The following is a 288,358-nucleotide window of genomic DNA, read 5'->3' as shown; positions in this document are numbered from 1 at the left end:
TGATTACAAAATTTTCACTAAGACAGAATGAATTTTATGTTCATTTTAAAGAAACATTTATTTGCAACTCGAATAATAATTGCTTGTGTTACTGTTTTATATCAGCAAAATCCTTTAAACAAATGAGTTAAACGAGTTTCAGTGAGAAACTCATTTAGTCATTCATTTTAAGGAAAGGTTTTTAATCAGTAAAATTTTCTCTAGGCAAAGGCTTTCACATTTACATCAAAAGTAATAATTTTTGATGCTCTACTTTTTCTTCTCGTGAATCACATTATGGTGAATCGAATGTAAAGGGTCTCTTTATCTTATCGTCCTCAATCAGTGAAAAATAGAATCGTCCAAATTTGGCAATATAGCAGTATCGGATCTAGGGAAGGAAGAGGGGTGAATCGTGCTCGTACCCTAGGTGGGAAGTTATAACTCCCCCTGAGAAACCAAATTGACCCGCTGAATAAGCGTTTCTAAAACTTATAGGTCGGGGAAAGTTTCCTAATTTTAAGATCTTTCCTATACTGTGTGTGTCACAATGCTTAAAATGTATTTTCAGGACTTAAATTTTGAAAAATTTCCAGAGGAGAGTCACTAACCATCCCATTCTCCTTTAACTTGGCCAAACACAGCCTAAAACAGCGTTTTGTGGGGCTCCATTTTTAATCCTCCCCCTTTTTCGCTGTCTAACGTTGCCAAAGAAAGCTTTAAAATGTGTTTTAAGGCCAGAGAGTTTTGACCCACCAAAAACAGCTTAAAATTGTTTTCTTAAACCTTCAAAAAATGTCACATTTTTCGGGAAGAGCAGCCGAACCTTCCTATCTCTTAACGTCGCCAAGCAGCCCAAAAGTGCAGTTTTAGGCCTTGAGTCTCGAAACATTTCTAAAGCCCACCCCATTCCTTCCCATCTCATCTTTTAACCTATTATTGAGTTTTTAAAACTTCAATACCAACCAATTCCTGAGGACGGTCAAGCTCTGACGCTTCTCGTAACGTGATTAAAGATAGTCTAAAATGTGTATTTAGGATATCAACTTCGAACTTTAAAATTTCCAGCTCATCCATTGTCTCCAAAAATAGCTTAAAGTAGGATTTTTGAAAGTTAAATTTCAGAAAAATTCTAAGGTAGGGACCCCAAATGTGCACGAAATCACCTAACGTCATCACAGTTCGCTCCAAACTTCGTTTTTTAGAAATTTCTGAGGGAAGATCACAAAGCTTTTTTTCTCAGTGATGAAGAGTTAAAAATGAGGAAGTTTCGAAAAAGATTTTGGGTGGGAAACCCCCCTTCGAACTCTCTCTCTCATAACGTTGTTCGCCAAACAACAGCTAAAATCTCGTTTTTAGGACGTCATTTTCAAAAAGTTTCAAGGGGAGAGGGAAAACTGTTTGACTTCCCAACATTTGGGAACTTATGCCGTCAAAGATAGCCTTTACATTTTTGAAGCTTCGGCGTCAGAAAATTCCAGAGAGCTCCCGAACGTTCCCTATTCTCTTTAACGCCATCAAAGATAGACTAAAATTGATTTCAAGTTCGAAAATATTTCGGGAGGAAAGTCCAATCTTTGTTGGAGTTTGGGGAGACCCTTACACCACTAGTTAGAGCCTACAGTTACGTGTTTTTCAGTTTAGTAGAAAAGCTTTCCGTACAGCGCACCCGAACCTTCCCCAGTGTCTTCAAGTATTTATAAACAGCCTAAAATTGCTTTTTTTTAACATCTCAATTTCGGAAAATTTGCTTGAGAAGACCCCCTAACGTTACCAAAGAAAGCATAAAACTGATTTTAATTTTGGAAAAAAAAATCTGATTGAGCTCCAAGCCCCTTTTCTACTTAAAACTTCCCTAGTTACTTAAAATTGCTTAAATTTCCGAATTTTGACTTAACTTTTGGAATATTTCGTTGGGGATCTGAATTTTTTTTTTCTTTTGCAGGAAAATTACGAAAGAAAAAAGATAAGTTTATTTTCTTCTTTTTTAAAATGTTATTAAATACTTATGACTTTTTAATGTATTAACTATTTCCCATCAAAAGGGCGGCAAACTGATTAACCGTCCCGGGCGGCAGAAAGTGTAGCTACGCCACTGCCCAGAACTCCTCTTAAAGTGGAGTACAGAATATTCCCAACTGGGTCGGGGGTCCGGGGTTTCTCTCCCGATGGAAATTTTGAAAAATAGATATAAAATTCTGCATTTTGAAGTCGTATAAGATGCAATTGGAACTACAAAATATCAGATCAGAAATAGGCAAACAAAACATTTTTAAAGTTCTATACTCTTTCGAAAATTAAGATAACACACAGTAAAAATTGCTTTTGATTCGACATATCAATGACATCAGTTGACAGAGAGAAAGAGCACGGGAAGAGAAAAGACAATGCATTGTTACTTGCTCGCATTGGCTTTCGATACAATTAGTTTTTAATCACCCCTCCAACCCACCGACAAACACAATAATGAATTAAGTATAAAATGATCAATAGTTAAAAAATGCTTTAAAATAAATTGTGCACAGTTTTAGAAAACATATATGTAACAAGAGAGTAACATACTGCTCATTTGAACAATTCAAAATGTGTACACTTGATAAGAAATAAAATCGGAGCCCACTTTGCTTAGGATTTTCAAAGACTTATCTAATTATTTTCAAGCACTCTAGATGAATTAAAATTATTTAACGCACTTCATTTGTACTTTTCAGTCTCTGAGATTTTAGTACTTGATATTGTAAATTCCAGTTCGAGCTTTGTAAGAAAAGCTATTTTAAATTTTAAAGAAAAAAAAAATATAGATTTCTTATGACAACAACTTTGCTTCAGTTGCGAGTGGGGCAGAAAACGAAAAGGAATAGAGATAGTATTTTTTTCCGTGCTAAACAGATTGACAATATGCAGAACACGTAAGTTAAAAGCAAGCAATAACAAAAGAATTTCTAAAATACTGCATTCGAAATTATATAAATAGCAAGGTATGAAACATGTGAGTCACAAAAATTTGTAATGTTTCAGAAATGTGAGAACCATGGTTTTTACATTCTTGCTGCAGGATGTAGCAAAGGATCTGAATTTGAACTTTTCGGTATTCCTTCTCCCTACCCTTTCACATTTGTAATTTGTAGCCGCACTTTTCCAAATTTTCAAGGTTTTCAAGCACTAGAAAATGAAATTGATTTTTTCAAGTACTTTTTTTTTGGAACGAATCGTGCTAATTTCCGGGAATTGGGGACCCTAACAAAGCGGGGTCCTAAGCTATAGCTTGCTTAGCTTGCACGTAATTCCAGGTCTGCTGATGAGTTCTAGTAAAAACGAAACTGCAGGCTCTCAATGTGATAACCGGGCTGTCTAGTGTATTGCATGTAGTTCTGCCTTAACCCTGGCTTGGGACGGTAACTTACTGCTAAAAAATGCACTTAGTTCCTGGAATTTTAAATTTTGACTTTTAGTTGTGATATATTTGAATATAAGAAGAGATTATGCGTTATGATATAAAGCCAACCTTTCAAAACGAATATTTTGCACTTGAGTTGTACGTGTTGCGGGTAGTGATGGGCATAATCGAGAACTTTTGATAATCGAGATCTCTGGAATCGTGCACATGAAATAATCGTGTTATTGATAATAGAGATCTTTCCAAATTGAGAACTCAAACGATTTATAATCGAGATCTTTTAAATCGAGAACTCGAGCGATTGATAATCGAGATCTTTTGAAATCGAGAACTCGAGCTGCGATAATCAAGAACTCGAGCTGCGTCAATCGAGAATTCGGGATGTGATCGTCGAAAACTCGAGATGTGATAATCGAGATCTTTTGAAATCGAGAACTCGAGCTGCGATAAACAAGAACTCGAGCTGCGTCAATCGAGAATTCGGGATGTGATCGTCGAAAACTCGAGATGTGATAATCGAGAACTTGAGATGTTGAGAATTCGAAAATCGAGAACTCAAGATATGGTAATCGAGAACTTGGAATAAGATTATCGATAACTCGAGATGTGAAAATCGATAACTCGAGATGTGAAAATCGAAAACTCGAGATGTGAAAATCGAAAACTTGAGATGTGAAAATCGAAAACTCGAGATGTGAAAATCGAAAACTTGAGACGTGAAAATCGAAAACTCGAGACGTGAAGATCGAAAACTCGAGATCTGATAATCGAAAACTCGAGATCTGATAATCAAGAACTCGTGATAATCGAGTGCTCGAGTGATCTTGAATAATCGAGTGGTTCGATTATGAGAACTCGATTATGCCTACCACTGGTTGCGGGTGTAACACACGTACACCGTCCGAAACACGTACAAATCAACTTTTTAAGAAGTTGATATTTCATACTGTGACATAAATGTTTCTTTGTGTTTGAATACATTACAATTAAAAAACAAAGTTTAAAATTCCTGGAATAAATTGCTAATACATGCGAAAAAAAATCTATCAATTATTTATTTTGAATGAAAGCACATAGTAAAAAACAAACTGCTTTCAAAATAGAAACGATAATCGTATTTTCTTTCTTTGAGCTTTCATGTGTTTTTCCATCAAAAACTTTCAATAACTTACGAATAAATACTAGAAAATGTTTCTAATGATGAGACAAAATCTAAAACATTTGAAATCAATCGATATTACCTTTATTCCAAAACAGAAAACGAGTTTGTTTTTAATCTTTCATATCGCACGTACAGCAACAACCCACTAAAAATTTCGTACAATTAATTTGTCTTATTTACTCTACGGACTAATGGAAATGTGTTAAGCGATGCGAGAGTTTGAGCTTAAGCTTATTTAATTTAGGTTTTTCTCATCATTAGCGGCACAGGAAGAAAGTCAAATATTTGCAATTATCAGAGAAGGTTTAACTTAATTGAAACTCAGAAAACGAGGGAAAGAAGTACCTGGAATACTTTCAAACGATGTTTTTTCCCCAAATCATACTTCTAGAATTTTATGAAAAAGGAAAACAAGAACTAATCTTAAATTTAATGATTTACATTCGTAAATATATTAGGTCATGATCTTAGACTTTTATAAGAGTTGAAAAAATTGATATTTCTTTTCCAACTTGAAAGCTGTTTCCTTTTTTTCACTCATATTCGGTTTTTTAAAAACGTTCACGATTGTTGGAAATAAAATAAATACGAAAGCTCATTTTGTATGCGCTGCATCTACTTTGAATGGTATATTTTAAAAAAGAAAATAAGAAATTAACTTTGGTTTTATTAAACGTCACTCGAGGATTTTTTTTTTTTTTTGTGACATTGACTTCTCAAAAGACTATCTTTCCCCGTAGAATTTCACCATCTTTGGTATAAGTAGCCATTCTTCATGCTGGGTTTGTACTAAATTTAACGCTCCTAAGTCCTCCACTGTCGAAAAATGATCAATATTGCTGTTTACTAGAGTTGTACGTTCTTTAAACAACAAAACGTTCTCAGTACTAAGCTTGAGCATTCTGACTCTTAATTACTGTAAAAGCAATTATTTGGCATGACTTTAATTTTTTAAAATTTTCGCCATAATTCCAAAAATTTAAGTCACATGAAATATTTTTTCACTGCTGTTTTTTCAACTTTCAGGAATGTTCATAAAATTTGCAAAATTTTCAGCTCACAAAATCCCCGAAATCTTTAATTTCGCGTAAATTACGATTTTTTTTTATGAATTAGTAAGTTGGAATATTTACTTTCATATGACTATTTTTAACAAAGTTTTTAAAGTAATGTTAAGATTAATTGCACATCTTTAACAATGTGTAAACAATTTTTGGTAGAGATAATCTCCCTAATCGCTCTTTCCGATTAATGAATTGGATCATTGTTATCGGGACTTGGAAGAAAACCTTGTCTTTATATTAGAAGATGCATTGTAATAAGACTATTATTAATAAAAAATGTAAAAAATTCTTTTGAAACGTCATCATTACTAAGCAAAAACGGTTCTGACACATTAATAGTTATGAAACTGTATTTAATAAAGCTGTAAATAAAATGACTAGTTCTCCAACTTAACTACTTGCAACTGCTAGGAAATGTGTTTTGACAAAGAAAAAAAAAAAGACTGAAATAAGGAATTTGAATTTGTTTCTGAAACATTAAAGTTTTTGCAATCAAGAAATAAACCCAGTTTTGCAAAATAATTATTTATATAATTATTTCTCGAAACAATCTGTTTTATCATTCTCAATTTACATGTTACTTCCAAAAGTCATACATTTATATAAACTACTTCAGACTATCTTTTCAGATTTTTTATACACACTAAATATTGTTACAAATTTTGTAAATATTTATTGTTTTTATGTTTTTGTCTGATTAATTTGTTTTAATTTTTCTTGCTTAATTTGACGTTCATTACGTTAATTTTCTTTCAAAATTACCTTAGTTTATGAAGCCTTACCTATTAGCAATATTACAAGATTACTTTGTATTTAACATTGAAATCTATGGAATTGGCGAGAAATAATAAGACATCGTCAAGTTGATATCATTTTTGGCAATTTATTTTTGGTGCCAACATTGGCGAGTTATCGCCAACCTTGACGACATTTAACAGATTCTCGCCAAGTGGCGATATCACACCAAATTTGGTGATAAAAATAAGTCGTCAAAAAAGATGCCAACTTGGCCATTGCTTGTTTATTTCTCGCCAAGCCCAATGATTTCAATATTAAATTCACAGAAAACTTATCAAATCGCTACTCGTAATAGGTAAGACATCATAAAATTATGAAATTTTGAATGAAAGTTAACGAAAGAACGCCAAATTAAGCAAGATTACAGCAAATTAATCACATAAAAACATGAAAATAACAGCTATTTACAAAATTTACAACAATATAATGCTAAAAAAAATCAATAAATTGAATTACTTTAAATGCTTTAATATAATGCTTAAAGCAATAACCCAAAAATACATTATCTATGTAATGAGGAATGAACATAGTTGCAATATTAAATGAGACATTTGATATGATAAATTGTAAAAAAAAAGGAGACAAAATAACAATGAAAAACATATTCCAAATGAATTTAACAAAATCCTCATTAGAATAAAGACACTATTAAAAAAATCCCTTTTAGAATGAGGAAAACCCCTTTCAAAATCGGGATAGGAATACCAAAAACTCCTGTTTTAATAAGAACGTCTGTGCCTTACAATCATTTCCAGCGTACGGACAATGATTCCTAAATAATGTTAAGTCCCTTCTAAAAATTCCAATTAGAATTACGACAACAGTAAAAGTCTACATTAAAATTCGTGATGAAATAGTTCCTTTATTAATCGTATAATTGCTGTAGAAACTAATATTAAGTCATGAAAAAAGTAAGAATAAAATTTAAGTTCTATATTTGCCGAAAAAGACCCAGCATGTGTACTAAAAACAATTTCTATGGTTTTTATTAGCACACACATCGGTTAAATGCGAACAAATATGAAATTAAAGTCATTGCGTAAACACATTGTTACATAAAATACCTCTTCTTTCGATTGTCTGGGAAATTTAAACGACAAATAATGAGCGTAAAAACTTAGAACTTTTACTAGTAATAAATCCAAGAATGTTGTGCTAAAATGTTATAACTCCAGTTCAATTTAACTTCGAAATAAATTCCAGCTAACGTAGAAAAATTCCTTTTTTTTAAAGGTAGAAAATTTAACGGTACAAATTGCTCCCCCCCCCACATTTTCGAATAGAGTATTGATATACTATTAAATTATCTCCTTTAAAGTGAAAAAATGATGAGATCAGGATAAACTATGCCTTAAAAACGCTGAAGTTTTTGGTATCTGTCTCTAACGTTAAAAGAAAAAAAAAAAAAACATATGAAAAAAGGATTGAAGTTCAAATGTCTGCAATTTCTGCCACATATTTAATTATTAACAGGGAAAACTTAACCTAATCTCTCGCCTCTTTCTAATCAAAGAATTTTGAATTTCATCTCGGAGACTTTTCATAACTTTTATACGTTGCTTTCAAAATATTTTTTTGAAAATTTGTTTTTTCAATTTTTCAGCTCTCCGGCTAAGAGTTGTAACAATTTAAAGTGTGCCTTGTTTTTGCGTTACTTTCTGACAACTCCAATTCTATGCACTGCAGAACAAGGATATGACTTTTTGAAAATATATTCATTAAATTATTAGGAATTGGTTTAATGTCGTTGAGAGCTTAAAATATTCGTTCTTTCATAAAAAGTCAGTCAACCAAAAAATTGATATTTCACGCATGATAGTTTTAATATGAATAAGCAATGTTAATACATTTTTCTTAAATTTAAAACAGTGTCATATATCAGATTTTTATCTTGTACACTTTCAGAAATTTTAACGAAAATTGCGAAGCAAAGTATAAAAATATTCTTTTTGTGCACGCGAATTACCTTCCTAAGAATTAGCGAAATTAGAAAATTAAATTTTTATCAATTTTTCTGCAGAGATTCTCAGTAAGATAAGATAAAACAATGTCGGTTCAGTGGAAATCGATATTATTTTTCTGTGCGGCTGTTTCGCTTTGGGTGGTGGAAACGGGTGAGGATTTCGGCTTTTCGATAATTGCGATAACAAAAGAAATGCGATTTTGGTGAGTAGCTCGGCTTTTCTGCCTGGCTTGATGAATCAATAGTTCAGGACAATTGTTTCTTCCGGATGAGATATTTACTTCTTCTCTTCAGAAGTATTTAAATTGCAGTCATTCAGAGTAATTTCGTGCCACAATTTTTCCATTTGAAACTGCTCTACCCCTATTTTTTTATTTGTTCGTATGATATCCTTAAATATTGTATACTTATCCAAAAACTAAGAAAAGTGAATTATTAAAACCATTTAAAACGAATTATTTGATTAGTTCAAAGTGATCTTGCCATTTAATTTTGAGTCACGTAAGAACTGTGGTGTAAAATAAACTATTTAAATACAAGTGGTCCTACTTTAAAGCAGAAACACAAATAGGGAAAAATGACACAACGTGCATAAAGTACAAATAAAAGCAGGGTTAAAACTCAGCAAAATGCTTTTATTTGTTCTTCATACACATTGTGCCATTTTACTTATTTCACAGTACAAAGTTTTCCACTGCTTTTTTGCAAAAACACAAATTTTCAAATTTTTGAAAACCTCCTCTTGGTTTTCACATTATCACCAGGTTTCTAGCATTTATTATATTGCGATAATTACAATGAGGAATATGTATTTCGGCAAATTTAACGAGCTGATGTGTGCCTCACATGATTTCCTTTTACTACAATTTAATGTCATTTTCCCATTATTGGTAATTTTAATGTGATTCAATAGTTTACTCTCTAAATATCTCCAACAGTGGCCAATTTGAAATCAAATTTTAAAAAAAAAATCGCCAAATTTGTCGCCAAGTTGGAGGAAAACTTGGTGACCAAAAGACTGGCGATATATCGCCAAGTGTCTGCCAAATTTTAACACCACTTGAGTTTACACCGACATTAACAACGATTTCCCCCCAAAAAGGGACAAAAGACCCCCTTAAAAACACCCGAATGCAACCAAAAGGGGAGGTGCACAACTAGACCCCACTAGGAGTCTACGTACTAAATTTCAACTTTCTAGGACATACCGTTCTTGAGTTTTGCGACATACATACGCATATACGCACGCACATACATACGTACATGCGGACGTCACGAGAAAACTCGTTGTAACTAACTGGGGAATCGTCAAAATGCATATTTCGCGTGTCTATACGTTCTTAGGTACTTATCCACGTGTGATCGAGTCGAAAAAAAAAAAAAAAAAACCTCAACATTCATACGGGGGTGAGCAAAATGGAAATTAAGGCCGATTTTTGAGTGAAATTTTTTTCGCGAATACAATACTTCCTTTTTTGTAAAAGGAAGTAAAAACAGCTTACAAACAGGATCTTCAGAATTATTGAGTAACGTAATGAGCTGTGTATAATATTGCCATTTTTTTTCACTAATCAAAAGTAGAAAAATAATTTTGCAACCTTTCCAGGAGAGTGCAGCACTGAGTCTTCTATTCTTTTTATAAGTAAAATGTATTTCAAAGTTTGAAGTGGTATATAAAGTTAAGCGAGATGTCTCAAATCTACCCAGAACGACTGCTATAAAATTGCGTAAGACGGCTCAAAGCTACCCAAAATGACTTGTATAGAGTTGAGCGAGATGTCTCAAAGCTACCCAGAGTGGCTGTACTTATGGTTGTAATTCATGCAGTAACGCAGGGTAATTTCAAATTCAGAGAATTTCGTTCAAAAACAGGAAGCATATTTCTCTAAAGGAGGGGGGAGGGTGCGCATAAGAAACTTTTCATGTATAGAAAAATCTCTTGCTTAAATAAGGTTAAACTTACGGTAAGGTAAGGGGTTACTCAAATAGCTCAAAAATAAGGCAGTATAGCAAGGGAAAAGAAAAATGACCCAAGGTACCGTAATATTGCTCTCCAACGCCCCTCACTCACTGCCTGACAGAAAACTATTTCAGCTCCTAATTTATATTTACATTTTGCAAGAAAAAAGAAATTAGTAAACGTTTCTCCAACGACTCCTACTTGTTTAGATAAGTATGCCGTACAGTTGAATTTACTTATAAAGAGATTCGATGAGAACCAAAATTTACCTTGCAAATCAGAAGATTTAGTTGGGATAATGCATAACGTGATTTTGACGAGCAGATCCCTATCAAAACAGAACAATTTCTTTGAGATTAGAAGAAAAACATATTGACTTCCACTTCTGCTTATCTTTTCTTAGAAAATTTAATTTAACATTTTAAATTCAACCGAAAGTGATGAGAAATAGATCCTTAGAACAAGTGACGACTGACTTTTTTTTTATTCAAAAAAAAAAAAAAAAAAGAGTAGAGAAGCATTTAAAAGTTATATATTTATTAAAGCCACTTCCAAGTTATACTTCTGAAGACACTGTAGCTGAAGCTAAGGCTAATACAGATGACAACAACTGAAAGTAACGACTATAGCTACAAATATGATGAAATTTGATGCTCAATCAACCTCAAAAACCCGATAGCTTTTGATGTGCAGCAGAGCTTCAAAGTTTTTCGATGCAAATGGGGCAATTCATAATGTTTTTCAGGCCATGTGTATTCGTCGAATAACAGAAGAAAGTGTCAATAAGGCAGTTCAAAGCTTATTATTCAAATTCTGTGGTACTGTACAGAGATGATTAAAAAAGAGGAAAGCAAAAAAACATGTATGTTTGAATTTTTATAATTTTCATCATGAACTATTTTTTACGAGAACTGTGCTAAAACAAGTAGAGGTGGGCAATGTCGTTCTTTTCAATGGATCGATCATTCTTCTGATCTGTTCATTTCACTCGTTCATTTGAACGACTTTGTTCAATTGCAAAAGGTTGCAGGTGATCTCTCTGCACGACATAATCTTGCAAGTTCGAAATGTTTCATTAGATCACTAAAATCAAACTCGCTCGAGCCCTGTTTCAACGAAAACTCGTTTTAGCGAGGAAATCGAAAAGTTTGGTTGGTACAATGATAGGAGTACGGGAACAAAACTCGTTTTTAATGAGCACCCCCCCCCCTTTTTAATGAACAATATTTTTATAATTTAGAAAATGTCTGTTGATTTCCTGCTCAAAAAAGATTATTCTATTTTTGAAAAAAATTACATTAACATTTTAAATTCCCCCAAAAGTACATGATAAAGACATCAATCATGAGAACAAGTGAGGACAATACCTTTTCTTTTTTAATTCGGGGGATAGAGGAGCATTTTAAAATTATATATTTGTTGAAGAGAACGTTATCATTTACGAGACATACTTCCGAGGATATTGTAGCTGAAAGTCAAGAGAGAGAAAACAAAACTAAAACATACCACCAAAACGATAAATGAAAAGAATTTGAAGTTAAATAGCACTCAACATGCTTGGCTTCTGAAGGGCAGAAAAACTTCAAATTATTTTGAAGCCACGAATTGCAAATCACGATATTTTTCAGACTCCACGTTCCTCAAAAACAATAATAACAAGAAAGAAACAACACGACTTTTTATATCAAACCAACTTCTTTGGTACTGAATGAAAATAACAATGCAAGCATGTATACATTTTTATGATTTTTCTTCCGAACCCGTTTTTTACGGACACTCGGTTACAACGAGCAAATATCGCGGTCCCTTCGTGCTCGTTATAAGCAAGTTCGACTGTAATACTCTTCAAAGGAAAAAGAAGTAAAAGGATCTAAAAGTTAGAAAATATACCGAAAAATGAATAAAAAAAACTTGATTCAGGTTATGATGTATAAAGCAAATTATAGTTCATTGTAAGATATTTCTCAGTTGCCGAATGGTAAGATATGTTTTCCATTCCAAAATCGCAGGTTTCATTTCAGCATGTCGAAAAATTAAGTTATTAAATTTTTCCAGCTGCAGAACTATTTATAATTAACCAATAGACCATGTATAACGAAAAAAGTAACAGCAAATATATCGGTAGCTCAGCCGGAGTACAGGACGACATAATTAAAAAAAAAGACTCGCCTAAAAGATGGTAGTTGATAGGGATGTTATAGAAGAAAAAAGGATTACCAGAAAAGGGAAAAAAAAAGGTATTTTTAGAAATAATTTTAGCGACAGAAAGCATGAGAAGGATTTTAGCACGAGCGTGGGACAGGAAGTGGAATGTCCAACATTTTGTTAGTAAGATAAATAAATACCTTTGTGCTGAACAGTAAAGTAAGACAAAACAACGTTAGACGAAGCACAAATTTGCAAATTACAGCAGGCACGTGTTTCGGCGTTACAGGGAACGCCTTTTTCAATGCAGAAAATAATGAGCTTATGGATGAAAAGACATCTGACAAAAGCCAAGCTCATTATTTTCTGCATTGAAAAAAGCGTTCCCTGTAACGCCGAAACACGCGCTTGCTGTAATTTGCAAATTTGTGCTTCGTCTAACGTTGTTTTGTCTTACTTTATTTTGTTAGTAGTTCAAACAAGTTACACAAAACATTAGTATTGGATACATTGGAAAATTGCAAATGAACTGCAGCGATTAAAGAAAAATGATGAATAAAACAGAAAGTAAAAAGGTTCGAATGATTATATTGTACTGCACTGAGAAAAAGGAAGTTCGAGATTGATTGAAAGTTAAAAATTTGAAGATGAATGCAAATAAAAAAAGGCGATTTTATCACAAGTGAATTAATACAGTGTCCCAAACTGCTCACCGTTCAAAAGAAATGTCTTTCATTTCTTAAGTGAACGAACGGCTCTGTTCATTTTAAGGATTTGTTCTTTTTGACCCGTTCGTTCATGAACGACACATCCCTAATAACGAGCAAATATCGCGAGTCCTTCGTACATGTTAAAAGCGAATTTGACTGCATCAATAAAAAATTCTTCTCAGAAGACAGCTGTTGTAATCATTGACGAACGCTATAGATTTATTTTCATCATAGTTGTTGGCTTTTTCGCGATATTATTTTGCTCAAATATAAAACATGGGCATCAAAAAAACATCTAACATAAAACATTGTTGTTAGGATAAACTTCGATCCTAACACATTGATGATAAAAACCAGGGCTGGCGAGTCGGAGTCGGACTGATTTTTGGGTAAAAGAGTAGGAGTCGAAGGTTCTAAAATTCTCGAAGTCCGAGTCGAACCGGTCATTATCCCTCCGTCTCCGCAACTCTGATAAAAACATCGATCTCGCATGCCTAAACTTCACTTCCCAGCTTATAGCAGAGGGATGCAGGAAAGAGAGTTTTACAGAGATAGTCGATGCACAAGCCATCTTAACACAAGGCCTGCGTGCTCATTCAACGTGGCTGCCAGCGAAGGCAGTTTATTTACATCTCATAGTAGCTCTACCGTGAATAAAAAATTAGTATTTTTTTAAAATTCATTGAGAAAGTAGTTGGTTTTTACATGAAATACTCTGCTACGTCTCTCAATGAAATCTTTATATCGTTCAAGTTTTAATATCGACACAAATAGTTCTTAAATAGTAAACTGAATTAAAATTCAAAATATGACACATTAAATATTATATTCGCAATAAATATAGGTAAGAAAGGAAAATGAAAATTTATTTAAATGGTTAAAAAGGAAATATACTTGAAATTTAAATCATGATGTAAAAGAAAGTACAAAATAATTTTCGAAAAAAAAAAAAAAATCGTTACCCAAAGTGAAAGCAAAAAAGCTTCGTCATTAAAATCGAAAGTGATAAAATTTAACAAATATTTATTTTTTATTATCGCTTCTGCTTAAAAAATAAATATTGATAATCAGACTTACCTTCTTAAAAACATTTTTTGGTCGAACAATAGTAGCTTCAAACATATTTGGAAATGTCAACCTTTTAATATGTTTAATTTTCACTACTGAAGTATCCCAACGGTTTATAATGTAAACTCTAAACTCATGACATAACGATTTTATTGCAGCGTTAAGCACAGTCAAATACAAAAAAAAAAAAAAAAATCATTTCAAGTCTCTATAAAGACTGCTGATAACGTTAACTAAACATTCATATATTTGGAATTAATACTACTTTGCTAACTGATACCAGAGTTGTGAGTAGGAATAAAATATTGCTTTCGCAACGAGCAGAAATTCGAAGTCCACGAACACTGTTTGAACTAAATTGAATTTCCCGCTGACTGAAGATAACCGACTGCGGGAGGTCACGTGACATCGCTTGCGCAATACTAGACCTCATGTTTAGATAGCTGTAGTCGATGGATATGGAGCGTAAAAATTTCCTGTAAAAAAAAGTATGTAAGTAAAATGAAGGAACAAAAAAACAGTCATCAAACAAAATAGGTTGAAATCGATTCAAAGTTTGCAAACGATAAAATAACTATTGACCTCAAGCTAAAATAACTTGTAATTACACTTTGTTCTTATTATATACCCTCACTCTCTCCCAATATAAATAAATAAAAAAAAAAAGAAATTTAATAATAAATAAATAAAAAATAGTAGCAATATTAAGCAAAACAACTTGTAACTACACTATATTCTTATTATATACTATATATCTCTCTCTGTGTCTTTAAAAAAATAAATACATAAATAAAAAATAATGTAATAATAATAATATCAAAATAATAGTAATATTAGCAAATTAATTGAAATTACAATGAGTAATTAAAGAATAGAAATGAAATAATGTCGATTTACTTCAAAAGTAGCTGAATCCAAAAAATAAATAAAACAGTTAGATAACTTAGCTAATTTAAAAAAGAAAACACAAATTTTAGACACTCATACGCCAAAGGTTTTGCAAACGGAAACAAGAAGTTCTGTCTAGAACTATACGAGCCTACTTTCCCGTATACTCATACTACTTTCTAGTACCTGATCAATATTCTCAAAAATAACTAAAGTCGCAAATTGTTTCAAACATATTTTTTTAATATTTTAAGCTAATTTCTAGGAATAAAATATTCCTCACTCATCTAAAAAATATAAATGCGAAAAAAAATAAAATAAAAAATTAAATTAAATTTAAAAAAAACGAATAAATGAAATAGCAGCACCTTTTAAACAAAGCAGCTAATACTCTTTTTTCCATAAAAAAAATCTTTAACAGTTTTCAAAACGAAAAAATAATAATTAAAATTAATAAGCTCATTAAAATAAATACATCATATCAAAAAAAAAAAAAAAATCGTTTCTTTCTCCCCTGCTGCCAAAAATAATTTTTTAAATGAATTAATGCACTTACCAAAATAAATAAAAACAATAAAATGTCAACTTAAATAAATACTTTTCATTGTCAAAAAAAAAAAAAAAAAAAAAAAAATTGAATTTTGTCATCTTGAATTCAAATTATGTTTTTCGCAATCACGAGTGTGTGTTTGTATGTGTGTGTGGGGGGGGGGGGAGGGGTATGTGTATGTGTGTGTGTGTGTGTAAGCATATGTGTTTGTGTCTGTGCGCAGGCATGAATGTGTGGGCAGTTGTGTGTATTTGTGTGTATGTGTAGGTGTCTGTATGCATGCGTGTGTGTATGTGTTTGTGTATGTGTGTAGGGGTATGTGTGTGTATGGTGGTGTTTGTGTATGTGTGTGTATGTGTTCGGAATTGCCTTGAATTTCACCGTAGGAGCTAATGTTAAGTTTTTTTGAACTGTTCAAAATTGAACAAAAAATAGATCAAACCAAAAAGCGAAATATGGGAATGAGGTGTCCTTGCCGAGATCTTTCGAACAAAAAAAAGTTTGTTCGAATCGGACTATTCATTCAAAAGTTATTAGGGGGGGGACAGACCGACAGACATTTTTCCCCATCTCAATACCCTACTTTCCAATTTTAAATTTTTCGATATTTATTTAATTATTTTATTTATTTTTGACTTTTTTTTTTTGTTTTTCGCGATATTTTTAAGATGCATTAAGCCTTCTTTCATGCTTTTTTCTTTTTTTTCTGACTTTTACTGGGAAAGTAGGCTAAAAAATGGCAAAATTAAATCGGAGAGAACGCGAAATTATTATTACTGCTTTTATTATTTTATCTCTTCTCCAAAATTTTTGAAAATAGATTTAGCTCGCTTTGATACTAAGCGCTTCATATAATTTTGTTCTTCATTTGTTCAAAAGTTTGTTTTCATACTTGGGGACTAAATTCCTGTTCTTCATTTAAGCTAGACGGAAAATTATGAACGTTTATTAAAGTGTTGAAAACGTTTTTGAATGCTTGCTTTTTTAGTTAGGTATTGAGAAAGTTCCTTTTTTTTTTTTGTCGTTAATTGAACCTTAAATACTCATTAACAGCATTTATAATTTAAAATTATCTTCAGGTATAGAATTTGAAATAGTGCCTCTAAAATTTAAGGAAAACACGATAATCCTCAATAATTGGAAATATGCGTGTAAAACACCCTTCAAATATTCAAGGTTTACCGCAAAATGATGTCATAAAATTGTCATAAGGATTAAATTTTTTACCACTTTCGTCATGGCAAAAATGTTCCAATTTAGCAAAAATAAATTTAAAGCTGGACATATGTTAGGTATTACACTTATTTATTAAAAATTCTATTTATAATACAATGCTGATGTACTAAAAAGCATAATGATTACACTTGAGTAATTTTAACGAGATTAATTTAAATCATTAGTGAGTTAAAAGAAATATTGAATTTCCTGTTACAGTTCCGAATAAATTTTCAGAATTGTTGCGTCAGTCAGGAGAGTTATTTAAGTCCAGCTAAATGCATATTTTTGTTGGGTTTTATTAATTTTTTGATTGATGTTTTTACGAAGTAAAAATAATTCTTGCTCCAAAGTTGATCACATGACACTATTATAGGAATATTGATGGCACAAAATACAATATTTTTCAAATAATTTGGAAAATCGAGTTAATTTCAATTTTGGAAATTCTCGGACGATGAGAATGCCAAAAAAAAAAAAAAAAAGTAGAGAGAGGGGGGGGGGGTGATTCTTACTCTAGAATTTATTAACATAAGAAAATAATCACAGAAATTTATAAGTTCTCTAAACATCAAGTTTTTTCTATTTTCTTTAAATTTTAAATGGTGTTCTTTCCTATATTAATATAAATATTACATTTTACTTTCCATTAATGTTCCATCTCGTTTTTCATCTACAGTAACCTAAGGTAACTTTAATCCACCATTTCATAATTTTTTTACTTCTCTACTCATATTTGAAAAAAAAGTTGTGGTATTGGCATAAAAATGAAGAAATAATCCTAAAATGAGGATTAGCCTTGAGTTTTGATAATTTTTCTTAATTTTTTGATAATTGTATTTGATTGAAATTTTATGTACTTACACTTATCCAACACATATGAAATACATATATATTTTGTAAATAAAATGTAACATTTTCACGATACACTTATCCAACACATATGAAATATATACATTTTTTGTAAATAAAATGTAACATTTTCGCGATAATTTCAAATCTATATGCTGTGGAGACACCTTTAGAACACAGTATTTCAAAGGTGGCCCATACACTGAAATCGCTTTTAATATATATATATTTTTTTTTAAAACGGTAACTGTTTTTGCTTCCCTAGGAGCAATACTATTTTGAACAAAAAGTATGCATCAAATTAAAGTATTACAAGGGAAAATACAAAAAAAAAAAAAAAAAAAATATGTTTTTTATCACGTTCTGTCTTCATGTTCTTCATGTATATCATGTTCTTCAAGCTGACTTATTTTACTCATTTCTTAGTATAAAATTTTTCGATTGCTTTTTTACAATGTGTAATGTTAACCAAACAATATAATACAGAGGAACATCGAATAATACTCTAGTGCATTAGTTTACCCGTTTTTTCTTATAAAGGTAGCTTTAGGAGCATGAATATCATCAAAATTAGCATGACGTAAAATTCTTAAACGGTACCAGTAACAGACGAGAGCCCAGCAGGACAGTCATAAGTTTGGATTTAAATAAAAATAATTTTTGGCGGGTAAAACTTATGTTGCTGTGGCCCATGAATACGGTGCAACCGTTTAGTATTATCAGAGTGAATTTTATCAGCTAGTGATATTTACAAGGCAGTGCTGGAAGGTTATGAACAGCCCCCACGAGGTCAGTTGGTGTTTCATGTTCATTTGAATTTTTTAAGACTTTAGTTCTAAAAAAAAAAAAGAACTTTTGCACAATGTGAAGAGAAAAATGTAATTTTGTCTATTACTCATCCTTTCCCCCTCCTATCTGTTACTGGGTATTATCAGTATTTTCTGGGTCTGTTACTGTGGGACGGACCTATTTTTGAAATTGAGCAAATGAAAATAGAATTAACTGATTCCGAGGATCCAGAAGCATCCAAACGTTAGATGAGATGTAGTTGCATGAGAGAAAAATAATTTTAAAAGTATAAATACATTAAAAGGCTCAGAAAATTGAGTTAATCTGAGAGTGGTGTTTTGAGCATGTCTGCTACTGGTGCCGTTACCCTAATCGTTCCGGAAACGTATCATAACTCAAAGTTCTATGACTTTAGACACATGCAAATTGAAATGTTCTTACCTGGAAATTTGTACAACTCCTCCTCAAAAGTGTTTTTCATTCATACAGTGAAGGACGTTCAAGGTGATCTACTCAAGGGCAACTACCGTGCAATGTAAATAAATTATTTTCAAAGCAGTATAAACTTCTTGGGATAAAAAATAAAAAAATAAATTTATTCTACTTCTTAGGAGTAGACTATCTTCCCAGGTAGCGCACGTAACGTTTAAACGTTTCAAAATGGGTGTCCCAACGTTGACAACTGTTTTAAAGCGTTTTTGAAACGAAGTTTGCTTTCTGGGGTAAGAAGCCTGGCTATTTTTGACTCATCTACCTTAACTATATGGAAATAAATGAATGAATTGTTATAAAACGATTTAAAATGAATTATTAACCTGGTTTAAAGCTACCCTCCCCTTTAAGAGAGTAACTTCGAACCATGTGGGAAATGCGTTGTTGAATGAACAATTTTAAAAGATGCATTGCAACCTGAAAGATAAACTTTCTAAATACTTAAAATTTCCCCACTTATATTTAATAACATCACAAGATATCTAGAATTTATTATGTATGTACCTCAGAGATAAACTGAAGTCCAAAAATAGTGATAAGTATATATATATATATATATATATATATATATATATATATATATATATATATATATATATATATATATATATATATATATTTAAAAGTATTAGGAGCTGTCTATAGATAATATCACACCTTTTTGAAATTTTTCGACACCCCTCCTCCTGTTGCAAAGTGTCACACTTCACCATATCCTCGTCCTCCCTGTCACATGTCACGTTATTTTTCGTAAACATAGTCTTACAAAAAAATTCATGTCGTATGCCCTACCGTCTTCCTGCCAAAACTGTCACAACCTCATGAACCCCCCTTCCCCCTTAAAAGCGTGAGATCATTTATAGATGCCCCTTACGAGATGGAGAGTGCCAACCTTCGTATGCACCAGATAAAATTGTTTATTCTGCCCTGCAAGTTGTGATAATGTGACCTGTGTTCGTCTGGCTTTTAGGTACATATATTGTAACATCCAAATAGAAAATTCAGGATTATTTCCTTTATTAAACCAAACTTCTGGATTTCAGGTAGTGTGAAGTTGTGATAGAAATATTTAAAACTTCTTAACTGAAAGGTATTTTTTATCAGACAGACAGTTCTGTTCTTAAAGAGTTTAGTTTTCGAAATGTACAAAATGATTTTTGATTAGTGCAAAATTTTTCACTCTAAAAATGACAACGTATTAACTCTAGTGGATTTACAAGTTTATGACAAAGCATTAACTCCAGTTAATTTACAAGTTTATTCTATGTTAATTTATTTTGCTAAAGAAGAGCAAAAATATGCTAAATCTAATCGCAAACATAATAGATAATATCTAAAGAGAAGTGATTTATCTTGTAAGAAGCACAAAATTGTAATTGTGCTGAACGAGTTTCTTCTTCAAAATGCAAAGTAAATAATTCTCATTTATATGTAAATAAGAAAGTCACGAAAGCACACTTCTTGCATTAAAAAAAAAAAAAAAGGATGAATTAGTATACAAGGAAAGAAAGAATAAAATACACACAAGGTAGTGTAATTAAAAGTTTGTTTTTTGCTTCACGCTAAAACAGTCAGTGAGTTATTACGTTTTGGTCAGATTGGGTGGATATCTATCTTTCTTACACATAAAGATACGGCTATGATTTCCGAGATATGCAGAAGCAATATCGTAAAATCCTATCCTCAAAAAGTCTACGTGTAGATTTTTACAACATTTGAAACGTCAGGGAGGACAATCTGTTTTGAATTGAAATAAAATTACGCTATTATACTTTTGAGTTTATGTTTCAGTAAACAAGATTATCAATTTTATAAATTTCTAAGAGTGAAAAAGTTTGCATTGCATTTCAAGCAAAAAGTTATTTTCCTTTTTATTTCAAAACTAGCAGTTAAAGCAATGGGTTTTTAAATGCCATTGCTAAATAAGGTGAATACATTTCAAAAGCATCGCATATAAGTTAAAGGAAAAAGATAAATTGAAAGACTTACAGAGAATGTCATCGTATATTATTGTAACTCTTACAAGATTTTTTTTTTTTTTTTTTTGATTTAAAAAAAGTGATGGATGGAAATAGTGAGAACGAACACTTCCAAGCAGTTAAAAAAAATAACTGAAAAAGACATTCGAAGAACTTAGATAATTTTTGTTAAATTCAATCTGAAAAACATCCGAAAAAGTCAAACCGTTTCTCATGGAGAAAAATCTGTATTCAAAGTTTTTTCTGCTATTTTTCTTCAAATTAGTATATGCCAATAACAATTTTTGAAACAGTAAATAAATAAATAAATAAATAAATAAATAAATAAATAAATATATATATATTACATTATAGGTGCAGTAATGTTGCATACAAACGTATTTTTCATGACTTACATACTTATACATACAGTAAATTCCCGATTATCCGTGGTATAGGGTGGCACAGTAACCGCGAATAAGCGAATTTGCGAATAATAAATCGCGAATAAGTAAGAGCATTCCAGTGTATGCAATACAGTTTAAAAATATCGATAACATTTGCATATATATTTAAACTATAGCTAAAAATAACAGTGTATGTAAAAAATACATGTAGAAAGTTTAAAATAATCTCTCATAATTGAAAACGAATTACACATATCGTCGCCTCAGGTCAACCGTAAGATATCTAAGCCCAGAAATAACAGTGTGATATCCTACTGTTGTTCTGAGGTGACTATTAGTTTACGGCCCGCAAGTAGTATAGATCTATAATTTAGTAAGTGAGGTAGATTAAAAAATCAGGATGTAGCGTAGATCTAAAGCAGTAAGAAGTGTAGATCTAAAAATCCTGTTTTAACTAGTCGGACTTCTGTGATCTTGGAAGTTTTGTTGTCATTAGAAGGGGAGGGAAAAGAAAGAAATAGCGTCTCAATGTAGGTTTTGCCTTTGTTAAGTTGAAATGTGTACATTTATCTACATTCAATTAATCATCGCAGAAAAAAAAATCTTTGAAAGTGAAAGGTCGCGGATAATCGATAGTTTACTGTATAGTACATGTATATGGTTACATAAATTACATTAATAGGTTATTGACTATGTTAAATATATTAATGTAAAACGATAAAAAATTAAATGAATATAAAAGTTTATATAAATAAGTATATTTGTATAAACTTATCTCAGTACAAATAATTGTATTTAAGTATTTTACAAAATTAATTATTAACATAAAGTTTATTTTTATTCTTTCGTAAACATTTGAAAAAGCCCGTTTCATTTAAGGCTAATTTAATTCTTACTAGTACTGATACGTGTGAAATTTAAAATTAAATAATTTGCATAGAAGTTGCAAATTTTGTTACTTCTTTCAGGAAGACCATACTCGGAAGAAATCAATTCGTTCTAAGTATTAAACAAAAAGAAAGAAATAAAACTAGAACGAAAAATATGTCTGCGACACAAATCGATGAAAGGTAAGAAAGTAGTTCTAAAGTTTCGATAACAATTGGAAATCGATAACAATTTTGCATTTAGCAACTTTCTTTTCACAGGGTAAAAGCAGTTGGAAAGCTGTGTTTTCAATAATTGTTTGCAATTTAAGTAATATTGTATGTATTTCCTTTGGTGAAAAGTCATTTTTTTTTGTTCGAATAAGTTTATTTATTTTAGTACTTTGCATGCTATCCGTACTTACATTAAAATAACAGTTTGAATGCAATTTTGAAAAGAAGGTTTCAAAAAATGTTATTAAATACTTATTTTTGCTTAAAAAATATTTTGGTTAATATTTCAAAAAAAATTGTAGGATAATTTTTAGTCCAAACTGCTAATAAATTAGAGCAGCGAATACGAAAAAAGAAAAAGAAAACAAAAGAAAAGAAAAAATGACATGCAGTCCTTCGTCATTTCTTCACAACATTATTTTGGCTTCACTACAGAAAAAAAAAATCTTTTCAAAGTGTCATGAAACAATTATTTTTCTCTCATTTCTTTTCATTTTTGCCAAAATATTTTCCCTTGTATCATAATTTTGCAAAAAGCTGTAAGAAATAGGCAAGAAGCTTTCTAATTGAGCTGATATAGTTTTTTTATTTGATTCAAATTGTTTCACGGAAAACATATTTATAATTACAGATGAGAAATACCTAGTTTTCGTTACATACGTTTTGAGTTGAAAACTAAAAACCACTCAATGAAAGTTATGCCAAAATTAAACAAAAACGCAAAGTGCTGCAAATTTAGTCATTAATAATTAATGTCAACTCATCGAGCGGGGAAATATATCAAAAGTTTTGATACCTAGCATTTAAGAAAATAAACTACATTTAATTCCTACCTTTGCGAGACGCGAATCCTTTTTTCAAAGAAAAAACGAAGAAATTGAGATAAAATAGAAAAATAAATAGATCTTCCCGATAAAAAGAAGTCCCCAACTTTAAGCAAGCGATTAATGCCAAGGAGCTTTGCTAGCGTGTTTTACCTTCAACCCATCTCTTTTTGGGATATAACGGTAATTGCTATTCATTTGTATGTAAATAAACTAGGGCTTAAGATGAATAGATTGATCTGTCTCGTAGCTGAAGATTACGAAATAATAAAACTGCTCAGAAAAAACTGATCGTGGGAGTAGACGGCGAGAGAGGATTGAAATTTGCAAGTTAATTATCTCTGGAAGGATTGTTTCCGAGTTTATTGGTAAGTTTTCGAGGCCTGTCAGTGCATTGTACGTTTACTGTTAAACGAAGGATCACTGGTGCTGTCCTGTTTCAAAAGAGTCGTTTCGGAACGAGTAATTTTTAGATTCCAGGGAAAGTTTGAGAAAAGTTAATTAATCGAAATGGGTAAAAAGAATTCTTTCGTACCACCGTGGAATTTCTGGAAAGAAAAGTTCCATAAAAATTCGAAGTGTTTAAATTTTGAGTGAAGTATTTTTAATTATGCTGTGAAGTAAAATATAAGGACGGAGTTAGATTAACTGCTTTTACACAGAATATTTTGTTTTGTTTTTTTGTTTACTAACGCCAATTGTTTTGAAAACAGTTATTTGTCTTCCCAGCAGTTTGCTAAGAGTTTGAGTACTTTGCGTTATCTTATGAAATGGAAAACTAATAAAGTAACAATGTTTCTTCCTCAAAATCACATGACTTTACCAGATGCTTCAGTATAAAACTATATACTGAAATTTAGCAAAAGCCTCAATGAGAAAAACATAAAAGATAAAGATTTAATGCTGAATTAATTGATGATTATGTAGCAAATTATGCAGGATCAAGTCTTGTTAATTAGTATTGAAACATTAAAACTTGCCCATGAATTACAAAAGCAAAGAGAAAACGCAAGACACTGTTTGTGTTTTTGGTTTTCTCCCAGGGGTAAAGATTTGATTCGCGTGTTTTAACCTTTTGGTAAGATTTTTTAATCATCGCAAGATGACATATTCAGGCTCTAGAACTGCGAATTAGGGAATTCAAAGCGGGAAAAAAAGTTTTCTTATGAGGAATTATTGATTATTCAAATCCTTCAAAACATTTAACTTTATAAGTACTATTCATTTTTGTTTTTTGCCTCGATCTGTTGTTTCTTGCCCCCCTCCCAAACTGACATTAAAAAGTAAATATACAATAAAAGCTTTAAGGGGAAAAAAAACTACATTTCAAAAACATTTCAGAAAAAAAAAATGGAACAAAAATTTTATAACTTACTCATTTTAAAGCTACGCATTCATTTCGTTTTTGATTTTTTGATAATTTAATTAAGTTTATTTTTAACCGACTTTAAAAAAGGAGGTGATGATTTCGTATTGCGGCTTTTTATGTGTGTTTTCGAATTATTCCAACACTATTGGACCGATTTGAAAAAATTTTTTTTGTTTGGAAGGGTATATTTCCCAGATGGTCCCATTGTAATTTGGTCTGGATCTGATAAGGGGTCCCGGAGAAATCCAAGAAACTTTAAATTTCATACGTCATGGTCACGTGGTGTTGCTGTGATCAGTGTATTTTCACACCTAAGGTTTTGGCTTTCTCTTGAACGATATTTAATTATCGCGGCACATGGATGATTAATTTTCTCAACGCTACGCCGCATGGTAATTTTTTATTATAGGTGTTACTAATGTATTGATTCCTGCGTAGCAAAGCAGTAAATTCAATATATTTTGTTCCTTTCATAGTTGAATCAATTACCTTTATATTTTATTTACTAATAAATAACTTTATTTAGGCATAATATAAAGTTCTTTATTTAATATTCCAATTTTTAAATATATTTAGTGTTCAATTGAGGGGGAATTGAATACAGAACACCCCTCCCCCACGATTTAATTTATATTCTTAAATAATATACATTATAACTGTGTATGATTTCTGAAGTTTTACCAATATTCTGGATTTACTATTTCATGATGCCGCCAGTTCAATTTGAAATTAGGGTTATATTAATTAGCATTCTTCCAAAAAAGGAGGAGGTTCTGAACTCGTCGGATTTGTTCTTCCTTTGTACAATGTTCCATAAATACTCGAAGACATCTGTATCCAGGGGCGTGCACGGGGAGGCGGGAGGGACACCTGTTGGCCCGGGCCCGAGCCTGGAGGGAGCTCAATATTTTTGTAACTAACTGTGAAATATAAGAATAAACAATATGGAGAGGAGCCCGGAAAAGTCATTTGTGATGGGCTCCAAAATTTCTGTGCACGCCCCTGCCTGTACCGATAAGGAAAAGTCTTTTTTTCTTTGAAACAGCATAGTTCCTCGGCGGTCTAATGTTAATCAAGTTCAGGTTTGATGAAATTGAGGGAACTCTTCAAATATCATACTCACATGTAAATCGATTTGTACTTTATTAACTTTGTATATCGTCTCACTTAGTGAACCGGTTTTTATGCTTTTTTTTGTTTAGTGGTGGTTTTGTTTAGGGGTGGTCTAACTTAGGTTCCATATCTTTGATTTACACTATTAGTTCTTTAGGGAAAAGTTAAGGGTAAAACAGTAAATTTCATGCAATTTCCCTCACAAACGATTAAATATAAAACCCATTGATAAACAAAGGTCATAAAACAAAGGTTTATACTTTCTTTACCTATAGTTAAAGAAAGTACTAAAAAAATATATTATTACGAGTAATGATAATGACAATTTTGAATTAAGGATTCTCTGAAGCAAAAATAAAATTCATTCTAGTGGAATTTTTAATCTTCATCTATGGTGGGGCCATGTGATGAAAGATGAAACATGCGACTTTTATCACGAGTTACATGACACTAATTGCGAAACATAAATTACAATTTACAATATTACAATTCTAAAATTTACAATTTTACAAATTCAAACTTAAAGCGATTTCGTTTTTTTCTTTTTTAGTGACTCGTGCATTTGCTTTCGGAAAGCAAACTTTGATAAATTTGAACAAATGATGAAGACAATTTTTTTTGTACATAGTTACGCATTTGAAAAAGCCTTTCTTCACAGTCATCGGAAGTCTCCGAGACGCTCGCCGTGTTATTTACACCACTAAAAAGCAAAAAATAAATTACTTTTAAATAAAAAAAAAACCCGCCTTCAAAAAATACCCAGGAACTAAAAAGCAAAAAATAACTGATTACACTTACATTCTATTTCCTACCCAAACACAGAAATGAGATTTATTTTGCAATTCCAGTACAAAAATCAACTAAACACCGAATTATAAAATAAACACTGAATTGAATTAATATACGATGAATTATTTTAAATACCTAACTAATTATATACGATCTCTTAATTTTTAATAACCTTGGGAAGTCGGGGTCTCCTATAAACTATTACCTAACGTAACTGAGTAGGTTTAGTTTTAAAGACTAATTTCGCGTAAAGTTAAATTAGTGTTAATTCAGGATTCAGTGGGCTGTCAGTTACGTTATGTAGTTGTTTATAGGATGCCCCGACTTCAAAAGGTTATTAAAGATTAAGAGATCGTATATAATTAGTTAGGTATTTAAAATAATTCATCGTATAGTAATTTAAATCAGTGTTTATTTTATAATTCGGTGTTTAGTTGATTTTTGTACTGGAATTGTATAATAAATTTCATTTCTATGTTTGGGTGGGAAATAGAATGTAAGTGTAATCAGTTATTTTTTGCTTTTTAGTTCCTGGTTATTTTTTGAAGGCGGTTTTTTATTTAAAAGTAATTTATAGTGTATTCTTTTGTCTCAAAACAATCTAATGCAGAATTAAGGAGCTTGAATTAATACAACATATTGTAAAACGTCCAAATAGGATTTATACTGTTCACTTACCAATTACTGACATTTGCATTTTGCTTTTACATACTTTGAATATAACTGAACAACTCAATAGGAACAATGACTTGAAAGAGTACATTGTCAAGTACAATTCCCAATATTTAAAGTTTCGTCATGAATCGTCACAGCAGGGACAACTATGAGAACATTCAAAATGACGCAGTTGCTATCATTGAACCACTAGGTGTTTCTATGATTGAACCAGCTAACAAAGTGGTTCAGTCTTGGAATCTTATAAATATTATTGAAGATTCAGGTCAATGATATTTAATAATTGCTCAATCTTTTGAAATAAATGTGATAATGATGGAAAAATATTTTTAAAATAAGTTTTGGAAAATTCCCCTCAGTTATCATATTTGCAACTTAAAAACTTGTGTAGTCGATTCAGTATTTGTTACAGTAAATTTTAATACCGTTTCACGTACATTTGTTGTTCAAGAAAAATACCAAAATAAGTGAAATAAAACCACTGGATAACTGAGGGCATGGAAAAAAAAATTAGTGGATCAAATTTTTGAACTTAGATGAAACAAAGCTCCCGTTTGCTCAAAAGAGGCCCCATGAAATTTTAGCAAAGAAGAGTAAGTCATATGTTAGAAAGTATCAAGTGGTGAGCGAGGTGTGGTGAAAATAGCTGCGTTGTGTGAGTCCTGAGGGGTTTTTATGTTTCTCCTGTGATGAAAAAACCATTTTAAAATACCAATTTTCTCTTTTTTGAACAACTTACAATTATTTTAGTGTTTGTTGATCTCCGGTAATAACTATTTATATTTTACGGTTTGATTTTCTTATTAACTGACTTCAAAAAAGGAGGTTATGATTTCGTCATGCGGCTTTTTATGTATGTTTTCGGATTATTCCAAAACTAATAGATCGATTTGAAAAATTCTTTTTTTGTTTGGAAGGGTATACTTCCCAGATGGTCCTATTGTAATTTAGTCTGGATCTGATAAGGGATCCCGGAGAAATCCAAGAAACTTTAAATTTCACACGCTGTGGATACATCCAGCTTACTTCAGCGGGCGGATTACGTCACAGGTCATGTGGTGTTTCCGTGACCGGTGTATTTTCTCAGCAAAGATTTTGCCTTCGTCTTGAACGAGAAAAATTCGCGGCATATGGATGATTAATTTTCGCCGCCTGTTAATTTTTGTTTATAGGTGTTACCAATGTTTTACTACGTAGCAAAGCAGTAAATTAAATATATTTTGCTACATCAATAGTTGAATCAATCTCCTTAATACTATTTTTAACTAAAATAACTTATTTTATAAACTAAAAGGTTTTTTTCTTTTTGATAATTCAGTTTTCAAACATATTTAGTGTTCAATCCAAGAGGAATTGAATACAGAACACCCCCTCCCCCAACGATTTAACTTATATTCTTGAATAATATTTTGTAACTGGTGTCTGATTTCTCAAGTTTGAATAGTATTCTAGAATTACTATTTCGCAATCCCGCCAGTTTAATTTGAAATTAGAGTTATTCTAATTAGCAGACTTCAAAAAAAGGAGGAGGTTCTGAACTCGTCAAATTAGTTTGTTCTTTGTACAATGTTCTATAAATACTCGAAGACATCTGTACCCACGGGGCGCACAGGGGGGGTTGAGAAAGAACACCTGTTGGCCTGGGCCTGAGAATGAAAGGAGCCCAATATTTTAAAAAATAAGGGTGAACTTTAGGGGTAAACAATATGGAGAGAGGGCCGGAAAAGTCATTTGTTTGACAGGCCTCAAAATTTCTGTGCACGCCCCTGCCTGTACCGATTAGGAAAATTCTTTTTTTTTTGTTTGAAACGGTATATTCCCCCCTGGCAGTCTAATGGTAATCAAGTTCGGGTTTGATGAAATTGAGGGAACTCTTCAAATATTATACTCAGATATAAAGCGATTTGCACTTCATTAACTTTGTATGTCGTCTCATTAATGAACCAGTTTTTATGTTTTTTTTTTTTTTTTTTTGTTTTTTGTTTAGTGGATAGGGGGTGGTCGAACTTCACTCTAAGGTACCAAATCTTTGATTAACCCTATTTGTTGTTTAGAGAGAAAAGTTATGGGTAAAAAAAAAAATAAATTTCATGTACATGTGTTCCCTCACGAACGATTAAATATAAAACCCACTGTTAAAAAAAATGCCATAAAACAAAGATATGTGTTTTCTTACCCATAGTTAAAGAAAGTACTAAAAAACATTATTATTAAGAGTAATCATAATGAAAATTTTGAATCAAGGATTCTCTGCAGCAAACATAAAATTCATTCCAATGGAATTTTTTACCTCATCTATAATGGGAGCATTTGAAGAACCATACGACTTTTATCACGAGTTACATTACACGTATTCTTGTGAAACATAAATTACAATTTACAATTTTACAATTTACAATGTTACAATTTATAACTTACAATTTTACGACTTCCAATTTACAGTTTACTTGTAGCTTGGGACACCGTAAACATTTAAATGTTTCAAACTAAATACTGAACCCAGTCTATACTTTTCATTAGAAATGAGATGTTGAGATGTGTCGATTGTTGCATTTCTGCTAATGCTCGTTCATCGTGAGGTTTAGTTAAAAGTTTAAAGGGTTCTAAATCAAATCGAGCCATTACTTCAAGTCTTGACTATGCTGAGAGCTACGTATATTCGTCCTTTTGCAAAGTTCTATTTTCCTAAATCTATGACAGCTTTATCGAGAGTTGTGTGATACGTATTGTTGTAAAATATAATTTACAACTTTACAATTTTGAACTTAAAGTGATTTCTGTTGTTTTTTTAGTGACTCGTGTATTTGCTTTCGAAAAGCAAACTTTTTTTAAGTCGAACTAATAATGAAGACAACATTTTTTTGCACATAGTTGCGCATTTGAAAAAGCCTTTCTTCACAGTCGTCGGAAGTCTCCGAGACGCTGTGGTCTATTTCTTTCTCTATTGTGCTCATCTTAGTTGTTTTCAGACTCATGTGTTCGACGTTTTCGTACTCGACATGCGCGTAAGAAAGGCCTGAACATCATGGACCACATACTCTCTCCTACGAACCTATTTTACATTTACACCACTAAAAAGCAAAAAATAAATTACTTTTAAATAATAATAAAAAAAAGCCTTCAAAAAACACCAAGGAACTCAAAAGCAAAAAATAACCGATTACACTTACATACTATTTCCTACCCACACCTAGAAATGAAATTTATTTTACAATTCCAGTACAAAAATCAACTAAACTAATCATCCAATTATAAAATAAATACTGATTTGAATTACTATACGATGAATTACTTTAAATATCTAACTAATTATGTACGATCTCTTAATTTTCAATAACTTTTTGAAGTCGGGGCTTCCTATAGACTTCTACCTAACGTAACTGAGTAGGTTTAGTTTTAAAGACTAATTTCGTGTTTAGTTAAATGAGTGTTTAATTCAGGATCGGTGGGTTGTCAATTACGTTTGGTAGTAGTTTATAGGAGGCCCCGACTTCAAAAGGTTATTAAAAATTAAGAGATCGTATATAATTAATTAGGTATTTAAAATAATTCATCGTATAGTAATTAAAATCAGTATTTATTTTATAATTGGATGATTAGTTTAGTTGATTTTTGTACTGGAATTGTAAAATAAATTTCATTTCAAGGTGTGGGTAGGAAATAGTATGTAAGTGTAATCGGTTATTTTTTGCTTTTTAGTTCCTTGGTGTTTTTTGAAGGCGGTTTTTTTTTTATTTAAAAGTAATTTATTAGTTGAAAATGATCCTTTCAAACTCTTTTTTTCCCCGAAAAAAATCTCTCTTTAAAGCGTTTTTATGACTAATATACGATATACGTAGAACTATTGTAGTGTATGCAATTCCTGAAAAATGTACGGAATGAACTTCAAAAGCATTAAAACTTGACAAACGTAAAATTTCAGTTTATAGAAAAGTTTAAAATAATAATTTTAAATTTATTTTCGTTTCTTGAAACGTTGGAAACAAGAAGACGAATATTTAATGAACTAAGTTCCAGCTAAGTAAAAAGTTTAAATTAATTCCTTAAACATTATTATGATAATCACAAAATTAAAAGAATTCATGAATATTTAATGTTTGGAAGTAGAACTTTAATGTTTTCGGCCTGAGAATAAGTTGTATTTTAAAACTGATTACAGTTTTTGAAGTCATTAAAGTGAACTCATTTGGGACTACGGTAAAATTAACTTGTTATACATTTCAAAGAATTTGCTTCGGTACAGAATTAAGTTTCTGTTTTAATTTTCTGCAAATTTTGTTTCTTGTTTTGCAATCAAAAAAGGCTTTTTTTTCTTTAAAGAACGTGCTTTTCTAACGTCATGAAGTCCACTTGAAAACAAAAAAAAAAAAAAAAAAAAAAAATCTGTGGTCATCTTAGAAATGTGCATTTTTAAAACCAATTAATTAACTGAAATAATTAAACCAGATTTTTCAAAACCGATTAATGCGGCTGTATCAGTAAAGCTTGACCTTGGAGAGATGGTGGATGACCTTCAAATGGAAACTTCATTTGTAATAGGTTATTTGTTATTATATTGTAATAGATAAGATCAGTGAGAACTACTATCACTACTCCGTTCTTTCTGACCAATTTTACCTTTTACAAATGATACAGATAATGTTTTTGCTTCAAGGTCATCCGCCATCTTTCCGTGGTCAAGCTTTAGCAGTTTTTTTAGGAAAACATAAATACACGCTTATGCAGTCACCAGAAAAGTGACTTGTACTGTGTCTAACATATTTGGGTTTCAGAGAAAAGTAGGATTCATATTTGCATATATATGTATGTGTCATATATTTAGCTAACCCATAAAGCATTTGAAGTGAAATAATAAACGCAGACGTTCTGAAAGTGGGTTCCGTTGGTTTCTGGGGTGCCGCAGGGAAGGGTTCCGTGAGGTGTCTGTGATCGATACTTTGAAATGGAAACCTGGTACCATTGGTCGGTGAATATCGATATTGACACAACAAAAAATATCAGTTTTTGGTGAATCACTGAAAATCCAACTCTCAAATTAAAATATTCTCGAATTTCTGTTTTTCACAGTAACATATAATATGAGAAAGATCGATTAAGGTGCCATGACAAAGCTGTAATTCTTTTAAGGATGCTGTGAATAGTAACCCATGACTTAACGTATAACTCTAATTCATATTTGTTCCTTCCTAAGTAAAGATTTAACTATTATTATTAACTTATATTCTCATATAATAGATTAAATTAAAAAAGATGTATATGCAATGGGGAAAATAACTTGATGACATAAAGACGAATACATGAGACAGTGAGAAGAAATGGGATGTTAGTGGATTTTTTAAAGTTTCGAGTAAAACGCGTTTCAATTTCATATCCTAGGTTGGCTTTCATTATTTTTTTTTCTATATCATGCTGTAGAGCAGCACACACCACAGCTACTAGTATCATCTTTTGCCCTAATACAGAGGAAAAGTTCTCGTATCATTTGTACTGATTATCTCCAATTTGTTAATTCTAGCATTGACATCCCCTTGCATCTCACTGCCTCATATGTAAAAATTTTAAACATTTTCTTTACTAATAATAAAGCTGAAAGTCTCTCTGTCCGGTTCTCTGTCACGCGCATATCGCCTAGACCGTTCGGCCGATTTTCATGAAATTTGGCACAAAGTTAGTTTGTAGCATGGGGGTGTGTACCTCGAAGCGATTTTTCGAAAATTCGATGTGGTTCTTTTTCTATTCCAACTTTACGAACAAAATTATCTTAAGATGAACGAGTAAATTACGAAATTATCATAGCGTGGAACCGTAACATGTGCACAAGCCTATTGGCGAGAAAATTCACCATACATTATTTGTAAATATACAGACGAACCAAAAATCCTTTTAATTTTCTATTACGGGCGGCTACCACTAGTTTTAAATAAATTTTCTTTATCGGTGCAAGACATCATGAATAACCTAAAAAGTAAATAAATAACACTTTTGAACAGTTATTTTTCCTCGGGTCGGAATATAGGTTAAGTGTTCTTTGCAACCAATTTGCATTTTGTGTACATTCCCTCTTCGAGAGATTGACAGAAAAGTAGACAAATCGATAGCATTTGAAAAAACGCTAAATTTTCGGACGAAGAGCAAGGACATTTATGGATAACACGGGTTCAACAGCGAATTCAATTACTTTCAGCATTCTTTCTGTGACATGATTGATTTCCTCAACTTTGTTTATTCTTTTTGTTTGGCGCAAGCCTTTCAAAAGCAAGAGAACTGGAGGAATTTTACCATGACGGTGCAGCACACTTTCGTGCATAGATGTTCGGAAATTATTCTTGGTTGTTCTATGAGTTTTTTCCGTGCTAAATTTTTGTTTTACGTTTTAAGTTTTTAATTTACTTGAAATTTTCATTCAGCTAATAAACTTTACGTGTAATTGCAATGAGGTTATAGATGCCTCAATAAAAGTTTTAGATTTCTAAACGGTGTTTGCAATTCTAAATTTCAAATTAAAATCAATTGTTTTTGCACATCAAAATGAGTCTTTTTTTTTTCGTTTACTTCCAAAATTCAGTAGTTTGTTGCGGCCATCACAAAAAATTCTTCTGCATTAATTCTTGGAGCTAACATATAATTGCTTATGTAATCGCTACTGCAAAATTATGCTATTCGCAAAAGAGGGAAGATTTCGATAATTGGGAAATTGGCAATGTTAATGCATTGCCGTTAAATTATTGACACCAATAATGGCACGAGGAATTCTTTTTCCTTTGCATGCATAAATAAAGAGGGAAGTATCTATTTGCGTATGATTAGCATAAAGCAACAGGGTCACCAAAATAAAATTACGCAAGCAACTATTTGACCACCGCTCTAACTTCCAATTTATCGAAATATATTCTCAAAAGCAGAATCGAAGAATAAAGTAGAAAATCATTTCAAAAGCCTTGCTTGTTTTAATTACAAAGATTTTATTTGTTAACAAATAGAAAAAGGCTTCAGATAAAAATTTTGAATCAGTGAGATTTTTCCGATTATGTGCGAACAATTAAATCGCGTGGCAGTTTTCTCGAGCAGACGATTTTAACGAGATTTATCTTTCACATTATTGTACTAATTAAGCTGTTTTTATTCGCAAAATTAACTGAAAAAATCATCTCCCCTGGGAGAGATTGACGCCAAAATTGATTCAGTGCCTGTTTCCCTATTGCTTCTTTTTAAAGTGGAACCGTTGGTCTAGGCGGTTTTCGAGAGAGAACAGTAAATAAATATTTCGAACTGGGGCCCACAGCCCCTTGCTCGTTTACGCTCGCCAACCTCCGGAATTGTCCTTCGGATTTCCTTGCGATCCGAGCTCACTACACTCGCTCACAGGTCATTAAAATACAAGTCTAGCATTATTTCATTATTTGTATCATAAGACGGGTAGTGTTTCTTTTTATATGAATCTTACAAGAAACACTTTTGATTTTCATACATTTAATGCAGGCAATTACTTTTAAATGCAACTCGTGCATTACAGATTATTATGAAGTATAAGTATGCAACTCCCATATTTTTCGAGAAAAGTATGCAAGGGAACATTTTTGTACTAAAATTACAACCTTAAACGTACTTTACTATTGTGACAGCATTTTGTGTGTTTATTATTGGAGTTCAACTCTTTTCTATAGTAAAGTCAGGCCCGACGACAGACCATGTCAGCCTAGTTGGAAACTAGGGGCCCGGGTCTTGGGGGCTGGGGAGGGGCTCGGCGGCACTGACACACAAAAAAAAAAAAAAAAAAAAAATGGAAAGAGGGAAAGCAGAAGAGAAAGAAAGGAAGAAAAAGGGTGGGGGGGAACTCCGAATAACAGAAAACGTAAAGATTAATTAAAATGTACTGTTTTCGGTATTTTCTGTTGTGGCATTTAAAATAGTTAATTGTTTTCTAGTATGCAGTTTTGATTTTTTTCTCCCTCCCCTTCTTTTCCCCCATTTTTTTTCTTACATTTTTTGCAGGGCGGGAGGGGTCCGGCGACATAACTGACAAGGGGAACGCCTAGACTCTCTGCGGCCCTGAGTCAAGTGCATGACAAAAATCTCAAAATTTTGTCATTGATCTGCAATTGTGTTCGGAAACACTTGTTTCTACTTGGGAATTCACTGTATTTGCAATTTGTAGCCTACAGCGTACAACAGCGTGCTTAAGCCTATTGGTAGCATTTCTGACTGATCTCAGCTCAGATCTTTCATCTAAAGACTACCTAGCGAGTTGCACTCTTCTTCGTAAATTATATTTAAGGGCTCTTAAGACACTTATTCAGAAATTAAAATTCTAATGAATACGAGAGAAAATCAAACGCTAGAAGCGAGTGAGCAAAGAACATAGACAACAAAATAGCCGAAGCCGAATAACGTCTAAACGCTGGATCGAGATTCGTAAATAAGTTGATTGTTATAGTCCGACCGCGAAAAAAATGACCTTGTCAATCATTTGGTAAAACGAGTAAATTCTTTAAATTATGAAAAAAAAAAAAAAAAAAAAAAAGAAAAAAAACCACCCTAAAAAATGCCTTTTTTAGACCTGAAATGTTTAAATTGCAGCAATTACTGCATTGAGTTAGCGAGAAAGTAAAAATGACAAGCTTTGCAATCTTTACGGCAACCCTGCTCTCGGCGATTTGAAACTGAAATTAATTACAAGAGACCTTGTTGTCAATGCATATTGACCGTTCCCAAGCGGTAATTCTGTAATCCACGCTATGACTTGATTTCATCCATGCTCAATAGATGGCGCCACTACTTTTTCATGATTTTTTTTTTGCTTTATTTTCAAAAATGTCTTGTGTCTTTTGAAGTTTTAACCATGGATAGCTTATCATCCTGCTTTACTTATTCAAATATTAATATTACAAACGATCAAAACGAAAATTTAACTTACAGAGTAAAGAAATCACTGATGAAAATGCTGCAAATGTAAGTTTTAAAATTTTTTTTCTTAATTTAATTGCGGATATTCCCGAAAAAAAAAAGATATTCTTAAAGGGACAGAACAGCCGATTTAAATTATTGGAATTTAAAAAAAAAAATGTGAAAATTCATGTGCCTAAAGGTTTAACGTTGTAATTAATAATTTAATCAACGGTCTAATTGATACAACTATATCAATTAGATAACATTATATGCAGTATTCGGGGGGGGGGGGGAGTACATGTATATAGTGTGAAATGTAAGTCAGAACAGCTCTTTTACAAAAGTACTCCAATAGGCTTTCTTGTTTTTTATTTATTATTATTATTATTATTTTTTTTTGAAAAACACAAAGACACACACACACACACACACATATATATATATATATATATATATATATATATATATATATATATATATATATATATATATATATATATATATATATATATATGCCAATGATTTTTTTTTTGGTGGTGGTGGTGGGGGGGTGATCGCTTCCTTTTGGGGGGGGGGGGGACACATTCACCCTTAGTTTTATTTACCCATGTTTTGTAGCATTTTTTAAAATTAATTTTCTGTTTAGTTTGTTCTTTAAGTTTTGTTGTTTTTTCCACCAGTACTTACATGTTCTTAACTTAATTGCTATGTTGGGCCTTTTTTGGTTAAAGATTTTTTAGATTGTATTTGTGTTTTAATAAAAATTGAATTAACTTCTCTTTTGATTGGCTTATACAGATTTAACTTAAATATGCTTGTTAATTTTATACACGGAACTGGTTACAGCAACACAGTGAAGATACAGAAAGTACTTGGCGTGTTGCAACAACATATCCGAAATCAGGGAGATTTAATAAGTACAAAATCAGCTATCGCTGTGTGCATGACAGATAGAATAGTTTCTGGGGATGGTCCTTCAAAGCATACAGGATGCACTGCTAAATTGACAATCACAATACAAAGGCAAATTACTTTCAATTAAATGTATATATAACAGGGTTTGAAATAAGGTTCAATTTCTAGAAGGGAATGTCCCCCGTTACTTCAGATTCCACGGGGGGATTTTTTGAATTTCGGGGAGAATTTTTATAAGTTCTGAAAATTTGTTTACAATTTTTTTTTTATAATTCATTTTTATTTCATTTTTCTATTTATTCATTTTTAAATTATAATTTTTTTGGTGTAATATCAGTCCCATTTTCAAATAATTATTCCTTAATTTTGCAATTTTACTTTATTATTTCATTTTCAATAAAATATTTTACAACTAAGTAACATCACATACACTCAATTATTTTTTTTCAATAGAACATTTTCTGGTTCTAATTATCCGAATGGGGTTCAGTCCCGATTGTTTAGAAAAATATTTCTACTGAACAAAGACTTTTTTTCTGGCGATCAAAAAGTTCAAGTAAAAAATTGCCTATAATTTTCCAAAATGGACTGTCGTTTCCAGCAGTTTTCGGATCGCATTTCGACCGGCGGATCGGAATTAGTTGATATTGGCGGATCGGAATCGGTTGATGTAACCATCAGTTCTGTGTATAAAATTAACAAGCATATTTAAGTTAAATCTGTATAAGCCATTCAAAAGAGAAATTAATTCAATTTTTATTGAAACACAAATACAATCTAAAAAATCTTTAACCAAAAAAGGCCCAACATAGCAATTAAGTTAAGAACATGTAAGTACTGGTGGAAAAAACAACAAAACTTAAAGAACAAACTAAACAGAAAATTAATTTTAAAAAATGCTACAAAACATGGGTAAATAAAACTAAGGGTGAATGTGTCCCCCCCCCCCAAAAGGAAGCGATCACACCCCCCCCCCCACCACCACCAAAAAAAAAATCATTGGCATATATATATATGTGTGTCTTTGTGTTTTTCAAAAAATAAATAAATAAATAAATAAATAAATAAAAAACTAGAAAGCCTATTGGAGTACTTTTGTAAAAGAGCTGTATAGTTGTATCAATTAGACCGTTGATTAAATTATTAATTACAACGTTAAACCTTTAGGCACATGAATTTTCACATTTTTTCTTAAATTCCAATAATTTAAATCGGCTGTTCTGTCCCTTTAGTAACATTTTTTTTCCGGGATTATCCGCAATTAAATTAAGAAAAAAAATTTAAAAACATTTGCAGCATTTTCATCAGTGATTTCTTTTACTCTGTAAGTTAAATTTTCGTTTTGATCGTAAGACATTTTTGAAAAGAAAGCAAAAAAAAAATTCATGAAAAAGTAGTGGCGCCATCTATTGAGCATAGAAGAAACCAAGTCATAGCGTGGATTACAGAATTACCGCTTGGGATCGGTCGATATGCGTTGTCAATCGCTGCTGAAAAAAGTTAAACCAAGATCCACCCACCTACGTAAGATGCGATCTGTCCAATGAGACATCTGCATTAGCCGCATAAAATTAAAATGTTTTACCTCTTTGGATAATTTCTTAAATTTCAAGTTGACGTATTCAGCTCCAGAACTAACGCACTTTCCAATTCCGATCTTCAACTGTCCTTTCTGTATCACCCCTTCTCGAAAATGGACGATACTGAAACAAGCCGGGGCGGAGGCTCAACTGTTCGCGGTCATACTTAAAAACGGAAAGAAACAAATAAAGGCTTATTTTGAGCCACGTATAAGCGTTTTATATGTGTTGCGACCAAGCCCGAATTGGTCGGTTTGCGAATTGGCTGGCCAATTCGCGAACTGGCCAACATTGCTGAAAACTTACCGGCGGAAGCTCGAAATTTTCTTCATTTCGGGCTTTGGCCGGCCAATTCGCGAAGTGGCTGCGGATGATCGGCCAAAGTACGAAGAGAGAAATCAAGAGCAGATTGTGTTTCACTGTTAGAAATGTAGCATTTTAAAATCAGAACTTCTGTGAATTGTTTTCCTTTTTTTTTTCTCGAGGTACACTTGCTTCAGAAACGAGTTCAAATATATGGGATACCTGTGTGTTAAAAATAGCTTCTGATACATAAAAATTGTTTTTATATTAAAGCTATAATAGATATTATTCGGTGACAATACATTATGTTACAACGTAATAGCGTAAAGAAGATTACATTTGCCCCTTTAAATGGGTGAATAATATCTTAAACAAATGCGTTGTGTAAAGTGTGCGAATACAAAAGTAAGTTGAATACTGACGATCGACACTCTTTTTCTGCTCCATAGGCCTAACTAAATTAATTTCTAAAATATGATATTTATTTAATTAATTTCTAAATGGAGACAAGTCTATATAATTCGTGCAATAAGTCACTTACAAAACTTGTTATCCGACGGTTAAGTTGCTATATTTGGATTCTTATCACGGCTTTATAGCTAATTTTTTAGTCATGACTGATTTTGACTTGGAGATTTTCTCTGAAATGTGGATTTGTAGAAATTCTTTTGTAGTTTCTACAGAAATAGAAACTAATGATCATTCATCTACAGTTATTGGGGGTAAGGGTGGTAGAAGGATTTTAAATAGAACCGATTTTAAATAGAATTTTGGGGAAGGGAGCACACAGTAAATTCCTTATTAGTCATTAGGTTTGGTTTTGGAGTGAAAATTATATTTAAAATTTCTGCCACAAACAACTGAAAGGTTGAGAAACATGGCCTTAGGCTTAACCTCAGCTGGGACCGGTCAAGTATTAGATAACCAGAAAGAAGAGACCCCAAGCAGGGCCGGATTAGCCATAGAACAGAAGTAGCAAATGCTACGGGCCCCGCGCTTCTGGGAGCCTCGCGCCATGAGAAAAATTCCTGAAAAAAAAATACTTTCCGCACATTAATCCGTTTAAATTTATCTCTATCTTTCTCTTTTTATTTAGATCTAGCTTTTCTAAATACTCAGGTAAATTAAAAATCTTATTTTTTTCGTTGGATTGCTTTCCAGAAATTTCTCTCAATTGAAGTCTTAAAAACGCAATTTTAGTTGATCTTTCTTAGTGGAAGGAGAAAAAGCTCCGTTGGGTCAGAAAAGTTTCAAAAACTGACCTAAAAAATTACAATTTTAGGCAATGTTTGGAGAACGGAAAATTGGGTTTTCTCTAGATTTTTTTTTCATTTTTTTTTTTCAAAATGAAGTCAATTTTAAGGTAACTTAAGAAATTTAAGGGAGTTAGGGTCCTAAAAAATTTCAGCTATTCAAGCCTAGAAAAAAGAAAATTTAGGTTGTTTGATGACAATAGAGGATAGGGGAAGGAATTCTTTCCTGAAATTGTGTTCAAAACTGAAGTCATTATCAGGCTATTTTGGGAGGAAAGGGTTTGAGGGATCGTCCCATGGTATAGCTGAAAACAAAATTTCAAGCTATGTGGGAAGATTTGAGAAAGGGAACACCCCCAGAAATAATTCTGACACGGTTTTTGATTCACTGGAGATGAACGGGGGGGGGGGGGGATACGGATTTGCTTCGCAAAATATTAGAAACTGACTTATTTCAAGAGACGCAGGCTATCTTTACTTTTTGCTTTAGGTAAAGAGTGGTGGTTTGGAGCCTTTTCCCTGAATGTTGAGAAGCTAGGCAAGTAGGTGGGTACTCTCCTTTGGAATTTTTTTGAAATTTTGAAATCGAGATGGTTCAATGGCTTTCTCCGGAATTTTTCGGAATTCGGGGTCTAAAAATTTAAGCAATTTTTGTTGATAGCTGGAGAAGAAGGATGCTGAAACTCTTAAAGCACAAATCCTAAAATCATATTTTCAAGCTCTCTTTGACGATGTTAGAAAAAGATGGGAAAGGATTACCATCCAGAAATTGGTTGAAAGTGGCTTTCTTCTTAAAGCTTTCGAAATTGGAGTCCTGAAAAGGTAATTATTAGTCATCCTAAATCTTCTTTGGTTACTTAACTTCATGTCAATTTTTCACCCTCAAAAATCTCCCCCCCCCCCCCGCGACACGAGCCCGTAGATCCGGCACTGTAAACAACAAGCAAAATTAAGTGATCATGATAGAAGAAAAGAAAAAGATTCTGATACTTCACACTTATGCTGAGCGAAATAAATAAATTGGTAAGAGGATATTATGTTTTGATGAACTAAAATAATTATGGGTGGAAGAAAGACTTTAAATATCGTTTTATAATTTTTTCCTCTGAGTGGGAGGGAACTAAAATGCTGTCGCCCATACCCCGAACCTAACCCATTTCTTTTTCACCACCAAAGGTAGCCAAATTTTTTTTTTCGAACTTGATATTTAGAAAAACTCAGGAAGAAAATAGTTTAACATAATCGAAAACCGGCTAAAACTGCTTTCTGGAACTTCAGTTTCGAAAAATTTCCACGGGTTTAATCCCGAACTCGATCCCGTCCTATAACGTCGTCTAATAAGATGGCCTACAGGTGCGTATTTTGGATTAGAATTTCAAAAAAAATTCTATGGGAGTGTACCTCCCCCCCCCCCCTTCAACATTGTTGACGATGGTCCAAAATGTACTTTTTAGATTTCAACTTTGAAAATTTTCCGGGTTGCCTTGGAGAGTGCCTGAACCCCATCCCATACCGAAACGTAACCCGCGATGACCTTCAATCTATCACGTTTTCACAACTTTACTTTCGAGAAATTTCCATGGGATGGCTTTCGTGAACTCCGCTCCGAAATCACCAAAGAAGGTAAAAAAAACTACCTTTTCAGAGTATATAATTTCGAGAATTTTTCTTAAAATTGTGTTTTGAGATTAATAATACGTAATAAACTCGAAAATTTTCCAAAGGGACCTCATTGAACACCCCTCTTTCCTCTCTCTGCAGCATCATTAAAGATAATTTATATTTTTATTTAAGGTTTCAATTTTAAAAAACTGCCTGAAGAGAGTCGCTGTGAACCCAAATGTTTTCCTTTGATCTTACTTAAGATAGGATGCAATCGCGTTCTTTGACTTCAGTTTCTCCAAATGATGACCTCCGAATCTTCTCTTCCAAATATCACCAGGAGTCGTTAGAAGTGAGTTTTTAGTGTTGAAATATCGAAAATTTTCCGGGGGTAAACCCCCAGATCCTTTATATCGTCCAAAAATTGCGTTTTTGGAATTTTAAGTTGAAAACGTGTAGTAACGGGAAGACGAAGGGCAACATAAGAGGGTCCTAACCGTCGTAAAGCTCTAAAACTATATCCACATTTATGTATTCATGCGTGATATATGTGCACTTCCCATCTCCATGAAGAAGAGCTCTATTGTTTACTATATCATGCAAAAACGAGGGCCCCTTGGAAACATTTGCTACGGGCCCCCCTCTGGCTAAATCCGGCTCTGACCCCAAGGGCTGCCTTTTATTTCTGACAAGAGGTGAGTGATCACAAAAATTCTTAGTTAAGCATTAAATAACAAAGCAGTTACAATTCAACAACAAAAAATGTCGGGAAAGAGCATCCTGTGACGTACAAATGTCATAAAATTTTATGTAAGCAATAGGGGAAGGGGGCATGGCGTATGCTTATTTTTTTCTCACAGGGGAGGGGGGGGTACAAAAAGACCAAAAAATGCTTACACAATACTTGAATGGCCCTTTATTAGGTATTGCATATAATTTCAGCTGAAAGTATTCACATATAGAAGTGTAAATACGAGAAAAACATACTCACAGCTCAGTCGAAGAACTAACGGCAAGAAAAACGATGTCGAAATTTTGAACAACCATTGGCAGGAATTTCACTGGCACGTGGTTGCACCCTCGAAGCCCGACGAGATGCCATCATGTCAGCCTGGTCTGAAATTTTGAGACCGAATCGGACTCAAAGTAGTATAAATCTACCTGGTGTTATGGGGGAAGGGGGGCCAAGTGACGATACTAACAAGGGGCTCCATTTGGCTCTCGGCGGCTCTGGAGCACCCTACTTTCTAGTTTCTACCACTTGCACGCCACATCGGAAACGAAAGATGTGTCGTCTACTTGTCAATCTAAAATCTACTATAATCATTTCGGGCTTTGACCAAGGATTCCCGAACACTTCGCGAAATGGCCAGCCAAAGTAGAAAATACAATATTAATTGCAAATATTTCGGGCTTTGGCCAAACCTCTTGGCCAATGCGCGAATTGGCCAGCAAATTCGCGAATTGGACGAACTTCGGGCTTTGACCGTAACATACATAATATACTAACAACAACATAGCATCATTTGAAAGGATAAAAAAACATTTTGAAGCAAAAAAAAAAAAAAAATCCTATTTTAGTTGGTTTTCAGGATTTTAAGTGTGCATACACAACTTAACTTCATGAAATCGGTACTTAAAATTTTTTTTTTTTTTTTTTAAATTTGAGAATTGAACTATTTACTTCAAAATGTGTGATTACTGCAAAGACAATTGAAGATATTTTAATCTATTAATGCTCTACAGGACTCCTCGACTAGTCGGACCCAAAATGCATTTATCATATATGCCTTAAAGATCTGCCAGCGGTAGATGGAAAGATGAGGAATCCACCTATTCAAATAGCCATTACTTAATCAAGCTGTCAGGCCTCTTTTGTGCAGAAACAATGCCAAGCGGTTTTCCGAGTTATGCGACCAATTTCCATGCTTATGAGGTTCCAAATTCTCTTCGAGGATCCATGCAAAAGGAATACGGTATCATTCTTCCAACTGCCAGTAATATGTTTTTTGTTTTAAAAAAATGAAGGTTGAAGTTTATTGCTTATAAACAACTGGAAAAAGAAAAAAAGCGAAATTATGTGTTGTTAGGACGTTTCATAATTGTTTTTAGGACTATAATAAATGAAAAATATCGTTTATTGATTTTACTGCTGTTTTGGAGTTATACTTTCTCTCATGTTTAGAAGATTTTTTAATCTTAAAACTTTTTTTATCCTTAAAGAGAGAGAAGGAGAGAGAATAATTGCATGTTTAAAAGATTCGAAGAAAGACAAACTGACGTTTTTAACTTTAAATTATTCAAGTTTTTAAAATAATTTACTTATTTTTGATTTTTTTTGCTTTTGGCAATATATTTACAATGCATAAATCATTTTTCATGCTTTTTCCTTCATTTTTTTTCGCCAATTTTACGGAAAAGTAGGTTAAAAATGACTCTAGTATGCATAACTTCAATAACATTTGCGCCAGAAGCGTCATTTTAAGATGAGGGGGGGGGGGGGTATGAGAGGTGAGAAATACACATTTGAGACTTTATAAAAAAAAATAGAATTTTCGACATCGTGTGTGTGATTGTGTGGGTGTATGTAGGGTATGGACGCTATCGCACAGGTTCCGCTTGCGGAGGTCGGTAGACAGTGGAGTTCGCAGAGTTAAAATTTTTGCGTAAGCTAATCCTTGAATTAACTCAAACGATTTTTACCTTGGCGACGAAAATTTTTTCCTCTTAAAAAATATTAAAACAACGAGCTAAACTTATTTTCGTCGCCATGGTAATCTGAAAGACAGCGCAATATCAACTTTGGTAAATGAAGATGAAAAGCAATTCGTATAATAAATCATAAATATTTACTTCTGAATATTCCCCCGCTCAATATATTTGAAGTTATATATAACCTATTCAATTACAATGAAATGTAATACAATATTGCGTGGATTTAAGGTTACATAGGCATCAAGAAGGGACTGAAATCTGTATAAACTTCAAAAAAAATTTTTGTGTGTTGGGGGGGGGGGGGGGGGGGTGCGAATTCAAAAACTACCACCCATGGAGACACCCGTGTTAGAAACGCCACTAACTATATATATACTAAATTTTATGACTCCATGCCTAGCCACTTTTCCGGAATGCGCGCCACCAACAAAGAAGCAAAAAACGTTCTAATTTATTCTACGAACAGATTTCAGATCACTATTCATAAAGGAGTAATTCTAATTATGTACAAGTATTCAATTAAACCCATCATTAATGAACTAGAAATTATTTTCTATGTGGTTTACTTACTTTAATCTTACTGGCATTTGCTACTATATAGATTCAACTTATTTTTTAACTTATGATAAAATAAAAATAAGTTCTTGTAAAAATGTTAATGTTACAATTTTTAAGGAAATGAAATAAAAATAAATCATGGAAACTTTGGGACAAATATATTTGAAACAGGGATCATATGCACGGTTACAATAAATAAACGAGCTGATGTGTGCATCTCATGACTTCCTTTTATTCCAATTTAATGATAATAGTGCCTTAGAGAAAGCAAGAAACAGTTTAAATATTTTCACCCCTAGTTGGTGCGAACCGAGGAAAAACACGTTTTCCCAATATTGGGAAATTCGATGTGATTCAATGGTTAACTACATATTGCCAATAGTGGCTAAATTCAAACCAGATTTAAAAAAAAAAAAAAAAAAAAACCGCCAAATTTTTTACCAAGTTGGCGATGAAAACTTGGCGACCAAAAGCTTGGCGATATATCGCCAAGTGTCCGCCAAATTATAACATCACTTGAGTTTACATTGAAATTAACAATGATTTTCCCCCAAAAAGCTGTAAAAGACCCCTTTTAGAACATTCGAATGCAACCAAAAGAGGAGGTGCACAACTAGATTTCACTAGGAGTCTACGTGAAAATTTTAAACTTTCTACGTCATACCGTTTTTGAGTAATGCGAGGTATATACGCACATACATACGGATGTCACGAGAAAACTCGTAATTAACTCAGGAATCGTCAAAATGGATATTTAGGGCGCCCCTAGGTTTTTAGATATACAGTCAATTTGCGATAATTTAAATGTAAAGGGACAGACGAAAAACTTCGACTTATCGGAAGTTTGATTTACCACAAGTTTCGGTTTTCGACATTTTAATATTAAAAACCATCGATTATTTAAATTAATATGTATATAAAAGCACAAAATTAAAGAACTTAAAAGCTTTTAAGCACAATATGCAATTTCTCCATAAGGAGTTCGGAGGACGAAGTTGGTTATGGTCTCGAACTTCTCCAGTCATTTAGCACTGACTTGGAAATTTTCTATGTTCATTAACAAAGCAAAATTCGTTGCTTTCTCACGCAGCAAGGACCCACTTATAGGAATGGCATGGTCTTGATTTCAGTACTGCTGGAACCACTTGAATAGAGCTGACTCTATATCAAGAAAAGTGCACATCTTCATTCGTTTTAAATTCGGATTCATGGATTAATACCGTTTTTTTGAAGTTTCTTTTTTTCTTTTAATATCGTTGACAGGGTAATATCGAGGCATACCATATTTCAGTGCAATATCTTTCTTTTTCAATGTTAGATTTCTTTCGAAGTCATAAATAACATTTACTTTACCCAGTGGTTGGAAAAACTACTTTCTTTTCGTAGCGAACTACAACTACTTTATTACAAATGTAGTTAACTACAACTACTTTTTACAAAATGTAGCAACTACAAATTACTTTTGAAAAGGAGTCGCTACTTCGCTACTTTTAAAAAAATAAATAAATAAAAAGCATACGCATACACATCGTTTGAAGATTGAACGAAAAAATTAGAAAACTGGTTTAGATTAATAAGTTTTCTCACTTGAACATGGACTAAGAATTATTTATTATTTCATTACTTTACTGAGCCATTCCAATCATTTTTTACGATTTTTACGAATATCCGCTGCAAGAAAGGATTTTAAAATTTGAAGGAATTCAACCTTCAAGTTTTTAATATTTTCCTGACAGTAAATATTTCATTCAAGAAGTGCAACTCAGCTACTTGAAAATGTAAATAAATGCAGTCATGATTTGATTAAAATTTCATATAGATATACATACACTATATGACCAAAAGTATTGGGACACTTTTAAAAATTCACATTTTAACGGATTTCTGTAGAAATAAAAGACCAATTGCTCTGTAATTTATTTCCAAGGGCGGATACAAGGGAGGGGCGATGGGGGCGATCGCCCCCTCCTTGAGCCGAGAAACTATAGTACTTTCTTCAAGTATATTTTCGACATTAAAGTTCCAAAAACGCAATTTTACGTAAGTTTCGATGGTCTTAGAAGAAAGAGAGCTATTCCGGAATTGAAGTTTTGAAAACGAAATCGTAGCCCATCTCTTGTTACTCTGGGGATAGGGACTAGAACTTTCAATAGGATTTTTTTTAATTGAAGTTCTAAAATCTCAATTTTAGACGATCTTAGATGATAATTAGGGATAGATTCAAACGCTCACCCTGGATATGTTTTGAAAAAAACACCACTATAGGACGCCTTTGTTTACATAAGGGTGAGCGATGGGGTTCAGTACACTCCTTCGAAAGTTTTAAAGTTCCAACGTGTGAACAGTAAAAAACAATCGCCCCCTCCTTGAACATTTTCTGGATCCGCCCTTGTTTATTTCACATAAAAAGTATACTCCAGCTGTCATTTTCCAATAAAAGCGAAGTCTACAACAATAAAAGCGAAGATCAGCAACAAATTGAGGGAACAAAAAAAGGTTTTTGATCATTTTTCATTGTAAATAGCTGGGAATAAGCTATAAATTTCAGAAATAAGTTTTAAAACTATCAATTATTTATTTTTATATTTTACTGAAAGTATCTCCCACGGAGATACAAGCATTTTTTTAAAAAATTCAAATTTTTTTGAAGGTTTTTGGCTGAAATTAGGCAGAGTTTTAAGTCAAACGTTACTTAATTTTCAGAATATTTGACAGCATATTAGAGAAATATTAGAATAAAATTTGATGTTAAAATATTGAAAATTTAATGAAATATGAACGTTTAAAGCAATTAATCAAGTTCGAACAAGCGCAGTGAACGTTTAATTCACTGCGCATGCGCGAAAGATAGCAATTTATAACTTTCATAATTCAAGCTTAGATGTATCCTACAACTCATAAAAAAATCCACCTCAATATCTTTAAAATTCAAAAAGTTATCGGCGATCCAATGAGCCGAATTTTTATAATTCTTGGATAGGCGATGAATGGTAAGGGGTCGTTTGCAAACTGGCAACACTTTCCTGTTATCGTTGCCGAGTGATTAATAATCAGAATGGATTATTTGCGAATGATCCCTCAGGATTCGTCATCTAGCCAAGAAATATTAAAATTCGGCTCATTAGGATCGCTGATAACTTTTTACATTTTAAAGATATCACGGTGGAATTTTTTTATGAGTTGTAGAATGTATCCGGGCTTCCGATTAAGAAAGTTATAAATTGCTATCTTTCGCGCATGCGAAGTGAAAAATTAATTGGTTATAACCTTTCATATTTCAGAAAAGTTTCAACATTTTAAGTTGAAATTGTATTATTATGTTTTTCTAATATGCTGTCAAATATTCTGAAAGTTTAGTAGCGTTTGACGGAAAACTCTGCATGATATGAGCAGAAAACCTTCAGAAGAAGTTTGCATTTTTGAAAGAAATGCTTATGTCTCTGTGGGTATAAGAGATACCTTCACGAAAATATAAAAATAAGTTTAAAATCCATCTAGAATTTGTTTCTGAAATTTATAGCTTATTACCAGCTATTTACAATGAAAAATGTCAAAAAACTTTTTTTGTTTCCTCAATTTGTTGCTCGTCTCCTAAATTAATAGTAGACTTAACTTTTGTTGGAAAATGGCAGCTGGAGTATACCTTTAATGTGAAAAAATTACAGAGCAATTGTTCTTTTACTTCTCGCGAAATCCGTAAAAATGTAAATTTTTGAAAGTGTCCCAATACTTTTGGTCAAATAGTGTATATGTACATAAGATTTAGATGGTGGGAAAAACCTTTTAAACAAAAGAGAAAAACTTAATTTTCATTATAGGAGTTAATTTTATAGGGATTTATATTTTGTAGGAAATAGTTAATTGATTTTGAGTTTCAAGCTAGGGGGCGGACCTGGACATAATCTTCTTTCTTATACGCAACTGATAAAAAGAACTAATAGCATTTTTCAATTTCACCAAATGAACTCGAAAACTAAAACTATTTAATAACTGACTTTTATTTTGTGGATATATCAACCCTCAATCAGTAAAAAAGAAAAACTAAAGAAATTTTTTAAATATACCAAGCGGTACGAGTATTTATTGTCAAATATTAATAAATATCGAAATATGAAAAATAACTAAGAATGCTTACTTTACTGTAATGTGCAAGTGTCGACACGCGAAGTGGCTAAATAGCGAGCTTCTCTCGAGTAACGAATTTTGTAGCTAACGCGAATTCCTCACCCCGTAACACAAAAATTTTGGGAAGGGAATCGCAATGCTTAAGTATCACCTTCTTTATTAAGTACTAAATATTAGTTTCAGGAATGGACTTTCCTTTCAGCATCACTGAAAGAAAAAGTACCCCACACTGTACTAGCCGAAACATCGCTTTGTTAATTTACAAATCGCCACTACGCATATTTTTCATTTTAATATGAAGTTGGTGAAACATTATTTCACATAAGCAGGCTGTTAACCTAAAGTTTTAAAGGAAATAATAGAAAGTTCCTGACAACTAAAGAAATTAAAATATTTTCGATATTCTTGAACAAGTAAAAATTGCGTCGAATATAATTACTGTATCTACTGTACAGTACTATTGTAGTGCTGCATTTTATTATTGCTACACACTACACGTACCGTACTGTTTCATTTTATGCTATTCTCTCTCACTGATTTTGTGCATCCTAACCATATTTTTTATCTAATAACAGTTTCTTTTTGAATACAGTAAAATGTCAGTTCTCTACGTTTAAATTTGGAAAAATGAACTTAAGCAATGGGCTGAAATAGTTTTAGGGGTGTTTACAAATGTCTAAAATAATTGGCACGTTCATAAAAAAATTCGTATAGATACTCTTTTCCTCAACGCGAAATGTCAATCTACGTCTTGGAACTCATCTGTCACGTAAGTAGAGATTCGATGGTAAATGCGGATGACATTCATACCTTTTTGCTTAGCAGGCAAATTTTGCATTAAGCGGAAACATTTCCGTTATCATACATTTTTATTACACTGTAATATTTATTGTTAGCCGGCCAAAAGGCAGTTCAATGTCATCCTCTTCTATAACATTTACAGTAGCTTCCATACTAGGAGGATATTTTGGCACAATAATCTCATTGACATCTAAGATGTTCATCCACGGGAGATTCTCTGCTGACAGAAAACACAAACGTGGTACTACTTGGCAGTTACCGCTTATTCTTTTCTTTCTAAGCTATGCTCTACTCAAGGCAAATATTGGGGAAATGTGAACATTTCGATGTCAAGTAAATTAATGTCGTCTAACAGACTGAACATATGGCGTCAAAATATGTCTGATGACAGCTCGTATTTTTCAGTCTTACGAATCTGATTGACGCAAGTTTTACGCGCGTAAGACTTGCAGCAGTCAGATTGTTTGAAACCTCGTTTTTTTTTTTTTTGTTTTTGTTTTTTTTTGAAACTTTATGCAAAAGTAGTTTTCAGAAATCGCTACAAACTACCTTTTTTGTAGCGAACTACTCGCTACTCTACTTTTTTACAAAAGTAGTGCGCTACACGACAAACTACAAATAAATGTAGCTACTACAGTAGCGTCGCTACTTGTAGCGCGCTACTTCCAACTACTGACTTTACCTTCTAAATCCAAGATTTTTAGCTTTCGCTTAGACATCTTTTATAGTAAATAACACTCTCTCGATCTCTCTCGGGAACTTATCAGCAAATGATCGAACGAAAAAATGAATTGGAATGCATCTTAACATAGGCCAGCCTTTGAAAAAAGGTACAATCGGTTGACTACTTGACAGCTTAAAAGCAGATTCGTAGTCCAGCGACGTGTCTAAATGTAAACAGTACAGTACAACAAAAGGAAACAAGCTATATACTCTTTTCCGCACGTGTATAACTCCTTTATCGCTCGTTGGCTCGACATGTGTTCTCCTTGCTCTAGAGGTTTATTGTGCTGGAATTGCAAGTGAAGGTGATTTTTCTCTCATAGTCACTTGTTTTTTCTTTCTTTCTTTTTTTTTCGTTCCTTCGATACAAAATAAATTTCGAGTCATCTTTGAAAACACCTCGAGTTAAAGGAAGTTAACTGCGACATATTGAGAATAATTAGCATGGAATTAACGGTGAAGGGATCAAAACTTGATAAAAACTTCGAGTTATTGAACTTCGAGATATCGCGAATTGACTGTATTTGCACGTGTGGTCGGGTTGAAAAATCAACTTGATATTCATTCGGGGGTAAGCAAAGTGGACATGAAGGCCGATTTTTGAGTGAATTTTCTCACGAATACAATGTTTTCTTTACTATGTAAAAGGAGGTAAAAACACTCAAATAAGAATCTATTAAGTTTAAAATAAATGTTAGTTAAAACAGAAACCAATTAATAAAAAGTTTAATGCTCACGAATGAAAGTCGTTTAAATTGCTTGCATTACTTGAAAATATAATGAAAGTAATGAGCCTGTAGACTAGTAGCGTAAGGATATTCTTTTTCCAAGCTTGTTTAAAAAGTAACTTTTTGCTACAATAAATACTCCTTTTATTAGTATTCTCAGCAAGGGACTCGTTGAAAATTTTAAGCACAAAGTTTACCCTCTATTTTTTGTCTCCTAAGTGAGAACGACCTCTTGTGAGACAGGTAATAAACGAGGTAATAAATTCTAGTCTAAAATTAACTGAAATACCTTTTACGACGCTCCATGTATCTCTCATTTAATTATATTTGAAAGCTTTAAAAAGAGCGCAAAAGATTTTGTTATAAGGGAGACTTTCGGGTAGATTAAATTTTTTTCACTCAAAATGCATTTCTTAAATTATTTGATGAACTCTTTTATCTGTCCCTCGTCTCTTAAATCAAGTTTTAAATCGTTTTTGAGTAATCCGCCTTAGCATAGTCGAATTCTACAGAAAATGTAAGCACATTGAAAAAATAAAAAAGCCTATAACATTCATTAAAGTGAAAAAGTAGCCAAAAAGGTGATATTATAACGGTCATAAAATGAAGTTTAAAAAAAAGTGCAAAACACGCCAGTTAAATAGAACAAACCGTTAAATAAACATAAATCAACATTGAAAAAAAAAAAAAAAAAAAAAAAAAAAAAAAAAAAAAACTTTTAAAATAAGAACCAAAGCATTTGTAGTAGTTAAAACCTCCACAAGTATGTAATGATAGACATTGGAACGGTTTATCAGTAGAGAGAAACTTCTAGTAACAATCCGAAACGTTTCTGTTTTTGAAAGTGTCCCAATACTTTTGGTCATATAGTGTATATATAAATATATTTTCTTGCTAAACTATGACCGTTTGTTTCAAGCCTTTTCGTCTTACATCCTGTTTGTATTTGTCTTTAAAATAGAATAACTAATTTGAGCTAGTCGAACGAACCTTGAATATTTTTAGCCACAACCTATCAATTTTCTAGTTAGCTTAGAATAGTTCAGTGCACTATGTATATTTAAAAACGTTTTTAGGCAAAAACTGAAAAAGATTAAGGACAATATTTAGCGTATAGAAGAGTGACTAAATATGGAATATCATTTTGTTTTTTATACATAATTTACTCAAACATTACAAATAAAAAACATTTTGTAGTCATAAATAATAATCATATATTTACGCTTTATTTTGTAACAAGTTTTGGTTACATTGACTAATTTTAAATAAAATTAAAAAAAAAAAAACTAAATAATGATAAATGTATCTAAATATGGAATAGTATAAACACTATCAAAATTTAACCTTAATTTAAATGAGGTTCTTTGAAAACGTCAAGAAAGGAACACAAATTATTTGCAAAAATTACAAATCCAGACATCAGACTCTAATTCTGCGTAACCATTATGTGCCCAGAGCTCACATCTGAGGCACTTGACTCATGTTTCTCCATGGGTGTCATTTGAAAACAGCATGCCACAGAAAATACACTCCGAATCATCAGAGTCTGGAGCTGTATTTCCTGTCAAGACATCGGGCTCACTGTCTGTATCAAACAGCATCATCTCCTCATCATCATCTGAATCTGACTTAGGCTTAATCTTTTCTCTTAGTTTTTTTCCTTTTGATTTCTTGTTCTGTTTTTGATTTTTGTTCTTAGTCCCTTTATGTTTTTTTCTTCTTTCTTCTTACTTTTTTCTATGAGATCGTTCTTGTAAGGTGAAGATGTGATGACTGCAGCAACAGATGCTTTTCTTCCTCTATTAGAAGGTTCCCTTTTCTTGTTTGGTACTGGACTGATGTCATATGGAGAAAAAAGTCCTAAACTGCTACGAGAAATTCCGGAAGTTGAGGGCACAGGTTCAATAATTGTATCTTGTCTGGATATAGAAGCTTCAGTTAAAGGCTTACCATCATCAGGTGTTCTAAGAATTGGCCATCGATTCTTCTAAAGGTTGGGGACTTAATGTCACTGGTGTAACGTCGACTGTGCAACCATCTTTAACTGCATCTTGTTGCGCAACAAGATAGCCAACCACGGAATTTTTTTTTTAATTCAACGGCCATAGTCCTGTAACCCGAAATCCATTGGCTGCTATCTCACCCGTTTGTACTTTTAATATGCCCTACCAAATAGCTTCACAATATCATAAGGGCTTAGTGGTCGATTATTGTCTCTGATCCACATTCGTATTTCTTCACTGTAATACGTTTTGAGAGGTCTCATAAACATTTTGTCTACTATCTGGAACTTGTGGGTTGTGTGAGGAGGTAAGGACACAGTGTCTACATTATTTTCTTTAGCAAGTTCTATCACGTCGATGTTACGAGTATGAGGAAAATGACCATCTAAGATCAGTAATACTTTCGATTCCGGAGTAGGGTTTGTCGAATAAAATGTTTAAACCAGTCAGTGAATATGTTTATTTGTATCCATCCTGACGGATGTGCAATGCCAACAGCGCCTGGGGGACTGCCTCTCATTAGCTGATCACTGATATTCTTGCGAGGGAATATAATAAAGAGAGATACAAAATGACCATTGGCGTTAATGGCAACACCAATTGTCATTAATGAACCCCTTTCAGCTAAGGTAAGTGAAGCTATCTGCCGTTTCCCTTTATGGCCAACCTCTTGAGGTATCTTGCTCCATACTACGGTCAGCCTAGATTCGTCGTCAACATTGTATATGCGGTTTGGACCATAGTTTTCTTGAGCATAAACGCCTTCAAGGAGATCAAAGAAGGTGTCTACTTTTTCTTTGCTGAATCCAAATGCTCTAGCAAAACATGTGCCAGTTGGTCTTCTCACTGATAGTTTGTCCTTATGGCGCTTAAGAAATAGCGTAAGCCATTTCTTTCCAGTCAATCCCGTGTCACCAAATGGCTTTTTCAGCTGATTATGTCTTGCCAACATGTAAGCCATTCTTCGAACATCGCTTCTTGTCAAGCCGTGAAATTTGTTCTCCATCGTCAAAATGTAGTCTACTAAAAGATTTTCAAGGGTTGTTCCTAAAACAGTTTTCCTCCCAAGTGTAGTAGCTACGGCTTCTTCTGGCGGTAATTTGTTTTTCTGGCATACTCGAAACATGGTAGATCTCGGCACACCAAAGTGTTTTGCAGCTACCAAATAACCCACTTTTTCTCTTTTACTAATTTAATAGCTTGCGCCATGTACTCTGCATTCCAATCTTTTCGTTTCGTTTTTGAGTTGACGCCAGCCATTCTGATGAAAAATAGAAAAAATACTTTTAATTTATAATTAACAAAATTATCAAACCAGCTGATACTTAAAAGAACCAATTATGGAATATTCTATAGTTGGATACTATGATTCGTCCATATTTGGATTTTCCAACGACTTCAAACCGACATTTATATTTTTATATTTGATAAGATAATACAATCAATTTCTGCTAAAACCCACAAAAGAACATCTAAACAATGTCTAGAAGTTATAACAGCAATACTATGTGCACTTTTTGTACGAAAAATACGTGCTTTTTACATACGTTAGAAAGTTTTGCGGAAGCGACAAAAAAAAAAAAAAAAAAAAAAAAAAAAAAAAAAAAACACTGCGACTGTGATGAAAGGGCTCGCTCGAGTGCCATGTTACGACCTGTACGCGCGAACTCAGACACGAAGAAAGAGACTAACACTGTTTACTGCGTGGGTCAGTTTCCGTTTGAAAGAAATGCCAGTATTTCATATTAGGGATACTATTCCAAATTCGGTAACTTTCCTCTAAGCATTGAAATATTTCGACATTTTTTTGTGGTTTGTTTCGAAAGCGGTCTTAGAACGTGCAGAAATAAGAACACTCTTCCAATTTTTTTGTAAAAACTATATCTAAATTATAATAACATATATACATACACATATATAAATATGTGTTTGTCACAGGAGATAATGATAAACTTGTAATAAACTTATGACACATAAAATGTATCCATAGTTAGTAACTTGAGCAAAAAGTTTTAGTCGAAATAAAATAAGTCTCTGTAAGAAGAAAAAAATAGTTGCTTTTACATTGTCATTAGAAGTGAAAGCATGATGTAAACAAATCAGGTCACATGTTGAAAGATGGGATACGATTAGATAAGCGAAAAAGCAAGTGTTTTATGCTAAGCATATATCGAATTATCTAGCACCAGGTAATCAGGAGCTCGTGGAATTTGTTCAATGTCACATAAAATTAATCACTGTCGGTGATGCCTTAAATACTTTCAAGAATTAACTTACGTGAAAAATACTAAATGCTTTTAAATACCGAAACTTGTTCTTTTTTTAACGTGATTATTTTCCCAGCATCATTCATTTTTCTCAGGAGCTTTTGCTTCTGATTTTTAACTTTCGAAAAAAATCTGTTGAGTCGCTATAGAAGTAAATATATTACAGAAATACTTGACATGGACGACAGACGAGTAAGAAAATGGCGAAATAACACTGAGTCCTGTTTACTTTAGTGGCTATTCAAAGGTCTATAAAGCGAATTTTGCACGACATTTATTCGAGCTCTACGTTCAGTAAAATGTTACAGTTTAGGAAATAAAACACTAGAAAAGAACTTAGATGATCATCGGCTTAGGTCCAAATTGGCCGTATATTCGGAGTAAAGAATGTCAAAATTTGTTTTATTCGAACGGAATGCTTCCGTGTTTTTTGCTCGAAAGAAATTGGTTGCAAACTTGAAACTGATTTTTTTTTCTAAAGGAAAAAGTAGTAAATCCTTACGTTAGATTCTTAATGGATATCCTTGAAACCATTGAAATAAAGTGAATTCGAACAAAAGTAAATAGTAATTCAAAATGACTTTATGTTTTTTTTAATGCGTTCAAAAAAAAATATTGTTGTGGTGATTGAGATTGCGCATCTCAATTTTATATCGCTGTTTTAGGCATATTTTGCCCTTGGATTTTGTCAGTACAAATATTTTCGATCATAAAGTGTTTCCCTGCTTCTTCCAACTTGTCATTTGATTATAATAGGTTTTAAAGTTCGAAACACTTATATGACTTCAATCAAAAATAAGTTCAGTAACTGAAAGATTTGTATATTCTCTTTCAAACCTGCTTGCAATGCTCCCAAACAAACACCAATCCGTATTGAATACAAAGCAAAGTCAACGTGGGTTATACACGAATAAATTGCTTACGTGAAAGCAATCAGCTATTCTTCATTTTCAGGCCAAGCTGTGAAAAAAGAAAATACTTTGTTTATATTAGGATATTTCAGTCCCATTTCATATTTTCAGAAAGTTTCAGCGTACTTTATAAATAAAGTTTTCTTACATAACTCTCCAAACGTTACGAGGGTAAAAGTTTTAAGTTTGCAAAAAATTAAATGAAATTCACATTGTTTCGTTATTGGTAGAAGCCCTTATAGGCCCAGTTGGATTATTTGACTTTTTGCTTTATTTAAAAAAAAATAAAAAAAAAATTAAGATTGATAAACGTTAAATGAAATTTACACGATTCCGATATTGGTAAAAGCACTTATAGGACCAGTTGCATCATTTGATTTTTTGCTTTATTTTCATCAAATTTTAAAAGTTTTAAGATTGCAAAACATTAATGAAATTTACACGGTTGCGTTATTGGTAAAAGCACTTATAGGACCAATTGCATCATTTGATTTTTTGCTTCATTTTCATAAAAGTTTAAAAGTTTTAAGACTGCAAAGCATTAAATGAAATTTACACGGTTGCGTTACTGGTAAAAGCACCTACACCAGTTGCATCAATTGATTTTTTGCTTCATTTTCAATCTCATGAATTAAAGATTCGGGCTCAGGGACTGGTGGGAGAGCCTATCAATACATCTCCATCGTTCCATGTGGAATCGACAGCACTTCACCGTAGTCATATTCATCTGGAGAAGGTTTGATTCTTCAGCTGACTGCGACAGATGCAAGATAGGGGATAGACTATCGTCATTTACCCATTACTTAATCAAGCTGTCAAGCAACCTTACTTCCGAGACTCCAGCTTGCGGTCCTCGTAAGTTACGATACCAATTTCTATGCGGATGGGGCCTAGGGCTTTTCTTCCCAAAGAGTCCCGACCGATTGCAAATATCGATCGATATTTATTGAAAGATTTTTACGACGTAAAAACAAGAACGTTCCCTCAGATCATGTGGAATACGGGAAGGGAAGCGGTCTCGAAGTAATGAGTTTTCCAGATTCTGCTGTGAACGTGATATTTGTTCATTTCTTCAATTTTGAAGTTCATTAATTTATTGAAAAGTATGTAAATTGGTTTTAGTAAGTTCTAGATGAAAAAAAAAAAAAAATGTGCGTCACGGGACGCTGGGCTTAGTGATAACTTCCATAGGATTATATTATTATGATTATTTAATTCAATGAAAGTAACAATTGGCTTATGGTAGCCATAAGCAACGAAATTTTTGCATTGCATGCTATCTAAAAATTTTGCCAAGACTGCATCAAGTACAGTTCCGTGACTTGTAGTGGCTTCTTCTAGCTTATTAATCATTTGTAATTGGTAATTTGGATTGTAGAAACGATACTAAGTTTTTAGCTCGATCAGAAGCAAAAATTAACATTAAAATCTTCAGTTAAAATTAAAGGAATTGTATAATAATCTTCATTAACTAAAGCAGAACCTTCTTGTGTATAATTTAAAAGCTGTTTATGAATAAATTGAATAATACTTGAAATTCTTTTGTTTGTGTATATATATATATGTTGGCAATATTAATTTGTTGCTTTGCTTTATTAAAACGACTTCAAAATTGCTCTAAATGAAAAATGATTTTATTCTTTGATCACCATTCAGACTACTTTCAAACATAGTTTTGATGTCGGTGCAAAAACAATAGATTAAATGACGCGTCGTTTCTAAACATTTCGTTTATCAGAAAAAACATTCAAAATTGCGAAACATGTTAGATTTTATTCTGTGATAAACAAATTAAATGTTTATTTGTTATTTTTGTTTTTCTCGGTCGTCCTCAACCCCCGCGTTGCGGAGTCCATGGGGAAGAAGTTCGTTCAAAATATGTACACCTTATCACAGTTCAAAACCCTAAATGAAGCTAGATATTTTTAGTATAACTAATCGCAAAAATGTTTTTGTTTTAAAAACAAATTTAAAGATTAAATGCTGTTGTGAATATATATTGTTTACAATGTTATTGGTATTATATTGTATTATTAAACTCGCCTTTCGTTAGTAGATTGCGTTATGTTGCGACGATCATCCATCTTCTATTAGTTCATTACTTTTTCTACTATTACTTAACGCTTAAAAATGACCCAAAGAGCAAAGAAACATTATTTACCCGACCATGCGCGCTTCTGTCGCATGCGGAACAAAAAGAACGCCAGACGAGAGTTGCGCAGTTACGCGCGTTATGCCACAAATCGGTTTAACCTCCCATAAGAAAATATCACTTCAAAAAGTCATCATTCTGATGCTATGATTATGGACTACAACTGTATATTTCATGATCTTTTTCTCTGGGGCTTTCATATTTTTAAAGGTAAGTAGAGGACTTCCTTTGTTTTCAATCCGGAGTAGGATCCAAAGTAGGATGCGTTGTTATTAGTTTCGTGAACGCAAAAAGTGTAGTAGAACATTGCTACCATATTTGAGGCTTCAAAATTAAAAAAAAAAAAAAAAAACAGTAAGATTTCATATAATTGGTAAGCGATGAGCATGGAAGTAATATCGAAAATAGAAGAAACTTGCTAACTTTTATTGTGAAAAAATATAAATAAAAAGAAAATTTGAATTTTTGACATCTTGAATTGAAATTATGTGCTTCGCAATCACGAGTGTGTGTGTATGTACGCGTGTTTGTGTGTGTAGGCGCGTGTGTGTTTGTAGACGTGTGTATCTACTTACGCGTGTGTGTACTTAGGCACTGATGTGTGTATGAGTGCGTGTGTGCAGTGGTGTGTGTATGGACACAACATAAAGACGGTGCTTGCTGGAGGAGCAACATGTAGAGGGTCCGTTCGACGGTGGTGCTGCAGAGGAAGGCGGAGAGACAATAAAATCAAAAGGCGTCATCAACAGACAAATGAAAACAATAAGCAATTCGTGATTGCTCAATAAACTGAAGGCGATGCGGACAAAGAGGAATTTTCACACTATTTTGTAAGTATAGAAATAAACAAGAGAAATTGTCAAAGTAATCCGGAAGTAAGGAAAAAAAAAGGAATTTAAAAGAAATAATTTAAAAGACAATTAAGGAATGTTTAAGTATTTTCATGATAGTCCGATATTGGTTTTCTTTGGATAAGCTTTTTTTCGTTTGAATTTCTTTTATCTTGAATATGTATTTTTGACGTTATTTAAGAACTATTTTCCTTATTTAAGCGGATATATTTTGAAGATGAATATCCTCATTTTGGTGCAGTTTTGACTACCTGTTGACCTTATTTCAGATTTTTTTTAAAAACTAAAAACGGTTCTTCGGAACTGTTTTTCGCATTCTGATGGAGCGTTTTAAAGAAAAGTTGAAACTATTTGAAAACTTACTTCTGTTGGTTTTTAGGACAGACATCCTTATCATAAAGGGAAATATTGCAACAAGATTTTCCTTCGCTATTTGAGATCATTTGTGGAGTATTATTTAATTCTAGCAGGGATATTCAGGGGCTGCTTTGTTATAATACATATATTTAAGAATTTCGGTACTTACTTTAATAGAACGTTTTTGAAGATGTGTTCAGAGTAATAAGAAATTGTCGTCATCCAAATTGGAATTTTTAGGGACTGTAGTCCTTAATCTGATAGCTATTTTTTTTTTACCGGATGAACTGTTGTCCCCCATCAGATGGATTTTTTTTTTTTTTTTTTGAAATTGTTGCCCTCACTCTAACAAGGATGTTAGACATTTTTAAACATCTTGCTAAAAAATCGGAGTTTTTGAATACCAGATTAGGCACCTGGAAGTGTTCAAAACTTAAAAAAGAATGTACAGTGGCTCCCAAAAGTGTTCATACACTTTGAAATTTTTTAGTAAAACAAAAAAAAAAAAAAAAAACTCGAAACTGAATTCGAATATGAAGTCCAATATTTTTTCACATCATTCCTATGTCATTCTAAATACAACCCATTGGTTTTTTTCAAAATATTGATGGATCTTTTTTTTTTTTTTTGAAATGGGTCAGAAAACGAAGAGACAGAGACACATCACAAAAGTCAGAGTACACTCAAATATTTTTGAATAAATTCATGATTAAAATTATCATATGCCATTTTATTAATATTTTTGCATTGTGTTGACCCTTATAAGTCATTTGGCTTTAATTTTTTGTTTATTTATTCCTTAATATTGTGCTTATTACTGTAAGATGGCTGGTATTCGTAAAATACCGCAAACACCATTCAAAATTTGAATTTTTTCCCCACAGTAGTGGTAAATTGGTTTGAAATGTCTCTAAATTAGTTAATTTATTTGTTTGTATAGTAAAGTGCTTGATAAAATGCTTTAAAGAAAGGAATCGGACCGAAAACAAGGTAAGAAAAGGTCAACCGGAAAAGTTGACAAAACGTGATCGGAGATTTAAAGTTAAAAAAATTATGAAAATTACACATTTGAGTGCTGTAAAAGTTTCTGAAGAGTTAAATGAAACATTTTACATTTAATTTTCACCTAAAATTGTTCGCCAAGTTCTCTGATTAGCTGGATTATATGGGACCTCTTCCCGCAGAAATTTTCTCGGTCGTGAAAAAAACAGAAAGTTTGCGCCTTTCGTCGCAAAATCAATTATAAATAAGCTAAAACGTTTTAGAATCACGTCTTACTTACAGATAAAAATTAATTCAACATTTTTGGTTGAATTGTTGTATAACTGTAAGTAGAAGAAAAAATTAGGAACTTAATCTTAAGAACTTATTTGGATTAGTTAATCAGGACGGTGGAGGTGTTCTAGTGTGAGGGTGCATATCAGCATCAGCACTTGGTAGTTTGGAATTTTTTGATGAAATAATAAATCATTCTGTTCCTTTAAATATTTTAAAAACCAATTTGGAACTCTTAGCCAATAATTTGGTTATTGGAAACAATTTTGTTTTTTATCAAGATAACGATAAGAAGCACACGGTTTTCAACGTTTGCGTCTAGTGCCTCGAAAATTGTCCTAAAGTTTAGAAAATACTCCCTCAAACTCCAGATTTTAACTTAATGTAACGTATTTAGAGATATCTGGAGGCTAGATTACGAAAAAAGGGCTTTAAAACGAAAATAGAGCTAGAAACAGTAAAACTCGAAGTGTGGTTGAACACTTACTCAGAAATTACGCACAAAAAAGAAAGAAAAGAATGAAACCTATACCCAGACGTTTAAAAGGTCTTATGAATACTGTATGATATTCTACTAATTAATAACTTAATCAAAAGTTAGATTATTCAATAATATATAGACATTTTATTAAGTGTATGAAAATTTCTGTGAGATAAAATTTCCGGCACTTTTTGGTTTTTGATTTTTTAAAAATTAAGTTTTAATATTTTTTAAAAACTTTTCATGTAGTTTTGTTAAAAATTGATCATAGATCTTATAATTAAATACCTATTCCGAAATATTAGTTCTAACCAATGGATTGGGGCCTATTTCGGTAAAAGTCGTAGGTGTACGAAGACTTTTGGGAGCCACTGTAGCTATAGCGCTAACTAAAGCGTAAATTTTGGCACGCATTACTATGAAAACTAAATGAAATTCAGATGAAAATTGATGAAATGCTGTCATGACAGTCATAAATGTCTGACAGTTCTGATAAACACTTCTCACACAGTGTGAACGTTGTATGAATCTTACATTTTTTTCGAAGAGTGGATACTAGACAAAATAAGTCTTAAGGAGGTTTAGATGTTTTATAATGTGTTTACCATCAGTAATTCAATATCACTCGTACCGACCGAGTCAAAAACTCGCGAAAATAACTCGAATACGATATTTTGTATCATGCAGATAATGTATGGATATTAAATTGACTGTTAAGAGCGTGACTATCAAAGGATCATAACTTATGGTAACAAATTTCTGCAGAGTTACATGCATATCAAAATGTAGGCATTAGTATCTCTCATGCAGTTATATATCTATTGATGAAATACAGGGATGGAGGATGTAAAGGCGGACGAGTCATTTTATTTTGGAAATAAGAGGTTAAAAAAATATAAAAAAAAAGTGTTGCCACTTCACTCTTACAGGAAATATAATTCAAATAAAATATTCTATTAAACAATGAGGTTACAGATGATATTTTTCACTGTATATTACTAATAGGCTGTTTTATATTTCTAATGATTAAATATGCCATTATTTTTTTTATCACATTATAAACGAGGGTGCATAAAAATGCTATAGAGACTATAAATAAGAAACGTGACGCGTTATACACCCACATTAACCCACATTATTTGGCAAATTTGATCATAATTAAATGAATAACTCAATTCACATGACAGTTATTATTTTCTAGAAAAAATTACTATTTATTTTATAACTATTATTTTCTGTACCTCAAAGCCCGACTAACGTAGTAACATTAACACTATTTTTTGCAGATGAGTGTAAAAAAGTTCTTATGATACATGCAAAATTGCGCTCTTTTAACACTGTTAAATAATTACAAAGCATTTTTTTTCGTAGAATTGCGTTGTTATGGCGTAATATTAACTAAGAGTCTACATACAATGCAGTAATCTGTCATTTTTGAACTTATGTTAGTCTTGCTTTGAAGCTACAGTTATTAACTTAGGGTTTCTTTCCGTTTTAATGTGTCGTAGTGGATACAACAAAAATAGCCACACGTATATGAAGACAGAGTAAAGCGCATCAGCTGGTCGCTATGATTTGAAAGAAAAACAGTGAAATAATGGCGCGTTTAGTTTAAATCGTCATGTAATATTTTTGGTAAACTGACAGGTGGCAGGCTCCTTTACGTCGGATAATCAACATTACATTGCAATAAAAATAATAGGTCTAGTGATCAAGTTTTTTGTACTTGAGATGAATTTTTTAATCTGATGATCTTGGTTCTCTCTATCCAAACTCTCTCCTAAAAGAAGCAAGAGCTCTCTCTACTCAATGATCCTTCTCTTCACACTTGTTAGATAAGTAGGGAGGAGTGGAAAGGTCTTCCAAGCGATTGCGCACTCTGACGTCACGGCCTCCACGTGGTGCCGGTTTTCTCGGGTTTCCTTCGGCATTTCCCTCCGGTCCGGATGGCTCGCAGGCAGGCACCGGCCGGTCAGGCTCCGCGCTCCCTGGGAGTCGTTGGATAAACCAATTTCTCCGGCCTTTTCTGGAGCTGACATTCACTCACGCTGTGGATTTTCCCCTTTTTCTGAGGGCAGCGAGGGATTTTTTTTAACTTTTGTTTTGCATTTCGTAGGAATGAGTGACAGCGAAGAGATAGCGAAGTTGGTGGACGGTGCTTACAAGGTGAGTTTTTGTCCCTTTTAGGGGAGAAAGTTTCTAGTTGGTGTTTCACATGCAGTGGTGTGCTAAAAGAATCTTGGTGGTGGGTGTGGATAAATTTTGTGGTGCTGTTGAGGGTAGGGGATGGGGATTTATCATGAATCCCTTTTTCGACATGCCACAGCTTACATGTCACCTTAATAGTATGGTCAATATCGTGAAACTTATGAATTCTCAACACTTGCTCCGGCGGATCGGCACCGTTCCTCAGAAAACTTTAAGTGGCCCTTGTATATTTACCGTTTTCGTTTGTAAGTTTTCAGATTTAACAAATAATATTTAGAGTCCATAATTTTATCTTTGAAAGTTGTAAGCACTATATTAAACTGTTATTTGTCACTTTTAGCGTCTCAATTTTTTTTCAACTTGACTGATTTTTAAAGTTTTTCTCGTATGTTTTTTTACTTTCTTTTATGAAGTAAAGGAAGTATTGTATTCGCGAAAAAAAATTTCCCCAAAAATCGGCCTTAATTTCCATTTTGCTCGCCCCCGAATGAATATAGAATTTTTTTTCAACCCGACCACACGTGAATATATGCCTAAGAACATTCGAAATATCCATTTTGACCATCACCGAATTAATTACAACTAGTTTTCTCGTGACGTCTGTCTGTACGTTTGTATATGCGTTTGTGTGTATGTGCATATGTATCTCGCCTAACTCAAAAACGGTATGTCCTAGAAAGTTGACATTTGGTACATAGACTCCTGGTGGGGTCTACGTACCTCCTCTTTGGTTGCATTCGGATGTCTCAAAAGGGAGTCTTTTACATCTCATTTAGGGCGAATAATTGTTAATTTCAATGCAAGCTCAAATGGTGTTATAATTTGGCAAACACTCGGCGATATATCGTCAAGCTTTTGGTCGTCAAGTTTTTTCGACAACTTGATGACAAATTTGGCTTTTTTTTTTTTAATCTGGTTTCATTTTGGCTATTATTGGCAATATTTAGAGAGTCAACCATTGTATCGCACTAAAATGTCCAATAGTTGGAAAATTAATGTTTATAAAACGCTTTTTTACTTCAGTTTGCAACAAGCTTGGGGTAAAATATTTAAAGTTTCTTTGCTTACCCTAAAGGCACTATGATCATTACATTGGCGTAAGAGGAAGTCATGTGATGCACACATCAGCTCGTTTTTAAATAGATAATGGCACAATAGACACTTGTCTTTATATTTAAATATTGTTGAAAGTAAATTATTGTAAAAATGCTACTATGAACTAATTTAGCAGTTTTTAAATGCCTAAGAAATTTTTTTGTAAAAAAAAAAAGTGTTTTTTCCCCACATATTTTACCAACCTTTACCTAAGATATGTTCGAAAACGCTGGATAATATCTAAGATATGTTGTCTACGCGCTTTCAAGAAATGAATTTAAGGATTTTTTTTCATTAAAACAGTGCGGTTGTGTTAAGGTAACAAATATTTCATTTCTAAGTTGAAGAAAGAAATATACTTCATCAAAGAAATATGGGAATTCGCAACTCCAATAAACTATAGGGGACGCCACAGCCACTGTCTAATGCGGATGAAAAAGGTAGAATAAACAAATGCCATAACTTATAATTTGCATCTACGCTTCGTGAATGGCAGTAATTTTTCATCGTGTTTGTGGGAAGCTTCCGTTTCAATTCTTCTGAAATTACATTACACCATAAACTTTCTGAAGCCTGTAATTTACCCCAAAGAAAACACGTGGAATGGAATGTTTTACCCTTTTCTTTAGTATTGTTAACCACCGCAAGGTAGCGTATTCGAGCACTGGAGTTGGGAATATACTTCATACGAATTTTTAGAAAACTTTCCCACATCTATAAAAATATACAGAAAGTAAAGTTATTCAAGTTTATAGAAAGGTGATGTTTTTTGTCGTCCTTTGAAATCTGAAATTGCAATATAACTGAAACTAAATGGATCGTGTAGAAGGAACAAAGCAAAATGCGATTGTACCATAGTGTAATTAGAAAAACATTTTAAGTACGCCCCAAGCTTGTAACGAATCGATGTAGAAACGATTGATTTGCAGAAATTCATTTTTAAATGTGGTTCACTTTATAGGAATTCTCTGTCGTTATATTATGCCAAAGTAACAATGGATTCATTTTTCTCTCTATTTTTTTTCCCAATTTGGCAACAATCGCCAAGTGAGCGTCATTTATGACGTAACTTTAAAGACATCGTTATAATAACTTCTGGGTTGGTAAAAATGGGTATTTTGGTTGATCATAAATTTGGGCGTTTTAAAAAGAAGAAAAAAAATATATATATTAATTTGAATTTTTGGCATCTTGAATTCAAATTATGTTTTTCGCAATCACGAGCGTATGTATGTATGAATGCGCGTGTGTGTTTGTGTTGGCGTATGTGTGTGTGTTTGTGTAGGCGCATGTGTGTGGGTGCGTGTGTGTGTGAGTGTATGCATATGTGTGAGTTGTGCATGCAGTGCTGTGCGTGTACGCACGTGTGCATGTACGCGTTCGTGTGTGTGTGTGTGTGTGTGTAGGCGTTTGTGTGTGTATGTAGGCATGAGTGTTTGGGTCTGTGTGCAGGCATGAGTGTGTGTAGGTGTGTGTATGCGTGCGTGTGTGTAGGATATGGACGCAACCTGGAGACGGTTTTCGCAAGAGGAGCAGCATCGTGAGGCCGGTCGACGCGACGGTGGTGCTGGCAGAGGGTGCTGGCGAGAAAATAAAATCAGCGTAACGCCAAAAACAGTCAAATAATAACAGTAAGCAATCGTGATTGCTCAAAAGAGAGAGAAAAAAAAAAACTAGCAAACATTCATCCGGGGGATGAGTGAACTAGAAATTTAGGCTGAATGTTTAGATAAAAAAAAATTTCATGGTTGCAATATTTCTTTAACTTCGAGCAAAAGGGTGTAAACAATGAACCAAAATCACAATTCTTAAGTAATTTCTTAAAAATTTAAATGATATTAGACTTAAGATAGGGGTTATGGATTCGATAAGGGTTATGGAAGCGCGTAATTTCATTTTGGAAAAGAGTTGTAAAGGCATCTGTTTAACTAATGACGCTGGATAGATAATTTTGGAGAATCCTTTTTTTAAAATCTATATAAATATTTTATGTTATTCTGATTAAAACTTTATACAGGAAAAAATGAGTCTCTTTTTTAGTCCCAATCACAAATGATTTTCCAATATGTTGCATTTCAATGCGATTTGATCAACATTTTTCAGTAGAATTAAAATTTAAGGTGCAACCTTAACTTTCTTTTCCCTTAATGTTGGACCAATACAAGTTTTTTCTTGATACATATTTTTGATGCATATAATTTGTTTTCAAATGGAGTGTTTTCTTTAAATTTAATGCTTATTTTCTAATAAAATGGTTGCAAAATTAAGAAATACATAATTATAATCTCTCAAAAAATGTGTTCATAGAAAATTTAAAGAAATTACTCTAAGGAGCATATTTAATTAAACTGATTGTATTCTTTAACGATAGGGAGGGTCATTGAATTAAGCGTTTTTTGAGTTTTCCATAGAATTCAATCGACAATAAAAAAATAAAACGAAATCAATGAAAATCAAAACACACTGTAATGTGAAATTTGAAATGAAATTCTCTTACTTTCGTTTAAATGTGTTCAATAGATTCTGGTTGTGTGTAAAATCGGTACAAAGCAATCATTTACATAACACTTCATTTATTACTTGAAACTAGCATCGATTGTGGTCGAAACTTGATCACTGGCCTTTTCTTTACTTTTGCCTTTTCCTCTAACTCTTTGTGTTAGCTTCCTTTCTGGCAATATAACTCAAATAGATTTTTTTTGTACAAAATGAAGATTTTTACTTTTATAATAATTATAAAAGTGTTCGGAATGGCTTCGAAAAATTTACTATACGCCCAAAATGAATCGCTAAAGCTTAAGCTAACCCATTGCTCATGCTGGGATACATTGCAATTCTATCAATTTTTCAGTGTTATCTGTTGTTTTGTCTAAACCGCAAAGGCAGGAGATATCAAGTTTATAATTTTGGCATTAATAGGAAAAACCGTGAACTTCTCATTATCAAAGTTTTCCGATATTCAATAAAAATACTTTAAACTATTTGACGGATCCTTTTTTCTGATAAATATTTTATCAAAGAACCACAATGAAAAGAAAATTGCATACACAGCATTTTACTACTTGTTGCACATCACGTACGACCATTGAGTTACAATGCATTAAATCCAGAATTTTTCATCATATTTCCCAAAACGAAAACATTTTCTAAAGTATATAATTATACAAGGCATTATTTGTAATTTTCATAATATTTAAGCGAAGAAACTTAAGTTCTAAAATCAACAAAACTTTTCTCATGCACTTGACTACCACTTATTTTACCTGTAATTAAGCTTTTCGAAGCAAAATTAAATTTGAAACATTGTACAGTTAACTCCTGATTAACTGTGGAATTGGTGACACAGTAATCTCGAAGAAGCAAATCCACGGATAATCCGAAAATATGTAAAAAAAAAAAAGTGTGCACATTTAAAAACTATAGCTAAAGCGATAACAGTGTAGGTTAAAACTGTATGTAAAAGCAAAACAAGAAGTTCCGTCCAGAACTAAACGAACCTATTTTCAGCATACCATTATCTACTTTCTTATATATGATCAATATTTTCAAAATTAGCTAAAAACGCAAAATATTTATAACGTAACTTTTTAACATGATTTCTAGAAATAAAATATGTCTTACTCATCGGAAGAAATAGATGCGTAAAAAAAAAGAAAGAATAAACGAAAAATACAGTAGTAGCATCTTTTGATCAAAGCAGGTAAAATATTTTTTTCCATTAAAAAAAAATCTTTAGTTGTTTTTAAAAAGAAAGAAAGAAAAAAAAAGAATGAAAAATAATAAGCTCCGAATTTCTCCGCCAAACATTGAACACATAAATTGAAACTTTAGTGCGAAAATAAAAACAAATCATATCAATAATAATTATTTTAAAGTAAAAACCATGGCTGCGGAGTCAGAGTCATCTCATTTTGGGGTAAAAGAGTCCGAGGTTTTTAATTCCAAGACTCGGAGACAGAGTCGGTCATTTTCCCTTAAAGTCCGCGCAACTTTGCCAATGTTTGCGGAGTCAGTCTGATTTATTTTGGAATAAAGGAGTCGAGGACTTTAAATTTCTAAGAGTCCGAGTCAGTCATTTCTCCTCCGTGTCTGAATTCTTGCCGAAGCTACGGAGTCAGAGATGAAGTCTTGGAGTCGGAGTCCGACTAATTTTCGGATACTGCAGTCGGATTCAAAGTCGACTGCCCTAAAACTGTTGGAGTTGGGAGTTGAACATTAAGAGCTCTTTCCAACAAAATTTGTTTGAAGTAAATCCGTCTTTAAGTTCGGGATCTATATTTACTTTCAGTTTCGCCGTAAGCGCTAATGTTAAGGGATTAGAACTGTTCAAAATTTAACAGAAAATTGATTCAAACCAAAAAGATATTTTCTATACACGCTCGCCTTTAAACACTTTTGCCTACAAAATTTGTTTGAAGCAAGTTCACCTCTAAGTTTGAGATTTATATTTCCCTTGAATTTCTCCGCAGGCGCTAAGTTTTTTGAACTGTTCAAAATTGAACGAAAAATTGTTGAAATCAAAAAGAGAAATATGGGAATAAGGTGTGCTCGCTGAGATCTTCCGAACAAAAAAAAAAAAAAAATGTTCGTACCGGGCTATTCACTCACAAAATGTTGGGGGGAGGGGGTCGCAGACAGACATACCTTCGGAACGACAGACATTTTCTCCCATCTCAACACCCTACTTTCCAGTTTTCCATTTTTCGATATTTATTTAACTATGTGTTTTATTTTTAAGATTTTGTTTTTCGCGATATTTTAAAGATACATTAAGCCGTCTTTCATGCTTTCTTCATCTTTCGCTGACTTTTACTAGGAAAAGGATCGCTCATTATTGCAAACGGATTACGCACAAATGCGAGCAAATGCTGAGAACAGGTCAACTGAACCAGATCAAGTTAGGTTACACCAAAAGCATAAAGGGAAGTGGAGTAGAATTTTTTGAACGGACTGGTACGGTCACTCGTTTACGCACATCAGCAGTATAGGTTTAAAGTAAAAAGGAATGTAAATTTAAAAGTTAGGTTTCGCTGGCGTTGGACAGTTTGATGTCATTCGAAGGGAGGACAATGAAGAAATAGGAATGTATAAAAATAGATTTTGTGCTTATTAAGTTAACACGGATTTCTTTATCTACATTCAGTTAATCATCATCAAAAGAAAAAATCGAAAGTGACAGTCGGCGGATATGCCGGCACGCGAATAATCGAATGTTTACTTTTCTACGTCTTATTAAAATAAACACTTGCTTTAGAGACAACAAAAATATTAAAACCTTTTAAGGTAAATAATTCAAAACCGAAATAAATTTCCAATTTTTAAATCAACTGCATTTACTTGTACCAAGTGAGGAACTAACCTTTAATTAAAAACTACATTTGTTAAATACGATATTTGAACAAGATTCTGAGTTCTTAAGTTAAACCCGAGGTTATAGCAGGTGTGTAGACCTTCAATCGAAATGCGCGTAGTTAGTTAAAAATTATAGGCCTAAATACACCAGACCTGCGATTATCTGTTTTCGTTTTGAATTCAACGAAGAAAAACTTACGTAGTTTAACATAGACCTTGCAACCCGCAAAAAAGTTTTACTAAAAACCTTTTCATGGAGTAGAAACTTAAAGCGTTAAATGTCGACTTTTCGGGGGAAGAACATGGTTGCATTTTCTGCCCCTCTCCCTACCGACGACAGCAGTCTTTTTTTTTCTTTTTAAACAAAAGAAGCTTCACAATTTGACGTATAGATAGCCCGTTACTCAATGATCTTAAGAAATATTACTATAACATAATCCTTCACCAGTTTATTTATCCCAACAGCTAGGATTTTCATATTTTTGTCTTGGAAGATGTCATCTCATTGAAACTGATAGTGCCAACAAATCTGGATGGGATAACCAAGCTGTCGGTATATTGCCCGTAGTTCTACCTAAATCTACTATAACTAGGAGCTGACTCGTTAGCCATTTCGATGTTAACGGCCACGCTCGTTTGTGTCGTCTGCTAACAAAACTCTTGCCGTTTAGAGGGTATAAATCTAGAAGAATGGGTGATTCTGCTGCGATAAATTTCAATTATAGCTCCAATCACTAAATGAGAATGTTTAGATTCCCTAGAAGATGAAGAAAAAAGAAAGGAATGGTGAAAATAGGATTCCGACGAAGCTTCGGCAACTTTGCATCTGTTCTCGTTCGGATACCTTACCTGTTTGGATTAGCATCCGTTTTGAAATGTCCTCTTTTTCCTTCGTTCTACAAAAAAATCGGTCGACATATTGAAACTTTTGATGTAATAAACTTTTAATTTCGATGTAACAGGTTTGCCATAAATTTTGGCGATGAAATGTCGTTGATCTTGTCGTCAATCAAATTTACGTAATGATCGTACATTTAACTTTTCGCGAAAAAATTGTTATAATTAATTGTCTGATGCATAATATAAATTTAAAAACTGGTTTAATCAGTTTTATGCTTCTGTGTTTTCATGTGCAAATATAGCTACATAATGCAGTAAATTAATAGCACAACTGCATCATGTTATGGTTTGTTTTATGGATGTTTATGGAGTTTTTAGTTTGAGAATTTTCTTCTAAAGTAAATAACTGAAAGTTTGTTATGTATAATAATTGGTTTTCGAGAATTCATTTTATTAAAAGTTGCAATTTAAAAAACAGTAAGAGTAAAAATAAAAATGCACTTTTTTTAAAAATTAACTTCTTGAAAATGGATTCGATCTTTAGATCAGGTGTCTTTTTAAAATATCTAAATTTTATATTTTGAAATTAGTTCATACATTTTTATAGTGGATATACTTGTTTATTCATTTATTTTTATTTATAGCGATTTATATAAATTCACAATCAAATTATTAAGAAAATGCATTTTTCTTGCCAAGTAATCCATCAAATAATAGCAACTGAATTTCAATTTTTTAAATTATTTGTATGCTACACGTAATTTAGTTTTTGACGAAATTTTTGAAAGCGCTCCATAAGCGATAAGTACTCCAGTGTAGCAGTGTGCTCTCGTTTTTGCTCACCTCTGGCATCAAAATGGCGGACGATAGGTCAGCCTGTCTTCTATAGGAGCTCTAGTTTTGCCTTAGCCCTGGCTTAGGGGCGGTAACTTGTTGCTCAAAACAGTAAGTATTTTGTGACATTTAACACAAAATATTCAATGTGCAATAGGGTGGTTCGAAAAAAATCGATATTTTTTATTTCGGAATCGCGTTACCTCTCAAAAGTTGTAGTTTAATATCCTCTAGTGGAGAAAAAAAATCAGAGTTGCCATCTTCAATTCGCGCATGAGACTGAAAATTTAGAAAACATGCTAAAAATTGAATTTTTCAAAAAAAAAAATCTAATTTTTATAGTGCAACAACCATAAGTTATCCGTATGTAACGTAGTTTGAAACTAAAAAAATATTTTATAGTTTTTTTTATAAGATCTTTAGTCGCGCAGACGTGAATTTCAAATTTTAGGCGAATTTAGCCTACCTCAAGGCATGTGCGTGAACTTATTTTTATTTTTTATTTTTCCCCAATTGAGAATATCAAACTACAACTTTTGAGAGGTAACGCAATTCCGAAATAAAAAAGTCGATTTTTTAAAAACCACCCTACTGTGCAACCCCTGGTTCATTGTGCTTTTATAGCTGAATTTAACGGGAAAAAAATTCCCAAAATACATTTTGGATGATGAAAAACAAATGTAGAAATCATGGTAACTAACTTACATTAAAAAGAGTAGGATGTCAGCCTGTTACCATTTTTATACAAACTTTTCAAAATTCTTCAAAACGTTATTTGATAGTTCTATCATACCATTTTATTCATCTGAAATGTACAACTATTCAGTGAAAAGTTACTTCTGTGCATTTTGTGTTGAATGTTACAAAATATACTCACTGTTTTCCTTTTAAAAATGTCAATCAGTTAGTTATCTGTGTGGAGTTGCCCAAAAATGGCTTTTAAACTTCACGAATAGCAAATAGCATATTTTATTTGCATTCTCCAAAATGTTTTTATAATGCAGTAGAGAGCCACATCAATTCACAGAAATCCGCCTAAGATTTCTCCAACTGCCTAAGATCTTCCTATTGAAAATCTTTAAACTCGCATTAGTTATCTTCACTTAATTTCCTTTCATTCAGATTTAAGTATTTCAGACTTTCTAGCAGTTAATATTAGGTGCTGAAATTGAAATTGAGGACGAAACTACGCATTTTTCAAATCAGAAAAAAAGCTCTAGTTCTATCTTTTACTACAATCATTAAAAATAATTGCTTATAAACTCAACGTAGACTGCGCATTGAATTCGGGAAAGATATCAAAAGCAAAATCCCACATTTATTATATTCAAAAAAAAAAAAAAAGTTTTATGATTACTTACAGAAAAGTTGGCACAGAGCCTTCGTAAAAAATGATAATGTTATTCTGCCAAATGATATGAGAAAAGAGATTTCATTTATGGATAGGTTTTTAACTGAGCGTCTTTGAAAATACTTTTCCCAGAATTATTTTTTTTTAGTTGGTAATTTTCCAATCATGCTTGGAATTTCTCCGAAACTTTGATTTAGGAAATTCGTATTTATTATTCAGAAAACTTTTTTGATATAAACTTTCGAAATAAGTAAGTGTCTTTTTCTTTCGTGAAATGCTGAATAAAAGTAATTACTTATGTTCATTAATTCGGGGATTTTTTAAAATTTAATTTCAAAGAATGACGACGTAGTTTTGCCCTTTTTTTCCCTTTTCTTTTCCTTTATTTCTTGAGTGTATTGATAAACTTAACACTCGCTAACAAAACTTTCAATGAAAACAGTTTATAATTTAGTATAAAAAGAAGAACGAGAAATCTTCAATAGAGAGGATTATACCCTTGTTAAATATTATAAGGAAAAAAGGCACTAGTGGTTGAAATTTAAAAACTAATTATTTAGATCACTTGGAATATTTTAGTGTACAGTAGTTATTTCTTTATTTCTTTATTTATTTTTTTTTTTCATGGCGTTGGGTTTCTGGACATCTTTTGTTTTCTGTTTCTCTTTGTATATTCTCAATTTTTGTTTCTAGAAGTGGGGAGAAAAAGCTAGCAATGAAAATCAAAATACAATATCCCGTAGACTTAACATTGAAGTCAGTGAGAGAGATAAATATGACTGAATCAAAATAAAATGAGTTCAAAGAGAAAAAGTTTTTGCCAGCTCTGTGAAATATTTATTTGTTTAATATTAAGCTTATTTGTATTTTAAATGCTTTGTGCAGTTAGTCAAGTACATGCGAGGCAAAGTGAAATAGCTCATTTCATTTATTTATTCAATCTTTTATCAAATCATTTACGTATTCATTTATTACTTATTTCATTTGTATTCCTCTTCGTTTAATACTTGACTTCTTTATTCATTTGTTTCCTTTTCTTCTTATTCATTCCCCATTTTGTTGACTGATTTTTTTTTGTTGCAAGCATTAAATTGTTTATTCGTTTTATTGTTTTATTTGATTTTCATTTATTCGTTAATTCTTTTATTTACTAATTTATTTGATCAAAAATATCTATAGTAATCGAATAGAAAGTATTTCTGTTAGAAAATTATTCTATTTTTCACTTTGTCACATTGAAAAAAGAAGTAAAAAAATTCCTCCTTTTTGGTAGTACAAATTTGCTGCCAAAAATGGAAAACTATGTTTCAATGCAAGTTTTATTATAAAGCATATTTTTCTTTTTTTATGTAACGTAATTTTTAGAACAAAATTCCCACTTGTTCATTTTGAAAAAGTAAGTTATCCTAATCATTTCACTTAGCCCCACATTCCGCTACTATTTTTCTCTACTGACAAGAATTTATCACATATTTTTACAAAGTCTGCTATAGAATGTTTCAAGAATATGACTCTTGCTTTTATGATTTTTATTCAGAGTTGTAATCTGACAACCTTCTTTTAAATTGTATTAATTAACCCTGCTGTTGCCTTTTTCTTTTGATGCTGTACTTTCACCCATTTAAGAATTATTTGTAAAAACTCCGCCTTTTAAAAATAGAAGCATTAAAATAATTTAATTTAGTTTTTGTAAGAATTTATAATTAAGTAAAAGGGTGTTTTTTTAAAGGTAGAGAACTTTAGGTTCAAATAAAACACATTTAAATGCTGTTAACTGCCATGAATGTTGCTTTATTCAGAAGATGGTTCTTTGCCATTTTTATTTAAATATGATTTCTGGCATATGGCCGCCTCGGCTGATTCGGAGAAAGTCCAGTTGGAAAATCCAATTTTCTCACTTTTTGCAAGCAATAGAGGCCGTATGTCATTGATAAAGTGGCGAATGTTCTCTTCCAAGGCGTCAATCGTCTGAGACTTATCGGCGTAGACCAGAGACTTCACATAGCCCCACAAAAGGTAGTCCAGCGGTGTTAAATCGCATGATCTTGCAGGCCAATTCACTGTCCATTACGCGAAATTATTCGTTCACCGAACGTTTCTTTCAATAAATCAATTGTGACACGCGCTCTGTGGCGTGTTGCACCGCTTTGTTGTCTATTCATGATGAAATGGCAAACCGAACTGAACACAAAACAAGTGACAGCTATCAAAATGGCACACATATCAAACAGTGTGCCCAACTTAAAGTTCTATACCTCTAAAAAAACACCCTTTTTTTTTTACAGCTAACACGCCGCATGTCTTACAGACAAAATAATTAGACAATTATCGCGATGATTACCAAGAACGTTAAAATTTATCACGGAACAGGACATTTTCTCATTAAATTATCTTTCATTTTTACCACAATTAAAGCCTTCAATAAACATAAGTAGGCTTTAAAAAAAAGTTGTCACATTATTAAGAGAAATAATGACTCAGGGGATTACTGTAATTAAAATATCGTTTCTTAAAATGACATTTTAATTAAAAACACTTATTTAATATTTTCAGAAAAAGTTTGTTCTTGCCAGAGGGTCTAAGATTTTTGAGAGATATATAAAGAACGTTATACCGTACTTTTGACAGCTTTGCTGACGAAAACAGACGTCAGCGTTTTATCAAAGCTATTTTAGTTTATTTCATTGCATTTATTTTGTAAGAAAATTCCTTTTCAACAGCCTTTTTTAAATGATAGTTGGCGCTATGGTACTACGTTATATTTTTGAACTATAGATGCTAGCTTGTGCTATGCTACTTTCTTTCGATCCTTCAAAAAAAAAAAAAAAAAAGGAATTGTTTACTTGCTCCTGTTTTGTTAATGGAAAATTAAAAAGCATGTGTATTTATCATTCATGACAACTATTGTTTGACTTATGTTATTGTTGGATTACTATTGGGTTGATTAAGACTCATTCTATTCAGTGCCTTTTTATTTTCTTTTACATAGTAAAGGAAATACTGTATTCGCGAAAAAATTTCCACTTAAAAGTCGGCCTTAATTTCCATTTTGCTCGCCCTCGAATGAATATTGAGTTTTTTTTTTTTTCAACCCGACCACGCGTAGACAGATGCCTAAAAACGTATAGACACTCGAAATATCCATTTTGCTGATCCCAGAGTTAAAAACAACGATCTCGTGACGTCCGTATGTATGTATGTACGTGCTCATGTACGTATGTGCGTATGTATCTCACAACTCAAAAACGGTACGTTCTAGAAAGTTGAAATTTGGTACGTAGACTCCTAGTGGACTCTAGTTGTGCACCTCTTCTTTTGGTTGCATTCGGATGATCCAAAGGGGGTCCTTTTCATCTTTTGGGGAAAAATCATTGTTAATTTCTATGCAAACTCAAGTGGTGTTATAATTTGGCAAACACTTAACGATATATCACCGAGCTTTTGGTCGCCAAGTTTTGCCACTAACTTGGCGACCAATTTGGCGTTTTTTTTTTAAAAATCTGGTTTTAATTTGGCCACTATTGACGATATTTAAAGACTTAACCATTGAGTCACATAAAGATTGCCAATATTGGGAAAATTAATCTGTAAAAAAGTTTTTTTTTTGGGGTGAAAATATTTAAAGTGTTTCTTTGCTTACTCCAAGTACAAGCCTCTTTTTCCATTAAATTAGCGTAAAAGGAAGTCAAGCGATGCACACATCATCTCGTTTTTAATATAATTTTTTACTTCACTTTATATAGTAAAAGAAGTATTGTATTCGCAAAAAACTTTTGACTCAAATATCGGCATAAATTTCTATTTTGCTCACCCTCGAATGAACGTTGAATTGTTTTTTCGGCTCAACCGCACGTGCATATGTACCTACGAACGTATGCACGCCCGAAATGCCCATTTTGATCTTTGCAGAGTTAATTACCTCGAGTTTTCTCGTGACGTCTGTAAGAGCGTATGTGGGTTATGTACGTATGTTTGTACGTATGTATCTCGCATAGTTCAAAAAACGGTATGCCGTAGAGTGATGAAATTTTGCTCATAGGCTCTGAGTGGAGTTTAGTTGTGCACCTTCCCTTTTGGATGTATTCCGATGTTCCAAAAGAGGTCTTTTACACCTTTTAAGGAAATCAGTGTTATTTTCAATGCAAAATCTGGTGATGTTTTGATTTTTCGAACATTTGGCAATGTATCGACACGTTGGCAACAAATTTGGCGAAAAAAAAAATATTTTTCTAATCTGATTTCAATTTGGCGCTCTTAGAGATATTTAGAGTTACTCAATGAATCACGTCAAAATTAAAATTAATCTCTGTAAAACTCCTTTTTGTATCGATTCGCGATAAACTAGGGGATAAAATATTTAAAGTGCTACTTTGTGTATTTTTAGTTATTTAAAAGAACATGCATTATTTAATAGATATAAAAGGACGTAGTGTGGTGTCCGCATCATATTTTGTGTAAACCAATTTGGTAACATTTTCATTTTGGCTATGGTAATTAATTTTTGACGAAATACAATACATGACTCGAGCCCTCTCTCAAGAAATATAAATATCGTATTACCAGACTCTATGGGGGGTGGGGAGAAAGACTAATAGACATTATGTTTTTAAAAGCAAAAAATTAAGCACATACAATAAACATGCAATCAATTTCTCAAAGCAGGTCCCCAACAATTAATTCCACTCTGCTTAAATGACGGTCCTATTCAGCAAAGCGAAGCAATTATGATCGGCAACAAATTCTTGAAAAAATCGGATAAAACTTCTCTTGAAGTATCTAAGGAAAAAAACTAAGTTGATATTAGATACAATATTATTTTCGTTATCATGGCCTCTGCAAATTTGGTGTCTAAAGAGAACTCTTAAAGTTTCCTCTGTTGGCTGTTCACTTTAACGAGAAAGTCACCAGTGGCACCTCGATGTGAGGTCACTGTGACCTCCCGAAATTTAATTTTACGGAAAATTCAGACTAACTATTGGGCAAAATTTTGAGTTCTATTCGTCAAAATTATCATCATTCGGCGAAATTTTGAGTTCTATTCGTCAAAATGATCATCATTCGGCGAAATTTAGAGTTCTATTCGTCAAAATTATCATCATTAGGCAAAATATGGAGTTCTCTTCATCAAAATTTGGAGTTATCTTCGTCAAAATTTGGAGTTCTATTTGGCAAAATTATCATCATTCGGCAAAATTTAGAGTTCCATTCGGCAGAATTGTAATCATTCGGCAAATTGAGAATTTCTGCCCCCTCAAAAATTTAAGTACTGGGCGCTCCTGATTTTCACTGCTGTTAAAGAACAGTAATTACTTATGGGGGTCCTTGTTTTTGAATTCGGTACTCTTGAAACAAAGTTCGGTTTATGCAATTAAAGATGTCAAGTTAAAAAAAAAAAGGCAACAAACCGGTACATACCAGTTAAAACAGAAAGTTCCTAAGGTATTGATTATCTTAAACTTCAGTAACAGCGAAATTCATGGGGGGAAGGGAAACATTAATGTTCCAATACCCCAAGGAGCCATTTACAAAATTCCAAGGCGTGGAACATCAAATGTTTAAGACTTCGCCTCGTAAAACTTAGATCATCCTAAGTTAATGCATCTGGAGAGGGCTTCTTTGAACGTATTAAATGTGCGATCAGTTTCCAACGATTTATATGCAATTAAATCTTAGAGCAATTACAGTGAAATACAACTATCACATTAGAATACTTTGACGACGGAGATGTGGTCTTAGACGATAGATGGCGCTCTTTTCATTTTTTGGAAGCGGGAAGTTTATTGGAGTAGCTACAGAGTAAAATTGTTTTTGGTGTGTTGGAAACGACTGCAAGCTGCATTTTAGTTATATAGCATTTTTTTCTTTTTTGATGAAGGTTTTAACTCTAATAGCCAAATTTAACAATGTTTAATATCAACGAATGTTATCATAAAAAAACAGCATTAATTTTTATTTTTGAAAATATCTTTCCAAAATTCTTCTTGGATGCTTTTTGAAAAGCTGTTCAATTTTCATGCATAAAAAGTTTCCAAAAAAAAAAAAAAAAAAAATCTGAAATGACGACGCTTTTACTTGTGAGATAATTATTGGGATTTATACACATTGAAACGGTTATATAATACATAAAGTTTGTTTACAAATTAAATAATGTAACAAATAGGGTGAATAAAACTTTTGCAATATTTGATGTATATGTAAGTTTTTGCAACGGAATACAACAAATAAAAAAGCTGAAACGGACTTTACTTACCACACAATACCGTTCAGTTCATATCGAGCTATATGTTAAATCTGCGTGTCAAAGTCAGTAGTCAAGCTAAACTAGAGAACTTTTATTATTTGAAAGTTTTTAAATCATTTGAAAGTTAACTATCTAAAAAAAATATTTAAATTGGCGCGCAGACCCAATTTTATTTTTTACGCTTCTGCGCATGTCATCACAAATGATGAACTGCCATACACTGTTGCCGTTAGCGCAGAGCGCAATATTTAATTCACTTTACTAATTTGTAGTGGCAACGATATGGTAGGTAGCATGCGTAGAGCGCAATTATTTAATTCACTTCTGAATTATCATAGCCTGGAAATGTGGTAGACAGCAAGCGTAAACATTCAGAGCGCCAGTGGAATGCGCCAAAGTACATCATTTGTGAAGTTATAAAGATCACGCATTATTTGAAAAATTGAACATTTAAAAACATCAATTCAAAAATAACTATTGGGAAAATGAAAGAACTTTCTTGGTCCATATTATTTTTTTGCTCGTTTTTTTTGCAAACGTTTCAAAATAATTAGTCAACCCTCATATTTTAAATTTGTAACTCCTTGTTGAGAATAAGAACCCCCTTATTGCCCTGTGATAATTCGAACACTCTTCGGTATGAATAACTTTTTATGTGTATTACTCAATTTTAAATAAATTTTCAAATTTTATTTTGAGACTATTTTAAAACGATAGGTCTACGTTTATAATCATTTCCGTCAATACGTATATTTGAGTTAAACTGGCATAAATTTCATAGTTTAGTATCAGTCCCCATAAGTATCACTTAAATGTTTCATTTCTATGACCAATTCAAAGTTATATACTTTTCTTCCCTTTTATGAATGTGTTTAAAGATTTTGTGCGTTGTTTCATTTTGTTTTCTGCAAAAAATAAATGAACAAATTAAAAAAAAAAGGTGAAAACTTCGTCATTCTTCCATTGTCATTTCCTTTTATGTGTTTATCTTAAAATATTTGAAAATCTTGCCATTTTAATTTCATTTACAACTAACTTTACTTTTATTTAATGTTTCGTAAGTTGCTCAAATATTAAGCAAACAAAAATTTACAACCATCGTCGTTTTAAGGACACTTACATTGAAACCGTTAATGCAAGTTGAAAGTTTTATGCCAATTGATTCTCATCAAATCAAGTACAAATTGCAAATAATGTTTCATTTCATCCCATTTATTATTTGTTTATTATTGTAGAAAAATTCAGCCCTTCGTGCTTCCTATAAGGATGAGCGTTTTAATTTAAGTATTGGAAAGAAAAACAAGGGGACAGGGGCTGTTAATGCATTTTCGAAAAGCACTCAACTCCCAAACGAAACTTATCCATTTTGAAAATATTAATTACCGTTGCCATATTTCATTTCGGAACGATTAGTAGGTTGACACTGAGTGCGCTCTCAACTCGACAGCAGGATTTGTGGCAGCTACTTATTTGTGTAACGCCCGGTGTCAGTCGCCAGCATGCCTTTGGGATCCAGAGCAAACCGCAGAGCTTGTGCCTGAGTTGTAGACTAGGTACTGGATGGAAAATTATGGAGATGAGAAACAGGAAGTTTATCGCAACAAAATTTCCACAGTTTGACAACGTAAATTACCGCACGATGGTAATGAGGATTAGATGAAATTTACTTTAGTTTCTGGAATATTATTAATAAAATGTGCAGTGCAGTGATTCTTGACTCTGACAAGTCAGCTTTATTTTCAGTCATTAGTTGCGTAGATATTTGTGTTTATGAAGTGCTTATAGTTGAGTAAACATAGTAACAATAAAAATTCAAAGCATAAAGGCTTTATGGCGCGAAGAAAAATACAGAAAAGGATTTTGTTTTTCATAAAATTGATTCTTGCAAAGTTTTATTTCTACTGAACATTAATTATTATTACTACTTTTTATTGCTGATATGTTGCTGTTTTTGTTCCTGTTTTGGACACCGATAAATTTTTTACAAACTAAATATTTTCTTCTTTTTCACGAAGAACGTAGTACATAAGAATTGTTCTTACATAAAAAAATACTCATTCAATTAAAATTTTTGCAATGAAGCTGCTTTTGTTTGTTTAAATTAAGTTAAGCATATTTTTGTTGACCTTACCCACTTACATTACTTTACCTCAAAAAACTTTTGTTAAAAACTCTGTATCTCTGTGAAAGTATTCCCCTCACACAAAACAGTTGCGTACTGACTTGAAATAACTGAATAATTATCTTTATCAATGCTGAATTTGCGAAATCGCCACCTGGGCAAACGTAGGTTCTGTTAGTTCTAGGATGACTCTCTTATTTTGAAAAAGTAAAAGAAAAAAAAAGTGCTGCTGGAAGAAGTTCACAAAAAAAAAACTATTTTTTTAAAATTACTTTTATATGCTTGATTATGTTCCAGTCATTATAGATGTTTCTATTTATTTATTAAGTGAATTTTTTACTTTTATTTTTCGCTCTTCATAATTTCATTTCTAGCCTCTCTGCCACTCATCCCCACTTGAATGAAATTCCGTATCTAAATACATGAAAATAACAACTTCGGCTTCCTCCACATGGGAAAAACTTTTTGATGTGAAAACAGTAGAATAAAAATACTTCTCTCTACCGCATCAAAAAAACTAATTTAAATACCGTCCGTTTTATTTGAAATTCTTTTATTCCAAATGCCATTTCCTGGTGCAAAGTTATGATAACTTCCTCCCATCACTGACACCTTCTCTTTTTCAAGCAAAATATTCCTCGCAAGTGTGTATTCGCTGATATCTCGGCATCCTCTCTATACCCCTTAAGGGATGCGGGAGTGAAACCTGTCAAAAGTGAAAGAAGAAAACGAATAAAGAAGAAAAAAAAAAGAAAAACAAAAGCAATTTCTAAAAACGAGCACTCGCCGAGCAACGAACGAATAGTCATGACGTCACGCGTGAGATCGAGATAGAAGTAGGATCAGGATGTTCCCATTAGGGACGATGCTGAGCTTCTCATCATCTTAGGGATTTTTCGAGTCACTAACTAGGATCGTAGGGTATTTTTCCCCCGCAAGAATAGGAATAATTTTCTGGTTTCATAAAAATATGAAGGGAAATAGGGAAAGTTCGCAATTATTATATATATATATATATATATATATATATATATATATATATATATATATGTATATAAAGGTGACGGTGTTTCTTTCTCTGTTTGTACCCGATGGCTAGAAGACCCCATAGCACCTACAGCCCTGAAACTTGGCACAAAAATTCGAACATACCCCGGGCCCATGCACCTCGAAGCCGGAATTCTAAATTTCGAATTATTTTTCTAATTACCTAATTGAGCTTAATTTTGCCTAATTAGAAGGTAAAAAATCCCCCCCACGCTCAAACATTATGTATCGTTGGAAAGGGTTTTCCTTCCCGAACAAGATGATGTTTGTTCCATTTCAAATAGAACAGGAGATATAAGCGAGAGGACAGGAGATATTTTAAGGCTTCTCTTTCGAGAAAAAGCTATAACATTAGGTCCTCTTCAAAGACAATTTTCAACTATAACACTAGGTTCATTTTCCAGACAATTTTCAACTACTTTCTTTTTAAACATTTTAGGGAAAGTTGCCTTTGTTGCTTATGAATATTTTACTCTTATTAATTTATTTTAAATACATTGTGCGTATGTTAATTGATTTTCTTTTTAATTAGAAAGTCGCTAGGTGATTTTGGCGATGAATTATGGAGTTACAAAACTGTTTTACTGCAAATGTAATTTTGATTGAATTTTTATTTATTTGATAAACTATTTTAAATTTCAAAGGATTGTATTTTTGAAAAGGTGTATGCATTTTAGTTAAAGAAAAGTGATGATTTCACATCAGGGGGAGGGGGGAGCGTCAATTTTTTTATTCAATGGACTTCCCTTAATTTTATAGCACGGGCATCGCCGTGCGGGTACTGCTAGTTAACTATAAAATCGCCTGTCAAGGTATGTCGGGTGAAAATTGCTTTTCTGCATTTGAACGAAGCCATTGCTTGTTTGATATTTTTGTAGTTAAAATTTTAACCCTAACTCTAGTGGATTAGCCCTAAACTTCAGTAGATAGCTTTAATTGTTGACCACTTTTTTGTTTCTCCATTCTTCTAAAATGCTAGTCTTATCCTTGAAACAATAAAGTTACCGGATCCAATTCAGCCTTGTCAAAATAAAGCATTTCCCCGCATGTCAAACATTACCGAAAAATATTTTCAAATTATCATGCTATGGGGCGTGTTTATTTGTTGGTGACGGTCAGAGTGTTACTCGATCAGTGAATTGGCTAGTATATGTATGAGAATGTTCACTGACAGATTGATAAATCATAACGTAACAGATTAACATCACATTTCATCTGCACTTGTTCCAGGTATTGCACGTAGCGTTTCATAAACGTTAAAAAAAAGTTTGTCACAAAGTGGACAACTGTTCAGGAACTTTTTTTTTTTAATGTAGTGCGCTACCCGGGGTACTAAGTTTTTGAACAAGTTTTCTCCGAGACATTTGAGGGCCTGTGATAAAACCTCTTTCAGAAGAAATAAAATGACCACCTGAAAAGACTTTCGGCTTATAAATGAAACGTTTTTTCCCTTACACATTTCATGTTTTAATAAATTCATTTCTAAGTGCAGAGGTGGGACATTTGAAAGGGAAGAACTTAGATCGACCTAGGGAACGGCGAGGAAGGGGGCGCGGAGGGAGGGTCAACCCCTTTAACTGTAGAATACATGCTTTTAAGCCATACGGCCAATCCTGGTATTGTAATATATGCACATGTAATAACTGCTATTAACCGATCATCTCCTCCAAGAGAAAATTATGGTTTCTGTAGTGCAGGATTTCTTAATTTCTTTGATCAATGGAACCCATTTTAATGTCTACTACTTTTTTTGCGGAACCTCTGGTTTTCCTTCCGTAGAGTAGTTTAAACGCTACATTCTGAAAATGGTTTGTTTACAACAAAATTTATTTCGAATAATATTTATTGCTTCTAAAATGTAACTTCGAAAATTAACTCAAAACTTCTGAAAATATTTTTAAATTCGTTTCAAGGAAAGATTAAAAATTTAAATGTTCCTGAGATAAGTGGTACTTATTTTACTAGTCGCAGATGAACTTAATAACTGAGATTTATGGATGAAAGTTGAATCTTCATGTCACGTTAACTAAGATTGTTGCGCTATTTACTTTGCTGTTCATTCGAAAAACATTGACTAAAAGCTTCACTCAAACTTTCATCTATATTTTTAAGTGATTAATATGAATAAGAACAAAGAATGCAAGTTTCGTGAAACCCCTAAAATATCTCCACGGACCCTTGGCTTCCACGGAACATAATTTAAGAAACGCTGCTCTCTAGTGGTTGCGACCATTTACGGCGATTGAAAGCGGAGGAAGTTATCAAAATTATTATTCAGTTCGGATAATGTTCCACTCATAGTTCCCCTCATATCTGAATCTCACTTGCAGCAAGTTTTAGTTACTAAAGAATATTCCGAGGCTTTATAAATAACTAGGCCCCTTTATGGTTTGAAGAAGAAAACTCCTTTATGGTTTGATTCCATCCCCCCCCCCCGAAAAGAAAATTTCACTCGTATTCATTTATAATTTTTTCGGTTGTTTCTTTATAATACCATTTTGCCCTCCCTAGAACGGGACATTAAAGTCAGACTGATAGATATAATTTTATTGTTTTACGGTACGTCCTGCTTTTCCTCTTTAATGACCTTTATTATTCTTGGACGAATTTTATGCTCGACTAGTGGCACCCGCACGGCTTCGCCCGTAATAGAAAAATTAAAGGTCTTTTGGTTCGCTTGTATATTTACAAATAATGTATGGTGAATTTTCTCGCCAATTGGCTTGTACCGACGTTACAGTTCCACGTTATGATAATTTCGTATCTCGCCAATTGGCTTGTGCCCATGTTAAGGTTCCACGTTATGATAATTTCGTAATTTATGATAGTTTTTTTTCTTAAAATTGGAATAAAAAAAGAACCACATCGAATTTTCGAAAAATCGCTTTGAGGTGCACACCCCATGCTACATACTAACTTTGTGCCAAATTTCATGAAAATCGGCCGAACGGTTTAGGCGCTATGCGCGTCACAGACATCCTACACACATCCTACAGACATCCAGACATCCAGACATCCTCCGGACAGAGAGACTTTCAGCTTTATTATTAGTATTAACTGTTTTTATTAAAAAGCATTTTCGTTTTCTATAAAAGCCTTCTTTATTTATTCATATATTACAGTTTGTTAAGACTCAAATTCTGTAAGGCTATTTTTTTCAACAACATATTAACTGTTTTCACTTTGTTTATGTTTAGGGGTACATTTTCGATGCTTAAATATAGAGCTGTGCGTGCAAAATAGATACAAAAGATTAAAAGTAATATTAGTATCAAAATGAGCGTTAAAAAATACTTAAAAGTGATTTCGAGAACATTTTTGGGAAATACTGATAAATGTAACTGTGTATCGACTAGGGATGCACCGATTAGAAAATTGGCCGATTACTGATTTATACACAGGTAGATAATCGACCGATGCTAATCAATCGGCTGCCGATTAACTATACTGATGATGATTTTTAGTATCAGTTTTCTATCAACATTCAACTTTAATAAAAATTTTGGCTCTTCCAATATACTTAATAGTTCGTTTATTTCTGTGAGCGATTATTAATTTTTCTCTGTGTTAATATTTTTTCTGTTCTTTAGGTACTTTTGTTAGTTTCCATTGTTGTTTTTAATTTTTAATCACATGTTGACATATCTTACAGGTATTTACAATTATTCATTGCCAGCATGTTTTCTAGTTTTGAGCGTACTTATTTTTTATTGAAAGAAATTTTTCGGCCGATTAATAGGCAAAAATTGGCCGATTATAAACAGTCGGCAAAATAGTTGACTGGAGATTACAGATTACTGCCGATTAATGGGTGCATCCCTATCATCGACGCACGCAATTAAACTTTGGAGGATTTTAACCTGTTCAAAATCATTTATGTGAAAAAAATCTTTCCGACTTACACTAGGGGTGGAAAAATCAAATAACTTATCTCAGAAACGTCAAAACAAATTTAAATACTTTTCTCTTCCATATCTCCAGTTTATTTATTTATTTTTTACCCAAAGCTACGATAATACGCCCTACGCCAGCGATAACCCGCTTATGTTAAGAAGAATCGAGGTATTGAGGAATTCCCTCCATCTGAAGCCCCTGTCCTTTCAATTCGTCTCTTTTCTCTGCGTGGAAGATATATCAGACTCCGTGCTCCTGCCCGAGGGGAGAGAGAACCGGAGAAATGGACTAAATATAAAAGGGGAGGGGGACAAAAGAGATCCCAAAATCGAAGCAATTTCCAGGAATGAGCACTAACTGAGCAACGTGTCTGATTTAGCCGTGATGGTATGGGTTGAATCTGAGACGTTATTTGTGTCGAGGTGTTCGTATTAAAGGCCCCAGCTTTGGGAAAATTTATTATTATTATTTTTTTTGGAATTTTTCAATATCTATCTCTCATTTATAAAGACCCCACGGAGAGAAATCAAAAGTTTTTCGAAAAAAGTTGATCAATAGATAATTTTTCTTTTGAAAAATCGATTAGCTGAGTTTTTGCCCATGGGGCTGTCCGTAAATAATGTCACATCTTTTCCAACAAATTTTACCCCCTATCCTTTTAGTCACATGTTATGCTATGCTAGAAAAACTTAGTTATAAAAAAATGTTTGTTTCAACCAAAATGTATGGCTTCAAAACTTCCTGTTACCTTCGCCCTCCCCGTTGCTTGTCACAAATTGCAATAATTTCCCTAATCCCCTCTTTTCTCAATGTATGTGAATGACCTCTGTTAGCGGATACCGTAGCACTGGTTTAGCCGGAACAAAAAAATATTTTCCGAACTATTCGCCGCTCCAATAAACTATAGGGTGTGCTGCAGCCACTGTCTAATGGCGGATGAAAAAGGTAAAACAAACAAATGCCGCAACTTGCTTTGACGCTTAGTGAATGACAGTAATTTTTCATCGTGTTTGTGGGAAGTTTTCTTTTCTATTCTTTTGAAATTGCATTACACCAAAAACTGTCTGAAACCTGTAATTTACCCCCAAAGAAAACACGTGGAATGGAATGTTTTACCTTTTTCGATAGCATTGTTAATCACCGCGAGGTAGCGTATTCGCGCTTTAGAGTTGCGAATTACACGTATTAAAATAAATGGTACACGAAAGTAAAGAAAGATATTTGATTTTTTTTTCCGCAATGTTGAAGCGTGTGAATTTTTTTACACGACATTTAATCGGCATATGGAACGATGTGTGGCTTCTTTTATGAGGGTTACGTCAAAGGCTTTTTACCAACTATAGATGCCGAAAACACTAGTAAGATATTGAAAAACGAGTTTGTGCTGCATTCGACACTGTAAACATGAACCATTGATAGTATGGTACTGCAAAAGGCGCGGAATAAACTGGATTACAGATTAGATTTTAGTCATGTAACAAAAAGGATGGCTTATAAAACATTTGTAACTGAAAGAAAACCGTTCTAATATATTTTTTTGACTTTGTGTATAATTATTTTGTTTGCATAGGTTTTAAAAATATTAACTTTTAAGATTTGCTCAATCACTCGTACGTTCTCTGTATTTTCTTCCTTTCAGTAACTTTTATTTATTTTTGCGAGATTTTCTCACATGCTTGATATTTTAGCCTACCTGAAAAGTAAAACTGATTTCATTTATTGATTGTTAAATGAATCATGGAAAATGGCAGCACTTTGATTATATTCACACGCTATAAAAAAAATGTGAAAGGTTACCACTATTAATGGGTGTAACGTTACACAAATCTGAAGTGTGTAGCATCATTGTTTAAAAAACTCAAATTGTTGAGGAACCTTGCACCATGGTTTCAGCAGAATTCAAAGACCATGCGTAAGGATCAGAATCGGCGCAGAGCAGGTAAACTCTTATAAGCAAGACCAAAACGGCTGAGCGGTAAACCCTCTTGCTTTGAGAGGGTGTGTGAGATTCGCCTTGAGGGTTCGTACACCATTCATGTTATTTCTGCTCTTAGTACAATAAAAATGTCTTTATGTATATTAAAATAATTAATTGCTAAAAAGCACGAACTCTATAAATCGTGTAAGAAAGTCAGATGAAAGCTTAATTTTTGCTAATGTGTAACCTTTCGAGCAACTTCTCTGTAAGCATGCAGAAGACTCTGATGTAACCTTACGCAGAAATGAGTGAGACGTTATGCTACAATTACATTACCATGGTGAAGCCTTTCACAAGCCATGTGTAACCTTACGCCATTTATATCAGTTAAGTTACTCCAGAGCAGTGGCGGCAGATGCTGCCGATTTTATGGGTTACACAATTATTTTTACATTGCTATTTTTTTAACTTCCTTGAACGGAAGCCATTTTATGGAATCTAGCGCATGCATTTGGGTCATTTCACGGTATTTTTGAAATTTATGTAGAGTCCGTAACGTGACCTTTTTTGCCATAACTTTTTAATTAACTGTTTGATTTGCAAATTATTTTAATTTGAGCTTTTCCTACCAACAAACCGACTCAAATTAAAATAATTTGCAAATCAAACAGTTAATTAAAAAATTATGGTAAAAAAAAGGTCACGTTATGGACTCTACATAAATGTCAAAAATACCGTGAAATGACACATTTACAATTCAGAAAAGTCACTCAAAACTTGAGAGAGCGCATGACTTGATATCACCCTTTTTCTGTTTATGGTTTGGAAACTAAGCTATCAATCAAGTTTTGATCTAAGGACTCTTATATTTATTTTTTATAAGAAAATATTTTTCCATTATCTTTGAATAAAATAGTTGTAATAAGTAACATATGTACCATAAATCACGCAGAGTGCAAACAAGCTTAATCCGTTATAGCATAACTAAATTTAAGTCATTACTATCATAAAGTTATTTCTTTATTTTTATGAACCGTAATCGTACATCTAAAACTTTTTTTTCCAGCAAATTAAAAAGAACTATTCTTTCTCAAAGTTTAGACATAATTTTACTTTTATGTATTACTAGTGGTACCCGCACGGTTTTGCCCGTAGTTGAAAATTAAAAGATCATTTGGTTCGCCTGTATATTTACAAATAATGGATGACGAATTTCTCGCCAATTGGCTATGTTCATTCGCTCTCCCATTCCACGTCATGATAATTTCGTAATTTACTCGTCCATCGTATGATAATTTTACTCCGGAAAATGTTCTTAAAATTGAAATAGAAAAAGAATAAATTCGAATTTTCAAATACCGCTTCGAGGTGCACACCCCCATGCTACAAACTGACTTTGTGCCAAAGTTGATGTAAATCGGCGGAACGGTCTAGGCGCTATGCGCGTCACAGACATCTTACAGACATCCAGACAGAGAGACTTTCCGCTTTATTATTAGTAAAGATAAAGATCATACAACTTAAATCATTATTTTTGAAATTCGATTGAAACATTCGTTTTTTATCTCTGAAAATTACCAGTGTTTCTTTTGTGAACTGATAAAATATCATTGTTTACTTTTAAAATACGATAAAAATGGAAATTTTATTATCGTCGAAAACCTTTTGCTCTCTTGTTCAAATCAGCGGAAATAATCTATTACTTTTTTATTTCCGAAGTAATAGATTATTTCCGCTATAGTTTCGAATCATATAACTTAGCACCTAATTAGCTATTTTAACACATTTATAAGATTTCGGTCCTTGTTATTTTCGCTGTTTTCCTCTTCTAGATAATCTCTGCGTCAAAAATATTACAACTATGAGGTGTTCACATGCATGAAAATTTCTTGACATCCATTGTTTTTTGAATTGCGTTCCTCGGAATCTCAGACTCGCATGGAGATCAATCAAGATTACCGCGGACTATATATGTACAACTAGAGATTGCAATACCGGACTAAAAATGCAATACCAATATTCAGTATTTTTTTAACGTGATACTGGAATGCCGGCATTAATACCAGTATTAGAAAGTTACCGAGAAACATTCAAAAAAATAATATTTCGGTGCAATATTTTATTGTTTTGGTCAAAAAGTGTATCATTTACTTATTGTAAACAAGTATGAAATAAAAGAACAAATATCATAATAGAAAAATCAATAATAGTCGCAAAAAAAAAAAAAAAAAAAAAAAACATCATGCTAATTTTCACTAAGCCTGGAACTCATTGTAATAAACAAACTTCATGCAGTTGAAAAAAAAAAAAAACACTTCTGAATTTTTTGACAGGTCGGTGCCTGAAAGTCCTTCATCTTCGAATAATTTGGTCTTTAACTTGTTGGTTTTGAAAAAATCATTTTTGTGAGTGTGGGTGTCTTTTGTATTGTGGGTACTTTTTAAAAAAATGTAGCTGTTCTTCGAGCGACAATTCTTTTCCAGTTTAAACATCACCTTCAGCGATTTCCTCTTCATCAGAATAGGTTTGTTTTTGCGTTTTTCTTAAATCTTTGGCTTGAAAGTCACAATGAATTTAATCATGTTAATTCCTTTTTTTTTCTTTTTTTTCGTTTTCTTTTCGATTTTTTTTACAATTATGTCAATATCTGAAAATATGTTCCAACTGATGATGCCTTTTCTCTTTGTCAATGTTTAAGACATTGCACATATTATCTCGTTTGGTGTAAAACTGAATAGCGAGACAAAACAGCACGCTAATACTGATGAAAAACTACTGGCTGTTAGTTATACGAAGAAAAAGTTTTTCTCAAAACTCAGTACAGTCGAAACAAATATTTAAGAAATATATATCATAAAAAATTGCTTCAATTTATTTTTAGAATAGATTGTTCAAAGCACAACATTTAAAATTAATTTTCAGAAGAGGGTAAGTCTGAAAAATGGAGATTTTAAAAACGTCATTCACATAAACTCACGAAAGTACGATTCATCACACCATCATTTGATGAAAATATCATTTTGTATAATTTTTTTGCTACTTTTATTCATTGATGTTCTATAAATTCGTGCTTTTGAAGCTAAATTTTTACTTCAATAGATTGATTTTGGTACTGTGCCTCATCGAAAAAGAATTTTATACTTAAAATAACAGTAGATATCCAATTACTTAAATTGAAAACTCTTTAATTAAAAACTATTAATTATTTTTAGCTAATACCGAAAATACCGGTATTCTACCCCAGCAAATACCGGTATTGCAAAATTGCAAAATAGCTCCAAATTTCGGTATTCCGGTATAGCGGTATTGCAATCACTATCTACAACATTATGAATTTTTTATTGAAAACAACATTTGATTATTTTAAGGAATTTTGAGCTGCTTTTTGAAAACAGTAAGTTATTTTAAGTCATTCGACCCCGCCCCCCCCCCCTTTGCAGGTAAACCATTTTTAAATGTTACATTCAAATTATACTATAGAAAATAAACCAGGGGTCCCGTGAAAACAAGTCGATACTAAAATGGGTAACACTTACCGAAGAAATTAAGATTCGATGTTGTAGACAAAATAAAACATGTTATTCTTATTTCTCATATTACCGTTTTTCGATTTAAGGCAACGGATTAGCAGAAACAAATATACACCCAAAACTTTTTATGCAGTGGATAGGGACCGCATAAAAATAGCTTAAAAAAATTGTTCAAAACTTCACGAGTAGCTTTAAAAAGTGTGTTTCCGCTACATTTTTTAATTTTTTTTTTATGCGGTGGATAGGGACCGTATAAAATACGTCACATAGATAATAACTCAAAAACTTACAAAATTGTAAATATTTAAGCGAAATGAAAATAAAGCAAGTGATGATAATTTTTTCCGAATAGGCGAACAAATTTCCCGGATAAAGATATTTCTGGGAAGTCACAGTGACTTCCCATCGGGTGTGCCTATGTAGTTCGCTTAAAGATACTACCTCGCATTCGTTTTAAAAATTATTTCATCGATTGAATCCCAATGTGATTAAAATTTATAAAAAAACCGCAGGAAAAAAAGGTAAAAAAAAAGGGTCTAAAAAAAATCGCATAGGAAAAGACCACATAAAAACAGGTTTGGATGAATTATTACTCCGAAATATTACCCGAGTGTAAGACTCGAAACAATTTTCATTGAACAGATTGTTTTTTAAAAAATAATTTTATGTATATTTTAGCACGTGTTATGTACCTAAATGTCTTTTCTTTTATTCTAACTTATATAAAATTTCATGCTGCACAAACTTAACATTGGGAGATTTCTTTTCCGTTCTTTCCAGCCCTTTGAATACAGCCTGGAGAAACACAATAGAGGAGAGGGTTTGCAGAAATAAGAGAGGGAAGGAGAGAGGGCCAGGGGGAGAAGGAAAAGTATGAAACCAAAGCAATCTCATAGAAATGAGCACTGACTTGAACAACGTACGTGACTTGGCCCATTCGCGTGACGTCACACGGCGAGATGGAGACGAAAATGGGATGTAGGGCTCCCATCAGGACCAAATGCCGCGAATTTCGTTTTTCTTGCCTTAAAAGTTTCCACGATTCCTTTGCAGGGATATTAGCTTTTTCCATTTTTGAGGGAAGAGGAGCAAAAAGGGAATCCCATTCTGGGTGTTTATTGAATCACGTCATTGTCATACATGGTTTTTGTTTGTACAGTCTCAGAGTAGACTGGGACAAGAAGTCGTTATTAGTTAACTATTTCCTTTAAATTTACTTCCTGAAATTTTAAAAGTTTTTTTTTTTCCGAAGAGTATGCTTAAAAACATAGGATTTGACCATTTTTTAAAATAATTTGACAAAGTTTAATATTTTTTTTAATTATTTTTCTTTGTGCGTTGATTTAATTTTACTTTTCGCGCTTCTGCGCATGACATCCCAAGTGATGAAATGCCATTCACCGATGCCGCTAGCGCAGAGAGCAATATTTAATTCGCATTTTTACACACATGTATTGTCAACGCTGTGGTTGATAGCATGCGTAGAGCGCAGTATTTAATTCGCTTCGTAATTATCATATCGTGGAAACGCGGTTGACAGCAAGCGTAAGCATTCAGCGTGCCAGTGGAGTAGCGTGGCAAAGTTTATCATTTGTGACGTCCATGAAAACCATGCGTCCTTATTTGAAAAATTGGATAGTTTAAAAATTAATTAAAAACTAAACGTTTCGAAAATAAAAGATTTTCCTCGTTCCGTGTTTTTTTTTTTTTTTTTTTTTTTTTTTTTGCTCATTCTATCAACTTCAGTGACTGAAAGTAGTACTTTTGACTGATTTAAACAACCCTATTCTGCAGTTCTAAGATTTTATATGATATTTATTTGTGCGTCTGGCTTATATTTTTCTTTACTACTATTCTAACGAAATTTATTTAAGTAAGTTTATAAAGCAAATTGTGAAAAATTATTTAATATAAATCTTGTTTTCTTTTTGTAAATAATTCAATGTTGATTTCTGTAAGATTATTTTTGTGTTTAAAGCATCGCATTTTCTTCATCGAAGTTTCCAAGTGATTGGATACCAAAAAATAATTTGCTATGTTTTGCAACATGTGGTACAAAATTTGGTGCGCAGTCTACTCCTTTCCTACTCAATTGCAGTAAAAGTAAAGTTCACTAAATTTTCAATACATATAATCGTTATTATTTAACTATTTGCCTCAATGTATTGACTGATAGTTAGCTTTGCAGTTCTAAGATGTTGTTCAACATTTATTTGTGCCTAGACTTTTTTAGTAACGTTTTAGTAAAATTTTAACCCCAATAAGTTTATGTAAAAAAATTTTTGTGAGAATTCATTAAACAGAAATCTTGTCATTCTCTTGTAAATACTTCATCTATAACGTTGATTTCAGCAAGATATAATATTTTTGGGTTTAAAGCACATTTCTTTCCAAGAAATTTCCAAGTGGTTTTATACTAAAAAATTATTTGCTACGTTTTGACTAAATTTGTTAAATTTGACTAATACGAATTTTCGTCTGCAGTCTACGCATTACTACTCAACTGTAATTTATGCAAATTCACTGAATTTTCAAATGCATAATTTTAGCTTTTGCAAAGTATTAATTCTTATTTTAAAGATTGTTTCTTTTTGAGAATTTTTAGTATCAAAAAGCTACGTAAAAATATAATTTTATTTGGTGAATGAATTAGTTATTTTTAGAAAATTTTGTTAAAGAAAAAGTTTTTGTATACAATACAACATGAAGAAGTTCAATCGTGAATTATAAATTTACTGTACTTCTTAAAATCCTCTTTTCCCTTCCACCATCTTTTTAGAATTGAGCTAATTGTCTTTAAGTGATGTTTCTTGATTTGACGCTTTTTCTTCCTTGTACAAAGTATGGGAACTTTTGTGAATGAATGGGAGAAATATGCAGAAAACGTTCCACTGAAATGTCCACCTAAATTTCTATTTCAATAAACCGTGAACGAATTTCATTTAGTTTTGTCAGCATGTCCGCATGTTCCGACATTATTGAAAATTCAGGAAACTTTTATGGTAAATATTACTGTAAAAGGAAGTGTTTACTATACAATAAATATTTACAGTAAATTGTACCAAAAACATAAACGATTGCAGCACCAATTGATACACCACGTGACTATTGTGCGAAGCAGATAACTCTGTATTTCCCTCCTATTTTAACGTGTTTCAACTGGTATGGTCTTCAGCAAAGCTGCGTGCCAATACGAAGGTCCCGAGATCGAACATTCTATTCGCATGTTGAGTTTTTTAACTCTCTTTTATTCTACCGTAAAATTTTACAGTAAAATAGGATTTTACGGTAAAAGTTACTGGCAACGTGGATGCCAGTATTTTTTACGGTAAAATTTCCGCATTTTTTTTAACAGTGTCCCCAGATGTCGTGTACTAATTTGGACTGGAGGAAAAGAACATGATAACAAGCTAGAATCTCTTCGGGAGAGATGGTCGCAAAAGCAATGCTGACGTGCTAAATGCCCACACAGGCACTAGCGAATGTGAAACAGGTCATAAATCTCTTACAAAAAGACGATTTCACACAACATTTTAGATTTTAAGAATGGTTTAATGCAGTTGTTTGAAATTGCGACTTGTAATTCTAACTTTCGCATCGCAACGACAGCGCAGTGATGGAGGACTACTTGTCAAAATGATTTGTAATTGCGACGCTCGGTACGTTGTCATTGCGATGCTTATGTAACAGCTGCAGTCGCAACTTTACAACAAGCCCTTCTCAATAACCGCAATGTTGGGTCAAATTACATTTGTGCGATAATTTGTCATTATTTGTTACTTTTTTTCTGCATCTTTCAGTGTTTGGCTTAGCGTGCATGTAGAGCGTCAGCATTGCATTTGCAATCTTATGTTCCTGTTTGTTATCGTGTGCTCTATCTCCACTCTAAGTTTGTACTTTGCATTCAGGGACAACCTGTATATCTGTCTGTGAGAATACATAGACAAAAAAAAAAAAAAATCAATTTTGTTAATCTCCGAGCGCATAGTGACGAGCTTTTTTTTCTTGACGTATGTACGTGTGAATGTATCTCACTCAGAAGCACCAAATCATAATCATACAAGGTTGAAATTTCGCATGTAGAGTCTGTGTAACGTCATGACTCTCACATGCCTTCTGGATGTTTACGAAAAGAGTTCTTTCTTCTGTTTTCAGTGGCAAACCAATGTCAATTTCAATGCGTTTTTCGTGGTAAGATATTTTCTCAAAGTCCATCGCTCAATCTATTTCCACAGCTGAGTGAATCGTTTATATCATTTGAAGAGTGATAAAAAATTGGAGATTACTAGTAAAAAATGGTGGGAGCCCCTCGCACTGTTTTTGGGTAAGAGATGGCACTCTGTGGTGGTAGGATAATATTAGCCGTGGTATGTGTTATGCATTGCTGTTTATCCTGATTTAGAAAAAAACGTTTAAAGCTTACCTATGGTTTGAATTTTGCACGCGTTTTACTCGAAACTCTAAAATTTCTAAAATTGGTGGAAGGATATATTAGCCCTGATATGTGTTATGCATTGCTGTTTATCCTGATTTAGAAAAAACGTTTAAAGCTTACCTATGGTTTGAATTTTGCACGCGTTTTACTCGAAACTCTAAAATTTCTAAAATTGGTGGAAGGATATATTAGCCCTGATATGTGTTATGCATTGCTGTTTATCCTGATTTAGAAAAAACGTTTAAAGCTTACCTATGGTTTGAACTTTGCACGCGTTTTACTCGAAACTCTAAAATTTCTAAAATTGATGGAAGGATATATTAGCCCTGATATGTGTTATGCATTGCTGTTTATCCTGATTTAGAAAAACGTTTAATGCTTACCTATGGTTTGAATTTTACACACGTTTTACTCGAAACTCTAAAATTTCTACTTACACCCCTTTACTTCTTACTGCCTTGAATGTGTCTTAATAGGCGTACAAATTAATAATGCTTGTACACATCATATTTTTTTAGAAAGTTAATGTCCACGTCCACTTATGACTTTCTTCTACTTTCAGTATGATTTAAACTACAAAATTGAAAGTTAAGAAATATGTACAGTAAAAATGAAGAACTGGACCTTTAAATACTGAAGTTGGGGGTGAAAAATTTAAGGGCTTCAATTCTTGATGCAGAAAAGTTTTATTTGTACAATGCAAAAAAAAAAAAAAAAAAAAAAAAAAAAAAACTCTTGGTCTTGAATCCGTAAAGAAAGACTTATAGAGTAGAAATAAATTTGAATATAATTTAAAAGGAAAAAGGGGCTTACCTGCGATTCCCATTGCCTAAAAACACGAAATCGTTATTTTTGTGTAAGGGCACTTTTACCTAATCAATTCTTCGTAAAAGTTTTCTGGGATAAATTTAATTATTAACTCTTTTATCTTTACTTTCTTCACGTATGTTGCAATTGTTTTTGACCAAATATAGGCTATTTATTTTCTTTTTATGTTTAAATCAATTGAAGAAGAATGACAAAATAAATTTAAATTTCCTTTCTCTTGAGATGAATTTTATGTTTGAATTGCAAAATTTGGATTTTTTTTTCTTTTTCAAGGTATTTACGAAAACTCTACTAATTTTCTTCACATACATTTTAAGCGGTTCGTGAAGACTGTAGGTTTTGATGTTTTCAAATGATTTTGAAATATCCACTCGCAACCTTCTGGCAGACAACTGAACCTACGGTTTGAGTACTGAATCTTAAAAAAGAAATATTACCAGAAAAAGCAAATATTAATGATGCATTATATATACAAAGAAATGCATTTTGAATTTGTTTTTCATCTCTGATTAAAAAATAAAGTTTGCAACTGAATTTTTAAAAAATGCCTTACCAACACTAATTATCTCAGGCAATTTATTCAATATACGAGCTTCGAATACATTTCAGATAAACACAAAAGCACTGTATAGAACCTAAACGTATCTCTTTTATGCTATATATAATATAAAAAAAGTGATGTGCATTTTGTGTCTCATCGATTGTTTTTCTCTCAAGTAACAATAGTGCCTGGCATAAATTAAAAAAGAAAAGAAAATTATTGCTTTGAAGCCTCACCAACTTTAGTTGTTCCAGACACTGTTCACTATACGAGCATGGAATAAATTTCAGCTGAATACCAATTCGCAATTACAAATAAATGTATAGAACCCAAAAGTATCTCTTTTATACTATACATATATGGGTCATTCTCCAAAAAACGTAACTTTTGAACGCAAATATTTTTCAATTTCGAAATCTTTTGTTTTTTTTTCTTTTTTTAAAATCCTCATATGAAAGTGTTATCTACTAAGAGTAACCATAAACAATGGCCCAGCTAAGTTCCAATTGTTTTACACATAAATTAAAAAAAAAATTATAAAATGCGTTGTTCACGGAAATAAAAAAAAGAAAAAAACTTTTAATGTGGCTAGTTTAATATCAAAGTAGTAATTTTATTAATTGTGCAAACACTCAGCTATTTTAATGATTAGTGGGTATATAATATTAAGCTTTTTAATTAAAGCACGGCTTAATTAGCAGTTTCAAATGCATGTTAAAAATTAGTATTTAATAAATTTAAGGCCTATTATTGATGTATTTCCCCTCCATCATTTATTTTCACCTGAGAAATAATGACATTGGTAAGGTTGTCACGGAGGTGAAGATCTTTCCATTAATATAGGCCTAATTGATACATTTTTCAGGGAAATTTCTTTTTCTTCGTTGCTACAATCTGCACATGTTAAGCATATGAAAACATGTTCGCTTCTTTTTTTACATTTATTTACATCTCTGAAATTCAAGTTTACGGAAGTGAGAAGTTAGAATGACCACACTAAATTTTTAAAGCAAAATCAATCTTCTTGTTTTAGACGAAAATCTCAAAACTTCAACTATGGCTGAAAATAAGCAAAGGGGCTTATTTTTTGTGTCATGGAAAATAAAGTACTGCCACGTATTAATGGGGAATGGTATTTTGTGTTTAGGTAATGGAGGTGAGAATTTATTGAGTGACATAACTCCTTGTCCTCCTAAAACAAACTAAAACGCAACATTAAAAAATTACTTAAACAATTAGTATTTGAGACACTTGTGAAAGAAAAAATCAATAAATAAGTATATATTTTTAATTAAAGAAGTTGTTAAGCAACATAAACAGTCACACAAGGTGTGTGACATGCCACGGAGGTGAGAATTCACATGTTGTGAACCAAAAATATACTAAAATAAAAATTATTCTTGAAAAATTGTTAGCAGGTTTATATACACATATATACATATATACATACTAGCTGTACCCGACGCGCGTTGCTACACCAACAAAAAAATACATCATTATACTGATTTTCATGACAATCGGTTGAACGAGGCAGAAGTTGCTACTCTGCAGTGGCGAGTGGCTTCAATGAGCATATTATGCACCTTCTCCGTGGAAAAATACATATATAGATAGCAATTTTCATAATAATCGGTCCAGGTATCAAGTGAAGCCGTGACTATACTCAAATTTTGTACTCACGCAGTTTGCAAGATCAATCAATCGCTAAAAATATCAAATAGAAAAAGTTTTAAATCCCCCCGTTGCATGAAAAGCCATAAAACAATAAAGAAAGAATTTATTTGTTCAAACTCAAGAAAAATGGCAACAGCTAACTTCTTATCAATGAGATCTTTCACGCGAATTAATTTCTGCAGCCGATAATTTTATTCGTATTTATCCAATGGATTGTGACTTAAATTGGAATAAAAAAGGAACTATCGATCGGATATTTTTCGAACTGGTCTATAAACATTCCCAGTATCAAAAATAACAAACGGTGAAAGTTTCAGTCAAATCTGCCGGGTAGTTTTTGAGTTCATGGATGACATACAGACAAACATTCATTTATATATATATATATATATATATATATATATATATATATATATATATATATATATATATATATATATATATATATATATATATATATATATTATTTAAAGTCTCACTCGTAGGTAGCACAATGGCAAGTGTACTAAACAACAAGGAACTCAAAAGAATATTAACAATGTAAATTGAAAACCATGTAATTATGAAACGTTGAACAATAGAATGGGCAGTAACTGCTATGCTATCAAAGAGCTGGAGCAGTTGGCATATTATACTAATTTGCAGGTTTCTATGGAGGTCGGTAACGCACAAGTCAGCCAGAATTTGCATTTTTATAGCAAAATTGCTTATTTCAGCTGCGTGGTAGGCTAAGTATTGGTTGATATATTTTATTGGTTGGTTTAAATAATAATATATGTAATATACATTTAATACTATAGCTACTTTTGCGCTGTCTAAATGTAGAATATTTTACTTCAAGTTTTAATAATTATATATATTAAGAGAGACGTACATGTTTGTGTCACATAATTCTTTTTCTGTAAAGTAACAAGTGTCTTGCATAAATTAAAAAAACCCCGGAAAATTATAGCTTTGAAGCCTCATCAACTTTAGTTATTCTAGACACTCTGTTCACTATACGAACTTAGAATTTATTTCAGCTAAATACCAATTTACTTTTACAAATTAATGCATAGAACTCGAAAGTATCTCTTTTATACTATATCAAAAAAAAAAAAAGTGACGCACATGTTTGTGTCACAGGTTTTTTATCCTGTCAAGTAACTATTGTGTCCACCATAAAAGATTTTAAAAAAAATCAGGAAAATTAATACTTTAAACTCGTTGATTAATAAAAGCGAGTTGAGGAAGCACGCAATTAAAAAATATATTAAACACTAAAACTATTATACAAAAGCGTCACATATTAAAAAAAAATAGTGAAAGTTATTTTTTATGCACAATTCGGTGTCCAAAATTGATAAGAAGATTTTTTTGTTTCACACTCTGACACTTCATTGCATTTTAAAAGTTTTTGAACTTTTTTCCCCACAGTAGCAAAAATGTTCCTTTTATAATAAAAACCCGTTATCACAGAAGACGTTTTAAGAGCTTTTACGCGCTTCGAAAAGCTAAAGAAAAATCTCTCCTTTTAAAATTGTTTAATACCGCATTATTTTAAGGCTTTGATTTCTTTTAAAAACCTGGTCTGCCTCTAGTTTGATCTTTTAAAGAAACTTCGATAAAAAAAAAAAAAAAAAAAAATCCATAGAATGTTCAAATCTAAGAAAAAGCTGCAGAACATAGATATTTCGCTTCACTGGCTCTAAAATTTTTTCCTCATTCAATTGAGTTGTGTGCATTACTTGGATTGTTTCAAGAGGAATATCGTAAAGTCACTTTAGTACACTATTTCTAAATCTTTTGTCCCGGAATTCAAAAATTTTCATTCTCAAAATAACTCGAACTGTGCTGAAACATCCGTATATTTTCGCAACTAAATTCTTTTAGTTTTATTTTATTTTATATTCACCACATGCTTCCAAAATTGATGTGATAAAATAACTACTTGATATTGCGTTCTAAATTCATGAAAATTGTTCAAAGTGTTCGCTATGATTTGAATTCAGAAATTCAAGCATGAATGATTTCTTCTTCTTGTTCTTTTAAAATGAATGGAAATTGACCATACGAGATGTATGAAATAAGAGAATGTATTCTCTGAAAAGTTTTTATTCAATTATTTTCTATGTTTTTCCTGTAAAACTATTCGTTTAAAAATACCAAGTTCCAGATTTTGTGATACGCATAAATGAAAGAAATAAAAATTTTCAAGAGATGTCGGATGTGAACACCTGTGGTCTGTTTAGAAAGAAAGTAAAGGATGGCATTCAAAAAGTTGAAACTGGTTTGAGGCAGAAAATTCCAGAGAAAAAGGTATACTTTTTTTAAAAAATATATTTGTCCCAATTAACTTGCACAGTACTGCAGCTCAAAAACTGACGCGTACTTCCTTTTATGGAAACACTAGCGGTACCCGCACGGCTTTGCCCGTAGTAGAAATAAAAAAGTCATTTGATTTGCCTGTATACTTACAAATAATGGATGATGAATTTCTCGCCAATTCGCTATGTTCATTTGCTCACCCACGTTATGGTAATTTGCTCGTACACGTTATGATAATTTACTCGACCACGTTATGATAATTTGTTCCTCCACGTTATGATAATTTGCTCGGTAAAATGTTCATAAAATTGGAATAGAGAAAGAACAAAATCGAAATTTCAAAAAATTGCTTCGAGGTGCTCACCCCTATGCTACGAACTAAATCTGTGCCAAATTTCAGGAAAATCGGTCGAACGATCTAGGCGCTATGCGCGTAACCGACATTCAGAGACGCAGACTTTCAGAGGCAGACTTTTAACTTTGTTATTAGTACAGATTAAACTGTGTACTCATTTTAATCGTCTATTTTCAAAATGTCGAAACAATAAATTAAATCCTCAATATTCCGATGTTTCAAACATCAATCCTGTATTTTCAAATCCGTGGCAATCTATGATGCGAAAGTAAAGTTCTTAAGAACAACCAGAACTAATTTTCTTTCCAGAGCTCCCAGATAAAAGAATAAGACACGAAGACGGCACTATGTCTTAGCAGAACAGTTACACCAACAAAGTGTTGCATCTCATTTCTGGAGGGTATAAGCTTCGTTATTTTCGTAATGCTTCCGAACCGGTATTGGCAATCAATAACAGTTGAGTACCGGCATTTGTTTGTTTTACCGTGAGGTAACGATATGTGCCACGGGTCTCTTTAGAAGGAAGTGAAGCATTTCTTTCAGAAAGTGGTATTAGAGTAAAAGGTGGGGTTAAGTCTTCGGAGAGTTATTTCAACTAAGAAAGAGTTCGCACTTTATTGTTAAACGTCGGATAAATGATGCTTGGGTAGTCTGGTCAGTGAATGAACACTTAAGGGCAATTTCATCTTCATAAATTCATAATGTTTTCATAAGTTACTGAAATGTGCTATTATTAATAAAAAAACTGCGAAATTTTTTAAGTCTCTGCTTTTGCTCTTTGGGGGAGGGTGGGGATGAAGAGGAGTTTATCGGGAAAAAGATGCCCTTATCCTCCTAATATATATATATATATAATGGTGAATGATCGAGTTACGCTCCTGACGTCATCAACAAAGAAACTCACTCCACGGCATGATAATTCGATAATATTTTTCGGTAATTTTTGACATAGAGGGAAATGTTTTATTTGACGAGGCTGAACCAAATCCCGTAACTTAAATTTTTTACTGGTAAGACTGCCATTTTAGGAGAAAGAAGAAACGAAAAAGTGGTCAGCAATGAACACTATCTACTGAAATTCAGGGCTAATCCAGCGGAGTTAGGGTTAAAATGTCAACTGTCAAAATATCACCAAGCAGGCAATTGCTTCGTTCAAATGTAGGAAGTTGATATTTCCGATTCATAAAAGAAAAAACTTTCAAAATCTTATTTTTTGAAAGAAATTACAAACTTTTCCTTCACCGGAATACAAGAGGGTGTGGTATTTACTGGTGGTCTACGCTATTAAATAATTGAAGGTAACTTTGATCCGCAATTTCTCTATTTTATAACTGACAAAATACTCCTCAAGTGTTGAGTGGTCACCCAGTCAGTTAGAATTTTATGACCTTTTGAGGATCATAATCTAGAAAAAAAGAGGTTATGAAAAAGGATGCGAAAGATTGGGGTGTTTAAAAAGGTTTTACAAGGATTTTTGTTTTCTGCTTATGTTACGATTTTGATGCCTTATTAGCATTAAAAAAATTATAAGTTAATAGCGAAATACTGAGCGGTCTATCAAAAAATGTAACGCGCGTCCAAATGCAACGCTTGTTGATTACATTGCTACTTCAAAAGCAAGGATTTAGAATGTCGTTTTCTAACGCAGAGCAATCACAGAGCTAATGCGCTTTACGCGAATCACATTTCCGTAACGCTCTGCGATTGCGCTGCGTTACAATCATTAACTACTGGCATTGGTGGTTTTAACGCAGCGCTTACACGATGAAGGTGTTTTGACCAGCTTAGCATGTGAATAAAACGTTTCCTAAATGCTTAAAAAAATATTAAAACAACTGCTTCTATTAATAAGTGTCAAAAAGGAATTTAAATTATTTTCAAAAACGGGCTTTTCTTGATAGTTCATTGATTTATTTGTTTCTTAATTTCTGTGTTTCTTTCTATTTTCAGAACATTCTAGAAAAATTTAATCCTTGTGCCCGACAACTTATATCAGCTGGAAAAGCATATCTAAAATCCTTGCATGGTAAGATTTTTTTCTTTCTTTTCTTAATGCCAGTTTCACAAGTTGATGTTTGAAATAAGGTTTCGTTGTTCTTAACTTTTTTTTTCATTCAAATAAAGATGAATAATTGATAATATAGCTCTAAATTCAGTATAATTGATCAATTTAATTAAAAAATTGCCGAAAATAAAAACAATTCGTTTTTAATATTTTATCAATACGCAAAACTTGAACGAAAGTACAAACTCAAAAAAAAAAAAAAAAAAAAAGTCCTGGATTACAATAATTTTTTGTTCGAATAAGGTAATTTAAAACTATAGCATGAATAAATATTACCATTTAATGACCGTTATATGTTTTATTATTCGACATTAATGACTAGCCTTAAAATACACTAGTGGACAAAATTTTTTAACTCAAAAACTTTTAACAATGTTTTTACGTATAAGTAAACGTATAAGTTACGTACGTACTTACGTAGTTAATGTTACTTTGTTGAAGTAAAGATAAAATCCTGAATTTAACACAACTAATAAATTTTATGAAACAATTAATGCAATTAAAAAAAGATCAACTTTGATATCTTATAATTACGTGAAATCTGGATAAAAGGATAGTCGAATACGTAAATTTCCTAGATTAGAGTAAACATTTGTTCAAGTAAGTCCATTTAAAGTTCTATCCTGAATCAATATGTTGCCATTAGTAATTCTTAGTTGCTTTTTCAAAATTAATGACAAACTAAAACTATGAGTAAAAAATGAAAATTATTATTATGTATGAAATTCTAAATTTCTGGTTTTCTTCTCCTAAAAGCGTTTTTTTGGTTCAAAATGAAAAATAAAAAAAAATTTAGTCACGTCACTACATGTTACTATTTTTTTAAAAAATATAACGAACATTTAAATTAGCCTGTAAAAAAAGTAAATTGCTATTTTCTACAGCATTGTCATTTTTCCAAAAATAAATTAAACAACATTAAAAGCTTTACTAAAGCTGAAAATAATACTGTTTATCAAATAACCAAGCCGTTTGGCTTACTTGTCATTTAATTTTGATTTATTTTAAATTAAAACGAGTAGTTATAAGAAAAGTGTAATTAAACATTCTTTTATATTTAATTTCATTCAAATAGAGACGCTTACTTTTGTAAGTGCATTACTTTTGACCAATGATTTTATTGGAACTAAGCATTTTTGGTTGCGTGGTTAGAGTGAGTTGGGGGGAAAAAAAGCGTTCCTCCTGAAGTGCAAGCCCACGCGGAAGGGTGATAAGGTGTATATATGCTGTAATCGACGTATAATTTAAATTTTAAGCCTGTACCCCCCCCCCCCCAAAAAAAAAAAAAAACGAGTTGCGGGGATTGCCCACAGAAACTATGCTTTTATTGAATAAGTTTATGATGATAAAGTTGATAATATTGAAATTGATAAATTTTACTGTATTAACTGAAACTTAATTCGATTTGTTGTTAAATGTACCTTCAACATTATAAGCTTACGTTATTAATAAAAGTATGTAATATTAACTGAATACAATTAACATAAATTTAACAATATCAACTGAAACGTAATTCAATTTGTCGTTTCTATGTTCTTTTAACATTATAAGCTTATGTTATTCAATTAAAGCCTGTGTAATATTAACTGAATACAGTTAACATTAGTTTTACTGTATTAACTGAAACTTAACTTGATTTGTTGTTTCTATGTTCGTTTAACATTTTAAGCTTACGTTATTCATTAAAAGCATGGCTTCTGTCTACCAGTCCTGCTATCACCATTTTTTTATAAGACAGAAATTATTAAGTTGGAAGATGTTTGAGTTTCGGACTCTAGCATTACATCTAAGGACGCAGTCAAAGGAAGATTTTCAATAAACATTCTTCTTGAATTGTTTGTTTCACGGAATAAGATGGCTTCTGTTACGGCAGTAAATCTTTTCGGACGAATGTTTTTATTACAGTCACTAAGCCCCTAAAAAAGTAAAGCCGGACACTGTCTCCAAAGTGTTTTAACCGTTTGTCGAGATCGCAGTCACGACTTTAACTGCACATAAAATAACGGTAAAGAAAATCGAACGTATTGGCTAGGCGACTGCTTTGCCCATGAGATTAATAAAACTTTTACTGCCTGGGATGGCTTTCTTCGGCGAATTTTCTCTTAACACGGAGTTAATTTGATCGGAGGTCTTTCCAGCGCTTAACGTGGGGGACATGAGATTATCTGATTAACACTGAGCAATGGTAATCAGCTTAAAGTTCTGTCACGCAGAGAAACGACCTCAGTTATTTCTGGATTTAAGAATGGCAACGCAGGAAAATAAAAAGAATGGTGTTGTTTCTATTAGCCAGAAGTACTACTTTTAGTCGCTGAAATTGATAGAATAAGCAAGGAAAAAAAAAAAAAAAAAAACATGGAGTGAGAAAAAACTTTCATTTTCCCAACGCTTAATTTTTAATTAGTTTTTCAATATGTCCGATTTTGAAAATAAGTCGTGGTCTTTATTTCGCCATTAATGATGTTCTTTTGCGCATCTGTCTATTGCGTTTAGACGTTATGATAATCAAGAAGCGAATTAAATAATGCACTTTACTCTTGCTATCAACCATATCGTTGCCAGTACAAGTGAGTAAAGACGCGAATTATACATTGCGCTCTGTGAATTGCAACAGTGAATGGCCTTTCATCATTTGTGATGTCATCGGCAGAAGCGTAAACAATAAAACGCTCCGATTAAAATAATTTTTTAAAAATATTAAACTTAGTCAAAACATTTAAAAATTGGTCAGATCCTATGTTTTTAAGCATGCTCTTTCAGAAAAAAAAATAGTACTTTCAAAATTTAGGAAACGACCCCATTATTTTGCCTACAAATAAAAGTTCTGAAGAATCTTAGAGCTTATATTCCACGGAGCAGATTCGTTAAGTTATTTCTTAAGGCTCAGAGAGGATGAATTGAATAGGTAATTGTATTTCAAAAGATTATATCTGCTTTTTCTTAGCAATTATAGACTGGTGTAGATGCACTTACATAATCTGTTTAGAACTAAGCTTAATAGTAAGAAAAACAGAACATTCTAAAAAAGAAACTTTAGAAAAATTGTTTTTCGTAGAGACATACGTAATGATTGTAACTTTTATCTTTCCTTTTTTATCTTACATTCAGAACTGTCACTTCACATGCACGTTTCCGCTCACGCCACGCTCTTGTTGTCTCTGCACCTGACTTAATCATATTCACAACAAAATTGTATGTTTTAATGAAGAAATTAGGTTGTAAACAACGAGAAAACTAAACAGTACTCGAAACCCGCTTTGGTACTAAGTCATAAAAAGAAACAAAAATTGTGTGTCGTAAAAGCACACAATAAAATTGAAACTTTTATATTCCCCCCTTTTTTTTTTGCATTATAAATTGTTACTTCGCCCGCACGTTTTTTCTTATGCCAAGATCTTGTTCTTTATGCACCTGACTTAAGCATAGTCGCAACAAAATTGTATATTTCAAAGAAGAAAATATATTATAAACATCGAGAAAACTAAACAATACTCTAAATCTGATTTTTAATTATTGCCAAAATAATGAGAAATAATAGTAATTAGAAAGTTAATTGTAATAATAAAAGTTAGCAAACTAATTTCAAGGCTGAATTTAAACTATGTGGATTAAGCTTTTAAACTGTTGACTTGAATCGAGGAAACCTACATTATTTGAAAAGTTGAAATTCACAAATATATTCTTGCTTAAGTTCAACCTTGAAATTCATACGTCAAGTTCATTAACAAAACTAATTTTGTGTTTACTTATATTTTTTTATTGATTTTGGCGAAAGTTAAAAAGCGGAAGTATTTAAACTTTATAATTACTATTATTTATGGCAACACTTAAAAACAACTACATCACATCCGTCACACAAAAAGTTTACCGATCAGAATTTCATAACTCTCGCCAAAAAAGTTTACTTGAAAAACAACTTTAGCCAGGAAGTAAGTTTCAAGTTTTTGTGTTATGATGATTTGTATAACTTGATTGTTATTATGGGCTAATAAAATGAAAATATGTTAATAAAAATCTTTATACTTTTGATTAGAATATAAAAAGTTGAGTAAGATGGTGAAATGGACATATTGCTTTTTACCTGCCATATACGGAATTAAAGTCGGAAATCAACGAATATATAACTAAAAAATGTCTATATTTAAACGAAAACCATTTCTCTTCAAAGTACCATTTTCCATAAATTCAAAGCAATTTTAACATTTTCTTTAAACTTCTTCAATGATTCCTTGAACTGTGAAGAAATTCAAAAAGTTTATCATGTCCCTTCTTAACTTTCGAAAGATTAAAACCGAGCAGATTACTCGTGCATCTAAGTATTTGTCGTCTGCGTCTTGCTCTTATGACTTTAAGAGCACATAAAACGGTTTCGGAGAAAATCGAATGCTCAAATTCCGACAGTAAGTCGTGCCGTCTCCCCCAGAACGTTAATAAAACTTTTACTGCTTTGTATCTACTCTTCTTCACGAGCTGCTGATCGGAGCAAAGCTTAATTGATTGCTCAAATTTCCTGCTCCCCCTCTCTAAAGTTTGATATCGATTCGTTGTTTTCATTAAGCCAGCTGGGGCGGCTCGTTTTAATTAATAGCCAATTCTCAGGAAGACATAATTGTTATTATCTCGAAATTTCTTATGTTTTACATTTAGTAATAAACGAGAAAATGCTATTTATTGCAAGTTTGCTTCGAACAAAAGTGTTTATTTCGCGGATATCACCTTTGAAACTTCCTCACTACTTCGTGATACATTGATTGGTTAGGGTCCATTTGGATTTTATTAGACTGTTATGTGAATGTCATGAAGCTTATTACTTCATTTTCTCGACTACTGTGGAACCGCCTTTGAGATTGAAAAATATTGAGTTCCTAGACTTATTTATTACTTTTTGAAGAATCAATTTTATTTTCAAAATGCAATTCTGAAATTTAAGTTTTAGCGCAACGAACATAAACTAATTAGTTTTATTTAAAGGTAAAATTATCTGTATCACATTCTGATTGGTTGTCATTCAAGATTGCAATACTGGTATACAGAATACCGGTATTTCGAGCAATTTTGCAATTTCGTAATACCGGTATTTGCCGAGGTAAAATACTGGTATTTTCGGTATTAACTGAAAATAATAAATAAGTTAAATTAAAAATTATTTTATTTAAATCTATCAAAAATCTACTTATATTCTAAATGTACATACCATTTTCCGTAATACAGAACTATCATACTAATCTGTTGGTGTAAAAATTTGGCTTCAAAACTTGGCACGAGCTAATAGAATATCATTAAACAAAAGTAGCGGAAATATTGCAAAATGATATTTTCATTTCTGGATAGTCAGATAAATCGCATTTTTGTGTGTGTGTTTTTTTTTTTTTTTTTTTTGTACAATATGTTTTATTTTTTCTATTTCCCTGATCACTCACTTTCCCTTTAGGGAAAGTTAATTTTGAGCGTAATTTCGAATGCATTTATTCTATGAATAATTTATTCCAACTATCAATTGCAGCAATACTTCATGATATTTCTTTAAATATCTGTCTTAACTGCAATGAATATTGTCAAAAAAAAAAAAAAAAAAAAACTTTTTCTCTTGTTAGCAAAACAAAAGGTAATTTGTTTCCCGGTATTGTTTAGTTTTCATGCCTCACTTTATACTTGGTAAGATAATGTTTAGAAATTATATAGTGCCTTGAAAATTTGCATAGAGGTTAAGAATAACCATTTGAAATATATTTTCAGACACTTACATCAGTATAATTGTAAAGAATTTCAAAAAGAACGCGAAAACAAATATGAGAAGTTAGCATGATTGAATTTAGTCAAATTTATCGTAAATTTCAAACCAAAGGGCTAGTAATAAAAAACAAATATCTCCTGCTCAAGAGAAAATGATGTTAATATTGGAAAAGTATCGTTTCTCGGAAAAAAATTACAACTAGCTATAAATCTTTAAAACTTATAATAATAGTTTACACGCAATACAAGAAATACACACACAAAAGGATTCCCTCCCCCTCAGAAAAAAACACGCAAGAGACCGAAGTAGTTGAAGATGAAGGATCTCTAGACAATTAGAAGAGGTGTATCGCGCATTGTTAACAGTACCACTGACCTGCGTGAATTCGGAAAGACTATTTTCAACTGTAGGAAATTTAAGCACTAAATGAGTTCCAGAATTAGGTTCAATTTATTAGATGTTTTTTACTAATATTGATTTTGTATTCCGACTTTGTTCTTTCATTTTATATTTATTCCCAAATACGTTTTCATAAATAAGACAATTTTTGTATGAAACTATGAAATGTGGATACGTTTTCAAGAGTCACGCTTTCAATACACTTTTTGAGAAATATCAAATACCGGTATCGATACCGGTATTTCGGTACCACGTTTTAAAAATACCGAATACCGGTATTGAATTTTTGGCCCAGTATTGCAATCCCTGGTTGCCTTGGTTCTATTCAAAATACCTATGTTACGATTAAAAGTTGAATGTTTATTTTGGAATATTTAGGAATGGTTTCATGATGGGTACTGAGCAATCCCCCCCCCCTCCATCATTGTTAGATCGTAACACAGGACTCATTACATTTTTGACAATAATGGATTCGTTTTAGGGTCATGTTTTCTCATCTAGGGCCCTTTCTCTGGGTATTGTTGCTAATGCATCTCTTGGCAACCTCTTCCGTCATGTGGGAGCCAAGGTACTTTTGGGAATGCCAAATTCTCTGGTAAAATTAAATAGATTTTATGCAACATCCTATGAAGTAGTGAGAAGCAAAGGGATGGAAGTGCCAAAATTAAAGATTTGGAGATAACTAGTGCAAATGGTAGGTAAACCTCTCCTCTGTTTTGGTTTTTTTGGTGCAAGAGATAGTACTCGTAGCCCTGGTAGGTGCTGCTCTACAGCATGATTTAGAAAAACTTTTCAATGAAAGACTACCCAGGACCGAAACTCCAAACGCGTTTTACTCAAAACTTGAAACTGTCCACTTATATTCCTTTGCTTCTCACTGATTCATATACAGTATAATTTCTCAAGCTTTTCTTTTTGGTCTATCATAACTTCATATAATACTTCATCAAACTTTATAAGCAGCGCAAGGTTTTAAAGATTTTTTTTGGCACTATCGGCGATAAATAAGTAAATAATTCTCATTTTGACTGTTTTTCAAAAAAATTGCACTAAAAAAAAAAACAAAGGATTTGAAACTTTCTGCTGTTGATCCATTTGTTACTTATCAAGAAACATCGAAGTTAAACTAATCCCAATTTTATGCGTTTATTATTTTGTATCACATTTAGTTACAATTTAACGATCAGTTGGCTATATTCCACAATCACTGACTATTTTAACTAATTTTATTCATAAAAATTTCAATTATTTAACACTTTTCGAATGCGAATGCTTCGCGCGGGTTAACTAGTTGTGACAAACCTAATCTAGCAGCTTCGTAACGCTGAGATTAGGATCTGAGTAGCCTTCACAATGCTGCCAGGTTAGGTTTGCCCCAACTATAGTCATACATACAAAAAAAAATATATATATACATTTTATTCATAAAAATAATTGAAAATTGAGCTGGCAATGGTCAATTTTTAGTACAGATGATCATCAATCCAAACAAGAAACCTGCAGGACAAAAACGAAAATTGATCAAGTATTATATATTACGTAATTTAAAACTCTCATACAAACTTCTGTATATTTTAATTAGTTTATTCTTACTGCTATTTTTCATGCAGTGCTTACTGTATCTTAAGTTTGTATTATTTCGCTTTATACATAGTAAGAGAAGTTTTCATCCGTAAAATATAAGATTCAACCAATTTCATAGCTACGTCCTACTAATAATGCGATTCCCTACATATCCACGTCTGCTCCATTCTCAAGTATTTGGACAATTGGAGCTCCTTTATCATATGGTATTGTTTAATATACTCAGGGGCAACCCTGTGGGAAGTCACCGTGACGTTCCCAATTTTTTCTTACTCGGTAAATTGTGTCTGATGATTTGGTATAATTTTCAAACCTCGGCAAAAATTGGAGATCTATACGGCAAAGTTATCATTATTCGGCAAAAGTGGAGCTTCATTCGACAAAATTTGGAATTTCTTTTGACAAAATTATCATCATTTAGTGAAATTTTGAGTTCCATTCGGCAAAATTATCCCTCGGAAGAATTTGAAATTCCATTTGGCAAATTGAGATTCAGTCTTCCCAAAATTTTGAATTCGGGGCGCCCTTGAAGATGCTGTGTTTACAATATTTTCCTAAATTACCTGTAATATAAGGAACGCTTTTGTGATACAAAATCGGTTTTCAAAATATGCTTCGAAGTTATTACATTTTTCTTGCATAGAAATTGTAAGCCAGTTCATACTGAAATCAGATAACGCAGTTTTAAAGTTATATTCACTATTCTTAAAAAGTGTTGCTGATTGGATTTGTAGTTATCTTTATTAACAATAAAGCTGAAAATCTGTGTGTCTGGATCTCTGTCTGTTACGCGCATAGCGCCTAGATCTTCAGCCGATTTTCATGAAATTTGGCGCAAAATTTGTTTGTAGCGTAGGACTCAGCACCTCAAAGCGATTTTTTGAAAATTCGATTTTGAACTTTTTCTATTCTAATTTCAAGAAAATTTTGCCAAACAAATTATGATAATGTGAACGAACAAATTTACATAACGTGGATTAGTAAATTACCATAACGTGGCGAGAAAATTAACATAGCAAATTGGAGAGAAATTCCTCATCCATTTTTTGTAAATATGCAGCCGAACCAAATGATCTTTCAATTTTCTACTACGGGCAAAGCCGTGCGGGTACCACTTATTCAACATGAAACACCTACGTGTTATTGAAATTTTAAAAAAAAGTTTTAAAAAAATCATTTTTTTTTTGTTTTGGTGTGCTATGTTAATCTTGAATTAATTCATTTGGAAAAGCGTAACGCGAAGCAACAGCTGCTCTGGGATCTGAATTAACTCCGGGTACACAGAAGCACCTGTAAATAAAAAGAAATATCAAAATGTATTTCAAGCACGTAGCACTTAAGCTCCCGAAAGAAAAACTAAATTTTAGATCGTGGTAAGAGGGAGGGGGAAAAGTGCATAAGTTTAATCTTATTGGACAGTTTTTCTCTCCTTCCCATAATGCTTCAAACGAAACGCAATTAAAGTAAATAGAAGAGAAAGAAAGTTAGGAAAAAAATTTTGCGTATGTGAGAGGGATAGAAGAAACGAAAATAATGTTACGAGTCCTTTGTATGTGAAATTTAATGTTGTTTAGGAAGTAATTTAACAAATATTTTAATAAAAGTTTCTTGTGTTTTAATAAAAGATTGAAAAAGTTGAGCAGAAGTGCGATGAAATATTATTTGAGGAATTTTTTTGAGTTACTTGGAACGGGAGGGTGAAAGCGGACTTTTATTATGAATTTATTAGCTAGTGAAATTTAAAATTGTCGGTGCAGTGGCTAAACGTATTATATGTTTCATGTTATAATAAGAAATTAAAAATTAGTTTTGTTTGTATGGTGCATTACTATAAAAACTTTGCAAGAAAGGAGAAAATTACTTTACTTGTATCGCTCTTTCAACAAGGGGAAGAGGAAATTTTAGTCCATTATACACGGTAAGTACAAACGTATATCCCGGTTTTAAAAATTTATGAGGGGCATTCAAATGAAACTTGGTCACTAATGTAAAGTAACGGTAACGATTTTATTAACTCAAAAATAGTTGCCAAAACTGTCGGCACATTTATCCCTTTGCGACATTAGTCGGTCGATTCCATCTTTGAAGAAGCTAGTAGGTACTTTTTGAAGGAGTAGAAAAGTACATTTTCTTGTAGAGTGTTTTGAAAAAAAAAAAAAAACTTTGAATTCCCTAGTTTATGGGGGTGATCAAAACCGATTTTTGGTTTGAATGATCGATTATTCTTTTTTTTCCGTCCTATTATTATCGTTGGACACGAGGGTAATTAAACACCCCCGCCTTTAATGAGAAAAAAAATAGACTACTTAAAAGCTTTTTTTCCCCCCTCTTTCATGGTTTTTCACTGTCTAAAGGCTCCTTTTAGTTTTGTAGTGGACAAAGGGCTCTGAAATTCCAGTAATGGTTGCCTAAGAGTTAGGCCTGTGCAAATTTATTAATCCTCAATCATTTGAATTTAGGAGGAAAAAGAATACATTTTTAAGCGCTTTTTGGCGGTTTCGCCCCACTGTGCGGTGCGTTGTGGAGTCCTTTGCAACATTATCTTACAACATCTGATAATACGGTTTAGCACGTTTCTAGCCATAGTGTCTCCTAGAGCCGATATATAGATAGGCCGACGCATCAGCTTAAGTTTAGTTATTGTGGATCGGCTATTTCATTGTTGCGGAACGAGTGTTACCACACCAAAATTTCGTGTTTCGCCAAATTTGCCGTTAATAATATTTTATTTAATAAATAATTCACGTGCAGCTAATAATCGCTCGCAGTGAACAAACACCAAACACGATAACTCGCCAGAAAAGTCAACCAATCAAACCCGCGCTCCGATCCATAATGGCTGATCTTAAGCTGATGCGCCCGCTCGTATATATAGGGGCCTTAGTGTCTCCCATTATTAGATTGTCTTGCCGGACAAAACAGCATGTCATTGCTGTGCTAAACCGAGATTCAGAAATCTAGCTCCAAGTGATTTTCTCCTAAGAATTTTATTAAAGAAAAAGCGTGTCACTCCATTTATTTAGGATTTAGTATTGTTAGTCTTTGAGAAATGGAGGTTATACCCTGAAGCAGTGGATAATTTAAGTGTTCTTATAATAGAAGCAAAGTATACTCTATCACGAGTTTGATACAAACTAAAATCCTGCATAGACTGTTAAAAAGCATCTGTTTAGAGATGAAAACATTTATCTTCTCATTTTTTCCAAGCAGCTTTGACTTAGAAATAAATAAATGTCAAATTTAAAATCAAGTATAAGCACGCTATCTCAAAAAAAAAAAAAAAAAAAAACTTGTGTTGGGATGGGCTCTTCGGGCCCTTTTCATTTGAATGCTGACAAGTTGACATTCAAAAGATTTTTTCACAATCCGAATTGCAATACCTGTAGGATTCTTAGCTTCAGCGGTAGAGCGAATTCCGGATGTCGTTAGATGAATTCCTAGAGATGATAATTTATCCAAAACCATGGACCAATGCATGATGATGATTGCAAACAGCATCAAGAACATTAGTTGGAATCCAGAGGCATTTGGACACATTCTAGAGGACGTGGGATTTTATTCCAAGATCATTGGACCAGAGTTCATTGGGACGATACCAAATATCAGGTGATATAACCTAAAGGCCAGCGAAGAATGAAGCATGAAGAATGAAGCATGACTGCATGATTAGAAACAGTACAAAGGTTACTAGAAACATTTCAAAGGGAATGTGTTACAGGGAAAAAGATCGTAGGAAATATACTGAACATCACAGGAATTAATAGACGAGAACCGTAAATTCTACGGAAGTAACGATAGGAGTTTGTATGTGTAGAAAATGTGTGGTCTGAAAAAGGCACAGACGCCAACAGCGGTTAAGTGAGGACAATGAGCAATTCGGATTGCTCAAAAAAAAAAAAAAAAAAATTTGAATTCTGAAATTTTGAATCCAAATTATGTTTTTCGCAATCACGAACTGAGACAGGACCCTACTCATTGGAGTAATTATTTCTAGAAGCGGCTCCTGTCCCCCCCCCCCCAAGTCTGCCTCTCCTCCTGGGCGGTTACGTGTGCATAGTTGTGTGTGTGCGTAGACCTGTGTGTATGCACGTAGGCGTGTGTGAGTGTATGTGGTGTGAAGTCGTGTGTGTGTATGTGTGTGAACGTGCGTGTGTGTGTATGTGTGTGAACGTGCGTGTGTGTGTATGTGTGTGAACGTGCGTGTGTGTAGGACATGGACGCCTCCGACCAGGAGATCGGATAGCTCAAAACCTCAAAACCGGAGCAGCCGCGCCGCGCCGCCAGCAGAGGACGGTGGGCGGTGGTGCTGCAAAGGCTTCTGGTCCAAGTTGAAAAAGGCACGGACACCAAAAACGGTCAAATGAGAACAATAAGCAATCGTGATTGCTCAAAAATGCATGCGCAGAAAGGAAAGCGGGAGTTGACTTTCTCTCACTGTTTCTCGCTGCAGGCTTCTCACTGAGCGCATATATAAAGTGTATCGGCTTCAGTTCAATTACAGCTCGTTCAGACTGTTTAAGCTTCCAAAGGGAGCGAATAATTCTATGGAATACTTAGCTTTGCAAGAATTACAGGCGAGCAAAATACCATACTCACGAATGGTACAATATGTGTTTGTTTTTGAGACATTCGTATTCTCAAACCAATTCGACTTGTTCTCATTTTTGAAACAGCCGTCTATTTTCAGAAATGATACCGACTGTGCTTATTTCTGAATAGAGCGGTATTTCAAAAATGAGAATATGGTGAATCGTTTTTGAGAAGAGGGTATATTTCAAAAGTAAGTAAAAGTATTCTTGCTTTTCTATTCTAAGCCAAATTGGCTTGAAGCCATTTAGAGTAAGTGATGTTCTCAAAAATAAACGATTTTGTCTCAGTTTTGAAAAATTATAGAAACACAGTTTAACAGTGTAGACATTATTCGTATTACCGAAGGGCACATAGAACATCTGAAAATTTTTTGATAACTATGAGCTTGATTCATTAAAATGAAGTTACTACAATTGTCATAGATATGATTTTTTTGTCGCATTTAGTGTGAACACATCTTTAGTAACGTTTTTAGTAATTCTAATGACTGGTATTAAACGATTTTTGTGCCGAATTAATTTTTATTTTCAACAAGATAATTGTATTTTTTTTTAACACAAAACTGTCAAAGACACAGACATCAAAAAGAAAAGTTTTTTTTTTTAGTATTTAGATTTATCAAGCTCATACATCAGTTAAAAATTTTCATATTACGGGATTCAGGATTTTGATTATTATATGGACTTTTTTTGAAACTCCGTTTACGTCTAAATAAAGTGTACAAAATGCTACTACGATATTGCTTATTTTCTTTTCGTTTTGTAATTTAAATCAGCGGCTCCTATTAAGCTGTCCACAGAATATGATCAGCAGACGGCGATTTCTAAAAAATACAGGAATTTGCTATAGTCACCAGTTCTTAAGTTAGAGAAAAAAGTCACTTTTTTTTTTGCTCTCCTCCTTTTTTTCTTTCTCTTGGACAGTGTAGGTTCGAAAGTCCTGTGATCAGTCCTAGCAGATGCCATAGGTGTAGAGCTTCTGGAAACTTTTCTCTGCTTAGGCTAGAGCTAAATTGGAAATAGAATGGGTGATAGATGGTGTAGCTATCCATCGGCCGATATAGGGCCCCTGCACTTTTTATTTTAAAAGTAATGCCTCGATACAATTTGTCTTTTAAAGAATTCTTGCTGACAACACAAATGACAGTGATCTCAGTAACGTCTGCACATTTTCGTTTAACTGTCGTACTATCCTCGTGTTCAAGCATGGCCCCACAAAATTTCGCTTACGATTTTTGGCTGTTACAATCGCTGAAACTCATGGCCACAAAGATGGCACTGCTGGGTACCCCTGTTTCCACTATTTTGCCATTGGTTGATGGATTCAGGGGTTCCGTTCAGCGCCCCTCTTGCGGTCAAAATAGGCGATGTACAATAAAAAATAAACCAACTTTGAAACTTTTTATGGATTGGTGGACGCATGAGCGGATCATAGTTGCATCGGTTTAACACAGAAAAATCATAAATTGTCAAGACTCGTTAAGCGTCAGCGCCATCTAGTGGGGCCGTGTTTCAAACAAATGCGCAAAGAAGGCTGTGTGAATTTCCTCACTTCTGCTTAGCAACACCTGCTTGAATAATCGACAATTTTTCAGTTATATAACATCGATATAAAATAATCCGCTGCTACACAACATCTCTTTTCATTACTGTTAAAATTTTCTTTTGAAAAAAAAAAAAGAAAAAAGAAAAGAAAGATTTTTTTTAAATAAAATTTTGCACTGCATTCTGTTTCGGTAACGCGCGAACAAGAAGGTGACTGTTAAATGAAGCATCCATTTTACAACTATTGCCTGTTAAAGAGCATATTAATTTGAAGATTTACTAATTAGGTAATTAAATATACTTCGATGTATTTAAATGAGGGACCTATATGCAAAAAAAGGAAAGTGTTTCTCAATGAAAAGTCAGTAATTAGAAGTGAAAAAGTGTAACATAGCATAAATGTAACGAAAAAGCGTATCAGAGTTTCAGTTATGCTATTATGTTTGTGGCTTAAACAATCAGAACAAAAGCTACGGAGAAAAAACAAGGAAAAAGCTCAAACTTGTGGCAAACATATTTTTTTTGGACGGAAAGAGATAAGCAGAAGGGGGAAAAAAGCATATTTTAAGCTTTGTGTCTCAGTACAATGATTCATGGAACAAACAATTCTCCTTCGCGTTTTCCCAGCAGTTTTTATTTTAAACAAAAGCTCCGTTGTTAAACAGCGGAAGAACCATTTTCATATGGAATTAGTCTTTTTCTCTTCATGCCATAAGATTAATTTCTTTCTTAAAAAAACTTTTAACTTCTTAGAAATATGTTTCATTAAGAAAAGTCACATCTGTGATGCACGCCTTCCTTCCACGTCGGCTATTCCTTTAACAAAAAATATTAAAAAAAAAAAAAAAAAATGTGTCCCAGTAAAACTAATTTAGTCAAACAAATATGAACTTTTTTGTTTGAGTTTTTATGTTCATGTTATCGTATTTATAACTAAAATGTCTGTCACCAATGAAACTTGTTTTCAATAATTCATTCATTTGATATTTTCCCCGTTAATTTAGTGGTTTATTTCAATGTTTACTTTTAAAGTAAAACGTTGTTGTTGTTTTTTAAAGAGAATCATGTCAATCTGTTAACAAAACAGTTTCTGTAATCGGTAAAAACAAAAAGTTTTTTTAATTCTCTTCAAAATTTGGTCAATTATGCTCCGATAAGTTCCACTTACGAATGATTTTAAAAACTCACTGCCATTGGGAAATCGAAGTGAAATGTAAAAAGCCAAAATGCAATGGGGCTGTTTTCTTCAGTCAATAGTACTACTTTTAATAAGCACAGAATTAGCAACTATTAGAATAAGCAAAAAAAAAAAAAAATATGGACCCAGAAAATGCGTTTATTTTCCCAACAGTTTTTTTTCATTATTTTTTTTTAAATGTCCGATTTTTCAAACAAGGCGTGGTTTTTATGACGTCACAAATGATCAGCTATGCCGCGCGTATTCCACTGGTGCTCTGAATGTTCAGGCTTGCTGTCTACCACGGTTCTACGTTATAATAATCAAGAAGCGAATTAAATAAATTGCTCTCTACGCTTGCTATGAACCATATTGTTGCCATTACATGTGAGTAAAGAAGCTTATTAAATATTGTGCTCAGTAAATGGCATTTCATCATTTGTGATGTCACCGGCAGAAGCGTAAACACTAAAAGCGCATCGATTAAAATACCTTTTTTTTTAAATATTAAGCTTCGTCAAATTATTTCAAAAATGGTCAGATCCTATGTTTTTAATCATGCTCTTTAAAAAAAAATGCTTTTAAAATGTTGCAAACGACCCCATTATGAGTAATGTTTTGCACATTGTAAAACAAACGTTCTTTATAGTAACCACCCAAAAATTGTATTCGGAAATATACCTCTGACGTAGTTACTAAAATAATTAAATTCAAAATACTTTCGTAAAAAATATTTCAATTTGTATTCATCCATTACTCCAGACATTCTTATGGAAGAATATCTTATAAAAGAAATCTTTAAAGCAAGCTGAGGCGACGACAAATAAAATGATCTGGAACTTCCCCTCCAACACCAACCTCGTGTTCCTTAGCCCGAAGGAATTGCTCCCTTGAAAAATAACCTCAAACACCATTCCTTTATATTTTATGACTTTGTGACACGTCATGTCCACCAAAGCTCTTCATTACTCAAAGGCCAATGGCATCCACTTCAAATATTCTGCGCTTGAATTTGAAGAGCCCTGGAACATTTTTCATCCTTCCAATATCTTGCTGAACTCAATATCTTTCCGAACTCAATACCGGTCAGAAAGTGTAAGGATATGTCCACTTTTTGGAAGGGTTTCTGGACAAGTATTCGTGTTGCTCAGATTCGCGTCAACTTTATATATATATATATATATATATTTTTTTTTGGTTCAAACTCGCGTTTTTATTATTTAATGTTTTGTTGCGTGAATATTATTTCCATAAAGGATGTTCTGTATCTTTTTATTGAAAAAATTGTGGTTCCGAAAAATGTGTTATATATGTTGCATGTGCTATAGTACTTCGAATAATTTTTTTCTCTATTGAGTTTCGGTTTGTAAAAAGAAAGCATTTCTTAAACTTAATTGTATTTTTTTGCAAAAAGAAAACTCCATTGCACAACTTTGTTTTAAGCAAAATCTTTGTAGGTCATTAAATGTATAAGTAAGCAGTTTCTGTTGTTCTGAACTGTTTTTTTAATCATTTTTCTAACTATAATTATCATTACTATTTTAGAATAAAAATTGGAATCTTCTTAGAATGCAAGATTCCAGTATGCGTAAAGTATTTATAAAACAAGTTTTGTTTTGTTTAATTCTTTTTCTTAAGACTGTTAAACTCAACAGGCGGTTTCTTTTCCCAAGAAATGAATTTTTTTTTTCATTAAACAATAACCAGCTAATGGTTCTGCTTTCTACAACTTGTCCCCGTTTAACTTGCAAGACCTTTATTTTCACAACCGTTAGTTCTAGATACATACTTCCAGTTGCAAAAATGGTCAAAATAGAATGCTGTATTAAAATATTAAAGGTTTGAAGCAAAAAATAAAATTAGTGAAAAAATACGAAAAATAAGTTTTTGTATGAACTCTAGGTCCCCTAAATTATATTTGTAGTATTAATTTTTATTGAAAAGGAATACCAATGAAAAACGTTTTATACATTTGCGACCAAAATACGAGGAGATATTTGAGTTAAATTTTAACGACCGTACAGAAGAAAAAAAGAAATATATCGTCCTTTCAGAACAATGACAAGCTTTCGAAGTTAAAAAGCAAAATATTTTTTTTTCATTGCTATTGAAACATAAATGCAAATAATGTGTTATGATGAGTAAAATCACACTGTAAAGGCTCGTACATTTTGAAAAAACACATTCTATGCCGCTCTATTTCCCCACAAAATGCATTATTGATGACTAGTGTAAAGTGGTGTAAGTTACAAAACGCAGCGTTTCATGTCTCGACGAATTTGAGTGTAATATCTCTTGGTTAAAATCTTCATTCGGCATCTCATTTAGAACCTTTTGCAATCGAACTCATGCATCTAGGAGAAACAGTTGTGAAAATAGAGGACTTGTAGTTTAAATGGGAACATGCTGTTCCCATTTAAACTACAAGTCCTCTATTATATATATATATATATATATATATATATATATATATATATATATATATATTTATATATATATATATATATATATATGCTGGATTAGTGAAAAATATTAAATATTCAGGTATTTTTGATCATTTTGATTGTTTCTGGAAAATATATATTTACCTGTGTGTCTCTATTCATGTCGATTTTCCATGGACGCTCTGACTCAAGACATAAATCACACAAATTAATCATTTGTTTTACACGCAAATTGATGCTGGATACTTGTTGAAGGCATTCGTTCTATGGGGTAACTTAATCAAACAGCGAAAAATCGAATGTTTCTTTCGCCTAACGTTGCTGCTTAGTTTTAGAAAGTAAAGCAAAAGCTCTTAAAAAAGAACAAAAGACGATTTAAGAGAAAATATAAGGTTCATTCAAGTGAAAGCCGGTCAGTGCGTAACTTATTATTAAACATTAGAGGGTGTCACGTAACTGCGTGTATGAGGGCACCATCTATTGATAGAGAGACTGACGCATGTGCAACGTTTAGTGTTGCACAGTGACAGTGTGGTTTCACACCGAAGAGAAGGTGGTCACACAAGTTATCGTCCATTACGGAGCATGTCCTTATTTTCGACCACAAGGGTCCACTCCTTATCGAGTTCCTGGAACAGTGATACACGATCAGTGCCCAGTGTTATCAAGTCATTTTACAGAACTTAAGGCCGGTCATCAAGTCGAAACGACCAGGCATGTTGTCCAAAGGTGCCCACACAAGGCCAATGCGGGGAAGACGACATTGCAGCAATTTCGGTGGGAAACGCTGTAACTTTCTTAGTACAGTCCAGTCCTTTCACCGTGTGACTTTCATGGGTCATATGTTTCAGAGGTCAAATATTTTTGGACCTCTGAAAGAAGCTATTCGCGGACATCGATTCACAACGGACGACGTAGTGTGTGACTGGGTCCAGGTCTGGATCCAACAGCAGCCTACCAGCTTCTTCGAAGATGGAATCGACCGGCTAATGTCACAAAGTAATAAATGTGCCGACACTTTTAACAACTATTTTTGAGTTAATGAAATCGTTACCGTTACTTTGCACTAGTGACCGGGTATCATTTGAATACCCCTTATATTTATGCGTTTTAAAAAAATCAATTAGATTTAGTACTGACCGGAAAGTCGTTAAGTAAGTTTTTATTTTTAATGACAGGTTAACTTACTCTCTTTATGAATATCCCTTTGACAACTAGTGCGCAAATTTTCAATTTCGAATGTGTAATAATCAGTTGGTTCAGCACATTGCCTGGAGGTCGCATTTTGAATATAAGTCAATTTTTATTTTTCAATTAAAAAAAGTAGGTTAGTGGTTAGAACAAAGGGCAGGTGGTGTAATGTCAAACGTGTATATTCCAGAGATGGTCAATAGAAAAACAAGACTTTATAAGACGATTACGCAAGACAGCATTGCGCAAGACGAATTCTTAAAAAAATAATGAATTGCTTCACATACCATACTCACCTGACATACCACCTTATGATTTTCATTTATTCCAGTCCCTATGTGACAAGAAAATTTGGCTGAAATCAAAAGTGCCACCTCTAGATATTTTGCTCCAAAATCAATCAATTTTTATCCATTCTTGATTGAAAATTTGTATATTTTATGACGAAAGGTTAAAATTTAAGTAAGTTGAAAACGCGTTTTCTGCTTTAATGTTTTCGCAATGAAGTCTAATTATTTTATAAAGTACTAAATAAAAACTTTGTAACCTAATATTAATGAATTATTAATATGTTTGTAAAAGATAAAGCGGAGTTTTTTATTTTTTTCAAAAGAAGTTCATTATATTATTGTTTGTTTTTGCTTTAATCTACTGAAAGATGAGGACGCTATTTACTTCCAGAATGTAAACTCCCAACCTATTTTCAAATATTTTTCTCTCATTTTTCTCCTTTACGTTGAATTTTCTTTGAAAAGACACGTAACCAAAAGTAAATTCTTGCTTTGAAAAATACTATTCCGTTTTCGCCCCAAAACATAAAATATGAGAAATATCAATTCCTAAAATAATATCTTTTTTTTCGTTAAAGCAACTGTTTCACGGACGATTATTTTTATTTTTCATCATCACTGAGTAGTTGATTCCGAGTACATGCCTTGCAGCGTTTTTTTTTTCCTTTTTGTGTACGCATGGTAATTTCCAATGATTTTCGCAGTTGCAAATAGAAAATAAGCTTTGAAGTTCTTAATATTAATATTAAATGCATTTTGCGTACTTATACGCACTTGATTTTCTTATTGATATATCCTTCCTAAGACTCAAGGGCTCATTCAACTCTAATAGAATTCGGTGGAATTGAATTTTATCAATTGTATCTACCAATAGCGCAATTAGAAATTTGACCCACCCAGAAAAAAATTTCTCGCTACGCTACTGGTAGACCAAATCGAACAAAATCGAGTTGAATGAATCTTTTAAATCTGAATTTATTTTAAAAGTAAAACCTCAAAATTATTTCTCATAAATCACTGACAACTAGAATAGATTTTAAAACTCATGAAGTATTAGAGTGTCCTAAAGTGTTCATTTATTTATATTACACAAATTTTGTACAGTTTAAAATGATTCAAGGATAAATATTTGCGTTTTGAAATTTATACTAGAGTTGGGTTAAATTATTCAGATGTAATTTCCTATCCAAAAATGATACATATAAGATCGTTCACGGCCGTCTTCCGCTTGAAGTTATCATCTTTAAAGTAAGATGAAAAAAAAAATGTGTTTAAAATTTCATGCTATCGAGATAATCAAGCATAGTCCTTTCAACTAAAAGTTTCAGCGTGCGCAAGAAATGGGATTTCTAACAGAATATCAAGTCAAGCGGAGCGTTCAGCCATTTTGGAGTACGATTATTCCATCTTCAGCAGCAGTCACTAAAATATATTTTCTATAGTAATCTATTATTTTATAAAACTTGGCGAGCAAAACTGGCATTGCAATGTTAGATGAAAAACGTAGAGCTTTGGTGGATCACATATATGGAATGTTTTTGCTATCTGAGATTTTGCTTTAAGGGTGAATAATGCTTAAAAAATTAAGAAATTAAGTTTGCTGTATTCAACTACCTCCAGGTACAAGTATTAAATTACTATGCAGTGATCAAAAAATCTTTCAATCAGTAGTAAATAAATGACAGGAAATAGGGCATACTGTAAAATAATTGAACAATGATTTAATTTTCAGTTTCATCTGCTGAGCTAAAAAAAATGTTTTATAGAATCTCAAATGCTTATCCGCAAAAAGTTTCAATTTAGGTTCAATTTTTTTGTGGTAAAGGGAGAAGAAAAGCAAATACCTGTTGTAAGGAAACGACTATCATTTAGATTTAAATTAAAATATTTTTGCTTTTAAATATTTAGTGTTTATTATTTGCATCTGGTTAAATATCTCTTTCACCAGAGACTGAAATCATCGTCACTCATATGACGGCATTGTACTTTCTGGAACAAAAGGTAAAGCCGTTTTTTCATGAAAAACTCATTGTAGATTCATTAGCAAGATTGAGCTGCAAAACGCAGGAAAAAAAATGACACGAGGGAAAAACAATCATATGGCTTGATAAAATGATATTAGGAAAATTTCCCAGTTCACATATTTTGAGATTTGTCATATGGGAAATAATGTCAATGACAAAGGGACTGCATTTAAAAATTGCATGATCGGTGAAATGAAGTTTGACTAGAATAAAGCATGTTACAGTATCGTTATTGGTAAGATAATAATTTGAAGAAGTTAAAAAAATAATAATACCGATTAAGTCACCAAAGAATCATTTGTTTTTAATATTGTTTTATTTTTATTGATTTTTTTTAAATGTTCAATTGCTGTTAGAAACGAAGACTAAGGAAAGATTGGGTGCCATTGTCTCGAGGGTGGAACTTCTCTATTTTTAACCGACTTCAAAAAGGAGGCGGTATCAGTTCATACCGTATGTATGGTTTTTTTTTTTTTTTTGTCCACTCACAGCGTCTCACCTAGTGAACCGATTTTGATGATTCTTCTTTTAATGGGTAGGGGATGGCTCAACTTAGATCCCATTACTTTGCTTGACCATATTTGTCCTTTGGAAAAAAAGTTATGGGCAAAAAACAACAAATTTCATGCAGTTTCCCTATTAAATGATTAAATTAAAAACCCATTGTTGTGAAAGTTTGGTGCCATACGACAGTAACATTAATAGTAAGTGTAGTGATAATTTTGAACGAAGGCTTCTCTGAAGCAAGCATCAAGTTTCTTCAGGGGGATATTTCGATAATCGGGAATCTGGCGCTGTCGTCTCATTTTTGGCGTAAATAATTTTATTTTGGTAACCCTGCTGATTTATAGTAAGCCTATGTGAATTAGCGAAGTCTTCCCTTCTTCAGTGCTATTGCTCCATAGTGGGGGTAAACCTAACCTGGAAGCGAGGTGATGCAGTGATTAGGATCTGCTTAGCCTTCACAATGCTACCATTTGGTTTGCCTCAACTACACACAGTAGTATTTTTATCGTTATCATCTACGCCAATAACAGATGATCAAGGATAAGTAAGAAAATACAGGATTGCATAACAAGCAACTTGTATGCTGTGAAATAGAAACTAGTTAGGGAAAACGTAATACTTAAATGGTTATAATTAAATTAACTACACATGAATTCCAGAGAGGAACAAAGATAAGTTTTTAGTGCCAACCGCCTAAAGTTTAATGCGTGTTTATGGTTTTTTTTTTTTTTTTAGTATGGAGCATTTTTATGAAAAAAATAAGGCGAAGTTTCGTGATGGTAACTTCTTACTATTTCTGAAATACCTACATTCACACCAAAAAGAATGAAATAAAAAAAATTTTGAAAAAAAAATAGAACCGACTTCAAAATTGCTCTAAAAAGTGAAAAATAATTTTATTCTTTAAACACCATCGATAATGCTTTTAAACATAATTTTTGAAGCTGGCGCGAAAACGATAGATAAAATCATTCACAGCCGTAACTCAACTATAACTATAAATTTAACCAGGCCTAGTTTCTTCACTATCACATACATTATGCATTGATGACAGCATATTTGAATAAAACAAAAGAATTAATTTGAATTCTGAAATTTTGAATTCAAATTATGTTTTTCGCAATCACGAACTGAGACAGGACCCTACTCATTGGAGTTATTGTTTCTAGAAACAGCTCCTGTTCCCCTTCCAAGCCTGCCTCTCCTCCTGGGCGGTTACGTGTGCATAGTTGTGTGTGTAAGTGTGTAGGCTTGTGTGTGCGCGTAAACCTGTGTGTATGCACGTAGGCGTGTGTGTGTATGTGTGTGAGCGTGCGTGTGTGTAGGACATGGACGCCTCCGAGCAGAGGAAGCGGATAGCTCAGGAGCGGAGCAGCCGCGCCGCGCCGCCTGCAGAGGACGGTGGGCGGTGTTGCTCGCTGGTCTAAGTTAAAAAAGGCACGGACGCCAAAAACAGTCAAATGAGAACAATAAGCAATCGTGATTGCTCAATAACGATATAAATCTTTCATTCGTAACTTTGGATGCTTTTCTGAAAAAAATATGAACGAAGCATGGTTACACTGGATTTTACGTTTTGTTATTGCGCCAACTTCAAAAATTATGTTTAAAAGCATTATCGATGGTGTTTAAAGAATAAAATTATTTTTCACTTTTTAGAGCAATAGGGAAGTTTTCGATTTTTCTATTTTATTTTTATATGACAGAGTAACATGTATAAACATCATAGGTGAAAAAATTTTTGCGATACGATAAGTAGTTTTTTTTTAAATTAATTTTCAAAGTTCAAGCTCTTGTGACGTCAAATGGAATAGGAAGTGACGTCATCCCCTCTTCCGATAGGGGAGAAGCGAAGGTCACGCATTCGACTTCGAAGACGAAACGTAAAAGGCTTTCTCCTCGCATTTACTCCTCGCGTTTCTGGAACATTAAACCTCTCATCCTCTCGAAAATATTGGAATATCTCATTGGTGTTACTTGAGGAAGATTATTTAGATTGTGCTTTAACGAATCCGGCCTCCATAGTGTGTTCAAAAGAATTATTGAATTTCTAAAAAATGAAAATATCAGCGCGCTCAAAATGTTCCTAGCGAAAACAAGGGATCTTCGGCGGAAGGCTGCCCATTCGCGCCCTGTGACGTAGGCTCGTGACGTTTCAGAAGCGCGCACTTTTGCGCGTGGATTTTTAAAAATTCATTAAAAATCAACCACGGTGTTTTAAAATTCGGCGATGGTGACACACAGAGCACCGGTGGGAATAGCCCCCATGATCATCGGCATACGAAACGAAGCTTTTATCCACGGGTACAAGTGGACTTAAGTAAAATTTTTTGAAGACAGCATGAAAATTTTAGAAACTATGAGAAAGCTCGATCCCCCCCCCTTCAAATATGCATACAAAACGCATATACAATGCATACAAACTTCTTCAAATATGCATACAAAATGCATTGAAATCATTGAAAATACACCATATTATTATTATTTTTTTAAACAATTTTTCAGTTTAGAATATGTTGTCAGCCCAAATCTTTTGGAAGTGGCAACCCAAAATTTTCGGAATTTACGGAAATGTCGGATCATAAACGCCCCTGCTATTATCACACAGTCACGGGGCATATGCTCCTTATGCGCTTAACTTGACAGACTTGATTCTTTATACTAGAGGACTTTATCTCTATTCTCAGCGGATCTATTATTGAAATTCTTTCCACTAAGTGCACACCGTGTTATATCATCATTTCTAGAAATGGGATTAGATGAATGGCAATGTTTCAGCTTAATGGTACTTAAAACCGATTGCAGTAAATGATATATTTTTAAAAATATCTTCCAGAAAAGAAATAAATCTGAAATTCTGATGAATATTAAAGACTCGATTTTTATTTATTTGAGAGGGAGGGGGGGGGGGCGGTATCTGTCGTTATACACGTTTGCTCAAAAATGCAATTGAAGTAACCTCAAGTTCAAAAGAAAACTAAGAAAAGTGGACTCTATGACTGAAATCCGTACTATTACTTACCATTAAGCATCAACCCACCCAATTTTCTTTTTTTTTGCTGTTCTTTGTTTTTTTCAATCTCAGTTCTTAGTCAAAAAAATACAAAAAATCAATTTGATGTGAGTAAAGATTAGATGCTGGGGGTCTTCCATAAATGATGTCACGTCTCTGAGGGGAGAATTTTTGACAAGATGGGAGGGAGGAGATAACAAGAAGCGTGACACCACTTAGTTTTGCTATAACGTTATGCTTATGAACAATGGTGTGTCCTGTGTCAAGCTGGGGGGGGGGGAGGGTAAGGTGATATGCGACACTTAGTGATAAAGGAGAAGAAGGTTCAAACATGATAAAAAAAGTGCAGTATCATTTGTATATACGAACAACCAATTACAACAATATTTTTGCTATTCTTAAATTCAAAAACAAAATGGCGACGCGCGTCAGCCTGTTCTAACGCATCCATTTTAAATAGAAATCTAAAAGTTTTTCTTTAATTTGAAATTTAAGATTGCCACGCTTTTTTTCTTCTCTGGCATAAATCTATCTTTTCATTCCATTTCCAAAGCGGAAAACGTTTTAGAAGTTCTCGAAGAAGAGACGGAAGATTTGTGTAAGAGTCCTTTTTCTCAGTTGCCTGTTGTTTGAAAGTTGCTAATCCTCGGAATTTTAAAAAGAAACTTTTTCACAGATTTTGATCTCCTTCCCAAGTTAAGAAAAATGTGAAAGTTTTGAAAATATAATTTCTGCTTTGTGTTATTGATATTGTTTTTTGCAAGAAATTTGTGTTGATATTTAGTAAGGTGAATTTCCTACTGTTGAATAATTTTAAATATGTATGTATGTATGTATGTATGTATTTTTGTCTGTATGTATGTATGTATAACATAAATATATTTGTGAATGATCATCTTATTTATTTAAATGGTAAGCTTTATCACTTTCCCCATGTTAAAAAATATTTTTTATTAATTTTGTAATTTTTCAAGTAATTTGTGTTGCTATTCAATAAACGTGTATTTCAAACTGTTGACTAAACATACAAGGCCAGTAAAATATCTGTAAAATATAACCTTTGTAATTATGTTACTCCTATAGTTTACTTGAATTGCGAATTACAAAATAGGAAGGAAAAAGGTTAGATAATATTTTTGAAAATCATTAAACAAGCTAACCCTCTTGGGGTTAATAATTTATATTAATACTTACAAGAAAGTTTCGTCCCTGCTCGCTTTGCTCGTCAAAACCTGCTTCGTCACATGCGGTGGCTCAATGCCTTCTGCAGTGGGTGACAATTGATGATTTTGATGCTCTTACGCCTGGCTGTCCGGCAGAGCGTAATGGCTTCCTCTGGATATCCTGTATCCAACAATACCAGTATTGATCTCAGGGGTGCCCATCCCCCCAAGTTCAATGGCGCACATTCCCCCCCCCAATTTGTTCTCAATTCTTTTTTATTTTTTAAATCTTTTTATTTATTTATTTATTTTTTAAATATTTTTATTTTTTTAAATATGTTTTTATTTATTTATCTATTTATTTGTTTTTAATTATTATTTTATTAGAAAAGTTCAGTGCTGCGCCAATAACATACACACACACACACACACACACAAACTAAACAAATAAATGCAATAATAAATAAATAAATGCTAAAAGAAAATAAATGATTTAAATTTAAAATTTGATAATAAATAAATAAAAATAAATAAATTTAAAAAAAATTAAAAAATCCCCCTCCCAAATTTTGATGGCGTAACTTGCGCCATAATCCCCCCTGTGGACATCCCTAATCGATCTAGTAGACTTTTGAAGTCTATAAGAGATAGGGTTACAGACATACGCACACAGATGCGCACAGGTTTTAATATATATCTGTTACAACATAATCTGATATTTATTTTGAAAGTATCACGATATTTTCGATATATGTATATATCTTTCGAGCTACTTCTTTAACGAATTTCCTCAATTTAGTGATGCATTTTACTCGTCCGTACTTGACTACATTGAATGTCTATGCTCCTCGATTAATCGATATCCTTGATTTAACGATAACTTTTCCCAGTCGCTTGATAATCGTTAAATCGAGTTTATTATATGTAAATCATATTAATATCATTCATTTATTATTAAAAATAACCAAAAGTGCTATTTTATAAAAATATGATGTATTGAATAGGTGGACATTCACAGTTCGAGCTGCGGGATAGGTATTCTGTTTTTCTTACCGTTTCAGATAAATAACTGCTCTTGAAGTGAAGTGAAACTATTAAGTGTAATAAAGATTCTTTTTCTAAAGTATAAGTTATTTTTAGCACTTGATCAAAAGGAATTGTTTTCCTTTATTTTTCAGCTAATCGACTTTGGAGAAGCACAACTCCAATAACTTATTTTTCATTTTCTTTGGGCAGCGTTTTCAGCCCCTAGGCTTTAAGGGGAAAAAAAGGTGTAGAAAATGTACTTGGAAGAAGAAATCGTTTAAATCAATGGATTGAACAAAACTTTTGCTTTCGCACCGAGTTTTTCTTCCCTTATTTGAAATATTTCGTTTGGGAAACTCTTATATTTACTCGACGTGTAATGTGATTTTTTTTTTTTTGCCTGTAGATAATTCGCCGCGAAATATTCCACTGGATTATTGATTAGTATTCACAAAACTATTGATTGATACTTGGTCTGAGGTGGATTTTACTAAAGAACTTTTATTTAATCAGAAACGAAAGCGTAAATGACAAAGGAGAAAAACTCTTGCCATTTCGTTTGTTCCCACTAATAGTGCCTTAGGATTAACGAATAATCAACTTAGATTTTCCTTCAATACTATGCACAAAAATCAGCTGAGAAGAGTTTGTTAAAGCCAAGGTCCGACATCTGCTCCTCTGTCCCACACTGTTAAAAATTCAGGAAACCTTTATGATAAAAAAAATGTAAAATAGAGTGTTAACAGTAAAGAAAAAATTTACAGTAAATTGAACCGAATAAATTAAACGATTGCAGCGCCAATTGATACACCACGTGACTTCCAGTGCGAAGCACATTACACTGTACTTCCCCTGACCCCCCCACCCCTTGTCCCAACTCGTATGGTGGTTAACAAAGCCGCCTGCCAATACGAAGGTCCCGAGTTCGAACCTGCATGTATTTTGCGTTTTTTAACTCTCGTTTATTCCATCGTAAAATTTTACAGTTAAATAGGATTTTACACTAAAAATTACTAGCAACATGGATGCCAGTAACTTCTGCCGTAAAGTTCCAGGAATTTTTTTAACAGTGCATGTAGCGTAGTGGTTAGGGACTCAATGTTTTACCCAGATGACCCGCAGCAGTTTACATTTATTTGCAATTATTATGGTTAGGGTCATTTAAGGTAACTTGAACCATGTACCTTGACGTGTCACTACTTCATATGTTTTATAGTAAACTCCTGATTATTGCTGTAATAAGGTGTAAGTTGTCTGCAAGTTACTCTCCAATGCAGATTTGAAGTTGTTGAAATTTTTCGTCCTGAATTTTGATATTGCATACAATGTAATAAGGTATACAAATCATGTGCTGCTATGAAATAAAATTGGGAAATTTCGAACAAGTAAAAATTTATATTTTCATGGCTTAATTTTGTAATACTTTAATTGAAATGATTTATTTTACATCGCATTTCTCACATGATAGTTCCCTTTAAAGGTTTTTATAATTATTATTTCTTAATTGTTTCTAACTTTGTAATACTCTAGGAATTATTTTTAAGTTTTATGCCAGTAGATTCAACATCACTATTAAAATATTAGTGGGGCAGTTAAAAAGACAGAAAGCGCAGACCAGAAAGAGCTGTTCTTATTCCGCGTATTCCATTATTTGCTCATCAGTCCATTTTTTTTTCTCTAAGAAAGCGTTTACATCATACGAACATACGAGTTGCTTGTTGTTGCTAATATGTACTGCGTAGACTCTCACTTCAGTATATACTTTTGACCACTCGATTAACTTCAAAAAACAGAATTTACCAAATTCTATTTTTAGAACCAAAATGTTCTTAAATGGCCCTAAACCTCAAGAGAGACGTACGCTTATTTCCTTTAGAACCCGCCCTACCCCCCAAATAAGGTTTTTTCGCTGTTCACATATTTAAAGTCAAGGTTATGTAATTGATTTTTACATGTATTGCTCATTTCGGGTGAGAAATGGAACTAACAAAGCGACTAATCAGTGAAATAATTAAATTATATTCAACTTTGAATAATTTAAGCAAAATACAGTAGGTGCCGCTTAGTGTTATCACGATTAATGTTATCATTCGCTTAATGTTACCAGAATCACGAAGTCCCGGAACATTTATATATTAACACGTGCTAAAGAAGTTGGATTTTGTAATCAGTGTCTTCGTTTATTGTTATCACTTTTTCATAAACTTTCAATTTTTTCACCTTTTTTATTCCTCAATCAAAAGAAATACAAAGGCAAACCCTGACAAATAGCTTCCAGAAAAACAAGTTCTCATTTTACCAGTAAAGCAGAATTTTTCTACCTGCTCAGTTACAGTAAAAACTTCAATCTAAACGGTCAAACATTTTAGCCATGGAGAAAAAGAGCAATAATTTAACTGTCAAGAAAAAAATGGACTTTTTAAAACAGGCTTTGCCAATTTAACCTTGATAAGTCCAAGAAATGTTGAAGAAAAAGTAAACATTTCTCAGCCATTACTTTGTAAGTTTCAAAAAAATCGTGACAAGATTGGAAGCAAAATAAAGCTAAATGAAAATTTGAACAACAAGTGAAACCGTGCTGAAGAAGATGGTTGAAGTTGAATCTGCTTGTGGTTTGCGAATGTCAGGGGAAAGGATGCGTTTGTTAATGCGGTAAAAAGCAGATCTTGCATCTAAAAGGGCAAAAAAGACATTGTAGCATCGGCCATATGGTTAAATCGAAAGAAAAAAAAAGCCATTCCATTCTGCTAACCGAGTTATTTTTAATCTATAAATGAGTCTAGTTGAGTTATTGTAATTTTAATTTGCAGTTGAAAGAATACATGCTTCTTAATTGAAAAAATCATTATTTTTTCTGCCCTGGATTCTTTTCGGTTATTGTTATCAAACTGTGTTTGTCCCAAAGTGATCACATTAAGCGGCGCCTACTGTATTTTGAGTTGAAGGGGAAAAAAATCCTTCTGTGCACTTTTGATTACTTAAAAATACCTTTATTTCTTATTTTCGCTACATTAGATGGTCTGTATTTTAAACTACCCTTTTTTATTATTTTTTCGCTAGAAGAAATTTAGCCTTTCCATTGAAAATTCTTTAAAAAAAAAAAAACATTTCTAAGAAAACTTTTCTCCCTTACAAATAAAACAGAATATGACCCAGCTAGAATTTCTAACACAATTTCGTCGATATCCTTATATTGTGTGACGTAGTCATGGCAGATCTTGCTCTTCATTCTTTTGCGACCAATGGACAACTCTACTCCCCTCTCAGTTCTAAATCTTAGTTCTAAAAGTTATCTTCCTTTTCCTCAGCACTTCTCGCGTTCTATCGGGAATTTATGACGTTCTTGAAAGTTCGAAAACATGCCTCTGGTGCTGAAAGTTTCTCGGACAAACATTCATATGCTCCTTCGCAGCCACATTTTTATTTTTAGCACCGATAGGGCTTAGGTTTTATTTTTCTCCTCGCTTCAATGCCTGAACTAATGCTGGTCAAGTTCAGCAATTGTTTTTCCTAAAAAAGAAAGCAACAAAAAATGTATTACATAACTTCGTTTATTTTTAAATATTTATGTATAACGTCAGTCTTTTAACCTACTTTCCAATTTTTATATATTAATAGGCAAGCCGTTTTCTTTCGGTACCGATTTCTCCTCTGTTTGTGAACCGATTTCCTTCACTCTTTTTTTGTTCAGTAGCTATTGCCGAGTTTTAGTTTCATCAATAACAATTTTCGAAATCGAAACCTAATTAACGGAGATATTAATTAAAAACGCACTTTCGTCCTAAATGGCACTTTCTACGCGAACGGATGGTCCAATTTTTTCGAATTTGATATGGTTGGAAAGATCTTTAAAAAAAATACTCCTAACGAAGAAACTGTCAGGGCGCCCAAGGTCCAATTACCTAAATCCACTAGAAAAAGAAGTTATAAGCGTGAAAATAATGAAAATTTCGCTACATAACTTAATTAAAAGTGTTTTCTGGTCACTTGTTGCGATTTTTTTTTTGAATTTACAGGTCTGCAATTACTTAAAGAGTTCCTTAAAAACTATCATTTTTTCAAATGCGTCTAAATTCTGTTAAACGAAAAAGTGGAAGCTCTCCTTTTCAGGGAACGTAGTGCTCAGTGGTACTAATGAATTGTAAAAAAATAAAACTGTTGGAATTGACATAGTTGAGAAAAAAAAAATATTTTAAACTTTTTTTTCAAAAGACTGGAAAAAAAAAAAAAAACCCTAAAGCACACATTTCAAAATGTTGCTCATGTTTTTAAACAAGAAGACATATCCTTTTAAATAAAACAAACCGCAACAAAATGTGTTCTACCGTCCGTGAGATAGTGTACTTTAAGAGTCATTTTTTTAAAAGCTGGACAATGCGAATGGGGACCTGATAGTTGACACTCAATTTTCCTGAAACTTTCAGGATATTTTACTAGTGTGGTGATAAGAAAAAGTGAAGCTTCTTTCTCTCTAATTTGACTTGTTGACCCTCGAGCGGAGGTCAAAGTTTAGGGTCGTGAGAAAAAAAGAGCTAAATATATGATTGCTTTGCCTGAAAAGCAATGAGTGAATCAAGCAAATTCTTTTAAATAAGGATACTATTTGATACTAGGTACATGCTAGCATAAATATTTTGGTGCCTGTTATGTTGGTGTTGTTATAGTTCGAGTGGTGTAGTTTATGGTCCAGGTTAGAAATCAATGACAACAAATCAACTTTTTTAATTACGCGGTCTCAAAGTTGATAATTTGAAACAAAAAGAATCACAGTTTTAGGTTGATTACTCTAAAATGCCTGTGTCAATAACTTTGAGCAAGAGCTGTAATTTTGCTCTACGTGGTGTAGTTTTAGACTCATGTCAGAAAACCATGAGATCTAATCATCTTACTTAATTAAACGGTCTCAAAAATGGTGATTTCAGTATAAAAGAGCGGTTTTTCACGAGTTTATATGCATGCTACACAAAAGCTTATGAGCTCAAACTCACATAAATACTAGAGCGAATAGACAGCCGAATGTACTTTAAGCTGCCAAACTTTCATGCTTCCAGTGTTATAAAATTTTTTGTTACCTTGACCAGGCGTGGAGATGTCTTTGAAACTAACCTGATGCTAATTTTCAGCTTCCGAGAGCCGGATCCTGAGTATCTAGGATCTCCAAAATATAGTGCTTCAAAATGCGGATCAGATTTGTGAGAAGAATTGCCATGTTGTGTTAAGGTTACAGAAATTTTTTTAACACTGGAAGCATGAAATTTGGGAGCTTAAAGTACATTCGGCTGTTGATTCTTTCTAGTATTTTTGCGAGTTTGAGCTTATAAGATTTGAGTAGCATGTATATAAACTCGTGAAAAAACGCTCCTCTGCTATACTCAAATCATCATTTTTGAGTTTGTTTTATATTTGTTTTATTTACATATATTTATTTATATTTTATAATTAAAAGTAAGCATAATAGAAATGAAAAACTTTGAGGGTAGGTAGTGAGATAGGGGTAGAAATATGCATGGGTATTTATTTCTACCCCTATAGTTTTTGAAAAAGAAAGCCTTAACCAAGAAAAACGTATTTTTTAAAGACTTATGTTGAGAATTCTCATTTTAATGACTGGTTTTTTTGATTAAAAGAAGCTTTTATTAAAATACTTAAGAAATAAAAATATAATTTAATTTTGCTTTTATAGCTATTCCTGAAATATTTGAATTTGCTTCGGAAAAAGTTATCACAAAGAATCTGTCACATAGATGTGTCTATACACATTCTCTGAATCTTTCTTTAATCGAAAAGGGAAAAGCGAAGTTGTTCTATTTAAAGTGCGGCAAAAATGCCGAACTGAAGTTTTAAAATTAATATGTTTTTTCCTCGACCTAAAAAAATTTGAGTAAATGGTACAAATGTTTCTTTAAATGTAAACTTATTTTACTATGCATTTTTTTTGTTAATGCTATCATTTTTTAAAAAATAATGCTATTACTTTTTTGAAAAAAAAAAAAAGGTTGAATTTGCAGAAATTTGATGCCTAATGGGTTGAAGTTGTGTAAACTTTAAAGCTAGGCAGTATTATTTTTCAAAACGTACGTTTAAATTAGCCACGAGGAAAAGCCAAAAACTTATGATTGTGAGAATGTACTAAAATTGATGTTGGTGTATGGAAAAGTAAGTTTTTTAAACTTTCCTGCCGATGCCAATCAAATAGTATTCAATTAATACGTAGAACATGATTTTTGTAACATTTGAAGGTACGTAACCCAGATTCCAAGGTAGAATGGATTTGGAAGAGTATTTTCAGATATAACTCGAAGGATATCTGCTGATTAATTTTTATAGTTTATTAGTCGATAAAAGTTCTGCTCATTGACGGTGAGTGTCATGTAAGCTTAAATGTTGCTGCATGTAATTAGTCTACAGTATGTGAGCATATTTAGCGAGTGATGAACTTTAATGATTCTGTTATGGTCTGTACAAAGCTCTAAATTTTAATGCCCAGTGTCTGCTAAACTTGGCTGTTCAATCAAGAAAGGGAAGGGAATTAGAAAAAAAGATTGAAAAATTAAAATAAAATAAATATGCTAGCGATTAAAACTGATGAGTATTTTTGTTCAGCCTAAAGCTCTTAATTGACTAATTCGTATCTGTTTCAAAGTTATTGGTTGTAAAGTAAATTTGTTGCTCAGTTAAGTTAGGGTTTACGACAGAATGTAAGACTTCATGGGCAATTAAACTTAATGAGCATTTTGGTCAGCCTAAATCTTCTAAGTACTTAGGTTCATCTGCAATAGATATTCAACTGGTTGTATAACTAAGTAAGAGTAGATTATTCAAAGGAAGATGTTGAAAATTGTTAAACTTAATGAGAGATTTTGGATGGTGCAAAACTCTTAAGTTGAAATCTCGGGCTCTACTGAAATGATCGTTCAGCTAAGTAAAGTTGATGATGGAGTGGCAGATTTTTAAGAAAGCTCTAATACTTTAAACGCTCGCTAACCGCATAAAACTAGTTACTACAGTTTCCTTTTTGTGTGCCTAACACTAAAATTTGCAATTATTTCATTCAAACTCTTCTGAATTATATTTTCATCAAAAAAGTTAAGCTATTAAAGCAAAAATATGCTGCTTAAACCATGTACACATAATGTACACATGTACACATACCATGTAAAACTAATTCTTATATTGTATAGAAATATAATTACTCAAAAATATAATATTAAATTTTTTTTCTTAAATGTTAGGAAGAACCGAGAAGAATGGGAAAACTGACTTTATATGCAAAAATAAAATGCAAAAATTTATTTAAAGCTTGTTTGGTAGATTTACCAGATTTAGAAAATTTCTGCTGATCAATTGGACAAGGTACCAATAATTTTTCACATCTTATTATCTTATTTTGGCATGTAAATGAAACTATCATATCCCTCTGGAATATCCCATATATATATATATATATATATATATATATATATATATATATATATATATATATATATATATATATATATATATATATATATATATATATATATATATATATATATATATATATATATATATAAGTAATATGGAGTAGTACTCCGTTATTTTGCATTTCTACTAAGCCATATTTTAAGAATGATTTCTTGTTTAAAAAAATCTAAATCGAAGCTAAAGAAAAAGAACGCTCCGTAACAACCTGCACAAATTAGTATATTTATTTCAATTCTAAGTATCTTTATGACATACTGAATTTTTCTTTTCAAGCAGAGCTCATCCATCGATACTGAAAAAATCCAATAGCGTAGAATTTCATTCCTTTAATTTAACCACAGATGAATTTTATTCTTAAACTGAAAGTCGACTTCATGATTGATGGGTATAAATTTTTCACTGAAAATCAAGAAACGTTAGTGTGAGCCCTTAATACAATAAATTTTATTTCATTTCCAAACACACTAAAAGATCAAATGAAAAAAAGGTGTAAACTCTTGAAACAATTGATTTCGTATCATTTACAGAAAAAAAAACTCCTTACTGTGATCTTGAAACTTATGAACTCCAAGCTTAAGGAAATGCAGCGTATTGGAAGGGAAAAAAGCTCTTGTTGCTTCTGATGGGCTATAAATGTCTCAAGATTTCTTTTACTTTTATATTTGATGGATGAAATGACTTCTACTCCATCTTTCCCAAGTGTTTTCCGTGTTTGCTGCAGCCATTAAAAAGAAATCAGTCTCAAGCACATGTTACATTCACATTGATATTCTATTGCAGAGCTTTTCAAGATGTGATGGAATATTATTGGTTAGTTAAGTTGGATGGAAAGTGGAAGTTTTTTTTTTATTTTATAAAACCACTTCATAACGCTGAATAAAATATTCGGATGTTCAGGGTGCACATATAAATAGCATTTATTACCTTTTAAATATAGATTTATGCATAATTCGTTTACCTTTTATCCTGATCTGATCAATCTTTTTTCCCATTTGGTACAAAGAAAGGCATGAAGACGACACTAAAAATTGAAAATGGCGTCTGTGAAAGAAGGAACTCCAAGGGATGCCGCGGGGAGAGTTTTGAGGGTTGATCTCAAGGAACCTTTTTTACTTCCTTTTACAAAAAAGGAAGTATTGTATTCGCGAAAAAATTTTCACCCAAAAATCGGCCTTAATTTCCATTTTGTTCACCTCCAAATGAATGTTGAGTTTTATTTTTCAACCCGACCACACGTGGATATGTGCCTAGGAACGTACAGACACCCGAAATATCCATTTTGACAATCCCCGAGTTAATTACAACGAGTTTTCTCGTGATCTCTGTATGTATGTATGTACGTATGTGTGTATGTATGTCCCAATTCTCGAACGGAAAGTCCTAGAAAGTTGAAATTCGGTACGTAGACTCCTAGTGGGGTCTAGTTGTGCACCTTCCTTTTTGGTTGCATTTGGGTGTTTCTAAAGGGGTATTTTGCCCCTTTTTTTGGGAGGGGGGATTATTGTTAATTTCGATGTAATCTCAAGTGGTGTTATAATTTGGCGGTCACTTGACGATATATCGCCAGTCTTTTGGTCGCCAAGTTTTGTCGCCAACTTGGCGACAAATTTGCGATTTTGAAATTTTTATTTTTTAAATCTGGTTTCGATTTGGCCACTGCTGGTGATATATAGAGAGTAAACTATTGAATCATATTAAAACTGCCAATAATGAGAAAATGACATTAAATTGGAGTAAAAGGAAGTCAGGTGATGCATCAGCTCGTTTTAAACACATGTTACCAATTATAATTGAGCTTATATAAATATACATGGACTGTTGTGGTCAAAAACTCACCTCTCAGATGGTGAATTCTGGATACGCTAGGGCCGAGCGCAAAGTTGAAAAATGTCTGAATCTTCTCAGAAATACGAAACCTGCGCACTTAGAAGTGTATTATCATTGTAAAAAAAAGTTTTTAGATAAGGTTCAAAGTAAAAAAATAATAATAATTATATTTGAGTGTGAAAAAGTCGCTTTCAATTGATTTTTCTTTATCAGTGCAAGATTTTAAAAGCCCCTGTATATTAAACAAACATTAACATCTGTATCTGATTTAAAGTGCAAATTAAGTCTTTAATTTTAAAGAAAAATCAAATTCTATAGCTTTATACAGTTAGTATCATATATTCATATGTTTGAGCCATACATTAATAACACTAAAAGAGAAATGAATTGAGTAAATCCGTTTTAAGAAGTTTTAGAGTTATATTCAATGACGTCGTACCACGATGAACTTACGCAGCGTATAATTTATATTATATGAATTTCAGTTAAATCAATGAGTTAGTACGTAATGATGTGGGACAAAGATAAATATATAATTAAAAAGACATGCAAACATTATTACGCTTTAATCTAACTAAAAAGGAAAGAGGTGGATTTGCGCATAGATTTCAAGTTATAATAAGCTCTCAGAAGGTGTAATATATGTCGGGTATAGAAGTGCAAAAAGTTTTACATCTGATTTAATCAGAAATGAGTGCTATAAATAGACCTTTGTTTGAAATATTAGGCAAAGATCATTTACAAACGTTAAGACATTAGCCCCTCAACAACTTTCCAACTGAGTTTTGAGATTGCGTACTTTGCCCACCCTTCTACAATTGTCGATGCATTTCTTTTTCCGTGAGCACAATTAAGCTCTGGAATTTAAAGCCTAAAGTTTCCATAGCAAAAGAATCATATTAGTATCAAACGGCTCTTTAAAACGAGCTGATGTGTGCATCACATGACTTCCTTTTACTCCAATTTAAATGCCATTTTCCCATTATTGGCAATTTTAATGTGATTCAATAGTTTACTCTCTAAATATCACCACCAGAGGCCAAATTGGAACCAGATTAAAAAAAAATAATCGCCAAATTTGGTGACAAAACTTGGCAACCTAAAGGCTGGCGATATATTGCCAAGTGTCCGCCAAATTATAACACCACTTGAGTAATACATCGAAATCAACAATGATTTCCCCCCAACAAGGGAGCAAAAGACCCCTTTAGAAAACCGGAATGCAACCAAAAGGGGAGGTGCACAACTAGATCCCACTAGGAGTCTACGTACCAAATTTCAACTTTCTAGGACATACCGTTCTTGAGTTATGCGACATGCATACGCACATACGATCGTACATACATACGGACAGCACGAGAAAAGTCGTTGTAATTAACTCGGGGGAACGTCAAAATGGATACTTTGGGTTTTTATACATTCTTAGGCACTTATCCGCGTGTGGTCGGGTTGAAAAAAAACTCAACATTCATTCGGGGGTGAGCAAAATGGAAATTAAGGCCGAGTTTTGAGTAAATTTTTTTTCGCGAATACAATACTTCCTTTTTTGTAAAAGGAAGTAATAAACCATATGTGTAAGTAAACGAAAGTTTTAGGTCAACCATTTTTTTCCTAAATTTAAATAGAATTATATTAACATATCGAACCTCGCCAAGAAAGGTGACACACTTCCAAATTTGAAAAAAAAAAAGAACTAACTATTTATTTAACAGCTATATTTATTGTTATTTCATGCCACAAAACTGTCACAAAGTTAGCTTACATAACTGGTGGTGGTGGCGTAAAAACGATATAATCAATAATGTCACATCATTTAAAATTTCATAATTTAATATAAAAATTTTCCTTCTTCAAGTATGCGTTATTGGTTTAGACAACGAAAAATAACCAGTAAAAACATGACATAATACGGGAAATACACCGCCAGCTCAGTCATTTCCAGCCGAGGACTGCAGTTTCGTGCTTATTAGCACTCATCAGCCCGGCATACGAGTGACTGAGCTGGAGGTGCCTCTTGCCAAACAAACTGGTAGTTAATACAGAATTAGCAGACCAGACGAGTGACCGAAGCAATGGTTCGGTTCAACTCGAAGATTAAACGCGAGGCAAGGTGTATTCAGTAAATTTCCGCCCATTAGCCAGGGCTGAAGCAGAAATACGTGAAATACACCGCCAGCTCAGTCATTTCCAGCCGAGGACTGCAGTTTCGTGAAGAGGTTTTCAATCTCCAGCTCCGTCACTTTCCTATACCGGGCTGATGAGTGCTAATAAGCACGAAACTGCAGTCCTCGGCTGGAAATGACTGAGCTGGCGGTGTATTTCACGTATTTCTGCTTTAACCCTGGCTAATGGGCGGTAATTTACTGAATATACCTTGCCTCGCGGCGTTCAATCTTCGAGTTGAACCGAACCATTGCTTCGGTCACTCGTCTGGTCTGCTAATTCTATATTAGCTACCAGTTTGTTTCGCACTCTTGGCTTCCTTAAGAGGTTTTCAATCTCCAGCTCAGTCACTTTCCTATGCCGGGCTGATGAGTGCTAATAAGCACGAAACTGCAGTCCTCGGCTGGAAATGACTGAGCTGGCGGTGTATTTCACGTATTTCTGCTTTAGCCCTGGCTAATGGGCGGTAATTTACTGAATATGACATAATACATTTTTTGAACGTATTGTAATATTTGAGACGAAATTACTTAAAACTACATATTGCGTAAAAACGTAATTTTCTCTCTTGCTTTTTTTTTTGGATTTGTGTCACTTTCCTTGGCGGGTCTACAGTGGACGCCGGTTAATTGAATCAACCACTTTAATGAATCAAATTGTCAAAAACAGATAAAAATCCAGCTTTATTGAATTAGCCTCTCTATTGAATTAGCCACTTTGTTGAATCACCGCTCTATGAAATCAATGCTGTTTAGAACAAACGTGATTATTATGAGCGGTGGCCACTGTATTAGAAAGAATAATCAGCAAACGCAAAAATTCGACTAACACATTACGTACTTTACTTTTATTGCATGATATTTATTTATTTATTTAAACCCCGCCAATCACCACCATAACAACCCTGGTGATGGTTTAACCGGGTGTGGTGATTGGGGGAACAGGACACGTCACGAGCGACATACAAAAGCATAAAACATTTAAAAAACACTGTAAACAAGTGAAATAGAAGTTGGAAAAATCTGCATAATAGTTAAACAAATAGCCGACGATAATTACTCGTGCTCAAAACTATGATACAAAGTCGCTCACCTTGGTGAAACAGTTCCTGTGTTGAACTCGTTGGGTCACTAATTGCTTTCATTTGACATAAATAACTCTCTCAAAACTGAACTGCCAGAATTTCCATTTACTTAACGAGCTAAAAGGGTCCCCAGAGTACACATAAATCCCTTCCCCTACCTAGAAGATGGCCCGCCTTAAACAGAAACCCTATTCTTCATAAGTGGCGTTGGGGAACACTGGTCCGCTTCCCGAGAATTATTCCTTTTAATTCTCACTTTGTTCCCAGTGGGTTCTCCCCTTCGATTCATGAGATAAAATTGACGTAGTCTTTAATCAAGATTGTCGCGATTGTGTATATTCAATGGCTTCCCGAAATATCAGAACATTTAATTTCGCACGTTGAAGTTTCGAATGTAAACTGCTGCGGAGACCTTTGGGAATGGGACTCGGCAATGAGTTAGAAGGGGAAAGGTGGAAGACATTTCTAGCTTCTTCCTGAATTCAGATTTATTGTTTCTGGAAGATTTATCTTTGCCTTAAGAAAGAGACGAATGATTAATCTGGAAATTGCAAATGGAATGAGAAAATACTCGGGACTCGCAGAATATAATTTTATCTTCTGTTCAAAACTGCTAAAGAATGCACGGGATGATATACTCCACGCCGAATTTGGAGAAAAATAGTTTAGGATTGAAGTGGAAATTTGTAATGTTTATGTTAAAGTAAAATTAATTTATGAAAATTTTGACTTTCATAAAGTAAAAGTTTATGGCTGAAAATGAAACTTGTACAGTGAGTTCGAATATTTTTGAGATTCCATAGTACGTTAGTCTGCAAAACATGTGTTGTCTAGGCAGTATCAAATACATTACTTTAATTCATGTGTTCTTGAAGCTAAAATATATATTCGTACGCTTTTCAGTTGACAAAAGATACGTTATCATAATACAAATTTCTGAAAATTACATAGGGTAAGGCCATCAGTAACAAACAAGACTCCAGTAACAGACAGTCATAAGTTTGGATTTAAATGAAAAACCTTTTGTGCTGGTAAAAATGATGTTGCTGTGGCCCAAGAATACAGTGCGACCATCTAGTGTTATTAGAGCGAAATTCATGAGCCAGTTGCTATTTACAAGGCAGTGGAGGAATGTTACGAACAGCCACCACGAGACCAGCTGGTGTTTCATGTTCATTTGAACTTGATGAGGCTACAGCTCTAAAAATAAAGAACTTTTGCATATCTTGAAGAGAAAAGGGAAATTTTGTCTGTTACTCATCCTTTATTCATCCTGTCAGTTACTGGGTATCATCGGTTTTCGTTTACTGTTACTGGGGGTCGGACCTTTTTTCAAAATTGAGCAAATAAAAATAGAGTGAACTAACTCAATGGGTCCAGAAGCAGCCAAACTTTAGATGAGGTGTAGTTGGATGAGAGAAAAAAAGTTTAAACAATTTAAATACAGTATACTCCCGATTATATCCGTGCTAATCATCGGGCGGCGTAGTACGGATAATCAGAAAACACGGATAATCCGAAAAATCATTTAAGATATATGCAGGGTAACTATTTAAGGGGAAATTAGAAAAAACTATGTATATATTCACACAAACCAGAAACTTTTCTTCAAAATGTATTGCTTAAAAAAAAATGGTGATACATTTTGTTTTCTTTGTTTGTTTAAATTGTTGCGTATGTCCGTACGAATTTTTCTTACTGCAATTATTTCTCCGTAATCGTAACTTCTTTCACTCATGTAATCCAATAAATGTTCCACAGATTGTAGAGCAGTAGAATGTGAAATTGCATTTTCTTCATATTCTTCATCTTCGTTTTCGGTATCATCGCTTGCGTTTGATTCAGTAACAAGTTCAATTATATTTTCGTCAGTTAGACATTGAAATCCTGATTCACATTCGTCGCTTTTAAACTACTCTTCGACATTTTCAGCGTCAACGAATTCGAAACCTTCGATTTCTTTAACTTCCTCAATGATGTTATCGATATTATCGATAACATCATCGAAGCTTTAGAAAAGTGTGATTCCGAAATGATGCACGGATAATCCGCAGACCGGATAATCCGCACACGGATATTTGGGAGTATACTGTACATTAAAAGGCTCCGAAAATTGAGTTCACCTGAAAGCGATGTCTAAAGCATGTCTGTGACTGGTGCCGTCTGCTGCAGAAACAACGAGAAAGCAAACATTAATAATTGCGGAAAACGAATTATATTTCTTTAAGTGTTATATCTAAGACAAAAATCCTTAATAAAGTATTTAAGATTGTTAGAAATTAAATCTTTCAATGGATTTATTAATGACAAATGTTGCAGCAGCATCTATAAGTAGTTACTTAAAAGTGCAACTTAAAATATCTTGAAAAATATTCAAAAAATAATAATAATAATAATTTTTTTTTTCGCTTGAAGCCACAAAGCGAGAAAGAGGCATGTATTTTTGATCTTAATTTGTAGCTTCATTCTTTCTTATTTATTTCTTTAAAAATGTCTGTACTTTTTTAAAAAAATATAAATTTTAAATATTGTTAGTAAACGAAATATTCTACATTTATGGCTAGTGTTTACTTAAATTGATTAATTTTATTATTTTAAACAAATGAGTAGGAACGACTATCCGCCTACCAAAGGTTTTTAATAACTATACAAAATTCTTACTACATCTCATTCAAAAAAAAAAAAAAAAAAAGAAATTTTTCTTTCTTAGTGGAGTTCGATATCATACAACTTTTCAGCTTTTTTAAAAAATAGAACACTTTGTTTATTTTAAAATTAAAACCAAGTGAAAAATACTCTACTTTTTTGTGTAAATTTGTTTTCAAATTCGTCAAATCAAGAGAACTAAACGAGATTAGCTTTTTTGTTGACATTTTTATAATACCACTAGGTAATTTAAAATATTTTCAAATAAGGTATTGACCAAATAAAACCATGTAGATCAGCGGTTCCCAAAACTTTTAGGTCACCGAACCCTTATTGCTTTGTTTTTACCTTAAGGAACCTCACGTTGTTTATGACTTAAAGACATAATGTTAACGATCTGGGAGCTAAATGATAATTATGAAAAATCATTCGAATACTTTCTTCTATATAGAAGGAACAATTAATCAAGTGAAAATTTTCATATTTTTAAGACTAATGCGTTTTTAGGTATGCTGAGCGCTGAACATGTTTTGACCATTTTTGGAAACTATCTGTCCATCTGATTGTGTTTACTATTTGACTGATTAATTGTGGGCATTCTAATTCAAAACGTCATGCATGGACTTGAAGAAAACTTGGTATACATATTCACTTCCATGTGAACTGGTAATTATTAGTTTTGACGCCAATCTCTTCAGAAGGTGGCACATTTGAATGATTTCCGCTGTTAGTCTAACTGCTTTATTTGAAACAGTAGTACAAGAATCATTACAAAAATTGGTGCTCATATGTATCATAATGGAAGAGAAGCTGATACGATTTTGCCTTCATTCTTTTCCAAGGGGTGTCAGAACAAAAATCTTTCTTTTTTTCTCGAAAAATAATGTAAGAACTCAAACAAAAACTGAAGTAAGTGAAACCTCAACTGAAACATTTGTGGATCAGTTTTGAATTGACTTTGGCATCGAATGATTGCTCAAGGAAGGGAGGTGCATCGAGTGAATTTGTCGTCTTATAAGAAGCGGTAACTTCCTCCTTGAATGAAAATAGAGACTTAGTTCAGTTTACCAAAAATATAACAGCTAGGCTGATTATATCCACCGACATCATGCAAAACATTGAAAATGGTGAAACATATTGTGTTTTGCTCTAGCTGAAAAACCTTCAGTTCATCTGTAAGTTTATACACTCTTTCAAAAGTGTTTGGTTTAGATAGCCAGCAGGCCAGCGTATTTCGTACGGAAAGGTATGGATTCGTGGTATTTGTGATGATTACTCTTTCATATATCTTGCTCAATAGTGTTATTTGAAGGCAATGAGACTTGAAAAAATTAACTACTTCTGAAGCTTCATCAAGAACTTCCTTTAAATGAAATGATGCGTATTTTATATTGCCATAACGATGATACAATGACACTTTCTACTTCAATTTAGAGCAGCCCTTTTTTATCCCTGAAAGTTTCTCTTTTTCTGAAATTACTGTGGAAAATAATAAATTTATGCGACTCGTGGCGGAACCCTTCTCATCCTTTGGCAGAGCCCAAGGATTCCGCGGAACACACTTTGGGAATCGCTGATGCAGACCAACAAGAAAAATCCCCATTTCCATAGGATAACATAAATTCGCTAGATCGTGATTTTATTGTCATCAGAAATCCTAACTGATGGTAAAGTGCTATCAACAAGTAAAAGTGTAACAGTTATTATAAAAAAGTTTTGTAAAAATTGCATAATCTTGTTTTATAGTAAATTTTATTTATTCATGGTACACTGAAGTTTACCAGAATGAAAATTTTTTTAAATTGTTCCTGAGAGTCTAATTTATGCAGCTGACAAATTCAAAAAGCAAAGAATCCTAGTGTACCTTCTTTTTTCCTGTGATTTTATTACTCTATAATAACAGATTGCATCCTAATAAGACCACGATGGGAATAATTAGGACTGTGGTGTCTTTATAAGATAACGAAGGATCAGGTGAAGGGAACGCTCCTCTTCTGCGTATGCTGCACATATGTTTACTAACTGTGCGCAGGCGTGACCAAAAAATAGAAAGTAACAATTTATTGGCTGGTTTTAATTGAATAAATAAAAAATGGCACATAATTCGAGCGAGTGATTATTAGTAAAATGTTTTATGTAAAAAAACAAAGCGTCGCTGATTTAAATACCGTAAACTTTCTTTGTGTACGGTTGATTAAGTAATACAAATTTCTCGTGGCGACTTTAATACATTAGATCCTTTTAATCGATAATTATACCTAGTTTAATGATTAAAAAAAGCTTAAAATATAATAGACATGTTCTAACTTTCTATTCATTTCACCACTTTCGAATTTCGACTAACGCCAATCTTTCAATTCTGAACTGCCGAGAAATAGTTCGTTCTCTTGAGGGAAACTTTCGCAAAGGAAACAATAACATTCTTCAACCATGCAATTAAATTCATTCACCGGTTATCCCCTCAGGTCTTTTTGGAAGTAATTTTTCCTCTGGAGGTGCTGACGAGGGTCGAAGGCAGTCGTTCAATGATTTTCAAATGCCATTCATTACTTAACACAAAAATCGTTAGATTCAGTGATGCCCATTGATTTCTGTTTCTAGGGTATGCATTTCCGATAACGTCAAAAGTGAATGGAGCATTCGAATCCGGTTCGAATAGTTGGGTTGAGTTGAAAATGGAAATGTATTTGTGACAATCAAGAAGTTTTACCACAACAATTTTTAATTTGCTGGTAATGCTTTTATTTTTCCAGTAATGTGTTTCTGTTGTACTTTAAAATCAAGCATTTCAGTATAAGCTTTATTTCAGAAAATGGTTTTTCATTACACTTTAACACTTCATAATTAACTTCTGTTTCGGCACTTTTGGTTTCGGTAGTTGTGTTTTGATGCGTTAAATTAAAACCAGCTCTACTCCCTTTTCTAAATTTTAGTCCTCCTACACGAGGCGATTAGTTGAATCAACTTTTCAAAAAAGTGGCCTACCAACTAGTTGATTGGAGGTTTTTTTTTTTTTTTGATTGTGTTCATCTGAGACAACTTAGTTGAATCAAGTTTTTTTCTAATAAGCTGAATTTATTCGAACAGCTGCTCCACAGCGTTGTTAAAAATGAACTGGGTTGACTCAACTAGTTTACTTTTGTATAGAGCTTGGCAAAAAAAAAATGTCCCGATAATTTGAATCAACTACAAAGTTAACTCAACTCATCGGGATAAGAATGGTAGCTGCACATGTTCCTGGTGAACCTGATGAGCTGACTGTCATGTAAAGGATGTCTGGCGATTCATCCACTTTTCTATCTGGTTACATATCCTGATAACACTCCGTTCGAAAGTTGATTCAACTAAGTTGTCTCGTGGAAAGGATACTTTCGAGTAGAAACGAAAAACACTCATGGATTACGCTTCTTCCATTCAAAGAAAACTGATTTTGTGCAGCAGTTTCCGACTTGACATAACTGGACGCGCTCCAAGTCAGTTTGTGGCGTGACAGTATCCTCCGAGAAGTATCTAATCACGAAAAAGAAAAAAAAACTTTCTTAAAATTTATGGACTGAACTGTTGTTGATACTAAATGCCTGATTAATGAATTTGTTTTACAAATGAAAAAAAGTTAATTTCGTGTTCGAAAAGTAAAACAAATTCACTACTGTCTATTCTCGAACTCCGCGACTAGCAGCTGCGAACGGAGAAAGGGATGATGGTTTAAGGAAGGGCTCTTCCCGATGCATTCAGTTTTTGCTTGCTCGTTACTTTCTTCTTGCTATCACCCCTGTTTTGATAAAATCAGAAGAAACCTGACGCATGCGCAAATTCGAGTGAGGTTTCGCGTTAAAATATCGGACAGTACTTTCGGTACTTTTCTGCACAAACATAATGCTTAATCATTTTAAAATATCTTTGATTAGTTCCTTTTTTAAAAAATCTTGTTATTTATTTTATGACTATTTTATGACTTATGGAGGTCTTTCTTTATATCTTCTACCCGAAAACTTAATCTTGAATTTATATTTAAGCAAGTTTACTTGAACAAATTATTTTACTGACTTAAAACGAAGATAATTAGTGCTAATTTGAAAGGGATACGTGTACTTCTGATTCAGACAAGTTTTTAGTTTTTTTCGGATAATTAGATTCTGCACTAAAAAATATAAAATAGTTGCGTGTATTTTTCTATTTTTAAAATATTTTTCACAAAAAGGAATTTCCCAAGGAATTTTAAACTGTCTTTTTTTTCAAGATTTAAAGGCATAAATATTAAATATTTGTGATAAAAGTTACATTTTTTCTGCTTTCTAGTTTGTTGCTACTTTTTTATATGGGCATTAAAAACTTTTTCAAGAAGAACTTGATATTTTTTGGTAGTTTTGTGTAGTTACTCATAACAACCGGTTGTCTTGTGCTCTTTTACTCGGTTAATACTGCATTAGATTAATTAGATGCAATCAAAAAAGATTTTTTAAAGGATTCTATAAAAATGCTCCAAAAGTAAAAAATACTTCCACTTTTGCAATTTTACCATGCTATAAAATTTACGTATGTTGTAACAGTTGAAAAATTCTACTATCATGAATGAAATACCTAACTAATGTTACTACTCAATATTAATATATTTTGCGAAAACCGTAATTATAAGCATAGAAACGCAGCTGCGATCTTTTAACTTCTTTAAGTCAAGGAAAGCATTTCCGGAAACAGAGATTTTGGAAGGATTTCCAGAAAGGAAGTGGAACGTAACCCCATGTCCGGAAATGAAATTCTATGCCAAATTCTCTGCAATAGTTCTCTTCACAATTGATGGAACGAACTGTTTCCTTTAGCCACTAAATTTGAAAACTTGCTTCTTTTCTCCTGCCTTTGTGTCAGTGATAAACCTAATTTAATATATTGCCTACAAACTTTGCAAAGAAGCCTTTATCCAGTAGATTCACACTTTAATCATTAAAGCCTTTCGTGGTAGTTTTTGGAGAAAAAAAAAAGAAATATCTTTACTCAGTCTATTTAAAAGAAAAGTTTAAATGAAAATATTCGTGCTTTCTCAATTTTTTAAACTAATGATATAAAATGAAATGAGAAAAATAATCATATGTAAAGAAGAAGGATTTTAAGTTTTGAACAAAACTGTAAATGGAAAACTCAAAAAAAAGTTTAATCAAAAATTAAAAAATATGGGTACCGAATTTGATTGATAGTAGTATAACTATAAATTACTAAAAGCTAACACAGCTTACTTAACGTTATCTGCTATTTCATATTTTAAATGTTTCACGGTTGTTCTCTCAAAAGATAAAAAATAAGTTATCCATTACTGCTGTTTAGTTATATCTCGGGGTTAATGCTGCTAGAAGGTAACTATAATTTTTTCATATTGATTCTAGGAAAATTGAAGAAATTAATGTTTTTTCACGGCTTTTTGAGAATGCGAAGACTTGATTTAAATGGAATTTTGCTACCTGTTTCAAATTTTATTGAATTAGAAGTATTAATATGCTCTTTAGAGCAAACATTTTCAATAAAAGTAAAACATTGTTTTTTTTTTTTTAATTTACAGTTACCCAGTTGTAGTGCTCAGCCGTCAATATAATTTCAGAATGATTTGAAATTAACATTTGTAACAGCTCATCATCTACAAGAAAGCTAATCGAGAGAAATTTTTTTTCACAATACAGTAAAGTGCTTGTAGAGGTTGTTTCTTTTAAATTAAACGCTAATCTGTAAAACAAATATTCTCTCAAAAACGGGCTTTTCAATATTTATATTTGAAAGCATTATTTATGCAATATTTTCTGGTATACATTTAGATTTTGGAGAGATTAAAAGCACACTTATCCAGACCCAAAACGAGTGTACTATATGTGCTTGCTAAAACAACTATTGTGGAATGAATGATGTGCATCTGTCATTTCGAAAAAATATAATATCTTTAAGTCAAATCATGCACGTAAAAACAATACACTCTATTTGAGAAATTGTTCCGACTTTTGTAAGAAGAAATATATGTTTGGAATATCAAAGACTATTTTTAAAGTTTCTTTCTCATTTCTTGGGCTTTTTTTTTATTATTCAATTGCACGCATTCTAAAACGACTAAAACTAAAACAGGCATTATGCAAACATATTCTACTGCCGTCATTTCTGTAAGAGAAAAAACATTTTCCCTGAGCCAAATAGGAAAAAAAAAAGAGTTTCATTGTTCTATGAAATACATTTCCGCTCATAAAATAATTGTGAAAGCTCCAAAACGATCCATAAAGCTTATATAGTTAACCCTTCGGTGCTTAAAATTTAATTAGTGAATTAGTAATTAAGCTGATGATAAATATTAAAATAGTTATAATGCTGAAACAAAGTTCGAAGATAGCACAAATGCCTTCAACGATAAAGTTTTAGTTAGATAACATCTAAAGAAACCATTGGAGAAAAATATCTCAACTTCTTTTTCCAAATGTTAGATCATAACGGTCAATAAAAAATAAACTGATACAGTATATGTGCTATATGAATATGCCAAACCCACATTTGTATAAAAAGTCAACTATATCTGGGTAACAGGGGCACAGTAAAATCAATTTACTTTCACTCATCCATTTTATTGAAATTCTGCATTTTAACCAGTTTACCAACTTTATCAGAAAATTATATAACTCAAAAAAAGGTTATTTAAAACCATTTGTAGCTATACTTGGGTGACGACTGAACTATGTTTAAACGAGAATGAAATAAAAACAGGTAGAGTCATTTAGGAGGGTAAATTTATGTAATGCTAGTTATCTTGGTGCCACCTCATTTTTTAGCCTACTTTCCCAGTAAAAGTCAGAAAACAATGAAAAAAGCATGAAAGAAGGCTTTATGCATGTTTAAAATATCGCGAAAAAAAAGTCAAAAATAAATAGAATAATTAAATATCTATCTAAAAATTGGAAAGTAGGGTAATGAGATGGGAGAAAATATCTGTCTATCTGTCTCCCTCTAATAAATTTTGACTAAATAACTGCAAGCTTACTTGACAATGGAGAAATGAGCTGAGGCAGAGCGAAGAAATAGTTCCTAGCGCCTTGTCCGATAATTGAGTGAAATTACGCTCTTCGCTTTAGAAATCGGATTAGTTAGTTAAACCCAAGCATATGTAACCTTTTTTTGGCATAATTTCCGCCAATCGTTAAATATTTTGAATTTTACCAGCGAAGCAGCGCGGAGCATTTATCCATTTGAATCAAACGCGCCAGCCAAAAGCAGCGCATAGACACAGACAGGTGGCGATGTCCTCTTATTCGCAAGTAATTTTCACGTTTTACCTGTTAACTCGTTTTTTCGTCCGCGCGTCGTGACGTCATAGTCAACTTAAGTTGCAAGCAGTATAGTCACAGTCGAGAAAAAAAAGCGACAACCTTCTGAATGGTTTTATTCACGCTAATTTGAAATGAGATCGCGCAAGCGATAATTTTCCGATATGAAAATGCTGTGCCATATAGGCTTAAAATTGCTTTTAACTTTCTTCCCAGTGAGTTTACAACCTTGTTTGTTTGTTTTTTTTTTTGAAATCCGAAGGAAGAAAATCAGTTTAGGGGTACTTTTCGCGGGCTTTTGAATGATACCTGAATTAAGAAGATCGGATAATTGTTTCGGCTATAGAAAGAGCTATTTAATACGATTTTTGGGCCCTAAAACTAAAATTTGAACGGTTCGGTTCTTTTTTGGCATTCGGAAGCCCCCCTACGATTCCTCTCGAGTGCCCAAGTTCCTCCCTGCCAAATTTGGTCGAGATCCGACAAGAACTGCATTTGTATAGGAAACATACACACTTATTCTTTGTTTTTGTAGAATGAGTTTGTGTAGCTAAAATTATTTATCAGCGTCTTTTAAGTATAATTGTAAAGTAAATAGTTTGTTTCTTATAAAAACGCAAATTATTTGTATCTCAATATTTTGCTTAAAAGGGATTGCATAAGAATGTTTTAAAGAAAAATAACTCAGGAAAATTTTCCGGCACCAACCTCTCGAATAAATTATGTTAATCAATAGTTGTGGTGTTTTAGAATTAAAAATACCCATTGCTTCTCTTTATTAAGTTTTAACTAGATATTATCGTCTCTAGTTCAAAATTAAGTTTTAAAACTGAATTAATATTTCTTAGGAAAAAGAAAAGCGCTCTCTAAAACTACTTTTTCCCCAGTGCTTTTATTAGTTCTTATTTGCAAGCAGTTATTAAAATTTTCAAAGCGCATTCGCTTATTTAATTATGTATGAGAAAATATCTAAACAATCTGAAATTGCATCGTAAGTGGTATTAAAAGTTTCGCACTTGAAGCAAAATTTATGGCACAGCTTTTTTGCTAGTCAGCGTTTTTACCCCTATAATCTTTTTTACAGTTTCAGCGTATGATTAGAATATTAAAAACTTTGACCCGTTTATTACTAACAAATATAAATAGACTTTTAATTACAGCAGCATTTCTTTGAAAACTGATGTTTTCATACCCAAAAAGACATTTATGTAGTATAGTAGTTTACATTGATAAAATTTAAAGCGGTTGTTTAGTAAGCGAAAAAGCAAACAAATAGTTTAAAACTTATTCGAGTGATTCAGATATTTAATGAAATCAATTTATATGCTTGTTCTTAAATGCACTCAAATATTTAATTTGAGAAAAATTTACACATATGTGAGCCAAAGGAAAGCAAAAGGTTTTAAACGGCAAAAATAAATATTATAAAAATATAACCTGTACAAATTTTAGGTGAACCTCTCCCCTGTCTTGGAGCGAGAGATAGTACTAGTAGCCCTGGTAGGTGCTCTAATACAGAATATTTTAGAAATTTTTTTTTAATGAAAAATTACCTAGGATCTTATTTCTAAAAGCGTTTTGCTCAAAACTTGAAAATCTCTACTTACATCCATTTGCTTCTCACATTCTCATATATATATATATATATATATATATATGTATGCAGGGAAAAATAGCCGTAAGTGGATGAGAGTTTAAGTTAACTAATTGTATATTTAAAAAAAATCGTAATAGGGTATTTTTAAATTGTCAAAAAAAAAAAAAAAAAAACATGTTGTCTAATTAAAAAAACTATATTACATTAATTAAAAATTCTCTTTAATTATTTAGAAATGTTAATGACGATGAAATTAGTAGGAATTTTGAGTAAGAAAAGATATGCAGACAAGCAAATTTTATAGCTTCAGATGCAGAATCAGAACTAAAATTAGAAATGTTATTATCTCATAAAAAAAACATCTTGTTAAATACATGGCGTGTCAGAATTCCCTCCGGAATCTGGAAGGTTTATTGAAACAATCATATTACCAATGCAGTAACTTAAATGTCTCACTTGAAGTAACATCACCAAACTTGTTATAATAAAAAAAAAACATTTCAAAATTAATGCAAATGAATACAAATCTTAATATAAACCAAGAAATGAAAAATCAAAATCAGTTTGTTCCAGCAAAATTAAAATGCAAAAGATTTTAAACTGCACTAAAAAGTGCTCTTACCTTTCAGTTTGCTATAAAGCTTTTAATTACTTCTAAAAATTTGCTGAAAATGGCTGTAGTGTATGCGTAAAACTTCTTGATACACAAATGCTTTTGAACCGTCGACGCGTTCGCACTTTGTTGCTGAAATCGTAAAATACAGTTACTGGGGTGTTTTTCCGGGTAGTATACCCTGTCTTACTCTTTTTTCTCAAAATAGTTTTTGTGGGTATCCCATAACTTTCTTAATGCTTCATCAAACTACACAAGTAAGACATCATTTTAAAGAATCTTTACTGGTATCTGCGGAAAATTAACAAATACGTTATATTTTGGCATATTCAAATAATTATTCCACTAAAAAAAACGGATTTTTAAATTCTTTCTGTAGAGCGCGAAAGCTTCGCACAAGTAAGCTAATATATATTTTTATTATTTTTCAAAGGTGTTTTTTTTCCCTGGAAACATCATATTTTCCCCTACACGTCTTCAAAATTTTTAAAGTAAAATATCAATTAAAAAATCTTTTACCTCTTTTTCGGCGAAAAGTGAACAAAAAAATTCAAATTTTTCCTGTTTTCTAAAAAATTGCCATTGAAAATCAGAATAGCCATTGAAAATCAGGATGGATTCCTTTGGTAAAATAAAAACCTCCCACTTAAATAATTAAAGGGGGAGCTGAGAAATCTCAGTCGGTAGAGTATTAGGCTTACAATCGAGGTGTTTAGGATCGAGTCTGTGTTGGGACAGTCTGATTTTGTAGCATTTTTAAAGCCAGAATTTTGCGTAACACATCTACGACCTTGAAACCCATGCAGTGGGATTACTTTCCGCATTTAAAAACAAGATCTTTGTGTACGCAGTTTAAAGTTATTATCTCAAATTGTTAGTGAGTCCGGTAATTTTTAACCTAGCGGTACATGTGAATTTTATATTATGGTGTTTTTACATGGTATTTTTACAGCTAGGCTATGAATTTCGAGTGTGAATGCTTCGCTTGGGTCAGCTAGTAAAACATGATACTTCTGCCAAGAGCAATAAAAATTTTGAATCCTATTTGTCTTATTTATGAAGACTGTGTTTCACGAATATAACGACGACTTAAAAAAAAATCTTCAAAAATTGTTCATTTTTTAAACACATCCTCATATATATAATAGCGAATGATCGAGTAGCGCTCCTGACGTCATCAACAATGAAACTTGCTCCACGGCATGATAATTTGATAATATTTTTTGGTAACCTTTGACATGCTGGGGAATGCTTTATTTTGACGAGGCTGAACTGGATCCGGTCACTTAACTGTTTTACTGGTAAGACTGTCCTTTTAGGAGAATGAAGAAACGAAAAAATGGTCAAAAACGAACTCTATCTACTGGAGTTTAGGGTTAATCCACTGGAGTTAGGGTTGAAATTTCAACTATCAAAATATCACCAAACAGGCAATTGCTTCGTCCAAATATTGAAGCGATTCTCACCCGTCATACCTTGACTGGCGATTTTCTAGTTATTAATAAAATACATTACTATAACTTCTAATCAATCCATTAACCTGAAACATATTCCTATTTATACATCCATTTCACAAAAGCACAGCTGTAATCAAACAGATAAACCAGCAGTTGTTTATGTTAAAAGCATCACAGATATATGCCATAGAATAAAAGGGTTAGCAGAATAAGATGCCCTTTTTCTTTTGTACGTTATTATCTGTTAGAAGAAAGATAGAAAGGTTCGCGGATGGATAACTTGTTATTAGCTTTCCAATACTGCTTCCAGGACATGTAAGTAAAACCTTGTTTTGATGTGGAATACTGCTGATTACATCCATATCAGCTGCTTGCAAATGAATGAGATATACTCGATTTTTATGTTGTTTGTTGTGGTTTTGTTTCTCTAGATCTGATGAAGAGACGTTATTTTCCCTATGATTATTTAGACGCCGAAAGAAATCTTTTGGAACGTATAACTAGTATAAAATAAAAACTAATACTATATGGTGAAACTTGAAGTACTGATTTTTCTTTATTACATCAGATCAGAACATTCATATGAAACGTGTTAGAGTAATAGTGTAGTAAGTCAAAAAATTTTTACTATTTCAACTAAGCTTCGATTTGGGTTCCTCTTTATCTCCTACAGTGCTGGTAAAAAAAATTGCATCACCCTCACATTTTCACAACAAATGGGAATATGTGAGAAGTTTTGGTCGACCGATTAACGATGAATGTATGTGAAATTCTACAAAAGTAATGAAATAAACATTTAACAGCATTAATCCGACAATTGTTTAGGTAGATCGGAGTTGTTTCTGGACCAATGGAAACTGCTGACCCCATGCTCATTTTTCCATTTCTGAACCTGCGTGTGAGTTTAGAGAAAAAAAAATTACTTAACTCCATGCCAATTTAAGTCCAATGGCAGGATAAAAGTTTTTAAATTTTTAATTACCAGTTTTGCCCTATGACACCGAGCAGAATCATCCTAGGAAATGACATTTAGAACTGAAGTAAAGTGATCCCGGATAGTAGGAAGCAATTTCTCCTCCAAAATGCCAATATACATCTGAGCGTTTACACACGTTACCTTGCACAAAGTGAAGCCTTCCAACTCCTTGATCAGAAATATATCCCCAAATCATTTGGGATACGGGATGCTTGACTGTGTGTTGAATGCAGTCGGGATGATATTCCTCTCCTTTGCGGCGCGGGTTATGCAATTTTTTTTTCTTTACCACCACTGTATATTAAATGTGTCAAAATTGCAAAAAATACTAAAATATATTGATCACTAAGACTTTACAAAAAGTGTCTTCTAGCTTGAGCTGCTAATCATGTGCGAATAATTGTGACATAAGTCAGTTTCCTTGCCACTTATTGGACCAGTCGCAATAATTTTCTACTAATTTTAAAGTTATAACAGTCCTTACCAGTGTTACACTTTGTTTTAGTAAACCCAACATAAATATACAATGATGGAATTTGTAGTCATTTAAAAGTTCTTTAAAACAAGTGACAAGTAATTTTTGTTAAAAATTGGTTCATGATAAAATAAAGTATTCATCTTTAAATACAAATCTTACTCTTAAAGTAAAAAGTCTCATAGTCCCCATTTTTTTACTGATGTTTTTGCAAAATCTTCATTACCTGGAAACTATATTAGGATTACTTACTCCGCTCTAATTCGAACCACGGCATACAGTCTTTTTTTTGTGCTGAGTGAATGTTTTAGCAAAACCTTCATTTACTTCAGAGGTTCAAAAAACAGGTGCAGCAGGGAGATGTCTTAGATCATTAACACATTCTGTCAATAGTCTAAGGGAGATGCGGGGGGTCCCGCGAAGTGACCATATTCATACAGAATGGATATAGGAAAGGGCGCCCATATGCGAAATTTTAAGCAGGGGCTCAAAAGTTTTCCCCATAGAAACTGATTTCAGTACAGATTAGAGATATTAAAATTTGATATATTTTGTAACTTATTCATTAATGGCTGGAAAATGTTTTTAATACATTTTTGCAAAGAAAAAAGCATTAAAAGCAAGGAAGTTCTCATTTCTAAGGAGGGCTTGAACCCCCACTTGCCCCCCTATATGGGCGCCCTTGTAGATAGGCTAAGGTGCCATGAGAAAATTATAATTCTTCAAAGATTGTAGCCAATCGGAAAAGACCATGATTGACTCGAAACTATAATTGAAAGATTTTCACCATTCTCTAAATCGAACCACGGCATATATACAGTACGTTACAGCCAATAGCAAGGGCTAAGGCATAAATACATGAAATACACCGCCAGCTCAGTCAATTCCAGCCGAGGACTGCAGTGTGCTGGTCACTTGTTTGGTCTGTGCTAATTCTGTATTAGTTACCAGTTTGTTTGGCACTCTTGGCTTCCTTAAGAGGTGTTCCGCCTCCAGCTTAGTCACTCCTATGCCGGGCTGATGAGTGCTAATAAGCACGAAACTGCAATCCTCGGCTGGAATTGACTGAGCTGGCGCTGTATTTCACGGCATATAGTCGCGCTTTTACTCTGAAACTGGTTTTTCCGGGAGATTCCTAACTTTTGATCATTTCTCTTGATTGTGTATAAGATGTAAGGAACATTTGGATGTACTAAGAAGGATAATAAAAAGTTCCTTTATTTCCTATCCAACAATGAAAAATCTGTCGTAAACATCTACTGAATTTTTTAATGATCTACTGGATTTTTTCTCAATAGATGTTGGCAGGTATGCGTCTGAGTGAATGTTTTTGAGAAACCTTCATTCATAACAGGGTTTCTTATAAAGGGTGCCGTGGCACCCTGAGGTTCAACAGGAAGATGCGAAGAGTGCCACGGAGGGTCCATGGTTTCAGCATAATAATACATATTTAGAGATATGTAAAAGGGGCTTGAGAAAATTATGATTCTTCAAAGGGTGCAGTCAATCCCTGATTTACTCAAAGATGTGTCGGAATGATTTACACCATTATCCTTCGAATCACGGCATATAGTCTTTTGTTTATGCTGATTCGTTTGCTTTTTCAAAACCTTCAATTGCTCTAGAGGTTCCCAAAGTGGTAGCCGTGGCATCCTGGGGCACCACAGAGAGATGTGAGGGGTGCCGCGAAGCATCCATATTTTCAACATAATCATACATAATAGACATAAGCTAAAGTGCCTAATTCTACGAGCCCCTCATTTACTCGATACCAAGTAAGAATGATCAACATCATTCTCATGAGAATCATGGCATGTAGTCTATTTTTTATACTGCGTGAATGTTTTTGCAAATCCTTCATTTAGTTAAAACTACGCTCGAATGACTGAACACCATTCTCATGAGAATCATATCATGTAGTCTGTTTTTTATACTGCGTGAATGTTTTTGCAAATCCTTCATTTACTTAAAACAACGCTGGGATGACTGAACACCATTCTCATGAGAATCATATCATGTAGTCTGTTTTTTATACTGCGTGAATGTTTTTGCAAATCCTTCATTTACTTAAAACTACGCTGGAATGACTGAACACCATTCTCACGAGAATCATATCATGTAGTCTGTTTTTTATACTGCGTGAATGTTTTTGCAAATCCTTCATTTACTTAAAACTACGCTCGAATGACTGAACACTATTCTCATGAGAATCATATCATGTAGTCTGTTTTTATACTGCGTGAATGTTTTTGCAAATCCTTCATTTACTTAAAACAACGCTGGGATGACTGAACACCATTCTCATGAGAATCATATCATGTAGTCTGTTTTTTATACTGCGTGAATGTTTTTGCAAATCCTTCATTTACTTAAAACTACGCTGGAATGACTGAACACCATTCTCACGAGAATCATATCATGTAGTCTGTTTTTTATACTGCGTGAATGTTTTTGCAAATCCTTCATTTACTTAAAACTACGCTGGAATGACTGAACACCATTCTCAGCCAAAGCATGGCATTATCGTCTATGTATTTATACTGAGCGACTGAACGCTTCTGTCCTCGTTAAGCATTTCTCTTATTTTTAAATTTATTCTCTATCTCATTTTAGAACTCAGAACTATTCATCAGAAGCTAATTTTTAGAAGCATTTAACCTATGTTGTCTTTCGAACTATTGATGAATCGTTCTAAAAAATTCAACTCAAAATTAACTTTTTTGTTATCTTGCAATCTATTAAAAACTTAAAATCTGTTCTGTAAGCAAACTGTTTATGCAGACAACTTGACGTACAAAACTGCAATACGAGTAAAGAGGAAACCAGAAGAGATTAAATGACGAGCAATGAATACGTTTGCAGTCTGGCCATGTCTTGGAAACATAAGTCTACGATATATAAGAGCAGGGGGTAGTACGTGATAAAAATATATATGAACAAAGATTTGGGATTGTATTTTTTGAGCTCAAGATTTTATGAAAGTGCTGACCGCTATAAATGTAAATAAGGATGATTTTAGTGACGCGAATTTGAATAAAAATATTTGGACATTTTTAAAAATATCTGTTATTAAGTCTTATATATTTTATGACAATGCGAAAAGAAAACCTTGTATTTTTGAGGAAAATGACACACAATATTGAATGAGCACCAAGTGAAAAAAATAATAATAATAATAATTATGGAATGGCGTTCATTGTTATTTTATCCCAAGTGAGCATTTTGTATAAATGACGCTCATTATTATTTCTCTTATAGTAATTATCTTTAATACGATGCATTTCAATAATTTTAAATAAGCTAAATGAGATAACCGTTCCGAGTATTTTAAAACTAAGTAAAAAGCTATTTTTCTTCACAACAGAAAAGAAAACACGTTAAAGGAGTCATTGAAAAATAAATTCATTGTCTTTTTAAAATATAATGAACAAAAACAGGTGGAACTAATTACAACCTTTGGAACTGAGATAATTGCTTTTTTTCAAAGAAATTCTCCAAATGCTTAAGAACTTTAAAGCTCTTAAATTATTACAGGAAATCGCATCAGTTCCTCAGCTTCATGTTAAATGAGTTTTTATTAATTAAATTACTTCAAAGTATGTGTGTAGTTTGTGCGTTGCTCTTTAATTCACTAAATCACTTTTGGGAGATAATAATGAACTGCTGTTACATTAAAGATGAAAATTCAAATTATTTAAAATAATGATTGAAAATGCACTAATGTGCCTGCAGAAGATTGCATTTCTCTTTTTTGAAATATCATTGAATTGCTCGAGAGGTAGTGAGGTTTATATTCCTCTGCGTGATGAAAAGAATTTGTAAATGGAAAAATTATTCAATTTTTTCTTACATGGTGATGTAATACCATAATTGGCAGAGTGTTTTATAAACATTCATTTTTTCCATTTCGGTCAAAAATTCAATTCAAGTTAAGCTCGTTTGCATTTTCAAGATGAATTAAATATGTTAAGTTCAGTGTATTCAATTGCGCATTTTACTGTCCATTTAATGATATTTTGCATCACTTATATAATTTGCTTTCTTACCAAGAAGCTATTGATTGGATTGAGGCATTGAGAGGATGTTTGACAAGAGGGAAAATCTGGATGTAGTCAATTATCTGTTGCATGTAATTTCAAAAACATGTCTATCATTATGTTCACGAACTGATGCAATAAAAACTGACATGTTCGAAATCATATGTAGCAAGATACAAATGGATCTAAGAGGACTTTTTCCGAGTAAAACACGTCCAAAATTTGAATGGTAGGTAGAAAGGAGCGGATACCGACAGGCATTTTAGAGGGGGTGGGGGTAGGCTATAGAATAACTTCTCCTCCTTCCCCACGAACGAGCCTACGGTTTTGGGTGCGAAAAATTTCTGAAATTGCTTGGGTTTCAATAAAAAGCACATCATCGGCCAGGAATAATGCACCTAATAGGACTAAAATGCCACTAATTAATTTTATAAGAAATGAAAAAAACTAGTACCGAAAAGTGGGGCTACTTGAGCCTACAGTAGCTATTTGAACCTATGAGAAAAAAGTGTTTAAAATCTGTCCTGGTCCTATATAACTCAATTTACAGACTTAAAAAACGTTCTCCATGACAGGTAGCAGTACTAGGTAGAGGCTGGAGCATGAAACAAAGTTTCTGATATTCCCGCCTTTTTCTGATTGAGGTTATGATTGCAAGTTGTCTAAACAGTTGTTTTTTGTGTCTGCAAACTTTCACATGGAAACATCTAATATCATCAAGGACAAGCTAGTTTTACGTTTGCATTCTATTTCTTGATAAAATAACAGTGTTTTAAAGTTAAGGGAGACCGGGGCTGGTTGACAGTTTTCACTTTTTGATTTTTCTGTTTTCACTTCCTTTTACAAAGTAAAGGAAGTATTGTATTCACGAAAAAATTTTAACCCAAAAATAGGCCTTAATTTCATTTTGCTCGCCCCCGAATGAAGGTTTTTAAACCCGACCACACGTGGATATATGTCTAAGAACGTGTTGACAGCATAATTATCCATTTTGACGATCCCAGAGTTAATTACAACAAGTTTTTTCGTGACGTCTGTATGTACGTATGTATGTGCGTATGTGTGTGTGTATGTATCTCGCAGAACTCAAAACGGTATGTCCTAGAAAGTTTAAATTTGGTACGTGAACTCCTAGTGGGGTATAGTTGTGCACCTTCCCTTTTGGTTGCATTGTTTGGTTGCATGTTCCTAAGGGGGTCTTTTGCACCTTTTTGGGGAAAATCATTGTTAATAACTTAAAAAAACTGAAATAATTTGCAAACTTAAGTGGTGTTATAATTTGGCAAACACTTGGTGACATATTACCAAGCTTTTGGTCGTCAATTTAAAAAAAGCGTAACCATGGAAATGAGAAATTTAAATGGTTAACAACTTGAATGGAAATGGGATTTTTCGAACTGATTTAAAAAGTCTTGTAACTTTTTTTCCTTTGGCGTTAGAAGCTTACCTTTTAAGTTAGATCTGAAGTAAAAAATGTCGCCTTTTCCAATGGTTTCAAAAAGAAAATTGTAAGACAATTCCTTTACTTTTTAATAATTTATTTAGTGAAGAAAATAGTGTCTAAATTTCATCTAAGGCTAAAAAAATTCGAGCTAAAAACGCAAATAACTCCTACCGTAATAAAGTTAGAGCATTAGAACGAATTGCGTAAAACGTGGAAAATTCTACCCTTTCTAACGATATGTAATATTAATGTGTGCATGTAATTTTTCGCCCCATATTCGAGAATTTATGTGAAAATTGAGCCTAATTTGGAATAAAAAAAAGAATTTCTCGTCGAATTTTTTTTCGAACTAGTCTGCAAACCGTTTTGGGACTAAAAGAAAGATGCTATGAAAATTTCTGCGAAATTTGACGGGTAGTTCTCAAGTTTTGCGCGTTTAAACAAACAGACGCTATTTAGAGACTTCATTTTATACTACGTAGAGATTTCACAAATAGCCTAACACAGTTATGGTCGAATATTATTGACTTCATTGAAGAAAACTTTTTATTGTATTGACAGAATGTCACTCTTTTATAAATTTTTAGAAAATGAATTTAGAATGTTAACATAATATTTATTGTTATGAAATGTATCAAGATTTTACTTGTAAATGATTTAAATAAGCTCGCTGTATTAAAAAAAAAGAAAAAAAAAAACACTGAGCTTTGCTAAAATGGCATGCTTCGTAACTTGTTTTCAGATAAAAATTTTGATATTTTATTACCAATTTAAAGCACAAAAAGGGAGCAGTGTTTTCTTTAGAAAAATTTGTATCTGATGTAATTATCTCAACAGCATAACAGATTACTCACCCCGAAAATTGAAAACGTGTGTTGAATATTTCTTTTCGAAAGCAAAAGCCAACGTATCTTCTAAGGAGTTCCTTTCACAGCACTTTAAACAGAAACATATTTTGGAAAGTCAGAAAGATAACTTGACGAAAGAAGAAGGGTTTCTTCAAAGCATATGTTCTGTTTACTAATATGTTTGTAAATTAAGTTCTTAGATTTACGTAGACGTGACAAGAAAATTGCTTGTATTTCATTTAAATCATTTCTGAAAAAGCGCATCGTACTATGATAAAATAGATTTATACGAGCTTGGTTTTATGTGTCTATAGAATTAATAACGCTTTGGTTCCTGCATATCATAGCTAATGAATACAAAATTTGGTTTTCAATTATTTTAACATAGGGTAATGTGGGACAAAGTATAATTGTAAAATGTTTTACTTGGTTGGCAATGCCATCTTCCCCATGGTATTGAACATCTAGTTGAGTCTAGTGAGAAAATGGTTAACTCTGAAAAACAACATACATGATCGTATAAACCGATCTTTACATTTGATGCTGATAGTGTAACATTTTCTGGTATATGCAAAATATTTATCATATTTTGATAAATATTTTGTTAAGTATATTTCAAATAATATTTGACACTAACTGATAGTCAGTATATTATTTATTTGTTTAATATTATGCATGTTTTGAATATAAAAATTTGTCAAGTATATGTAGGCCAAGGTGAAATATTTAAGCTGTAGTAAATTTACTTGTGGTATCAATTAATTCAGTTACGCATGTATTAATTTGATCATTCATTGATTAATTCTTATACACTCATTTGTTTATTCATTTACTGATTTATTCATCACACACTAATTATCGTTACTTATTACTAATACATACTAATTAGCACTTATTTAATCAGTCATCAATGCATATATTTATTCAGTCATTTATTACATATTCATTTGTTTGCTCATGAGTTAGTTTATTCATTCTTTAATGTATTTATGCAAAGAAAAATATTTTTTATACTCAAATAAAAAATATTTCATTCGAATTTTTTTTTTTATGTATTATAGTTTTGCCTATTTATGGGACAAAATTAAAACTTTCCGTTTTTTTTTTTTTTTTTTTTTTTTAAGGTAAGACAATTATTTGCCAAAAATGAAAATAACATTTAAATACAAGCTATTCCACAGAACAAATCGTCTTTTGTTTATGCACAGTAATTTTTAAAATAAATTTTCAAAATGTTTATTTTGAAAAATGAAGTACATTTTAAGAAGTTTAGAAAAAAACACATTAGTTAAATTGAAAAAGCTAGTCATTAAAATCTATGCTTATCCCGAGATATTTTTCCCCAAGCATGAAATAATTTAATATTTTATTTTTACCGATTTGAAATGCCTTAAAACATTCTTTTCCGCCAACGTATTGCTTTTGCCAAAAAGCCTGTTTTATGGGCTTGTGGTTAAGCGAAACTGGTATTTGAGCTACTGCAGTGAATCAATAAACGTTTTTAAAATTCAACGAAGTATCAATCTAAATCTATAGTAACTTATGAAGGCACAATAATTTCATTAATCAACAATAAATTACATAAATTATGACGCATGGAAAATTTTTGAAACTCATGGAAATATGTACAGTACACTTTTGTTAGGATTTTGATTATGCACTTCCGAATTTATTTCTCGAAACTTTGTCGACACAAAGGTACACCATGTAGCGGTTAATAACTATTACATTACAGAACTTTATATCATTACAGAATATAAATCATTGCTGGAAATTAATTAAAATTCCGCAGCTATAAAAGAGCAATTCTTTCAACAGAGTGAGAATTTTCTTTTTGCATGAACTAGAGCTGCAACAGCACAGTTCAACAATGATGCAAATTTAAAAACAAACTTTAACCATACCCAAAACTAGTCATTTACCCCAAACGAAAATCATCTAAGTTATTATTATTAGTTGTATTATGTAATTTTATCTATAGTCACTAAAAGAAACTAATGTAACAAAAAATTAAGGAAAAGTATCTTAATATTTAATATTTTTTCTCCCGTGACTTTAAAGCAATTCCCGGAGGATGGTAAAACTTGTTGTATGGTATTCATATATAATACAAATCGAATACAGGCGTCCCTTGTGTAACATAGTACTTTTACAACACGGTTTCTATATTACACGGTACCAAATTTATGATTATTATAGCACGGTTTCGATGTTACACGTTTGAAACTTGAATTTAATACTTCATGGTTTTGATATAGCACGAATATTATCTTTCAAAAAGATGGAATTTCTTTTTTATATAATACATTCTGTTAATATTTGATAACTCTAATAAGCCTTTAATTTATTTTTATGAAACTTGGTTTGGATAAAACACGGTACACATCCTTTGATTCACATTATTTCTTAGTCTCGTGTAACACGGTTTCGATGTAACACGAAACACGGTTTCGATTCAACACGATACATATTGACATGATTTTCACTATATATCTGATTAATTAGTGTAAAAAATAAGTTAAAAAGTTATTTAAAAAAAATTATCGTCTAACACCGTTTCGATACTACATGGAACGAATTAACCGTGTTATTCGAGGGACGCCTGTAATTGTATTGTAGCTACACTTTCCATTCTACTGCTTTTATGATTTTTTTCTCTCTTCAATGATCTATTATTGAACAATCAAAATTGCTTTTACTTTTTTAGTGACATAACATTTACTTTAATTCGCTCGAATTTGTGATAAGTAGATATGTGAATGTTGCTTTAAGTAGTTTATATATGTGATAAGTCATGTTTGTCATTGATAGATACTAGTTAAGTGTTCCTTTACATTTTCGGCTGGAAACACATTTTTCGGAATTGGAACCCTATCTATATGTAGCTGATGGAGTTCCCTTGCACATAACTTTCAGTTTGATTTAAAACCTTAAACGCGAAACCATTTTTTAAAAATAAATTGTATTGGGATCTTGTAAGAAAAGAAAAAGAAAAAAAAAAGTTAAGCACCCATTTCTGTAAATATATTTTTTAACATGTAATTATTAATATTAATTTAATTACATAATTTAATTATAACCAGCTAAAAATAAATAAACAAATACGAATTCTGATTTACTCATTTTTAAACAAATGCACATGCTTAATTCGAAAAAAGTTTAAAACAAACCTGACCTGAGTTTTTTTAACAACTTAACACTAGTGTTTTAAAGCTTCCTAAATTGCATATTATTGGTTTTAGTTCTTCATTATTAGGTCATTAATATCTAATTTTTAAGCTTATCTTATCAATCAATTACGTAAAAAAAATCTGTGTTCATTTATGTTTGCTTTTTTGATTCCCATAATAGAACTTACCACTAACCTTATTTCAATCTTTAGTTTCTGAAAAGTGTAATATGATATGCAAATTCTATTTGAAAAACAAAATTGCACTGCTTAGTGAATCATTCATTCATCAAAAAGCGATGGTTCTTTTTTAACTCCCAAACACATGTATTTATATTTTTTACTTCCCTGAAAATCATTTGATATACATGGAAAAAAGATATCATGAAATTGAAACAACTTCTACACTATGTGTAGAAGAGATAGATTTTTTGTATATTTGCAAATAAATAAGATATTATTTATTTGCAAATAAAAAAAATATCTATACCTAGAGGAAAAAGTTTCAGGAGACCAAATTTAGATTAAGAACGCTGCTTTCTTTCTGCCCCTCTGACGTAATAGCTTTTTGCCAGTCTCAATTAACGCAAAAGGGGCAGTTACACGTTATTGTATCTGTTCTATACCAGTGTAATCTTTTTTCTCCTTTCTGTCTAGGGACTGCTACTATTTTTCTTTTCTTAACAGCTCTTTGGGAAAGTGCAACCTTAGCAGGTAATTCTTGGTGTCAGCATTTTATTACGATGAATAATACTAGGTGAGACTTTTTGCGAAGTTAAATACACAAAACAAAGAAATACGATAGTTCTGGGATATATTCACTTAGAAATGAAAAAAAAAAAAGAAAGCAAAGCAAACTGGAAAAGAAACATGATAGAAGATAAAATCAATTTTTTTGTCGAGTAATGTAATTCTTATGTATATGGGTCACTCTTACAAAATCTTTTCTGGTACACGCCTTTTACAATAAAAAATATAAGAAACAATTCATTTAACATAGTGTTTTAATTTCATCAAAAATATATCTATTTAAACCTGCCAACAATTTTTTAAGAAGGAAACAAAGGTTAGTTGTAAGGGGATATTATTCTAATTGGAGTGAGGTCTTAAGCGGGGTTCCTCAAGGATCAGTGTTAGGACCTGTTTTGTTCAATGTCTTTATGAACGATATTCACAAAAATATTTCTGGGAACATGAATTCTTTTGCTGATGATGTCAAAGTTATGGGGACTGTAGAAAATGAAGATCAAGCAAATCAGCTGCAAGAGGATCTAGATCATATAACGGAGCGGGCTGATAAATGGGGTATGACTGTTAATGTTAAGAAATGTCAAGTGCTACATTTAGGACATGGGAATAAGTGTACCAGTTATTATTTGCAAGGTTCAGTCATTAGTCAGGCAGATAAAGTTACTGATTTGGGGGTCTTAATAAGTCAGGATTTAAAGTTTAGCCAACAGTACAGCATTGCTAGTAGCAAAGTCAATAAGATGCTTGGGCTTATCAATAGATCTATTTCAAACAAATCTAAAGAAGTTCTTCTGTCCTTATATGAAAGTTTGGTAAGACCCCATTCGGAGTGTGCTGTTCAGTATTGGTCTCCTTATCTTAAGAAAGACATTAATGTATTGGAAAGGGTTCAAAGGCCGGCTACAAGGCTAATAAATGGACTTTCCCACTTAGATTATGATTCCAGGCTTAGAAGACTAAAAATGTAGTCTTGAGCAAAGAAGAGACCGAGGGGACATGATTCAGTTGTTTAAATTTATTAAAATGAAAGATGTTACGGGGCTGAAGTTTAGCACTGAAAACAGGACAAGGGGTCATTGTTTTAAGCTAGTTAAATCTGAGGCTAACATGGATAGTAGGAAAATTATTATTTTGGCAGAGTAGTGGAACCTTGGAACAACTTACCAGAAGAGGTGGTAATGAGCAAGTGAGTAGATAGTTTTAAGAGGGCCATTGATCTTCACTGGGGATTGTAAATTGACTAGGACCAGTCTAGATGGGCCCAGAGCCTGTTGCTGGTCGTCACTTTTGTATTTGCATTTGTATTTGTATTTAATTTATAATGTTTTTGATCTACAACATGTGAATTCTCACCTCCGTGGCATGTCACATACCTGGTGTGACTGTTTATGTTGCTTAATATCTTATTTAGTTAAAATTATATGGATGCCTCAATTGCCACATCGATTAACTCCACTTCTTGAAAAAATCCTCATTTCTGCTTTAATAGTGCTTTATTAATGCTTAGCATGTGAATTTATGTTAAAGTTTCGGTTCAGCATGTTTCTGACCATGTGATGACAGAAAATTTAACACGAGGGCCTATTCACTTCTATAGATATAACACCATCTTCTTCAGAACTTTTCTCTACTTTTTGTTTTATGGAGTTAATCGATTTGGCAAGTGAAGCATCATTATATTGATTTATTTATTACTAGTGGTACCCGCACGGCTTTGCCCGTAATAGAAAAATTAAAAGCTCTTTTGGTTCGCCTGTATATTTACAAATAATGTATGGTGAATTTTTTCGCCAATTGGCTAGTACCCATGTTACGGTTCCACGTTATGATAATTTCGTAATTTACTCGTCCATCTTATGATAATCTTGTTCTTAAAATTGGGATAGAAAAAGAACCACATCGAATTTTCAAAAAAAAAAAAAAAAAACTCCCATGCTACAAGCTAACTTTGTGCCAAATTTCATGAAAATTGGCTGAAAGGTCTGGGCGCTACGCGCGTCACAGACATCCTACAGACATCCTCCGGACAGAGAGACTTAGAGCTTTATTATTAGTAAAGATTTTTTCCACAAGTTTCTCAAATACTAATTGTTTAAGTATTTACTTTTTTTAATATAGCGCTTTAGTTCGTTTAAGTAGGATAAGGAATTACGTCACACAGTAAATTCTCACCTCCGTTACAAAACAAAAAATATCATTCCTTTTTAATTGATGGCAGTAATTTTATTTCCTATGATACAAGGAAGCTCCCATGTTTATTTTAAGCCATATATGGGTGATTTCCAAAAGGACTGGCAGTTTGGTGTCTTGACTGTTTCCGTTCAATTTAATGTTGATAAAATATGTACATTGCATAAGCATGTAGTGAGGCATTGGTTTACATTAAATTCATTGCATTCACTGCCTTTTTTCATGGCTGTAAATTAATAAGCCTTTTTTTTTGTCACTTTATTTAGCTGGTAAGGGAAATTTCCTTGTACTGACTATAAAGTTCGGGTAAGCTTTATCTTTTTTTTACGCAGCTTTAAGCAGCTTTTTATTTTTTTTGGATTAAAGAAAGAAGTAATATTTGTTAGTTAAACACAGCTGAAACTAATGTTAACAGGTAAATAAAAAGCTAGTTAAACACAACTTTATCTTTTGTCTATGTCTTTTCATCCATAAGCTCATTAATTTTTGCATTGAAAAAGGCGTTCCCTGTAACGCCGAAACACGTGTCTGCTGTAATTGGCAAATTTGTGCTTTTTTTAACGTTGTTTTTCCTTACTTTACAGCTCAAATTTATTTTACTGAACCGCTCATCTAACAGTCTAAAATTTCAATGCAGTTTGTGTCCTTAAGTGCAATTTATCAGTGTAACCCCACGGAATTAAATACTCTTTATGTGCAAAATATTTCTTAATCATAGTTAACGACAGTGTTAGGGAAACCATATTTGTTTCTTCTTAGAATGTGTAACTCTAAAAATGAATGCATTTATTCCTTATACGTTGTATATTGAAATGTACAATTCAATGTGAAGCATATTTTTTATAATCTCTCGTGAGTGTTACCCATTTATTTTGAAATTTTTTTTAAGGATGGAAATATACGATAAGGCAGTAATGTATTTTTTGTTAAGGAAACGAGAGACCTAAATAAATTTTCAAGAACATAGATAGAATTTATTCCAGTGAAGAATTCTATAAATGTCATGAGTGTTACCGCTCATAATTGTTACTTGAAACAGGTAACATTCTTAAGAAGGGAGTAACACTAATGGTAAAAGAGACCCAAAAAATGAGTAGATCTATAGTTAATATTGAGTAGATTCATAGTAATAGATATTGTATTACCTTTAACTCATACCTTAATCAAACAGATATAATTTTCATTTTTATATAATAAAATTCACATTTATTAAAAATTGAGTGAGAGCTTAAAATAAAGCTAATGTTTCCACAAATGAGATTCATGTGCGTTGTTTAGAACAAATTTAGAACGAAGTTAGAAAACTTCTTAAGAACAACAGATTTTAGAAGAATGACGGTCAAAATTTGACAAAAAATAATTTCATGAGTTCATCTCTCATGAGTGTTACTATAATTAAAATTCCGCATTTGTATTAATAAACGTTTTCTTTAATCTTCAAAAATTGGTTTCAAAATAGATTTTTTTTAGCAAGGTCAGGTGGGATGGAATGGGTATGTGGGGTGGAATGGGGAGTTTATTAATCTTCCTAGTTACAGAAAAGAAAAGTAATTCTTTTTAAAAAATAACAACACTTATGTTATTTACACTTATGTTATGTTTGACTTTACTTTGGTTCAAGAAAAAAACTGAATTGAAACAGACAGTTTAGTGGCAGCCTTCTTGTAAGTTATATTTTAAAAATCAAAACTAATTGATATCGTTGAAACCTTGTTGTCTGGATTTTGTTTGTATTTAGATAGCATTCTATTGCTGTTATTTTCTTTAAAGAAAGTCCCATTCGTCAACTGAAAAAATCAGAAAAGAAAAATTCTATAGATTTTAAGAAATATGTTAAAAAATTTTAAGTGGGGTGGAATGGATATAATATTAGGCTTCATGACATAGGCTGTGAAATTAACATTTTTTTTCTCATTAAAAATTATTCTATGAAGTAAGTTGTTCATTTTATCAAAAGTTTTATATTCTGAAATCCTTATGTAATGGAGTTGCTTATGGTTGCACTAAATCTAGTTGAATGGAAGACACAATCTTTAAAGAATGGTTCAAACTTTTCGCAAGGCATCTGAAAAGACGTGCAAGCCAGCTGACCTATGAAACTGTAAAGCATGCTATCGATGTCATTTGCCTACCGCCATGCATCCACTATACAACGAAAGAGCTGACTGAATAAATTGAAAACCAGTCTGATCAAACGCCCGTTCCACTAAGCTTATGTTGAAGTACAATATCCACAGGAGATTGGATGCTAGTTGAATACAGTGTTAAGAAATTTAAAAATTATTTTATTGCTCAAGTTCTAGAACCTTTATATACTTGTGCTTATGTTGTAAAAATTCTTAAGAAGTCTTTGATGGGAAATGTTTGATCGGATGACTTTTAATCCAGAAGCTTCTTTGCATTGAAAAAGGTGTTCCTTGTAACACCGTAACGCGTGTCTGCAGTAATTTGCAATTTTTGTTCTTCAAAACGTTGATTAATTGATTATTTTAAATTACATAATGTTTTACAAAGGTAACACTCATGAGAAAAACGGTGACTTGTCAAGACGTTTTTTGGAATTTCTAAGCAAATTAACTCACAAATAACCACCTGGTTAGAACGATATAAAGTAAGGAATTTATACCTAGGAGAGTTTTAATGTTTAGAACAACAAAAATTTTCAAATTGTGTCAAACTTAATGCGTCAATGCATTTGAAAATCGCCCATATATGTATGAAACCATTTTATAAGAAACTAATAATCACAATACAAAAATAATTTTGAGAAGCACGCATTACAGAAAGAATCATCAATAATTATTTTTATGTAGGAATATTTTGCATCTCAACGCATTTGCCTAAAAAATAATTAAACATTTATTTCAAAATATGTAAGATTCTTTAATACAGAGTATAAGAAATATATGCATATCATTTAATAATATACTGTAATACATTCAAGAAATAAAATAAAATTTTTAATTAAATATAATTTTTATTGAAGAAAATCTTCAAGTACAAAAGTTTATCACCATTCTTTTCTACAGAACAAAGGTGATAAGTACTAGACTGCCACCACATTTTTGTATTGCTTATAGAATTGTTCATACTTTATTTTCATCTTCAACTTGAGAAGAAAAGTTGCTCTGAAGATACTCTTACTTTTAGAAAGCTCCTACTTCTGTTTTAGGTTTTAAATATCCCTTTATAGAGCTTCCACAAGTAATACAGCCCTTCTGATAAAGGTGTTCTCGGTGATTTCTTATAACTTTTTGTTTCAAGTTCCGAACTAGAACTTATCCACTCGTTGGAGCACTCAGCGAGGATTTGCACCTGCTTCCCCATGAACAATGCTGCTTGAAAGAGAAAACTGGTCGCTTGAAAGCAAGTCTTTTAGCTATCTGAAGCGTAAATGAAAAAAAAAAAAATCATTTTTTGGATTCATGATTTCTTTTTTTTTAAAGGTTGTATCAATCATGTAAAGAAATTAAAATGCACTCAAACCTGTTTTTTTTTCGTGCGAGTTTTTTTTTTTATGCGGTACATGAAAATTTCAATCAGATCGGGACTCAATTGACGAAATTACTTATAAAAAGAATGCGAGGTAGTATCTTCAAGTTTCGACAGCAGCACCCTGATGGGAAGTCATTGTGACCTCCCAAAAGTTTCCTTATTCGAGAAATTTTGTCGGACTTTTCGGCTAAGTTATCATCACGTGGTTTATTTTGAATGAGGTTGTTTCCAAAATTTTAAAAATATTTTTTTCTGGAAAAGCATGCTCAAAAACATAGGATCTGACCATTTTTTAAATAATTTGTTTGACTTAAATATTTAAAAAAAAATATTTTTATTGGTGCGCTTTCATTGTTTATGCTTCTGTCGATGACATCACAAATGATGAAATGCCATTTACTGTTGCCATTCACAGAGCGCAATCTTAATTCGCTTCTTTACTCACGTGTATTGGCAACGATATGGTTGATAGCAACCGTAGAGCGCAATACAATTTACTTCTTGATTATCATAACGTGGAAACCCGGCCGAAAGATGCGCCAAAGTGCATCATTTGTGACGTCATAAAGACCACGCCTTGTTTGAAAAATCGGACACTTTAAAAAATTAATTAAAAAATAACCGTTTTGAAAATGAAAGTATTTTTTGGGTCCGTGTTATTTTATTCATTTATTTATTTATTTATTTTTTTTTTTTTGCTTATTCTATCAATTTTAGTGACTTTTGACAGAAGGAAACAACCCCGTTCGTTGAGCAATTCCTAGTTATTTCGTAAGTGTTTGGGTTATTTTCTACGTGAGACTTTTTTATGCGGTACCTATCCACCGCATAAAAAAAAATAAAAAATAAAAAAATAACTGCGTTGTGAAAACATTTTTTTGCTAGATTACTCGTAAAGTTTCGAATGATTTTTTTTAATGCGATTTTTTTATGTGACCCCTATCCACCGCCGAGAAGCAGGTTTAGGTGTATAAAAGAAGAATTAACGAACTTTCAATATAAAATGAGTTGGCTATTTTAATGTGCTGTTCTGTCGTGGGCAGGTAAAGGTCAGTAACTGCAAATTTTTCTTTTTGCTTTTTTTTTTTTTTTTTTTTTTTTTTGCATTTTTGTCATCTATTGTGCGTTAGCTTTATTGTACAGGCTTATTTGGCTTCTGCTGAAAAAAGTCTAATTCCAACTTTTCTTTATTGTTAGTATTAAACCCCAAACGCGTTTCTTTAAATACTAGAAAACCGTTCGTCATGGTAAGACGGGTGAAAATTGCTTCTTCATTTGAACGAAGTTATTGCCGAAGTTATTGGGGCATATTTTGATAGTTGAAATTGTAATCGTAACTCCAGTGCATTAACCCTAAGCTCCAGTAGATACATAGAGTAAAGAAATTCCGCTATACTTAGAAATCGACGCCGAAAGTTGCACGGCTGTATCCCAAGATCCTTAGCTTCTTGCTAAATATCTTGAGATACATTTTGATTCAAAGCATTCCATTACTGAATCTCAATTGGTATGTATTGTTGCAAGTTTATGAAGCACGTTTTTAAAATGGCATTACAACATAAATTGAAATTTACTGACTTACTTTTCCTGATCTAAATTGCGAACAATTGTGCTTCCTTTCCACTATGAAATGGAAATTGGGAAAAGCATATCGATTCGACTTTTTCTCCCTATTCTGTTAAACCACTAAAGAAATGATTCAGGTGTATGGCTACAAATTAAAATGAATAGGAAGACCAAGGGGGAGAGAAGTCATTACCTACACCCTCACCTTCCATTAGGATAGGTTGCTGAAACTTAATGAAATAAGAAAAAGTAAAAATGCGCTGTTTTGATCACCGTCTACTGGCATTAGGGAGCAGAGCCAAAATCTGATATGGCATTTTTTGAGAGAAAATTACGAATAAGTGCTGTTAAATGGATATTTAAGAGCGCCGGTTTCAGCATTTCGCTACTCAGATTCTGTAAAAGTGAAATTTCCTTTCATAATAGGTTTAGATATACGGTTCACTTTCTTTTTAAAAAGAAATTACATCGATTAATAGAGAAAGCTTGTTCCACGCTTTCAGTTAAGTGATGTGTAATGATTTCATTTTAGTTCCTTTTTTTGTGTAAAACAGGGGTAGTTCTAGAGATTTCTTGGAAACTAAAAATAAGTTTTGAACTTTAATACGCAGGCATAAAGCGGATAATGCTGATAATTTTCTGTATGAACTATGTGGTGTAGCCTTATTCATATGTTCTCAAACTCACAGGATAAGAAGACTAATTAAGGTTGTAGATGTTTTTTTTTTTTTCGTTCTCATTCAATGCTTTTGAAATGTCATTGAGTGTGTATGCAAATTCGGGGTTTTGGTTGCATTTCATTTCTTTTCCTGTAATGTAGTAAAATATTGATATTTGTTTCACGCCATTAATTTCCTACATTTCTTTAATAATTATTTTTCTTGAGCATTCAAGATTGCTTATTAATATGAGTTTGCCATGCTTTAAAGTTCCATTCTTCAGTATTTGTGTTTTTTTAATAGCGAGTTTTCTGACACACTGTGGCATGAGCAATCCGATTCGCGAGAACTAAGATATTTATTTTGCAGACGATAAATATTTTTGCAGTTTTTTTTAAATTAATTATTTATTTATTTGTTGACGATATTTTTGGAAAATGAATCTTTTTGCATCATTCTGATTATTTTGTTTTTACAAATGCTATTTACGGACTTTTTGTTGGAGTGTACAATGTGGAGGTAGTAATTGAAATACAATCGAATGAATCTTTAACGCTTGCTCCCAAAAATGCATATATATTTTTCTTTATTAAATATGCATTACAATATATATTTCAAGTAGTGGGTTAGGGGTTACAGATAAACCGTATTTTTCTAAGTGCTACATGAGTCGTCAAAGTTTGAAGTTTGCCATTCCATACGAAACGCCGAATTCTAAAATATTCTGCATTCTTTTACGAGAAATATCAAATCTTTTGGGAGGAAAAGTGTAGAAAGTCATTTTTTTTTTACAATTTGTGTCTAGACCATCATAAGTTATTTCTGCTTCATGTAGGAAAACAGTAACTATAGGTACAACCATTTACCGATAGACAGTAATCATAAAACGGAACAGCATTATCGTTTTGTGCAGAAGTAGCTACCAGACGCTTCAATTATGCAAAGTCGTGCTTTATTGACCTATACCACTTTTTCTCTGGATGGCTCAGTTGGCATTTATAACTTTAAAAAAAAAAACACATTGTAAGTTTAGGTTTATCAGGCTTTAAATGTTGTGTGCTGGATGTTTAATGGTATGTTTAACTAAAGCTCGTCTAATTTCCACCAAAGCGAAATCTGTGGCGAATTATATTGATAAAGCGAAATACCGAGCTGTATCTATTAAAGCCTTTGGAATATTGCTCTAATACGCGTGTTGGATTTATTCTCTAAGCTCCCTCTGACTCAATTTATTCCTAAATAGAACACATGAAAGGGATGTCATACAATTACTATTGTACAATGCATATGAAATTGTAGCAACCTGGTGAGTGGAATGACCTTTCGAAAATAATAAGTTCTGCGTTTGTTTTGTAAGTTGATGGAAGTCTTAAAAATGCAGTGACTTTCTACAGTTAAATGTTGTTATTATTTTGAACAGTCTTGTTTCGAAGCTGCAGTAAACTCCCAATTATCCACGGAATCGGGTGGCACTAGTGTCGCGGATAATGAAAATCGCGGAAAAACCACAAAAAGGCTAAAATAAAGAACGAACAAGGTAAACATTGTAATGCCATAAAACTTTCAAGAAACACCAAAAAATGTTTTATTTTTTATTTTTTATTTTTTGTTTAACAAAACTTAACAGCCAGTTTTTGTAAGGATGAGGCAGGCTGGATATTTGACATTTTTTTATAAGGCTGAAATTTGCTGGATATGTCCCTTAATTGAAACTATTAATCACGTGTTTTTTATTTTTGCAAAAGAAAAAAAAACTGAGTTTTTAAAGGTCAAAGTTGTACTTTGTTCGTTTTTTTAAAGAAAAACTTACTAATTTACGTAGGCTAATGCTTTTTACTTTAAGAGTGAACCATAATACTTTAACTACATTTGTGTTCTACTAGTTCCTTGATATCTGTTAATTCATAATTAGTTGTGATTGACTCCTTACGCAAAGGTCAGGGGCCACTCAAAGTTGTACGCAAAAAGGTTTTTTTATCGGCAACTTTGACCGTCGAAATCTTCTTGCGCCAACAATGAGCCACAGTAACATATATTTTAGTAAATACATACCAAAAGGTAGTATCCAAAAAGAGAAAGATTATTGTGGCACCATTTGGCACACTGAAACATTTGACTCTGAAATTGCAGAAATCACAAAATTGCATTACTTTCAAGGTCATTAATTTATTGCGGCAAGAGTAAGCAGATATGAAACTACCCGGAGAAGAAGCCTTTGTAGTCATAGAAACACAATCAGGTAACAGACCTATGGCTACTGTTTCAACTTTTACATAATTTGGCACTAGACTTTGCGCAACGAGTGTTTTCTGGCGCTAGTAAAAAAATGCCAACTACCTGCTTTTAAGTATTTATTGCTATTATTTGCAACAATATTATCATAAATATTCACTAACTAAAATGGTAACAAAAGACAAGTTCAGAGTCAAATGTTTCAGTGCGCCAAATGTCAGCCACACAAATCTTTCTCTCAAGTTTAAATTAACAATTTCTTCTTTCTAAGTTTAAAATTACAATTTTTTTGACCAAAAAAAAAACTATTATTTGCTTTTTGGTGCGAAAAAATATGTTCCTGATTGTCAAATGACTCGCGGATATTCTGGAGTTTACTGTACTTCATTCACAGCAGCTCAGCCAATTTTTTTTAATGCTCAATTTTTAAAAATGCAATAAATACTTGAGGAAAGCCAAAGACCCGACCAGATGAGGTGTATTACTGGCAGATATTTCTTGTAAGACTTCACCGCGTCATAAAGAAATTAAAAGCTGGTATTTTACCGCCACCATTAATAGAGGATTTTATTGATTTATTAGTCGTACCCGCACGGCTTTGCCCGTAATAGAAAATTAAAAGGTCTTTTAGCTCGCCTGTAAATTTACAAATAATGTATGCTGAATTTTCTCGCCAATTGGCTTGTGCCCATGTTACGGTTCCACGTTATGATAATTTCATAATTTACTCGTCCATCTTATGATAATTTTGTTCTTAAAATTGGAGTAGAAAAGAACCACCTCGAATTTTCGAAAAATCGCTTCGAGGTGCACACTTCCATGCTGCAAACTTACTTTGTGCCAAATTTCATGAAAATTGGTCGAACGGTCTAGGGGCGCTATGCGCGTCACAGAGATCCGGACAGAGAGAGATCCTGACAGACAGAGAGACTTTCAGCTTTATTATTAGTAACTAGTGGTACCCACACGGCTTCGCCCGTAATAGAAAAATTAAAAGGTCTTTTGGTTCGCCTGTATTTACAAATAATGTATGGTGAATTTTCTCGCCAATTGGCTTGTGCCCATGTTACGGTTCCACGTTATGATAATTTCGTAATTTACTCTTCCATCTTATGATATTTTTGTTCTTAAAATTGAAATAGAAAAAGAACCACATCGAATTTTCGAAAAATCGCTTCGAGGTGCACACCCCCATGCTACAAACTAACCCTGTGCCAAATTTCATGAAAATTGGCCGAACGGTCTAGGCGCTATGCGCGTCACAGAGATCCAAACATCCATACAGAGAGACTTTCAGGTTTGTTATTTAAAAAGGAAAGAAAAGAAGAAAGATAAAGAAGTAAAGAAAAAAAAGATAAAGAAAGAAAATTTTCAGAACAAATTATTTCCCATTTTTTTAAATTTCTGTGAAAAATGGGCTTAAAATTGGAATAGAAAAAGAACAAAATCGAATTTTTGAAAAATCGCTTCGAGGTGCACACCCCCATGCTACAAACTAACTTTGTGCCAAATTTCATGAAAATCGGCCGAACGGTCTAGGCGCTATGCGCGTCACAGACATCCGGACATCTAGACATCCAGACATTGAGCTTTATTATTAGTAAAAGATAAAGAGTAAAGATAAATATAAAGAAGATAAAGATTTATTTTTTGTGCCGAACAAAATGGCATTGCACGAAAATACTTTTCGATAATATACCGAAACAATGCCAAAGGTAAAGAAAGTCGTGACAAAAGTTCTGCAAAGCAGTGCTGTTTAGTAATACTTCAAAGAAAGAGCCCACTTTCCACAATTTTGGTGACTGCTACGTTAGGAATGCAGGGAGTTATAGTGGTCACAGGATATGAACTAATAAGAAACAAGTACGGTTGAACCTTATTGCAACAAACGTCAAGGGAACTGAACGGGACTGGTTATTTTTTTCTTTTGTTCAAATGGATATTTGGTTGCATTGGTATTCGCTGAAAGCGAATGCCAATGCAACCAAAATGCATGCCAATTATCATATGCATGCCAATCAAATGGCATGCATCATATGCATGCCATATCAAATGCATGCCAATTATCATTATGCATGCCAATTTTCTGATAAAGCTGAAAGTATGTATATCTGGTTCTATGTACGTTACCCGCATAGCGCCTAGACTATTAGACCAATTTTCATTAAAATTTGGCAAAAAATTAGTTCTTAGCATAGATAAGAGCACCTCGAAGCGATTTTTCAAAAATTTGATTTTGTTCTTTTTATATTCCAATTTTGCGCCCATTTTACCGCGCAAATTACCATAACATGGACCAGCAAACTACCATAACATAGACTAACAAATTATCATAGCATATTGGCGAGAAATTCATCATTCATTATTTGTAAACATACAGGCGAACCAAAGGACCTTTTAATTTTCTACTATGGGCAAAGCTGTGCGGGTACCGCTAGTATTTAATAAATCGCAAGAACGAACACGATACTCTCACAGTTTACTCTAGACCAAGTGAGGTCTACAAACGATGGTCTCGAATATACAATGTTTGTTTTATCCAAACAAAGTATTCTCTAAAATTTCCGAAGTAGTAATAGTTTCTTATTTATGTCTCAAATTATTAATTTTCTTAGTCGGGAGGATCTATTTAGAAGTTAGTCCCGCGTAATCGAATTAAGCTATCTGCGAGTTTATGACTCGATCTAAGGCATATCCATTCTTTCTGAAACAGAAATTTGAAATCGGAGAAGGAAAAGTTTCTGTGACTCCTTGAAATAAAATGTGATTATTGTTAAAGAGAACAAGTTCTTAATTCCCCAGGGGACTAGAACTAAAGAATAAAATCTGTCTTTCTTGCAGTTCTCTCATTGTATTAGGAAAGGGTCTCCTCGTTTTGTACCTCATCTTGTCCCACGGGAAGTTCTTTTCATTATTCTTTGAGCGAGTGTAATCCGTAAACAAGGATGGAATTTAAAACTTTTGTTTTCTTTTTATCTAAAGAGCACACACTAGAATAAAATACCTGAATAAAAGAACAATGATAAATATTTGATTAAATGAAGGCAAAGTTTATGTTAATTACTTATAATATTTAGCATGTTGTTAATGGAAAGCATGGGACATTTCGATACTGAAAAAACATCAATTTTCATGCTAAATAATAGAAGAGATTTAGAACTATGAATATTGGGTTAGACAAATGAATTTTATCAGTTTTGTCATACGATAAAAATGTTAAGTATGTGATAAATAGTTATTAGACACAACAATATTAATATTATATGTTTGCAATAAATCATAACTATAGTTGGGGAAAAACTAACCTGACAGCGTCGTAATGCAGTGAATAGAATCTTTTTTTTTTTCATATTTCCCCATTGCTATGCAAACAATATTGCAATAATGTAAAAATTTTATTATAGCAAAAGTTTGGCATACTTTTACTGATACAGAAAAGAGTTATGTTTCTCTTCTTACAAATTTATCAATATTTGTATTAAATCTTATCAGTGGTTTAGTTCCACGCGAAACATTGGCTTTGTCTTTTACAGAGAACAATCGTTTTGTTACAATGGGATGGTTTCCTTCAGTCCACTACTTTTAGTCTCTGATATTGATAGAATTCGTAATAAATAAATAAATAAAATAAATTGGGGCTAGAAAAACCTTCATTTTCCCAACAGTTATTTTTACTTAATTTTTTCCAATGTTCGATTTTTAAAATAAGGCGTGTTCTTTATGACGTCACAAGTGATGTACTTTGATGCGCTAATCCATTGCCGCGTAAAAGGTTCATGCTTTGCTGTCAATCTCGTTGCCAGGTTATCATAATTTGAGCGGTGCGCTAATGACATCACTGAATGGCATTTCATCACTTGTCATGTTATGTGTAGAAGCGTTAAAAATGAATTTCAATCTTCGCTCCAAATAAAATAATATTAAAAAAATATTAAACTTGGTCAAATTTTTTTAAAAAATGGTTAAATCCTATGTTTTTTGGCATGCTCTTTTAGAAAAAAAAGCTTTTTAAATTTCATAAACAGCCCTATTAATCATTTACGAGTTAATTTTTTTAATTAAAATAATTGCTTATTCATCGTTGTAAATCTTTGAAATAACCATTTTACAAACGTAAAATCTTTTCGCAGTCAACACACTGTCAACTGTTCTAATGTATCTGCATTATTTTTAAGCAATGCACCGTGTTGTTTTAAATTAACTGCAAAAAGTGACGGTTTAAGTTAAAAAAGTTTTTTTTTTTTAGTTCTGAAAAATTAGCAACATTTGCGCACAATACATTAATTCAATTAGTTTATTTTAGCGGTAGAAAGTAACAGCGAAAAGATGAACAGTTAAAAATTAAGGTTGGATTTGGTTTCTTCTTGAAGTAATTTTTTTTTAAGAATTAAAAATACTTGGTAATACTTGGTTTTCTTCATGCTGCATTATAGACGTCTCCTTTGTTAGTATTCTTGTGCCAGTTTAAAAAGTTGCAAAAGATCTCTTAGTTATAACAAAAAAAAAAAAAAAAAAAAGTAATCTTAAATAGATTTACAAAACTAGTTTGAAAATTCATAATTTTATAGAGCAATATGTAAAAGTAAATAATACCTTAAATGATGTATTAAATGTAAATTACACATTTGTCGAAGAAATTTAAACCCAAAAATTTCTAATATCAACTAAAGGTACGAATAAAAGAACGTTCTATTTCACAAACAAACTGTAAGTTTGGAACATTAGACAAATGGTAGAACTAAATTCTTGATTCGTCTAATATTTAAGTTTAATTTCAAAATATTTTTAATTATAATTTGTGATAAATTATATCTGGTACATGCGTCGCATTTGTTTGTTTGCATTTAAAAACACCATAAAACATTTAGTCAATGTACAATAACGCAGAGATTCCAACATTGCTTTTAAACTCCTTATTTATATTTTACATTTTAAAATTATTTTGCTAAATATCTAATTTTATGTCCCTGTCTTTACATCAGAGTTTCCCCTCCTTCCAAATATGACTTCAAGATTGTATAAAAAACATTCTTAAACGTGTAATCATCAATAAAAATATCAGTCTTTTTTCTCTTTATTTCAATTAATTTCAATTATTGAGCATTATAGCGAACAAATAAGCTACTATCGTAGAAAAGCATTGTATTGGATTTCAAAATCATTTCTTTATTGAACACTAGTACTTTCGAAAAACAATTATTTATTCCCTTCACAGATCTTGAAAATTGGTTAGTAAGTTTTAAAAAAATCTACAAGTGAAAAATATTGCGAAATCATCAGGTATGAAAACAAAAAATTACTTTACAGACAAACGAATTTTCTGATTACTTTTTAGTATTTCTTGTTGAACAAACATTATATTTAAAAAATAGATTATCTCTTTTAAAACCTAGTACAATGCTGATGTGGCACAGTCTTCACACATCCTACACAGAATTCAATCTTTTTAAGCGACTTTACTAATTATGATGCAGTTTGTAATAACATTTTTGCTTGAAACCAAATCAGATTTCCAAAAATTAGTCGCATTCATATTTTTCCTACTTTTTATAAAATAATTTGTTTTGTTTCCGAACGTATCATGTGGAACTTAACAATTTTCTCTTGCTTCTGTGCATGATTCTGGCTTCGTCTTTATTTATTTACTAGTAGTACCCGCACGGCTTTGTTCGTAGTAGAAAAATTAAAAGCTGTTTTGGTTCGCCTGTATATTTACAAATAATGTGTGGTGAATTTTCCCGCCAATTGGCTTGTACCCATGTTAGGGTTCCACGTTATGATAATTTCGTATCTCGCCAATTGGCTTGTGCCCATGTTACGGTTCCACGTTATTATAATTTCGTAATTTACTCGTCAATCTTATGATAATTTTGTTCTTAAAATTGGAATAGAAAACGAACCACATCGAATTTTCGAAAAATTGCTTCGAAATGCACACCCCCATGCTACAAACTAACTTTGTGCCAAATTTCATAAAAATCTGCCGAACGGTCTAGGCGCTATGCGCGTCACAGAGATCCTGACAGACAGAGGGACTTTCAGCTTTATTGTTAGTAAAGATTTGCCATTTATACTTTACATACATAGAAGACTGCATACAGAGTGTCTTTGTTTCCCAACATCCACAGGAAACGCTTGAAACACAAAGAGTAGGAAAAAAAAAAAAAGCAGGGCACAAGCTAAAATCGAACCCATGACCTCCGGCATTTGAAGTGAAGCTTCTATACTGCCGTGCTAAGCACAGATGTGGTATCTGCAGTAGACCTCAAAACGAGAAATTGACGATTAAAGTTTTACAACTCATTTCTTTGATTTATGACTTAATTAAATGCTCAACTTGCGGTAGTTGTTTCGTAAATAACTTATCTAAAAACTGTAAGAGAGTATTTTTGTAAAAATGTTAATTTAAAATTAATAAATGCAGTTACGACAAATTTTCTTTTCAAAACCTTTTCATATACTAAGCTATTTTCACCGTAAGTGACAATTACTAGGCATTTTTAGGGGTATGTGCATAGATACGACAAAAATAGCTCAGTAAAACGTGCTCCGAGTATCATTAAATAATACTAAAAACATCTGCTTTCTTTAGACTTAGCTGTTTCGCTTTATTTTGTTAATACAAATCTAACAGAATCTACCTTCTGAAAGATACCATTTTTAAAATTCCGGACAGTTAATACTGTAATCCATTACAATTTTCTGTTTTTTATATTCAAAGAATGTGTTTTTTATAATGTTTTAATTTCTCGATTCATTTTTACCGAGCATGAAGATAGTTTTGACAGCAGACGATACTTAAATAAAAATATTGCTGGCCGTAGAATGAAATGCGTTTTTTTTTGCATGAAAGAATTAAATATGAATATATTACATGCATTTCAGTTTTAAAATTTGCATTTTAAATAAACATTTAAATAGAAAAAGCTGAATATTTACTTTAACAATTATGCAAAGTTGTATTAATTTTTATTATCAACCTGTATCAACTATTCAACAGTAAACTAATTTTAATATTCTGTGTTACAATAGAATGCTACATTATTAAATATGCTGCTTTACTAAGTTATAAAAGTCGTATCTACAAAAAATACTAAGGGAAAAAGTGGTAACTGCGCAGATACCACTTTAAAGGCTTAGTATTTGTCACTTACGTTCAAATTGCCTTAGCAAACTCCGCAAACTATGCAGTTACGACTTTTTTCATAAAGCTTTTTTTAATATTTCGCGTTCACAAATCGCCAAAAAAACATGACATTTAGGTAAATTAAATTACTAACGACCACCTGGTGACAATAGCTCAATTTTGATAAAATGTGCAGATACCACATCTGTGCTTAGCACGGCAGTATACCACGGAGTCGCAATTCTGGCTCCTTACTTTCCAACTTTTTAAATGGATTTCCACATGTTTTCTTATTTCATCTCAAGCTTAGTTTTTTCATCTTATCACGGGGAAAACCAATCGGTGAGAAAATTGTTAGTGATTCTAGACTACGTCCTATATAACTAAAAACACTTTTGCAATAAGAAACCCGCGCGGTTCTTCTGTAGTAAAACCCGAATACCGTAAAACTAAATATCAGTTATTGTGAAGGTATTAATAAATTTTAAAAAATACGAACTGAAATTTAGTTTGAAGCAGTGAAACAAAAAGCTCAATGTATTGAAACAATTTAAATTCACTTTTAGGCGAGAGAGGACAACCAGAAGTTATCTAATTTTTCAAAAAATGAAAAAAAAAAAAAAAAAACTGTCGAAAGCACCAAATGGCAAATAATAGGCCTACTTATTATACCTGCATCGTCAAGAACTTTAGTTAGAACTATGAATAATAGAATATAATAAATAGAACTTTAAGTTGCCAACACTGCTTGATTTGTGTGCCATTTTTATAGCTGTCAATTGTTTTGTGTTCAGTTCGGTTTGCCATTTCATCATGAATAGACAACAAGGTGGTGCAACATGCCACACAGCGCGTGTCACAATTGATTTATTAAAAGAAACGTTCGGTGAACGAATAATTTCGCGTAATGGACCCGTGAATTGGCCTGCAAGATCATGCAATTTAACACCACTGGACTACTTTTTGTGGGGTTATGTGGAGTCTCTGGTCTGCACCGATAAGCCACAGACGATTGATACCTTGGAAGAGAACATTCGCCACCTCATTACTGATATACGGCCGCTATTGCTGCAAAAAGTGAGAAAATTGGACTTTATCCGAGTCAGCTGAGGTGGCCATAGACCACAAATCATTTTTAAATAAAAATGGCAAAGAATCATCTTTTGAATAAAGCAACATTCATGGCAATTAACAATATTTAGCTGTGTTGTATTTAAACCTCAAGTTCTCTACCTCAAAAAAAAAAAAAAAACTCCCCATAGTTTACGAACTCTTACTCTAATTTCTTAAGATTGCATCATTTCAAGCCCCCTATTCATCCTGCATTGGCTCTAGGGTAGCGAGTTACGTTATGCTCTTATTGCATTCAAATGTTTTTAACAGATATCTAAAAATGAACTAAGAATTATAAAAAAAAGAGATATCCTTTATTTCATTAATCGGCGAAACAATAGCTATGTCATTTCTTAATTCCTAAAATGGGGTGTTGAAATTTAGCTCATTGAGCGTCTCGCTGAATAAATACAGATCATGAAATCTGATGAAGAATCTGAAAAGTAAAGGACTATTTATTCAATCATGCGTTTAAGTGAAAATTTCCGAATTAAACTCACAGCAAAAAATAAATGAATCAATAAAACAGTTCTCGCTTTACTTTTAATACAGTACAAAAAGAACTGTAGTTCTTCAAAAGAAAGAACATTTTTAGACGGTGGAATTAACGCGATTTCAATTTCTAATGCAATTGATTTATCTCTTTGGGAGCTGTAATTTAATTTCTGAAATTCCATGGTTCACAAATATTGTTGGATGATTATAGCCAACAGCATACTTTTTTTTTTGTAAAAAATATTAGAAAATATTATTGAAGTAATTCTCTTTCCATAGTAAGTAATCATTAACAAGTGATGAACGGAGGAAGAAATATATTTCATAAACGATTTCACTTTTTCAGGTGTACGCTTTTCTGGTGTAGACCGGGAGGGAGAAGATGGAATCAATAAGTTAAATCACCCAAATGCTTTTTGGGTAAGGAAAACAAATGATCATAACTTAGCTCTGGGTGTTCAAAAGGAAATAAAACAGACAAACTGAATATTTCCAAGTGTTTTGATATTCCCCAGATGCTAGTACCATATAAATATTGCTCTTGAGCTGAGGAAAATCGTTTGAATCTCTTGTATTCCAGAGTTTTTCGGCCTTCTTCTCCACATGCATATGAAATGTGGGCATATCTAACGCTGAGGATTTTATTACTTTTTCGATATTATATTTCAGTTTTTAATGTTTCAGAATAATATCAACGACTGAGTGTTTCTGTGACGCGTTATCGTGTGTTTCATACTTCTTATTTCATAAGAATCTTCTGAACAAAGAAGAATTGAAAGTTTATGGTTGAAATTTAATAAAATATTTTTAAACTGTAAACATTATTCTGTTTATTTTTTATTAAAATATTTAACTGAAAAGAAATTTTCTTGGACTTATTGATGTATTAAATCATTCAAAAGAAATTATTTGTAAGAAATATTGATATTAGAGACGTCAAGATTATAAGAAGAAAATAATTTTAGGATTTAAGGATAAGACTAAACTTTAAAAAAATGAACTTAACATGCGAAAATTAAAAACTATTTCGAAACATATTTTCGGTCAAAAGCTTTAAAAAAGAAAAGAAAACAGCAAATCAAAAAAACTGATTTCTATTACGGATTTCAAGCCTTCAATAGCCCTCTTGTATTCTAAAAAAAAATTAAATGCTGTTAACGAGCTGAAGACAAGCGTATCAGAAAGATAGTTAAGTTTTCAGCCGTTCCAGTGAGGAACTTTTGAAGAAATTACAGATTATTCAGGCGTAGTCATTTTTGTTTCAAATGTAAAATATAATTACAACCTGACAGACAGACAAAAAAAATGCATTGATCGACTCTTATTTTCATTTGTTTTTCGTTTAAAAATTTTCCGAGAACTTTAGTTTATATTCTGTCTTTTTTTTAAACTTATTATTTATTTATTTTTTATAATTTCCTTTTGTTATGTATAGCAATTTTTTTTATTCACTTAAATATTTATAAAGAGTATAGAAAAATAAGGAACCAGAAAACTTGCTCTACCACTGAAACGTTTTAAGTATAAAATAAATGTAAATATGAAGTTAAAGAGCTAAAAGATAATATAGTAATTTTATTAACCTGACTGGAGTGATGATGCAGCAATAGGATCTATTACTTTTAACTCAGGACGTACAGTACTGAGTACATCTGTATAAATTCATGCAGTGTTTTTTAATAAAAAATTTTAAAAACCATTTGATACTCCTTAAAGCAGTGGCAACCAACCATCAGCCCACGCACCCCATGTGACCCGCGAAGCCGAGCCATATGGTTCGTCTTTATGGTCAATCTTACAATTCGAAAACAATGTTCTAGAAACTTCCAAAACAGCTGATCGATCTTCTTCATTCTGTGTTAAGATTAATTGTTGCAAGTTTGGAGCCAAATAATTAATAATTGCCTTCTAACGAACTAGTGGATTCTTAGCATTATTAGTGGTTTTCATTCCTTTTTCGTGTTTTTCCATCATGTAGAAAAAAAAAATCTTCAAACGTTTTATGGGATCTGGCCCACAAGATCCATCTTGTATAATATGTGTCGTGACCCTCGGGTAAAAAAAAAAAGGTTGGGCACAACTGCCTTAAGGAAGGCTACATAAATTCTAAAATGCATTTTTAAAGAGTTAAAACCTTTTACGTTTTACGATCATGAAGAAAACGTTAGTCATCTAAAAATTTCTAAAACTCCCGTATGAAGCAAAAACACGGAGTTTTAAAAATTGTCGTTTAGTGGAATTCAGTAATAAACCGCAGAGTAATAAAACAAAACCTCTTATGAAATTCAGTTTATTTGAGCATTTTATTTACTCGGATGGAGTCCTTCTTTCCATTTCATCACATACAGAGTCATTACTTTGCATGGTGCCGTCAATAAAAATAGGAATTCCGATATTGGAGACATTGGCCATAAAAAATAAAAGCCCTACAACGAGCAAAAAAAAAAAAAAAAGACTCCCTGTAATCACAAGGCATGGAATGTCGCCTAAATGAACGCCAAACACTCCGCTCTATTCTTTGGTGTCATTTATTTTGGCGATTTTTTCATTCCTTGGCATTCCTTTTGAATAGCCTTGAAATGAAAAAAGAAGAGAAAATTGGGAGGAATACCTCAGCTTAGGATTTATTGCCTTTTCCTGTTTGACATACAAAAAGGCTAAAAAGACTGCCGAGGATTTGGCATTTTATGAAAGTTCCTGCCACACAACACATTTAATACAAAAGCAAGCGCCCCGTAATGTTTGAACTAAAAGTGGATTATATGAGATTATAAAAAAGAAACAACTGTTAGAGTGTGTTTATGAATGAATGAGGTGTATGTGTATCGTTACACACGAATTTCATGAAACTGTTTTAAAAAATATTTTCTTACTAAACTGATATAAAATACATTGTTACATTATCGTTAATTGTTAATTATTTATTTTTCCAAAGTAGTAATAACTACTACAGATTCTTTATTCCAGAACAAAAGGTTTATGATACAAGTAGAACAGATTTATAGACATTTGTATGTAAATATTTCTAAAAGCACAGCTCTCTTTACTCATAAGTGGGAGAGAGGGGTCAAATAATTAATACAAATAATTATGTTTACAATTAATTAAATATTTTATAGATTTTAAAAGAAAAAAATAGTTATATAATTTCGAGACTTTTTGCTTTCGCTTATAGTGATCGAAATTTTAAATGATCAAGCAACAGAAATAAAATCTTTGCACTTTATCGATTGCTTAAAATCATAATAAGCATTGATATTATACAAATGTCCACAAAAATGCGCGCAAGTGTTTCGGTCTTCAAGCATCCTTTTTTGAATGCAGGAAAAAAAAATCTTGTTGATGAAACGTCGCTCGAGAAAATATAAAAAAAAATTCAACTTTTAAATAAATAAAATAAAAGTTTTAAAAAAAGCATTTTTGTCGAAAGTTCTTTCATCCACAAGCTATTTTTTAGTTTAAAAATAAAGGGTTCTTTGAACCCCGTAAAAGTGTTCTTGAAACTCCTATTGCTGTTTGTGCTAGTTTATCGTTGTTGATATGTTTTTTTTTAAAATCTGTCATACTCTTGAACGTTTTAAAACTGGAAAAGAACGTAATTACAAAACAAAAACAGAGTCATCAACAAATATTTTAGCTCAAAAGACTTGTTTATTTATTTATTTATTTTACCAAAATGCATTGATTAGATAAAACTACGCCCATATTTTATGTAAAACATATTTCAGTGAAATATAATAAGATCGCTTCTGATACAAATCATTAACCGTTTAGATATTTGCTAACTGTTTGATGGATTTCAAATTATCGGCAGTTTAATGAGAATGAAAAAAAGAAACTAACCAAGAAAAAAAAATTGATTAAAGTCGGAAGTTTTGCTTTACTTCAAAACGAATAAATGCCATATTATATGCTCCTCGTCAAGGCAGCAATTATGTTTATTTTTAAAAGCAGTGAAACATTTTTATACTAAATGGTTAAATTCCATTTGTATAATTAATACAAAACATTATTTCTGAAACAGAAAATATTTTTAAATTCTTTCCATTCAAGTTTTTAGTCCCTTTTCGATGGATTATAATTAATAATGCCATACATAAAGTCTCTTATTTCAAACAGCAGTTAATTGGTAAACATCAGTTTGGGTATTAAAAAAAGGGCCTCCTCAAGCAAATTTATAAAGGGGAAGATTTGAAGCATTTAGTTCTTAAAACCATTCAATCTGATGTAAAAGAAGATGCTGCATGCTGGCGTTGGTAGTAAAGGCTTGCCAAACATGTGCAATACTTGTAAGTTTCATAAGATAAATGATACATGTGGTTATATATAAAATAGGTTCCTAAGTAACCCCAAAACACATGTACGCAATTTTTGACCAAATTAAAGTTGTAATAATTCCTTTTGCATGTATACTGGATTACTTAACAATAAAGCAGCTGTAAATTTAACTGCACTAAATAATAACGAATGTGATAATATGTAAAACAATTTTCTATGGTGCTTTATGGGGCATAGATAATCATTAGCGCTGTTTAACTATATTTATTACTTGAATGATGAATAAAGGGAATATGCTTATTTTTAAGATTTAATATTTTATTAAAAATGTACTGACAAAACAGGAATGAAAACTGGTTTTAAGTATAAACCGTAAATGGAGGTAATATTTCAATCTAATGTGTGCATAAATAATGCTTCTTCACATATTTTTGGTTGTATTTTCTCTTTGAAAATATTTTGCGTTTAAAGAACCCTTTGAAAAAACTAGTCCTTCAAAGAAGAAAATTAGGGTGACAAATTGATGCATTTACAGATTGCCATTAAACCAGTTATGATTAATTCAAGTTTTGTGTTGTAGTTACACTTGCCATTTATGCTTAAGTTTCATTTTATTTTTCTCTATAACTTAAACTTCCTAAGTACTTATTTAAATAAAATAAAAAAGTACTTAGGAAGGCTAAGTACAAAATAAACTTTTCCAATAAATTTATTTTGTACAATTAAATTTAAATAAGCTATTTTGAAATAATGGTTCAAATCCAAAATAACTTCAAAATATTGTTTTGGGAGTAACAGTCGAATTTTATGATCCTCCCCACAAATACTTCTCTACCAATTTTCTTTTTTTTTTTCATTCGGAGACTTTTCTGGCAGTGATGCATACATTTCTTTTTTGATCGTAATTTTCTTCTCGGTTATTGGACTTCAGCCACGAAAAGTTCATCTTGTACCTTCACCTAAATGCGAAATAAAGTGAAATGTCATAAAATATGCACCAATCGTAATCCTTCACAACACTGGAAGAAATAAATGTAGAATTCTTCAGTATTTGCTCTTTTTCGATTATATTATTTTTTCTTTGCAAGCTAAGCACTTTAGAATTATCGTAAAACTCCCTCTTCCTTCAAAAGTGGTTTAATAAAATTGGGTAAAAATGTTTTTATATGCAAAGACAGTAAAAATGTGCATTTTGGATTTTATTATAGGAGAGGGTACTTCTTTCTGATTTGTCGCGATTAAATTAGCGAGCGCAGATTTATTACGAAATTATGACCAGGAAAAGAAATTTCTGAATAAAATTACAAATAAAATAAACTAATTTGTTCATACAAAAAGAAAGTACATCATTTTTCCAATAAATTTTATTTGCAGAGCCTTTATTGTGTTCTGAATTAATTTAGCTGTACAAACGTTTGATGAAACAAGGAATTTAAACATTCTGTCTTCAACCCTTTTGAAGGCTTGGGAAAAGCATTGTCGGAGTTTTTGTGAACAAGTTTGGTTCCCTGTTCCATGAGGGAACTCACATAAAGTGGAGCTGAAACGCTTAAAACAGAGAAGTGTAGTGGTTAGGTGTGGACCTCCTCCAAAGACGCAGGTTTGAACTTTGCTCCAATCGGTGAATTTTCAAGGTGCAGAAAATTGACAGCATCGTATGATTATGCGGCATGCACTTTAACGATCCGTCGAGTACTCGTTTTGCTTTGAGTACTCATAGCAAAATTAAACTCCTAGTGCAGTTTTGCATCGAAGAGAGTCCAGGTGTCACCTTCTGGTGTTGAAACTAGGGATCGAAATTCCTATGGTAATGGCTCCCGCCGATAGCGGTGCTACATAAAAGAATAGATTATATTTAGGGAGATCGTACTAGGTCGGTTATAGATAAAGCTATTTACTCAGCCCATCAGAAAGAAAATTTTCCTCCTAATTATATCTTTTTCTTCATACCTATTAAAAATTCGCTATTATGCATCTGTTGATCTTGATTTTTTAAAGATTACTTCTTAACTAACATTATCTGTCATAATTCTGCGTTATGCTTACCGTTTTGAATTGTTGCCAAAATAATAGTAATTTTAAATTTAAAATACTTCCGCTTTTTAATTGTTGCCAAAAAACGATGAAAAAATGAACTGTCAGTAAATTTAACAAATTTGTTTCAAGGCTGAACCTAAGCAATCATGTACGAGTATATGTTGGCGCTTTTAAAAGCTTTCTCTTTTTCACTATACTTGAGCAAAATTTCTTTTAAATTCGAGCATAAAAACCAGAAATACTGAAAAAAGATTAATGAGGAAAAAAAGTTATTCCCTCTTTATGCACAATACATTTTTATTAAAATTAAAGTCCATGCTGTTTTTTTTTCTCAATAAGGATAGGTAAGAAGAAAATGTGTTTTAACTTTCAAAAATGTTCACCTCAATTAAATTTTAAATCCAAAAAACTTTAAAGTAAAATAATAATTTTTTTTATAAATTCTTAAGACTGTTTCTGGATGCTTAGTTCGCGCTAAAGAGTATGAAATTAAATAAGTTTATAATTTATTGATTAAAACACTAAAAAATGCTGTTGATCTTAATATATTTATATTTTGAGTAATTCCAAAACAGTCAATAAAATATAAATTAAAAATTGAGGGAAGAAATAGAGGTGGTACAGTATGAACTTTTCGTTTAAAGCTGTATACCGTCCATTTTTTTTCTCTCAATGTTTAATTTAAACTGTATTGGCTGCTTTATAATTACCCTAAATATTAATGACATTAGGATAAACAGCATTTTTTTTAAAGTGTTTTAAGGGGTTACAGTACCTCAAAAATGATAAAACGATCAAAAAAGTTTTTATTACTTATTTCAAAACAAAAAACTATTTTGCACACAGGGGAAAAGTTTCAATGCTTTAGTTCAAATTTTAAAAAAGTTATGAGTGGTTTTAGGCCATGCTTCCTATGTGTTCTTAGGCAAAAGAAAAACTTCAAATTGCTTTTTCTCGATGATGGTTTTTTTGTGTTTTCATGTCATTAGAATCCCTAAGGATTTTTTTCTCTTAAAGTTACAGCTTTAAAGTAATACTTTTTGCAATCGGGATAACATATTTGAAAAAACTGTGCATTGGATAAGCATTTTATAAATTACTCTAATGTTTAGAGCATGTTAAACCTTTAAAAACCAATTTAAAAAAAACTGATTTTTTACATAATTAATCACAGAAAATTTTCTAATGAACTCATAAACAAATGAATGCACAGATTTTAAGAGATGATTATAGTGATCGTTTCGCAAAAAACGTTTTTTAAATTAGTGCAAAATTAAAAAAGCCTTAGAAATTTTTAAAAGTTGAAATTTTCCTCAATTTTTTTTAATTTTTAAAAAAAGTAGGCAATATTTTTAAATTTTGAAAATAAATTATTGATTACGAAATAAGTATGCATGTTACGGTTTCAAAGAAATGTAAAATTTATGTAAAATAAAAGAAATTGTTTGAAAGGTGCTGTGACCACTTAATCAAAAAATTATCTATTTATTTTATGTAATACTTTTTAGCGCAAACTAATCGTATAGAAATAGCTTTAGAATTAAAAAATATCTTTTAGTATTTTTTAAGGCTTGTTATAGCTACAAAAATGTTGGTGACCTTCTGAAGAATTATATGTTTGGAAATTCCTTTCAAAAGTATAGAAACACGTTTTGCAATTCGTTCACACTTTAGTTACGTTATTCCTTTGACATGCTAATTCTAGTGATTTTTACTATAACATAGTTTATTGGTGAGTCTTTCTTTGTATTGAAGTATTCTCTTTGAAATCTAAAGTAGACGAAAAATCAGGGAAAATCTAAAATCTTTTTTTTTTTTTTTTTTTGTGCTGAGTTTACGCCAATTATTTATGTTAGTAAAATATGTTTATTTATTCGAACATTTTAAAGACGTTTCAATAGAGACAATTTTTAATAAATTCGTAATTAAATCTTTTATTGTTTAAAAAATAATTGATTTGTTTTTATACTTTTGAACAAAAATATATATCCATTATTTAATTGTAATGTAATAAAATCCTTATTATTAGTTCTTTAAAATGGCGAAATTTCTGAAAACAGTTTACAAAAGCAATACGAGAAAAACTTACTGGGAGATTGCAAAATGCATGCACAAATTTACTTACAGTGCTGAAGTATTTCGTTAACGTACATTTACAGCCAATAAAGTTGGTAAATGAATATATAAATAGCAAAAATTAAGTTAATAAATAAAACTAATTTTTGATTTACTCACAAATGCTGAAAATTTTACAATTACATTACAAAAAAAATAAACAATATTTAAGGGTACACCATATTCTTATTTTTACGCTGCTTTTAACTTTTGGAACAAAGTTTGTAGAAAATATATTACAATGCTTATTCGTATGCATTTTATCTTTTAGGTGCTGTAGCCTCCTCTAAAACATATCTCGAAAGCATCAGCAAGCTTGCTAGGCATGCTCATCAAGGTACCTGGGGTGGTTCTACAGACATAGGTAAATATGATAATCATTTACTTATTCCAACATGCAAACATGATAACATTAAGGGGGTCCAGGAAAAGAATTATGAAACAGTTAAGAGTTTTGAATTTGTTTGCACTGATTCACCATCTATTTAATAAGCAAAAAGATAACATAAATGATATATTTTTTTAATGAGGTTGTTCTAAATCGCTAAAATTCAAAATATTCTTGGTCAATTTTAAATTCTTTTCCAAAAAATTATGCACAATTATTTAAGCTTTAATTTTTTATTTGGAATTTAAAAAAAAAAATCAATAGAAAAAAAAATTAAGAAAAATTTCTAAGATACTTTTTTTAAATCATATTTTTTAAAGTAAACTTTTTTTTTTTTTACAATTTACCGAATAAAAATTCAAGTTAACTGTTTGAAAAAGATATGCTCCGAATTTCATTTCTTTATCTTTATCAGTGACTTCTAAGAGTTTGAATGCAAAAAATCGGGAAATATTGAATTGCATCATGGAGAAAAACGCGCTTAAAGTTTTAAAGTTAAAAGTACTATTAATTAAATTCATGTCAGAAAAATAATTATGTCTCTCGTTCTAATTAAGAGAGAAACAATAATCAAACGTCATATTAAACAGAAAAAAATGAGTAGTTCCTAAAGTGAAAGTGAAAAAAAATCGACGATTTTTGTGTCCCGGATTTCTTTAACATAAATTTTTACTAGAATCAATACTTTATCAAACAAAATGTTATGTTTTAATAAACTTCCCTAGAGCAATAGAATTCAATAGATGTTTTCAGCAATTGCTTCTTCATATGGTTCTTTCAATAACGGTAAAATATTAGAAAAAGTCAAATTAGAAATTCAGAGCTTTTCCTACTGCGCTATCTTCAACAATCTTTGCATCTTTGCAATTTCTTTTACAATTTAATGAAATTGGAATTGTACGGAAAAACAAACTCAAAAAGCTAAAAATAAAAGAAAGAAGGAAAGGGTGATAGAAAGATAGACATTTAAACAAATGCAAGTCTTTTAAGCAATATTTATTTTTTTACTTTATGATCAATTTTAACACATAATAGGTTTAATATGTCGTTTGGCAAATACTTGCAAAACTGCGCAAATAACTAGATTCAAAGCAAAAACCTGTGGAAGAAAACTATTTTTTAAACTAAAATTTTGTTTATAACGAAACTTCACGACGTAAGACATAATGGAATATTGAATTTTTTTCATTTAACAAAACAAGTTTGAACACTTTAAGTTTTTAAAAGTGTGGAAAAAAGTATTTTTCTTCAGGGTAAACTTGTTAAGTAAATAGAATGGGTGGAAACATTTTTCCAACTCTCTTGAAGTAGATAATTTCAAAATAACAATATCTCTAAATTGAGCCCATTTCAGCCTATCTGAAAAATATTTCGCATTACAGTGATGGGGTAAAACATTATCTTTTTTTTTTTTTTTTTTTTGACAGTACTAAAAATTGTTTATCTACAAAAATAACACGAAATCATTTTGCAAAGCAAACAAAAGAATACTTACGAAACTATGCGATACAGATAAAAATCTATTCTTATTCTTTTCCCTCTTTTGAAAATGAAATAAATAGACAAAAGTGAAGTTTTTGGTGGGGCAGGGTTTTCAGCGATATCGATTTTGCCATTCAGTGGATTAAATTCGATTACTGCTTACCAGTGTAAATTTCTTCTCTAAGCAATTCCCGGGAGGATTCCTCCTCAGACGGAAATTCCACCCAGATTTTTAGCGTTCCTGATTTGTTTCAGATGGGAGTAATAAAAGAAGGAAAACTGTTTTGGATTATTTAAACGAATAAGGAATGGAAGAATTGACTTTTGGGAAGAACTTTTATACGTTTAATAAATGCTAGGAACAACACCTATTACGAAAGAAATACACTTTTTTGGATAGAAACGGGAGAAAGTATCGAGGTTTTGTTTGCAATAAAGCTGTTGACTGCCTTTATCACATTATTTGAAAAGTTTCTGGATAGGTGATTTTGAACTGGCTGTAAGTCTTAGGGGTTAAATAAGACATTGGAAAAGAGTTGACGGTTTTATAATATTGTGAGTACAATAACGCTTAAGTCATAGTGCATTATTTGTGGAAGGGGTTGCCATTAAATGTTACACTTTTTTGAACAGATTTGACCCCCCCCCCCGTCACAGTGTAACACTTCACTTTACCCTTTTCCGTTCCCTTGTTCCACACCCATGCCATATTACATGAACATATTGTTGTGAAAATGCTTTTACTTTGACCAAAATGTGTAAAGTCACATTTTTTCTCGCACTCCCTTCACACACACACATCAACCCTTGTTACTAACTCACAATTTTGTGAACCCTTCCCAGAGCCTGACTTCCTTTGCGGATGACCTCCTGGGCAATAGTATTTTTTTTTAAGTGCAAGGTAGAGTTAAAAATTATTTCCATTTCTGTCAAAATTATACTAGTTTCAGGCTTTCGTATTCACTTTTAAGTTTTCTAAGCAAATCCTGGAAGGAATTTAGTGTGCATTGCATGATTTTTGTCTTTATTCTATTTCAATTGTTTAACTGTTGGAGTGAGGATAACTCTTTCTAACGCTAAGAATCCATCAGTTACAAGTTTATATAGTTTAGAAAGTAATTTATCAGAAAATTGTTGAGCAGTTTTTATTATGTAGAGCGCTTTAATATTAGTAAACTAGAAGCTCCGTCTAGAACTGAACAAACCTACTTTCTTGTGTGCGAACATCGATTTTTTAGCATGTATTCAATATTATCTCAATTATCTAAGATTACATACCTTTTCATATATACATTTTGTTACACATAAAACTGTTTTTTTAAAACAAAATATCATATTAAAAAAAAAAAAACATTTTTGTCAATACAGAACTGACATCAAATTCCTTTTCTCAAATTATTATGCATTGTGTTTTACTAAAGTTTTACTAACAATAACCTTTTTTTACATTTTTCTGAACAATATTCATGTATATAATTTCCACAAAACAGATCGAGTAACACTTTGACGTCACCAACAATTCATTATCGTCTGCTTTGAAATTGTAAAATTAGATTCTCAAAGGAAAAAAAAACTGTGAAAGTTATCTCGCTTAATAAAATATCGTCAATTTCGTAATCATAGTTTTTTGATGCAAAAAAATGAATGCTTTTCTTTGTACATTGAAAAAGAATAATGGGTTTAGTTTTCATTTTTTAGCCTACTTTCCCAGTAAAAGTCAGAAAAAAAAGAAATAAGCATGAAAGAAGGCTTAATGCATCTTCAAAATGTCGCGAAAAACAAAAACAAAAACAAAAAAAAAATCAAAAATAAATAAAATAATTAAATAAATATCGAAAAATTAAAAATTGGAAAGTAGGGTATTGAGATGGGGAAAAATGTCTGTCGGTCTGTCTGTCTGCCCCGCCCCCTCTAATAACTTTTGAATGAATAGTCCGATGCGAGCAAACTTTTTTTTGTTCGAAAGATCTCGGCGAGGACACCTCAGTCCCATATTTCACTTTTTGATTTGAACTATTTTTTGTTCAATTTTGAACAGTTCAAAAAAACTTAATGTTAGCGCCTACGGGGAAACTGAAAGTCAATGTAGATACCCTACTTGAAGGCAGATTTATTTCAAACAAATTTTGTTGGAAATAGCTATTGACACCAAACTCCAGACTCCGACTCTGAGAATTTAGAGGCACCTGACTCCGACTCCGACTCCTGTGCCCGACAATTAATCGAACTCCTACTCCCCGACTTCGACTCTGACTTCGTAGCTTTGGCAAAAATTTATACACGGAGGACAAATGACTGACTCCGATTCTTGGATATTCGTCTCCGACTCCTTTATCCCAAAATGAGATTGACTCTGACTCCGACTCCGCAGCTATGGTTTTCACTGTGAAATAATTATTGTTGATATGATTTGTTTTTATTTTCACGATAAAGTTTTAATTTAGGTATCCAGTTTTCGGAGAATAAACTCAAAGTCATTTATGTTTCTACATAACGATATGTGCAGACGACAGCGCCGATCCTAGCAGGTGTGCAGAGTGTGCACCGCACAAGGGCGGCCAAAGCAAGGGGCGGCCGTAGGCCGCATCATATACTTCTTTTAATCAAACGAAATTTCTCGAGAATTTCTCAAAAGATAACTTATAATAAGTCAAATAAATGTACTGAATTTTAAATGTTTAATTATTAAAGTAAGTGCCGATTTTCCGACAGCATAGCATAGTTTAAGAAAAATAAATTGTTAAGGTACATTGTGTTGGTCTATTGTCCATTAATATCTACTCTTTACACACATGCTTCATTTGGTTGCAAATTTTATGACAGAACCGGTAATCAGGCATGGATACAGGGGAGGAGAGATGAGGGAAATGGCCTCCTCCTGAAGCATGAAAGGGTGCCTTCTAAAAAGAGTAATCAGGGTCCAGGGCGGCCACTAATGTTTACCCCCCAAGCTTTTATAGACCTAAACAATGAAGACATATTTTATGTTATATTTTAAAAATGCTATACTGATTAGATACTCTCGCAAGCATTTCGAACAACAAATTTTGTTTTCAACAATCGCGGATGCTTGGAGAGACAGTGGAAAATTGAGACTCCCCTGAGAGTCAAATCTATATGAATGACAAACAAAAATTTTGTAATTTTCCCCCTTTACAGCATTTTTTCGAATTAAAATCACGAATGAACTGCCCCCGGGTAGTAAGTTTAAACGTAGCTCCAAAACGAACATCCAAAAGGATGCCATGACCTCTTTGACGAGACTAAAGAAGGCTTAAAATGGCGTTTTTAAGACTTCGGAAAATTTTGCTGTTTGAACCACCGATCTTAAGGACCCAATTAAATCTGATTCACCCCTTCCAACTTAACTTAATCAAACATAGCCTGAAAATGTTGACTTTAAAATCCAAAATGTGTTTTCGGAGGACAGCCCTTCTTAATGTCATAAAAAATTGCTTAAGGACCTTTTTCATATTTCTTTTTCGAAAGTTTTGCGATGGAGGGCCCCGAAATCCATATGCAACTTTTCACGCCGGTACAGCATATACCCATCAATGGTCGAAGTGAGATGGACAAAAGTCTATAGTTGTGTTTTTCAGATATTAATATCGAAAAATATCCGAAAGATCCACCGAAGCTTCCCAGTTTTGTTAACGTCACCAAAGATAGCATAAATCTGCACTTTAAAAAATATCCGCTTGGGAGCTCCAAAACCCTTCCTTCCCAAAAATAGCCTAAAATGGATTTTAGTTCCGAAAAATATTTTGGTTCGGAACATTTTCACGTTTCCCCTATCGTTTTCAAATATAGCCAAAAAGGGATTTTTGAAGCAATAGTGCCGAGAAATTGCAGGAGGAAAGCCGCCAGATCCCCTGCCGTCAACAAAGACAGCCTAAATTTGCGTTTTAAACTTCAATTTCGAAACCTTTCAATGAGAGATGCTTAAGTCTCCCTCCCTCTAGCAACGACAACAAAGATAACACAAATCTGCTTGTTTAAAACTTCAGTTTCAGAAAATTTTCTGGAAGAGCGCTGATCTTTCCTAAGCTACGGTTACAAATAAAGCTTCAAATTGATTTCGATTTTGAAAGAATTTCAGAAAAGAACTCCGACATTGCTTTTCCCCTGAAGTCTCGAAAAAGTTCCTAAAATAGCGATATTTGACGTCAATTTTGAAAATTTCTTCCATGCACCTTGAATATACCCGACTCTTTTCTCCTTGCAAACAAACACAACCAAAGATTACTAAAACTATTTTTCGTACGCCAATTTCGGTAATTTTCTGGGAGCAACCCCCCCTCCTCCGTTCTTTCTCTGATGTCACCGAAGACAGGCTATGAAATGCGTTTTCACGACTAATTGAATTTGGTAATCATTACTTTCTTCAAAGATATAAATTGTATCTAAGGAATTTCTTACTGCAGTAGACCCTCGTTTTACGCGAGTTTATTTTACGCGGTTTCGATTATACACGGTTTAGGATCTGACACCTTTATTTTATTTTACGCGGATGAGTTTCGGTTTTACGCGGATGAGGAAATGCAAACAGATAAAATTTTCCCCTCTTCCAAAATCCAAACTCCTAAATATTGTAGATTACACGTAATAAACTGCATTTTGGCGTGCTAATAATCGAGCTCGGGCCACTGGAGACATTTTGTGCGATTAGTTCCAGAGCTCTTTCCAGAAGTAGAGTTAGTAAACTCACACAGTTCAGAACTCACTGGAAGAAGAGCTTTTAGGAGTGACAAAGGCGGTCAAAACTAACGAGGATACCGACATCGATGACACACAGCCAAAAACCTTCACATTGAAAATTTTGAGCCATTCCTAGACAATAGAAATGAACTGCCTGATTTGTTAGTGAAGGAAAAATTCTATCATGGAAATGACGCAAGTGGTCATGGATGCGTTAATGTTCTGCAAAGAATTACAGAGAAAAATTCGTAATGACTGCCAAAAGACTATCATAGTCAGTTCCTCTTTATAAACAGAAAACTAAATTATGTTTTCTTTATGCATGTTGTGCAAAGAAGTCGATATAAGTACACATTAAACTTATTACACAATTAGTCATCACTAGAATGAAGTATTTTGTCATCTACGGTACCAAACCCCTATTTTAACACTAGTACTAGGTCTCAATTTACGCGGTTTCTATTTATGCGGCATTTTCGTGTAACGTAACCCCCGTGTGAAACAAGGGTCTACTGTATAAAACTTTTCTTCCTTTTTATAAGTTCATCATTCTTGTTTTTTTTTTTATTTAAATTAGAACTCGATATTGAAATTTGAAGAAATATTTATATGGACGTCAAAGATTAGTCAAAATATGCAAATTACTCTTGAGGGGCGGCACATTAGGTCTTTGCACACGGGCGACCGACACCCTAGGATCGGCCCTGATTTCCCGACAGCATAGCATAGTTTAAGAAAAACACATTGTTAGGGAACATTATGTTGGTTCATTGTCCATTAATATCTACTCTTTACACACATGCTTCATTTGGTTGCAAAACTTATGACAGAACCGGTAATCAGGCATGGATACAGGGGAAGGGAGATGAGGGTAATGGCTCTCTCCTGAAGCATGAAAGGGTGGCTTCTAAAAGGAGCAACCAGGGCCCAGGGCGGCCACTAATGTTTAACCCCAAGCTTTTATAGACCTAAACAATCAAGACCTTTTTTATGTTATATTTTTAAAAATGCTATACTGATTAGATACTCTCGCAAGCATTTCGAACAACAAATTTTGTTTTCAACAATCGCGGATGCTTGGAGAGACAGTGGAAAAGTGAGACTCCCCTGAGAGTCAAATCTATATGAATGACAAACTAAAATTTTGTAATTTTGCCCCTTTACAGCATTTTTTTCGAATTAAAATCACGAATAAACTGCCCCGGGTAGTAAATTTAAACGTAGCTCCAAAACGAAGATCCAAAAGGATGCCATAACCTCTTTGACGGACTAAAAAAGGTTTAAAATGGCGTTTTTAGGACTTTAATTTTGGAAAATTTTGCTGTTTGATCAACCGATCTTAAGGACCCAATTAAATCTCTGATTCACCCCTTCCAACTTAACTTAATCAAAAATAGCCTGAAAATGTTGACTTTAAAATCCAAAATGTGTTTTCAGAGGACAGCCCTTCTTAATGTCATCAAAAATTGCTTAAGGACATTTTTCGTATTTCTTTTTCGAAATTTTTGCGATGGAGGGCCCCGAAATCCAATCCCAAACATTACTACCAAAGAGAGTCTCAATTAGTTAGAGAGGCCCCTAAATCCCACCCCCTCAATTTAAAATTGACTTCAGTTTCAAAAAACACTTCGTGAGGGCACATTGAACCCCCGCCCGCTCTTTATTCCATCATTATCAAACAATGCCTTAAATACGATTTTGGGACTTCAATTTCTAAAAAACTCTGGAGGAGAACTGCCTGGCTTATTATGTAACTTTTCACGGCGCTACGGCATATACCCATCAATCGTCGAAGTGAGGTGGACAAAAGGTCTATAGTTGTTTTTCAGATATTAATATCGAAAAATATCCGAAAGATCCGCCGAAGCTTCCCAGTTTTGTTAACGTCACCAAAGATAGCAGAAAATTGCGCTTTTAGAAATATCCGCTTGGGAGCCCCCAAAACTCTTCCTTCCCAAAAATAGCCTAAAATGGATTTTAGTTCCGAAAAATATTTTTGGTTCGGAATATTTTCACGTTTCCTCTATCGTTTTCAAATATAGCCAAAAATGGGTTTTGAAACAATAGTTTTGAGAAATTACCGGAGGAAAGCCATCAGATCCGCTACCGTCACCAAAGACAGCCTAAATTTGCGTTTTAAACTTCAATTTCGAAAACTTTCAATGGGAGATGATTGAATCTCTCTCCCTCTAGCAATGTCAAGAAAGATAACACAAAACTGCTTATTTAAAATTTCAGTTTCAGAAAATTTTCGGGAAGAGTGCCGATCTTTCCTAAGCTGCGGTTACAAATAAAGCTTCGAATTGGTTTCAGTTTTGAAAGAATTTTAGAAGAGAACTCCAACATTACTTTTCCCCTGAAGTCTCGAAAAAGTTCCTAAAATAGCGATATTTGACGTCAATTTCGAAAATTTCTCCATGCACCTTGAATATACCCGACTCTTTTTTCCTTGCAACCAAACACAAAGATTACTAAAATTATTTTTCGTATGCCAATTTCGATAATTTTCTGAGATCAATCCCCACTCCCCTGATTCCCCCTCCTCCGTCCTTTCTCTGATGTCACCGAAGACAGACTATAAAATGATGTTTTTACGACTAGTAAATTTGGTATCTATTTACTATCAAATTATCTTACTATAAAATCAATTCAAAAATATAAATTGTACCTAAGGAGTTTCTTACTACAGTAGACCCTCGTTTTACGCAAGTCTTACTACAGTAGACCCTCGCGGGTTTATTTTACGCGGTTTCGATTATCACGGTTTAAGATTTGACACCTTTGTTTGATTTTACGCGGATGAGTTTCGGTTTTACGCGGATGCGGCAATGCAAAGAGATAAAATTTTCCCCTCTTCCAAAATCCAAACTCCTAAATATTGCAGATTACATGTAATAAACTGCATTTTGGCGTGCTAATGATCGAGCTTGGGCCACTGGAGACATTTTGTGCGTGCGATTAGTTCCAGAGCTCTTTCCAGAAGTAAAGTTAGTAAACTCACACAGTTCAGAACTCACTGGAAGAAGAGCTTTTAGGAGTGACAAAGGCGGTCAAAACTAACGAGGATACCGACATCGATGACACACAACCAAAAACCTTCACATTGAAAATTTTGAGCCATTCCTGGACAATAGAAATGAACTGCCTGATTTGTTAGTGAAGGAAAAATTCTATCATGGAAATGACGCAAGTGGTCATGGATGCGTTAATGCTCTGCACAGAATTACAGAGAAAAGTTCTTAATGACTGCCAAAAGACTATCATAGCCAGCTCCTCTTTATAAACAGAAAACGAAATTAATATATGTTTTCTTTATGCACGTTGTGCAAAGAAGTCGATATAAGTACACATTAAACTTATTACACAATTAGTCATCACTAGAATAAAGTATTTTGTCATATACGGTACCAAACCCCTATTTTAACACTAGTATTAGGTTTCGATTTACGCGGTTTCGATTTATGTGGCATTTTCGTGGAACGTATGAAGAAGTATTTATATGGACGTCAAAGATTAGTCAAAATATGCAAATTACTCTTGAGGGGCGGCACATTAGGTCTTTGCACACGGGCGGCCGACACCCTAGGATCGGCCCTGGCAGACGATTTTTTTTTTTGACAATGAAAAGTATTTCTTTAAGTTGGCATTTTATTGTTTTTATTTATTTTGGTAAGTGCATTAATTCATTTAAAAAATTATTTTTGGCAACAGGGGAAAAAGAAACGATTTTTCTTTTTTTTGATATGATGTATTTATTTTAATAAGCTCATTAATTTTAATTATTATTTTTTTGTTTTGAAAGCTGTTAAAGAATTTTTTTAAAGGAAAAAGAGTATTAGCTGCTTTGTTTAAAAGGTGCTGCTTTTTTTAAAATAATTTTTTTAGATGTGTGAGGAATACTTTATTTCTAGAAATTAGAAAAAATATGTTTGAAACAATTTGCGATTTTAGCTATTTTTGAGAATATTGATCAGGTACTAGAAAGTAGTATGGGTATACGGGAAAGTAGGCTCGTATAGTTCTGGACGGAACTTCTTGTCTTTAAATATCGTTTGTGCTTTCTTACCAGTTTTATTAGCTTTTATGGAGCACGATAGATTGGAGAAATTCTGTTCGTTGACGTGCGTTAGCTCTAAAATTACTTATTAGTCGACGTTTTTAAATATTTTTCTGAAATGTTTAGAATTTAATTCATTAATACATGCTGCTGCAACGTGGAAAGATCGTGCCTGATGCTGGTGTGGATTAAAAATTCAACTTCATGCTTGCTGATCTTATATATTTCAAATTTATTTTATTTTTAACAAAAAGTAATAATATAAATCAGTTGTACATCACACGTGAGGATTATTTATTGCAATCGTGATGATACACTTTACTGTCTAACCACGGATTGTATGGAAAGGCAAACATCCGGTTTACACGCGGAAATGGAAGGATCTATTAGTTTTCAGGGATGTCAGCTTTTGCAGATGTATGTTAGCTTCTAAATTAAGCGGAGTCTCAGTCAAATAAGCGGTATACGTGCATAAAATTTTTATTTTTCCCCTCATGCAGATGGAATCGCCTTAACTGGATGTTTGCCAATTCCACACAATCCGTGGTCAAACAGTACCAATATTTTCTGGCAATGTTGAAGAGCTGAGAACAGCTTTACACTGATTATGATTTCGAAAAGGAAATCCTTAGAAGTTTAAAAACGCTTGATAAGTTGTTAATTTCATGGTTTTATGAACAGAATGATGGTTATTTAACTTTGTATATAGAATTCTGTATAAGTTTTAAACATTTCTATCTCATACATAGTATCTACTTTATAGTCATACTAACGTGTTCAAACATTGTAATTTTCAGATTATTACTGCATAGCATGTAGAATACTATTCCGCAAAAAGCCATGACAACGTAATTCTTTTGGGGATATTTCGATAATTGGGAATCTGGCGCGGTCGTTTCATTTTTGGCGTAAATAATTTTATTTTGGTAACCCTGCTGTTTTATAGTAACCCTATCTGAATAGATGTTTCCGATCTCTTGATTTTGATTTGCAAAGAAAAATATCTCTCGCAACCCTCCTCGGAGCCAAAAATTGATGCAAATGAAGAAAGACCGCCAGGTTCCCAGTTATCGAAATATCCCCATTCTGTTTAAAAAATAAGACTCATTATATCTTTTAACCAATGTTTTAAGAGCACAAGTCCCGACCTTCTTATACAGTAAACAAATGTTTTTAAGCTCCCCTGCAAAGTAGTGAAAATGTGACTTACATGAGTCTGACTTTGAAATACAGATTATTTTTGGGAAAGTCAAATTTGACGACCAATCTCTTTGATAAAAAGGCAATTTCTCCCGCCATACCATGACGTGTTACTTTACAGTTCCTACAAATATTTTTTAAGTAAGAAAAAAGTTTTTTAAAAAGGAAAAACCCTAGTTAAGGGCTCCAAAATCGACTAAAACTTTCTAAGAACTAACTAATAGTTTATAAGCTACTACGTGCTGAAAGATTGAAGTACATTTTGACACACATGTTATTTAGGGACTTTACTCGCACCTTTCCTATCTGTCAATAATTCTATACACACACTTTTCCAATCGTACATTTACATCGTATAACTTCATAACAATTACCTGTAGTCGGTTCAAGCTTTGAAAGTTAGTTTTGCGTAGTATTTAATTGGGCACGTCCTTTTTTAGTTCAGAGTTTCTAAACAGGCCATTTACACATTTCTCATGATATATTTAAGTCATTTTTACTTCCTTTTACAAGAAAAGAACTATTGTACTCGGGAAAAATATTTCACTCAAAAATCGGCATTAATTTCCATTTTGCTCACCCCCGAATGAATGTTGAGTTTATTTTTCAACCCGACCACACGTGGATATATGCCTAGGAACGTACAGACACCCGAAATATCCATTTTGACGATACCCGAGTTAATTAGAACGAGTTTTCTCGTGACGTCTGTATGTACGTATGTATGTGCGTAGTGTGTATATGTGTATGTATGTCGCATAACTCAAGAACGGAATATCGTAGAAGGTTGAAAGTACTTAGAATCCTAGTGGGGTCTAGTTGTGCACCTTTCTTTTTGGTTTCATTCTTATGCTCCAAAGGGGGTATTTTGCCCCTTTTTGGGAGGAAATCATGTGGTGTTATAATTTGGCGGACACTTGGCGATATATCGGCAGTCTTTTTGGTCGCCAAGTTTTGTCAACAACTTGGCGACAAATTTGGCGATTTTTATTTATTTATTTATTTATCTATTTTTTTGAGCAATCACGTTTGCTAATTGTTTTCATTTGACTGTCCGTGGCGTTGTGGTTCTTTTTGAGCTTGGACCAGGGGCCTATGCAGGCACAGCTCCTCCAGGAATCCGCTTCTACTGGGAGGGGGCGTCCCACACACGCACCCATACTCGCCTTTACACACATACACACACTCCTATGTACACACACTCACAGGTCAATCCACACACACACAAGCTTACATACGCACGCCTACACAGTCATGCCTGCAGACACATCTATTCACACGTAACTGCCCAGGAGAAAGGGCAGGCTTGGGGGGATAGGAGCCGTTTCTAGAAACATTTTAGGGTCCTGTTGCAACTCGTTATTGCGAAACACATAATTTAAATTTAAAATGTCAGAATTGAAATTAATCAAATTAATTATTTTTTATTTTAATCTAGTTTCAATTTGCAGAGAGTAAACTATTGAATCCCACTAAAACTGCGAATAATGAGAATATGACATTAAATTGGAGTAAATGAAGTCATGTGATGCACACATCAGCTCGTTTCTTATCAATATATTTCTTTAACTCACATTTTATTCCATCTCCAGTTTCGCACAATTTTTTAAGTGTTGACGACACACGCCTCCTAACACTTTTTTTACTCAGCTTAGGAATTTTTACTGTAAAGAAAATTTCAATTTTAATATTTCAACGGAATCATCTTTTAGTTAAAAAAAATTATTTATTTAAAAGGCATACAAAAAAGTAATGTGGTATCTATATTTGATTTAGCAGTTGACAAGTTTTAAGAACTTATTAGTTTTGGCCTGTAAACTGATACGTAGAAACGTAACATCTCAAGTTTAAAAAATGTATTTTAAGGTATTATATTAAAAGTATTATGTATTTCTCTTGCCAGTAATTTAAAGAAGAACCTTTACAATGCTCTTTAAATGAGAAAATTTTAGAATTGCATAAACATTATTTAGTGCTTGAAACAATTTTGCTGTAATGATAAATTTAGTTTATAAGTACAATGAATAAATATTTTTGAAATATAAAAAACTGTTTCAAAACAAGTGTCAGCATCCATAAAAAGAAAACAAGCCATATATACATGGATACGATTTAGCAGAAAGACCAAAAATGTCAGCCATTTATATTCTACATTTCTTTGGGTAGATCTATGTGCGCGAAAGAAAATGGATGGCAGAACATAAGAAGGACAGCAGCAATATCTTTTTCTCCCTTTTTAGGGTGTTTTCTCTTCTCAGAAAAAAGTCCGGCTGCCAAAAGTTTGTTCGCTGTCACATGTTGTTAATGTGGAATCGAATTCAAATAGATGTCGAAGTTGTTTACGAGCCTAAACTGTAAAGGAAATATTTGCTACACGGTGATAGTGAAAGAAGGTTTTTCTTTTCTTTGTGGAATTTACAAAAGCTAAAACATCCCATTCATAAAGCTCTCTCTCTCTTTTTTTTTTTTTTTTTGCGCATTAGACATACTAACAATTTATGGTAGGCAAACACCCTAAATATTTTTTTCTTAAATATTTGTTGCACCTTTCTATAACTGTAATTGATTATTAAATATGACAAATTACACATTTTGACTATTTATTTGTGAAAAAAGAATTATGTTTTTTTTTTCAATAAAAAGGCATATTTTTAGCAAAAAACTACCATTTCCTTAACGCTTCAAGTGCATTCACATTTTTATAGTTTTTATAACTTTTTGTGTCTATCTCTTTTTTAGATGACCCTCCAATTTGGAACTAATTAACTAAAAACAGGTTTTATGGATAGATGCTCGAAAAATGCTCTTGAAAAACGAGCTTTTTGCCCCCTGAGTTGAATTGATCATTATTTCAAAACCACGTGTTGCATGTACATTACCTTTTCGGAGCTTATATCACAGAAATATGTTCAATTACTATTTTTGCAAGATTTCAAATCTTTAGGGTTAATGCTTGTTTCACTAGAGCTGTTGATATCAATAAAAACTTTGAAAACGTGATTATGAGAAAATGAAAGAAAAAGCAAATTTTAGTTAAAAGCAGTGCATTTGAGTTTAGTAAATTTCTTCAAGTTTTCTTAACAGTTCATTGATTTAAAAAAATAGCGGGTTTTAAAAGAAGAAAGAACACAGGGACTCTCTAAATTTTTCAAAATCTCAAAATCGATTTTTTTCCGAAAACAGGGTTGTTTGTCTACCTTAAACCATATTTTTGTAGGTAGTGTTTGCATTCTTTTCTTCTTTATTTATTTCGTTTTCGAATTTTGAAGTATGCTTCTGAGTTTTTCAAGTCACGTACTTAAACGAAAAAAATATTTAAAGCCAATTCGAAAGAAAAATTCTTTCAAAATTTTCAGCTTTAGAAATATCAAAATTTTGAATTGTTTATCTAAAACTATATTATATGAAGGATCGACTTTTGTAATTATTTCCAATACCTTTAAAGAAGCAATAGAATTTTAAAAATCTGATAGGAATAGGTGAAACAAAAGCTTTCAAACATGGCAGAAGAACCTTGTGCAAGGTTACCACTTTTATTTAAGAATTTTTCTTAGCATATAATTGATCCAAAGTAAAATTTGATACAAACATTAACTGGATGTAATTATTTATATTAACTACTAGCGGTACCCGTGCGGCTTTGCGAGTAGTAGAAAATTAAAAGGTCATTTGATTCGCCTGTATAATTACAAATAATGGATGATGAATTTGTCGCCAAATTGCTAGGTTAATTTGCACGCCAATGTTATGGTAATTTGCTCGTCCATGTTATAGTAATTTACTCTCCCATGTTATGGTAATTCGCTCAGTAAAATAAGCTTAAAATTGGAGTAGAAAAAGAACAAAATCTAATTTTCGAAAAATCGCTTCAAGGTGCTCATCCCAAGCTAGGAACTAATTTGGTGCCAAATTTCATGAAAGTCGGCCAAACGGTCTAGACGCTTTGCGCGTAACAGACATCCAGAAATAGACTTTAAGCTTTATTATTAGTAAAAATTTGAAGGGGTTTTTTCTCTATTCAAAGATATTTAAAACAAAAAACATATTTCGAATGGTAGTATGAAATGTTCAGTGTAAATCTACTAGAGGAATGAAAATGGAAAATTTGGCAAGCAATAAGCATCAATTATTTGCATGAAAGTATTTCAATTATTAATGCTCTGACCGGAAATAGATTTTACTATGATATTACATTTGGGAATGATATAGTTATGAGAAATAATAGTATCATTTTCATAAATCAGAATTGAGCAATGTCTTATGACTTTTTGAGCCATCTGTACAACTGAGCTCTGGTCTCTTGCAGAATTTTCATCTCTATTTTTGCAAAGAACGAAAATGGAACTTTTTTTTTCAGTGTCTAAGATTTCCATATAATGTTTTTACAGGTTAAGTTACGTAAAATGCGTAGTAGCATTCCATACAGCTCAATCTAACACCACATCTTGGAATAAATAACCTAACATATATACGAAAATAGAAATAATCTTTATAAAAGGGCACTGCAGAAAAAAAAACTACAACCTTTTTAGTACACTTCGCTTCATTTAATAATATTAACTTTTTAGAATCTCCCCTGTTTATTTTGAAGTCTGAAACAAATACTTTGCAGCAGACGTACTACAGCAGACGAAATAATTTACTATAAAAATCAAAAGTGATGAACACAAAAGAAATAGTAGTAAAAACATTTGATCACAAAAAGTCATTTTTCGCACACTCAAAATATATTATTTTAATACTTTACTAAATTATAATATGCAACGGAATACTTCTTAATCTATAAAGAAATTTTAAGTTTCTTCACCATATTCTTTATATATATATATATATATATATATATATATATATATATATATATATATATATATATATATATATATATATATATATATTATTAATTTGTGATATTTAAAAAAAATGAAGGTTTGCTGTGTTAGGTAGAAAAAGCATATTGAGACAGTGAGAAGCAAAGGGATGTAAGTGGACATTTTCAAGTTTTAAGTAAAACGCGTATAAAGATTACGTCCGAGGTAGGCTTTCATTGATTGTTTTTTTCTAAATCATGCTGTACAGCAACACCTACCATGGTTACTAGTACTATCTCTTGCCCCAAGACAGAGGAGGGATTCGCCTACCACTTGTACTAGTTATCTCCAAATTTTTAATTTTGCCACTTGCATTCCCTTGCTTCTAAATACCTCCATTGGCTAAACGTGTTACATTTGACCAGGGTTTCTAACCAGGGCAAATAATTGAACCGTTGAGAGCAATATTCTATAAGTTGTCAGAATTTAAAAATCAATCAGGATCCTTATTCTACTTGTTGCTGCTCTTTTTGACCTTATTTCCCTTCATGCAAAAGTGGTGTAAATCTAGGTAAAACCATGTGCTGATAGACACTAATCGCAAATGGGAATCGCAGAAAGGTTTTGTTTAAAAGTAGCTACTCAACCAATCAATTACCCAAATTCTTGTTTATTGAGTTGCACAAACTTTGCCCTCAAAGGCTGAATTTTTAAAGTTAAAGAAAAAAATTAAACGGATAAAAATATTTTAAAATGTTTTCATGCTTCATCGCAATTTCACTTTAAAGCAATTTAATACCTTTAATCTCAAGTGTGATGAAAACTAAAGCAACCTATAAATCATTAATTTTTCACACTTAAGCAGCCATTCAATTTGCTGATAAATTTGGAAATCTACTTCTGGCAGAGGTAACAGGATTTATTGGATCTGCCAGAAGAAGAACTCCAAAGGGGTCTAAAACATTTTCGCCTTACCCAAATTCCCGGAGGAGATCACTGATAAAGGGAGTTAATGTACCCGGCTCCTTCATATCCCCGTGGGATCCCAGAAAGCTGCTGCGGCTAGCGGATATCCGCGTCCAAAATGATTATCCACATTCCCTTTTCCCAACCCTGAAAGATGACGGCACTAATAAATAGCGGATGAGGCGTTTTCTATCTTTTTCAGTTACTTATTCACACGAATCCTTGTTGGCCAATGTGTTATGGTCCGCGCTACTGGCAAATTATTCACGAAGCCATAGGAAAAAGGCTCTTAATATTAAATGTGTTTATCCAGTTGGGAAGTCGGTTGGCAACGGAAGATGTGGACAGACATTTTACAATTTCACGTGGAAAAGGCAAAGATGGCGTTGCTTGTTACTTGAAACATATCTTTCTCACTGCAGCTCGTTGCAAAAACTTTCCAAAATTTGAAGTAACGGAAATTTCACCAAGAGCACATCCTTGGTGTATTTTTGCACAATATCGATAATTGAACACCTTGATATTAAAAAAATATATGTTTGATATTTTAACTAAATTTAGAAAATGCTTTTTTTTTCTAGAATATTTTTATTATTGATTTTTACATTTGTCGTTTTGTGGTCTATATTAGTATTAATTAAGGCAGCAAACGGACAATCATTAAATTTGTCAATCGAGATGAAAAAATTTAAAAATGTTTATAGAACTTCAAATGATATGTAACCATTCGGAGTTTTCTTAAATGATTTTACACATGAGGCTTTTTTAGAAGTTTAAAAACACCCACGCTCGCAGAGGCATACACACAAATTTGTTGCCCAATGAGCATCTTGCAAATGTTTTTGCTGTTTAAGAAAATGAAATTATTGTCACATTTTAGATAACAGTAGAAGTATTGCTTTTTGATGTAACAAATAGGTGAAGGAAATAAGGTAACAGCTCCAGTAGTCGGCCATTTAAGAGAGCGATTGCTGTTTTTTGTTAATCTATAAATTTCAACAATCAACACAGCAACAAAAACATTGTAAGACTTTAGGCTATACCTTTCTGATAATTCACCAAATTGTTTTAGAAATAAAAACATTTTTATTTTAAAATCTAACCTATTGTTAATATCAGAAAATGCTTCAGTAGTCGGCCATAGAAATCCAGTGCTCGGTTATGTATGAGCCCAGTAGTCGACCGTTTTATTTTCATTACTATTATGGGGTTATGAGTGAATAAATTTAAACAAAATTAAATGCGAAGCTTACAGCACAGCATTGTAATTACAAAATTAATTATTCCAATAATTTCGAAAGAATTCTGCATTCTTGATGTATTCGTAACAACTATGTTCATATTATTTTTCAATTTGCTACCAGTTTGGATATGTATCACATACAATACATTTTTTATTATTTATCTCCTACATCACTTACTAAAGTAGTATCATATACTGCAAAAACAGAAACCAAAGAATGGAAAAGACCCGGGTTTTTTTTGGGAAAGGAATTTTGAAAACATGAGAACGTGTATTCTCTCCTCCCCCCTCCCCACCTGGCGCAAAAGCTTTTGTATTAAGTGTGTATGCTTCGATAAGGATTGAATGGAATTCATGACCAATTAAAGAGGAATTAATGATTGATATAATTGACACTTGACTGGTCCATGTTCATTAGAACGGAACTTCAACATAAGGAACATAAACTTAAAATTGCAGTTTTGGAAGCAATTTCATTTCAAAACAAAGCAAGTAAAAATCCATTCGAATTGTACTTAGATTGGCAATCTCTGACACATTTAAAACAAAATATTATCATAAAAAAAGGTACTTTAGTTGTGAACGAACTAGAGTAAGACGAATTATGTTGGCAGGTTCGTACTTTCAAAGTTTTTCGGGGAGGGGGAGGGGAAGAGGGCGATGGGTATGAATTTAATGCATTTTTTGGAAATAAGAATCAAAACACAACTAAAAATGCATATTTATATTATGTTTTGAAAATACAGTGGGTCAATTGTCCCCCCCCCCCCCCCCCGATTCCCTAAATGACGTGTCTGTATGTGGGTAAATTGAAATTGGGAAATGGAGGTTTTATTGGAAGATAATCTTACAGCTTTCTACAAGAACATTAATTAATAATGAATAAACTAAAATGGAATGGGCAGCAACGTAATGCAACTTTAAAACCAAGTTATTCTAAAACAAATCCAGTATACTTTTAAACAAGAAGTAAATTTTGATTTCGTTATGAAGAAAACCCAATAAATTAAATATTTGGTTAGAAACAGTAATAAAAAGTGGTACCAATTTTTGGAACAATTAGTCTAAATAGAATACAGGTCTCTTGAACCTTTGGTTAGGCAAATAAATTAGCAAAATGAGCAACAGAAAGAATAATCACAGGTTTAAGGTTCATTGAAATAATTTGAGCTAACGTAACTATTGAAGAACTAAACTTAATTCCTTACAATGGGAATGTTTATTTATTTCCGATTAAGTACTAATTGCAATCAGATCATTTGTTTTATGAATTTCATCATAGTATCATGATTTGATTTTAAAAAACCCCGATAAATTACCATTTGGTAATGACAAGTTGAGTATTAGAACTTATTTTCTTAACGCAACTACGGACTGAATTTACCACCTGTTTTCAGCCCTGTTTTTGAGAATTCTGAACTAAAATCGACGTTAGAAGCAGTAAAATAATAAAGCGACTCTTTTTGTCAAAAAAAAAAGTTAAGGCACAAAATTTAAACATTTTCGTTCGAATAAATACGTTAGAAAGGGAATTTTTTACGCAAAACAGCTAAATAGTCTCTGTGTCAATACTTTATTTTAATTACTTTTTGATGAACATTTGAAAATCCATATTAAGTACGCAGTCGACTGCTGGGTAGATCAACAAAACAGTAAAGAAGCAGTGGTCAATCTGCCATGGCCGACTATTGGAAATGCATAAGAATTCAGTACCCATGGTCGGCCACCCCTCTAAAAATAATTGAGTCGAAGAAGTAGTTTATTTCTTAATTGAAACGTAATGTCATACCATCAATTAAAACATAGTAAAAGCAAATTTGCATTAGAAGAAAAAAAAAAGGTATTTAACATTTAAAGTTGATGTGTCTTCTTAAGAAAAAAATAAGCTGAATCGCAAACTTGGATGAGGGGCTCACCATTTCAAATAAAATAACTCATTACTACTTAATAACACGTACTTACAACTTCACTGTTACTGGATGATAATTAGGGACAGGTAAATAACGAATGTGGGAATGCATCATATCTGATTTTGAGTTACACATATTCTATTTAAAAGCAGTTTAATGTCCTCGTGGCCGACCTCTGGAGCACTTACCCTACATAAATAAAAAATTTCTTTAAAAAATATTTAAAAACTCTACATTTGAAAAAACAAACACTTTCTCATTATCTCTTCAACAAAATTATGTTGAAACTTGTGTTCAGAAAACTATCTATGCTCTTTCAAAAGTACATGTAAAGATACTTACTAAACTACTCCTCCATCGAGAACAAACTCAGAAAAACAAAGTTGCGTTAAGCATTCGAAACTTCACCTTAACCTAACATCATTCAAACTCAAAAGGTCCCGTAAAATGCCCTAATTGAATTCCACCATCTCCTCAAAAATTTCAAGTCAAGAAACATTTCCGAACGAAATTAATTGTGAGTACCGCTGGCGAACAATCGTCTCGACAGCCACTCACACATTACTCCCGGACTTATTTTTATTAAATTTTCAAGAGCACTTTAACCAGGTGCACTAAAACTTAGGCCCCACGTTCGATGACATTCAGATGTACCCTCTTCTAATAGGACGAACAGATCGGAGTGAACAATTTCTATTCTCTGGAAAGAGGGAAAACACCCCATTAAGCTGTCAATTACAGTGTCGCATAAACAACAGGCCGTCCAATAAAAGGTCCCTTTCTTCCAATGTTAGCCGTGAATAGTATTCTTGAAGTGCGGCAATTAAGGGACTTTTGTTTTCGTTTCATTTTTGTGTGCGTCCTTTTAGTATTCACATTATTCGTTTTTGCAATTAAGTAACAGTGCTGTCTTTTTTTATTATTATTTTCAATGACAGAAAATAATGTGACTTTCCCCCAAAAGATTTAGATTTGGTTAATTTGTCTTACAAATTAACTTTTGGGAGAGGAAGGAAATAATAACCTGTATACTCTAAACATTTCTGGGTTGTTTTTTATTGCTCGTGTGCGAAGCAAAACGATGAAGTTTATTAAATCAATAATAAAAATGCTCTTAAATGCTATTAGATATTTTTTTTGGGGGGGGGGGTTTAATAATTAAATTAAAAATAACGACAGAGCAGTAGGGTGGTCCAAAAAACTTTCTTTATTTTTCATGTGTTTTTGAACCATCATACAGAGCACATTTGCTTTATTTTTGAGTTTAATGTCAAACAGTATTTTGACCATCTTTTATTTTTTTCCTGCTTTTCGTAACCTTCGTCTTAAGAGCCTCGTCTTAGGGTTCCCTTACTCCAGTCTCTTACTTTCGTCTTGCTTCAGAGAAAGATGGTAGTGTTCCACTTCGGATTGGCGTTGTAACTATTTCCGCAAATCCTCTCCGTTTGCAAATTTCATATACGGAGACGGTTTAAGGCAGAAATTATGACGCAAATATAAAGCGAAATGATCCAGTGCGGGTTCCGAAATAACTTCTTAAATGAAATTATTTCTAAACTAGAAAATCAATCGCCCATCAAGGTATGACGGGTGAAAATTGTTTTTACCTTTTAACGAAGCAATTGCCCGTTAGGTGATACTTTGACAGTTGAAAATGTAACTCTAACTTCAGTGGATTAATCCTTAACTCCAGTAGATAGCGTTCATTGTTGACCATTTTTTCGTTTCTTTATTCCTCTGAAATGACAGTCTTACCAGTAAAACATTTAAGTTACCGGATCCAGCTCAGCCTTGTCAAAATAAAGCATTTCCCTGCATGTCAAACATTACCAAGTAATATTATCAAATTATCATGCTATGTTTTGGAAATAAGGAAACATTCCTGGTCATGTGCCTCCTGTCCTCCATGTAAATATTTTTCTAAACTAAACTTGGTTTGGCATCTGCATTAATGTGCTAAAACTTTTTTGTTCACTTTTAAATCGAAGAAGACATACTTTTTGATTTGCATGCCACGGAACAATCGCAGTAGCGATTTAAGGAATAAAATTTCGATGAAGTTTTTATTCTCCTCTTTGATCTTTTCTTTTCATGCTACTCGCGGATAGGTGCACGTAAGTGCAATTTGTAAGGAACTGCCGGGATGGCATGTTTTTAAGTTTCTATATGTTGAAATAGTGTTTTATGATTTTAGTTGAATACATTTTTACCAAAGTTATTTTAAGAAGTTTTTGTGATTATTCAAGTAGAACTTTAGTTCATGTTTCACATGATTGCCATCACTATGGCGCGAGCATATTGGTGACATCAGGAGCGTTCCTCGATCAGTAAATTGGCTATTAAATATATATATGACGATGCAAGTTTAGCACTTTATCTTAATACTTTGCGATTGAAGTATTGTAATATGATGGGGATCATAAACGCTTGCATCACTTTCTTACTTCTTACTGAGAAAAGATACGGCTTTGCAAACCTGAAACAAGCAACATGAACTTTCATTAAAACATCATACTTTTTAATGTTCAAATTTGCTGAATGCAGCATTTCATGATCGAAAAATGAAAAAGCAACTTTTTAAGGGAAAAAATGGAAAGAGATATTAATACGGATACTGACTTATAAATCTCCTCGGGGAAAAAAAAGCACAGCAATATATTTGAATGTACTTGAATATATGTTTTGCTTCAAGAAACTTTTCTTGCAGTGTTAAAAACAGGAAATATTCCTCCCTGTATGTCATGAGGGAACATGCTTTCCCTTAGTTTTTCTCCGTAGTTTCGAATATTTATTTAGTTATTTTAAACACTTAATTTTAAAAGTGATTTAAAATTGTTCAAGTTTAATACATAATTATCATCTGGTGGGTGCACGATGGGGTATGTTTCTGAGTTGTACTATTTTCCGATTTCAGATCATGTTTGATTTTCAATAGTAAGAGAACTAACGTGCCATATTGCAATTATTTAACCGGTATGAACACAACAAAAATTTTGCATTACTATTCGTAATTTTTGAATGTAGATAAAAATGTAATGGAAAAAAGTCATTTATGTATTAATTTTGATTTTAACCATTTTGCATGAACACTGAAGAATCTTGATAGTCTTAGCAAAACAATGTGCTTCGATATTATTTTCCGAACAGTAATAAGCTTCAGCTTAGTTGAATCTTTCTAGATTAAAGTGCGATAAGATTTTTTTTTTGATTGGGTGTTTTAAAGCCGTAATAAAAAGGTATTACAAGATGTGAAAAAATGTTTATGAATTTATTTATGTATTTATTTATTTATTCTTCTGCTTAGTAATAGTTGCCGACTGTTAAAAACTATTTTAGAGATTAAGTAAACAGACAGAAAAAGTTACAGAAAAGTTAGACCGAAAAATGCAGTTAGACAAAAAAAGAAAAGAAAAGATTAAAAAAAAACAACAACATTGAATATCAACGGGGGTAGAAATTCAAATGACAATTCCTAATTCCCGTCCCCCGTCCACTTTGTTGGTTACTTGCTTTTAATTTCTCTAAATTGATTATTAGTTTGTGTCTAGTTTTTTTTTTTTAACGTGAGAGTTTAGTTAGTATTTTTATTATGTTTATCAAATCAGTATATGTTAGGAAAAATTCTAACAATAGACCAGGCATCGGAATAAAAGAAATAATATTCTAGAGTTAATAGCTGTTTCGTTCTTCTCCTATTAGTATCTAATGTGACAAAATAAAGAAGAGCAATTTTCAATGTAAAATAAAATGAAAATCCTTTTTACCATTGTAGAGCATGTTTTTTAAAAAATAACATTTAATACGCGTGAACCGGAAGCAAATAGAAATTTCATGTAGTTATTAACACGATGCAAAAGTTAATTGAAACATAAAAAAGAAGAGAAAACATTTGTGTTTTAAAGTGTGTAAAGAACATGAAAGGTTTCAATCGAATACTAATTCAAGAGGACGAGGCAGGAGGATCAATTTTTGAAATTAAAAACAAAATGGTTGAAGTAACTTTCTCGCCATCGGTGGTTTAAATTTCTTGCTAGCTATACAGCATAATTAAACAGAAACATTTTTGTTAATTCGATTTTTTTTTCATTAAAATTGAACAAAACCTTCATGGGAAAAAAAGAATGAAAGAAAAAAAAAACTCCAGAAAAAAGCGAACTTATTATGATGAAAAAAGGGGTGCAAGACGACAAATGTCTTTAAAAAATACATCCAGGTATTTTTCATAAATACAGAGCAAAAGCCGAAAACCCAAGCTCTGTATCAAATACCAGTCCGTCTACACAATTATTTTTTCTCCTGGCAGTCCACAAAGGAGAAAAAAAAAATGTGTGGGCTCTTTTCACCATGCTCTATCTAAACGCAAAGTGATAGCTGCTACTTTTAGGTCGAGAAGCCTGATACCAAGAATGAAGAATGATTGCTCGTGGTGAATTGTCATCAGCATCCTTTTACCAGGAGGCACAGCAGCAAGTGGCTTTGACAGCCCGCTTCGGGGACTTGAGTAGGGAAAAGACGTGTGGGGAGAAGTAGAGCTATTACAGCCTGTCTTGGTACTCCCCTTTGCTTCTTTTATGCGGTCTGGCAAGCTCTTTTGTTTGAGTTTAGCTACCGACAATGAGGCGGGATGTTTGCCTTTTGACTTATGTATGCATTAAATTATCTCAACTCGCGTTCTACTTGAACCAGTTAAATAAACAGACATTTACAAGGCTTTTTTTTTTCCTTTGGTACTTTTTTGAAAAAAAAAAAAAAAAAGAAAGACTGAGCAGTCAATTCGGAATGAAAGATGGCGTACCCCCAAGATTTGTTTTCGTTATTGTTCATTTTCAAAATATTTCATAAATTATAACTAGCCTGGATTATATAGCCTAAAAATCATTAAAATATGCACTAAAATTGAGTAAAGTATGCACTAAAATTGAGTAAAGTATGTACTAAAAATGAAAAATATGTGAATCACTTAATATTTTGGAATCGAAACGTTCCCCCAGTTAAGAGCTCGTGCCTATTTAGTAAAATTAATCATCTTCTATTTAAGGTATTAAAAAAGTAACTACATTTTTATTTAACTCGAAACATGTTTTAAAAACATTTTATAAAAATGGAAACAATATTTGAATATTTTCCTCATATTTAATAAGTAGTTTAATAAATTTAATTACAGTCGGAACCAATTTAACGAACCTAATTAACGAATTTCGCAATTTAGCGAATTTTTCTTTTTCCCCGACTAAGATGAAGGCAAAAAACCCCTTTTTACCGAACAATACACCCCGAAATAACGAATTATTTTAACAGCCGGAATTTTTTTTCTGTTATTTGGAGTTGGGAAACAATGGATTGTTTTCCAAAATGTTACATCCACATTGTCCGAAGCAGAAAAAGACTTCTTGGAATCAGCAAGTTTTGACGGGCGAGGAGGCAACCAACGAATAGTGATTCTGATGCAGAAAGCGATAGTAAAACTCCCATTGAAACTGACTTTTTTCAAATGCTTTACATGGCCTGAAAACAGTAAAAACATATCTCATGCAGCAGGCTGCAAAAGACACTGTATTTTCTTCTCTCCATAAAGTCAAAAGAGAACTATGTATTTCGAGTCAAGTATCAAGGAAACTGTCAAACATCTATAACTCAGTAATTTAAAATTTCGAATTAACTAGCGAGTAATAAGTCGCAAAATTCTGAATAAAAAGTGTACACTTTTTAACTATGGATATTTCTGGGCATTTGCTTATTAGGCGGTTTTAGAGAAGGTAAGTGCATTTTTTTTAAACTTTCACATCCCGATATTACGATTAACCTCGATTTAACGTATACAACTTTCGGTCCCGGTGAATTGGTAAATTCGGAGTCCGACTGTACTACCACTTAAAAAGTGCACAGGTTTTAATTAATTCAATTAATAAAAATAGCTTTATAATAATGAAAGTTTTAAATTAATAAAAATAGTTCAATTAAAAAAAATTAGGAGTTGCAAAAAGAAAAAAAAAACGAAGAGAAAAGCTTCAAAAGAAAAACGTCTTTGGAAGTACCAAAGGTTCGAATGAGGTCGTTTCCGAAATTTTAAAAGTATTTTTTTTCCGAAAGAACATGCTTAAAAACATATAATATGACCATTTAAAAAAAAATGATAAAGCTTAATTTAAAAAAAATATTTTAATCATTGTGCTGATTCAATTTTATTTTTTACGCTTCTGCTCATTACATCACAAGTGCTGCCCTTCACTATTTAAATCAGTGCACAGATTCAATTTGCATTTTTACGCTTCAGCGCATGACATCGCAAATGATGAAATGTCATTAGAACAGAGAGCAATATTTAATTCTTTCTGAATTATCATGAGCTGGAAAGATGGTAGACAGAAAGCGTAAGCATTCAGCGCCCCATTGGAGGGAACACCATAATTCATAACTTGTGACGTCACAAAGACTACGCCTGATTTTAAAAATTGGATGCTTAAAAAAATGAATTAAAAATTAAACGTTTTGAAAATAAAAGATTTTATTCGGTACATGTTTTTTTTTTTTTTGCTCATTCCATCAATTTTAGCGACTAAAAGTGGTACAAAAACCCCTTTGAAACAATATCGTATTTATCACAGTTGTTTTCGAAACAAATTTTCTTTTCTTTTTTTCTTTTTTGTAACCATTTGAAAATGATTCAACATTTAATAAAAATTAAACATCCTATATTTCTCAAACTCGAAATGCTTCATCGGATACTAATCACAACATTTAACAAGAACAAAAGGTAGCTATTGTGGCGTTAATTGAAAATAAATATAAATATTCCTCAGGAAGTGCCACGTCTTATAAATATAACTTTTTACCTATATGAAATGACAGTTTTAATTTAATAAAGAAAAAAAAGAAAGAAAGAAAAGCTTGAAAATATTTTACACTGTAGAGAAAATTAAATTAAGCCAAAGCCATGACTGTTAGCTAAGGTGAAAAAATATCCTTAAAGTATCAACTTTTCAAGAGTCCTTTTTTCTCTCGCCCACCATTTATTGAAAATGAAGACCTGAGAAGATTACTTCAGTCACGCATTTGATGACAGATCGCAGTCTATGACATCTCTTTTTCTATAAAGTTAAAATGGAAGAAAGTAGATTCATTTAATATCAGATATCTTTTGGAAGCATTTGAAGCCGCTCATAACAATAGTTCAAGAAAAGGATACATGATTGTTTGAAAAAAGCGAACTGAAAGCATTGAAGAATTCAAGTACGTATGCGTATGAATCTTACGTATATGTACTTACGAATACGTATCTGATCGAATGTACTCAGAAAGCTTTAAAATATAAAAACTATTTTAATTTTAAAGGCATTTTAAACATTTTCTTTTTATACATATACCAGTTTAACCTCTATTTTGTTTAATCGTTAGTCATAGATTCAATCAGTTTGTCCAACACAGTCCTTGACAATTTTTAAAAGTTCATAGTAAATCAAAAACTTGTCGTACCAATATGCAATTTGCACCATAATGCTTCATAAATTCAAAAACTTTTTATGACATCGTATAAAAGGGGGTGGGGGAGGGAGAGAAAACAAAAAAAAAAATAAAATAAAATAAAATAAATAAATAAATAAATAAGTAAATAAATAAAGATAGAAAAAAGTATATAACTATAAGTAATTAATAAGTAATTTTAATATTATATAACTGTAAGTAATTAATAAGTAATTAATATTATATAACTATAAGTGATTTACATTGACGGCAGTATCGCCGTAGTAAGAATTTGTTTTGATGATACATTGATACATCAATAGTGGGGCAATGGTAGCGGTTCGCGCTCCCACACTACAGACCTGGGTTTTGTTTCCGGGTTGGACGTACTTGACTCAGCCATTCATCCCTTCAGTGGGTCGAGGAAATGAGTACCAAGCGTTCTTGAGAACCAAACACTGGGGGTTCCGCGTTAGGCTGACCATCTAACCGGAACATCTACCTTGCACCCCAGAGCCCCTGGGCAGGAAAACTGAGTTGGGCATAGTAGGGGTTGGTCCTCACGGGTTGTTGTGTCACAGAGTTTAATTTGATGATACATCCGTCAGTATAAATTACTATTCATTTTCTGTTTTTCTTCGGTAACATAAAAAAAAAGCATTAACCAGTGAAGTATTATGGTGCAAATCGCACATTGATACGACAGTTTGTTGCTTTTCTATTAGTTTTTAAACCGTGTCACGGACTTTTCGGGCATCCTGTGCTTTTAATTAGTGGTCAAAGTAAGGTGCTTAGTTATTGAAACTTTGAAGCGAAAGAGAAAATTAGTGAAAAAATATTAGCTTTTTATATGGTCAACAAATCTCTAAAGTTAGGGAAATCCTCAGCATGCAAAAACAATTCAAACACTATTGTTTTGACATCAGTACGACTGATATTTACCTAAATATGAAACATCGCGTTTCGTGACTTATTTCCCTTTACACACCTGATTTTCAGGGGGCATATAGCAGCTTAATATATTATTTCCCAAGAAGATGCAAGAATTTTTGCAGGGTGTTTTCACGTATCAAAGTGCAACACTCAATTTTGTTTTTCAATAGCAGTGCAAGGGATAAGCATATACTTTTTTGTTTGAATAATAATTGTAATTCTTCTGTGCTGGGAGGACGATGTATTCCCATCTCATTTTCAGCACGGTCCCTCAGAATTTTGAACTGAAATGTCCCTTTGGACTTCTGGAAGCACTTTTTTTAACGTTACTAGTAATATGTACTTTACAGCACAAATGTATTTATCTATTTATTTTTTAAATATGTAATAGGCTGTTTAGTTAATATTTTACATCGGTAGTTTTTAAACATTTATTTTTTACACAAAACTTCATTTATTTTCAGGTTTAATTTTGTAAAATTTGATCTTGTTTATTTTACATTGTGTGAAATATTTTAAATTTTAGATATTTTGATTACGTAATTGTATTTGTTGTGTTTTACAAAAACGACGATTTTTAGCAATCTATATTAAATTCAGTTTCTTTTGCATTTAAATATCACTTTAAAATGATATGGTTGGATAATTTATGTTGAAACGTCGCTTTAACTATTCGAACTTAATTAAATTAAAGCTTGACCATACTAAACGGCAAGCTTAAGAAACTCGAAAACATCCTTATTAAGCAAAATGGTTATACAAGCTTAATGGGTAACTAGTTAAATATAAATTGATTTATTTGTTAAATAAACTCATCTATATGATTTGTTTAAATTATCAATTGAGATGATGAATGATTTGTTCTAAAACTAGTTAGCTGGTTATATTTGCTCGCTCAAAATATTTAGTTTCGAAAAATGTTTTTAGTTTTTTTTTTTTTTTTTGCATACAGTATTTATATAGCAGGAAGTTTTGCATACAGTATAAGGACGTAGCTCATTTCTCTACTAACAGAAAGATATTTAGGTATTTATTTACATCATATTAACTGCTTTTATAAAACTAGTTACTTTAGCTCCAAATTTCAAAGGATATAACAAGGGGCTAAATTAATTTTATTTACTTTTTGTATCCTATATTATAGGCAAGATTTTTTTTTAATAACGTGGGCAACAAAAATTTTAGAGGATTTAATTTCGAAATGGTACTGTTTCTTTCTGATGGCAATATGTTTTAATATGAATAGTTCTCGAGAGAAATTCAGTTTTTTAACAGTTTTGAGTGATAAAACTATAACAATGAAAAATGAAGAAAAGTAAAAGAAAATATAACAGCATTTAAACGTACAAATTTTCAACAAAAAAAAAAAAAAAAACTGCATACGCGTGTTTCGGAGCTTCAAGGAATTCCTTTTTCCGCGCAAAAGGTATGAGGTTATGAATAAAAGGCTCTTGTATGATGTTTTTTCCTCCATAAGCTCACCTTTTTTTTCCAACCCCGAGGCACGTGCATACGATTCTCTGCAAATTTGAGCGATTTAATTACAAAAGAAGATTAAAAGTGGCAAAAACTATCTTTGAATAATGCCTGTTTCTCGAAATGCATATTTTAATAATGTAAGACAAAGAAGTCCACAAAGATTTTTTTACGAATGACCCACTAATGATAAAATCCGTCACTGCGTAGAAAGAGGTACGTTTGTCTATAAAAGCTCTTCTTGTAATTTCAATAAATAAATATCTTAGAATGACGATAAAAAATGAAAAAAAAAAAAACCTTGCGGTGTAAATCTATCAAACCAGACAATTGCAAAATAAATGTAGGGGAATGTGGGGCAAAGTGAAATGATTAAGATGACTGAGTTTTTTAAAATGAACAAATCAGAACTTTGTTTTGAAAATTGCAGTACATAAAGAAAGAACATTCTATTTTATAATAACACTTGCATTGAAACAGTATTTTTTGTTTTTGACAGTAAATTTGAGTCTTCAAAAAAAAAAAAAAAAAACAGTGGGAAATTTTCACTTTTTTTCCTTATGGGACAAAGTGAAAAATAAAATATTTTTCTTTTGAAAGAGTTTCTATTCGATTATAAAACAAATGAATAAGAAAATAAGTGAATGAATGAATAAATATAAATGAATTACTAACTAGAGGAATGCAATTGAATTATCTAATAAGTGAAAACGTAAGTGATTTACATTAAATAATTGATTGAGTAAATTAAACTATTTCACTTTGCCCCATTCACTTTGCCCCGCATGTACTTGACTAATTGTGCAATTTATTTAAAATACAAATAAGCATAGTATCGACTAAATCAATACTGCATTCGATATTAGAAGATCTGAATTCCTATTTAAAATGTTAATTACAAAAACTTTATCATTTTACAGTAACAAAAATATTTTTTTACTTACAACAAAATATTACAATATGAGTATCATTTTGCTTGTAAAAATTGCCTGTATTACCAAATGCTTTGATCTTTAACGGTATTTTTTTCCTGACTGGAATAGACTACATATGGTATCACATAGCTAAAATAATACCAGATAGAACGAACTAAAAGTAGTGAAAATATTTCACCGTTTCACTTTGCACCGCTATTTCACTTTGCCCAATGTTCCCCAACTAGTACACATAATAAAAATAAATCAGCTGATAAAAATAATTAGACATCTTAAATACGTCAAAGTTTTTATTCTGATCTTCTGATCTTGTCCCAACGATACATATATGCTAGGATTACTTAAGTCACGCGCCTGTTGACAGCCTATGGTCAATATTTCTTCAGCACAAAAAAAATCTTGATCTTTCAATGTTCTATATAAAATAAAAATGAAAAAGAGATTGTGGAAGTGTCAGATATTTCATTTTTAGGGGGGATTGAGTCTTTTTATGGTCTTAAATCCAGAAACAGAAAACGTGAAGTTACGAAAAAGTATTCCCATCGGAGTCCTGTGTAAATGGGTGGTAATGTGATTATATGTGTCACAGAGAAGCTATCAATAAGGAATTAAGTTGATACCTCTTTTTTTCTCCTTTTACAGTTCCTAAGATTCAGTTGTCCTGGATTTCTTGACTAGAAATTATTAGTCTAGGGTCGCACTCGCAAAAATAGTACAAATCATGTATGGTGATTATGATTTTTTTTTTTCAAATTTAATAATTACCATTGATAACTCATATTTCTATGGATTATGCATTTGTTTGTATTAAATTAAGTATCAATGGTTTGAACATAAGTAATCTGTAAAAGGTTTTAAAGCATTTTGAACGTTCTGTTTCAATTTATTGGTACGCTTCATGTGAAGTGTTTCAGAGGGACGAATAACAGAGTGTACAACAAACCTTTTAAAGTAATCCTCATGTATATAATAGCGAAAAATCGAGTAATGATGATGTTATCAACAATGAAACTCGCGCCACGGCATGATAATTTGATATTATTTTTTGGTAATGCTTGACATAGCAGGGCTTTATTTTTACAAGTCTGAACTCGATCCGGTAACTTCCCTTTTACTGGTAAGACTGCAATTTCAGGAGAATAAAGGAACGAAAAAGTGGTCAATAGTGAACGTCATCTACTGGAGTTCAGGGTTAATCCACTGGGGTTAAAATGTCAACTATCAAAATGTCACCAAACAGGCAATTGCTTCGTTTAAATATAGGAGCAATTTTCATCGTCATACCTTGACGGGCGATTTTCTAATCGTTTCAATAGTTTTAAAACGCATTTTACGTGAGTAGTGTTTTAAAAAAGCAGTGGTTGCAAGCGGAATCAAAAATATTCTGATGTCAATTTTTAATGTAGTGTAAGAATTCAGGGAAAATATAAATCACGATAACCTTAGGCTTATTAAACATAAAGAAACTTTTTGAACCTATACTGCCGAGCGCAGGTAAAAAGGACAGTAACTACAATTTTTTTTTACATTTCTTTTTTGTTGTTTGCCTTTTTGTTACCAGTTGTACGTTAGCTTTTTTCTACAATTTAGTTTATTTGGTTTCTGATGAAACAAAAGCGCGAAAAAAAAATAAAAATCCATTATTTCTCTATTGTTAGTATTAAATCCAAAATGCGTTTCTTTAAATACCTAGAAAACTCATTTCTGCTGATATTGCGTTTTACCTACCCACGGCGATATAAATCTCTCCTTTTTTGTCTTGTCTTTGAAATGTTACTCCTTTTCTTACTCCGTTGATTTTTTTTTCTTTAGGTACAGCTCTGATGCAGCTTGTCGAAGTTCACAAAGAAATTCATGCTCAACAAACAAACATTGTAAGTGATGAAAGGAAATACATACTCTTTAAAATATCTATATTTTAATTTTGTTGAAAAAATTATTTGATGAAAACTTTTATTATTTTTATATGTAAATTGACGATAAAAGAACTATAATAAAGTGATACATTTTTTTTTCACTCACTCGTTTAATAATAATGCAATAACGTATTACGTAGAGTGATGTCCCGAACAGGTTATCTTTCATAGCTTGAAAACAAATGTAATTGCTACAAGAATCTATTTAAGGCGGCTCAGCATAATATATTTAATTCACTTGAATTTTAGGAGTAAAAAGGTTAAGAAATTTGTTTTTTAATGGTGTTTAATTCTATGAAACTAACTATGAAAGTAGTTTAAAGTTTGAGAAAAGTTCTGGTACACGCGTACTGGAAACTACTATTATTTCATTTAAACTTTCTATATTTTCCCAAAAATTGTGCATTTATAAACTAGTCAAAAAATCTTTTAGCCGATTACTTTCTTTAGGACAGTTTTATGTTGTAAAAAAAAATCATGTTTAAAAATCCAAGGCTAGAAGATTTGACATCTTTATTTTTTTCGTATTTTCGTTCTAAGGAAAAAGCACAAAATTAACACCAAGTGATAAAAGTTATATTACTTTTATTTATTTTAAAATTTAATTACCAAAAAACGTCCTTAAAGTATATTGAAAAAAATTGTATTTGTATTTTTATTGTGCGAAAAAAATGTAAAATAAGAAATACCAACGTCAAATAGCACAAATTGCAGATTACTGCAGACACGTGTTTCGGCGCTACAAGGAACGATTTTTTCAATGAAAAATAAAAAATAAACGTATAAATTGAAAAAGGCGTTCCTTATAGCGCCGAAACACGTGTCTGCAGTAATCTGCAATTTGTGCTATTTGACGTTGTTGCTTCTTATTTTAGTTTCTTTTTACCTTAAAATATAGGAGAGCTTTCATAAAATATTCTTTCTGACAAATAAGTTGCATTTTTTACGTAGTTGCTTTTTTTTTTTTTTTTTTGAAAAAATATTTCAAAAGTTGGCTTTGTTTTGGATTAATTTTAAAATTCAAGAAAGTTCCTAACAAAACGGATTTATTCTTTATTTGCTTCATAAAGTTATGTGAAGTTTATCTTACAATAGAGCCATCAACTGGAATTCTTTCGAAAGCAAAAAGAAAATAGACATAGGCTCTATGGGTTTTCATAAAGAAAAGGAAAACTTGTATGTAAACCTTTTATTTCTTTCCCAGTTACGACATGTATCCTATAATAAATTTTCGTAGATTTGAACAAGTGTGTTTTGGAATTGAAGACATAAATATACAACCTCGCATATTCATCTACATAAAACATCACAAGAAATAGTTTCTCTTGCACTAAGAATAGTCTTTCTCCTTATATTGAATTTTCAAAAAAAAAAGCAATAACAGTGTTTTAAAAAATATTTTTAAATGAACGGATGAAAAACTTTAGAAAACTTGCTTCAGCTAGAGTAACAAAACTGCAGATAAAGTATTGGAATGAATTGCTTGTTTCTGATTCAGCGTTATTACGCTTTAAAATATTCAAATATGCAATTGACGGAGCCCAAGAAGGCAAAATCGTTTTTATTCCAACCGAACGTCCAGTCGCCTATAACAAGTTACCCATTGTCTCAATTCTAAATATTTATTTATCTTCCATACTTCGAATAAATATGTTCCCCAGGTGGTATTTTGGAAAGCTTGTCTGGTTTAATTTGCATATCGTTGGGAAGTGTCTCAGTTTAATAAAAGCGGATTGATTTTTTCTCTCCGCGTGAGGGCAAACGCGCATTTTCTTCTTACACGAGTAGAAACTATGCCGCAAGAAAAGATCGATCCAGTGAAATTGAATCTGGACGGGACTGATTTTTATTTCGCTCCAAGTTGTATTTGAATTAAATGAAATATCGGAGTTATTATCACGTGTTTGAAAATAAACCGTTTTAATCTTATGCTTTGGATTGAATGTTTTATTTTTTTCTTTCGTTTAAGTTTTTAAAAGAAGCAAACTAAAAAACGTTGCAACGGTGTTTGAAACAACTAATATCCATTCTTATTTAAAAATTGTTTTCTTCTCATTTCCGTATCGAAGCATTCTTTCTTCCAAAAAAAAATACAAAAGGTTGAAGCAATTTAGAAAGTGAAATTAATTTTTGCATGAAAACTGAGTAACGCTAAATAATAGATTAAGGCCAAAATTTTCAAACTTTACCTTTTTTTTTCTTTACCCTGCCAGTCGCAGAAGAACGTAATATGACTTACTGTTTAAAAATAATATTTTAATAGAATCAAATACACACACCTATAAAATATTTTTTGCTTGTGATGTAGAGGTTTAATACGGCTGGTTCTCCGGTGAGTTCTAAACCCATGTTATGTAGTTTGTCTTTGTCCAATTTTAGTCACAGCTAAAAAAAGTCTATGTATCTTATACGTTTGTTACACAAACAAGAAATTTTTTGTTTATAGTACACTGTAAAAAACGATTCAGAAACGTTCCCGGTAAATAAAAGACAGCTGATGTGCCGAATTTCAACCAGTAACATATCTTACAAAAGCCAGGAACGTTTTCCGATAAAAGTCAGTAACCTTTCTGAAATATTGGGAAATCTCCCCTGTTAAAGCCAGTCTTGAACCTTCTAGAAAAATGAATTTGATTTAATGTGTTTGATTAGAACCTTCCTGATTTACCAAGAAAGCTCCAGAAGCATTAGAGCAATCATAGCCAAAGCTGCACGCAAGAACCAAGCATATTCCTTGACTCGCAAAGCTGCAGCTATCGAATGAAGTATTTGCTCCCGTTGGGAGCTTGGTCAATCTGGACGGGCCGTAATCATCAAAAGCCGATACTCTTAATAAACACGCTCAGTTAATCTTTAAACTGGTAGCAAAATATATCTTTCACACCAGTGAAAAGTCTGTATTCGTGCATCTTTTAGCAATTCAGGAAACTTTTTTGCGGAGATACTTGATTTTACGGGGAAATAGGTGAAAACCTCTGGAATCCCGAAACGTTCCACGGAAATAACCAGTAACGTTTCGGAATGTTTTAACAGTGTAGTTATAAGAAAAACAACACTTATGGAAACTTAAAATTGACTTCTTAGTATAACGTTTCAGATGTTGGACAAAATAACATGAACATTTTACAGTATAGAATAAAATGAAACAAATTAAAATCTACTCAGTAAATGTCTTTTGGCTTTTGACCATAAAAAGACATGTAAAACATTTTGCTTCTTAAAAAAAAAAAAAAAAAAAAAGATGTTCTTACTTATGAAGTTACGATTCTTTTTACGAGGAGTTACGATGTGGTTACCCCAACTTCATCTTGTGCAGTAGAATTCATAGTTGAATATTATTATATTATTAATGTGTTCTTGATATTTAATGTGATAAAAACATAATATATTACTAATATACATTTTTTTTTTAATTTTTAGTTCAGAAGGAATTTATCCAAACTTTTTTTTTTTTTGAAATTATAATACTAAAATAACCCCTCTCCATTTAAAACTTTAACAGAATAATTAAAATTCGTACGGTTAAACTTTCCATACTATTGAAGTGCACTTTCTACCTGAGTTACTGCAAAATTCAAATGGAAAAAAATAGTACAAAATGTAGTTTTTGCTGTAGTCTATTATTTCACAGCGAAAGTTTTAGAACCCATCATTTTGTTAATGGAAATGCTTTTAAATGTTATCTTAATGACAATTAAAATGGGATTCAGCATTTATGCCGCTATAACAGATATTTCGTTGCATTGGTATTCTCTGCATTGAAAGCGGAAAAAAAAGACTTAATGAGAAGCAATTGACTTTATAAAACAAATGTTAATATATTTATGAATACAAGTGATATTTTTATGAAAGTACACACTAAAGTTAAGCACAGCATAACAAATATTTGGAAAAATTCCATATATAAATCTGCTTCCTACGATGCAGGGTAACTCCAGGAGAGACAACAGGGTAACCATCCTGCTAGTTTAACTTCGAAATTAAAATTTTGTTATTTTCTAATGAATTATGCGTTTTTGAAGTTTTTGCAGTCAAAGTTTACTAACTATTTTCTGAGTAGCTTTTGCGTTATTCGAAAGTCCTTTTTCTGTTCATCTTAAAATATGCAAATATATTTTTGTTTAAATAAATATTTAATAAGTTTTCATTCTGACTTTTATAGTTAAAAGCTTTTTATGTGGATTTACTTCTTCCATTAGAGTCAAACTTAGAGAAGGACACTAAAGTTGTTGCAGTGAGTAGCTTTTATTTATAAAAGTATTTAAATGTTTAATAATCGCGAAATGTCTGTCACGATAGCAATTACTTCATTAAGTTTCAACACTTTAGTTTCCAAATACTTTTATCAGTTATCGCAAATTCAATCAAATACTTTTTAGGGTGAACACAAGAGGTTTCTTCAACAACACAAGTGTCATCATGATTCTTATCAAAAAGCCTTATCAATGTGTAAAAAGCATAAGAAAAGAAACCGAAGCAGCAACCTGTGTAGCATTGGGAAAGATATCAAGGTAAGATTTTATAGTTATTTCATGTACTGTAAAACCACTTATTTTCCCGAAGCTTTTTTTCGCGGAACATTTCAACTTCATTTATGCAATAAAATCAACTTTCGGTTCAGTTTAAATAAAATTTGCAAAATGTTCCACCTGCAAAATAACCAATATCTTCATTTTCGCAAAAATTACGGCTGACGAAAATAAGTGCTTTTGCAGTATACGGATTTGTGCAAGACTGAACTCCTGGTTTTAACCTGAATTTGTGTTTTTTCAACATAAAATTGTTAGGTGGGGTGGAGTAGGATAATTAGCTGCTTACTCATTTCAAAATTAGTAAGCTTCTTTTTCTTTTTATTTTATGCTAAGCCTAAACTTTCTTATGCTAAGAATGCAAGTATTGAAATCTAGTTATTAGGTTAGAAATGTAGAATGTTAAATGCTGAAACGTTAGAAGTTTCGATATGTGCTCGGTGTAGTTATTCATTAAAACGTTCATTCAATCATTAATTTATTTATTGAAGGAAAAATATTTTCATAATCAAACAGTAAATATTGCATTAGAAAAATATTTTAATCTTCACTTTTTCTATGTACAATATAAATTGACAATTTTCCCTTTTATTTGAAGGTAACGAAAGGCAGCTTTTCAAAACATTTCGGTTACAAAATCACTGCTTTTCATATAGGTGGTGAAATTTACAAAGTACATTTCCAATTTGTTTGTTTTTAAAAATTTAATTTTAATGTAAATGTTTTTAAAAATGAATAGTGTCTTAGCTGTTTCTTATTGTTGCACAATGCGCGTTCTCCAGCTTTCTACAACTACTACCTTTAAGATGTCCACAAGGAAGCTAAGCAAATAAATAAACGTCTAACCATTTAAAACCAAAGAAAATTCATTGAAATGTGAAAGGTTATGGATTTTAGTGATGCACCAATCAAATGTCATGTTGAGAGTCACTCCAATCAACCCTTCAGAAGAATTATCCTCATATCCAAGTTTGATGCTCTATATAATGATGATTAACATCATAAGACATTTGGAATTTCATGCACAGACATTTCTGGATTTATTTATGCTCCGAAGAAACTTGAAGTATGTTAAGGTGAAACATCAACCAGAAACATCTTTGATGAACTATTGCGTGCTAGTTCAGAAATATTATTGGCGTCGGGTGTAAAAGTCTCTTTAAAGTAAACTGTGTCCTAAAAATTACGCTAGATTTTCATTTAATAGAAAACAATTTTTTTTCTACTTTATATATTTTTTAACTGAAACATGAAGTGCATAGCTTAGGATTATGCATGAAATAGCATATCGGTTAAATTACTTTCACGGCTTTGCTGACACAAACGCACTCTTTTGTGGACGTTTATGATCATCTTGCTTAAATGTAGCTAAATTTCGTTGGTTCAGTGGAATCTTTAGCTCCAGCTTGGAGTGAGCTTGCTAACGTAAAAATTTAACACCAAATAAATCTGAAGAAAGACATCCAATGGTGTTAAATCACATGATCTAGTACAAGGGTTCTCAAACTTTTAGACATTGCAACCCCTTTTTTAGAATAAGTATTTTCGCGAATCCCCAAAGTTTTAAATCTGTCTTAACCCTAAAACAATAACTAACAAGAAGTTCTGTCTAGAACTATACGAGCCTACTTTCCCGTATACCCGTATATACTACTTTCTAGTAGGGGAGACTGGGGCAAGATGACTATGCTAACAATTTTTGTTGTTTATTAATTTATTTTTAAGGATAGTAAAATTTCCCTTGCATGAGCTGTTAGAGTGGTCCATGCTAGTATTAAATATAGTACCAATTAATTTTTCAAATGAAATAAATGAAGGATATTTTTATTTTTTCATAACCTTAACAAATCGTCATCTTGCCACGGTACTGGGGTAAGATGACTTTGGCATCGGGGCAAGATGACAACACTGAAAAAGGTTGAACACAATTTATTTTTTCAATATATTACATATTTTAACAAATTTTTACTCTGTTTTTAGATCTTACAAAGCATTAAATTAAGCGTAATGAATTGCACAGTTACGTTGTAGTGTTTAATTGTGCAGCTAACAATAGTCACAAATAAAAAGGCCATTTTCATAATCGGAACATTCCTCACGCCACCACTCTTGGCATTGCAGCATTAGAACCATTCTTCTGTTAGAGGGACACAATATTCCTCTTTATAAGCAGGACTTGTAACGAAGAAGTACTGTCATCTTGCCCCGTGTTTCAGCCCGTCATCGTGCCCCGGACTGCCTGTTTGAAAGGATGCGTCTTCCTTGCCATAAAGGAAGGCGACTAATGAACTTTTATTCATGGTAATAGGCAGTATATAAACTAAGTTACTCATAAATACTAAAGAGAAACAAGCTATCATTCCTGTATCTTAAGCAGAGCTTATTTACACATGCATAAACGTTATAACTTAGCAGCGGTAAACAATCAGAGCTTCAGTACTAACACAAATATGATAATTTCAGCGTCTTTATACTATTGCTGGATACTACTGGCTCAGCCGATAGAAGAGCCAGTAGTATCCAGCTGATGCTGCTTCCTAGAGGAAAACGCAAAAATTAAGACATTCGTCATCTTGCCCGACTCGTCATCTTGCCAAGTTCTCCATTACCTGATCAATATTCTCAAAAATAGCTAAAATGGCAAATTGTTTCAAACATATCTTTTTAATATTTTAAGCTAATTTCTAGGAATGAAATATTCCTCACTCATCTAAAAAATTCGATGCGTAAAAAAAAAAGAAAAAAAAACACGAACAAATAAAATAGCAGCACCTTTTAAGCAAAGCAGCTAATACACTTTTTTCCAGTAAAATAAAAATCTTTAACATCTTTCAAAACGAAAAAATAATAATAAAAATAAATACATCATATCAAAAAAAAAAAAAAAAAATCGTTTCGTTTTCCTCTGTTGCCAAAAATATTTCTTTAAATGAATTAATGTACTTACCAAAATAAATAAAAACAATAAAATGTCAACTTAAAAAAATACTTTTCATTGTCAAAAAAAAAAAAAAAATCGTCTGCCCATATCTTTATGTAGAAATATAAATGATTTCGAGTTTATTCACCGAAAACTGAATACCTAAATTAAAACTTTAGCGTGAAAATAAAAACAAGTCATATCAACAATAACTATTTCACAGTTAAAACCATAGCTGCGGAGTCAGAGTCGGAGTCTCTTTGTGGGATAAAGGAGTCGGAGACGAATATCCAAGAATCGGAGTCAGTCATTTGTCCTCCGTGTATAAATTTTTGCCAAAGCTGCGAAGTCGGAGTCGAAGTCGGGGAGTCAGAGTCCGACTAATGGTCGGGCACAGGGGTCAGATTCTGAGTCAGGTGCCCCTAAATTTTTGGAGTCTGAAGTTTGGCGTCAAGAGCTGTTTCCAACAAAATTTGCTTGAAAAAAATCCGCCTTCAAGTACGGAATCTACATTGACTTTCAGTTTCCCCGTAGGCGCTAATGTTAAGGGATTTGAACTGTTCAAAATTGAACGGAAAATTTTTCAAATCAAAAAGATATTTTATATACAAGATTTTCGACAAACGCGTTTTCCTACAAAGTTTGCTTGAAGCAAATTCGCCTCACAGTTCGGAATTGCTTTGAATTTCCCCGTAGGCGCTAATGTTAAGTTTTTTTGAACTGTTTAAAATTGAACAAAAAATAATTCAAATCAAAAAGTGAAATATGGGAATGAGGTGTCCTCGCCAAGATCTTGGCGAAAAAAAAAAGTTTGTTCAAATCGGTCTATTCATTCAAAAGTTATTAGGGGGGGGGGGACAGACCGACAGACATTTTTCCCCATCTCAATACCCTAGTTTCCAATTTTTAATTTTTCGATATTTATTTAATTATTTTATTTATTTTTGATTTTTTTTGTTTTTGTTTTTCGCGACATTTTAAAGATGCATTAAGCCTTCTTTCATGCTTTTTTCTTCTTTTTCTGACTTTTACTGGGAAAGTAGGCTAAAAACTACACAAATGGTTAAACTTTCTTCTTAGAAACACAAGTAATTAGTAAAATAAACATGACTTTTTGTCTCGATCTCCTGAATTATTTTATAGTAAGAGATAGTAGTAAACCTTGCTGATTTTATAATCTTGCAGTAGTTTTATGACAATTATTGACCTAGCGCTCCTCAGCTAAAATAACTTTTATCAAAGATTATATCGACAAGTTTTGGATAGGTGTTAGAAAGGAATACCCAGAACTGTCCACAACAGCACTATAAACTTTGATACCATGGTCTACATTTTACAACTGTGAAGAAGAATTCGCTATAATGATAAATTTTTAAATTCATCATTATGGAGATTTTAACACACACCTGTGTTTTTAAAACAGAATTTTAAATAAAAACACAGCAATAAGTTAATTTTCTTTAAACTTTTCTTCCACATCTCGCGAACCTCCTGGACACATCCCGCGACTCCCCTGGGGTGTCGCGACCCACCGTTTGAGAACCCCCGATCTAGTGGAACAATGGGGTCGTTTCCAAAATTTTAAAAGTATCTTTTTCTGAAAAAGCATGCTTAAAAATATACGATCTACCTATTTTTTAAATAATTTGTGTAAGTTTAATATTGTAAAAAAATTACTTAAATCGGTGCGCTTTCATTGTTTACATTTCTTGCCGATGCCCTCACAAATGGTGAAATGCCATTCTGCGTTGCCATTCACAGAGTAAAATATTTAATTCGCATCTTTACTCACATGTATTGGCAACGATATGGTTGATAGCAAGCATAAAGCGCAATTTTAATTCGCTGCTTGATTATCATAACGTGGAAACGCGGTACAAAGATGCGCCAAAGAGCATCATTTGTGACGTCATCAAGACCACGCCTTGTTTGAAAAATCGGACAGCTTAAAAAATTAATTAATTAAATAACTGTGGGAAAAATGAAAGAATTTTCTGGGTCCATGTTTTTTTTTTTTTTTTTGCTTATTCTATTAATTTCAGTGACTAAAAGTACTACTTTTGACTAAAGGAAATAACCCCATTCTGATCTCGGAAAGAGAGAATACACGTTTAGGAAGTGCTTTAAACAGTAATTGGAATGTTCATCATTGAAAATACTTTGCTATTACATGCAGTGCTGCGTTTTAACTGACATTAAATTATCAGCTTTCGTAATGTTTCTTTCTTTTTTCTTGTGCCAACACTAAATTTTCTTTCTAAATCAAACAGTGCTTGAACAATCTTTAGAATACGCCTCTTCCTTTTTACTAGTAAAAGATGTTGCAATTATTTTCCTTAAATTTAAACATAAAATTTTAAATATATATATAATGGAAAAACTCATAAACAAGACTTATTTTATGTCAATAGCTCAAGGGTTTAAAATACTGCTACTCAAAATGTACTCAGTGCGCATTTCCAACTTATAATTACTCAAATAATCATAAATGCGCTCCAATCTGAACATTAATTTGCTTCTTTATAGTTCACTGAGCACACTTAACGCTGCAGAAAGTCAAATAATGGTGCAATTTAAGTTTTATTTTCGACGCCTCTGGTGGAATAGTGTTGTAATGAAAGCTATTTCAAGACTTTTCTTTTATTAAACACTTTTATTATTAGGATGACAATAACCGTTAAGCATTTCAAGGGTTTTAATGTAGCAAAGAATTTCCTCAGTAAATAATGTATTTTAAGAGTCATTTTTCTTGATGCTTTTTTTATTTTACTTTTTTAGCAATTACATGCAATGGAAGATGAAAAGAAGAAACTAGATGGCTTCTGTGAACAAAGTCTAAAGCAAGTAAGCATAGATTTTTCAAGAACTTTTAAAAAACTGTTTAAAACTGCAACTTGCTAATTGATTAAAATGATTAAATTTTGTTCATTATTTTGTAACTATCACTTTTAACTTATTGTCTCAGACCGATTTAAATTTCTGTATAATTTTGTATACGTTTTTTATTGAATCACTTTCAAAAGAATTTCTTTATAAACACATTTTTAAAGATAATTTATCGGGATTGGTATTCGCAAGCCAAAGGAAAGTTTCGAAAATTCTTTCGTGCATTTCTCCATTTTGTTGCTTTTTATTTTTTTTTAATGCACGAGATACACACAAAACATATATTCATCAACGATATAAAGACTCAAAATAAAATTTCAGTCTATCAATGTTTGAAATAAATACGCGAATAGATAGATGCATAAAAAATTTAAAATAGCAAAATAAAATCCAAAATTTACAAAATACTTATCGTGTTTTGATGAAGCCCGGTCTCTAAACCGTTCTGAAACTATTAGAAGCAAGCTGAAATTTTCAGCAAAATGTGGTTATATTCGAGTATAAAAGTCACCTTTACGTTTGAAGATTGCCTTTTATTTATGTTATGAATTTTCCGATATTTGCTGCTTTCTCCGCATTGATGAAATCCTTTCGAACGAATTGCATCAAATAAACTTAGATACTATTTTTGCATTTTTAAACGAAATAACTTTTGAGCTATTTCTGATTTAGTTTAAAATTTAAACTTGCATCGCAAATACGTGCATCAAATCAGTTAAAACTAACAGTAGCGTAATTATTTTAAGAATTTGTTTTGAAAATATTTACGTTTCTCCTAACGCTTTTTGTGATATTAAAAAATGTACTTATAAGCATGCTAAAAGCATTTAGTTTTCCAAGTTTCCATGCAAAAAAAAAATATGAGTAAATATTGTATAGATGAACGGATTGTATACCCATTAAATCAGACTGTAAACATTTGTTTTGAGAAAACATCTATTTTAAAGTAAAATGAAATAAAGAAGAGGGGAGATCCTTGGTAAATTTAGTGTAGTAAAGGTATCACTGAATATGATATATTTCTAAAATGCAAATAGTTTTATTTGCTTAAAATATTGAAAATTTTCTACTCTAATCCTAAGCGACGTATTTTTAAAAAGCCCAAAATGCTTTTCCCTTGAAGCTTTTAAAAGCAACTACGCGATCAGGATTGGTTTTATTTTCTGTCCTGCTTTTTTTCTCTTGAACGAAAATAAAGAAAAATCCCAAGCTTTTCCCAAAAATCTGTCAATTTAAGTGACTGTAGGAACTACACACTAAGACCGCAAGTTATATAAAAATACAATGAACGTAACAAAAGATGAAAAAAAAAAAAAAAGAATCGCTGTCTGAAGCTCACTAGAAGGGAGAGAAAAAAAAAACGTTGCAGAAAAAGAATTAGAAAAAGAAACATAAAAACCAAAGTGCACTGTTGCCATATTTGTCTTTTCTCTTTAAACGTATAAAACTCCTAGGAGAAATGTAATTTGGCCTTGTGTGAGCGTAACAGCAATAGAGCTGAACCCAACTTACTAAAAGAAAAATAACTTTTTTTTTCCTGTTTGCTATTTGTTACCACAACTCCTTTTGTTTTCTTTAGGTAATCCATTTACATTAAGCTGACCGCTAGGTGATAAATAACAGATTGTTTATGTTCGATTTTTTTCTTTCCCTTAGGCCATCACTCAAGAACGCAGACGTTATGGTTTCGTTTTAGAACGCCAGTGTTCCCTTGCCAAACACTACTTGGCCTATCATACCAAGGTAAAACTTTTCGTTTTGTTTTGCTTACACCTTGTTAAATGTATTTAAAAGGAAATGTTAAAGAGCGTCATGTCTTTAGGTAAAATTTTGAAATGAGAACAAGAGATACTGAAGATAACATATATTAGTTTTTTTTCGAGCAGCGGAGTTTTATTTTGGTATTTTTTAATTTATGCCTAATAATTTGTTTATTACGCGTGTTTTACGATGATGACTCCCTTTTTAAGACATTTTTATGTTTTTTTTTCTATGAGGGGGAAGCAGTCAAAAGTTGTACTTGGTTCCCTTTGGGAGACCAAAAAAAAAAGGAAATATGGTTATGAACGACATATTTCAGAAAAAGCAATTGTCAATTTACGTTTACAAAAATGTGAAGGATTATTTCAAACGAACTTGTTACCCGTTTTTAAATATTATTTTCTTTTAGATTTAACAAGCTTGTTATAAGAGTTTCCCTTACGTTTTAATTGTTGTGCATTTATTTGATTTTGTTTTTTATATTGCGTTTATTTTTTGTTCATAGTGACTACACAGTAAAGTATATGAGCTGGAAAAGCAAAAGATAGCTTAAACTATGAAAACAGGAGTTTCATTAGATGATGCTTTTTTTAAACTACGCTTAACATATTTATTTGATGCATTGAAAATACAATGATAGATTCAACCCATATCGATCTTAGCCTTTCTTGAGGCCTTCTTTTTTTTGGTCATATGATGCAGCAGTTTGATAATCCTCATATATATAATAGCGATTTCAGTGTTCGAGTCACGCTCTGACGTCATCCACAATGAAACTCGCGCCATAGCATGATGATTTGATAATATTTTTTGGTAATGTTTGACATGCAGGGAAATGCTTTATTTTGACAAGTCTGAACTGAATCCTGTAACTTAACTGTTTGAATGGTAAGACTGTAGTTTCAGGAGAACAAACGAAGGAAAAGGTTGCCATTAATTAATGCTGTCTACTGGAGTTTACAATTAATCCACTGGAATTAGGATTACAATGACAACTATCAAAATATGACCAAACACGTAATTGCTTTGTTCAAGTGTAGAAGCAATTTTCACCCGTCATACCTTGACGGGTGATTTTCTAGACAAACAATAATTAAATATTACAAAAAAGTGATGTGCACTAAAAAAATATATACATCGAGGATTAAAAAAAAAGCATCACAAGAATCAGTATCGAAAATTGATGTGACTCATTCATCATAGCAGTTATTACATTGATTACTTTTTACACTACTATTTTAATTAACAAGATTTTTTCAACATGATTTAATCAATGTTATATAACTATTTTTTGTGATTTTAATATTCTTTGTGCTTTCTTGTTGTAGTTCTGTGTATAATTTAAAAAAAATTCCTGTATGTTGTAATATTAGATGTCCACCCTCCTTGTGAGGCAATGGTATCCCTCTTTCCCACAGCTGTGGGACACGGCTAGCAAACAGCTGATAGTTAGGATATACTGATTCGTTTTTAATCTTGCTTGCTATTATCGTGATCTGCTTTAGAACAAGTAATCACCAATTATTTTCCATGCGGTTCAAGTCAATTTGAATATCGGTCGATTCAGAAATATTGCAATAGCGACAGAATGCGTTTAAATAGTTATTGCTATGGTTCCCCCATTTTTAGGGGGGTAATATACATTTAGTTAGGGGTCTAAATATATGTTTAACTCCCTGTACTAAATGTAGATTAAGACTTGTGATTTCAAGATTAATTTCGCTTGAGAGGCTGATTTTTATCACTGCGTGATCCCATCAGTTTGCTACACTTTTCTGGAAAACTTTCCGAACCGGTGGGTAATTCGCTGATCGAGAAATTTATGTTTAAAGTTTCAGATACTTTTTTAACCTCTATTTTTCATCTTTCTGTGGAGAAATTTTTATTTTATGAATTTGCCAAGAAGCAGGAAAAAATTCGTTATTTTTTTCAATCGAAATTTTATTTCTAATTAATAACTAATAATGTTGTCAACAATATTTTGCTGTCTAGTATGTAAATTTCCATTTCAGGATCGATAAAAAATGGTTTTAGAGCAAATCAAGTAGGTTTGCAATGTGGAGCTAGCTTATTCCAGCAGGTGTTAACAGCAAAGGCGTAATTCTGAAGCATGATTATGCAACCCACTACTCAAGACGAACTCTGAAGGAAAAAGTAATGAGTTTTGGTGGGCTGTCTCAATCACCATGATCATTCGACATTGAACCACCTGGTTTCTTTTTTTCGGATCGATAAGTGACAAAAATAAGAAAATTTGTCTAACATCCAAAATGTCATTTTCAGATATATTGCTTAAAAACCAATACATTTTTATTGATCCAGGATTGGTAATTTGTACACTACATAGCAAAAATTAGTATCATAAGTATATTGCAAAAGTTAGTTGATAACGAAGTAAGTTGCATCACTGATTTAGGATAAAGACTTCGGAAAAAAAATCACGGAAAAAAATTACTTTCATTTTTTCCACTTTCTTTTTATACTGTAGAACAAAATGCAAAACGTCATAATCTTTTTGCAATGCATGAAAAGAAAAAAAGGGGATAGAGGCTTGTTAAAAGTATAAATAATATACAATAGAAAAAAGTTAAATCAAAGTATTATGTTTTTGTTGACTACGCACACAATTAGCACCATCCCCATCGTTTTACATGTACTTACCACGCAACTCAACACAACCCTTTTGGCGTGAACCCAAATTATTCTTTCACGTTTACACAATGCTTACTGTTACATATTGTTGAAGAAGGGCATTTGTTGCTATGCAGCACGGTACATTAATCAAATGCCGTCAAGTTCTGTGTTTCATAAAACCCAATCTGTCAGCGGATTACATCATTCATCATTTATGAAAGATGCAGAAAGACGATCAGAGTACGGAGAAGAAATTTGATGAGAAATCGCCTGGAAGATACTTAATAAGCATCAATGTCAACATTCATAAGCCGGTACAAAAGTTGTTGACTAATAAACGTGGATGTGTTGAAATTTAGCGATCAGAATATAATTCGTATTTTCTGATCATACTGAAGAGATTTGACATCATTTTGTAAATGTAACCAGAGCAAAAGATTTTGAAATGCAGTACAATGTCATGCAAACTTTTACGGAGTTGTCATTAGCATAAAAAAAATGTCTAGTAATTGATTATTAAATGCATACTTTTTGCGAATATCTTTCATGTTATAACTTTAAGCGATATTTTCATTTTCAAGTGAACTGTGTTAGTCTGTGTTTGAAATTAGTTTTGAGTTATAGTGTTAATTAACTTAATGCGTTTATTAATTAGATTATTTTGAAGATTTTCTTTGCGGCTTATGTTGAAAAGAAAAAGCAAGGTCTTCTTGATATTGCAAGTTTGATGTATACTTCTGGTTACTTTACATAACGAATTACTTAAGGTTACTGTAAAAAAGCTTAAATTTTGTTTTCAAAACAAAAACAAGGTTAATAGAAAATTTAAAATTAATTTTTTGCTTTATTTCAGAATAAAGATATTAAAATCCTTTCACATTTTTAATATTTTGTTACAATTTTATTTTTAATTTTAGAATACTTAGCATTTTTCGAGGAGGGTTATGCCACTGATAAATTATATTTTGAAAAAAAAAATTAATAAAACGTTAGCATTCATTAGAAAATGTTACACAAATAATAATTTTTAATTTAAAAAAACATAATTGCTGCTCCTTCTTCATTTTTGATATTTCATCTTTTAAAAATACACGAAAACTCATCTTCAATATTGCGAAATATTATTGTGTTAAAAACGTAAAAAAAAAAAAAATTCTTTAATGACACATTTTAAACACTATGATTTAGTCAAATAATACAAACCGAGAAAAAAAGTTTAAAGAACAAAAAACTATTAGAAAAGCAGTGCAATTGAACTATTTAACAGTCACTTTACTTTATTATAATTAAATAGATTGCTTCAAACCTTTTATAAGTTTTGTTAAATGTGTAAAACTATCATATACAAAAAAAAAAAAAAAAAAAAAAACATTTTCTACGTGAGACTATTTTTATGTGGTCCCTATCCACGCCATAAAAAAAAAATATTTTTTAACTGTGTTGCGAAAATTAATTTGTATCCTGATCATGAAGTTTCGAACAATTTATTTTTAATGCGGTCCCTATCCACAGCATAAAAAGATTTGGGTGTACTTTTTAATTGTTGTTAACATTTAACTTTATTAATTTTTTGGACCATAATCGAAAATCTCATGCTATAACTTTTCTTAAAGAAAATCAGAGATAAGATATATACGAACATATATTTTCTGATTTCTAAATTAGATGAAATATAGATTTTTTTTCTTTTATTACTCAAACGATTTAAATATATTTTATGCATTTTGTAATTTAAGGAAGATATAATCTTTAGTTGAATTCTAAATGTTATTCACATTAGATAAAAGTTAATTACCCACAGTAAATGTGGAAAAAAATTAAATCATTAATTACGCATATGAACAACACCTTTTATATATATATATATATATATATATATATATATATATATATATATATATATATATATATATATATATATATATATATATATATGCATACATTTATTGGCTATAAATGTAAGCAAAACTACACTGAAATTTCACATATTTTTAAATACTTAGAAAAGTAGATTTCGCGAGGAAGATAGATACAGTGCTTCAAGTTAAACTCAAGCAAGATGCTTTAATGACGGTTATAAATTAAAAGATATCGCTATCTGATAATCAGCTGAAGTTTAAACTCTGTGGCAACAGACCGTTCCAAATATCGACAGCGTTCTCACCTCTCGTCGATCAGAACGAATTATCGTCTTTACGGACTGTAAGTTAACAAACTAATCAGTTGTTTAGTGGACCGTAACCCTGATATAATGAGTATGTGAAATTCAAAATCTAAAAGTCAATTTTCATAAGTGTACGTGCTATAAAAATGCTGGTAATTAAGTTTTACAAGCAGTTAAACAAAACAAAAAAGGAAAATATTTTGACAAACCGCCAAGATGGATAAAAGTTAATCTCGTCATATGAATTTATGGGTTTGTTTGTACATTTTATTTCGTACCTGTGCGTAAATTCCTTACATAAACGTATAGTTTAAGTTTTAGCTAAATTTAGTACGAGGGACTTTAGTGCTCACAAATGCGTATAAAGGAGGTTCCTAAGTTAATAAAAATACTAACGAATTTACGTATCGTTTCGAATTTTATACTAATTTAAAACTCGGCAAAAATGCACAAGATTAAAGTTGAATAAATATCTTTGTGTTTAAAAAGTAAAGTAAGAAATAACAACGTTTAATTTCACAAAATTTCAGATTACTGCATAAGCGTGTTTCGGGATTACAAGAGACCCCATTTTCAAGATTTGAAAAAAAGGCTACTCGTAGCCCCGAAACAAGTGTATGCAGAAAATTTTGTGCACTTAAACGCTGTTAATTTATTATTGCACCAGATTGCCTTATGATAATTTGAACACTTGGTACGTTTCTTTAAAACTAACGTGATCGAAAATGCTCAGCTGAAATCGCTTCATTGCATAAAAAATTTGTGCTTGCAAGTATTATTTCTATTTCGATTAGTGCATTGAATCTATTTCGATTAGTGCATTGAATGTCATTATTAAAAATGAACAGTTTCCATCACAAGGATAAAAAAGAATTTAGCTTAAAATTGACCCTGCATGTTTAAACTTTAGACATTCACTTACTTAAGTTAATGGTAAAAAGTTCTAATGGTTCTAATGGTAAAAACGCTCAGTGATATGATTCAGGGAAGGGTGTGATTAAAACTCTATAATTAATGTTTTCTTCGAATAAAGAAAAAAAAAAGATAAAAGAATGGATTGAAATGATTTATCTTTTATTGCCAACACTGCTGTATCATAAACGTAACAACAACGCTAAAATGTACAAATACACTAATAGTACAGTAAAAATAGGGGTCGGACCCAAACATCCAAAAAAAAAAGCTAAACCTGGTGCAAATTGTTTATTACCCTCCCAATAAGAACAGGTAAAAAGTCCCACCCCATTGTGCGTCGGGTTTTGGAATGGGGGGCATCTAAAAATTGTTGTTTTGGGTATTTTTCCAGAATTTTTAGAGTAAATTTAAAGTGAGAATATTATGTCATACTAAATTTAAAAGCATGAAATTAAAGGTGTTTGACCCCCAAGAGGGATAACATAACCCACCAAGTTTAAATCAGGGAAATTTTTTCGTGAACTTCACTGCAATAGTTGATTTTAGAATGTAAATTCAAGGTCCCCCCCCCCGCCCGAAAGCGATGGCGCACCCCTTAAGTGTGACGGAGTATCCATCTTGAATAAAAACCCTCAAAGAAGAAAGAAATGCCCCTTGAAAAAAACTTCCTTAAAAATTTCGATGGCGCAAAGCTGCTCTATGAACCCCTCCCCTCATTCCCCCCCCCCCACCTGTGCACCCCTGTTAATTAGAATTTTATTCTGTGAGAGTTTATTATTTTACTATTATAGAGTGGTTTCTGCGAGGTTTGAGAATTTTTTTTAAGGAATAGAAATTATTTTTATTTAAATAGAGGATTATTTCGTCCCCCCCTTCCCCCCAAAACCCGACGCGCAAAGTGCTGGGACTTTTTACCCCTTCTTGCTGGAAGGGTAAGAAGTAATTTGCTACAGGTTTCACCTTTTTTTTTGGATATTTGGGTTTGGCCATTTTTTGGCCTAATTTTACTGTACTATAAAAATTTTAAAATATCGTCAAAATACTGTCATGCTAAAAATTCGCAAGATTTGTCCAAACATTCATTACCGAAATGGTACGTTTCGGTTAAATCCACGATGATATAAGTACAGGAATGAGAAAATAGGAGGCTAAGTTTTTTTCCCTATAGTGATATTTTCAGTCATTATTGATGTTCTAGCAATACTAATGTAGGAATATATGATTATACTGCTGTGCGAAAATAAAGCGCATAATCTCCAATTTTTTAAATATTTTTACTTTTTTTTTGTATTGTACTATAGTTTTATTGTACAAGTTTGTTTATCTGGTTTTCGCAGAAAATAAAAACACGAAAAGATGGCAAACTTCAACATTCCTCTATTGTTACTATGGAATCCAAAACATGTTTCTTCAAATGTCTCCGAACCTCATTTCTACAGATACTACGCTTTATCTTCCAACGGCAGTACAACATTAAAAAATGTTTTGAACAATTAATTAAGTGCATGCGCGCCTAAGTGGATGGGGCAAAGTGAAATAGTAGTTCATTTCGTTTACATATTCAATAATTATTATTACGTCACTTATGTATTCATTATTTGTAAACTTATACATTTATATACCTTCATTTAATGTACTTTTGCGACAAAAATAAAAAAATAATTATATTTCAGTGCAAGTTTTAGATTTTTCTTTGTGTACTGTAATTTGCAAAACAAATGTCTAATTTGTTAATTTTGTAAAACGTAAGTTCTCTCAACTATTTCACTTTGCCACATAACACTACTTTAATTTTAAGCAATTACCATCCCATAAAACATTCAAATAGTCGTATTTGAACTACAATCCTTTTTAAAAGCATTAATAACTATTAACAATTTTCCAGAGTGTTTTCAAAAATTCTTTTCTTGAAATAGAAGTTATTTTTTAAAATATACTATCACCAGCTTTTTCGCTACCATCGAATTTCAAAGTAGACCAAAACTAATAAGTAAGCTTCAGAAAGTACAACCATAAATTTAAATACTCAAACCGTTATTCTTGTTGAACGTATGGAAAGTTTCAGAAAGATTTCGAAGGGAGTGTAAAAATGCTCAACGGCAAAGGGATTCCCTAAAAAGCATATTTCTTCATCTAAAAACCTCGGGAGTGTGATGTTAAAATGACAACTTCCAGATGGTGATCATTCGTAAGTTCTGCGCATGTTCAAATTAGAATCTAATCGCTGGGCTGTTTGACAATTCATCTTTCATCGTTAGAGCTTTTCGGCAAGAGAGTTTTCTAGCTTTGTAATTGCTGTGGGAACAGAAAGTTCTGTTAAGTCTCAAATAGAAGCATTGTCTGCAGAAAATATTATCTAAGTTCTGTTTCTCTCCCTCTCTCTCTATCTTTTGAGGATGTGAGAAATTAACGGATGAAGGTTTTCTAAATGCCCTACTACGTAGATTTGAACAGATATTAGAGCATCTGTGTTCCGTTTTAAGTTCAAAAACTTTCTTTTGAGAAAAATTTGTTACAAAGGTTAAACTTCTCATTTAAGCAGATGATTATAAATAATAGTTTTATTATGATTTTTTTTTGGAAATGATTACTTTTACATGTCACAGTGTTAAATGCACTGAATGACTAAAAGTATTGGGACATGTTTACAATTTTACGGATTTCTTCAGAAATAAAAGAGCAATTGCTCTGTAATATTTTTCACATAAAAAATATTCTCCAGCTGCTATTACTCATTTAGGGAACTAGCAACAAATAGAGAAAACAGAAAAAGGTTTTTGATCATCCTTCATTGTAAATAGCAGGGAATAAGCTATAACTTTCTGAAATAAGTTAACGAACTTAGTGTAATTTATCCTTTACGTTTTCGTGAAAATATCTTTTATACCCACGGAGAAAAAGCATTCCTTTCTTAAATACAACTTTTATTTGAAGGTTTTCGGCAAACACGCAGTTAAACGTGTTTAAACACGCAGAGTTTACCATCAAACGTTTCTAAACTTTCAGAATATTTGACAGCATACTAGAGAAACATAATAACAAAATTTGAAATTAAAAGATTGAGAATTTAATGAAATATGAACGTTTAATGTAATTAATTTTTCACTGCGCATGCACATGCGCTTCATAATCCAAAGCCCAAATAGATCTTACAACTCGTAATAAAATTCCAGCTGGTCACATAGTGAAAGAAGTTAATTCAGTAAGAAACCACAAATCATAAACTTAGGCGAGTTTGTTGTTCAACGAACTGTCTTGATTGAACATCAATTATTGAAGAAAAAAAAGTTCCAAATATCTTTAAAAACATTTCAAAACATTTTTATGAAAAAAAAAGGAAGGAACATAAATTTACACTGGACGAAATTTCCTTAAAAATTCACATTTTCACCCTTAAGAGAGATCTTCTCATTACTTGCACTGATTTTACAAGAACTCTTTCATTTTTATTATAACCTCCAAGACCATAAACGTATTTAATAATTTCTTTAAAAATGTAAATTATAAATGAAACACGAAAGCATGTCGGTAAAATAGCGCTCAAAAGTAATGACCAATATGAAAATTTTTGTATGCATATTTAAGAATCCGTATACAATACTAAACGAGCTTGGTTTTCATGTACAGTTTTTTCATTTGTTAAATCCAATTATGTCAAGTAATTGAGTTTGTTTTCTAATAACGGCATTAATTTGCTTCAAAATAATGATCTTAATCTATATTTAAAAGTAGTCTTAATTTATTATGAGGTTTAAAAGTCTTAATATAAATGCTAGGAAACAAAAGCTTTGAGAAAGGCTAGTTAAATTATGACCAAAATATTTTTTAAAGTTTTTCGAAGGTATGCTTTCATTCACCAAAAATGTTTTTAAAGCATTTTTGTTAAATAAATAATAAATGTGTTTAAAAAAATTCTATTCGTTGTTTTTCTCTCAAAAAAGTAATCAAATCGCCGTATAACAAGTGACGTGAATGTTTGGACCCTTAACTTGATATTAAGAAATCTTAACGACCATATTTTAATGTTGCACACGTGTTCGGTCGACATAAGGGATTCTTTCTACGATAGGTCGTTAGCTCCAAATGCCATTCTGATAATGCTCGTAATGTCTTTTTTTTCCTGTGCGCTTCATGAGATAGGTTGAAAAAGAGAAACAGGCGCTTACCCTGTGCTCCTTTCTGTGATCCTAGAGTGCCTCTCTATGTGATCCTACCCTTTTATTTCCGCTCATTTCAAGGCTAGATAATCATTTCTTTTTATGTAAAAGGTACTATAAATTTTTATCTTGTAATGTATCTCTTTGTATATTGCTGACTAAGGTGTCAGTCGTAAGGAGATACATGATTGAACTTTTTCTTGGGGGAAATGTTTTGAGTTGCATTTAAACCAGAAATCTAGATAATGAAATATAAGTTGCAAGACGTCTTTCTTGAGTTGTTTCTACGCGTTACGACAAGTTCAGTAATTTCTAATCTTCTAGAACACTGCAAACATTGTTAGTCTCTTGAAAGTAATTATCCGTATAGTGATTTGAAAAGTTTAAATTTTTGCTTATTTCAACGGAAAAGTATGCATTTAAAGATAAAAATCAATAAAACCTCTATAATAGGAAGTTTTGTTTTCGGTTAACTGCTAATATGGCACATAAAAATGAGGGTCCTTATTTCTAGTGATAAAATTAATGTTACTTTTTAACAGTACTTTGTCTATGTTTCTAAATATATGTTAATTTGAGATGATATTTTATAGAAACGGATATATCATGTAATAAAATAAGATATGGGATAGCTTTTATGCTTTTCTTTTTAAGTTTCTTTAACTTTCGTCTTCCCTAATCCTATTGTTCGTATTTTTGCAAGTTTAAGGTCGATACATTTTTAAACACTTTTAAACATTATTTAACTGAGGGTAAATTAAGAATAGAATATAAGATACCTAATCACTTTCGTGCTACGTTTTAGAATTTCGACCTTCATTCACTAAAAAGCAAAAGAATTTATAAGTCTGTCCTTCTTGGTAGACTGAGACATTTCAATTTGAAATTTTGATCTTCTTATAAAAGAAAACATTTTGAAAAGTCTACAAATGTATCCAAAATCAACCAGATTTAATCGTGTTCCTACTGAGGCGCATTGCTGTCCGACTTTCAAAGATTTAATTTGTTTAATTTTATAAGTTTTTTTTCACGAAAAAAAAGCCTATTTTAACGCGACCAATCAATATTTGTATCTGGGACCGAGATGTGGCTCTTCAGTCAATTATTCCTTTGAAGTTAATGGGCATTATAAATGCTGCTGATCGGAAACAAAAGCATTTATTGTAAGTATTGCATCAGAAACGCACTTTGAATGATGCCGTAGATGAACTATGTTTTTCGCTTCATGTCTAAATAGCGTTTCTTAATGCGTTACTTCCTATTGTACTCTCCTTTGAAAAATGTATATGGTACTTGCCGTTTGAGGCAGTGAGAAGCAAAGGTATTAAGTGCGCAAATTAATAATTTCCATGTAACCTGTACAAATGGTAGGAGAACCTCTCCTGTATTTCGGGATAGGGGATGGAACTTGTATCCCTGGTAGGTGCTCCTGTACACCAGGATTTAGAAGAAAAAATAGCGAAAACCTATGTAGGGTATGAACTCCCAATGGGTTTTTCTCAGAACTATAAAAGGTCCACTTATATCCCTTTTGCTTCTCATTGACATACAGGTAGTTATCAAAATAATGGAATCAACACTCTGTGACAAGTGTGTTGGGAATCGGTATTTTGCGCCATAAATGTTCTGTTGATAAAGGTGCCTTCTGACTTTAATCACTCACACTGGTGAATCCAGATTGTGATTGAGTTCTCTGGTCATTTTTGCTGATATTGTTCGCTTTTTAGACATTCGAATCCTCTTCAATACCGTCGGTTTCTTTCACTTAGCTTCTCTTTCCGTCCACTATTTTGCTTTGCCGAGCTTGTCTTACCGCGCTGCGTGTATGCTGTCATGACTTTCGATACTGTACCTCTAGAAACACCAAAAAGTTGAGATGTTTCAGTTACACTTGTTTCAGCTAGACGCGTTCCAACAATTAGGCCTCTTTTAAAATTTGAGAGTTCCGATATTTCACGCGCTTGAAAAAAATTTAAGGCGTCCATAACTTCAGTTAATCCACCATATACTTCCAGAATATGTACATTGCTATTTATAAATAAAAAACAGCAGGGGTGCCCATCCCCCCCAAGCTCAATGGCGCAAATTCCCCCCCAAAATTTTTCTCGCTTTCGAATTGGGTTAAACAAAAATTTTGAAAATATCTAATTTCCAGTCGAATTCCCGGGGGGGGGGGGGGGAGCGCTAACAAATACCATTTGAACTTAAATATTGTTGGATTGTTCCGCCTCGCTTTCCCAAAATTTGCAACGTGGACCTTGAGTAAACAAGTTTTGGAGACCCCTGAGTTTTGCTGCACCTTTTTTTTTTTTTTCAAAGGTATGAATAATTACAGGGAGAATGGATTCAACTTTCTGTTTAGGGATGGAGTGATTACTAGATGTATGCAATATGAACCTTGAAACAGAAATATAATAGTCAGTTAGCTAGAGAGTACGGGGGGGGGGTCTCCCCCGAAATATTTTAGAAAATGTATTTTTAAAACCAGTTTTAGACGACCTCTTTTGATGTTTGGGGGATAAAAGGTTTGGTGGCCTCTTTCCGGTAATTTTTCAATATTGAAACATCAAAAACGCAATTGTAAATAGTCTACCGTTGTGTTAGGGAGAAAGGCAGGTTCAGGGCTCTCCTCCGATAAGTTTTCAAAATTGTAGTTCTAAAGAAGCAGTTTTTGACTATCTGTGGTAATGTTAGGGAAAAAAAGAGATTCGGGGGCTCGCCCCCGGAAAATTTTCGTGATAAAAGTCTTTAAAACCATATTTTAGACTATCTATGGTTAGGGGACAGGCAGTTTTCTGAAATTGATCCTCTAATATTACAATTGTAGCCGACCTTTGTGACGTTAAGAAAAATAGTTTTTGGAAGCTCTCCCGGAATTTTCTCGAAGAAGCCCTAAATTGAAATTTAAGACGATCTTTAATAATGTTGACGAAAGTGGCGCTCCACTTAAATTTTCGAACCTGTAGCTTTACGTAAAAACGCAGTTTTGATAGATCTTGATCAGGGCCGTCGCTAGGTCAAAAAACTGGGAGGGGGGTACACATTTGGCTGCCCCCTAATTGTTTAAAACGCATGTTCCAATATGCAGAGAGAGAGATTTAGCTTCTGGTTTAGCAGGGATAGTCATTTTACTGGACCTTAATACAAGCAATATAAATTTAATTGTAAGGAGAATATTCAATCAGAAATAGAGGGTGTCGAAGTGCTACCTCCTGGAATTTTTTCGAAATTGAAGATATAAAAACGCAGCTTTAGAATATATTTTAAGTTGGGGAGGAAGTAAGTAGAGAGGAGGTCCAATATATCCAATAATTTTTACAGAAATTTTGGTTCCCAAAACACAATCGTACGTTATATTTGATTATGAGAGGCGGTCCGGGGGTTCTCCCCCGGTAATTTTGCAATATTTTTAGTTGAAAAACTCGGATTTAGACGATCTATGGTGATGTTACAGGAGGAAGAGACTCGAAGTCATCCCCTGATAAATTTTCAAACTTCTTCAAACTGCAAGCACGTAATTGTGAATTATTTCTGATTGCGACAGGTAAAGGGGGGTCCGGGGCTCTCCCCCGGGAAAAATTTGAAAATTGCAGTTCGAAAAATGCAGTTTTAGACGATTTATAGTGATATTAAGGAGAATAGAGATGCGAACGCCATCCCTCCAAAAGTTTTTGAAAATGAAAGCTTTAAAATGTGGTTGTTGACTTTTTTGTTAAAATGAAGTGCACCGCCAGTTTCTTGAAACTAAAGCTCCGAAAACGTAATTTAAGCTTTACCGAACTTACTTCACTTACTTCACTGAAGGAGGATTGGGGGGGGGGGGGAGTATTGAAGGGGCTCACGCACAGAAATGTTTCGAAATTGAAGCACTGAAAACGAGATTTAAGACGTTTTTCGGTGATGTTGGCGAGAGAGGGGGGGGGGAGCATTCTCTCGAAAAATTTCCGATCTGTAGAAAACGCTGGTTTAGAAGATTTTTGATAAGCTAATGTTAATGGGTGGAGAGATTCGAAGTCCTCCCCTGAAAAATTTTAGAAATTGAAATTCAATTAACGCAATCGTAGGCGATTTTAAATACTGTTAGAGGAGTGGGGAGTTTGGGAGATCTCCCTCGAAAAATTTTCTGAAGCCTTGACAATAAAATTTTTGAGTATCTTTAGTAATATTAGGAGGAGGTCAGGTTCGAAAGACCTCAGGGAGTTTTTTTTTAAATTAAAGTCCAAAAGACGAAATTTATTCGGCCGTGAATGATGATGATTGATTAATTGAGAAGGCAATGGGTTTTAGAACGTTTTCCCGAAATTTTTTCAAGGCCTATGTTTTAAAAACTCAATTCCTGACCAGCTTTTGGGACGTAAAAAGAAGGAATTGGAGTTGTCCACCTCAGTTTGGCTACTTCCCTGTCTTCATTTTAAGTTTTAATTATTGGTAAACATAGTGTGGTAATACTTTCTTCCTATTTTAGTTTGCCAAACACGATTATTTGCTTGGATTTTCCATCGTAAAATTGTCAATTTCCAGCCTAATGTTTTTGTTTTCTTGAAACACAAGCGTCTGCGGCCCCAGAAAAAGAACTTTCAACATTTTGAACGGATATGGTAATTTTGTGCGATACCTTAGGTCTTATTTATTCCACTTCATTTTATTTTAAATGTTCCTCCTGCATCTCTTGATTACGCTTTGAATTACCCACGATTTTTACGTTCAAACATTTAGAACTCCTGGTGTGATCATTCATCACAATATTTTTAATCTCTCTTAGCATCAAACTGTTTTTTTCCCCCTCTCTCTCTGTTTCAAATATATTTCTGCGACCCAGGCATTTTTCTCCACTAAGCAACGATTTTTAGAACAATATTTTTCATCCAAAAAATTACATATGGGTAATGTTTCGGCGGCCCCTATGAAGCCATCCTATTTATTTATCTATTTTTTTTTTTTTTTTTTAACTGAAGAACCATGAAGCATGGTTTTGTATAACCAGGGCAGCCGAGAGAAAAGCCGTGCACCATGTTAGTTTTTTCGCCGCTTCTCCCTCCTATTATGCTAATTTTACTCATGCACAATACTTGAGTTTGAGCCAGGTTCATAGTTTCCGCTTAAGCAGACATACCCACTCTGTGGCCTAGTGAATAGTGCACTGAATACTATTTTTTGCGTTAAAAATGTTTGAAACTCACATTTCCGCGGCCCTTACTTTGACAATCTGATTAAAAGAGAATCATGGATGTTTCTAAATGGTATTTTAACATTACTTTTTCCATTTAAATTTTACTACAAAAATGCTTTTTGTCACTATTATTTCAGTTGTTCATTTGTATTTACTATTTTATTTTTTAAAACAACGAAGAGTTTTTCCTTTTTCCTCGTTTGTTACATCTCTAAAAGGAAATTGGCGGCTCCAATTATTAAAAACTGGGGGGGGGTAGCTTCCCCCCCCCCCTTGGCGTCGGCCCTGATTTTGATGATGTTAGTGGAAGGTGAGTTTCAGTGCCATTCAACCGGCAGTTTTTCGAAATATATACTCCAAAACGCAATTTTAGGATTCTCTTAGATTATGTTAAGAAGAGAGGGGGGAATCAGGGGCTCTTTCTTATAAATTTTTCAAAATTGCAGTTCTAGAAACGCAGATTTATCTCTTGATGATAAAGATGGTGTTATTCGGGCGTTACAGTGAAGGGCGTTCTCCTGAAAGTTTTCCAAAATTGAAGTTACATAGTCAAAAAGGATGGATAGCACACAGATACCCTGTGGCAGATATCCTTCGTAAATCCTTAAAAATGGATTCAGCTATTCAGCACACATGGAAAATCAGAACTCGAGAATTTTAACGATTCAAATATTCTTCTATGCATATCAGATACCTCTATGCTTCCATCGGCGAAAACCAACATCACTGAAAGTTTTAATAAAAATAATCTAATGAAAAATTGAACCAGTCCGTTTAAAAATGGTAGAGAAGATGATAGTAAAGTGAAATGAAAAAGTCTACACAAACTTAAGCTAGTTTATGAAAAAACTCTAGTAATTGTCGATTAGAGGGATTAAAAATATGTTATTCGCAAACTTCAAAACTAGTTCTTAACGATTGTCAAGGTGCAAATGAATCAATGAAAGACAAGTGCATAGTGGTCAGAATTATTACAAACAATAAACTAAGGAGAGGAGAAAACTTTTTATTTTAGTCATTTTTGATCTCTCTCTCCCTCTCATCACTGTCACACATATTCATCATGCATAATTGTTCTACTTCAGAAGATTTATAATAAATTAAATAGGAAGCAAATCGTCTGATCAAGCTTTGAAACGGGCACAAACTCCATCCCGTCTCTGATGTTCCCTTTATTGAAAAGAGACACGGGTATTAAATTTTGGTAAAAGTACGTGAAAAAAGTATTACTTATGCATCTATTTCTTGTTGAATAAGATTAAATATTTTTTCCTTCCAAAAATCAAAAATTTCATGTTCTAAAGAAAATCAAAACTTCCTAGAAAAAAATCCCCCCCCCCAAAATTTTGATGGCGCAACTTGCGCCATAATCCCCCCCTGTGGGCACCCCTGAAAAACAGGTATCTAGTTTTATTCTTTATTACGTACGAAGCACATTCAAAAGTGTCACTTTTATTCACGGGTGTTTCCATTATTTTGATAACTACCTGTACATTACATTTGATACTTTTAAAAGTACTTGACATGTGTCTATCAGCTGAATTATAAAGAATGTGATTAAAAAGTAGTTTAAAGCTCTAAAAATATATTCTATCTAGGGTCAAGCAGTGTTACAACACAACCTAGAGCAATGGCTTGAAATTGTCAAAACGAGGGAGTTTTTGCCAGATTCAATTGAAAAGATGTTTGATGGAGAAAACGTGTGCAAGGTATTTGCATGAATTGGTTCTCTTATTTTGAATTTAAATATTAATATTATAGTACACTTCGTTTATTTACACGCTGTAATTTGAATTAAAAAATGCCTTCACTTACCGTAACGCAAATATGCCTGATTTTTATTGAAAACATTTTTAAGTATGTTCCTTGGCTTTTAACTCCTGCTCAAATCATGGGAAATTATTTTAAAAATCATAGTTTTTTTCTTTAAATACGGTCTATTGTTAAAACATAATTTGACAACACTGTTCTTAAAGTAAAAAAACAAAACAAAAAAAACATTTAAAAAATATTGGTAAAAAAAACATGTTATTTAAGTAGCAAAATTTTATTCATCAAATTATCAGAAGATGTAGGCAATATCAAGTGATCAAACCTAAATAAAGCGTCTTACATTTGCAAATGCTGAAAAAATAAATTAATTTTTATTTTTCATCAAATAAATGTTGCTTTTTACAAGTTTAAAAATATATCTAATATCATCTTCAGTAAGTATTTCAATGCGTCTTTAGTGTATTTTTGGGCACACACATGATTTTTGATTTTCACACATCTTTTAACTAATAGTGCTCAAAATATGTTACTCATTCATGCCAGTTTCATATTTAACAGTCACAAAAAATGTATCAAATTCATAATTATTCCTTATCTGTTTAGGTAAATTTTACTACTCATGCAACTAAGTGCAATTTTCATACATTTCTTCAATTTTTATGAATGTTTTTGAAGTTATTTTCATACTACATTTTCTCTGCATTAATAAACTTTCAAAATGACATGAAATAATAGGAACTGTGAACTGTTATTGGCATAAAAAATGTGAACTTATTTCATATTGCCTTAGAGCAACAGTAAAATATCTTAGCCTAGAATTAACAACAATATATCCTACTGTTGTTCTGAGGCGACGATATTTTAGTGTTATGCGTAAAAACTAACCTTTAAGGACAATGGGAAAATCTAAGGACATAATAAGATGATAAAATGAGCTGCGTAAAGGAAAGGATGGTTCATAATTATTTCTAAGTAAAATTAAAAAAAAAAAAAAATCTTCTTTCCGAAAATTGATTTTTTGCATAAGTTTAATTTTGGAACTACATTGCTGTAACAGATACATGACGATTTCATCGCATCAACTTTCATGCAATGTGTACATTTCCTTACATGTGTACGTTCACTACCTTTCCACCCGTTAATGAATGACTGCTATATATACACATTTTTATATAACCTTTATAGACTGGCAGCGAATATGCAAGCTCTTCCATTGTCATTAGTCCCATGTCCTGTCAGAATATGAGTTGCACAACTTCGCCAACCATCGGCATGCGGAAGACTCAGAGTATTGATGCTAGTTACTTGGACCTTAGAGATTACGAAGACGCTCCGTATCCAAGGCCCTTATCCAGAGCAAAATCAGATTTTAATTTGACTTCGTCCAGTGCAAGCTTAGTCTCCAGTGATTATGGTAAGAAGTAAAATGGTTGAAGTTGTATGTTGTGGACAGTGAAAATATAAGTTTTATACAAACAGATGCAAATATTGAGCGTTTGTACTAAAAAAGTCAGATTTTTTTAAAAGTATTATAAGTTTAAGGAGATAATTGTAGATTTTAATCAGGGGTTTTAGGTACAGATGAAATGTGTTCATTTATTAAAAACAATTACCATGTTTAGCTAATATTCCGTTCAAAAAAGAAACAGCAATACAAATATCAGATCCTTAAGGAAACGTTACATATTACCTCTCGGTATTAATAAAATTCTTAAATTGTTCGTTCTTCATAAGTATATTCTGCGCAACAAAAACTACTTTGTTTATTAGATACTGTGCGAAAATATGAACATTTACCAAAGAAATTAAACGTAGTTGAAACATATTGATTAAATATTCTCAGTATTAACTGTGAATATTTAAATTTGACTCCAGTACTGATGGAAAGTAATCCTAAAGTGAACAAAAGAAATGATTCCCGTATTCTAATGGCATTTTTAATTGTTTTCTACGGTTAAGGGATTTGGTGAAACGTGTATCAGTACTTAAGTATCCTTTTTCTTTTTCAAATTTTCGAAAAGGTTTCTTGTTAATTATCATAAAATGTAGCGGAAATTTTAAATTAACATTTTAAAACTTTTGGTGAAACTTAATTTCTACAATAATTTCTTGTACTAAAATGTTCACTAGGATCTTCTCTTCGAGCCAAAAATATGGCGTCCGTCGGTAGAAAATCTTCTTCAAACTATCACGTGAGGGCTCTGTATTCCTATTTGTCCAGTGGAGAACATCAACTAAGCTTTCACGAAGGGGATGTAATTGTTCTCATTGGAGAACGTAACAAAGGGTGGCAGTATGGAGAAAATTTAAGGAATCACCGGTAAGTTGATTTTTATGATAAATGAACATCCATAAGTTTGAAAAATCTCGATTAGTTTTTATGTTTTTATTTTGTGCGTAGCATAACATAAATGAAATAGGAGCTGTGAAATTAAGTAGTAATGCTATATAAAACATATTTTCCATGCTGAAACTGTGTAATAAAAATTAAATCTTAATATTTTCATGCAGAATAACAGAAAACTAAAATATCCATCTATACTTACAATATAAAGCAGAAGAGTTTGTTTGTTTGAACGCGATAATCTCAGGAACTACTAGTTCAAATTGAGAAATTATTTTTGTGTTGAATATTTCATTAATTAAGGAAGGCTATATAACATCACACTATGACAAATAGGAGTGGAGCAGCAATAAATTAAAATTAAATCAATAATAATCAGGATGCATTTTTGTTGCATCAATAGCTCCAACTTATGTTGCCCGAATCGCTCAGTCGGTAAAACGCTCGGCCAGCAACCCTAGGATCTCGGGTTCGAACCACCCGGCTGCGGGCGGGAAGATTTCCGGTAATCATTACCCTGCAAATTTTAAAAATTAATTAAAAAATCAAGATTTTTCAATTATTTTTTATTGATTTTTTTCGATTTTTTTTAAACGGAAAACATCGATGTGGATAAGGGTGTGTAATTTTTTACTTTTTGTATATCATAGTGTGATGTACTTAAATACGTTTTTTAATACCTTGTTATCTTATTAACGCGGGTGAAACCGCGGGGCACAGCTAAAAATAAATATCGGAAAGTACAAATTGGGTCTCAATTTTATTACAGACACATGCAACGCTGGGTATGTTTGCTAGTACTGAATGTTATTGAAGCAAAACAATATTTTTAGTTAGATGTAATAAATATTTTTCTTTAGCATATACCTGATAAAAAGGTTTTGCTTTTATTATTTACTAATCATTACCATATAGGTAATAGATTGAAGTCACTTTTTCACGGTAAAATTTACTTTTAGAAAAAACATATAACAACTGACATTTTATTTATCTGAATGTCAATTTTTTACTACTGTGTATTTTCAATCCGTTTTAAACTTTATTGTTAAGTGAAACTGTTTACTTTTTAGAGAATTCTATTGCAAGTATTATAATACGTAAATACTTTTATTTTTAATATAGGGTTGGATGGTTTCCTATTGCTTACACAGAACCAATTTTAGACAGTTCCGAGAGTGAAGAGCAAAGGTAATTTTAACGCATTATCTCGAAAATAATTTCGGAAGATTATTTCACTTTTGCTAATTTGCTCGCGGAATTGAATTTAAAGCCCCGTTTATCAAAATTAATTAACCGGATGATTAAAAAAAAGACAACACCGTCGCTATAAATTGCAAACGTATCTAATCATGCAATTTCCTCCGCTTTAAATGAGTGCCGAAAGGGGCGATATGAAGAATGAAATAAATAACTTTCTAGAACGATTTTCTTCTTTATGTACGGACTTAAAAACCATATTTTGTTCAAAGACCTGATAACTTTTTCTTAATTAGCAGCTGATAAATTCCACCTCGTTTCCTTCTTTAATTGATCCTAGCACTTATGGAGCGGAAAACTGAGCAGTTGTAAACTACCAGGGTCTGATATTAGGGAGTCGATTCATTCGACATTTTGGTTCTAAAATAGAAAGCGAGATACCGAGTAGTCAAATCCTGTTAGCGCGAAGTCCCTTAATGTGGAATTTTGCTTAGTGCGAAACAATTGACATTCCCCGTCAGATAAAGCTAAACATTAGTGTTAAATCAATCGTTTAGAACGAATATGATTAGGACCAAATACTATTCAAAACGAAACAAGAATATTTACGGTCAATAACAATAATAATCATTATTGTTATAATTATTTCCAGAGCGATTATTATTATTACTATTATTTCCAGAACGAGTATTATTATTATTTCTTGAACGATTATTATTTTTATTATTTCTAGTACTAGGTTTTTTATTATTTATTATTTCTAGAACGGTTATTATTATTACTATTTTTTCTGGAACAATTATTATACTTGTTATTTCTCGAACAATTATTATAATTTATTATTATTTCTAGAACGACTATTATTATTATTGTTATTATTACTATTTTCATTATTAATCGAAAATTAAGAGATAAAAAAAAACAACCTTTTACATGAAATTTCCTTAATAACTTCAGAATGTTGAAACATTTGTACTTCAACTCAAACCAGTGTCCATAACACAGTCAGTTCTATGTATCAAATGCGAAACAGAAAATTATTCTTCCAGTCCTCTAAATTTTGTTAGTATTAGTCTATTAGACTTGTTCTAGTAAATGCTAGTAATTGATATCAAGCGTTGGTACATATACTAAGTACACATATTATAGTTGGGGGCAAACCTAACCTGTCAGCGTCGTTATGCTGTGATTAGGAGCTACGTAACATTTAGAATGCTAGAATATCAGATTTGCCTCAACTATAGTATGTTCCTGTATACTGGTTTGTGCACTAAAAACGAGTTGACGAAAACTGGTAATTAAACTCCAGTAGTGCTGTTTGAGTGATGCTTAACAATTTTTTAGTCAATGAAAGTAGAAGATTTAATTAATTCATATTTGAGACAAGTGAAATATGAAAATGTAATTGTTCTTTACGGAAAACGTTTATCTGATACGCTGTAATTAAATTTCAAGTTTTAAAAAATCTTTGAGCAAATCTTGCTAGATTTGCTCAAAATAGAGTTTTATCAGTTTTTTACCAGATTTTTCTGCAACGTAGCAACCATTGCTGCGGAGTCGAAGTCGTGGAGTCGGAGTGATTTTTAGGGGAAAAGGAGTCAGAGTCGGGAGTCGAAGGTTTTTAAATTTCAAAACTCGAAGCGTCGAAGTCGGAATTAGTCATTTTTCCTCCAAATTCACAACCCAACCTGATTTTGGGTAAAGGAATTTGAGTCGAAGACGAAGACTAAAAATTTGTGTCCGAGTCAAAGTCGGTCATTTTCCCTCCAACTCTGCAACCTTTGTAGCAATTAGAGATTAAAATTACTTGTTGTCAAATACTTTGAAACAAGCAAAAGCAAATAAAACAACACAAAATCGCACGAATTAGACGGGAAAACTGCCTATTACGGGGCTTTAAGGAACCCACCAGTAGTTTACCAAGGTTATCCCAGTTTCAGTGCAAAAAAATGCAATTTTTGGATGTTTGAGACAAGGCTGGATGGACAAGATTCTGTGAGAACCAAAATGTCGGGCAGGTTGTCCTGTTCTCTAAAGCGGTTCCAGTTGCAGCGACTCCTCAAAGCCATATTTATAAAAGGGAATGTTCAGAATGAATGCCGGGGGATAATTATTCTTGGGGTACAAATTACTGATGGTAATGCTGTTCCGACTATGATTGCCGCCATAAATTGAAATCGTGTGAGAATTGATTCACTGTGGCTTGGATGGAAGTTCGCGATGATAAATGGTGAGGGGCGAGAATTTTTCTCTGCTTCGGGCGTTCTAATTGTTCGGATATCTCCCATCACGCTGGGCTGATCCGAGAACGATTGTTTGAGTCGAAGGCTTTTGTTCTGCCGAAGACAATAGCGGCTGGTTATTAGCAGCATTACGCAGATCTTTTTGACGCCTTGATAGATTTCTTAGCTGCATAAATTGAAGATATTATACTTATTTGAATAAAATTGTAATGCATTTAACAGTCTGATGATAATGAAAAATGTCTCTAACATTTTCTTTTATCTTCGTATAATTATAACATCCGGCATTTTATTACTAAGATTTGAACTAATAAATGCGCAGTGCTTTCAACTGTCACATCATAATGAAACGTATAATCAGCGCTTCAAATTTTATGATGTTTTATTTAAATATAAGAAGTTATGCATTTAAACTATGTTAAAACTATGTTTCAATTAAACTATGCTTAAATGAAGGTAGAGCGCATTTAAGAATTAAATCAAAACGGAACATGGTCTTAATAGTTTCATTTTAAATTACTATTCAATTATAGTAGTTTAGAGTACATGTTTAAACGAATGTCAAATGTATTTAAACGCTATGTCATATTATTTTATTTAAAGGTTTATCATTTAAATATAAAAAAGTCTAAATGGGGTTGAATGTTTTAAAATTCAACCTATTATCGATAAATTTAGCACAAACATAATGTAAATTCTAAACATTTCAAATACTTTACCCAAAAATACGGTAACCGTATAAACGCAGTTCAATGCTTGATGATATTTTAAACAACTAATAAATTCCTTGAATCGAGCTTGAAATGCTTATATTTTTGAATACAACGGAAACACTTTATAATGCAATGCCGTAAACTCTATCTATGAAATTAAGAAAAAAAGGGTTTCACTTGTTGTTAATTGAAAAACATCTTCAAATTATTACGATGGCTATCAAAAGTTTAAGTTCAATTTGTATCAAATAATATATTTGAATTATCTCATCGTGCATCTCTTCCATCTGAAATAATATTTACAGCAGTAGCAGTCCAGATAGAAGCCAATGGGGAGAAAAATCGGATTCCAGAACGTTTCCGAGCATTAATGGTTCACCCGTAACAAGAAGTCCAAGAAGACCCTCCAGTAGCTACACACTGAGTGCTCATGCCCTAGCGCCTGATCAAGAGGTGCCTGTCCAGTCAATATCAGCTGTTAAAAGCCTTAGGCCACATTCCACTTTCACAGACAGTCCTGTTTTTGAAGCGAAAGAATTGATGCCCAAGGTAAATGTTCTACTTATTTCAAGTATTCAAGCACAGTTCTAAAAAACATAGGTCTTGGTTTTTTTTTTTTTTTTTTAATGCAACATGAGTATTGTCAAGTTTGTTGTCCCCTTCGTTAACAGACTGGGTCAGTTTTTTGGTGAGACAACTGCTGTTATTAGATTTTTTAGACTTCCGGTGACAATTTTGGATGCCTTAACAAGAAAGTGCCTTTAGTTGTATCCAGGCTAGTTTCGTAGAATTTAGTGAAGTATTGACTTTGTACTTGCTTTTTCATATTTGCAAGTAATTTTAAAAAGTTATTTTGCTCTTAATGAAACAAAAATCTGAAAAATGGCTCAACTAAAATTAATTCAACGTGGCAGAAGGATTTTAAGAGCAGTCGCTTGTTTCGTTAGCACCGAGAAAAGTATGGCAAATGTGTAGTCTGAAGGAAGTTTAAGTATTTGCTAGCTTTTATACTTATTTAAATTAGCAGCTTATACAATCGAATCGTTAAATAACTTACGTTAATCGCACTTGTCAAGGCAAAAAAAAAAAAAATGCAATCGTCTATTTTTGAAGAAATTATTATTATTGTTTTAACTATTTCGAGAAGTAAAGGTAAATATATATTGCTATTAAAGAATAGCAATTGTCTATTTTTTAAGAAATTATTTTTACCTTTTTCTAAAATATAGTTAAAAATATATTGCTATTGAATAGTTAAAAAATAACTAAATTGTTCATTATTAAATTGACCCAAAATTGTATTCATTTATAGTTATACTTCCAAAATTCAAGATTTTCACGAAAAATGTATTAAGGAGCTAACGTTCGGTTTGATCTCTTTCAAAGACGCTAATCACTTAATCGATCTAAAGATATAAAGAAGACGAGTAAAAAAGAGGTATTTTCGTTTCTAGGCTACTCCAGTAAAGACGAAGCAGCCACCGAGAACTCCCTTGCACGAAACTACCACATACGCATCCATCAAGTTCCACCACCCTCCCCTGAAGGACACGTTTCGAGAGGAAACGTCTCCCGGAATCTTCCGGTCCCCGAGGAGATCCCTCACCGCGCCCTTCCCCATCTCAGTCCCTCCACCCGAGCTTCCAACATCAGCATCCCTCCACAGCAGTAATGACAGTGGATTCTGCAACGACGCCAGCCAAAGTCAAAATAGCCCAACTCCATCCGATGTGCCACCAACCAGTGACTTGATTGGTAAAGAAACAAGGTGATATAGACTTCTGTCTTTTAGCGTGTTTCATAGAGCCGATTGTACCTAAACAGGGACGTCCCGACCCCAAAGTCGCTGGGACCTTCCAAAATTTTCCCTTGCTTGGTGTAGGCTATTATAATATAAATGATTGAAGCATATGGCTGCTAAGGTAGGTTTCTCTAAAAAACATTTTGGGCCATTCCACTGAAAACGGTCATTTTGTCCCGCAGGTAACGCCTCATACATTTCATTGAAAATTATACTTTAAAATATTAATGAACAATTTTTTTCTGTTTAACAAATGACCAACTTATGTGTGATTTCTTAAGCAAAAAATTTCGCCATTACTCTTCAAAATTATTACTTTTAAATGAAATAAAGGGTGTTATTTAGAGGTATAGAACTTTAAGTTGGCAACACTGCTTGATATGTGTGTTATTTTAATAGATGTCACTTGTTTTGTGTTCAGTTTGGTTTGCCATTTCATCATGAATGAACATCAAGACGGCGCAACATGCCACAGAGCGCGTGTCACAATTGATTTATTGTAAGAAACGTTCGGTGAACGAATAATTTCGCGTATTGGACACGTGAATTTGTCTGCAAGATCATGCTATTTAACACCGCTGGACTACCTTTTGTGGGGCTATGTGAAGTCTCTGGTCTACACCGATAAGCCACAGACGATTGACGCCTTGGAAGAGAACATTGACCACATTATCACTGACATACGGCCTCCATTTAACTGTGTTTTATTTGAACCTAAAGTTCTCTACCTCTAAAAAAACACCCTTTATACCGTCATGTGCGGGACAAAGGGTTGACTTTTTCGTGGAATGGCCCTGTAAATGAAAAATTCACATACCTTTCGATGCAAAAAGGTAACTTTTCCTGCTTTGTTTAAAGCATTTAGGAGACCATTTTGAAACTCTGACTCTCTCGGGTTGTTCGGCTGCCTAGGTATAACTATCTGTGAAAAAAGAAAAAAATATATGCATCAATTGACATACATTACTTTTGCAGCTACATACTTCAAATGTTCGTAATGTACGATTACCGTAGATGAATACTGAATGCATTTCAGATTTTAAAACCCTGAAATGCATATACTAGTCAGAAATATGCTTAGAAACATTATTAAACTTTTAAATTTTGTTAAAATTTCCCCATAAATTATGAATCATCACTTTTTAAAATAATCTTTAATTTCTCGCACCAGATGTTGAATTTAGTTTGAGTGTTCTAACCTGACTCAATAGGTTTGGTCAATAGGACATATCATTCGTGTCATTCTATCTCTATTTTATAAACCAAGCATGCATTTTAAATATGAGCATTTGTTTTCAATGTTAAACTTGGTGAAATTTTGTTCCTTTCGTGATGTTTTACTGGAAGATTTATGTCAAGGGTTGTTCCTTTTATTGATTTAAGTTTTTTACTTTATTAAAAAAACAAAGAAAAAATCTCATTTGATTAATTATAATAATATCTTTAAAAATTAAAAATATAACCAATATTTGTTATTATTAGAGCATTAACACTAGTTAAGAAGCTTGCATCAGAAATTCATGGAAAGGAAATTACTTCTCTGCATGAGCTGCTTAAAAGTATATTCTTTTGACTGTAAGAGGTCTTTCTCATTGAGGTGGGAAGATGTTGGCGATCTTTAGCAACTATGTTGTTTTGGTTACTTTTTCTCACCTGCTGTTTATTATTGAGTCACTCATCCCAAATCACCATGGCAGGTTACACGATTGAGTAGCAAGTCTAAATGATTAAACTTTATTATTAAAATGAATGTTTGTTTGTGCTAACATTGTGAGCCTTTTCCTCATCTTACTGCAGATTCAGTAGCCCTTCACAGCCCTATATAGGATGACGTTAAACGATGCGAGGTTTCCTAGGTGACAATGAATTCACAAAGAGTTATTGTTTGATGCCTCCGCCCAAAATTCGCACCATACTCCATATTTTTTTGAAAAAGAAGTAGGTGAGGCCATTGCCGTCGACACTGAGAGCTGAAGAACGATGACAACCGATTTCTTTTTGCGCAAACTGAGCGATATGGACATAGACGACATTTAGTTCCAGTAGAACGGTGCTACGTGACACACAGCGGACGTCATGATGCACATTCTACATGGACGATTTATGGAAATGGTTATCTCACACAGAAGTGACGTGATATTGCCACAACAAATCGTGTAATTTGACCTAGCTATATATATATATATATTTTTTTTTGTATGGTTTCCTGGAGTTACAAAATGGAGGGAGTGAAGACTTTCATTTATGAAACCAAGATCCCAACTCACGTGACAGGTTTTGAAGCAAAGCACTGTAAGAAATCAGGTTTCTTTCGTGTGTTTCACGCAAAACGTGTCAACCATTCGTCGTCGTTGAGTCACGTGACTTGTGGTGTTTGGATCAGCTTTAGCTAAGCCAATGATTGGACTTGTCCCTCCATTTTAATTCCTGCTCTAACTTCTATACAAATAAGCTGCAATCTACCGATGTCCTTAAATTAATATAACCGAGAGCATTGTTCAAATTCAGTCAGTTCTTTGCAGCAGATTCATTGAAAATTGGACCATTTGAATCCATGGCACCGGGAAATGTCACAGTAAATTAATTAATAACGTTATATTCCATACAAAATGACGTGCTTGGACCTTAAAAATAAAAAAGGAATTTCGTTAATGCCTCACACATAGCTTGTTTTATTCCATTTGCAACATCTACCCGCTCTTTGCGAAAATCGCGGATTAAGTGAAAATAGTGTTATAATCTCAATGTTAGAATTTTGTTACGCAACATACAAACTGTTTTAGCTCAAAAAGCTATTTATCTTTAAGGTAGTTATGAGTAAAAACATCCGGTAATTTTGCACATTAACACAATGGACACTTTTTCAAGCAATGAACTAATTTTGTTAGTATAAATAAGACATTCTAGACTCTAATTGATGAATTCTTTTTCAGGGATAACATTTTTGCAAGTGTAAAGTTACGAAAAGTGGTCACCAACGACCGGTCTGCACCCATGATTTCATAATAATAAAAGATCAGAAGCACATTTTATCTTGCCGTTTGTATTATGATATAAACGTTATGAAATATTAATATTTTATTTTAGAAATATTTATAAGCAAAAGATATCTTTTCGCGAATGCTTATCAACATTCTGTGTTTCAATCACCAAGAAAATTTACTTTATCATTAAATAATACATTTATGAAGAACTGAAAAGAAGTGCTGTGTTTCACAGAAAAATTAAATGCAGATAAAATTTAAATATCCCTACGACTGAGATCTATGTTCAACGATTATATCATTTATATTAAGCAAAAGGGTTTTTTTTATAAGTTTCACACAAAAAATTTATAATCCGTTGTTTATGTAACATATTTTAGTTACCATTCAAAAGTATGGCCCCTCCCCCTTTTCTTCTAAAAAAAAAAAAGAGTAAGACGTACAGTGTTACTACCCTGTTGTTCTTAATTTATCAACCGTAATGCTCATAAACATGCTTTAATTTCAATTAGTTTATTTAAGAAGGTATCTTTGTAGCATCCGTAACGTATTGATATTTCTTCAGAGCAATTCAGAAAAAAAGATAAGTGAGCGTCATTAAAACTTTTACATTAACATGTGTCAACAAATCATGCGTATGTTTTATAATTATAATGTAGCATTCGAAAGAAACTTGAGAAGTTAATTGCATATTTTTTTCTGTCATTTAAAGATTTTATGAAAATACTAACATACAATCCGAATCATTTTGTTTGAAACTCGAGTAATTTTATGGCAACACTCATAGAAAGTTTAAAAGTTAGCGTTTCTTCTCAGTCATAAATTATATTCTACCATCCATTTTCTACTTTCTAGAACAAACTGAACGAGATATATAATGAAAATATTTAAAAGAAATTAATAAATAAACGTCACTGTACAGATCATTACAAAAAGTATTTTACCATTATTTGATTATTTTCTATTTTTAAAATGTTTATTTTAATTTCAATTATTAACTTTACTCATTACTACTGTTTGAGCAGAAATTTTTACAAAAGTAGTATTTTTGTGACCATTTCAGAATTCAGTGTTATTACTTCTATTATTATAATTATGATTATTGAACTTTTGATTAAACTGCTTTTTTCTTTTAACCATTGAAAGAAAACACTGCATAGTTTAAACTGGCTGCACCTTTTTATTGTTATTTTTTGCTTTAAGAACTTTTCTTTCACTAACGAGGAAAAAGAAAAGCAGCTTAAGCAGAAAGTCTGGACTTTTCTTCTTATTTTTGATCGAGGTGTACATACTCAATGTAAAAAACAGTTGGACACGATTAAATAAGGACATTTTTTTACAGGAACCCAAACCTTCAATGTAATGCGAAATGAGTCATGGTATTTTTTTTTACTGAATTTAATATTGAAAACATTGCAAAACTGACTTTTTCTCTCTCTGGACTGATTTGTATAATAATAAATCCATTATTAATGTGCAAATGCTATTTTCTCACAAAGTTTTTGTTTTAATTTTATCATTACTAAATTCAGTAAAAAATGGTATACTTCATTTCTGCATCGTCATGCATTGAAGGGTTAACTGATTTGGAGATTTAACTGTGTATATAAATCTAAAAAGCTTATCCTGTAAATAATGAACAACAAAAATACTGAATCTATGGTGCGTATATTGTATCACAGAGGCATGAGATGTAATCTGTGCCAATGTATAGCAGAAACTAGTAGAACAAATCTTCATTTTCAGCATAATTTTTGCCTAGCAATATTTAGTGAAAAGAATGCAGCCATGTCAGCGACGGTTTTGTACAGTATTTTTTATGACATGAAAATTGCTCATTAAACTACTGAAGAGAGAATTAATTTATTAGTTACTGCAATATATTTTATTGTTTGCATTGAGCTTTAAAACAACTATATTTGTAAAGAAATTTTTTACTTGCTAAGAGATTTTTCTCGAAAGTTACAGCTATGGAGCCGTTAGGAAGAAGCAAATAAAATTGTATAAACTTTTATTGTACTGTATGATGGAAAAAAAATGAATATAAATTGTACAGAAAAAAGTTAAACAATTTCAATTTCTATAAATTGTTCCCTTCATTTCATAGCTGAAAAAGAATTTTATTTTTTAATTTTTGAGAGTTTTTATTTTATATTGGTTCTTATTTTAGTTTCTGTCGTGGAAAACATTTCAAGAATAAAGATACGCGTATAAAAATTACATAACAAATGTGTTACAAATATTAATATACGTGTTACTTGTCATTCGAACATGTGAGCAAAAGGAAATACAGGTTCGTTGACAAACAGTTTAGTATAAGATGTTTCTACATGAACTAAAAATAATTTTCGAGCACTTAATTTATTTTTGATTAAATTTTTATAATGCAGCTAGTGAATCTTAAGTTAACGTTTTAAACCCCTAACATATATTGCATTCAAGAAAAGCAAATATAAAAACTTCTGTAAGTATACAAAGAAAGAAGAAAATAATAATAATTATTATAAAATGAACATAATGAAAAACGACTCGATTGACGGCAATCCACTATCGGTTTTGGTGGGCGGAGCGAATCGATTGTAGATGTTTCGGACCAGCATGCCTCTAATAATTTCGAACGTGTATAATAGAAATGACTCAATATAACATTTTGTACATCCGATTCACTACCCCCCATAAGTAAACTTTTTAATTTGAGATTTTACAATAGTGTTGCAGTGCTGACATGTTTGACTTACGCTGTTATGCCGCACAATGAAATACGATTCACTAAGATAAGTGTACTGTCTCTCTCTCTCTCTCTCTCTATATATATATATATATATATATATATATATATATATATATATATATATATATATATATATATATATATATATATATATATATATATATCATAGCAATATAAGGATTGAACAAGAAAGAAAATTTTTTTTAAAGGAACGAAAAAATGAAAAAATCCCAAAATACACTGGGGCCTCATTAGGGGCCTATGGCACCAACATTAAGCATAATTATCATAATTACTGCATTGCAGTTCAAAGACCAACATGCTATATATATATATAAGTGCAACACCGGCATAAAATCGGAAATTAAAATTTTGCACTTGGGTCGGTATTGAAATGGATGTAGATTTATTCAAGGACAAGTCCGTCTCGACATAAAGAGCAAAATTGGGTACAAGCAAAATTTGAGATATATATATATATATATATATATATATATATATATATATATATATATATATATATATATATATATATATATATATATATATATATATATATATATATATATATATATATATATATATATTAGGGTGGTCCTTATTTATATGGGAAAAATATTTTTTCGGAATTCAGCAAGTGACGCCCCCTAGTTTTGTGACACTATAGTAAAAAGTAACGTGTGCAAAATTTGAACTCGATCGGTCAATAATAACACGTGCCCCTAGGACGTTGAACTGTAACACTTTTGACAATTTTCTCACAAATCTTCGAGTTTTTACTTCAGACCCCGTACATCGTTTCTCCTAAGTTTGAAAAATATTTTTACAGTGAGGTAGCAGAAAAATTAATCTTTTTAATTACTTCATATCATCTAATCATTTTACATATTGAATAAGAATGAAATAGTGCTTTAGAAACTTTACCTTAATCGTACGCTTTCCTCAATATATCTCGATTTTGTGCATTTTTTCCGATAGTCTTGGACTGTCTGTAAAATAAATTGGATTTGTGACTCCTATTTAGCAAATTGACTGTGAAATCCTTCGATTAATTGTGCTCCTCTCAGTTGTATCATTCACAGCTTTCAGCATTTTAACCATATCTCTTCCCTTTAAATAGCTTCCTTTATTTTGCCATGAATCAGGATCAAATAGGAATACATCTTTTGGTGTTTGTAACTTATCAAATAGTTTTATTGACTTGTAATTGATTCTATAAAGAGGAAGATCTTTACTAAGGAAGTATTCCAAATCATCTACTGCTATCTGAAATTTTTTATACAGTCATCAGACACGTCTTGCATTTTTTGGAGTAGTCGTTTCCTATCTTCAAAGTTAATTCTTTCATCCAATACGGACAAAGCTATGTAGTTCATCCCCTAAATACCATAACTGATTTATGAATTTTCCAATTCCTGCTTCTGCTGCATGTTTGTCATCATTTTGTACGTTGCTATTTTTTTAGACACATTATAATATTTAAAGGAGCCTAGATTGGGTTGCTGCGAAAAACCATATCTTCATACAGCATTTAACGGGAAAACAGCATTTACGGGCTTTCTTTTCATGTAAGGTCAATTTAAATTGTTTCATAAATGCATATATTTTTGAACAATAAATTCCTTTTGCCACCCATCTGGTTCACGGATAAGCTCCAGGTTGCCGAAAACATATCCCTGTAGGAGGGACTTCACTAGGAAATATTATTACAAGTTATAAGAAATTCTTCGTAATCTTTCTCTCTCCCGCTTTTTACGAACAATAATATGTCATCAACTTCGTCTTTTAGAATTTAAATGGTATGTGTACTTGATTGAAATGTTATAAGTTCTGAATGAGTGAGATCTCTACACAAAATTTTGAAACCCTTAAATAATGGAATATCGGGTCTACAACTAAGAAAGGCAAGAATTTCTTTAAAGACATACTCTGCAGAACCATTTCAAGTGCATGATGATGTCAATCCAAATGTAATGTATCACCATTCAGTTTTAGCTCTAATATGGCGGGTATTGCAAGCCGTTGGAGCAAACACTACAGCTTCAACAGTTAGCAATAAAGAGCAATCATCTAAGATATCATATACAACTGAAGAAATATCTTAGGGATGTACGATTGATCACAAGGTCATTTGAATTTACTGCATCTACATAAGCTGTTAATAAATGAACAGCATATTTGTCCCTAATGTGGCATTTGTCTAACAGTGATGAAAGGCGAGCGGATATCAATAGTTGTCAAGCTTTTTTGCTTTGTGGTAAACCAGATATAGAAAAAAGGTTGAACAGGTTAATACAGAAACCCATTTCGGTTTCTAAATCTTGTGAATTGCAAAGAGAGTTTCATGATAATAAAGGACTATGTACTGAAATAGAAGAAAATTAGTTTAAAGTATATTTTTTTACATTATTCTGATCTGGAATGTTTTAAAACTTATATTTTAGGTAAGGAAAATACAGTATATTTTTATGTTAGAGCAATCGAGAATTTTTTAAAATTTATATTTTAAGAATTAGAAGTTGCATGAACACTTAAGTATATTTATAACTAAAGAACAGCGAATTAAAATATAATTACCATCATACTTATATTTATAGCATTGAAACCTAGCGACCATATTTGCTACATCTATTACATACACAGAAAATTTTGTAAATCAACACCCGCAAAGCCTGGAGGAGGCAATTTGTTGTTGTCAAAGATCATTCATTAATGGCCTGGGCCATTCATGAATGGCCTTTATAATCTCTTGTGTCCATCTTAGTGGAAAGAAATGTTCCTTTGCCGCTTGGTTTGAAATGAGCGCAGAATAGCGGTATGCCTGACCCAAGGCTTTTGGTGTACATGTACCCTCTGTAACATGCACAATTTTATAGAGTGAAAGTGAGAGAATGGTTGGTCTGGAAGTAGCAACATGTATTGTGGTTTAAAATTGCTTTAAATACAAAACGTAAGAATATTTTTACATAAAAATGAGAAAATCCGCAATTTTTTCTTCGAAACTTAAAAAAGAGGACCCTAGGGGCACGGGTTAATATTCATGGATTGTCTTAAAATTTTGCAAGGATCATTTATTTGTATAATGAAACAAATTGAGGGGGCGTCGCGTAAAATATCTGCAACTTCAAAAAAAAGGACCACCCTAATATATATATAATGTGCCTGTGTGTATAGTTTGCTGCATTAAGTAAGTGATATATTTTTTATGAAATAGTTAATTAAATCTACTTCTTAATTTTAAAGGAAAATATTTTATCGATTACTTAATATTTTTTTAGTCGCTATCGTTCTTTATCTAGTCACCCTGTGTGCAACTGGATTCTAAACTCAGTGCATAATATGTTCAAACATAAATCTGTTTTTGAACATGACGGACAGCTAACAAGTTTTCACATGTGTTGTAAGCATCTATTACATGAGTGAGAAAATACGTGCCAAATAAAAGTTTTGCCGTAAGATGGTGGTTATTGGTGAAAGTAGTTACATTTCTTTTTACGTTTATGTACCACTTTTAGAAATTTTACAACCCATGAACCTGCTAAAGAACATTTAAAAATAAATATCTTTATATTCCTTATATTGGTTTCGATTTAAGACCCACAACTCAATGATTCAAATGTCACGTGCCGAAACAAGAAGTAATGCGTTAATCATGTGTTTTCCACAACTCACGCCATTCTAATCTTATTGGGTTAACTCATCCTTAACTTAACATGCAACCTTAAAGATACGAGCTTTTATTTAAAGTAAAATTATTTCAAACTTACTTTAAACCAGTTAATATTTATTATTTTAAAAAACCTTTTGAATAAATATCATAAAGTTTAACACAAGATTAAAACGTCTATTTTAGCTTTCGAGAAAATCCAGGTTTATCCTTTTTTACTCCTTAAGCAGTAGTTAACCTTGCATTTTGCAATTCATGTACTTAAACGTAAAACCAGAAAATGAAAATAATACTCATGATAAAAAAATATTTATGACGTTTCATTATTTGAACACTCTAAACAGACACCTTTACGATTGGCAAAAAGTGATAGAAACTGAAATGGTTGATATTACCTATGATTTTCTTCATAAAAATACTAAACTATCTTTGGGGTGTAGTGTGAACACATTTTTCTTTCTGTATCCGCAGCTTTTACATTAAGTTTTTTTAGTGCAATAAATCTGAAAATCTATCGTGTTTTAAAAGTTAAAAATACTATATATGCAATGTTTTGTTTCATAATTTTCAGTTTTACGTTTTGGAAATATTTCAAAAATTGTTATATAAAAAAATAACTTTTATGAATTGCAGAAACTCATGTTCAACATTATATGCAAATAGATATTTCTAATCATGTGTTGTTCTTTACAAAATAAAAGAGTAGAGTTTTCTTGTACATTTTATTATTTGTGTCATTCATTGTTATTTGTGTATGTTAAAACGTTATTTTGATAGAAATAAAACAATTTATTTTTCAAAGGTTAATATTTCATGCAACAAATTGTAGAATTATACTGTGGCTGTACATAGATGCAATTATTAAAATGTGATGTTAGTATAACGCTTTGTTAAACTTTTGTTTATGTTTTGAAATGAAAAAAGTATTCTGTGCAATAAAGTTGAATTGATAGATTCTTGTTTGTTTATTTGAGTTCATGAACAAAGAAAACACATAACGAATAAATGAGTAAATAAGCAATAATTTCTGAACATGACATAAATTCAGTTATAACTTTAAGTATGCATTATTAATTTACACAACAAAAACTAACCCCCAGTAAAAATCACATTTCACATTATCTTTTTTTTTTTTTTTTTTGCGTATATTTTAGTTGGAAGGGGAATGTAGGGCAAAGTGAAATAGTTAAGATGACGGAGCTTTTACAAAATGAATAAATTGAAAATTTGTTTTGAAAATTACAGTACATGAAGAAAGAAAATAAATTATATTTTATAATAAAACTTGCTTTAACACTTTTTTTTTTTTGGCAGATAAATTGTGCCTTCAAAAAAAGCTAGAAATTTTTCACTTTTTTTATGGGGCAAAAAGAAAAATGAAATATTTTTTGAATGAAAGATTTTTTTATTCGATTGTGAAAAATATTTTTGAACAAATTAATGAGCAAATAAAAGGACAACTGAATGAATGAAAAGATTATGAAACGGTAAACTAATAAATAAATAAGTTCATTAATTAACACATGAGGGAAAATAAATGAATGAACAAAACAGTGAATGAGTAAGAAAATAAGTGAATGAATTAATTATTAAGTGAATTATTAAATAGAAGAATGTAAATAAACTAGGTAATAAATGAATACGTAAGTGGTTTTAGTAAATGATTGCATGAGTAAACGAAATTAACTATTTCGCTTTGCCCCATCCACTTTTCCCCGCATGAACTAGACTATTTATAGAAAATATTAAAAAGAAGCTAAATAGTACTAAATAAATACTGCGTTGATGATTAGAAGGTACCAATTTAAGTTTAAAATGTTAATAAAAAGAACTTGATCATTTGATAATATTGAAATAATTGTTGACTTACAACAAAATATTATAATTTGAGTATCCATTTTTGAAAATTGCTTGTAGTTATTATATACTTTTTTTTTCTTGACTGGAATAGCTTACATATGTTACTACGTAGTTAAAATGTAACTAGGTAAGTTGAGCTAAAAGTGGAGTAAATATTCCACTATTTCACTTTACCCCGCTTCTTCAATTTGCCCCATATTCCTTTACTTGAGGTTAAACCACGTAAAACTACTATCGGAAAAAAAAAAAAAAAAAAAACTTGACTTTTTCCAATGCTGTTATAAGTTGTGACTAGTGATTGCTATACCCTTACCAAAAATGGAAAGCCGGTATTTTCTAAGAAATGTTATACCGGTATTAATACCGATACTAGGAGTTTCTCACGAAATGGTAAGAACATATTGTTTCATTTGCCATAGTTCATAATTTTGAGCAAAAAGAGCATTATTTTTTGAAACGTAATGCGAAAAAATATAAAATGAAGGAACAAATGCCGCAATAAGAAATCTATATTAATAAAAACAAAATGCATCTGTTGAATTGTCTCTAAGCCTGAAATCCATTTTTGATTACAAAGTTCCAGCTTGAAATAACAGTTGATTATATTCTTTCCTAATTCATGCAGGTCGGTGATAATTGTAATAATGCGCAAGACTCCTCCTCTCATTGACTAGAAGTCCTAAAATCTTAAAATAATTCTGTCTCTTGCGTAGTGTTTTTTTGATAAGACATTTTGTGTGTGTGTTTTTCCTATTGTATTGTGTGTAGTAGTTAATTTCTTTTTAATTTCTAGCTAATTGTAATTTATCTTCTAGAGACAATTATTTTCCAATATTTACATCATCCTCTATGATTTTATCATGATCAAATTTGGTTTATAATTGCTATTTATTAACCCCATGGTTTGAAATTAACGATGAACTTAACTAAATTTGATGTTGTTAGTTTCATTTATTCACTTTCGTTTCTTTTTTCAAAACTCCTTAAAAGTATGTAAATATTTGAAAATAATTTTCTGTTGATCATGCATTTCCCCTTTGAAAATGTTTAAAGCACTATATAATTGCTAAATATTATCTCGCCAAGTATATAGCTAAATAACGAGACGATAACTGTACACCAATACCGGTGATAACAAATTACCAGTTGACACTAACAAGAAACTGTTTTTCTCAAAATTAGTACATATGTGACAAATAGTTTTTAAAAAGAATCAATTACTGAAATGAATTAGTTGGAATTCATGTGGATCATTTAGAACAGAAAAAAATGGGTTGAGTTATTTTTAAATCAGCTCAATCCAAATTGTTTTAATCTGTAAATATTAGGCAATGCTTCAAGCAAAAAACAAGAATGAAGTCGGGTGCCAAAGGTCATTCAAGTAAAGATTAATTCCTTTGAAAAAACTAAGTGGCTGAAGCTTGGATTTTTTTTTATTTGTCCGCCGTGTAAATTTTTTTAAAGTGGATTAATCAGATTTTGATACTAAATACCTCAATTATACAGCCTTGCGCACGTAAACGGCAGTATCTGATGAAATAACTTGACGCGATGTTTGAAGAAATACGTTTTAGGTTCAATACTAACAATAGGCAAGTTTTCGAATTAGACGTTTTTTTTTCGGGCTTCTTTTTCAGATAAAACGAAGCTAGCAGCCTTAAGCTTAACAATAAAGCTAACAGACAGCAGATAACAAAATTGCAAAAGAGGAAAAATTAAAAGTTTGCAGTTTCTGCCCCCTACTTGTCCACGGCAGTATATTGTTTACGTTATGTTATTCACACTCGTTATTTATTACCGTTTTATGTTATTTATTAACGTATACTGAGGATAATAGCGTCGAATTACACTAAAAGCGAAAAGAATTTTGAAAAGAAAAGACGTCTCTCAGGCCAAGTTCATGAACAATTTCAATTGAATCTCATTTTGAAACATAGCCATTTGCAGTTATTTAATGTTTTCGCACCCAATATCCACACTAATCGATTTTAGAAATCTCTATTCAGAATAAGCAGTTAATTATTCCATAATGGGGCATCATTCAGCATATCCCTGTTTGACACTTCCGATTGTAACTAATTAATTTCCCTGTGGACAGCGCACGAGGATTTGCTTTCATCGGCCGATATTAATATGATTTGATTCAATGGGCCCCGAAGACACGTTAGAAACTCACCTATTAAGAGCTTGTTTTGGTTAAAAGTTTCAGTTCAAAGGGCTTCGTTTTCTTTTTGTGCAGTTAAAGGCAAAATTAATTTAAGAGTAAGGTTAGAATTTTTCTTTCTTTAACATTGCAAAATAGAAATATCGGTTATTTGTTAAGGTAATTCAGCTTATAAAAGGCAAACACCATAATTTTCGAAAAAAATATCGATTTTGAGAATTTTAGAAATTTACAGTGCTCCAGTAATGTTCTTTATAAATACACAATCGTTTTTTTAAATCGATGAATTATTGAGAAAACTGAAAGACATTTACTAAACTCAAATGTACTGCTTATAACTGAAATTTCCTTTTTTTCTTGATTTTCTCATAACCACGTTTTCCAAGCTTTGATTTAAGCCAACAGCTCTAGCGAAAAAAATATTCACTCTAGAGATTTGAAACTTTTCAAAAATGATATTTGAATATATTGCTAAGATATAAACCTCGAAAAGTTAATGTACATGCAATATGTGGTTTTGAAATAATGATCAATTAAACTTAGGGGGGAGGCAAAAAGCACGGTTTTCAAGTGAATTTCTCAAACATTTACAGATAAAACCTGTTTTTTTAATTAAATATTTCCGAATCGGAGGGTCATATCACCCTCTAGTATCTAACGAATAGATAGAAGCAAGAAGTTTAAAATTTTTCGAAAAGATAAATGCACTGGAAGTATTTAGGAAATGGCGGTTTTTTGCTAAAAATATGGCTTTTTTTTATCAAAAACAAAACAAAAAAAAAGATAGAATTTTTTCTTCAACAAATAAAATAGCCCAAATGTGTTATATATGTCATATTTCAGAATCGAATAAAATTTTAAGAAAGGTGCAAGAACACCGAAGAAAAAAATGTTTAGGGTGCTCGCCTACCTTAACAACTTAAGTTAAAATTTCTCCATTAAAGGCATTCAGAAGTTTCTACTACTAAATCCCGTGTCAAGAAAATTCAACTACTGTCTGACCACGGATTGTATGGAAAAACAATCGTCCTTTTACAGCCGGAAATGAACGAATCCATTATTTTTTTAGCGATGCCAGCTTTTGCAGCAACAGAGCTTCATTCAAATGAGTGGAATACCGGCATCAAATTTTTACTTTCCCCCCTCATTCACATAGATTAATCTCATTTGGACGTTTGAAAATTCCATACAATCCGCAGCTGGACAGTACTCAACACTCACACAGGAATAAAATAAATACATATAATAAATAAAAGAGCAGCATTTTGTGATTAGGGATTCTTCTTGTGAGGCCAGTGCTTTGTGGAATATTATTGCTTAACTTTAGCATGTCCGAAAATTAACTTAATTGCTCTAAATATTAATAACCAAAATACTAATAGGTGAAAATAAATACAGTTCGCTGCAAAATATGAAAAAAATCTAAGAGTTTTATTACAGTACCATTAACTGCAGGAGAATGTGGGGCAAAGTGAAATTTAAAATGTTTTTTTAGCATTTCAATAAAAATTACAGTATGGAAAACAAAATCCAGTACACATTTCGAATGTTTCAATTATTTTTAGTATCAGTAAACACTCTGTATCAGCAGTTTTAAGAACAAAGTTCTTCTTTTACTAGACAGATCCATACTGGGGAAAGATAAGTTGTTCTGTTCACAACCAGCCATGACATTTGCTCTAAAAACACCAATGTTGGTAATATTTCTCCTGAAGTAACTCCCACGACGGCAGTTATAAAAATGTATTTTCTTGCAACCAGTGATATAACTGCGTTCCGTACAGAGAAATTCTTGAAAGTATATTCCTCAGAACGAAAAAAGAAGAAAGCAAGCAAATCTGCTTTAAACTGAAAAATGTAAACGTAATAGAGTAATTGTTGAATGATCGTAAAAATGTTAGCTTCTACTAAAAACAGTAACAATTTTGGTAAGTAATATATCACAAATAAAAAATTTCAGCTCTTATAATTTTATTGAAAAACGAGAATGAATAATGCATGCTTTTAAACAGTACATACTCAATGTATCGACTTTCTGCTTGCACAACTCTATTTTCACAACCGTTAGCCCAAGATGTATCCGTCCAATAGAAAAGACGGTGCGGATAAGATCACGAGAGAAATTAAGGGAAAAAAAGTAAAACAATATGGAAACTAACTTTTTTAAACTCAGATCTTCGTTTTAACATTTAGGAGAATCACAAGCACTAAAAAAATTTAATGAAAATACTAAAACACACACACAATCGCAGCAAAAAAAGAAAAAAAATTGATTCATTTACGACCACAAGATTATAAGAGGAACAAGATTAAAAAAATATTAGAAGTCAAGACCACAAGATTAAGAAAATATCAGAGGTCAAAAAGACCATACTGATTCTGAAATGGAAACATATTGTCATATCAGAAGAATACGTATAATAGCAATTGCTTAACACAGAAATCATTATGATTTTTATATTTTTCGTTCTTTTTGAAAAATAAAAGGAAATGTTGTACAATGATACCAAAAAATGTACTTCTAAGTTTGTACATTTAAAAAAATATAAACTTAATAACATGACCCCTGAAAAGATGAAAATGACCAGGAGTGTAAAGTGCTATAAGTAGCAAAACGCCGTGTTTCACATCTCGATGAATGATGGTCATAGTAATGTCACATTTTCTGTGTTCGATTTTTTATGCTTTTGATTTCCTTAAATATGAATGGTAGGACCTGGAGACCATAATATAAAAAGTAAGATTTAGTTTTTTTCACCATATATATATATGCAGGGAGAGAGAAAAAAACTAAAACCCGACTACGGCAAAAAAAAAAACACTGAAATGTAAGAAGCAAAGTAGGTGCTCTTTGATATCATTGTGTTATTGAGTAAAACAATTCATTTTATATGTTATACATTCCTATTTATTTAGTTCTATTACACTCCTCTGTCAGTTTCACATTAATAATATTACATATAATTGAATTCAAATACTGTAGTCATGTGTTGATAAAAAACTGTAGTTGACAACGCACGACTATGATATTTGAATTGATGAATGTATAACACATCAAATGACTTGTTTTACTCAATAAGACGATGATATCAAGGAGCATCTAGCATATTTCTTACTTTTTAAGTATTTTTTTTCTGTAGTCGGGTTTCAGTTTTTTAAACTTTTTTATTTTAATATTTTCCGTTTTAACCTGTGATGGACAACAAAATAGCGTGAGTAAAACACACTTAAGAAGCAAGCATTTTAGTTTGACATACAAGAATGGTAAATATAATTTATTGCTATCATATCAAACTGATAGAAAATTTTAATTATAAATGAATGACCTTAATTAATAGAACTGTAATAGTAATCACCACCATCATGTTTCTAACCTTTTGTTCACTTAGTCGAGTTATTAATAAATTTATTGAAAACCAGCTCGAAAAAGATCCGTTAAAATCGAGATTAACAACATAAAAATCGACTCTTTTTGTTGAAGTCGGTTAAAATGTAGCCTATGTTATTTGGGCCATGATAAAGAATCGATGGATACCTTATTACTAAAATCGGATTAGTTTAGGCGTTACAATGTGACATACGTAAATACAAAGACTGCGAAAATAAAAAAAAATCATCTCCTGCTAATGTTAAAATCTGTTTTAGTGTAGCCTCTGTTACCCGGGTCATAAAAAAGAATCGATTGACACCTTAGTCATCAAAATTGTATGAACAGTTTTAGCGCTACGATGGAACATACGTAAATACTAACATACATAGACTGCTGAAAACATAAACCTTCCTTTTGGCTTCGCCGCAGTCGGGTAAAAAGATATTAGAAATATATATACGTATAATATTAAACTTATGTCTATGTGACACACTTTTGAAAGTTCTGCTTTGTGTCATACATTTTGTATCTAAGTTCGCAACGCAAACTATAATTAATTGAACTTTATTTTTTTTTAAATTTTAAGTGACTTTCAAAATGCATCAGGAGGTTATCGATTCTTGGTATTGTTTGGATGTATTTAAGTACAATTGAACTGTTATTGCATTTTAAAAGTGAACATCCAATATACAATCGAGCGTAACACGTAATGGAGATATAACCTGTAGTTTTAAACGGTTACTCTTATTAAAAAGTACTCCCTGGAGAGGTTTACAACTTACTTTAATTTCGATTCAAAGTCACTGTACATCTACAAACTAATCAGCTGCATACAAGTGCCAAATTTTTAGTTGATACAGTTGCTTTTTATGCTGAAATAGCAAAAAATTAATTATTGCTTTCATTTCATTCATTTTTCAATTTTTCTCCAAAAAGCTTCTACGGGGAAAAATACTTAGAAGTCTATGAATCATTGAAATCATTTCTTAGGATGACAAATGAAAATATTTCTGTTATCGTTCTAAAAAAGATTACTCATTCTGATATTTCATCATTTTTTCCAACGATACCTAAACATAAAAATCGGAACACTTTTTCGACAAGTACCATTTTTCAAGCCGCAGACTACGAGCCTGAGATCATAGAATCTTTTAATGCTGCGGGTTTACTGCCGTTCATCATGCCAGAAAAAATGACAGAAGAAAAAAATGAAACAAATTTTTTTCTAAACAAAACGCAGAATTTTTTTTCTAAATAAATCAAGTTTTTTTTTTAACTCAGAGTTTTAATATTTCTGCAAAATTAGTTTTATTTTAATTCAGCCTTTCATCTCTAACTAGCTGCGTGCCCAGCGTTGCACGGGCTACTTAAAAAATGAAAGCGATGTCCAATTGATGCTTTTGTATTACTCTGACATGGTTTGCAAAACACTAGTAGAGCATATTTTTAGCAAAAATCTATTTAATTTAATCATAGTTATCAATTATACAACTTATGAGTATTTTCAATTAGCACAAAAGATAAAAATATATGAATTATCAACTATAATCTGTGCTCACTTTAAACTGAATTAAATCTGATAGACTATATATGAAATATTTATGTACAATTACATTCAGCTTTTTACATAAAATGACACATACTTTTTGGTGGATTACGTGTAACTAAAGCACCAAGACCTAATAAATACCAATAAGCATAAATTTAATACCAAGTCATCAGATTCTAATTAAGCTTTAGTTAAAATCCTTAAAAACAATCTTTTTTGTTCAACTCTGTTTCACTGAAAGAAATCCAAACAATCTTAATTTAACATGTTCTTTTAACAATAAAAACTGTGTTTCAAAAATAGAAACAGGAAGGAAAAAGAGAGTTATTACAATTCGAAAACTCACCCATGTGACGGGGAAAAGTCCAACAAAATAAACATAATTAGTCGCACATCCTAAATGTACCAAAATATGAGGCCGGTGAATGATAAACTTACACTACCATTAATAAACATAACTAAAGAAACAACTTTCATATGCTGAAAAGAGTTAAGAACGTTGAATGTAAAAAATAAAAGAAGGACATACGATAAAATAAAGGCTATGTCCGAATAGAGCAACCAATTTTGAACTAATTCAAAATGAAATTCTAGATGGAAATGTTGTTTTAAAATTTAGACAGCAGCCAAAAAAATCTCTGAAAACGATTATTAGAATTTTACTTGCTCACCCGTATGTAAAATGGCAACAGGAAAGAAATAAAAATTCCTGAATAACGTTATGTTAATTAACGTTTTAATTAATATATCCGCTAATTAAAGTCGCACAATTTCGAGATTAGTTCCATTGCTTTCTTTGGAAAATTTCGAATTGATCGGTGTCTCGTTCGACTCTCGATTCGCAACGGTTCTCGAGAAGATCGATCTTCAGACAGACAGACAGACGGACGCGAACAGTTTTTAATATTATAGTGGATTTTTTCTGTCTAAAGAAAGAGGTTTTGTTTAATTTTTCAAAACTTTATGCAGCATTTATTCTTAGTTTTTTTTGTTTGAATATTCTTGAATTCCTCTACACTGCAGGTGTTTTCTTCAGATGTTTGTTTAACAATTTTTGAACACGGACATTTGTTGTATTTTCTTTAACGCTTTGAAGCATACTTTTTGGAATATCTTTCAGGACACTTATTTGGTGCGTTACTTTTTTAAACACTTTGGGAGCTTTAAAAATCCTTTTTGGGAATATACAGTACTGGCCAGATTGGAGGAATCACTTGTTTTTTCCCATTCATAGTGACGTATTGGTGCCAGATGTTTGTATTGGCTGACTTCTAAAGTAATGGTGTTCTTGCCTGGCATTTAAATTTGTGAAGTAATATCAAAATGCCCGATAAAAGAATTTGCCTCGAAATGCATGCACAAATAAAGATTCTGAGCGAAGAAGATTATAGTACTCGGGAAATTGCTATCAGATTATAATTGGCACAAAAGACAGTTTCCAGTTCTGTAAGTAATTTCAAAACAACCGGAAAGTATGGATATTCAAAACCAAATGGTCGTCACAAGTGCACAAGCAAGCGCCACGAAGTAGTCATTCAGAAAATCAGTGGAAGCAATTCAAGCTGGTTTATCAAAAGATAATAATATCCCTAGCCAAAAGACAATCCGCTAAAGGTTATGCAATGCCAATTTAAAATCCTACAAGTCTGCTAAGAAGCCCAAATTGTCTCCCAAAACCATTGCTGACCGACTAACATTTTGTAATAAGCATTAGGAATGGACTGCGGAGCAATGGTAACATGTGATGCTTTCATGCGAGACTCAAGCATCGCAGTTTTATGCATTTTGTAGAAACATACGGCGACCTCCCAATAAAAGAGGCTGTCAACGTTACATCGTTCCCACCGTGAAGAATGCTGCAAAGCTCATGATCTGGGAAGCCATTTATGCCAAATGAAAAAGGGGATTGTGGTTCATGCATGAAGGCACATCAATTAATGGAACTGTTTATCTCAATGTGCTAAAAGAGAAGTTACCAACGTTTATGAATATCAACCAGTGGACACACTTCCAACATGATGGAGAACTTTGCACGAGATTAAATCTTTTAAGACATGGATTGTAAAAGAAAGGAGTTTCAGATCCTTGGGCCATGGCCAGGAAATTCTTCGAATCTAAACCCAATCAATTACTCTTGAACTGTTGGATAATTTAAAAGTGCGAAGTTACTGAGCGTAACCCCACTTCACTTTTGGACGTAAGAAAAACTATAAAACAAGTGTGGCTTACAGAAATTACACCAGACTACTGTGAAAAATTGTGTATTTCCATACCTGATCCTATCCAAGCTGTATTGAGAAAAAAAAGGTTTCCCCATCAAATGTTGAACCTTTTCTCGATTATTCATGTATACTATGCTTATATAACTAAAATTAATAATTCCCATAAAATAAATACTTAGTTAAAGCTATTATTCTTGTGCATTCATGAACATCACAGTTTTTTGTGGTGAGTCATCCATTCTGGCCAGTACTGTAGATGTTGACATTTTTTGAGCACTGACGCACCTTTAGAACACTTGTTGATGCACTTTTTAGAACTTTTTTTTTTTTGCAAAAAAACACTTCCTTGATTATACGAGCAGTTCGCTGTTATTTTTATAGCAACCTCCCAGAACAGCTCTCAACCACCACCGGATAATTGTTAGTCTTTAATATTGAAGATCATTCTTTTTGACGGCATTCTCGATAATCTTCAGATTACCGATTACATCGGCAAACATTACTAAAATTTTTTATTAACTTTTTTTATAATTACGATTTTCTTTTCGGCAATACTTAATAGTTTTTTTTTCTTTCGGTAAAAGGTGTTTCATTTCTTCCATTTTCATTATTTTCATAATTTTAAGTTCTTTAAACCAATGTTATTATTATCGTTAATAAAATTAAATTCTATTTTTAATTAGACATGGAAATTCAAATATTTAGTTAGTAAGCTGCTGTCTATAGACTTAATTTAACACCAATTTTTTTACTAGTATTAGTATTTCTTTAAAGCAAGCCTTTTATCTTTATGAACATTATAAAACTTTATAGAGCTGTAAAAATGAAGAAAGTATAAAAGCTTATATATAAACTCTTGTAATGCTGACATCCGTCCCAACATTACCCAAACATTACCACACTAACGCACATA

At 32.2% G+C, this 288,358-nt stretch overlaps 1 protein-coding gene across 1 annotated transcript; it reads left to right on the top strand.

Moving 5' to 3' along the window:
- Positions 1 to 63,862: 63,862 nt before the first annotated feature.
- Positions 63,863 to 269,904, top strand: LOC129217262 (brain-specific angiogenesis inhibitor 1-associated protein 2-like). Its single transcript, XM_054851533.1, has 15 exons — positions 63,863 to 63,919; positions 104,276 to 104,351; positions 196,490 to 196,582; positions 229,588 to 229,649; positions 233,854 to 233,925; positions 234,071 to 234,202; positions 239,919 to 239,984; positions 241,683 to 241,769; positions 258,426 to 258,536; positions 259,786 to 260,014; positions 260,731 to 260,920; positions 262,067 to 262,132; positions 265,403 to 265,646; positions 266,552 to 266,865; positions 269,832 to 269,904. The coding sequence occupies exons 1-15, from the start codon at positions 63,872 to 63,874 to the stop codon at positions 269,902 to 269,904; spliced, it is 1,863 nt and encodes a 620-aa protein (XP_054707508.1). The 5' UTR covers positions 63,863 to 63,871.
- The last annotated feature ends 18,454 nt before the right edge of the window (positions 269,905 to 288,358 follow it).

Source organism: Uloborus diversus, chromosome 2 (genome assembly GCF_026930045.1).
Source record: "Uloborus diversus isolate 005 chromosome 2, Udiv.v.3.1, whole genome shotgun sequence".
Lineage (NCBI taxonomy): Eukaryota > Metazoa > Arthropoda > Arachnida > Araneae > Uloboridae > Uloborus > Uloborus diversus.
Note: the sequence above shows the minus strand (reverse complement) of the source record. Positions and strands in the feature narration are given on the sequence as shown.

Bases quoted from the DNA above. Each gene is read 5' to 3' on its own strand.
- LOC129217262 (XM_054851533.1), top strand. From the start codon at position 63,872: ATGAGTGACAGCGAAGAGATAGCGAAGTTGGTGGACGGTGCTTACAAG. The intron at 229,650-233,853 runs GTAAGTGATGAA...TGACTTTTATAG, and splicing joins ATGCTCAACAAACAAACATT to TTAAAAGCTTTTTATGTGGA. The intron at 239,985-241,682 runs GTAAGCATAGAT...TCTTTCCCTTAG, and splicing joins GTGAACAAAGTCTAAAGCAA to GCCATCACTCAAGAACGCAG.